Below are 288,358 nucleotides of genomic sequence, written 5' to 3'. Positions count from 1 at the left end.
TTTCATGCCCATGGTCTGATATATGAACCTTGATTTGATGGTAGAAGAAAAGTTCCTAAATACTGAGGAAGATGATTGTCATTGATGTGCCTGCTTTCCATTTATAGCCACTAAGACCTGATGGCCTGATTCCAAGATTCACCCAATGCCAATATTTATGCAGATCGAGCAATTGTTTGTCATTTTGCATGCGTGAATGCCGCACTTAGCACGCATAGCAATTGTATTGAGATCATGCTCATACAGAGGATTCACTCTTAAAGTGAGTGACAGATAGTCAGCACCTGGGGGAGGTAACAGGGGGAGGCTAGGCAAACGCATGCATGTTGTGCCAGATAAACTCTGTTTCATCGGTGTGCATAACTTAGGCACTGCGATCTCCTTCACAGCATGAGAGCTCCCTGCGTGTCATGAGAGCTTCAGTGTTTAAGACAGGTCAGACTTGACTTACATGCTGCCTGGCTTCCCGATCTGCATTGATGCTATCGAAGTTTATGCCATTGTACATCGTCAGACGAATATGAGAAGGCAGCAGTGGGCGTCCCTGTGCCTCGGCTAAGCTTTGGAAGACATTAGTATATTTTACCAACTGCGATCATTAAGAGATTGCAGTTGCGATTACATTAGCATAAATCTTGGAATCAGGCCCTCAGTCAGGGGCGTATCTATAATGGGTGCAGGGTGTGCGGTTCACACGGGTCCCTGGGGTCCACACCCATCACCCGTATTACTAAAAACTTACCTCTCCGAGGTCCCGCGCCAGGTGTCAGCGCTGTACAAAAATCCGGAAAAAATGGCCGCCGTGGCGCAGTAGACTCCAGGCACACGCTAGTGCCCAGAGTCTACTAATGCTCCTGTGGCTGTCCAGCCGCGTTAGTTGGCTGCCGGCCGCAGGGAAGAGAGGAGGGGGCCCCGGATGGGGAATGCACATGGGCCCCCTACTCTCTAAAGATGCCCCTGCCTTCAATCCCTTTCTATGGTGTGGATATCAATTTTTTTAGATACAGATTTGAAGATAAGCATATGATTATTTCTTGTATATATACCAAACCCCATTGTATAATGCCCGAGGAATTCAGTGGGCAGAATATATGTGTTAAATGTGTAGTGTATGTGTCATTTCAGGTGTTTCATGATATAGGTGTCTTTATTGGCTAATTACACATCTGTTGAATCCTCCCACTACTGCTGCACATATTAACACTAGGGGATATATTTACTAAGGAGCATAATGTCATAGTCAGCTTTGACTGATTTTAAAACTGCAATAATTATATCTGTTGAAGGAGACTCTTGGGGGTAAATTTGCTAAGATTCGAGTTTGGTTGAGATTGCTATCTCGGGTGAGTTTAGGCATGTTTTTCATCTCACAAATTTACTAAAGACAATTTGTTATTTTGAAACATAATATTTCAATACTGTGATCGCTGGTATTGTGTTCAGTTAGCGCACACCTTTTAATCAGGCCCCATATCATCTCATTGGGAAATAACTTTGATCTTTAGTTCTTTCCATAAACCATAATTTAGGCAAAACCTTTATCTCTTTCTAAGACCTATGTGAGGTGGTGTATATTCTCTGGGCATAGATTATTGGCTCTGTGAACATAATTCCCTTAGGGGTGTAACTTTCCAATCGTCTTAAACATCTATGCACATGTATTCATTAATTAATTCTCCTCCATTCCAATTTTTAAAAGTTGAACTAACGAAACCTCACATAGAGGTAATAAATCAATATGGAGAGATGGCCATGCAGCACTCATCACCATCTAAGCATTGCGGGTGACAGACTACGGAAAAAAGATGAGATTGCAATTCAACTGCCTTAAATAGAATGGATAAGGACATTATTACTATCTGTGGGCACATAGGCTGATAGATGTTCTGTGTCAGCACAAGCTTGTATAATGCCCGAGGAATTCAGTGGGCAGAGCATTTATTAAAGGGGCTGCCATTTAAATGGCAATACCCATAAGCCTATTCTCCTTTTGGAGTATTTAAATTGCATATTATATTTAGGGAGGATACGAGGGAAATTATAGTGAGTATATCAAACAGTGTAAATGTAAATGCGATAAATTATTTTTCATTTGGCTTCTTTTGTATAGTTACATTTCACATCTTTGACGCTGGGGTGAACTCTGCTTTTAAATCAACATAATGTCTATATAGTGCAAACCTTATGTTGTGGATAATCAGCTGTGTGTAACCTAATGCTAGTAATACATGAGTTTCAAGCTACATTTCCTTAGCTCCCTTGAAATTAAATTTGCAACTGTTGTACTAAGGGGTTTATTTTGTCTTCCAGGTCTGAATCAACACAATTCGAATTTATGATAGGTTGAAATTAATGGACCAGGGTCTTTTTCGACCTTACTGTATATCTATGAAACATTTCACCTTTGTATGACATTTCCTACTCACTCTTCTTTTAGAAATAATATTGTAGTACTGTACTTCCGTCCAAAATTACATTAAACTAAACCTTTTGTTACAAAAGTAAAGCTGTAAGATGTGTACCCAGCAATGCGATCAAGGATCCGACGGCCGACATATCGAGAGGTCCCCACACACAGAGCGATCAGGTTCCCGACCACCCGATTTGCTGCCCCCCTTCCCCACCCGCATAGACCAGCATGGGATCGTTCATTAATTCTCCATATCTATTGTGCATGCAGAAAGATCTGGAGGAGTGACGGACGGACGACCCCACAGAAGTGCGCAGTGGATGATATCATGCCCACACACGGAACGTTATAACTGCAATATGGTTCCAATACGTCGGATCGGCCACTATATCGCTCCGTGTGTGGGGCCATCACACAAAGTAAATTTTGTCTTTTTTTCTGCTCACTAAAAGGATTAATAACATCTACTACTATTATTGTAGATTTGTTGTCAATCATACTCTCCAGTCAAAATGAGAATCAACATTTTCATTTTATCAAGCAATCTGTGTACAGGTTCTGCATTTCTCCAGAATTAATCCGCTAAATTCCCAGCAGTGGTATCTTGGCTCTCCGCTGTACTGAAATTGAAAGCGAAGAATTATTATGAAAACAAGTGCTACTTCTATATTGTAAATTTAAAAAAGGCAGATACTGTTCTGTATGACACATTTGTAGATACAGAATTTATTTGCTAAAAGGTATATTTTATATATCTTCAACATGCTTCTAATTATAACAGTTTGCAGAAAATATTAAAAATCTGCTTAGAAATCACTTTTTTAATGCATAGTTGATGCAAGCTGTGAGAATATCAGCATAATAAACAATAACATTTCATAGCTAATTCAGATGTGCACTGATGTACTTACCTGATGTCTACTGATGTCTTACTAATGCTTCCAACATCCTGCATACTTGATTCACACAGGAACTTGCATGTTCCATATTCTTTTTTTTTCCCCACTCCTAGGGGTATATTTACTAAAGTGCGGATTTTTAGAGGTGGAGATGTTGCCCATAGCAACCAATCAGATTCTACTTAACATTTATCTGGCACCTTACAGAAGATGATAGCTAGAATCTGATTGGTTGCTATGGGCAACACCACCACTTCTAAAAACTCTCACTTTAGTAAATATACCCACTTGTGTAGTTTCTATCTATGGCATGCATGCAATATTCCTGGGTCAGCACACTGCACCATGGGGAACAAACAGAGGAGATACTGTGTGTTTTCGGAGTCTCCTTTAACTGGATGCACACACTCTACACCATGTTATCCAGTTAGAGAACAAACAACATCTTATCTGATTGGTCCATCTGGTGCAGTGAGCTACCATAGAAGTAGTTCACTGTAGAGGTGCTGAGGAGAAGCCTGCTGCTAACTGACTAGAAATGTTGAGGGAGTAAAAGGACAAGGTGGATAACAAAAAAAAGAGCGAAGGCCTTGAAAGTTTAAAGTGCTGGAAACGACCTTTGGAGAAGACAATATACTATATATACTGTATATACTGTTAACTAATGGGGGAAAAAGCTTAAAAGAAAGTGATATAACAGATGGAAACCAATGCATTAAAGTACTGTAGCTTGTCTCAGTGAGGCAATCAACAAACATGCAAACACGAAGTACACCAACAGCCTTCATTTAATAGGGGCCTGACTGCTGGGAATCCTATTTGCATGGGGTAAGGGAGATTTTTCTGGCTCCAAATCACTATCTGGGTCCTAAAATAGTACAATTATTTGAAATTTCTGTTGAATAGTATATGTCCCCAAAGCAGTGCATTTTGGTAAATCATTGCCAGCTTACTGGTCGCCATCCTACCCCCTAGAGTCTGCTAGTGTGCTCAGTTAAATGCTCAGTCCACACAAAATATCAGGAGATACCTCCTACTATGCACAGGCCTAATGCACACATTAGGCCTAGTGCCTGCTACATAGAATGCAGGCAGAAACGTTTTGGTACCCATTTTGGGTAATGCTGCAGTTTATGACTAAAGTAATGGTGGAAAAATGGGAGTGAAGGTAGGCCTAGTACCAGGGCTGAAACTAGGATATCTGTCACCCGGTCCAAGGCAGCAATTTTGCACCCCCTAACTTCCCGTACCTGGAGTTTGTCCTTGCTCCTCCATAAGGCAGTGCACTACTCAGACGTCCCTGGTATAGAGACTTACATTATTCCACACACCATAATGTCCATTACACATTATGCCACACACTGTAATGCTTATTACCAAAGTGTCACTTGCATATTTGCCCGACACCATTTTATACCCAACAGTAAGGCTTCTAATTACTTTAAAATTACCTGCTCGTTGTCAGGGGTTTATGCTCATTACCATTTCCATGCTCGTTGCCAGGGGTTACATGCTCGTTGCCAGGGGGTTTATGCTCGTTGCCAGGGATTACGCTCGTTGCCAGGGATTACATGCTCATTGCCACGGGGTTTCTGCTTGTTGCCAGGGGGTTTCATGCTCGTTGCCATGGGGTTTCATGCTCATTACCATGGGGTATCATGCTCATTGCCAGGGGGTTTATGCTCGTTGCCAGGGGTTTCTGCTCGTTGCCAGGGGATTTCGCGGGAGAAGATGCAGCTTTCAGCATCTTCTCCTGGCAGTGCCAGCGTTCCCGGTGCCGGGAGCACTGTGTGCATTGCGCTGGCCTAACAGACACTAGAGGTCCAATAGGACCTCTAGCATCTGTCTCCTCCTAGGCGGCGACCATTTTTGGATGGCCGTTTTCAGCAGAGTCCATGCGGCGGCTAATCCGCATGGAATCTGATGAAAACGGCCATCCAAAAATGGGCGCTGCCAAGGAGGAGACAGACACTAGAGGGCCAGTAAGGACCTCTAGCATTTGTCTCCTCTTTGGCGGCGGCCATTTTTGGATGGTCGTTTTCTGAATCTGCAGTCCCCAAGCCACCTCGAGTCAGCTTTTTTCACCCCCTGCAATCCGGCACCCGGTGCACGTGCACCTCTAGTCCCCCCCTAGTTGCGGTACCTATTTCCAAAATGGCAGCTGGACTTTGTCTCCTCTTATGTCAGTGGGCCTAATGACCAAGTAAAAGGCATGTTAAAGAGCTTGGACTTTATGTCTGAGTTTAGACATCTTTGGGCTCCCTGCTGATAATGGTCCTTTGAATGATACTGTACTACCCAGGTACTGTACCTGCTCTGCACATGAAGGGGCAGAGAACTTTAACTTGACTCTTGGCAACCTCACCCAGACAGCAGCGACAAAGTGGCAGCACATTTGCAAAGAGCCATCTGCAGGTCCAGAATTTCAGAGTCTCTTCTGGCTGATCCTCAGCTTGACTCTTGGCAACTTCTGGATTCCATCCACTGAAAACCTAAAGGCTATGTCCCTCTCCTCTTTCTTCTCAGGGCCTTTCTTGCATATTATTTCCCTGCCATTTACTGACTTGCCCAGATCAAGCTGTACAAATATATGAATGCTGTAATAGGGCAGGGTGTGTTGCACAATGAGCTGCTATTAGCTCGCCAGCACCTCCAAATGCAAGAGGCCAGATGTGAGCTGTGATTGGACTATAGTGAATCTTCTGTCACGTCTGAGGATTGGTTTGGGTAGAAACAGGCATGGGAGGCTGAAGGGGAGATCAGAGATGCGTGAAGGAACTTGGGTGACTTGAGCCAGGACTTCCTCATGTAATGATGTGAGGAGATAGCGATACGGCAGTGGATGATGGGCCCGAAGGCGAGGACAGAAATAGAAAGTCTTTATAAAACAGCAGGTTGGAATGAGAACTGGAGGTGACAATACTGAATGAATGAGCAGAACTGGATTGGGACTGATGATGCTGGATTGAGAGCTGGATCGGTTTGAGACCAATGTTGATGAATTGAAGAACTTGATGAATTTGAATCCGATGTCGAAGAATTGAAGAACTTAATTGATATGAGTCCAATGTTGATGAATTGATTAACTTGATCGGTTGGAACCGATGTTGATGAATTGAGGAACTTAATTAATAAGAGGTCTATGTTGATGAATTGATGAACTTGATTGGTTGAAACCGTTGTTGATAAGAGTCTGATTTTGGAAGCATCGGATGAGACCGAAGGTTGCAGGTATCGGCTGGAGCCAGTAGTGGCTGTAAGAACAAGTCTCAGTGGGAAAAACCAGACTGGGGTGAGAGATGGTATAGGAGACTTGTTTACCAGATCAAGGGACTGGATATAATGGACTGGGGACCAAATTCATTACCGATTGCAACAGTGATAACGCACGTAATTTGGCAATTGTTGCATTCTGCGCATACATTGCAGTGCACATGCACAAACTGACCACTGCAATCGCAGTGACTACACAGACCCATCACAGAGTGATTGACAGGAAGTGGAGTTTGTGGGTTGTGACGGGGGGATGGTTGACGAAATGCTGGCTTGCCAGTGCTTTTGAACGCCATTGCAGGGGCATGCATAAATTTGCCACTACGATGCCATATGCAGCCTGAGCACTCACAGCATGCATTGAAGTTAGCAATTCCTGAGTAAGGTCAGAGCTTGTGCAAGTGGGCGTGAGGCTGCATTGATACTCGATAGTACCGATGGTTTTGCAGTCTTGCTAAACATTACGAATATGTGTAAGGTAAAGTGGGCATCCTTATGTTGCGCTACGACATCATAGCGATCGCAATAGATTAACATACTATCGCTGTGAGACTGCATGTATAAACGCTATTGCAATCGCAGTTGCGATCCATAATGAATCAGGCCCTGGGACCATTCAGATACAGAGTACCTGGGAGCTTAGCACTGAGGGCCTGATTCAGAGCTGCTCGTAAGCGGCCGCTCGTTCGTAGTAAGTCGATGTTGTACAACCACGCATGCGTCGTTGTAACAGTGCACATGTGTGTATGTCTGATTGCGGGAATTTTTCAGTCAATCGTAGACACAGCGAACAGGAAGTGACATGTCAAATGTGATTGACAGAATTGTCCGTTTTGGGGTGGTGACGGGGGTGGAGATGGGAAAACGCAGGCGTGTCGAGGCGTTTTTTGGGCGTACATAAATTATCTTATGCGAGCGCCAAATGTGAAAGAAACAAGTGATATGTCACTGTCTCATCCAATTTCCATTAAGACTGCTCGCTAAGCTATAGTCTACCACAATGACGATGGTCTCTTCGTACTTCCCTGGGCTCATCGATGGTGTAGTGATTTATCAATTGAGGCCACAAAAACAATCATCTTTTTATTGCAAATCTGCTTGTAGTGTAAGGTGTTTAGGAAATAGACCTTTTTTAGTAGCTAAAATCCGAACGCAGGTGAACTACTCAGCTGCTAATTTCTGGGTCATACAATCAATTAGCTAACAATTTTTTTTTATTTTGGGGCTTTTAAAATATTTGTAAGTGTTTCTTTTTTATGGAAACAATATTGTACGCATGTTTTTTTATTTTAGTACTGATGCAACAAATAAGAATACAATACTGAAACATTAAAATAATGTCTCTACGACTTTAAATCTGATATGAAAGATCTCAATATCTTCTCTCAGAGGACCTTGAGTGGCCTTAAGATTACAGGTTGCTATAAGTGTAACCATAATAAATGCATTACTTGTACACACATTTTGAACAAAACTAAATCTGTGTTTTCACATGTAGCTCAAAAACAATTTACTATAAACTCTTTTATTAATTGTACTTCGCAATATGTTATTTATGTGTTATCATGTCCATGTGATTTGCTCTACATCGGCCACACGATACGCTCGCTAAAACAGCGTTTTCTGGAACATAGGCGTAACATTGTGAATAAATCCATTAAGCATAGTGTTTCCAGGCATTTTTTGGAATATCACAATGGTGATATTAATGGCTTGACAGTGGTCGGTGTAGAGCAGATACCATATATGACCAGAGGAGGCAATAGATTCAGGATGTTGTGTAAACAAGAAGCAGCCTGTATCTTTAAAATGCAGACACTTAGCCCTAAGGGCCTTAATAAAAATATTGATCTAGAATTCATTTGACTTTGGTCTAGAGATTTTGTGCTCGATCAACAGCCTTTCAGTCTATGGTCCTGTTTTATGTAGTGCCCTCAATAGTTTGGTGCCGGGCATTGGACATAGGGCCTGATTCAGAGCTGAACGCTCTGACCAGAGCGCTCGCTCTGAATCAGGGGCCTCCTACCTTTTTTTGGAGCGTCCTAATGGACGCTCGCATAGCTGTGGGTTACCACCCACAGCTATAGCGAGCGTCCTTGATGATGGTCGCGATGGTCTTGACCATCGGGCTTGCGACGGAGACCCTGTGGTAGGGTCTCGCTGCCGCAAGCCCTGGCTTGATTTTGGCTCTGTCAGAGCAAAAATCACTCCCACTGACATCACTAGTGGACGTGCCGAGGGCGTGCAGGCACGCCCTCGGCACGTCCACCAAAGGGGGCGTGCTGTCAATCAACATCGACATAAACAAAAACAATAAAGTCCCAGCGCTTCCTCCTAGGTCAATGTAAAATGTTATTCATTTTACATTGACCTAGGAGGAAGCGCTGGGACTTTATTGTTTTTGTTTATGTCTTTGATTATAGAGTTTTGTGACCTCTATTTATCGTTCTAGCTGCATCCTATATTGAAGCGCATTGTTATCTCAATATAATTTTTGTACTCAACATCGACAGCATGCCCCCTTTGGTGCGAGACCCGGAGCGATGGTGAGCCCGTCGCTCGCCGGGTCTCGCGCATGCGCATGACGGATCTCCCTCCGTCGTGCACATGCGCAGTGGGGAACATCGACACGCTTGCGAGCGTCCTGCCGCTCGCGAGCGGGTCTGAATGACCCCCATAGATCTCATATGGATTCAAGTTGTATCAATAATTCGATTATTCTTCCGTCCTTCTTTTTGTGTAGTAATAGTTTATCTAGTCTTTTGGTGCCATTTTCCAACTTTTGGTATTATCATTTTCTCCCTGTATGGAACTTTATACAGCCTTATACATGATTGTTGCAGTTGCTACAGGTTATTTCTGTTTTATTTATCTCACCTATTCATGGTCGTAGAGACATTATTTTTATATGTTTCAATATTGTATTCTTATTTGTTGCATCAGTACTATTGTCATTGAATTTTTGCATCTTATAAAATGATTTATGATTACATTGTTTTTATTTTGTAATGTGTTTCTAACGCCATTCCACCTACACATTTTTTGCAGTTTTCTGGCCTATTTTGTGCCTATTGGGAGTGGTGGCTTACTCCCAGGTGGAGGGCAGCTTCATACACATTTGTAATCTATTATTCCAATTACTGATATACACCCCTTTGTGGCGCTTGGTCCTTTTGTGTATGTTTGTTTATTTGCTTTTTTTTTTGGAGGACAAGACACCAATCGTCCTTTTGTTTTTTGCTAAGTGTTAATTCAAACTCATAAATTATTTTTAACCCTTGTTTTGTTTTAAAAAATTAAATGTTTCTATTTCCGTTGTATTGTTTCTAAGTTTGTTTGAGGGATTACCTTTTATCCCGTTTTGGAATAAATCATCAATAGAATTTTGCAGATTTTTATCATAATTTTATTAAATGATTGTGTCCATTTTTTAATAAGGAAAAAAAGCTTAAAAATGATTTGGCCCACACACACACAAAATAAGTGGCATTTGAACTTTAAAAAATCCAAAAAAAACAATTCACAAGAAAGGAGAGGGAGGTTGTTGTCATGAAAGAATATGGGGCAAACACAGAGATGGATTGTGGGGTAATTAGCCAGTGCTGTCATCGCCTTTTAGGCCTTTTGGCCGGGGTTTGGATGGAGCCGGAACGGGCCCGGGAGCTCCTTCGGCTGGCACATTTGGAGGGATGGCTGTTGTTGTGCCAGAGGTGGAGGGTCCTGATGTTCCTGCAGGAAGGGAGGCCGGCTCCAACATGTGCTGGCGAACGAGCTGCTACAGGGCATTTGCAATTCTTACGTTTGCCCCAGTATTTTCCGCCACGGCATTTGCAATTCTCACGTTGGCCGCAGTATTTTCCTCCAGGGCGTCCGCCACCCGTAGCAGATTGGCGTCCATCCTCAGCAGAATCTCGGTGTGCTGATCCATTTTAACATTGAGAACAGTGAGGAGGGCCACTGCCTGCGAGGGGGAATGCCCTGGACTGTCTGCCACAGGGTCCCCAGCCGGATCTACTGCTTTCTCCCCTGCAGAGCCAGAAGAAATTCTGCGGCCAAAGCTCGCCTCTGGAGCAGACTCATCTGCCTGTGTCTCTGTGTGAAAAAAGAGAAAAGATTCCAATTCAAAACGAGATATTTTCCAAAACACATTTCTGAGTTGTTAACATTGCAACATTTACCTGGGGCTACATGAGGAGCCGCAAAGTCTGGCATGTCGGTATCCATGTTCGACACGCCAAACACCTTCTCATCCTGCACACACCCCTGGGCCAGCTCCTCCAAATCCGTGAGCTCAAGTGACACAGGGGTGGGACCCCCACCTGTTCCCCCTGCATGCCTAGCCCTATCAGCCATTTTTTGTTTAAGCCGATATTTGAAGTCGCTCCATCTGTTTTGTAAAAAGTTGGCATTATTACTGCAGTATTTGGACCTATAACCATTATTTTTTCAATTGTAGTTTTTACGTACCGGCGTTTGACCTCCCGGGTTGAACGTTCAAACTCACCCACCCCATTGACAGCACTGGCTATGTCGTCCCACAGTTTCCATCTCTGGGTTGCACCCATATTCCTTGGTGTCTGTGCCAGGCTGTCATTGCACATTTGCACCAAAACCTCCATCTCCTTCCTTGTGAATTGTGGCTGTCTTTTTTTTGGGGCCCCAGTTTGCCTACTAGGCCCAGCAGCCTCTTCCATGGCATCCTCCACACCTTTTTTTAAATGGTATTAAAATTTTAAAAGTTAAATGTTTCAAAATGTAATGTTATTACATGGCGCCTCTTGGCTAGTACTTTGCTGCTCTGTACTCATTGTCTTTTCTCAATGTAGCAGACCGATTTTGGCCTTCAGTGACGTTTTTATACATGTGTCAGCATTATTCAGCCGCATCATTCCTTGTGCGCTCCTATTGTCTGTCATTAATTTGAGCGGGAAAATAAAGCCTATTTATGGCTTGGTGTGACTCCATTCGAGGTGGCATTTTTGGATTGTTGGAGGTTTTTCGGTGTAGTGGTTTGTTCGTGGTTTGTGGTTTCTTGAAGGCGTAGTTTGTATTTTTGAGAAGTTTTTTTTTTATTACTTAGTTTGTTTACGTTAGCATTTTTGCATTTTTTTTTGCTATTTTTATTTATATTTTTGAGTAAGTATTTCAAAAATTCCCCTAAAAATTTATTATTAAATGTTTACATTTTTTTATAAGTTTTTTTCTTTTTTTTTTACAGTCATTTTGGCAGTGACCAAGTGACCTTTTCTAACTTTGGGATATTTGTCTGTTTTTGGTAAGTTTTTTTTGGTTTTATTAATTAAAAATTCGATGTGTTGGTCTTAGCATATGTTTCGCTAAGTAATGTGTGTTTTTTCTGTGTAAAATCATGTCTTAACTATAAATGTAGCGTACTATTTTGCGAACTAATGTGTGTTTTTTCTGTGTAAAATAATGTCTTAACTCTAAATGTAGCGTACTATTTTGCGAAGTAATGTGTTTTTTCTGTGTAAAATTATGTCTTAACTCTAAATGTAGCGTACTATTTTGCGAACTAATGTGTGTTTTTTCTGTGTAAAATCATGTCTTAACTCTAAATGTAGCGTACTATTTTGCGAACTAATGTGTGTTTTTTCTGTGTAAAATCATGTCTTAACTCTAAATGTAGCGTACTATTTTGCGAACTAATGTGTGTTTTTTTCTGTGTAAAATCATGTCTTAACTCTAAATGTAGCATACAATTTTGCGAACTAATGTGTGCTCCCTTCTCTAAATTTTCGACAACTATATTTGGCTTAATTCCTAGTTTATTAAATTAATCTTAAAAATATTTTCTACTTTTGAAATGTAGGTTGCTTTTCACATGACACGACTCAGGCCTGTAAGAATCTTTGGTTTTCTCTGAAAAGATAAGTATATTTTTCTTAACACATTTGTCTAAAACAATAACTACCTGGCTTAACATTTCAGGTTGATGTTGGTCGTATTATATTGGCCATGGTTCCAGAACCCTACCAACCTCAACTTCGTCCCAGGCATAGGCCTCTTAGGCATGCAAGGCCCCAGATATATAGAACACGTGTCACCCTTTTTGGAATGCCAGATGATGAGGTGTTAAGGTGATACCGTCTTCCGCCAAAAATCATCATAGACACTCTCTCATTAATAGAGAGTGATCTTGAACGGCAAATTGACAGTCCTACAGCAATACCACCACTTACGCAATTAATGTCGGTGTTACATTTTTGTGCCTCCGGATCCTTTCAAACCACCGTGGGAATAGTGGCAGGAATATCCCAATCATCCTTTTCAAGGATCCTGAGGGCAGTGATGGAGGCACTTTTTAAACACCTCCAGCATTTTATTAAAATGCCATTGGATATGGGTTCCCTTAATGTGGTGAAGGCTAATTTTTACCAAATTGCTGGCTTCCCACACATCATAGGGGTTGTGGATGGCACTCACATACCACTTCAGCCTCCAGCAAGGCTGGAGGCTATATTTAGGAACCAAAAGCACTTCCACTCGATGAATGTAATGGTGGTATGTGATGCCTCCCTCCAGATCCTGTCCCTGAAATGCCAAATTCCCAGGCAGTGCACATGATTCCTTCGTCATCCGGCAATAAGGGATTTGGCACAAATTAAACAACCTACAAGCTGGTGATGCATGGCTTCTGGGTAAGTTGACACCTTCTGTTGAAACCATTGCAAAGCTTGGTACACAATGGTCCTATGTTTTTTATATTTTCACAGGAGACAGTGGTTACCCTTGCACGCCCTGGCTGCTCACTCCTTATTTGGTTCCCACGCCATGGCCACAAAGTCAGTATAATTCCGCACTTACAGCCACCAGGCGGGTGGTGGAGCACTGTATCGGCCTTTTAAAAGGCTGATTCAGATGCCTCCACCGCTCTGGTGGTGACCTCATGTATTTGACGGTTATGGTTTCAAAAATTGTGGTCCTGTGTGGGATATTTCACAACATCGCCATAAGGAGTGGTGTCCCAATGCAGCCAGAGGATGCCTTGCCTGAGGACGGCCCCCCCGAGGTTGGTCGGAGGTCAGTATGTGGGGGGCTATACGCGATGAAGTTGTTGCCAGATTTTTTAGGTAATTATTTCCACAAATCTAGTTAATTGACACAATGTAGACATGTAATATTTTAAAGTACACTTTAAATTATTTTTTTATTTTTTTATTCCCTAAAATGACCATAAAAATCCATGCATACTACCTGATCAACACAAATGACTTTATGTGGACACATTGGATATAACTTCGGCGACAATGATTTCTTCTCCTCATTTGTGGATTCATGTTGGCATGCTACTTCTTCAAACAGTTCCTGATTTTGTTTTTTTGGGGGTTTTGGTGTTGTTTGGACTTTTGTGTGTGTTTTCAATGTTTGAATTTATTGTGTCAATTCACTTGGTGTTTATTAATTGTGTGCATTAAATTTTGTTTTAACTTTACCCAACCATTTCCATCGTAAATTACAACCAAGTGTAACCTGTTTCAAAAAATGCAAAGTTGCTTAATGCCTAATACTGGAATTTCTTAATTTGTAAACTTTAGTACCCTGCTTTGTTGCTCAAAACAAACACCAAAGGTATTATGGTGAATCAGTATATTTTACATTCTAGGCCTAAGCAGGCAGCTTTAATTTTTACATTAGCCCCCCAAAAATTCATCTCTTTTTGAGGTTAATTTTAGAAACCTTTTGGTATTGTTATGTGTTTAATGTGCAAGCTTACATTCTTACTTGAGCTTTCTACAAACAAATGTACATTACTTAAAAACTCAGGGACAAATAGTAGACTTATGTAAGGTTCAACAATCTAAGATTTACAGACAAGGAATGAGACTTAAATAAATCAAAATAAACTTTATTTTTAGGGTATTTTTTTTTGTCTTGTAAAAAAATTAGTGGCGCAGGATCGCCAAAAGATGGTCCAATGCCACCGGCATGGCAATTACATGGCCCCTTATATCCCGTAATTCGGCAGCAATTGCCTCGTTACGCCTCTGGTCCTCTGTGGGTTAAAAAATGTGCGGATTACTAAATTGACACCTTCATTTAGATTTTAACAACCAATCAAAAATTCAGACTATACCAAAAAAATACATCAGTTACCAAAACATGTCCAAAGCAAATGGAATGCAAAAAAATAAGATTTCAAACAAATAAGGGGCCAAAAAGAAGAAAAAAAAATCAGCAAAAAATAAAAAAAAGCCAAACTATGACATTTGTTGGTAGCGTAAACAAGAAAGACACAAGTGTGAGTGTTTGGACATGTGTCATCCTTGACATTGTTTCATAAAGATATTTTTAAAAAACATTTGAACTACTTTACTGTTTTGAACTGCACAGGCAAAAGGACAACATCAACCAAAATAAAACAAACATAACAAAAAAACATAGTGTAAATGTAAACATACCAGGCACATTGCTGACTGGACCTGGAGCCCCGAATTCCTCCTCATCAGAGGTGGCCAGTGGCTCAGGGAAGGAGGAGGGGTCATGTGGGATGAAGTGGAGGGTGAGGAAAAGAGAGGGGGGTTTGAGTGGAGGAGGAAGTTGGAGGGATATTAATGTGAGGAGAGGGGGAGAGGGAGGGGACTGACGGACGGCAAGGTCTGGGGTGGAGGGGGAATTTGGGGAAGAGTGGGCAGAGGATGTTTGGGTGGGAGTGGGGGATAGGGGACGAGACACATGTCTATGACGTGTGAGTCTCCGCTCTGCCCCTAAATGATGGAGAAAAACATTTGTAATTACAAATTGCCTTTTAGTATTTTGTTTTTAGCCCAAAAATATTGTACAAAACAGGGCTATACTGTAAACATGCACACGCAAGTATGTCCAAAATAAACAACCAGGGCTATCCTGTAAACATGCACACACAGGTATGTCCAAAATAAACAAACAGGGCTATACTGTAAACATGCACACGCAGGTATGAGAATAAAAAAAACAGTAAAAAAAAAAAAACATACACAGAAACACTTACTTTGCACTATCTGGAGACACAAACGGGCCAGCAGGCGTGGGGATCTGTGCCTCAGATCCGACCACCTGCGTTCCAGCTGGCCAATATTTCGGCTATAGCCGAGGGAACGCAGGCGGCGGTGCACCTCCGTGTATGCCAGCCGCTTGCAGAGGTTGGTGATGGGGTGCGGATAGTCAGTAATTCACTGGTCCATCACCTCAGTGAGGACCACGAGCTCACGGCGACAAAAAGAGGCGGCTCTCATGATGGCAATGACTTTTTTTTACTCAAAACAGTTTTAATAAAGTTCCTAGAAAAAATTTGATTGGCTAATGTACTTTGTAAATTAACAGGAACAATTTTATTGGTTATTGTATGAGTCATGTGACCTACACCCTCACAAATATAATGTGAGTTATGATAGGCTTGATGCAGTGACATGCGTAAGCTAATTTAAATATCAAAATTAAAGTATTAAAATCTGCCTAAAAAAATAAAACGCAAAACAATAGCAGCATTCTAACAAACTATTAATTTCGAAAAACCATCTCCTTGGTCAAACCGTACGTATTCTGCGGAAGAAATGACACACAATAACAAGAATAAAGTTTATTGACATTGAAAAAAAAAACAGGATTGCAAACATGTGAATAACAATTAAGGTAATTAATATAGTGATTGCCATTAATCGATTCAAGTATGTTTGCAGAATGAAATAGCAGGCAATCGAAAACTGACAGGGCCACTTCCGGAATTGACTTGTACGAGCGCTCAATGCAACCAAAGAGGAGACGGACGCTCGCTATTTTGAACGCTCGCTAGCTAGAGGAGGGGTTGGGAGAATATGGGGCGGAAGGTTAGCTACGAGCGAACATACGAGCGAGCGCTTAAATTTTAATTTTTCCGCTCATATGGCGGACGAGCGAACGGCCACTTGCGTCCGGGTCTGAATCAGGCCCAGAGCTGTAACTTCAGCAAGAAGCGACGTCGTACTGGCAACAGAGGCCAGTCTGGAAATAGAATTTATAGGGGAGGATTCACATAAATTGGATGTTGTGATCAGCTGGTCTGGTAGCAGCACTCTGATTGGTGGAGTAGAGTCAGGTGACAAAGTCCAACATGGTTTCGCCCATACTGTTGTTCTTGAGGAAATGCCTGCCATTTTGTGGGTGGCCACACTGACATCAGCAGTGATGTCAGTGGGGGAGCTTCCTGCTCGATCAGAGCAGGAAGCTCCCTGGGGCTTGCGGTTGCCGAGACTCAACCTTAGGGCCTCGTCGCAAGCCACGATGGTCGGGATGGTCTTAACCATCGCGACCATCAACCTGGTCGGTCGCTAAAGCTGTGGGTGGTAACCCACAGCTTAGCTAGTGACCAGGAGGCCGCACTTGAAAAGTGAAGCGGTTGCCCTCATTCAGAGAGAGCGCTCGCTTCTAGCGATCGTCTCTGAATGAGGGCCATAATCTCTCTTATCAAACTATTTATGCTACCAGTCACATTCAACTCACAACAGGTAAATAATAGATTACAAATGTAGCAAACAATAAAAAAAATCACAATATGATGACATGAAAGCACAAAAAAACTTACATAAATCACTCATTAACAAGCATCATTATAACACCTATGCAGCTGTCCTCTCCTATCCGCTGCCTTCCCTGCTCTGGTCTCTATCAAAGATAAAGAAGAAGTAACAAAGATTTACAGATGTTGCTTAGAGGTCACCGTTCCATATATTTCAAACCCAAATGAGTTTAAGACTGAGACTGAGGTCATCCATAGGTGGTTTAAAACTTTGCAAACAGCCATATGTTAGGGGCCTGATTCAAAGATGGAAGGTGTTGCCACCATGCTCCATCTTTTTACACAGCCACAGCTGTGTCTTTATGCTAATGGCTGCCGGGTCAGAGCAACTGTTTGTTTGGACGCAGTTGCTGATCATGACAGGCCCACTTCTGGCTAGCTACCCTCATGTTGCCTCACAGAAGCACCCACCAAAATTGAATGGATCTGAGGGCCTGATTCAGACCAGCTTGCGAGCGCTCGCAAGCGGGTCGATGGTGCCCTAGTGCGCATGCGCACAACGGAGGGAGCTCCATCGTGCGCATGCGCAAGATCCACATAGCGATAGCCAAGCTGTCGCTATGGGTTCGCACTAAAGTGGGCATGCTGTCGATGGTGAGTGACAGCATGCCCCCTTTGGTGGGCGTGCCGAGGGCGTTGCTGCCCAGATGGAGGCGTTCCCATGGGAATGCCTACCGTCTGGGACCGGCCCCACTGACATCACTAGTGATGTCAGTGGGAGTGCTTTTGGCTCTGATAGAGCCAAAAGCACTCCTGGGCTTTTGGCAGCGAGACCCTACCGCAGGGTCTCGTCGCAAGCCCGATAGTCGCGATGGTCTTGACCAGCTCTGAATCAGGCCCTGAGTTCAAGTTTGGTCTGCATCTCTGTGCAGTAACCATTGGAACATGTGCAGTGCAACTCGGATACATGTGCAGAATAAAAACAATGGTCACTTGTATGCGGCATCAACATTACATGCATCTCTGAATCAGGCCCTATACTGTATGTGCTTTAAGTTCTCAGCCTCCAAGCCACGGCTTAGTAAATCTTATGGTTGGCACTGAAAACTGCATGCAAGGTGTAGCTTTTTAAAATCTGAATACAAAACATAGGATCTGGACTCAGGGGCAGAACTATGGGAGACAATGGAGGCGCCTGCCGCCGGGCTCCAGCTCTGAAGGGGGCACCTCCTCCATTGTCCACAACATGTTCACCCCACTTAGGGCTGTAACTATGTACCCGGAGTGTACTGTCACAGCCGCCCAATACATTGTGCTCCTTCCCGGCACCTGAGAATCCACCATACACTAGTGGAGAGCTTCCAAGTCACACAATCAGCTGCTGCCTTTGTCTATCTATAGCCTGTCTGCATGCAAATTGCTACATTACAGTGTCAGCGGGTGTGATGGGGGGCACCATTATAACTTGCCTCCGGCCATCTGGGATGAACTTACACCACTGTCTGGACTGCACATGTGCAGTTATCCTGCTCCGAACTTGCTCACTGTGCACGTAAACGACAGCCAGCCAATCAGTGGGGGTGGAGTCAGACAGAGTCACAGAAAATGGGGGTATGCTGAAGTGAGTGAATGTGTCCTTGTATGCAGCTTAACTGGCTTCATCTGTGTGAAAGGGATGTAGTTATGAGGTTTAAGATAGACATCGAAATACCGACACTTACAGTATCTTAATCCCAATGCCGGAACGCCGAGGGATGCCAGCCCGAACAAGGTAAGTCCAGGGCTCCCTTAGCATTAGCTGTAAAGGGGGGGGAGTTAGGTTTAGGGAATGTAGCGGGGTTAGGGTTAGGTTTTGGTAGGGGGTGTTAGGGTCAGGCACTCCTACTGTGGAGTGTTAGGTTTAGGGTGCAGTAAGGGGGTTTAGGGTTAGGCACGCAGGGTGGGAGGTTATGGCTAGGCACTTGGGGGGGGAATTAGGGGTAGGCACCACTAATGAAGGATTAGGGGGAGAAAGGGGTAGGTATAGGGTACTAACCTGCCCCGTCGGGATCTTCTCCATTCGGGAAGCCAGCATCAGGACTTCATACCCATTCTGCGTAAAAATACTGTCCACCAGGGGTTAAAGTGGGCCAGAATGGGGCGGAACTGTGTTCCATCTCTTCTATTTGGAGATGGAATCAGTTCCACCTCTTCTGATCCACCCAACTCCGGCGCCGCAGGGAGGCTCCATTTGCCTCCTCCCTCCCCACAGCACCAGCAGCAGCCAGAGGCTTGATCTCACTCATGAGCTCTGGCTTCCGGGTCTTGCTGTGTGCAGTGCATTATGGGAGAGGCGTCATAGTTCAGACTGAGGAGCAGCCAGGCACACCAGGGGGACCAGACGGCAGCAGATGCGGGAGCACTACTATTGGGGGCACTATTACTGGGGGATTACCAATAGGGGCATTGCATAGGGGGCACTGCATAAGGGGCACCACTCCTGGGTGCACTCCATAAGGGGGCTCTGCATAAGGGGCACCACTACTGTGGGCTCTGCATAAGAGACACTACCAATGTGGGCACTGCATAAGGGGCACTACCACAGGGGGCACTGCATAAGGGGCACTACCACTACTGGGGGCACTGCATAAGGGCACCACTACATAGTGCACAGCATAAGGGGCACTACCACAACTGTGGGCTCTGCATAAGGGGCACCACTACTGTGGACTCTGCATAAGGGGCACTACCACTACTGGGGGCACTGCATAAGGGGCATCACTACAGAGGGCACTGCATAAGGGGCACTACCACAACTGTGGGCTCTGCATAAGGGGCACTACCACTACTGGGGGCACTGCATAAGGGGCACCACTACAGAGGGCACTGCATTAGGTGCACCACTACAGTGGTCATTATGTGTAAGGGGCACCACTACAGTGGGCATTATATGTAAGGGGCACTACTGCTGTGGGCATTGTATAAGGGGCACAAATGAGGGCATTGTGTAAAAGGGGCACTGTTGTGTGTCATACATGAATAAGAGATACTACTATGTGGTGTAATGTGAAACAAGAATGTGCTACTGTGTCGCGTAATTTGTATTGGGAATACAATTATGTGACCACGTCCATTTCTTTTGAGACCACGCCCCTTTTTGGCTGTCCCTTTTATTAACATTGCATCGGGGGGGGGGGGCGGTGTGTTCCACCACTAATCTAGGACCACTTTAAGCACTGCTGTCCACCCTGAGTACCCTGAAGGTTACTGAGATGATGGATGTTTACACAAAATGATCTGATGCTGCATCCCCGGATGATGCCTGCAGATCACAGAAGGAGGGAGGAGGAGTTTATTTACACAAGAGACCTCCTGCGGATTTAGCATATTATTAGCATAGCAGCTGCATCCAAAGCATACAACTCTGAATCAGGCCCTTGAAGTTATCTATAGTAATTGGCAAGCCATTTGGAAATGTATGACTATACTTTGCATTGTAAGACATGGATATGATTGAATTGTGAATGAAGAGAGGATCCTACTTTCGCAATCTGTTTCACCAGTTAGTATGCTGACTTTTTGTGGGAGTGCAAGAGAACCTTTGTGTCCTGTAGAAATAATAACTATCAAGCCTGATCAGTGTGCTCAACTTATATATACATGAAATCTGTATTGAGAAAGAAAGCAAAATTCACAGCAAGTAACAAGGATAAGAGGCCTATTCATCATCGAAGGTCGTACGGCCTCCTATGATGAAGTACTGAACTCTCTGCGAGGGATACCCAACTCGCAGCGGGGAAAGCGTGACACCGGAGCAATTCATCATTGCTCCGGTGAGGGGACAGCTGCTCCGAACAGCATTTGTCCCTATGGTTACTTACCTGCTTTCTGTTGTCCCAGCTACTCGAGGTCACGCATGCGCAAAGCCGCCGGGGAGGTAGTGAGGAGGCGGAGGAGGGATCCGCTCGGATCCCTCTTCGCATTCCCAGAACTCCTTCCCATAAGAAGGAGCGGGAAGAACAAGCACCGTCTGAAGTTTTCAGTTTTCGGAGTTTGCTGAATACCAAGGGGGTCCTATTGGACCCCTGATGATGAATGGCCTGGTAACTTAAATATGTGGAAACTAGCATTTCTGCATGGTTACTGGGCCATTTATCGTTTGATGAATAGGCCCCTAAATGAGTTACATTCTCATTTTGGGAGGTGGGAGAAGTTTACATGGTAAAAATTAAAAATGAGAAAGTAGAGCATACATGGGTTTGACAATTACAGGTGTCAGGAATCTATGTACAGGTATACACTTATACAGTAGTAAGAAACATACTGCTTGGGAAGTTGAAGGTTACAGGTTTTATCTGATTACCTGGGCCTGCCAATCAGCTTGGTATAGAGGAAATTATTCAAAATAGTTCAAAACTATTTTCCACCATTTCCAGTGTATCTGATTGGTTAGCAAGTAACATCTAACTATTAAATGATGACACTAAGAAATATGTGCCAAATATATATCATGTAATCTCATTTCCTTCTTTGATTACTTAAAATATTTTTTAAATCTTTGCATATTTTGTTCAATTGATATTCTACCAATGCAGCAGGCAGCATTTTTCATCCATTATCAAATTAGTTCCATTAATTCAATTAAATAGAATCCTATTATAATCATAAATAATGAAGGAAAACACATGCTTTCTATAATATTTGAATATATTTTATTCATATTCACAATGAATGCACGTGGCAAATTGCTAAGGATACACAAGTTTCATCTTTTGCTTGTATTGTATGATGGAAAAAATTGGACTGAGAGATTGATAGCTTCTATAATTTATTTTTAATATGTCAATGGTGAATTCATTTGCTATTGGTGTAAGTCTTCCTTCGCATTATCAAGAGCCTTATTATGGATAAATATGTCATCCAATGAAGACGTTTATATGATTTAATAATTAATGTGTTAATTGAGTATGGAATTGTAAGCACTGAACTCCCTATAACTGCTGTGCATTCAATATTGAAATCTTTACTGCTGATCTTATCAGAGAAATGACAAACCCAAACAGGTACTGATGTATAGTTATCAATAAGAAAGCATGATAAATCTAATCCTGTGATGTACAGTACAGGAAATTGTAAAGAGACAGGCTCAGTGACGAGTATATACTGTAATTGCCCAGCCACCAAATGGATGCTATCTGCTAAAGCTGCTGTATTTGTCGGTCAATTTATAGAACATACAGGAAAGAGTGAAAGAATGAGGTAATCATGAGTAGATCTATCACTGCGAATTACCACTTGTCAGTACTCTTTTATAACAACAATCAGTTTATCATTCTATTTCCTGCCATAAGTATTTATCATGTCACAAAAGAGTATTAACATTGTTATTGCTTATTTATACGGTGCCAAAACATTTTGCAGCACTGTACAGTGGATAAGTGGAGCATTGTACAAAGTAATAGATACCCAACAGGCAAAACTGTGCATAAAACTATTCATCTATTCTATACTAATATAATAAGAAGAACGTGTCTGTCTGTTTCAAATTGGTTCAAAACTACTGAACCAAGTTTCGTGAAAACTGTATCATTTTGTATTATATTATTATTATCCTTTATTTATATGGCGCCACAAGGGTTTCACAGCGCCTAACAAAGTACAAGAATAGTTGAACAGAACAAGAAAACAGTGACAAAGGGGTAAATCTATTAAGGTCGAATGTCATCGAATGAGGCAAATTCGGCCATTAAATGCTAAACTCTGCCGACTTTGTCTAAAACTCTGCTGACAATACCTGTAACTCGGGGGGTAAAGTGTTTTCAGACACATAGACCATCTGTACATCTCGGCAGCTTTTTGCCATAGACATCAATAGGACATTTACTAAGGATTCGTATTTGTTTTAATGACAGAATTATATTGCAAAGCGACCGCAAAAGAAACAAAAAAGTAACCAAATAGAAATTTCAAATAGAACACCTTTTTCCGTTCGGGTTTCACATCTACACAGATACATGCACTGATCAGGGAGATCCGTGATACTTGCATCTATGTGTAAAAAGTTAAACACAGAAGCACGGACAGGATCAGTGCTTCAGTGTTTAAAAAAAATGAAAACCTGTGTAGAAATTTGAAAAAAAGGTGTGCTCCCTAACGATACTGCCTTTGAACCTCTATATACCCCTGCCTATACCTTCTAATATCCTGCCTATAAACCTCTAAGGATGACGCTAATTTGCGTATATAGACATACAGTAAATAAAGACTCCAGACCTAGAACCTGTGGTTCCAAAGCACAAAGTATTATTCAAGTAAAAGTACAGTAGTTACACGCTATGATCAACATATAATCTTAGCGCAAAGAGTTTATACAGACCCAAGTACAGTTATACATACGCAGCGCTCTCTGGTCCAGATGTAGGCATCAGCAAGAAACCCCTCATCAATCAGCATTCAGCACGAAGACTAGGAACCCAGGGTCAGAGCACACATATTTATACCCCCCAGAAATAAACAACACAATAGAGAAGTTTGTTGCTAATACCATTGGTCCTAAAGGAGAGGGCATGTGTTACAAGGCATTTAACAGGTTGGTTCAAATAGACACAGCCCAGCCTCTAACAACTGGTGGTCTCTGGTTTCCCGTCTCATGCAAATCCTAATAGTTGTTCATATAATGTACATTTTGTTGCTTGAAGTCTCTGCGGTCCATAAGTTGAGAATGCATGTTGCGATCTGTCCATCGATATTACCGGAATACTGTTCAGAGAGTACGCATCAGTACAATAGCAAACATGGCTTACTTATCACATATAAAACCTTAGTTACTAAATAACCTTTATTTCCTATCAATGATAATAAATGTGCATACTCGAATCTTATACCTTATAGCTTATGGAACCTTGTATGTGAATATGTAATGTGTGAGTATGTGGGGTTTGATGTAAAGACGCTAGTTAACTTGGGGCAGATGCGTGTGCATGGAGCTAATATTCAGCGTTTTCATAAAGGGTCTTATGCATTCGCTAATATGCGACTAGTTAACAGCACAATTGTGCGTATTAATGTGTGTATGAGAAATGGTGAAAGATGCAATCGCATGATGCTAATAGTAATATCGCCACATGTATTAAAGTGTGAGTTTATCTAAAATGGCGCTTAGGCAGCCATTCGCAAAATGGCGTCTTGCGATCTCATTTCCAAGATGGTGTCTTGTGGCCAGTCGCAAGATGGTGTCGTTGCGATCCAATTTTAAACTGATCTTGTCTCAGCCAATTATCCAGCTTCGACAGTCCACCCTTTGATAGCGAACAACATGCTATCACAATCTGATTTTAAAATATAATTTAGGCTTACATTTATATACTATTTAGTGTTATTATGGGATGGCACAAGGTGGTTCTTAATCCATCAAAAGAGTGTCTCTGAGTGGGGACATAAAACTACTATTATACGCACACCGCAGATCTTGGAAGATCATGTGAAAGGTTTGGGGATACATCAGTCCTATAAATGCAGTCTTGATGGGGTAATTTGAGACTTTCCATTATGTGAGGTGTTTTAAATAACATTTCAATAATACATTCTATGCATGTCTAAATATAATACATTAAATGATGGTATTTCCTAGTTCAGGGTTGTAATGCAGTTCTGTATTTACCTCGGTATTCATACTGACCACCATCATAATTTTGTTCTTTCGTTTTACTCTATTTTTAAATTTTTCCACACTTCAACACTGGACACATATGCCAATTATTAAGATGACAATCAGTATAAGGATTAAGAATTTGCCGATGCTGGCGATCACTTCCTGGACCCATTCCCCTAGACCTGAGAACCATTTCACTAGGTTCAGCCCTGAAACCCATCCTTCTATCTTCTCCCCTGCTTCAGCCACTGAAGCATTATGGTTCTGACGAAATTCCCATTTTAGCTGCAGAATTTCATCTATCTTCCGGTCTATTACTTCCTTAGGGTCGCTGGTATCATTGGTGACATAGGTGCAACATTTTACTCCAAATTGGGTGGCCAACGTTATGCAATACCCTCCAGTAACAGCAGTTAAATAATTTAACACTAGCCTGTGTTGTACCAGTACTTTCTTGTACGCTTGCAATTCTCTCCCTGTATACCTGAATGTGTCATCGTACATCTCAGTGATATTATCTATCAATTTAGCAAGTTCCTGAATATATCTAAAGTTTAATGTACCCTGAGCGATCCTGGTGGGATCCAATGCGACTAGAACTTCAAAGCCAGTTGTCTCACTATTTAACTGAGTGAGTTGTGCACGTCACCAGGTATCATATTTCGTTTGCCTCTGTGTTCATATTGTGTGTGAAGATATGGTGACGGTGTGTTTTTATGTATACCAAGCATTTCAACATGTGTGAGGGTCATAACTTCTGGGACTACTCTTCCCAAGTAACACAAACCTTCGGAACTTGGGAAGAGCCACTTATACGCTTTTCTTCCACATATAAAATATACATTATCAGGGAGAACATAAGGAATGGTATGCATCATTATCATTAAGCACATTTCCCTTGCAAACAATCCTATTTCTGGGTCTTCCATCCGGTGCATGCAAGTTTCTGGCTGTATTATTTTAGCACAATAACCATCTGGCACCTTACCAATAATTTCTTTGGTGGAACACAATGCATACCGGTACCTAAAATGTCTCCCACTAGATTTAATTGAGCGTAACAGATCATGGTTTATGGACTCATTATCAGCTCTTTGTGAGAAGGTCATCGTCTGATTATTCCCTGTCACTTCCCAACTCCCGGGTTTATTGGGGTTGGTTATGTTTAAACACAAAAGTGATCTATCTACTTGGAATTGATAGAGTTTGAAATGAGGTGGTTTGGATGAGAGGAATTTTCCATCCAAGGTTTTCCCTTTCTGTAATTCTAAAATTTCCGTGATATTCAGCAGAAATGGCACCATCCCTACATTATGCTGTCCCTGTGGCACATGTGAATACACCCAGCAATAAGTTTGATTTAACACTTTGCCTACCATGCTATGATAATCCTCTAAAGGATACCCACCCCAGTACAGGTTATATTTAGGCTGGCACCGCTGGATACAATTCTCATCAACTAGGGACCCACAAAGCTCACAAATACAGGAATCTTCAGACGATAAACCTCCACACCATCCCCGAGTATCCAGAATAACAGCTCTCTTAAGAATAACAGTACTAAGATTGGTCAGACACTCCCCTGATTGGCATTGCACTCCTTCTGACTCCACTCCATGAGCACTGCCATCAACTCCCCTCTCCACAATCGGTCCCCCTTCACACAAACCGGACATTCCTGAACCGACCAGGATGATGAACACTCTAAAAGAGAACATGAAAATGTACACAGCAGGCCCATCCATTGCCACAACAAGACCTGCAGATTTCTTTTAGTTCAGGTATCTCACTACAACCTTTTCAATCCTCCCGGAACAAGTTCGTGAGTGACAGGTCCATGCTATCAGCCTTGTCTTTGACTTGTTTCTCCACCGGTTGATGGACCTTTTTGCAGTGAGTGGAATGGACCCAGGTATCTCTCTTAGCCACCTTCAATGATGTAGTACTTGTCAGCAGCACCTGGTACGGACCTTCCCACCGATCAGTCAAACAACCTGAACGCAAGAAATTTCTGATCATAACATATTCTCCTGGTTCAACATCATGACAGTTAGTTTCAGGCATATCATTGGACAACAATTTCAGTTTCTGCTGCTGTTGTTTTAACTGCTTACTCATTGATATAAGATACTTTACAGTTACCTCGTTGTTACCTTTCAAGTCTTCCTGTGGACTTATAATCAAATGAGGTTGTCTACCGAACAGTATTTCAAAGGGAGACAGATTTAGAGGGGGTCTGGGAGTGGTCCTTATACTATGCAGGACCAACGGTAATGCTTCTGGCCAACCTAGTCCAGTCTCTGCCATGATTTTACTTAACTTATTTTTAATAGTCCCGTTCATCCTTACCCATATTTTGAAAAACATCACCTGTGAAATGAGTACCCCTGTCACTCTCGATGATTTTAGGGATACCGTAACTGCATACAAATTCCTGAACTATTTTCTTGGCAGTAAACGCAGCAGTATTAGTGGCTGCTGGGTAGGCCTCAACCCAATTAGAAAATACATCAGTGCACACTAATACATACTTAAGATTCCTGCAGGGTGGTAATTGGATGAAATCAATTTGTATCACCTGGAAAGGTCCATCAGTCGGTGGAATGTGGGACGGTTCGGTAGGGATTGCTTTCCCTATGTTTTTCCTCAAGCAGGTTAGACAGGACATTGCTATCTTTTCTGCTTGTGAAGAAAAACCTGGTGCGCACCAGTATGCTCTCACCAACTTGCACATACCTTGTTTTCCCAGATGAGTCAGACCGTGTGCTGCCTCAGCCAGGCTGGGGTAATATGCCATGGGTGCTACTGGCTTACCTTGTCCATCCCTCCAGAGCCCGGAGGACTCTTGCCCACATCCCTTGGACTTCCAAATGGACTTTTCCTGGATTGAACACAAATTTTGCATCTCAATTAATTTCAGCATATCAATTGATTGGAAAGACATAATTTTTTCAGTGGGAGAAAACATTTTTAACCCTACTGCCCATTTTGCAGCTTCATCGGCTCTGTTGTTGCCCAGTGACACCGAGTCATCCTCACATGTATGGGCTTTACACTTGATTACTGCCACCGCTTTGGGCAGTTGGATTGCTTTTAAAAGATGTTTTATGTGTCGGGAATGTGCAACTGATGTGCCTGCTGCTGTCATAAAATTTCTCAGATGCCATAGAGCCCCGAAATCGTGCACCACCCTGAACGCATACCTCGAGTCAGTGTAAATGTTAGCAGATTTGCCTGCTGCCAGTTCACATGCTCTAGTTAGTGCTACTAAGTCTGCCACCTGGGCTGAGTGAGGAGGACCAAGAGGTTTGGCTTCTATGATGTCTGTGTCATTTACAACAGCATAACCTGTACATAATTCACCTGTGTCTGTTTGTCTATGGCAACTCCCATCCGTGTAAAAAGTCACATCTACATTCTCTAAAGGTGTGTCGTGTATGTCAGGTCTAGCAGTAAAGGTCTGATTCAGATATGCCATACAATCGTGTGTATCATTATGTCTGCTGAACTCACCCTCCGCCAGCAACTCGTCTCCTTCCACCCTTTGTACATCATGTTGTACATATGGTAAATATGTTGCTGGATTCAGCGTGCTACAACGTTTAACAGTGATGTTCGCAGGTGCGATTAGAGCTAGTTCCCATTTGGTAAACCTAGCCGAAGAGACGTGTCTGGTTTGAGCATAGTTCAGCAGAGCAGATACAGCATGGGGAGTATAGACAATCATATCATGACCCAATACAACGTCCTCACTTTTACTCACCAATAGAGCGGTAGCTGCTACACTTCTCAAACAGGCGGGGAGTGATCTCACCACAGTGTCCAATTGGGCACTGTAGTATGCTATGGGCCTACTGGCATCACCATGTTTTTGTGTAAGGACACCTGCAGCACAACCATCAGCTTCTGTACAATACAAATCAAAAGGTTTTTCATAATCAGGTTTTCCCAATGCAGGTGCTTTGGTCAGACTATCCTTAAGATTAAGGAAAGCCTGCTCTGACTCCTCTGTGTGTATGACACGATCGGGCTTTGAGGAAGAGATTAAGTCCTGTAAAGGCAAGGCCAAAATAGAAAAACCTGGGATCCACATTCTACAGTATCCACACATTCCCAAGAAGGTACGAATTTGCTGTTGATTCTGCGGCAGTGTCATGTTCTGTATGGCCTGGATTCTATCATTTGTGAGATGTCTTAACCCCTGGGTTAGGCAGTGTCCCAAATATTTTACTCTGGATTTGAACGACTGTAGTTTGTCCACCTTGTGTCCTGTATGTGAGAGATGAAGCAACAAAAGTTTAGTATCATTCAAACATGACATAAACGAATCAGAACACAGCAATAAATCATCCACATACTGAATTAGAACAGATCCATTTGCAGGTTGAAAAGATTGTAAACAGTCATGCAATGCCTGGGAAAAGATACTGGGCTGTCTATGAAACCTTGGGGCAACCGTGTCCATGTATATTGCACACCTCTGTATGTAAATGCGAATAGATATTGACAGTCAGGGTGGAGAGGCACAGAGAAGAAAGCAGAACAGAGGTCAATGACAGTGAAATGGGTTGTGTTTGGAGGGATCTGCATAAGAATGACAGCTGGATTTGGCACTACGTGGGGAATTGGCTTTCTACTACCTTATTAACACCTCTAAGGTCCTGTACCAGCCTATAACTCCTCCCACCACTCTTCTTCACTGGCAAGATGGGACAGTTGGCTACACTAGCTGTACGAACTAAAATTCCCTGTTGCAATAATCGTTCAATTATTGGAAAAACCCCTAATTCTACCTCCTGTTTTAGTGGGTATTGGGGAATTTTTGGAGCTTGCCTACCGCTTTTCAAATTTACCATTACGGGGCTTAAGTTTGCCATTAATCCAGTGTCCTGTCCATCCTTAGTCCAAAGGGAATCTGGGATTTGGGACAACATTTGATCTACCTGGGATGGATTTTCATTTAAACTGGTAGAGTGATACATTATCCTTTGGGGAGTGTCCAACATATCCCGCACCTTGTGCGCAACTCTCTCAGGGATATCTAAAAATACACCATCAGGGGTGCAATATATAATAAATCCCATCTTACATAACAAGTCTCTACCCAGCAGGTTAGTAGGAGCCGCAACAGCCAGAAGGAAAGAATGCCTGGTATGCAACGGCCCAATAGTAACCTCTGTGGACTTTGTTAAAGCATAATGTTGCACTTTACCTGTTACATCCATTGTTGGTACTGTCTCGTTGGTCACCTGCAAATTAACGGGAGATTTTATCACTGACCTGGTCGCCCCTGTGTCTACAAGAAAAGGATATTCAGTACCAGCTACATCAACCATCATGACCGGTTCTTCCCTAGTACTTCCCGTTAACCTGACTATCTGTAGACTACAGGTATGACCTGACCCCTAGCGTTGGCTACCATTCTCCAATAAAGCATTAACGGCCACAATTGGAGCTGGTGCTTGCTGGATATTTGCTGGTCTCTTTGCGTGTCCCTTATGGGATATCCAGGTACTCTCTGGTTTGGGGGTCCTACCCTTTTTACTCTGCAGGTTCTACTTAAATGGCCTGGCTGGTTACAATTAAAACATATTCATGGATCGGATGAAGACACGGGTTGTTGTGAGGTTTGAGCAGGGGGAAGAGGTGGTGGATATGGGTAGGGATATGGAGGATAAGGGTATTGTGGGGGATATGATGTTTGTGAGTAGTGTGGGACCTGTGGATGTGTAAGGTTAGTAGAATAGAGCTGTGCTTGCTGTTGCGTGGGATTAGTGAGGGCATATAACTGTTCAGGTGTAGGTGTGTGTGTAGATGCAAGTGTGTCTGTTGGCTGTGATGTTACCTTCATTCCTTCCAGAGCTTGAATACTGACAGCCATTAGTTTTTCACTCTGGGTCTCTCTCTTCTTTGAGATGTTCTTATCATGTTCTATGGCAGATTCTATGAGTGTATCTATTGTGACTCCTCTCCAGCCAGGTTGTGAGGTCTGAACCCGAGTCTTTAAGTTTTCCTTAAGATCGTCCATGAGTACCGTGACTATCATTCCCCTGTAGTGAGTGCTATCTTTGATATCTTCTATCCCAGTGTACTGGGTGATAGCCTGCAGAGCCCGGTCGCAATACTCTTCTGCAGATTCACTCTCCTTTTGCTTTATGGTAAAAATTTTGTTCCAGTTAACTGCTACCGGAAAATATATACCCAATTGAGTTACAATGCGGGAAATGTTACCTTGGTTTACTTGGTCCGTTAAGGGAACATCACCATCCAATACACAATCCGTGATAAATTTTGTCACGTTGGTATTGCATGGTAGACAGGCTCTTAACACCACACGCCAATCTTTATTAGTTGGCTCATGAGAACTGCCCAAATTCCTCAAAAATCTCTGACATTTGGCTAGTTCCTTTTTGGGATCGGGGAAATCATTTATGATGGAATTTAGTTCTGCTCTTGTCCAAGGACAATGCATTACCACTTCCCTCGTGGGCACTACACCGTTCGCATCTGCATTCCCATTCGGAACATCTATCATTTGTACTGCATGGGAAATGGCAGACATTACAATAGGCTCATCATCCACATCATGAACATTTTTTTTATAGTTGCTAAAGAGAGGGTACAAATTGCTTGTTACATTTTTATGGGTATTTTTGATAACTGTACTTGCATCTCCATCCACATAAGGTGGGGGTGGTGCGCGTGAACTGCTGGCAATACCTTCCACAATGCTACCTTGCTGTACGTGCGCGCCATTGCAATTCAGCATCGCGGATGTATTCTCTGGCAATGCGCTCGCAATGCTAGTTTGCATCGCTTGCGCATTTTTAAGCCACGCATTCCCTTCATGCTGCCACAACTTTAAACATTCATAATATTTGACCTTTTTCTCTCAGGAGCACATCAGACTGATGTGATCCCGGACATTATCTAATACATCTTTATCAAAACTACCAATTCTGGGAAATGGTCTAACACTTCATCGTCATTTTAAACCATACATCACAATACCTTATTGCATAAGTACCATACTTAGTATGCATAATACGACGGGCCGATCCAAACAGCGCTTCCATTAGCAGCACATCATAGTCTAACATCTCTATTTTTTGCATGGCCCCCTTTCTGAGACATCTCCTATGTTTTTCAATAAAGATTTAAACTGGTGAAAGACATTCAAGATACTTTCACTTACCTGTGGACGATTTAAACGGCAGCGCCCACATGTGAAGATTTGAAGAAGGCTACTCGACACACCCGGAGAAGATTTAAGAAGGCAACTTCCACACCTATGTAGCTTTAAGTCGGCTACTTCCACGCACCTCTCTACAACAAAGACAACATGTACACCTGCTACTGTGTATAGAATGGTAAGCTGCTTACCGAGTGGCTAGCACTTAGCCCTTAAAGGTCATACGGTACCTCTAACTTTAGGGAACAAGTTACCCCTACCAACAAATACTCACTGTTACACACTTTTTTCCTGTGCAGAAAAATACACGTTAACCCAGATATTGGCAACAATTGAAAAGAATGTAAACCTCAACAACTTTGTTTAAACACGTGGCAGCATGACCGGAAGTACGTATACGCTATTGTGCGACCAGTCGCATACACAATAATGCGACTACCACACAACCATATGACAACCTTTAGCTGCGTACACAAAAGTGCGTCTTTACTGTGCGCAAAACTGCGACTCAGCCGCGTGTTCGATACTGCGGCACCCCTTTAAATGTTAGGTTCTATCAACAAAGGAAAACAAACTTTTTCCTCTCTTGTCCCTGGATTCTAGTCAGCGTCCCTGGCTCACACGAAAACGGGTAGTGATCTCTCAGCACCGAGCGGTTGCAGGTAAACTCTGCATGTGGCCACTCCACCCTTTGGTGAGAAATCGATAACCGTAAGTGCCGTGTGAGCGGGTAAGTGGCTTCACTACGAGCCCCCAACTAACAATACTGCCTTTGAACCTCTATATACCCCTGCCTATACCTTCTAATATCCTGCCTATAAACCTCTAAGGATGACGCTAATTTGTGTATGCAGTCATACAGTAAATAAAGTCTCAAGACCTAGAACCTGTGGTTCCAAAGCACAAAGTATTATTCAAGTAAAAGTACAGCAGTTACACGCTATGATCCTCATATAATCTTAGCGCAAAGAGATTATACTGACCCAAGTACAATTATACATATGCAGCGCTCTCTGGTCCAGATGTAGGCATCAGCAAGAAACCCCTCGTCAATCAGCATTCAGCACAAAGACTAGGAACCCAGGGTCAGAGCACACATATTTATACCCCCCAGAAATAAACAACACAATAGAGAAGTTTGTTGCTTATACCATTGGTCCTAAATGAGAGGGCATATGTTACAAGGCATTTAACAGGTTGGTTCAAATAGACACAGCCCAGCCTCTAACAACTGGTGGTCTCTGGTTTCCCGCCTCATGCAAATCCTAACAGTTGTTCATATAATGTACATTTTGTTGCTTGAAGTCTCTGCAGTTGAGAATGCATGTTGCGTGTCTCTCCATCGATAGTACCGGAATACTGTTGAGAGAGTATGCATCAGTACAATACCAAACATGGCTTATTTGTCACATATAAAAGCTTAGTTACTAAATAACCTTTATTTCCTAGCAATGATAATAAATGTGCATACTCGAATCTTATACCTTATAGCTTATGGAACCTTGTATGTGAATATGTAATGTGTGAGTATGTGGGGTTTGATGTAAAGACGCTAGTTAACTTGGGGCAGATGCGTGTGCATGGAGCTAATAATCAGCATTTTCATAAAGGGTCTTATGCATTCGCTAATATGCGACTAGTTAACAGCGCAATTGTGTGTATTAATGTGTGTATGAGAAATGGTGAAAGATGCAATCGCATGATGCTAATAGTAATATCGCCACATGTATTAAAGTGTGAGTTTATCTAAAATGGCGCTTAGGTGGCCATTCACAAAATGACGTCTTACGATCTAATATCCAAGATGGTGTCTTGCGGCCAGTCGCAAGATGGCGTCACTGCGATCCAAATTTAAACTGATCTTGTCTCAGCCAATTATCCAGCTTCGACATCCCCCCCCCCCCCAAAAAAAAAGAACAACCAGCACCGGGCTTTAGAGACCCAGTACTGGTTGTGCCAAATACAGGGAACAAATGATGTAGGGTTCCCCTGTATTAAGCACAACCAGCACCAGACTATTCAGAGCCAGCCCTGGTTGCCAAAATACAGGGGACAAAAGACGTAGTGGTCCCCTGTATTTAGCAATGGGCTCTGAGTCGGTCCTGGTTTTGAAAAGGGGGAAAAAGCATAGGGTTCCCCTGTAAATTGCAGAACCAGCACCAAACTTTTTCTAGCAGGGGAGGGGGGGTAATGCCACAGCCATGGGAGCCCTTTCACCAGGCCCCCAGACATGGTATATAAACATTGCTGCAACAGTAGCAGGATGGCAAAAGTCAAGGGTTAGGTGCTGTTGTAAGGAGTATAGAGTAGATAACAATATAAATACAGGAAGGAAAAGCAGATGAGGGAAGAGGGCCCTGCTTGTGAGAACTTACATTCTAAAGTAGTGGAAACTCCTAGAAATAGTCTGCACTGTTTCATCTCGATCCATCAATATAAAGCTGAGCAATAACAAAACAAAATTTCTTGAAATCATCAATGCAAGAGATAGGTGTGGCACCATGCATTTGGACGGTAAGGGGTGGGGTGAGAGGTGCTTTGATCCCACCTTCACTTGAATAGGATAGGCAGCATAGCAGTCTGTGCACAGGGCATACAGTGACATGTGTTAGTTTTGGACAGCGCCGTAGCTAGGGTGGTGCTGCCAGTGCCGTTGCACAGAGTGCACCTGCTCTGGGAGCTGAACCGGCCACATCGGCAATATCTATTTGCTTGACAACCGCTAGTATGTTGTTACTAGCGGAGTGCCTGCCACCTGGTGGCTCAGCTCCCCCTCACTGCAGTGCACTGGCCAGCCAGGCTGTGTGGTGCCAAAGGATGTTCATAGCCCATGCCCCCGAGTCACATGTTATTTACCGGCTATTATGACAGGCACTGGCAGCCTGCCAGCCCAAGCGCCTGTCAACCTCCCGCAGCGTGGAGGAGTGCTCATGAGACAAATCTCCTCCAGTCACCACATAGATGGTGCATCATCTTTAGCTCCGCTCTCCTCCTGGCTCCTGCTGAACTGCGTGGCCGTTTCCTCCCTCTACAGCAGATGCATAGTCCCAGCAGCAGTAAGTAACTCTCTCTACCCTGGCCACTAAAGTCAAATGGTGAAGCAGCAGGTGGAGGAGGAGCAGAGAAAGGGGGGGTAGTACAGGACTGGGGAGAGGGTGCTGAGATCTAGTAATAAATGGTTGCACACAGATGCCCCCCCCGGTGTTCCTTTCACCCCTGCACCCTGTAACAACAACCTCTGGACCATTTGTGAGCCACTCCTGGACCTTACACCCCTATACAGTGTAACTGTTCCCCCTGCAGCTGAAACCCCCACACTCTGCAACTGCCACGCCTGCAACTATCACCATTGCACACTGTTACTGCACCCTTGCAGCTGCCACCTCTGCACCCTCATGCAAGTTACACCCCTGCACCCTATAAGTGCACCCTGTAACTCCCACCCTATACCGTGTAACTATCACCCATGCAATTGACACCACTGCACATGTAATCGCCCTCATGCAAGTTACACCCCTGCACCCTACGAGTGCATCCAGCAACTCCCACCCTGCACCGTGTAACTATCACCCATGCAATTGACACCCCTGCACCCCCATGCAACTGTACACCTGCATGCAATAAATGCAATGCACTTTCTGGCACAAGGCACCAATATGTCTGGTTACGGCTCTGGATGAAGGTGCTGCTGCCACCAGTCTGTATAGTGCTGCTATTCACGTGGGCCACTCCCACAACTGGGCCCCTATGCAGAGCAATACAACTATAACACCTCAAATAAGAGAAATGTTGGCAGAAGCAATTTCACCATGGACGAAGCAACAGGCAACAGCTAGTAAGACATAATGCGTAACAAACAAGTGTCATAAAGAACCTGAAGAAGGCATGATACAAGGATGCCTAGGTGGATGAGGTTGGAGCACACAAGACAAGAGCAGAGAGGGGCCTGTTTGTTGGTGTTTATAATCTAATTGGAAGGGACAAGACTTGTGCAAGTGGGGGCGACATGGAGTGGGAGTGGGATTATGGGGAAGACTAGGCCAGAAAGAGTGGGTATAGATAGGAGTTTTGTAGGCTTTGATTAAAATGCAGGTTTATTAGGAGCATACAGTACAGTACATGGCCAAGATGTCAATGGGTTCTAATTAACAATGCAAGATTGCCTCCTCCAAAGTAATTCCCATGGTCCCTGACTTTAGAATGAAAAAGAGGAAGCAAAAGAACAAAGGACTTACAAAGGGCTTACACAGGTGTAGATGCTACTTCATGTGCAAAACAATCAAAAGCTCATCGAATTTAAAGAATTTCAGGTTAATGAGAAAAAATATTTAATCAAAGAATATATAACATGTAATTCCAAGAATATAATATAGAAATTGGAATGTAAATGTGGTTATTTTCATGTCAGTAGTCGAAGTGGAAATTTTGAAGTGTGGGTATGTAACTATCAGGGGGGCTTTACTTAGGCAGGACCAAATCCTGAGCCCCTATGATATTTCCATACCCCTGCTTCCTCCCCTCACAGCATGCCCCCATCACACCACACCTCACAGCACACCACACCACAGCGCAGCACACAATACCACAGCACACCATACCACACCACAGCACCCCTCCCACCACACCTCACCTCGCTGTGCTGCGATCCGGTGACCGTGGTGCTGTCTTCCCCTCACGCCTTGGCGGCAATTTGAATTTAGCGCCGGCCGTGATCCAGTGACAGCTCGCAGACTGGTGGCCAATTAGAGGGGAGGCAAAGCAGCCGCCCCTGGTTGGCTGCCAGTCCACAAGCCATGATTGGCTCATGGCTGGAGCCAAATTTAAACAGGAAGCCACTTGTTGACCAGGCTGGGACAGTGACAGTCCCAGTGCCGGGTGCCAAAGTGAAGTGCTGGTATGACATACCGTTTCATATCGGCGCACTTCGAGCACTTTCAAAATTCATGTTAATAAAGCAACTAGAACACTTAAAATCTGAGTGGCTGAACACATTTACAACATTGTAAAAGCTTAAAAACCTCAACACAGTTTAGGTATAATCATAACTGTTCAAAATTCAAGATAATTCATTTCTGGAGCATCAAACAAATCCAAAATACGTGGAGATCTAAGCATCTTGAGAATAGACTCGCTCATTGAGAAATGAAACAGATTTTTTAATTAAAAACTTTAGTGCATAAAGTTTTGAATGGGGAATTCGAACTTAGACAGTTTCTGAACTAGCCATCAATTTATTCTCTTTTTACTTATTTATGTTTTATTACCTTTGTGTTTAGAATAATAATTAAAAACATTCTTACTGCCCAGTGTGGGATATAATTATGTATTTTTATTTAAATTACTGTTTTTTTTACCAGCTTTGGCAATTCCTTAGATTGTTCTTCTGGGTATAATGGAATGCTAGAACCTCAATCATCCCATCTGGTCATCATGGCGGAACACATACTATGGTATTATTTTTTCTTTTAAATGTAAAATCCATCCTATTATGAGGAAATATCTCTACAGCACTACTGTAAATATGACACATCTGTAAAGTACACTAGTTTTGTTCAATGTAATAGAGTGATGTTGCTTCATTTGAAGATTCTGACCTCTGATAGCTCTGAACAGTCTTTAATCTACCATATTTGTACTTCTTTTCTTACAGATCATTACTCACTGTGCTTGTCCTGATACTTACTCAAGTCTCCTGTATACTTCCACATCTACAGGTACCACTGCCAGCCCATCACACTTGGGGCTGGAGCAGAGTATTGCAACCAAATATTGTGACCTTACAACAGAGTCCAAACTTCCATCTGAGGGTTTTTGGTGAACACTAGTGGCACAGTAGGCTCTGAGTCTCTGTTCCTGGTGGTGCTAACCCAGTTTTACAGTAAGGACTTCTATTTCCCCAATGTAAAACAGTAGATGTGGTTCATCTTGTAGGTGATACTGGAGATTGCAGTAGTTCACCAAGGGAGGATGTGAAAAAGAGGCAGCAGAGGGCTAAACACTTGTGGGATTTCAATGGGTTTAGGTATAAGAGGGTGGAGGAGCTGGAAGTAGAAACAGAAAAGGAGAGGTGTTAGAGATGGGAAGTGAACCAGTAAAAAAATATAGACAAAAGCCAAGGAATTGAAGACAAGTATCATGAGAGGGTGATCAGCAGTGTGAAAAGCTGCATAGAGAAGTGATTGTTTCAGTCAGCAGAATGAAAATTATTGATGACTATAGTGAGAGCTGTTTTGGTTTAGTGAAGAAGATCAAGTGAGGAGTAAGATGATATTAGACAATTGCTTCACAATTATAGTGGCAAATGGATGAAGACAAACTGTGAGGTAATTGAGAGTAAGGAGTATATTTACTAAAGTGCGGGTTTAAAGAAGATTAGATTTTGCCCATAGCAACCATTCAGATTTTATCTACATTTTTCTAGTAGGTGCTAGATAAATGATAAGTAGAATCTGTTTGGCTGCTATGGGTAACAAGTCCACTTCTATAAATCCACAGTTTAGTAAATATACCCCTAATGGCGGGTATACACTAGAAAATATGTCATCCGATCCTAAGGATCGGACGACATATGAGGCACATCGGTCAGTGTGTTCCTGCTATGCCGCTGACGATGCGCGCTCTTACGTGTTGACAGAGAAATCAACTTTCGGATGGTCCAACGTGTGATATCATCAGCAGGGGCCATGCTGCCGAATGTAGCATGGCCCCCACTGTCGCGCCGTCACTCCCGGCATCGGAAAGTGTGTACGCACCAAAGGTTTTGAGGGGGGATATGATGTGGATAATCTGACTCTTCAGATCCATATCTGAGCAAGGAGAAGTCAAGAAGCCCTGCCCCAACAACTCCATGCTCACCTCACTTGCAGTCTAAGCAGCATAGGAGTTGTAGCAAACAGAGGAGCATCACTGCAGCAGAAGCATGTCCCACTGATTAAAATAGTAAGAGGACAAATGGGCAAGAGAGAGCTGTAAGGGGCAAAGGGCTCTATTTACTACAATCCACATTTTGAATGCAGATTGTAGTGTGATATTACCGACTGAATTCGCATTGCAATCACATCCGCAGCCTTATCACTGTATTTTCACAAAAAATACTGTGACAAGTGCCCGCGCATGCGCCGACTGGCCGCCACTGAGCCCCGCCCCTGATGCTAAGTCCCGCCCCCGTGATCATGACCCCCACTCCCTAATTACACTTACCTCTGGTGATTGGTGCTCCGGTGATGTCCTCCGTGGCTCCAGTCAGCTGACTTCCCATCATGCAGGCTGGGAGACCAGCTGACCGGAGGGAGGACATCACCCGGAGCCCCGAACACTGGTCCCTGGACTCAGGTAGGTTTTTTTTTTTACTATATATATATTTTTTTACAGTGTATCAGTGTGTGGTCTGTTTAGAACACACAGCTGATCACTGGGGCTGGCTCCGGGCTCTGCTATGCATGTTAGAGTGGAGACGGAGTCTGGTAACTGGGGGAGACCCTGGTAACTGGGGGAGACCCTGGATAATGCCACCTCCAGGTGGCGTTATTATCATAGGGCTTCCCCCAGTATTTTTTCACAATTTATTTATAGTAACTTTGGCCAGATCACATTTTCCGTTGCGGCCATTTTTCCTGGTGTTCTGCGCAAGCCACATCAGTCGGCTGCCGGCCCCCAGGCATAGAAAAGAGTACCCCCCCTGCCCCCACCCTTGATAGCTACACAAGTACTTATACAGTGCCGCCAGCAGTGGCTCCCCATGCAGTGTCCCCAGTAATGCCAGCAGTAGTGGTCCCCCTATACAGTGCCCCCAGTAGTGGTCCCCCCATGCAGTGCCCCCAATATAGTGCCCCTTATAAAGTGCCCTCAGTAGTGCCCCTTATACAGTGCTCCCAGTAGTAGTCCCCCACCTATGCAGTGCCCCTTATATAGTGACCCCAGTAGTAACCCTCCCTATGCAGTGCCCCCAGTAATAGTCTCCACACCCAGCAGTGCCCCTAGTAGTAATCCCCCCAGTAGCAGCCCTCCCCCAGCAGTGCCCCTAGTAGTAGTCCCCCCCAGCAGTAATCCCTCCTTATGCAGTGCCCCCAGTAGTGGTCCCACCAGTACAGTTCCTCCAATAGCAGTGCCCCTAGTAGTAGCCCCCCCAGCAGTGCCCCAGCAGTATTCCCCTCTCTATGTAGTGCCCCCAGTAGTAGACCCCCCAGCAGTTCCCCCAGTAGCAGTCTGCCCCAGCAGTGCCCCAGAAGTCTCCCCAGCAGTTCTCCTAGTAGTACCCCCAGCAGTGCCTCTAGTAGTACCCCATCAGTGCCCCTAGTAGTACCCCCAGCAGTGCCCCTAGTAGTAGTCCGTCTGTCCTCCCTGCCAGACACACACGAAAAAAATAAATAACACCACTTACCTTAAACACCCCTCTGGCTTGCTCCTCCATCCGGCATCCTCACAGTGGGTGCCTCACAGTGTCAGACAGGGGCATGAAGGGCCCACAGGGGGAATGTAGTGGTAGAGGTCCATTCTTAAAGGTTGCAGCCAGCCACCACAGAGGTTTGGCCAACTATTGGACATAACCTACAGACAACATGCATACTACAGTGCATGGTCTGTTCATCCATGTTCTTGCTTTACCAGGTAACTGACCCTGTAATAGAGTAACAATGTACAATTTGAGTGCACTGTATGAAACCTGACATTAGAAGAGCAAGTGGGGCCCTCAGGCAGAGGGATCCACTGGGGGATTCCCCAGTGCTCCTGTGGGCCAGTCCGACCCTGGTGCCTCAGGCCTTGCACATTCAGGTACACGGATGTTCACCAGGGAATGGCTTGTAGCAGCATTTGCTTAAAGTTGTAGGTGTACGACCAGCAAAAAAATGCAGACATGGTTGCCACTGCAAGTGACTCAGAATCAGCCCCTAAGACTTATTTAAGAAAGTGCAAAAGTACAGTGAAAAAAATGTGTTTTGGTGAAACATGATTACTTTTGTACAAGTGCAGCAATTTTCAGAGTGGATCACATGAACCAAGTTGCACTGCATGTGGGGTAGATATAAAATTTGCAGACACATTTAGATGTGTGAGAGGCATGCCCTAGTTCAAATTTAAATTGCAGAGCAACAATAAAGCTATCCAGAATTTGTGTGTTACATGCCCACGTCTGGAAAAAAGAGCAAAAGGACTTTCTGCAGTTTAGGGTTGTTCCTTACAGAGTTTAAGCTAGATATATGGGATGCAATCGGGAAGCCGGCTGACATTATACCGACAGCTGGCTTTCCGACTGTCATATCCCGGCGAGGGTGAAATGCCCAGCGTCTAGATGTAGACGCCGCTCATTTCACCGATGCCGGGAGACCGGCACCCGGCATCCCGATTGAAGGGATGCCGGGCGCCGCGAGCGGACAGCCGCGAGGGAGGAGAATTAGGTTTAGTGCACCTGGGGGGGACTTAGGGTTAGGCACCCCCCGGGAGGGTTAGGCTAGGGGGAGAGAGACTTAGGGTTAGGCACCCCCTCAGGGGACTTAGATTTAGGCAGCGGGAAAGGGGGGGTTAGGGTTAGGCACTTGGGGGGAGGTTAGGGTTAGGCACCCCTAAGGAGCGTTAGGGTTAGGGGGGATAGGTTAGGTTAGTCATTACTTACCTTACGACAATTGGGATTTCCAGCGCTGTCGGGCTGCTGCTGCTGGGATCTGTTCCAGTGTCGGGCTGCCACTGCCGGGAATTTCACACCGATTCCACATATATGAAGACACTTATTTATACACCGACATAAAAAAGTATGCAGAAAGCAATTATTTAAATGAGATCAAACATTTTTCTTCTAATTATCATATTTATTAAAAAAAGAATTTCATAAAGTCTATTAATATATATTCTATTATTTGTATTTATATAAAGAGATGAGTGAAAAGATTCCTAGGGGTATACTTACTAAAGTGAAATGTTGCCCATAGCAACCAATCAGATTTTACTTAACATCTAACTGACACCTTTTAGAAGATAATAGCTAGAATCTGATTATTTGTTATGGGCAACATCTCCACTTCTAAAAGCTCTCACATTAGTAAATATACCCCTTACGTTTTTGCGACTTTGAGTTTCAATAGATACAGTACAAGCCTCCAACCCATTTTTCAAATTATGAGGAACCAATCAGAAAGTAATGATTTATTACATTATCTCACATTTCAGTAATTACTTCTTCCCTTAGTCACCAGTTATTATATTATGGCAGAGGAACATTATACTCTTGTATCTATTACAACAATATAGGCGGGTATCCACTACTAGATTACAAACGAGAGCACGATTACGACTTTGCAATCGTGCTCTCGTTTGTATATCTAGTGATGTGCCTAGACTGAACGTTCACTCATTCAGTCTAGGCAGCATGAGATCAAGACACGGACCTCTCTGCGATACACGGGAAGGGAAATAAACAGTCACAGCCTGATGACGCTGGACATTCACATGTTGTGAGTGTCCTGCTGCTCCTGCATCATCAGGCTGTGACTGTTTGTTTCCTTTCATGTGTATTGCAGAGAGGTCCGGCGGCAGCAAGAAGAGAACGGTAGGTGCTCTCTATTACTCCCCGTACATGCTGAACCTGACGGGATTGTCAGGTTGACCAGCATGTACGGGCGATGATAGATGGCAAAGACGACCAGCGGGCACACGCATCGCTGGTTGTTTTTGTCATATACATGCCCGTTTTGCGGGTGATTTGTGGTATGATTTGCGGGCGATTGCACAATAACGACATCGTTATCGTCCAATTGCCTGCCAATATCGCCTATTGGATACCACCCTCATCACTTTCATTTACTGTTTGCCACATAGGTAAAAAAACCAAATCATTTAGTACTATAATTAGGCTCAATAGAATTCAGGTACAGATATAGAAGAAAATATGACTGAGGCAAGAAAGGAGAGCTAGAAAAGTGACTTCATCTGATTAAAGTCACTTTTTCAGTTAAATATTAATGTGTTACACAAGTCTTCATTCAATTCCCTGACTGTCATCTTCGTTACCTTTGCAAAGTCCAAAGTCTGCACTGTAGCTTAAACGTGGGAATAGTTGTAATTAAAATTATAGTTTGAATAACAGATTAAAGGACAGTTAACATTTCAAAAGAGTTTAGCATTGCCAAATGGACCTTATTTCTGTACTAAAATGAAATATTAATTTTCATCATGTGTAAACATTTTATAACTTTGACTCATCTACTGACCGTTGTGCACAATGGGCCTCATTCAGACCCGGTCACAAGTGCTGAGCGCTCGCAACCTGGTCGATGTTTGCCCACTGGGCATGCGCACGTCGGAGCTGGCTCCGACGTGCGCATGCACGAGACCCGGCTAGCAACGGGCGCTCCGTCACTCCAGGTCTCGCACCAAAGGGGGCGAGCTGTCAATGTTGATTGACAACTCGCCCCGTTTGGAAGGCAGGCCGGGGGGGTGGCCGGCCAAATGGAGGCGTTCCCGACAGAATGCTTGCCGTTTGGGGACGGCCCCAGTGATGTCAGTGGGGGCTTCCTGCTCGATCAGAGCAGGAAGCTTCCTGGGGCTTGCGAGTGCTGAGACCCAACCTTTGGGTTTCGTCGCAAGCCCCGATGGTCGCGATGGTCCTGACCATCGCGACCATCACCCTGGTCGGTCGTTAAGCTGTGGGTGGTAACCCAAAGCTTAGCCAGCGACCAGGAGGCTGCACTTCAAGATGCAAGTGGCCGCCCTCATTCAGAGCGACCGCTTGCATCTAACGACCGGGTCTGAATGAGACCCAATATGTTTCTAAAATGACTAAAACAATGTAATTTGAAATACCATTCACAAAGATATATTTATTTATTAACAGTATACCACCTACATTTTATGCAGCATTTTAGAGACAATATTTACTCTTTTGCATCACTCTATTCCTCAGTTGATCCTGTCATCTATATTTCCTGCCATACAGACACACACACAAGGGTTAATTTAATCAGAAGCCACTTAACCATACCATATCAGTTTGTCTTTGGATTGTGGGCATAGCACTCACAGAAAACCCATACAAACACACAGGGACAACATGCAAACTCCAAACAAATAGCACCCAGGTCAGAAACGAACACGTCTGTGAGGCACAGTGCTAACTACTATTGCACTATATACTGATAGCCCACAACAGTTAAGTGTAAACTCACTCTCCTTAAAACTCATCTCAAACATTGGGGGCTATTCAATTCAGCACAATGTTTAATATCCCCGGGAAGGAGTTCCAAGAGCGCATTCGGTATGGCATGCCGGCTGCCGCATGACCGGCAGATCGAATCCTGGCTGCGGCAGCCCGACAAAACAGCAGAGCCCGGCAGCGGAAGACCGTCAGCGCTGGAAATCCCGATCGTCTAAAGGTAAGTATAAGCTATTCTATTCTAACCCCCTAACCCTCCTTTGAGGTGCCTAACCCTAACCTCCCCCCCAAGTGCCTAACCCTAACCTCCCCCCTCTAAGTACCCCCTACCCGGCTGCCTAAACCTAAATACCAGGGGGGGTGCCTAACCCTAACCTCCCCCGCCAAGTGCCTAACCCTAACCTCCCCCCTCTAAGTACCTAACCCTAACCCCCCCTACCCGGCTGCCTAAACCTAAATCCCAGGGGGGGTGCCTAACCCTAACCCTCCCTCCCCAAGGCCTAACCCTAACCCTCCCGGGGGGGTGCCTAAACCTAACCTTCCCCCCCTGCAGCTGTCCGCTTGCGGCGCCCGGCTACCCTTCGATCGGGATGCCGGGCGCTGGTGTGCTGGCGTCGGGAAAATGACAGGCGTCTGGATTATAGACGCCTGTCATTTAACCCTAGCCGGGATTAAGGATTCTAGATGCCGGCAGTCGGGATTGTGACCGCCGGCATCTTAAACGTATACCCCAAGAGCTATTCAATTCAGTGCGTTGTTAAGTCCGACTAAAACCTAAAGTCCAAGAATGTCGGTTACTGCTCCTCAAACTGGGTGTTAAGTGGCGATAACCGGCATTCTACGATAAAAGTGCCGGCCGCGAGGCTGTTAGTGCTGTGCTAAGCTAGAAAACAGCATCAACTCAGGAGGGTTCAAGCAGAAATCCTGTATTCAGACTTAATATCGCGCTGAATTGAATAGCTCCAGGAACTCCTTCCCAGGGCTATTCAGCATCAAGCTGAATTAAATCGCCCCCTTGGATTATTTGCTGTGTTAGACCTACCAAACATTATAATAATAATTAACAGAAAATCTGTACACTCATGGAACACAGACCCTACAAAATGACCCCATAAACCTGGTACAAAATGCTTTGCTCCTGAATCTCCCACTTAAGTTACTATAGGTTGAGTCTCCCATATCCAAATATTCTGAAATACGGAATATTCCGAAATACGGAATATTATTTAGCATGACTGAGATAGTGAAACTTTTGATTTTTGATGGTTCAATTTACACAAAGTTTATTAAGGCACACAATTATTAAAAATAAAGTATAAAATGACCTATAGGCTGTGTGTATAAGGTGTATATGAAACAAATTAATTTCATGTATGTACACAAACTTTGTTTGAGCCACAAAATTATTGAGAATATTGTATAAAATTACATTCAGGCTGTGTGTATAAGGTGTATATAACACAAAAATGCATTCTGTGTTTAAATTTGGGCCCTATTCCTAAGACATTTCAATATGGTATGCAAATATTCCAAAATACGGAAGATTCCGATATCCAAAATACCCTTGGTCCCAAGTCTTTTGGATATGGGAGACTCAACCTGTACTACAGTTTACCTAGGATGAATTAAATAATTTATGATTAAAAAAATAACACTTTTCATTGACTAATGTATTGCCATAGTAAACTAAATGGGTTTAGAGCAGAGCTTTTTATTCGAACACAAAGTTTCAGTCCTTTTTTCTAGCTGTCAAATGGAATAAAACAATTAAAGGCTCTCATGAACACTGATTCTATTAACTTAGTTGTGTCATGAATCTAAATTATTGAAAAATAAGCAAATTGAATGACACATTTCCAGTGATAAAATCCGAGGACTGTTCTGGCAAAACCTGGACACTTGGGAGGCTTAGTCTTATCACATCATGATATTAGAGTTAGTGACTATATTGACAGTTTCCCAAGTGATTATAAATATGATTATGCAAATCTGCAATCATGACTAGTTTTTCAGATTAATCAGAGGCATATGTGTTCTGCTATATTAAATGATATGTAAATGAGCATTTATCTCATCATAAGTAAGATAATGTGTTAATCTTGAATGTCCAGACCAAAAACAATACCAATCTAATACCTTTCATTTTGAACTAGATTGCAATTTAGGTTAATGAGATAGAAAAATGATCTATGTGTAAATCAGTGACAGACAGTAGAATATAGTGTATAAGATGTAATGCGTGTGTGTGTGTATTTCTTAAAAAACTAATAATAATGTAATTATTTTTATCATATTAACATGTAATTATATTTCATGTATGATCGTGATAGAAAACTTGCTCTGGATTTTGAAACATATATACTGTATGTTATATACAAAGACATTGAGGAATTGCATGACATTCATACCTCAATTTGACAGTTTAGCAGATCCCAAAGACACATATGGGGTCAGCTTTTGAAAACGAAATGTATATCTGTTATGGTCCCCTCAGTACATACGTCCTGGGGATGCTTAATATTTGCATGTACCCCACAAAAATGGGAGTTTTAAATATCTTTTTAGAAATATGCCCCATACTATTAAACTCAAACAAAAATGACTAAACCTTTTAATATGGGTAATATACTCTTGATATTTTATGGCAAATGCTAAAGAAGAACTTACCTTTCCTGATACGTCATCTGGTAAAGTCTGTTGGGTGAAAGTTGTTGGAACATGACTTCTGTGTCTAGTTATCAACACTTAATTTCTACAGAAGCAGGTGAATATTAACATTTTCACCTACTATTGTAGAAATGAAGCATCAGGGCCATTCCTTATAAAGGTAATGCAGGAGATATACAGTATGTCAGATGCTTACCCTTTAGCCTCGATCTTGTCTGCTGGACCCCTACACTGGTATGGGAACCTAAATTCATTAAGTTCCGAAAATATTATATTTTCGGAGCTTGACTGCGGGAACTTTTGTTCTTGTTCTCGTACCCCACTCCTCCCATAGGGGGAAGGAGTGCCGGTTGCAAAGAAGGATCCCTCCATCACTCTGCTCCTTCTGCCGGACGTTGCACATGTGTGAACCCAAGTTCATGCATGTGCAGTAGCACTCAGTAGCTATGAAAGGATTTGCGTGGTCAGCTGGTCTTCGGATTTTGAATTGCTCCAGTGCTTGCAGCGAATTAGAAACAGAATTATCGGGGGCCATAATTAACAGAATGAAGGTCCCCTTCATCTTTTAAATGTGTAGACGGACAAAATTAAAATGAGGTTAGATTATCTGGCAATTGATTTCCTGGTCTGCTGACTGAATATTAGATGTCTCAGTTAGGAACTTTGGTCTGAGTAGCACAGTACAATTTCATGAATATGTACTTTACTTAGCATTAAGATTTGTATAATAATAAACTTACAACACTATTGGGAACCCTTATCTTTCGTAGTACTGTAGTATATACATGTAACACCTGCTCACTTGGATTTCTCTTCTCACTAGGCTTGCAATAGGGTTGCAATGACATAAACATTCAGGGATAACTGTTTTTCCAGGCAGTGCTTCCACCTGAGCTGTCTTTAATCATCCACAAGAAAAGAGGGCTCACTAGGGTTTAGCGCTCCGTCACCTCAATTCTCCTGGGGTATAGAACCTTTTTTTCACTTTTCTTCCTCAATAATAAAAAAACAACCATGCAGACACTTACTAGAAAAATAGCCTAATATGGGTAGGATTTTTTAATAAAAAAAAAATAGATTTAATTGGGAATAAATACATGGATTTAAAATAAAATATTTATATCACAACTATCCCCTTAAAAGGTTTATTTCAACAAATAGTTAATGAAAAATTATAAAATCCTTTATGCCAAAGATTATATTTTGAAATTACCCCACTGTACAAGTATACTACATTCTCTCTTAACCCACACTGAATAATATTTATTGCTGGTCTTAACTACCCTCTGCCACTAATAATGTCCTGGAATTAAACAATACATTTGTGTTATATTTTATCGACATTGATAATATCGACATGGTCATAATGTCAATATCACAAACAAAATATAGAAAGAGTAACTTGCGCCCTATCTGCAGCTCAGTACCAACTCTCAAGCACACCACCTCTTATATATATATATAATATATTAATATTATATATAATATATAACTCAGAGCAGAGTAGTTTACAAGCACTGCTAGATAGAGTATTATCAGTCTCAGTTGTTACTGTGGAAATGTCCTGTATTCTGCAAAAAGGAAACCCAAACAGAAAAAAAGGACATTTTCGTCCATTTTCTACAACCAGCAATTTTTTAATGTATTCCATCGGGAACCTTTGAACTAACCTCATATATATGAGATGCATGCATCAAAAGGTTTCTTTTAGTCTTCACCCACATATATTGGTATACACAATCGAATGGATAATGTCACATCCCTCAAGAGAGACACTCACCTAATAAACACTCCCTATGTTCACCAAAAGGTATCTTTAACATCGGACCTCCTTTAGTTGAACAATATATACTTTTCTTTTAGGCCAGAGGTTCCAAAACACCATGTGTATCCATATAAACAGGTAATTCAGGATGAGTTGTATATTTAAAACATTTATTTAAACATCCAATAAATATAAAAAGTATTTTTCCATATGGATAAAAACATTTAAAAATCAGCCAGATATTTCATGCCCCCACACGTTATGTTGTTAATTCCACTTCCCACCCTAAGGAAATCAGGGTATACCTCATCACTTTAAAAAAAATAGGGAGTGTTTATTAGGTTTATGCAGTAAATAGTGTGTCGCTGCCTTCTCAGGGTGTCCCGCTCGTGCACAGCGGGTTCCCTCTGCAATAGATGGCCGTTTCGCTGGTTAGCTTCGTCGGCGTGCTCCTGAAATTATTTCAACAGGGTATATCAGTGTTCAAGGCACGAAAGCTGAAACCCAATGTACTACTTATTCCCTCCTGAGGACTTACAGAGGGTACGCTCACTCCCTGCAGGAATACTGGTCACACAGGAAGCAGCAGCTGGCCTACGTTATTGACTACCAAAGGAGACCCTATATTTTAGTTTCTCTCAGATTTCTATCATTACCTAGTATCCAAACTATAGATTTGCTCATTTCCTATTACACGCGAGTACCATTGACAGAGATCAAAGTTATATGAGACATAATTGAGAAATTATGCACATTCACCATAGGTGGAATTAACTGCCTATGAGGGAATCCATAATGTACAGTTGAATGTACTGTCTCATTTTGTGTTGCTATGACCCCCGATGAACATCTTTATTTAATTTTTCTCACCTGTCTATAAGACAGAGGCATCACAAGGGGGGTGCAGGGGTGTGGCCCGCACCCGGGTGTCACCCGACGAAGGGTGACACCAAGGTGCAGACTCCCCTTCAGTGACAGGAGCTGAGTGCTGCACTGTAGCATTGAGTTTAGCACTCAGCTCCTGACATTGTAAGGGAGCCGGCACTGCCACAAGGCACCTTCTGCACCCCCCTGCTGTAACAAGAACGGGACCACCGGGGTCGGGCCGCGAGGCCAGGCCCCCGTCCTGTGAGGCCACGCCCCTGCCCCATGAGGTCACGCCCCATCCCACAAGGCCACACCCCTTTTCGGCGCACAGCATCCCTCCCCGCACCAGGTGACACCGCGGGGAGGGACGCCATTGCTATAAGAGATAACATACAATTGTAAGCAGACGCAATGATATTTGATATATGTTTTTTCGGAAACAAAGTTATGTATGTTGTATGTTGTATGCGGTTGTGATCAGCACTGACTAACATGAAAATGTATAGTGCTAGCTGCCAGACTGATTATTGAAATCCTGATTGAGTGTGATATTATGTTTATATTTTTGCATTAGCTTCGGACTATGGGGTATATGTATTATAGCGCCACTTAAAGTGCCGCTATAACGCTTCCTGCTTCGCCTATTTACCAAGGCAAAGCAGGAAGCACTAACCCCCCCTCCGGCGCTACCCGCTAGAAACCACAGCACCCGATGCGCTGTGTCAGTCAAGGCTGGCTCCACTGAGCATGTGCGGGATCTCGCAAGTATCGTGAGATCCCCGCGCGCAGCCTGGAGCTGGCAGCTGCAGCAGTAGGGACAGCGCTGTCCCTGTTGTGGGGATAGGGCAGCACCAGCCTGTAGCTGCCGATAGCGACAGCTACAGCAGGCCGAACGGTCAGGCGATATGACCGTTCATACATGGCCCAGGCTATCGGTGCTGCTATCTTGTAGATAGCAACGCCGTTAATGACAGGGGCACACAGCGTGCGCTGATACCGCTTCTGAGCTTCTTACATCTTCCCCTATATCTGTGGTACATAAATTATAAGTTATGAAACACTACACTGTTGCTCTACAGACTGTTATTATTATTACTGACCACAGCCCCGCGATATTTTGCATATTTTCAATTTTGGTGTATTGTATGTCTATGTCTGGTTCAGAATGCTGAACATTTTAATATATTTATTAAAAGTGAAAAAATCTTTTTCATAAGAGTGCCGCCAACAAAACGAGAGTCCCTTTCCTTCTGATTTTTGGCAGATTTGAAAAGTACACCTAGTTATGGAATCCAGGCCAGGGCTAGGACTACAGTGATTGATGGGGTTGCAGTGCCAGTGCCTACGGGCCCTTTGATGAAGGAGGCCTTGTGATGGTAGTGCATCCAGTAAAGAAACCCCTTTGTTGCTATTTTAACATTTAGTTATCTAACAACAGCATACTCCATACAGCGTTACACTCATGAGTATAATCAAACACAGCAGTGGAAAGAGGGCTATGTTACATACAGTAAGTTAATATCCAAGTTGAAGACATTAATTTCTTCTTATGCTGTCATATGCACATAGTAACATTGAAACATAGGACACTGAGATGTACAACATCTTCTCAGACTCCACTAATTCTTCTGCTTCTATTTGTAGCATATAGATTTTCAAAGATAGAGATGAAGATGAAAATCCATGACAGGCAGAATATATAATGGACACATATATATAGTACAAGGCACACTCAGGGCCTGATTCAGAGCCGCTCGTAAGCGGCCGCTCGTTCGCTCCGAGCGATGTTCGCACAACTGCGCATGCGTATGGGTTGTAATACGCATGCACGAACCAGTCATTGCGGTCGGAAATCGTGTGTTCGCAAAATAGCGAATGCCTGCTAATTTGAGTGACAGAATGAGGTGTTTGTGGGTGGTAACAGGGGAAGGTGCTTGAAAACGGGGAGTGGAGATCCGAACGCAAGCGCGCCAAACGGTCAAAACGGGCTTTTTAAGGGTGTGCATAATTAACAAAGCAGCATCATCGACCACGTCACTTGGTTGTCTTTTAGCCTGAACTGCTTGCATGATTGCGGTAGGAAAATCCTACCACAAACACTGCGAGCAGTTCATACGCCTTTCGATGTACTCGATTAATCTAATAAATAGCGGAGATGACGTAGGATGCGAGCGGCCAGGGGGCGTTTTTTAAAAAATAGCGATCGCATGTTTCATTTGCTCGTTCAGACATAGAGGCGTCAAAAGACCGCAAAGAGCGAGTGCTCTATTTAAATATCCGGCCCCTTTAACTGAACGAGCGAACGCAAATAGCGTCCGGCTCTGAATCAGGCCCTCAGTGTGGGAATGTATCAGGTTGTGATTTGTTAATGTGATAGTTTTGGGCAAATTTTTTGGCAATCAGAAAACTGCTGATGTACTAAAGGGCGAACAGATAGCATACAATTGGTGTACCACCATTTGCAATATACATAAGCTAAAGCACATTGTGGTGTCCTTTAATTCAGTACCAAAAATGTGAATTTAGTACAATAGCTGGAAATTCTGTATTATTGGTGTGAACAGCAACATATATGCTCTTTATTTGATTACTTCACATTTGCAGTTTTACATCTATGCATCAGTCATGGACCACTAGTACAAAGGCAGACTTTATGTGTTTGCAGATTAGGGAAATCTTTAATATTTATGTACTGGGCCCTAGGATGGAACATGTTAAAGACGCATTGTAATGTTCTTCCATAGAATCCTGTACCGATAAATAATATTTTGTATATTTTTCCTGAGCTATGGTTTTTGAGGAGCAGATATAGCAACACCACCATGAAACAAAAATGATGAGCATCATATTGTGTTTCATTTGTGTTAGCTGTATTGATGCGAAACCAAAAGTCCCTGCGGTGTTGCACAGAGGTTAACTTTGCACTTCAATTAAATAGCATGATTTATGACAAAAATATCCAACTCATTTTTCATGCTTGCAACGCAGCATTCATGCTGATCATCTGCTATATGTACTAAGCAATCACAACTGCTGAGGAATTATTATGGCACTATAACTTAAAATTAGATTTCTACATGATAGCCTACTATATTAAACATACAAAAAATGACAGGGAGTTAGAAGAACATATTTGCACTATCTACAAATATCTATCTATTTATCTATCAGGGGTGTATCTATAATGGTTGCAGGGTGTGTGGTGCACACAGGCCCCTGGGACCAGTGGGGGCCCACACTGCACACCTTGCACCAATACTTTTTTATACTTACCTCTACAAAGTCCTACATTGGCTGGAGTACCGCTACACAAAGATGGCCACCGTGGTCATTTTCCTTGCATTTTGCACATGCGCAGTAGGGTGATTGACAGGAAAATTGCGCAGCAGCCATTTTCCAGGAGTCCTGCGCATGTGCAGTAGACTCCGGGCACAAACTAGTGCACATAGGTTACTGCTGCTGTCAGTGCACTGGCTGCCACCGGGGAGAGAGGAGGGGGCCCTGGACGGGGAATGCACACGGGCCCCCTCCTCTCAACAGCGAAAAAAGGTCACGTATAAGGTGCGCAATACCTGCAGCCCCTATAGGCACAAAAATAAGGGTCTCACTAAACCCACAAAATATAATACAAAAAACCTTAATGTGCCCTAAGTTGGCGCTGGATATACAATAAAGAGTGGTGTAAAGAATCAAGAACGATACTTAATCTTTTAGGTAGTCTGAAATTCTCTTAATCGCCCACAATCCTTTTATGTACAATTTCAGGCAAACACAGGAGACTCCATATGATGCATATGTGGAAAAAACATACAGAAAAAAACACTTCTTAATGGAAAAACAATTTTCACATAAATTGCAATAAGTATGGCGACTTATTCTTAATTTAGAACCCAAATATCATGGCTATTTTTCGTACCGAACTCACATGACAAGCTGTGAGTTTATGAATATCTCGGTATCTTTATCCTTCCACTTTTTAAAACGACAGTGCTTCTAATTAGAGTATATAGTGGACCCAGGTGGTACTGCGTACCTAACTCACATATAGGATACGCTAGCAGTGTCCGTAGTAGTTTCTTTTGGGGTCCCCTTCACTGTACTTTTAGTTTCTCATCAACCATTCATATATCCTCATTAGAAAAGGAAAAGGATGATGTTGGTGGCTGAACAATAATTTTATTCCAATAACAAAACACACAACATAAACGTATAAAATCACGACCTGTAGAGTGCTGATAGTGGAGTCCGGAATCCGCTATCTTTCTCCCAAAACAGGTTAATGCATCCCAAAGTCCAACAATCAAAAAGTTTCCTTAATCACCAAAGTCCCATAAACCAACGCATTTCGATCCGTGCATTCGGATCTTTTTCAAGGTGTGTGGGACATTCAAACATTGGGTGCTTTAAATACCCCTTTCCAAACCTGTAGTTAATTACCAATGATGATAAAAACCTTCTCCATGTATAGATATATCTAATTCCCTTACATATGTTTCCTATAGATTGAACAATCCACATTCCGGGGTGTTCAAGCTTCCTCTTTTCTCCATATCTTTATGCCCCGCTCGGTTACTTCCGGGGGTCGCGTAACCACGTGTCGCTTGTCTGGCGTGCGTCGCGTGTAACTGACGTTCACCCGGAACTTCATCATCACTGCTTAGCGTGTTCTGGCGGATAGGTATAGACGATGTAACCAAGCCTTCCGGAATTACAGGAAGCCACCGGCATTAATATCCCACGCCTTACACATAGGCGAAAATTGGCACATTTTTAAAAAGTCCTGGAGTATGGTGTCCATGTTGAAGACCATTATATTTATAAGTCCCCTACAAATAATAACAGTCAATCCATAAGAACAACCAATACGAACAACCAATAAACATAATAAGAAAAAATAATAAATAATAATAATAATAATAATCATAAATATATGAAGTATTAAATCTCGTTAAAAAAATTTGTTAAAACAATTTTTTAAAATCTCAATAGTCTTAAATATTCTTAATATTCCTCCTCTCTTAATATGCCCCTGCTACTGTATCTATCTATCTATCTATCTATCTATCTATCTATCTATCTATCTATCTATCTATCTATCTATCTATCTAAAAGGATAGAATTAACATTCATACATACTAGTATTAAAAATGTTGAAGTTTATAAGCCTGCCCTTCAGGAGGAACAATTGAATAGCTCCTGTCGGGCGCGTAGGGGGGCAATACAATTGAATACTGCCCATAGACACTGAAACGTCTGTGCATCGGCACTTTAATGGGGAATCCCATTTGCTCCTTTTAGCAACATACAGTGATATATAAACTATAATATCAATCTGTAATATGAATATTGCTTTTGGAAAAAGGATCCTGTGAGCTGGCAGTTTTATTGGGATTCATATTTGGCATTTAATACAGACACTGCTGGTGGACATACATATATTGCACTCTGTTTAAAAGAGTAAAGAGATCAAAAGCTTACAATAGCCGGACACGGACATTTGTTAAATGTTTTGATTCCAAGCTGATTTTTATATTATTATGGACTCATACATACTGCTTCTGCTGCCACACAACAAGGATTTGTGTCACTAGATAAGAGCTATTTTGTAACCTTCTAAAGATTAGTAGCAACCAGCTGCTATATTGTGATACTTATAACCATTTGTGAGTTTTTTTGTATTTCATGTTTTCTAATCCTATTTTTATAAGTATTGAGAATAAATAAATATATTTTATGTATTACATTTTCCCAATTGTCATATGGTGCAATTTTACTTCTATGGTGCAATTCCATTTGATTATATACCTGTAGCACGATTAAATGCCTTCCTCTCATCTTTTCCTTAGTATTTATTGGTTTGCAACCATTTTTTTTAACTGCAGTTAGGTAATATTTATCATTGTAAAATTGTTAGATAAGTGTATTTATGATTTCGTACACATAATTTGGAATTGAATCATTATTATCTTTTTACAAAAAAGTTTTGCATTTATTTATATTAATTGAGATCCGTTCCATATGCCTTATACTTATTTTCATTTTTCTTTGTAATGAACCAGCTGGGGGATAGATCTATAGCAGGGAGACACAGTATGGGGTCCCACTGCCATAACAATAACCTGCCCCAAACTGGTCAGCCCAGGGCTGGAATCTTTAGGGTTGTTGGGACTCCCCAAAATGGAGTACCAACAACCAGCCCTGGGATAAAACCCAGGGCACACATTCCATGCACATCTGGTGGTGGTGGGTAATGGCAGTTGTTGAAACACAAGTTACAGCATGCCCTCTTAGCCAGTCAGCACATTCCTATTAATTTCAATTGAGAGTGACAATGAATGACCCTCCATCACTACAAGACTCTCCATAGAGTCACATCTGTTTGTTTTTTGCCCAAAACATGAATGTTACATGATCTCAGGATTTTGTGAGTATTAAATTGGAGAATGAATGATGGGTGTGGGGAGTCGTTATTTAATAAATATAAACAATAGTCGGTGGATGTGCTCTGTCTTTATTTGATTATTTATTTTTTTACAAATTAACTAGGTCTTAGCAGGCCAGGGGTGTGGAGAAGAGCCCTGGGCTGCTGGTTGTCCCTGGGGGAGGGGTTACCCCATTTTATTGGGGTGGTCCCACTTTCCTAGGTATTCCAGCCCTGGTCTGACCAGTTTGGGTCTGGTTAACATTATGGCAGTGGGGCCCAACGCTGTGTGGCTCCCTGCTATAGTGTTATCTGCCTGGCTGGTTCAGACTGGTGCTGGTTATTTGAAAGCAGGGAGAACCCCCTATTTCCCGATACCAGCCCTGGCTCAGAAGTCCAGAGCTGATTATGAATTTGGGGGGGACCACACACATTATTTTCCAAATTTTTAACCATTTCTGAATGGTAACAGTAACAAAGCCTGCAAAGATCATGGTGATCGATGCAGTGCTTCACCCAAACTCCCCTACCACAGGCAGATCTATTATTTAGGCAGATTTGACATTATTTTACAGTCAGTTTTTGGTCAGTTTTAAAACTGACCATTAGAATAATTTGTGACTCCTATACTTGTCTTTGTAAAAATATTGATAATTGATCTGATGTACTAAATTGTTCTAAAGTCAGGTTTTTAGTTGTTTTGTCATCGGTTTTGACTTTAGTAAATGGTTGGTTTGCAAAAATGATGGTAAAACAACCAAAAAGCCAAAATTGAACTTTAGTTATTATACCCCATAATCCCTAGAAAAGGGCAGCATAAAGGAATGCCCTTGTTCAAGACCTTCTTGGGAGGCAGGGGTCACACTTGCCTGAAGTGATTACGGTTAATTTACCGCTTTGCTAAGGCAAAAATTAACTTTTTTTATATAGTGAAAACGTAAAAAATGTATTTTTAAAAAATGAAAACAGTTGAAAAGCTATATGTATTAAAAATCCTTTATTCAGGAATAAAGCATTGAGGCGCTCACAGTGTCCCCCTCCCCAGCACTTTGTGGCGCTGAAAATAGGGTTTTTTTCAAATTTTGTTAAAGGGGCGTCATCACGCCTCCCCTGATTATGCCATGCACCCTTGATAGTAATGGCTCCCAGTCCAGCTCTCTACAGCCCTGCATATGTGGTATCAAAAGGCATATTTCATTCCCCCCCCCCAAAAAAAAAAAGAAAATACATATCTACATGAGCCCTTATATATTTACTGAATGGTGCAATCTCAGGATTGAAAATACTTTATATTATCCTACAAGATCCTTATGATATACAGTATGTTAAAAATCTAACCAGACTAATCTAATAGTCCACAACATTGCATAATATAAGAATTTATCTTATGCTAAATTTTGGACTATTACTTTTTTTTATGAATGTGGGATTTGAATATTATTCCTCATTAACCTACTTCTTACCAACTTTTCCATTATGTTGTTGCAATGTAACTGACTTAATAGAAAGGTATAAATTGTGCCTGATGCAACAGTGTAATAACTGTCTTATTGAATCTGTTTTATGTTTTTTTATTATTACCAAAAGAAAATTGGTTACTAGGTTCTTGTGAAACTACAATAATAACATTTATATTATGCAAATGACAGAATTGTTTATATCATTTTTATTTTCAATGAACTACAAAGACCTTCTAAGCCTCTGAATTTCAAGTTGAAGGCAAATTATATATGTACTGTAAATGCCTGTGCCTTGAATGTTCTAGAAATTAGTAAGAAATGTCAGTCAAGCATTTCTATGTTCTATGTTGTTGTATTACATAACATGTTATGATAGATTACTTCTGCAATGAGCAATTAGGCATGTAAATGTAATAATCGGTTGACAGTTTGAAATAGCCTGGAATACATATTCATTTGTAATAGTAAAATGCCATTGCTTTTTTTAAGTGATCATTTGGAACTCAATACATGCTGTATATATCTTTAAACTGTAATCTAAATCAACACTCAACAGGAACTTGTACGCAGACTTTTCAAGTATAAATAACACTTTGATTGTTCATCTCCCTAAAGTGTTCATATCAGTTTCAATCACCTTATGTATTCCCCTCTCAGCTACTTGCTTAAGCTCCTGTCAGTCATTATCAAATACAGGAACGTATCTATTCAAAATAAATACTGAAAAACAGCCCATACATATGGATGTTTAGGGAAAAGAATTGGGGTAGCATAGTACAAGAATAATAATGAAATTAAACAATACCTTTAAATAAATACAATGCAGTTATAAATTATACTTCATCGTGTAACTTAATGGAGATATATTCAAAATATCCATGTATCTACTGAGATGTGAAATATGCATGAGTGTATGTGTCAAAATTAACTCTTTTAAATCCTATGAAGGGCTATCCAATAGGGGATAACAAGCTCTGAAATGATGAGAGATAGAAAGAGAGAGACAGCGAGAGAGCAGAAAGGTTTGTGGGCCTCTTTATAAGTGGGTTAGGTATAGGATATCTACAGTCACAATGTCGACAGCAACTCTGTAGATACGAGGCAGCCGGTGCCAGACCCCGACATGGTTAAAATGCTATTTACAGCATTATACCTTTAAACATGCCATTTTAGGAGCAAGTATAAACTTTAAAGTTATAATGCCCCACGGTTAAAATGCTGTAAGTAGCATTTTTCAGAATGTTGGAATCCCGGCGCTGGCTTTTTGGTTTTTACAGTCTTTATTGACATTTTAGGGGTCTATTTACTAAGCTGTGTTAGAAGATAAAGTGAAAGGTGATAAGGTACCAGCCAATCAGCTCCTAACTGCCATGTCACAGGCTGTGTTTGAAAAATAGCAGTTAGGAGCTGATTGGCTGGTACCTTATCACCGTTCACTTTATCTCTTAACACAGCTTATTGAATAGACCCCTAGACTGCATCCCTTATACTGCTAGCAATATAATCCAAAGGCATGTGGCTTTAACAATCTGGCATATCAGGATCATGACTACAATTTTGACTTTTTTCTAGTAGTTTGATGTGCATTTTAAAAACCATAGCGATATTGCACGATTTGTCTTTCCATTTGTAAAGATCAAGATGGTGATTTCAGATTTGAAAATTTGCAGCTAAATGTGGGGTTTTGTCTTTAGAAAATCTCACATATAAAGAGACTGAGGGCTCTATTTACTACAATCCGCATTGGTAATGCAGATTGTAGTGTGATATTACCGAGTGAATTCGCATTGCGAATTCAGGCAATATCACAGGGATTTACTACAAATCCCTAGCAGGGACAGAGCTTGCGATAAAGCTCTGTTCCTGCTAATCCCCTTCGGAGCCTTATCACGGTATTTTCGCAAAAAATACCGTGATTAAGTGCCCGCGCATGCGCCGACCGTTCGCCGCAGCTACCCCCCCTCCGGCGCTAAGCCCCGCCCCTGGCGCTAAGCCCCGCCCCCACAATCGCGTACCCCCCGTGACCCCCTCCCTTACTTACACTTACCTGCATGCTCCAGGCCTCCGGTGATGTTCTCCATTCCTCCGGTCAGGTGATCTCCCATACTGCACTGGGGCCCGATCACCTGATGACCGGGGAGCAGTGCACTGTGGGAGACCAGCTGACCGGAGGCCCGATCACTGATCCCTGGAGTCAGGTAAGTAATTTTTTTTTTTACAATTTTTTTTTACTTTTTTTTTGCAGTAATCAGCTTGCGGTCTGTTTAGACCCCACAGCTGATTACAGGGACCGACTCCCGGCTCTGCTCTCCCCGTTAGAGCAGGGCAGGAGGCCGGTAACCGGAGGAGACCCTGGATAACACCACCTCCAGGTTGCGTTATTATCACAGGGCTTTCCCCGGTATTTTTTTCACATTTTTTTTTTGTAACTATGGTCAGATCACATTTCCCATTACAGTTATGGGAAATGCGATCTGCTTACTAAAAATAAGTGATACTTAGGGGTTGGAGTAGATGATACTAAAATAATGTGAAAAGAGTGTGAAAACACACTTTTTTATATTATTTTAGTAAAATAATGTTGATAAATAGAGCCCTGAGAGAGAGAATGAGGGAGAGAGAGATTGAATGAGAGAGAACAAGAGGGAACAAGAGAGAATAAGCGAGAAAGAGAGGAAACAAGAAAGAGAATAAGAGAGAACAAGAGAGATTGAATGAGAGAGAATAAGTGAGAGAGAACGAGATAAAGAGAGAGAAAACCATTTTGCTAGGAACCCTTCTAAATGTTTGAAAAACATAAGGTGTGAGCCCACTACTATGCCTATCTTTAATAAACCCTATAGTGTACCTAAATGTATGGGGCATGATTCGGAGTCGGACACAGATCCGTATATTGTATGGCTGCAGGTACCGATTTTTTGCAAACTGCACATGGACAGAAGCACAATGTACACATTTATGTGTATCTCTAATGATTGAGTTGGGCAGTTGTTGGCTGGATCTCTTCTTGTGTGAAGTGGGCATTTCTGGGCAGTAACATTTTGGTTTCATGCAAGAGATCTGTCTTGTGGAGTGTCATGGGAGTGTTGTGGGTGTGCAGCTAGAGCTCTGTGCTATTCTGAGGCAAAGGGAAGCCTGATTTAATGGTTCTCTTGCACCCAGCACAGGGTCAGGTGCAAGTTCTAAAAAATAATGATGACAGTTGCGACTGTGGATGGAAAAAATAATGAGTAGTTGGGCTTCTGGCTTTGGATACCTGCATTAGCATAAGGTAGTAAATATGGATTCCATGACTCCCTGCAATTACGGCCACTTTGTGTCTGATTCAGAATGCATACCCATGATACACAAATGCCAGTCTTCAAAACACAAGCACAACTCTTCCACTTTTGCAGGTACATCTTCTTGCAGGGAAGTTTCATGCTGACACACTTCAGTTCACTCTATACAAACACAGAACATGGTATGACATAACTTCTGCATAATGTCAGTTCTACGATGTTTCAGTAGTATTATACACAGACTGTAGCTAGATATTGTGACTTTTTGTGAATTGTATTTAGTAGTTTAAAATACTGGTATTGAAAAGATGGTCATAAATAGCATATCAAACCAAAAGAATTAATGGTGCAAACATGTCCATATATGCAGAAGGTGAAAGAAAATCCTGTAGCTCTTCAGCTGCTGTTCAACAACATATATCAGCCAACCATGCCAGGGCATGCTGGGACAATTCATTCCACAACAGTTGTAATGTTTGCACTCTGCTTGTCAGGGCCACAATAAGCATGGAGCAACTGGGGACTCTGGGCTGCACCCATGTCTACCTGCTATTTCCATGGTTGCACCTGTTCCTGGCAATAGGCTCTACTCCACATCATAGTAGGGGCTGTGAGGCTACAGCCCCCTCAGTAAAATCCACCACCTCAGTGTAGTCACAATGTAGCCGTGACTGCACTGGCTACAATGTGACTGACAGTGGCTTCCTATTGGAAGCGCCACCTGCCAGTCACATATACAACAGGCAGTCTCAGGGGGAGGTGTCTCCTATTAGTAGAGAGTGGCTTCCAGTAGGAAGCCACTTCTCTGCTTTTCCGCCAGCCCCACTTGGCTCTTTGAGGCTGCAGACAATGCAGCCCTTTGGAAGCTAGTGATATGTGCATGCGTGGAGCGGCATCCTGCCACTACTGTGCATGCACAGGTCCCGGCGCCTGTCAGATCTATTACGCTGCAGGTGCCAGGACCAGCCCAGGGAGAGTGATTCTTGTCGGCGGAAGCCCCCCTCATCTGAGAGGGCAGGAGCCGCCGCTGATTGTTAGCTATTGTGCATCCATGTAAGCCGCACTGTGCATGTGCAGTGATTGAATTGCGGATATGCTCACACAGAGGATTCACTTGCAAATTAAGTGACAGGTAGTCAGAGTGTGGGGGAGGTAGCGGTGGGTGGTTATAAATGTGATGGCATATCTAGTGTGCAAGGGGTTGTCTGAGTGAAGCTATTGGGTAGGGGGAGGGTCATGATTGAGAAAAGCTGGAGGCAAGTGAGCATGGAGGCATGTTTGACTGAAGATTGTGGACACAGAAACATGTGTGAGAAACAGGGGTGTAACAAGAACTTTGTGGGCTCCATAGCAATATTTTGAAGGTGCCCCTGTCCCAATACTTTTAGAGTGATACTTCTCTGCAGCAGTTGGTAATTTTATGCCCCAATAATAGTGCCCTAGTTTATTTTCTGAACTATAGCAGTGCCCTAGTTAATGTTATGCCCCATAGTAGTGCCCCAGTTTATTTTATGAACCATAGTAGTGCCCTAGTTCACATTATATTACATTGTAGGGCAGCCACTACATATTATGCAACACACTACCCTCAATTCACATTATAACATACAATGTCTCCAGTTCATAATGTGTCAAATTACAGTGTCCCCTGTTCATATTATGCCACACTATAGAGCCTCCAATTCATATTGTGCCACATTACAGTGGCCTACATTTCAAATTATGCCACATTACAGTGCCCTAGATTATATGCCACACTACCCCTTCATATTGTGCCACATTACAGTGCACCAGTTCATATAATATGTAACAGTATAGTGCCCTCCAGTACATAGTATACCACATTACAATGAGTAGGTCAGATTATGCCACATTACAGTGCCCCCTTATCAATATAACATCCACTACACACACTTCTCATTGAAAATGGAATGTCACCATATTCAGGCTGGGCAATGGGTCAATCCCAAATGCTTAAGAGGCCAACCCTGAAAAATAGTGTGTGACTACAGTATATAACCTGGGTCCAGGGCCTTTTAAACTCCATAGCACCCACTATAGCTATGGCCAGGGTAAGAACACTTGCTGGACAGGGGGGCGTGTGAAAGAAAAAATGGTGAGTATGGAGAATGTTTGATAATAGCTGGTGGGCACAGGAGTATGTGTAATAAAAACTGCTGGGCAGTGGGGAAAGGCATGTGTGAAAAACATTGGGGAGCAGCAGAGTATGAATATAGAGGTTTTGGGATGTAAATACTGTACCTAATTTACAGACCTGGGGGAGGCTAATGCAACACATACAGTCATGGATGTGAGCACAATACAGGACAAGGAAACAGACAATTTAAAAATAATTCTAAAGGGGAAAACATATACTAACAGAATATATTTTATCTTCATATGTAGATGTATCTTTATTCGCAAATTAGACCTGTAATTTTCAGACTTTACACGCCTGTTATCACATCTCTGAATATTTTTTTTCCCATCAATGTTGCTGGCTTAAATTAAACTGCAATAAACTATAGCCTTTGTGATTTTTTCCTGTATTTTTCTCATTTTTATGCCATCTGACTTTAGGCAAATGCAATAACAGCGTCATTTCTGCACATGTGTTAAGCTTGTCAGTACTGGATTAAACAGTAGCTCCCTGTATATATTGAAATTTATAGATTTGGTCCCCTAGTGTTGGGACCCCAATTATAAATAACTGTCTCCTTTTGGGAAATCTTGGCACCTTTATCAGGAATTCCGGAGTCTGCGGCATAAATAGGCTTACAAGACGAGTAATCAAGTTGAGGCCTAGGACTTTGGTGCTGGTAATTTTTTCTGGGCTTCCATAAAGAATAGTCTCCAATAAAATGATCAGCGTTCCCACAGTATAAACAGAGGTGTTTTTTTTTACACCATTGCCGCTCGGCTTCAGAGAGCCTGGGTCATAAGTAACTCCAATTACCACTTACCTTCTGCTTAGAGGATAGTACTGCAGAAGTAGGGGGAACTGAGTCTACCACCTCTTTAGTTTCTGTTGGGAAAAGTGGACAAATGTAAAAGTCAGGAAAATTCTCAAAAAATTTTTGTAAACTGTAATGTACAATAATTTCTGTAACTGTTCGGTCTTTGAACAAAACTCTCCTAAGAGCTTAGAGTTCATCACTTCAGGAGAGTGAGGTGTTGTAGAAAAGTTTACATATGGGATGTTGTCCAATTCCAATTCTTCCTCCCTTGATGGATTCTTGCAATGGGTAGTTGCGTCCAACGAATTCTGTGAGGCTTGAATTATTTGCTGCTGCAGCATATCCACACAAGATGACAAAGAAGGCTTGTAGGTTCAGAATTTTGTTAGATAGTCCCTCATGACTGAAGTCTGATTAGGCAAGACCTGAATCAGATTTGACAAGATAGAGACCATATTGAGAACATTGCAGTAAAACACTGGTGTCAGGTCGGTTTTAATTTTACGGTTCTCACATGGTGATGAGTCTGCAGGACTGCTGACCTACAGCTAGACAAGGAAGTTGTGTGGCATTCCTTCCACTACTAGGACTAGCTATAGTGTGGCTGCAGAGAGTGGCACTAACAGGTATAGACAGGGTGCACTAACAGAGACAGATGTTAATGGTCTGGTTATGTCTAAGTACTAAGGGCAGGAAGGACCAGGAAGGACCAGGACTGATTACAGGATTACACAACAAGCAAGACTAGACAGGCAATGACTAGACAGACAAAATGCTGGCAATAACTAATGTCAAAAGCCACAAAGTACAAGGATGCGGCCTTGAGGGCCCTAGGAGGACAAGAACTGGTGCAACTTGGACAGCTGATATTATCTTGGCTTGGATATGGCCTAATGGCTGAGGTGCAGCTTTAAGAGCTGATTATCTTGGCTTGGATGTGGCCTAGTGGCCGATGTGCAGCTTTAAGGATTCGGCCTAGTGGTGGAGGTGCAGCTTTGAGAGCTGAGATGTTCTTGGCAAAGATTCGGCCTAGTGGCCGAGGTGTCTTTTGGAAACCCCCTCTAGATCTAAATGCCCCTGTGTCACAGTACAGTGTTGGAATGCGACAAGGGCCTCAGGCTGAAAAAAGCTTCTGAGTAATTCAACCGGTGGGTAGACGAATGAATAGCTAGGGGTACCAATGAGATGAAGGACAAATTTTCAAGTTAAAATGTTAGATAAGTCTTTTTTGGTGTTTCATTTTGAAAGAGTATTTCTGTAAGTGAGGTATTTCTATGCTAAAGAATTGTGGTTATATGGTCAAGGAGTAATGGTGATTGAAGAAAATTACAGTGAATAAGGTATTGGTTCTAGGATTATTGGTAATTCTGAGTTATTACAGTAGGTGAGGTATGGTGCTAGCCAGTTGTGGCTCCAGAGGTGGGGCTGCAGCGCAGTCCAAAATTCATATAGGGGAGTCACACCAACTGCCATTTCAAAGACTGCCAAACATCTCTGACCAGGACTCTGTGACAATTGGTGTGGCTCCTCTATTTGAATTTTGGACTGTGCTGCAGCCCCACCTCTGGAGCCTCCAGTGGTGCTAGCAACTAGTTTTCAGTGAGGGTTATTTCTGTGGTTGAGGTATGGTGTCAGTGAGTGATGGTGAGTGAGGGCAATTACAGAGGGTGAGGTTTGGTGCTAAGGAGTTGTAGTGAGTGATGGGTTTTTCTATGGGTGAGTAGTGGTGAATGCAGAGTATTTCAGTGGGTGAGTTATGGGTTCAGGGAGTGATGGTAAGTTAGGGAATTATACTAGATGAGGTACGGGATTAGGGAATGATGGTGAGTGAGAGTAATTACAGTGGATGAGTTATGGGGTCAGAAAATGATGGGAAGTGAGGTGAATTGCAGTGGATGGGATACAGTGTCAGAGCGTGATGATGAGTAAGGTGTACTTCAGTGTTTGATGGATGTTATCTGTGAGTAGTAGTTAATATGAGCTACTGAATACTCTATTGATTGATGGACGAGAGTAATTCATTGGGTTGGTGGTATATCTGGTGAGGCATAAGTGTGTTGGGTGAGGTAGTGTAGCACAGGCAACAATACTTACAGCTGACCTTTTACATTTTGTAATATATGCTGTTCAAGTCCAACATATTTTATCTATTTAGAATGGATTGGGTAGAGTTGACTTTGGAATGGGAAGCCAGGATGGAGTGGTTCTTTGATATGTGGGAGAGGTACATTTCTACATGGCTGAAATGAAAAACCAAAATGACCATTGTTTAAAACATACTACTTTGTATTTGCATCTCAAAATTGACAATTGCCCATCTTTTGACTTGTAACTACAACTGGTCATTGGAAATGCACAGTGCTCTGTGCTTTGTGGAGGCTTTTTTTGAGGGGGGACTTAGAGAAAGAGAATTTCTAATATTTTGCTGTAATGTATTTTGTATGTGCAATACACCATGAAAGCCAAGCATGATGACTTAATGATTATGGTCAACTTTACCATGTGTATGCTATGCTTGGTGATATATTGTGTTTTCATTTACATTACATTTTATCTACCATGTTTTTCATATTTGATGAATTGTTTTCTCATTTTTCATCATCGTGTACCTGATTGTGGTTGAAAGAGCTGTACTCGAACTCATAATGCCGGCATTATTAATGTGATTTAAAGCATTTTAACAGTGTCGGCATTACAATTTCAAACAAGATATTTTGCCACCATGTTTGAAGTTATAAAGCTGACACTGACAATAGTCTTACAGTCACATTACTAGCATGTTGGCATACTAGGTTCGACCTCACAGTGTCCCCGTTCGGATTGTCAACATTTTAATTGTCAAACATACTACCCAACCCCAGAATTTATTTTCAAGAATTGTAACCATTCACTATAGAGGGTATGGCAAGTTCATGTTAGTTTACTTTAAATAAATGAACACACCCAGTATTACTTGTTGTCATCTAAAATGTTGGCTTTAATTAAAAGCCCTAGGGTGTTGGGCGCTCATGGCAGGAGTGCTGGGAAAGCAAAAAAACCACCACTAAATGAGTAACATGTTGTCAGTTTTAGGTGTCCTCAAATTATTATACAAGTTTCTTGATGTATTGTTATGAATAGTATTACATAGTAGAAATTACTCACTACTCATTTCTAACTGGAAATCAGTGTTCGTAGCAACTGAACCGTTCTTACAATAATACAGCTGAGTAAAGGGGAAATATTCATTTCATAAAAGCTATCCAATTCAACTTCACAGATGTGCTTCCCTTTTAGTTTAGTTAAATAACACACCTGCAGTGATTTAACTCTTATGAATTCTCTACACTGTACAAAAGTGCATCTTTCAATCTCTGCCATGTAACTCCATCCAAAGTGACAACAGCAACAGCTCACAAGAGATTACAATATATATGTAAACACTAGTGTACTATAAATAAAAGTAAGCAATGATGCTAAGAGAAGTATTGCAGGCAAGTGGCCACAGTATCCTTCACACTCTATACGTCTTCTCCACCACCACCACCACCACAGGGGACAGTGCTTGCATCCTATTATCTTCATCTTCCCCTTTCATCTGCCTCCTTGATCCCATTACCTCCCACTTCCTCTGCTCCCTCTCTCCTTTTGCTTGCTCCTACCTTACTAAGCTCTTCAACCTGTCTCTCTTTTTTCTTAGTTATCTCCTTTATCAAACATGCCCTTGTTTCACGCATCCTCAAGAATTTATCTCTTGACCCTAACTCTATCTCAAACTACTGCCCTATCTCTCTGCTCCCCTTTGCCTCCAAGATTCTTGAGAGTATATTCTACCTATGCCCTATCATAATGCTATCTTCCCACTCTCTTCTCAAACATCTCCACTCCTCTGAAACTGTACTCACCATGGTAACCAATGTCCTTCTTACAGACGAATCTAAGGGTCACTTCTCTCTTCTCATCCTACTTGATCTCTCTGCTACATTTACTATTTACAATATATATTTTTTATAAGTATGTATCACAAGTGCATGTTTATTTTAAATCATCAAACTTTTAAGTGCTAGGCCTCTCCAGAGATCAAGAAGTATATCAAGCTATATAATGAATCACAAGTTCGTGCTTGATGCTACTTGTATGAAAACAACAGCATTGCTAATGATGCTCCATCTATTAGTATACAGACACTAAGGGGTAAATTTACTAAAGTGATAGTTTTTAGAAGTGAGTTTTAAAAGTGATGTTGCCCATAGCAACCAATCAAATTCTAGCTATTATCTTCTAGGAGGTGCTAGTTAAATGTTAAGTAGAATCTGATTGGTTGCTATGGGCAATATCACTTCTAAAACTCACTTCTAAAAACTCTCACTTTAGTAAATTTACCACTAATACAGCGCTATGTGTAGAAGCTAACATTATCACCATAAAGGAAGAATATTGTGTAGCCTGGTAATATTTTATCAAGGTATGACTCCCTAAGCAGATAATCTTCAAGGCATCGAAGTCTTTATGGGAAAGAGATTTAAAACCATATTATCCAAAATGTCTTGCTGCTATCCTATTAGTATCATTAATAATACTGAAAGAATTATTGAACAATACATAGCAATGTAAAGTTGTGATTAATATCTACTTCTAGTGTTATAAATTATTAGCTGCATACATTTTTAATTATAGGAGTACGAGCAGCAATTTGGATGTCAACAGGAATCAGTGTTGATGTCTTGGAAAGAACAAAGATCAAGCGCGTAGAACAAGCATACTAAAAGAAGCTTAACATGACAGTGTAGTCAGCAGTAATTTTTTTCAACAGTGATCTGAAAACATTACAGCTTTGCATCCTTTGAGACAGCAGGAGCAAAGCGCATTGGTGAAGGTAAGGAGAAAGTTTGAAGTGGTGCAGAAATAACTTCTTTATTGTAATATAAGTAATATTATTTTTTTACGATAGCTCTGCTGTCTCTCAATTACACCAGTTAAAAAGGAATAGCATAAGAGTAGGCTTATATGGGGCACCAGGAGACTAAATGTGGTACATGGTATGTTGTAAAAAAGAAACTATGATGGATTTGTTTCAATGCTCAGAATAGGGAACTCACAGCAGGCTGGGATAGAGAGTATAGAAATTTGAGGTTCTTTTTCCTTTTTAATAAGCAACAGAAAAAATCTCCTTTTTGATCCTGCTGATGCTTATGTTCTGACACCTGCCACCAGCAGTACTTGGACACATCCTTTTTATTTTCTATTCCCTTTTAACTGTCTGGCAGTCACTTTGATATATTTTTGTCTTTCTGTAATGCCAATGAAACAAGGTGGTAATCTCACCAAGGATTTGTCATGACACAAGATGCTTTACCCTAAAGCCATAACCTGGAAATAAACACCTAAATCAAGGCTTATGCTAATTGATATGATATGTTTCCTGCCGTTATGGATAGCGAGCAGCAGTCTTTTAAATATGATGCACTCTTGATATTGTATACTCCAGAGAGAGTTTCAAATAAATGGAAGTTTCTTCAGCTATATAGCAAGCAATGCATCACACTACAAGTGACAGAGCCAACATTAACTTCAGATTGATATCTCCGAAGTGATGGTAATAAAATGGTATCATGTATCAGAAAAGTTATGAAAATGTAATACTTATCATGCCACATAAGTCAGTTCTTATACTATATTACATGAATTATCTTTTGTGTTGAGAAGCAGAAAAAATCATGCCATTTCATTTGAGAAATTTAACCGTGAGATATGTTATAGCATTAAACAAATGAAGCCATTTTTCACCAGTTTCTGGAACGTTCCGTTGAAATATATTACAGCTAAATCAGGTTCTGGGATTTCTAAAACTCATACTACACCCAAACTAGGCAGTACTGAAACCGAGTGTGGCTGCAAATGGGTTATGACTATCTTATTTCTCATATGTTTTTGCACCTTAGAACATCTATTTTCAAAACATTATCATTGCTGCCGAGTCTGTCTGTCATCTGCCTTTTCTGACTTTGAGGCTTTTAGTTATGCTCCTTGAAGACAACCTTAAAAAGGTGCACATTTGCAGAGAGCAGAGAAAGCCTGGCAGGTGCTGCTGTGGAAACATATTAATGGCAAGAAAAGAGAAAACACAGTTTAGTTTATGTCTAGTAAACAGTGCAATGTTATAATAACATACCTTAGACAGGGTTGGGTATGATATCCTGGTGGTCAGGAAGCCGCTGTTCAGAATACAGCAGCATCCTGATAGCTAGAATCCCGACACCCATAAGAATGGCTGGCAAGTATTTTCCATCCCCTACCCTAACCCTCCTTCCCCAGTGCCTAACCCCAAACCCCCCCTCCATAGTGCATAAATCTAAACCCCCTCCCAGCACCCTAAACCTAACACCCCCTCCCCGGTGCCTAAACTTAACCACCCCCTCTAGTGCCTAAACCTAACCTCCCCCTCCCCGCACCCTAATCACAACACTCCCTACTCGGTGCCTATCCCTATCCCCCCCCTAATGCTAACCTCCCCTCAACACCCCGATACTTCCCTTCTGCATCCCAAACTGTCGGGATTTGTCATTGGTATTTAGACCATCGGCATCCCGCACCCCGGGATGCCGACTACATTTCGGCACCCATATTTAGACTGTCGGCATCTCACATCCCGGGATGCCGACTACATCCCCCTTAGATATATATATATATATATATATATATATACAATCCTTATGACCGGCACTCTGCATATATGTAGATATTAACCTGGGTGCCCTCCTGGGGAAACAAATTCCATATGATAGAGACTCAAGTGGCAGCGCTCCAAGGATTTAAAATGGACAGAATTACTCCAACAACAATGTTGCTTATCAACGTTTCAGATGATTTTACTTCATCTTTTGTCAGGATACAAAAGAAAATACAATCTTACCTTACTTTTATAGCACCCCATGTGAGCTTGAAAACCAGGCAATCCCGACGTCCTGTCCAACGCCGACAGAATGACGTCACACGTCTGTCACATAGCAGGCGGGTTCAAGCTGGTTGCCATAGTAACAATGTGCACAACCACCACCACGAACTGACACATACAGGGACAATACAATACAATACAAAGTTCTATGCATCAACAAAAAACAAATTGATACATTTAAACAATCGGTTACTCTACCAAAAGCTGAATGCAACAACTTTACTTATATATAAAATGACCAATCTAAATCAGATTGTACTCACATAGGTTCTCCACATCTCAAGTGGGGAACCCCGGTGAGCATATTAACTGTTGCCAATAGCAACCGAGACAGTACTTGTAACATATGCAACAGGCAAACCTTCATAAATTAGTTTAGCACAGATATCATAAATAAACTACTCCATTTACACAAAAAATAACCACCTAATATAAAGAACAAAAAAAAATCAAAAAAAGTTCACCAATTAAATAGCACCGATATTATATATATCTGTAAAATTTAACTCTTGACTAATATGAGTACTGCAAATAACCAAAACCGGAGAGATATATGGAGCTAAACCTACATAAGCTATTCATAAACTGGCACTCTAATAAAAAACAGCCAAGTGATAGGTTTTCATTAAGGCCCAATGGTGCAACTGTATTACACTCAAAAATATACCTCGATTCAAGTTGGGAGTAGATTTTTATTCCTGTCTCCCCCTCTTATCATAGTGGGGACATGGTACACAATTTTATATCGCAGACTTGCCAAAGAGTGTCTAGCTGCCTTAAAGTGTTTAGCGACAGGTTGGTCTATCTCACCTCCAGCCAGCGCTAACCGGATAGCTGATCGATGTTGCAAAGCCCGTTCTCTAAATGTACAAGAGGTTTTTCCTATATAGGCATAACCACATGGGCATTTGATCATGTAGATCACGTATTTAGTTGTACAGCTTAATACATATTTGATGAAAATCTATTTTCCGGAATGAGGATGGGTCACTACTGGACCAGTCTCTAAATTGTGACAGGTCATACATCCAGTACATTTATATGAACTTGGTGTCTTGGTGAGGAAATTAATAGAGGGTGGTTTGGAATAGACTGTGATGTCGTTCACGAGGGGTGGCTAATGCCTTCTGTTTAGCAGCCATCAAGTTTGAGAGAGTGTAGACCCTCTGAAGGAATTTTGTGGTAATTTCCTCCATCTCCTTTACCAACAAGTCATCATCACTAACTATAAGTCTTGTCCTCAGATATTGCGAATATGGGAGTCCTTTTTATATAGGAGCTGGATGGTAACTACTGGCATGAAGTAATGTATTTTTATCCTTTGGTTTATGATATATACTGGTCATTAGATCCGAGCCAACTTTGGTAATAACTACATCCAGATAATGAACTGTATTCGTACTACATATGTAGGTAAATTTGATGTTATTATCCATCTGATTGATGTTAATCAAGTGTTGCTCAAAGTCAGATACCTCCCCAGACCATATTACCAGCAGATCGTCTATATAGTGGGTAAAAAGAATAATGCCCTTGGAAAAATCTGGGTTTTGTAGAAAAAGTCTGCGTTCTACAGCAAACATATAGGCATTAGCGAACGCCGACGCTACATTCGAGTCCATAGCACACCCGAGTCGTTGAAGATAATAACACCATCATAATAGAAAAAATTCCTTGTCAGGGTTTTTTCCAATAATATGAGAAAAAAATCCAACTGTGGGCCTTTTTAATGCTCATGGTCTGTCAGTAAATCTGTCATGGCTTGTATCCCTTCAACATGGGGGATGTTTGTGTATAGACTGACGACATCAATACTACTCAAAACGCATTCAGCTGGTACGTTCTTACATTTAGATAACATGATAAGCAACTGAGTAGTATCTTTGAGGAAATTGTTTCTGCTTGAATAACAGGTTGGAGGTAAAAATCCAAATATTTTGCGATGTTCTTAAACAATGAGTCCCGGGCCAATATAATCAGCCTCCCAGGAGGGAGCACCAGGCTTTTATGCACTTTTGGGAGTGTGTATAATAGTGGCATAATCGAAAGCTCGACCTTCAAGGCCTTTAGTGTGCTTTTATCGATAATCGCTTCATTATGTGCCGTTTCCAAAATCTGATATATCTCCTGTTTGAAAACAGGAGTTGGGTCCAGAGAGAGTTTTTGATATACCATGGGATTGCTTAATTGATGATAGATCTCCCCTTTGTATGCATCTAGATCTTGCAGCACAATTGCGCCCTCTTTATCGGCCAGCCTGATAATCAGCGATGTTTCCTCACTCAATTTTTTAAGAGCAGCAAATTGATCATTTGATAAATTGGGAATATGGTTTGCTTCACTGGCCATATTTTCAATCACAGTGGTTTCCAACTTTCGTATATAGCATTTAATAGATTCATTATGAGTCTGGGGGTCAAAATTCGTCTTTGCTCTGACCGGCTGACTTAAGTTATTGTCTGCATTATCTGGATCATTGTTAAAAAATTCTTTTAATTTGAGATTACGATGATGTCAATGCATGTCGATTTTCCAATCCAGTTCCTTAAATTTTACTGATGGTACATAAGATAGTCCAAGATTTAATACTGATTTCTCCGTGTCATTTAATATATATGATGACAAGTTAATAATCAAATCTGGTTTGATAACTAATGCTTTCCTCTCCCTCTCCCCTTGTTTACCGCGCAGCGTTTTGGCACGGATTCTCCTCCTGCAGTACCTCTGGCGCGTGTCACAGTCCCTAAAGGTGGTCATTGTATTATAGAGCTTTGAGGGGTTTCAAACTCACTCATAGATGAACTATAATCTGTAGTAATATCAGATTGAGTATATTCTCCTCTCGGTCTGCTATTGGCAACAGTTAATATGCTCACCGGGGTTCCACACTTGAGATGTGGAGAACCTATGTGAGTACAATCTGATTTAGATTGGTCATTTTATATATAAGTAAAGTTGTTGCCTTCAACTTTTGGTAGAGTAACCGATTGTTTAAATGTATCAATTTGTTTTTTGTTGATGCATAGAACTATGTATTGTATTGTATTGTACCTGTATGTGTCAGTTCGCAGTGGTGGTTGTGCACATTGTTACTATGGCAACCAGCATGAACCCGCCTGCTATGTACCGGACGTGTGACGTCATTCTGCCCGCGCCGGACGGGACGTCGGGATTGCCTGGTTTCCAAGCTCACATGGGGTGTTATAAAAGTAAGGTAAGATTGTATTTTCTTTTGTATCCTGACGAAAGATGAAGTAAAATCATCTGAAACGTTGATAAGCAACATTGTTGTTGGAGTGATTCTGTCCGTTTTAAATCCTTGGAGTGCCGCCAATTGAGTCTCTCTCTCTCTCTCTCTCTCTCTCTCTCTCTCTCTATATATATATATATATATTAGGGATGTGCAGGCTCGGTTCTACTCGGTTCCGTTCGGTTCTTTTTACCGGATCTTATTGGGTTTCAGCTGTCACGAGTTTTGGATAGCCAATAAGATCCGGTAAAAAGAACCGAACGGAACCGAGTAGAACCGAGCCTGCACATCCCTAATATATATATATATATATATATATATATATGTACCTCTGTAAGTCACTTGCAACTAGTGATATCACTGAGACATGATTGTGAGAAGATGTTTTAGAGTGGAGGAGAATATGGATTTCTGCATAACCAGATTCTCTATCCACCAGATCTCCCACAGGACTGCATTTATCTAATCAACTAAAAGACAGCAAGCTTATTTCTGATTTGTTTAACTGCAATATCAATAATGTACACATCATTACCAGAAATCATAATTTAATAAATATGAGCAGAGCCATTGAAATTACATTAGTAAGTGTAATGAAATATCTGCTATCCTGTGAGATTTTTTGAGAAAGGTGACTGTAGCAATGTATAAATAAAAATACTACTATACAGTACCTATAGATATTGGAGGCAGATCATTTTGGATTCTATAGAATAGAGTCTATAACTGGGTATGTCATGCTAGGAGTCATTACAATAACACTTTATTCATTTATAACACTAGGTAGATATTAATAATTACACTACTACTTTCAGTGGATAACATTGCCTATATTTACTAAGCTTTGATGCCTACTGATGATGTATCTCCTTTTTTAATGACTAGCTTAAAGCTTCTTCTTTTTTTAGTGCAAAGGGTGAAAAAGGGGGCAATACTACAATATCTATTCATAGCACGCCTGTGCTATGGGGTTCTGTTGTTAAAGATAAGTAACCTTATGCTTATATAACTATAATAATGCAACCTTATGCTTTTGATTGGCTGGAATACATGTTCCCATACAGGGTATATCTGAGTCTATAGAACAGATACTTATCCTTATGGTGGACAACATTGGTCTTGAAATCCCTGATCCAGACTGAATACATGTCTATATTTGTTCTCATACAGCCTACTCACAGGCTATTGTTTTGATCATGTGGAAATTTTAGAGGCCCAGCTAAATTATTCTTTATTTTCCATCAAACCGCCTGCTGATACGCATGTCAACATAGTAACTGGCATTTCATTTTTCAACATCACAGCCATTTAAGAGGGAAATGTTCCCAATCTGCTAATTCCTTACCTAGCAATTCATATATTAGACCAGTAGAAACATCACGGCTACAGATTGCTTGGGTCCTTATGCATTAATTTGGATTCAATAAACTGCACTGATTAGTAATTGGAATTAGAAGGGTGTTATTCATGGTGAGTGCAGGGCATGCTTGGTTAAACAGAGGCTGTAATCATCAGAATAAAACCTTTATTTAGAGTCCTGGTACTGAAAGAGAAAAAGTTTTGGTGTTTTGGCACTCTAATACCCCTTTTACACCGGAGCTAAAACCCGGGTTTTTGAAGGGTTAACCCGGGCTGCTCCCTGGTGTAAAAGGGCAGAGGGTTGGATCGCCGGGTCGAGTGACCCGGCAATCCAACCCAGGTAACTAGCAGGGTTTAACACGGGCGTAGCCCGTGAAACCCTGCTATGGGAAAAGCGCACTCCGGGTCACAATGACCTGGAGTGCGCTGCTAGCCGGCCGATTGGTCCGGCTTCAGTAGCGCTTGGAGATGACGTCATCTCCAAGCGTCCACTTTCACTCCGCAAAAGCCGGGTCTATGCAGACCCGACTGCGGTGTGAGCGGCGCTGACTCGGGAATATCCCGAGTCAGCGCCGGCAAAATTCCGGGTCTGATCCAGATAGGAACTTTGTTCCAACTCCGGGTCAGACCCGGAATTTAGGTGGAAAAGGGTTATTAGATAGTAAATAGCCAGGCCAAATTTTAGTCCTGTCACCCTCTGGTTTCTAGTCCTGTAACCATTGTAGACATTTCACTACAATTAGGAGCATAGAAGAAGAGAACAGTGAATTAGACTTCTATTTCTAAATATCAAGGACATATTGTTCTAAAAGCATTAGCAAATCTATAGTACTATTAATATGAATATCAAATTTAAATACAAGGACCCTACAGCTAGATTTCCCTATGGTCCTTTTTCCCTAGTTCAATACTTAAGTTCTTCACACAAAGTCATGGCTACAGTACATTTTAGCGTAATAATATGTATACTAGAGTGTGCTTCTGGCTTTTCCCTTGTCACTTTATATTTGCCTTCAACCCTCCCCCCCCATAACCAAATGGGTTTGAAAATTCTGAAGTTCTTTCAGATTTTATACAGCAGATGTTGATGAGATCCCCGAAGAATTATATTACAGAGTATGCCAACAGCAAAATGAAAAAGAAAGGTCTGTGGTGGTGTAGATTAAGAAACAGCTACTAAATCTAAAGCTTTAAATGAATAAAATAGTTATTTTATTAACATAGGTTAATTAGGGCTACTATATTTGAAGCAGAAACTATAATTGCATAAGAAATAAAGTATTCCTAGGCTAGAATTATTCCCTATGCTTCCATTTGGGTACATACTTTCATGAATCCTGGCAACCTAAATGTATCAGAATGACGGGTAAAAATAGTCACAGTATAGAAGTCAATCAATCTAAATTCTTAATTATTTTCACAAACCTAGAGAAAAAAGTGTCATTAAAAGCAATGTATTTCATTACACTGCTCTTTGTTCTGCCCTGCTAAGCACAGACTGAGCATGTTTACTAAGCCCCATTTTCTAGGAGTACAGAAAAAAAACCCATTTCTTTAACTGGCAATAACATTCTAGTCATAAATAACACCTGCGTTCAATTTACGTACTGTATAAATTTTAGCTATTTATTTGCATATACTGTAGCTAAGCAGAATTTTCAAATTACTTTTGTAACTATTTTATGCAATTAAATTACCCTTTTGCTGTTTAGTGAAGTACAGTTGCTAAAATAACGTGTTTAAAATGTACATTTAATCAATGGAATTTCAGCCATATTACTATATATAAACAGACCATCCAACATGACCTGTTCCAATATATACTAAATGCTTGACTCCTGGACTTCCTTCCTAATTTATGATTGCCATCACCTGTGGTGAAACAACCTTCTCATCAATTAACTAGTTCAACACAAGTGACTGCAATCATAAATTAGGTGGGAAGTCCAGGAGCAGAGCATTTTGCACCTGATAAAAGGGTTGTGTTGGAGGGTAGGAATAAATGGTACAATATATAAAAGGGTTGTCCACTTTTAGGCAAACTTGACCTTTCTGACATATAACCCTGCTACATACAGTACAGTGCAGTATGAATCAATTCATCCACTCATTTTTAGTACAGCTGAATACTGTGTACTGTAGTTGTTTGCTAATTGGATACATTTTGTATTTTGTTCTTGAATATGAAGAGCATATTACAGTATCCAATAATGCAAAACAGAATAACTAGTCCAGCAGATTTTGGATGGATCTTTCGAAGTATGTACTAAGTAAGTTAATTTAAAAAAGTAAATAATTGTAGTTCATATTGTGTGTCAGTAATTTAAAAAAAACAAAAACAAAAAAAGACTGCATTTTTTCACATACTATACAATATAAAGAATGATCTATCCTGAGGATAAACAAAAAAAAGAATATTATTCATAAGAAATACTGTACTGAGGAATTCAATTATTTTAGCCATATAATTAACACTTTGCAGAAACAGGCAAAGTACAAACCAGCTCTCCCTCTTACATTTCATTCTGTTCTCACAATCTGGGAACATTATTTTTTTAATATGATGATCTTTCATATAGGATATTTTGAGATATTTTTTTCAAAGTCAAATGATTATAGGCAGGTCATGTATGTGATTTATGGTTTAGATTTAAATCTCTTCATTTCCTGCTCATGTAGTGTTTGGTAATGTAACATGTACCTTCATATATCCATTTTAGCACATCTGTTCTGTTGTATGCACCTCAATCATCAGATTGATATTACATGCAAAAAGAGACCCTTTGAAACAGACTGGCCTCCTAATGGATGGTCTACTTAATATCTTTAAATGTCTATAACAAGATGTAGCAGATGGCTACACTTCCTTTCTCCTTAAGAAAAAGTATCTTTGTGACAATCAGCTTGAAGTAATTCAATACTCTCAGAATGGAAGATTACTCTTTTGTAACCTTAGGACTCAAAACAGACTGAGCAGATGTACTGTACTGAAGCTACCACCCAAGGAACATATTGCTTTCATTCAGTCTCCATGATGGCTTTATTTGTATAGCAGTTCTTTATTTTGTGTCTTCAGCTCACCTTGCTTTATTGTGGTATACCTTGCTCATGGGGATGTAGCTTTTTGGTATTTATTACCCAACTCAACATGCATTTTGTGTTATGTCACTTAGTCTCCAGAATCTCTATAAAAGAGCAATAGTTCTTCATAACTTTCATTCATTGTAACACCTAGGATGCCGGAAGAAATATTATTAATAGTTGTATTACTCATATGATGAAATCTAATTATAAATCTAATTACTGGTCTTTTATTAATATTAACACAGTCCTGAAACTGCAAATGAACATTCTTTGTGGTGTGAATCTCCTTCTTTGTTATTGTTCATGGATGTTATTATATTGTTTTCAGCTGAAATTTTCACTTATTTTAATCTGACAGTTTCCACTATATATCTGAATTGATTATTTTTATAATAACAATCTATTATAATATTTAAATAACAGTTAATCTTTCCATGGTTTAGTGGTGTTAATGTAATATTTTACACACTGAAATATGAGTAGTGGACACTACGTATTTATCTACACAGAGAAATATGGTCTTCTGCGATATCTGTTATGTAAAGCATTTATAAGTACCATAGTAGCACTTAATTGTTTTTCTGTGTTTCATAAAATCTATTGAGAAGTAACCTTTGTGTCTACCTAATTTAAATGTAACACAATGGGATACTGGTTGGATACTAGATTAAGGGGTAGATACTATTAGCCACGATGATCTCACCGGCACGAGTCATCGAGGCAATGGGCGCACTGTACGGCAGCCTGGATTCATAGAATTTTGTTTTCAGCCCCATAGGGCTGCGAGCAAGATTCAGAGAATTTGGGCTCAGAGCGGGCCGCGAAGGGTGCGAGTTGCCGGTCCGTTGCCAACGTTATAACGCCATTGCAATGGCAACTCGCACCCTTCGCTGCTAATTGGATTGACCCCTAATGATGTTACAAGAAACATTCTAAAGCTTGAGTTAACTGAGGTGTCGATGACAAAAGACTTATACCAATGCTTCAAATCATGTTCTCCACTATGCATACTTTTGTCAGATTGGATTTTGATTGTGCAGGGTGGTGCTACACAACCAAATGGGTGGCTTAGAGTTAGCATGTGATGTAGGCATGAACATCAGCCACATTAAACTGTTATTAATCACTAACATTCTTTGCAGCAGAAAAATGAGTCAAAGAATTTATTATTTTTAGAATCTGTATGTTCTCCCTGTATTTGTGTGGGTTTCCTCTAGGTGCTCCAGTTTCATTCCACACTCCAAAAAATTTGATTCTGATAAACTTAACTATAGTGTTTATGTGCACTTATGTTAGGGAATTTAGAATGCAAGGGGCAGGGACTGTTATGAACGACAAATATTCTCTGTACAGTGCTTGTAAAAATTGTGGTTCTATATAAATAAATGATAATAAAAATACTGCATAGGCTGCAGCCCCTTGGAGCCAGGTGGGGCTGCCCGAAAGGCAGAGGAGTGGCTCCCTATTAGAAATGTTCTCTGTGTTAATTGCGGCCCAGATTGGCAGTCCTAGGGAGAGAATGCACCCCCCCCTCGGGGACTACCTGTCCTGTGTGTGATTGGCAGGTAGCACTTCCAATGGGAAGCAACTGCCAGTGAAGCACTCACAGGCTCACTAAGGGTTGCAGATTTTATGAAGGGGGGGCTGCAGGTAAGATTTGCCACCACATTTTACCATGAATTACATTCATTTGCACTCCACTCAGTTAAATTATTTATTGTTCTATTGGAAAATTGTATTTTCTTTTGGCACCATAGATAGTAAATATATTTTTATTCATGCAAATTATATGGGGCAACACAGAAAAGAAGTGTCTGTTATATAGAGGTGATGTAATACTTTACAGGTTAACAGAGCGTTAGTGGAATGTTAACACGTTATCACAGAACAATACATTTTACCTTCACAGTTTATATCTGAAAAATGGTCTTTTGAAATGATACAGTAAAATATATTTAGTCAATAGTTCTATTATCTGACAGACCTTCAAATGCTTGGCATAGTATTTACATTTGCTCTGCAGCTATTCTTCCTGTTACACAGAAAAAGGGGCTCTGCAATGCTTTCTGTAGGTCTGACGAGAGCACACGTCTGCAGTGTGAGGAAAGAAATAATGTTCCACATAGCGATGAGTGAAATCACTAATAAATATTGCATGCATGGAGCCTTGTGACATTGCAGGTCATTTTGCAGAGGTGCATAGTACTAGAGAAACAATCTTACAGTTTTGCTACTGATTTGCCAGTCCATGTAATTTGGTAGAATCAGTTCCGCACAGTATTTTAGTTTCAAGTGATTTAACCACCTTTTAGGAGCACAATCTCCATTTAAAAGTACTGAGCATTAGTTAGAGTAACTGCTGGGCAACTATTTAACTTATCCAATATCACTGGATTGAAATGGATTCCAGGTAACACATTTATTCATTCCCATCTTTAGGGAGAAATGGAAAAATTAGTGACACACTGTACAGCATAATACTTAATAAACACCCATGAGAACAGTTATCACTAAATTAACCCCACGTCTTATGGGCAAATTATTTAAACACATTTCAAAAGCACAACAACCATTTACACTAAATAACTGTACAGGGATAATGTATGGTAGGTTTCTTCCTGAGCAATAGAGGTGGCCGGCTGTAAAGTGATGTTTCTAAGCCTTCAGGATCACAACATGGATTACAGCTAACTTAAGATCTGCTTTACTTTTGCGTTTTGTCCTGTGTAATGCTAAGTTCAATATCCAGTCTGGTCAAATGTGTACATTATCTATTCGACATGTTAACAGTATAATTTCCTTTTACTTCCATTGGTATAATGACAATACTTATACATAAAGTATTACAGATGTGTTCATATACACCTGTCCTCAAATTGCACCAAATAGCCCCATGTGACGCTCCACAGACTTTGCGCTTAGGTGCACCATTTTTCTTAAAATATGTGTCTTAATTTACTACTCTAAGCCAATACTAACCCTATGTACTAAGGGCCTGATTCAGAGATGTACGCAATGCCGATGTTTACGCAGTTGGGCAATTATCAGTAAATTGCGCATACATCTAGGTCGGGCACAGAGCATGCATCAAGGTACATTACTGTAGTGACTCACAGCAACAATTTATTCACAGTGTGACTGACAGTCAGTGAGCATTTTGGGGAGGTCACGGGGAGTTGCGGCAAAGAACGCAGGTGGGGTGCATCCTGTGACTGCGATTCAATATGCACAAAATATGGCTCCGGTGCCTCAGTTCCCATGTCTATTCTACGGAACTATAGGCTTACTCAGGACTGTAACAATCAAATGATCTGCGACTGATGCTGCATCTTTGCAGGCAGATGCTGCAACATTTTACGCAGATGCTGCAACATTTTACGCAGATGCTTGTGGGCGTCTCCATAGATCTACCGTCGGCTGTGACATTTGCATATTTTCATAAAGGCGCTGAACACACATACACAGCAGTGACAGCATTAGTGTTCACCTCTAAATCAGGCCCTTAGTACCCATTAGCGAATTAAGACACAGAACTCAAGAAAAAGTATACAATCTAAGTAAAAAACCAAAAGACAGAGGTCATATATCAGTGACTCATCATTTTGCTTATTCTGCCTCTTTATTTCAATTCATTTGCGAAAAAAATACCAATCTTAAGTACAGTATTTAGCAGTGGAAGATTTCCCACTAGGCACATGAGGCACTAGCCTAGGGGTGCCATCTGCTGATATATCCATCTTTGACTGCTGCTGCCTGCACTGCTGCAGTGATCAGCAGGGTGCGGGCATGTACAGACATCAATGGTACAATAAAGTTTTTTTGTTTATTGCTGCTCAGCATGCGTGATGTCATGACATCAATGTGTGCCACACCTCTACATTGAAAGGCAGATGAGTCACAGTGCAAAGAGGAGCAACAGCAAGAGAAACCACACAAGAAGGTGACAGGGGTCAAACCCAAGGGATGCGGGGGCTGAAGAAACACTGGGGTCTGGAGAGATACTGAGGGGCTGGAGTGATGAAAATGGATGGAGAGACAGTAGGGGACTGGAATTGGAGAGACAGTAGGAGTGGGAGAGACAAAAGGGGTCTGGAGAGACACAAGGGGCTGGAGAGTCAGCATGGGACTGGAGAGACAGAGACAGATGTAATTGGGCAGTAGACAAAATCAAGGCATTCATAAAAACTGAGCCACGGCGTTGACTTATACTTAAAGCCATCCATTATAATTAAGCCATATAGTATTTCACTATTACTGATCAATAAAGATTGTGAATGAATTACTATATTTGTGATACAACGTTATGGATATCGATGTAATATACTTTAGGTATATAAGCATAGTCATGTGAACTTGTAGGAGATGATGAGAATAACAATTGTCTTTAACTGAATAGATGTATATCTATCTTCTGCAAACTTCCTACCCATATCTCTAAAAATCACGTATAGATTTCAACATATAGGGCAGCAGAGACGGTGTAATGGTTAGCATTACTGCCTCACAGCACTGTGTGGAGTTTGTATATTCTCCCTGTGTTTGCGTGGGTTCCTCCGGGTACTCCAGTTTCCTCCCACACTCCAAAAAATATGCTGATAGGCTAATTGGCTCCCAAAAAAAATTAACCCTAGTGTGTATGTGTGTGTGTGAGCATGTGAAAGGGACTATAGACTGTAAGATCCACTGGGGCAGGGACTGATGTGAATGGCCAAATATTCTCTGTAAAGCGCTACGGAATATGTGTGCGCTATATAAATAACTGGTAATAAATAATAAATATCAGATATAAATTTATCTCGAGGTGATCGGTAGACCAAATTGCTACAAGAAAAAGCAATTATTGCAGTAAATTAATACATCCTGTAACAACATTGTAATTTTTATTACATAGTTGCAATTGTCATTACATCATGGATTGCTGTAAAATATATCAGTAATCTCTTTGCAGACTTGAATTATATTAAGACAAGTCTTTGTAATAAACAGAATAACGGGATAGGATTGGGAATGCCTTTAAGGTGGAAATTTAAACAGCATTTATTTGTAACGCTAATTATAAGAAAACAACAATAAACAAGAAAACACACAAATAATCGAGGAGACCCCTTGGTTCTTAATTCACAATTTTTATTTAAATATTTTTCTTAATTTTTTTGGTTTTAACTTAATTTCACTTGCTTGCACACATACATTTATTAATTTAAATAGATTTAAATAAAGGTTACGTTTTAAATGTATTTCAGTCAGTGTGTATGTGCACCAATATGGACTTCTTGTCTAACTTATTTGGAAATGGTGTTTGGGACTGGAGAGACGCAATGGAGCAGGAGAGACACAAGGGAACTGGAGCTGTAGAAACATTTGAGGGCTGGGGCAGGAGAGACACAAGGGAGCTGGTGTTGCAGAAACATGGGAATGAAGCTGGAGAGACACAGGAGTTGGAGAAACACTGGGGCTGAAGCTGGAGAGACACTGTGGTGCTGGAGAGACTAGAGGGCTGAAGCTGGAGAGACACAGGGAGAATGGAGCTGCATAGACATGGGGAAATGAGGCTGGAGAGAAACAGCGGGCTGGAGAGACACAAAAGGGGGTTGAGGCTGAAAAGAACTGGGGGTACATGGCTGGAGATTAACCACAACTTTATAAGGAAGATTATCCACAGGATTATAAGGAAAATGGTTGGGGACAGTAATATTCATTAAGGTACCAATTCTAAGAAACATCACTGAAATTTGCAAACACATTTAAATTTATGAAAATGTTTGATCAGGGAAGTTCACATTTTGCACTGTACCAAAACTTCTGTTACTCTGTATTATCTGGTTGAACTTCTGTTATATGATGCTGGCATTTATTATATTCCTATGCAAACATGTGTCTTCCGAACCATGTGATCTATGTGGATAGTGAATACTGACTGAAGTCACCATCTGCCCAGGTAGGAAATATGGGATACAGTCAGGATACCAGCGGGTGGGATATCGGACACTTCATGGGACTAAAGATAGTCATCAAAATGTCGACGCCTATAATTAGCCTTACTATGGAATCCCAACACCTGGCATACCGGCGGGAGGCTTAGGTTTAGGGACCCCTGGGGGGACTTAAGGTTAGGCACCCTCTGGGAGGGTTAGGGTAGGGGAAGGGGGGGTTAGGCTTAGGCACCACTAGGGGGGTTAGGGTTAGGCACCCCCCCAGGAGGGTTAGTTTTAGGGTACAGGGAGGGGGGGTTAAGTTTAGGCACTAATGGGGGGAGGTTAGGGTTAGGCATTAAGGTGGAAGGTTAGGGTTAGGCACCCCTAAGGGAGGGTTAGGGTTAGATGGAGGAGAAGGAAGGGTTTTGGTACTCGCCTTCACCTGGCAGGATTTCGACCCACCGGGCTGCCGCTGTCGGTATTTGATCCAGTGCCGGCATTACATACCGATTCCAGGAAATGTTTCTTCAGAGGTTCTTCATTATAGAGAAACATCATATAGGTAAAGAAGACTCCCAAGCTACTGGCCTGTATCTGCTGGGGTCCGTTTTATAAAGGATGGGGGGGTGGGGTGCAAAAACATGGGTTTACTGGTCCTCATAATTTCTAATGCCAGCTCTGTCTGCATCAGAACAATGCTAATCCTTTATTTATAGAGCAGCACCAGTGGGCAGATTTGTGGTGGTGTCGGGGGCAGCAATTTGACCTGCTGGTTCCTGGAGGCTTCAACTTTCTGGCCATCTTGAAGGCGTCAGAGCCAGAGCCAGGTGGACTTATGCAGAGCCACCTGTGACTACTACTGGGCAACTCTGCAGCAATGTTTCACTCCCTACCCATCCCCGTCCTGCATCAGAGCAGCTGCTGATCCTTGTTTTAAACAGCAATAACAACACAAGAGAGAAGATGGGGATGGGGGAGGTAAAAAATGTTGTGCCATGTGGCGGACTAACGCTTACTTTCATCACAGGTACTGAGTACACTATTAGCTACTTAGCACAGTATTAGCTAATTGAGATCAGTGGCAAATGCAGGATTTCCAGAGGGGGGTTTCCAAATACTTAATTTTAGAGCGAGTGTGGCCTGTCAATGAAGAGGGCAGAATTGGTACTTAACCAGCTTTAATAAGCGTCATACAAAGTGTACTGTGTGTATTAATTCCAGCATATACAGGACCAGTGATCACAGTAACCCATTATATGTGTCATACATAGTGTATTGTGTGTCATAATTCCAGCATATATAGGACCAGCAATCACAGTAAGCCATTAGATGCATCAGTAGGCCATCCTGCCTGAGCAGAATGCATTTATTGTAGATGTGGGCACCATTCCAGACTATTGTAGCAAGCCCAGGAGCCTGGAGGAGCAACAGAAGAACCTAGCACTGCCCTGGACATATTTGTATATATTGGGCTCTATATCAGTACATCTCTAACAGTGCATGTTTTCCAGATCTCCTAGTTGGTGCACAGGTTATTTATTACTGGCTGATACATGTTAAAAGATCCACAGGTGGTGATATTTATTTAATTTGTGACACTGAGAAGAACATGCAGCAATAGTAACATTCTATTATATTACTATTTCTATTGCGGTCATGGTGTGGTCTGGGGAGGGGCGTTTCCAGGCAGACGGAACCCCCCCCTGCGTTTGCCTATGGAGATGCAAACATTGAGAAAAAGTACTGGAGTCGCTACCTGTGGCAGAGCTTCTAAATTGGGCCAACCATATTGTGCCATGTGATTCAAAAAGGTTAGCTGTATGAGGGCACATCTGTACCTGAATATATCTGTCTATGGAGTATTATTACAGACCATTACACTTTTCCAAACTTGCAGGCTCACAATTTTGCTGAGCATTTTTGCACCTTTGCATATTTTTTCACACTTCCTGTAATTAAAATGATTTATATCTTGTAGATCCCGGAGGGCTTCTACAAATACTGAAGTGATGCAAAACGTGATAAAGCACAGCATATTGAGATCTATGTGGTTAAGGTTTTCTTAAGTGATACACTTTGTCTCAATGAAATGTCATTCATCTCTATATATCTTAAGTATAGCATTGTGCCAAGTCTAACAACCCTTAATGGGAAAGTTTACTAAGTGGCAGGTTAAAAAGGGAGAAAAAGAAAAAGTACTTTATACCAGGGCACACTCCTAATGTACAGTACATATATAGATATAAGTAAAATGAAAATATAACTTTTAATTCAATATTCTAAAAAGCACTGGCACTATAGATTTAAAGGAACACAACTGCATATAAATATGCTGTAAAAATCATTTACATGGGGACAGTGGTGGCTCAAGTCACCAGGGTTGTCTTAACAGTAGTGTGGGCCCTGGGCAAAGCAATGCACTGGGGCCCCTACCCACCCATTCACGGGAAAAAAATTTAAATGGTCAATAAAATTAAACCCTCCTGCATACCCATCACACCTCCCACACATGCAGAGAGACTCTGTCTGACTGATCCGAAGCTGGCGGATGAAGTGAAACTGGGACTGAGGTGAGTACTCATCATGGGGGGGATGGAGGTTAGATCAGAATACAGTGCACCAGCGGCTGGCTTATACAAATATCACAAATTTACCAACTGGCCACAGCTGCAGAGGGCGGGTTGATGGGCCCCTACAAGCTTCGGGCCCTTGGGCAACTGCCCAACAAGCCCAATCGAAGAGATGGCCCTGCAAGTCACGGGTTAGCAGGGCCATTGCCCGGAGGCGCAACCCTGCCTAAAGATTATTGTATTCACCACCAGCCTGCTCCAGAAAACCCTGCCCTCCTCCCACTTGCTGGCATTATTGGTATTTGCACGGGGGGAGGTTGTGGGGTTGGTAAAGGGCGGCAGCACATGATGGTGCTGGTCGCTTAAATACAGTGCCAGCCCTGCATGGGGTAATGTCTAATTCATCCACATGTTAATAAGAAAGTTTGTAATTGAAGTGCAATGTGGGATTTGTGTGATATGTGAAAGAGGGGGCACCCCTCAGTAAAAGAAGGGAGTGAATAGGTGAAAATATATGAGCACTTAGGGTCGTAAGATAAATAAATTGTTTAAAATGTTGGCACCATTGACCAACAATGTCTAGATAAAATATGCACAGATGCCAAGTAATAGACTATTTTGGAGAACTTAGAAAAAAATGAAGAGTAATTGAAAAATTACCAAAGTAGCACTACCGTGGTGTGTGAAAATCCAATATTATAGTGAACAGCTGTACATATAAGAGGATATTCAGTCCTCACAAAAGGGTAAAGTGCACAAATATAGGTAAGAACAGTGCACTACAATAACAACTGTATGCATAAATCACAATCAAAATGCAAAATTTAATCTCATAGGTTTTTATGCACAAAATCACAATAGTTAAATACATATATGTATATAAATAAAAAATATAAAATAAATATAACACAATAATAGTGAAGGTAAAAGATCACCCAATCCACATAAAAAAGCAATCAGTCCCAAGCACTGTGGGTTAATAGGAGACTTAGTTCATAAATGAGTCCATAATTGAATCAGTCTCCTGGTATTAGATAGAAAATTGTATTCTGACGCATTTCGCTGTGTACAGTCACAGCTTTATCAAAACCTTTAATGCCATTGTGGCTTTAGGAGCTACAATGGCATTAACTGAAATTAATATATTTTCACAGGAGTCCCTAATGTCCTGGGAGCTTTAAACTGCACATATATTAGGCTGAGACCATCTCTGCACAGGAGGAAGATTTTTATTAACTAGCATCACTTTACTCCTTGTATGTGCGCGTGGTCTATGGGCCTGATTTACTACTGAATGCAACTGCGATTGCAATAGCGATTATGCACACAGTCTCACTACGATAGTATGCTAATCCATTTCGATCGCTATACTGTCGCAGCATAACATAAGGTCGCCCACTTTACCTTACACACATCAGTAATGTTTAGCAAGACTGCGAGACCATCGGTACAGCTGAGTACCATTGCAGCCTCATACACACTTGCACAAGCTTTGACCTTACTCAGGAATTGCTCATTTCATTGTACGCTATGAGTACACAAGCTGCGTAAGGCATCGCAGTGGATAATTTATACACGTCCATGCAATGGCATTCAAATGCACTGGCACGCCTGCTTTTCGCCGACCACCCTCTAGCCACCACCCACAAACGGTACTTTCTGTCAATCACTCTGCGATGGGTCTGAGTAGTCACTGCGTAGTCCCGATTGCAGTGGTCGGTTCGTGTATGCGCACTGCGATGCATGCGCAGAATGCAACAATCGTCCGATTGCGTGCGTAATCAAAGTTGTGATTGGTAGTGAATCAGGCCGTATGATGCAAAGATGCATATATTGAGCGTTGTTGCAGGCTACACTAGTTATTACCATGATGCCTACATACTGAAGCAGTCATCCTCCATTTGATACCTGTTGTGTATGATTTCAATGTTTTTTTTCCCAGGTGACTCAGGACAGGGCCGTGAGCAGGACGGTGCCGCCGGTGCCTCCACACAGGGCGGAATCTGCCCGGCTTCGGAGGTCTGCATAAAGAGACTTGCAGTGCTGCTCGCAGGGCAACTCCAATGAAGATTCCCGTCCTCCTCCCACTCCCTGATGGTAATGGTATGTGCACAGGGGAAGGGGGAGGGAGAGGTGCAGCAGTGCAGTACAGGGCACACAGCCATCCTGATACAGCGCTGTTCAGGGAGAGGGGGCAGCAGCACAGGGCGCACTGAATCGCTGATAGGGACAGACTCAGGATATAGCTTTAACCCCTGGTTACCTACACCTCTGTTGCACCTGCAAAATCCATAAATATAATGAAATTTACAAAGCCAACAGATGTGTGATTGACTAAAAATTTGGACTATTGAATACATCATTCTGATGTCTTGAGAAATTGGTTAGTGTTCTCCTCTACAGTCTTGCAAATGGTGTCTTATATGGAGATCCATTGCTATTTGCTGCATAATCTAGCATTACATCATCCTGCCCATTGGATATTGCAGCAGACAGTGAACCTAAAGGAGCCTTTATATAATCTATTGAGATGCACAGTGCAGAGGGTGAAGGCAGACTAGGTAGAGACTTATTGACAGTAATTTTACAGGTAAATATTGCATCATAAAAACTGTAGTATTCTTTAGCTTTTAACAGCTTATGGCTACAGTATTTTAGACTAATTTTTGTGCACTCTAAGGGGTAAATTTACTAAGAATTGTGTTGGTCCTGATTTGCATTTTCGGGTGTTAATATCACTTTTTTGCAAACGGGAATTTACTATTATTAAAGTAGGTTGATTTGTTCATCTTTTGGGGTTGAATTAGAAAATTGTGGGGTTGAAAATTGGAAATTGTGTTGAAAGGGTTAATTTGTAAAAAAAATATGATGTAGGGTCCCCCCCAAAAGCATACCCAGCCCCGCACTTGTCAGCCAGTCCTGGTTCCTAAAATTATGGGGAACAAAATGAGTAGGGTTCCACTGTAATTTAAGAACCAGCACCAGGCTGCAGGGTCAGTCCTGGTTATAAATATAGGAGGGAAAAATGTGTAGGGGTCCCCCTATATTTAAACCCAACACCAGACCCAAAATGATGGGGGTGTAATGCCACAGCCTGGAGGCCCTATTACCAGGTCTCCAAGGCAGTGGCGTAACTAGGGTATTTGGAGCCCAGGGGAACTTTTAAAATGGAGCCCCCCCCATATGTACGTGCACCGAAAAATGGGTATGGCCACTGAAAAATGGGGCGTGTCAAGATGACACACACCCCTTTCTTGTCACTGGGAACATTTCTTTCCATTTGCACCTTAATGCAGTGCCCCTTATACAGTCCCCCCTATGCAGTGCCCCCCCCTTATGCAGGCCCCGATTAGTTCCCCTTATACAGACCACCAGTAGTGGTCCACCATATGCAGTGCCACTTACACAGTGCTCCCTGTAGTGGTCCCCCTTATGCAGCCCCCATTAGTTCCCCTTATACAGTGCCCCCAGTAGTGATCCCTCATATGCAGGCCCCCAGGAGTGATCCCCCATATACAGTGCCCCTTATACAGTGCCCCCAGTAGTTGTCCCCCTTATGCAGTGCCCCCTGTTGTGGTTCTCCCTTTTCAGTGCCCCCTGTAGTGGACCCCCCTATGCAGTGCCCCGGTAGTGAGCCGCTTATATAGTGGCCCCAGTAGTGGTCCCTCCTATACAGTGCCCTTTATATAGTTCCCCCAGTAGGAGTCCCCCTTGATGCAGTGCCCCCTGTAGTAGTCCCCAGTAGTGGTCCCCCACAATGCAGTGCCCACAGTAGTATCCCCTCAGTAGTGGTCCCCCCTGAAGCAGTGCCCTCAGTAGTATCCTCCCCAGCAGTATCCCCCCAGTAGTGGTCCCCCACCGAAGCTGTGCCCCCAGTAGTATCCCCCACCCAGTAGTAGTCCCCAGTACTGGTCCCCCCCACCTGAAGCAGTGCCCACAGTGGTATCATTGGCTGCTGATTCACACACACATCGTTGCCGCTCGGCTGTGATGTGTGTGCAGCAGCAGCAGCAGCAAATGAGAGTCTGTCTGACTCTCATTGGCTGCTGATTAACACACACATCGCCGCCAGTGCTGGCGGCGATGTGTGTGTTATGCACAGTCTGAGCCCGCCTGCCACCCTCCTCCTGGCGCATTTGGGCAGGTGTTTTGGGATGTTTTAGGCTGTGGGTTAACACCCACAGCTCTAACAACCGCTAAGGGAGATGGTCGCGATGGTCAAGGGTCTTGTCAACCTTTAGCCACAGGGAGCTTCCTGCTCTGTTTGAGCAGGAAGCTCCCCACTGACATCACTGATGATGTCAGTGGGGACGCCCACAAAACGGCAAGCGTTCCCAAAGGAACGCCTCCGTTTGGCCGGGCACGCCCCCTGCTCACCCAGCAAACGGAGCGAACTGTCAATCAACATCGACAGCTCGCTCCGTCTGCTTCGAGCCCACTAACGACGGGTGATCCGTCATTAGCGGGGGCTCGCGCATGCGCACGACGGAGCAGTCTCCGTCGTGCGCATGCCCTGCGGACCAACATCGAGTCGGTTGCGAGCGCTCACTGCTCGCGACCGACTCTGAATAAGGTCCATAATGTGGCTGCAATTAAATATATCATAATTGATCACATCCCAAAATTGGTGTGAAGTTGGGATAGATCTTTAAAATTATTGCGCTGCAAGACACGCTGGATCTATCGGCTTGGTTCTATGGCCCCCATGGGCCTTAACGAGAGCCTAAGATTGCATTGCTTCTTTTTAGTTCCTAGAACTGTGTATTGATGTGGTGGATTTGCAATTGCACAACTTTTGATAATTTTGTATGTACTCATTTTTGATTTATCATTATATTATTGTCCTATTGTATTAATTATAAGCTCATTAGTTATGTGGTCTAGGGCCCTGATTCAGAGCCGCTCGTAAGCGTCCACTCGTTCGTTCTGACCGATGTTCGCACATCTGCGCATGCGTACGGATTTTAATACGCATGCACGAACCAGTCAGTGCGGCCGCAAATCGTTTGTTCACTATATAGTGAATGCCTGCTATTTTGAGTGACAGAAGGAGGCGTATGTGGGTGGTAACAGGGGAAGGTGCTTGAAAACGGGGGTGTGGAATTTGAACGCAGGCGTGCATAAAGGTCAAAACGGGCGTTTTAAGGGAGTGCATAATTAATACAGCAGCGTCATTGACCACGTCACTTGGTTTTTTTTTACTCAGAACTGCTCGCAAAATAGTGGTTGAAAAAACCAGCCACAAGAATAGTGAGCAGTACATACGCTGTTCGATGTACTCGATTAATCTAATAAATAGCGGACATGACGTATGGTGCGAGCGGCAATGGGGGCGTATTTTTCAAAATTACAACTGCAAGTTTTGCTCGCTCGTTCAGACTTAGAGGCGTGAACAGACCGCAATTAGTGAACGGTTCATTTGAATAGCCACCCCTTGTTTTAGAACGAACGACCGCAAATAGCGAGCGGCTCTGAATGAGGGCCTAGGTGTGCTTAAGATGGGTCTACTTCTGGGGACAATTTGATATGAGCATCGTTTTGATGTTGCTATCTATGGGCCTGATTCAGAGCCGCTCGCTATTTGCGGTCATTCGTTCTAAAACAAGGGGTGGCTATTCAAATGAACCATTCGCTAATTGCAGTCTGTTCATGCCTCTAAGTCTGAATGAGTGAGCAAAACTTGTGGTTGTAATTTTGAAAAATACGCCCCCTTGCCGCTCGCACCATACGTCATGTCCGCTATTTATTAGATTAATCGAGTACATCGAACAGTGTATGAACTGCTCGCTATTCTTGTGGCTGGTTTTTTCAACCACTATTTTGCGAGCAGTTCTGAGTAAAAAAAACCAAGTGACGTGGTCAATGATGCTGCTGTATTAATTATGCACTCCCTTAAAACGCCCGTTTTGACCTTTAAGCACGCCTGCGTTCGAATTCCACACCCCCATTTTCAAGCACCTTCCCCTGTTACCACCCACATACGCCTCCTTCTGTCACTCAAAATAGCAGGCATTCACTATATAGTGAACAAACGATTTGCGGCCGCATTGACTGGTTCGTGCATGCGTATTAAAATCCGTACGCATGCGCAGATGTGCAAACATCGGTCAGAACGAACGAGCGGCCGCTTACGAGCGGCTCTGAATCAGGGCCTATGTACTGTATAGCTGCAAGTTTTTACTTAGCAGCACCAATTGATACAAAAGTAATATATTGTAACATAACATCATTCCCCCTGTACCATTAGTAATACAGGTTGAGTCTCCCATATCCAAAAATTCCGAAGTACGGAATAATTTTGGCATGACTGAGATAATGAAACCTTTTTTTTTTTCATGGTCCAATGTACACAAACTTTGTCTAAGGCACAAATTATTGAAAATATTGTATAAAATTATCTTCTAAATTAGGCTGTATGTATAAGGTGTATATAACACATAAATGCATTCTGTCTGTATATCGGGGTCCCATTCCCAAGATATTTCATTATGATATACAAATATTCCAAAATACGGAATATACCATTATCCAAAATACCCCTGGTCCCAAGCATTTTGGATATGGGAGACTCAACCTGTAATGTGTTTGTATTCTCACTATCCGCAACCATTCACTGTTATATTTGTTTTTGTATAGTGGTCTCCATGGCTACTGATGCGGAGCTATGCCGTCACATGTGGGTACCATGACGGATGCCTGGAGCCACAAGATGCATGTGGTGATGGTGTTATAAGTAAGTGTATTTGTATTTCTGATACATAACCCGATGATGGAGGAATAAATAGTAAAGATGAGCGGGGATCCGGGGTAATCCGAGCGCAGCTCGGATCTCCCTGTCTGCCCTGGATCCCTGACCCAAGGCACAAGCTTGCGACCCCTCAGTCGAGTCACGAGGTTTTGTTTTCAGCGGGCTTAACACTGATTGGCTGATCAGCCAATCAGCGTTAAGCCCTTTGAAAACACTAGAAAGGAGGAAAAAAGATGGCGCCCGCCATCCCCCACCACCTGAAATCGCCGGCACCCCCCGCTGCCAACACCGCCGGAACCCCCACTGGCAGCAGCCCCACTGTCGACAGCACCGCTGCTGACACTCCTGCACTGCTACCCAACGTACTGAGGACACCGTAAGCGACCCCCACACTGCCGTCACTGCCAACACTCCCACAGTGAGGACACCACCATCACCCCTGCACTGCCGACACAGTCAGCAAACCTTCACTGAGGACACCGCTGGCACCCATGCTTTGCCGACACTGCCGGTACCCTGCATTGAGAACACCAGTGCACTGCCGATACAGTCAGCAAACCTGCACTGAGGACACAGCTGGCACAACCGCTCTGCCAACACTACCGGCATATTGGATTGAGAGCACCCCTGCACTGCCGACACAGTCAGCAAACCTGCACTGAGGACACCACTGGCACCCCCGCTCTGCCTACACCACCGGCACCTTGCATTGAGAACACCCCTGCACTGCCGACACAGTCAGCAAACCTGCAATGAGGACACCGCTGGCACCCCCGCTCTGCCGACACCGCCGGTACCCTTCACTGAGAACACTGCCAGCACTGCCATTCCATGTACTGAGGACACCGCCAGCAAATGTGAAGCAAATAATATTGTGAGGTGGTCAAAAATGATTGGAAATGACTGGAAAAATTGTTATTGAGGTTAATTATACTATAGGAACAAAAACAGGCGCATTTTATGTGATTGTAGCTGTTTTTATGATTTTTTAAGAAAAAATCCAGATCCAAAACCAAAACACGAAAACAAAACACGGAGGTGAGGTTTTGGCAAAACCAATCCAGATCCAAAACCAGGATAGATCCAGATCCGAAACCAAAACCAAAACACGGGGGTCGGTGCACATCTCTAATAAATAGTACTCCAAAACGTTGGATATTTTTTTTTTAAATTGCAGTAGCCGCACGTGCATCAACAAAGTAGTGCCAAGCGTGCGCCTGTGTCCCATAAATAAAGGGCAAGCTGGATTGGCCGCTAAAGGGTGCTGTAACCCCCAAAGGGCACTCCAAACAAAATAAAAAAAAATTTCTGTGTTTGTGAATTGTGTGCACCGTGGCTGCACGTGCATCAACGAAGGAGCAGCGCCAAGCGTGCGCCTGTGTCCCATAAGTAAAAGGCCGGCTGGCTTGTCCGTTAAAGGGTGCTGTAACCCCCAAAGGGCACTCCAAACAAAATAAAACATTTTTTTTTTTTGTGTTTGTGAATTGTGTGCGCAGTAGATGCACGTGCATCAACAAAGTAGTGCCAAGCGTGCGCCTGTGTCATAAGTAAAGGGCCGGCTGGCTTGACCGTTAAAGGGTGCTGTAAGCCCCAAAGTACACTCCAAACAAAATAAAAAAATATTTTCTGTGTTTGTGAATTGTGTGCGCAGTAGTCGCACGTGCATCAACAAAGTAGTGCCAAGCGTGCACCTGTGTCATAAGTAAAGGGCCGGCTGGCTTGTCCGTTAAAGGGCGCTGTAACCCCCAAAGTACTCTCCAAACAAAATAAAAAAATATTTTCTGTGTTTGTGAATTGTGTGCGCAGTAGCCGCACGTGCATCAATAAAGTAGTGCCAAGCGTGCGCCTGTGTCCCATAAATAAAGGGCCGGCTGGATTGACCGCTAAAGGGTGCTGTAACCCCCAAAGGGCACTCCAAACAAAATAAAAAAATATTTTCTGTGTTTGTGAATTGTGTGCACTGTGGCCGCACGTGCATCAACAAAGGAGCAGTGCCAATCGTGCACCTGTGTCCCATAAGTAAAGAGCCGGCTGGCTCATTTCTTAAAGGGTGGTGTAACCCACAAAGTGCACTACACTCCAGCAAAAATAAAAAAGTATTTTCTGTGTTTGTGTGTGCCTTAGCCGCACGTATATATCAATATAACATAAATGGAGGACCAAACTTTCTCCGATAAAAATAAAATAGGGAAAGATCAAGAACCACTTCCTCCTAGTGGTGTTGCTGCTGCTGGGAGTTGTTCATCATCCCAGAGAGGAAGTAGGAACACCACTACTTTTACTAAACAATTGACCCTCCAACAGTCCTTAGCGAGGAGGATGAAGTACGACAGCAGTCATCCTGAAGCAAAATGTATAACTGAGGCCTTGACTGCTATGTTGGTGTTAGACGTGCGTCCGGTATCCGCCATTAGTGCAGTGGGATTTAGACAATTGATGGAGGTAGTGTGTCCCCGGTTCCAAATCCCGTCTAGATTCCACCTGCATCCTCAAAGCAGCAGCGACAGGTGTGCGTCTGTCTTATAAAGGGTGATGTAACCCTCAAAGTGCGCTCCACAAACAATAAAAAAATTCTTCTTTATTTTTCTGTCTTTGTGAAATGTGTGGGCTGTAGCCACACCTGCATCCTTAAAGCAGCAGCGACAAGCGTGCATCTGTCTGTTAAAGGGTGGTGTAACCCTCAAAGTGCGCTCCACAGACAATAAAAAATTCTTCTTTTTTTTCCTGTCTTTGTGAATTGTGTGGGCTGCAGCCGCACTTGCATCCTCAAAGCAGCAGCGACAAGCGTTCGTCTGTCTGTTAAAGGGTGGTGTAACCCTCAAAGTGCTCCAAAAAATAAAAAACTATTTTTTTAATGTGTTTGTGACTTGTGTGCGATGTAGCCGAACATGCACCAACACAGTAGCAGCGGCAAGCATGCGCCAGTGTCATAAGTCAAGGGCCGGTTTGGACATCTGGTCCGGACTGAAGGACGTGCCAACAATTTCTGACAAGTCTACTGTCACTGCTTATGATACTGTCCTCAAAGCAGCAGCGACAAGCGTGCGTCTGTCTGTTAATGGATTACATCGGTGACAGCATCCAAGTAGGCATGTCAGACAGTCCGTACATGTACTGGCAGGAAAAAGAGGCAATTTGGAGGCCCCTGTACAAACTGGCTTTATTTTACCTGAGTTGCCCCCCCTCCAGTGTGCACTCCGAAAGAGTGTTTAGTGCAGCCGGGAACCTTGTCAGCAAAAGGCGTAGGAGGTTGCTTCCACAAAATGTGGAGAAGATGATGTTCATAAAAATGAATTATCAACTTTTCCAGGGAGACCAGCCTCCAGAACGTACAGAGGGACCTGTGGTGGTGGATTCCAGCGGGGACGAATTAATACTCTGTGAGGATGAGGATGTACACAACACTGAAGAGGGTGAGGAATCGGTGAATGTGGAGGATGAGGATGACATCTTGCCTCCGTAGAGCCAGTTTGTGCAGGGCCAGATTAATTGCCAGCTTGTTTTGTGGGGGCCCAAACGAACCAATCATTTCATCCACAGTCGTGTGGCAGACCCTGGCGCTGAAATGATTGGTTTGTTAAAGTGTGCATGTCCTGTTTATACAACATAAGGGTGGGTGGGAGGGCCCGGGTGGGAGGGCCCAAGGACAATTCCATCTTGCACCTCTTTTTTTTCTTTGCATTATGTACTGTTTGGGGCCTAGTTTTTCAAACTGCCATCCTGTCTGCCACTGCAGTGTCACTCCTAGATGGGCCACGTGTTTGTGCCGCCCACTCGCGTTGCTTAGCATAGTCATCCATCTACCTCGGTGCAACCTTTTGGACATAAAAACACTATTGTGAGGTGTGAGGTGTTCAGAATAAACTGGAAATGAGTGGAAATTAAGGTTTTTGAAGTTAATAATAGCATAGGAGCAGAAAAATCAACACATACTGTGATTTTAGCTGTTTTTATGCTTTTTAAAAAAAAAATACAGATCCAAAACACAAAACCCAGAACCCAAAACACCGAAGGGTGGTTTTGGCAAAACCAACCCAGATCCAAAACACGAAGAAAGATCCAGATCCAAAACCAAAACACAAAACACAAAAAGTATCCGGTGCACACCCCTAGTACAGAGACTCTGAATCTCTCACATTGGAGGCCATAATTAGATGAATGATCTGCACCTAGCATTGGGCTGGTGAAAATTTCAATGGTACAAATGATGTTGGTGTTTAAAGATGCACAAAGCATGATTGCAGTGTCTGTGCACACTGACAGTGGATGTCTCAGTCCTTGCACATTCAGATGCATAGATGTACATCATGGAAGGGATTTGTAGTGGCATTAGCATTAAGTTGCAGACACAACTGCAGAAAAAGACACAAGGAAGGCTGCAACTGCATCTGACTAAGAATCACAGAATCAGGCTCTATGAGGAGGGAGTATCCCACCCCCCTCTACAGACCCCACCCCATCAAAAGACCCGCCACCCATTAGGGCTGCTACCAGAAATTTCCTGGGCTGGTTTTCCATCCCAATCTGCCCCTGCCGACAACACCCCCTAGTATCCACACACATTGACGCTGATGTTCCTGAACTAGACCCTTCAGATACCAAGCCATTTGGTAAGCAACAAAAGATTTGGTCATACATTGCAAACATACAAATAAACACAAAATTCACTCTTAGGGGTATATTTACTAAAGTGCAGGTTTTTAGACGTAAAGATGTTGCCCATAGCAACAAATCAGATTCTAGCTATTATCTTCTAGAAGCTGCAGGATAAATGCTAAGTAGAATCTGTTTGGTTGCTATGGGCAGCATCTCCACTTCTAAAAACCCGCTTTTTGGTAAATATACCCCTTACTGAGTACACATATCCTTGTTGGATATAATGTTGCTCCAATGCTTTAGTTATGTAGTTAAGTCCTTGAGCCTGCATTCTATGAGTGCATTTGGCTCAGTACCTGTGCCAGTTGTGTTATTTGCTTACTCATGAGCAGGGCCATAACTAGGGTGGTGCAACATGTGCTGTGGCACAGGGCACCACAGGGCAGGGGGCACTGATTGGGCATGTCAATTTTCAATTTCTGTTTATAATCATTCTCACTTGTAGCTTCAATTTCTTCTATTCACAGCATCTCCTGGCCATCCCTATCTACTTCCTGGCCAACTCCCCCTCCATCTGTCCACCTCCCAAAGCACCTTCAATCACATCCTCTTTTTATTTAATACACACAATTTAAAATACTGTCATACCTGGGACTTATAGCTATTACCTCTTACATGGCAGTCAGACACCTTATACATGGAGATATCTACCCCACAATTTCTGATGACAGCCCTGAACACAGCATTGTTTCCAGATCCAGGTGTTACCAGCACACTTGTGCAAGTGAGTTCAGCTGTTGGTGCATAGTACATATACAGATTTTCCAGCTACTGATATTTACTGCATATACTGTACACTACAAGTAGCACTCTTTCTATACCTTCAGTCGGTGATCTACAATGCTGGCTATAGGCTTCTGCCCAGCTGATCTTATGGTCAAATACTGCTGCATGTGCAGCTTTACCCAGGGCTGTAACATGTGAAAGCAGTGCAGCTACACAGAGCGCAGCACTCTGTAGGCGGCACCGCCACTCATCCACAGCTACTCATCCACAGCTCCTGCATCTGGCTAGCAGGGTGCCTGTAATGGATTCTCTGCAGAATTTCTGCAGCAGTGCCACCTGGAGCATCCTTAGGATGCTACTGATGGTCACAATGCTGCCCTTACAGCACCCTGGAGCATCCTGGGGATGCTCCGGGCATTGTTGTAATCACCCGCTCCCAGCTTTGGGTGAAAGTCATGCCCCCTCCACGTGACATTATGCGGAGGGGGCATGGCCCACACCATGCGCTGGGAGCACTAGCTATGGCACTGAACAATATAGGTAATAGGGAAGCGCTGTGTGTTTAATGTGAACAGATAATAGTGTGTCGCAAAGTGGTTGAAAAAATGATTGTAAGAGTGTAAATATATGTGATATATTTCAAGCATAATAATGAGTTAAATGGTAGTCATCAAAAACACAATATGAGAATTTTTTTTTTAAACTTAAAACCTACTTCTAAAAGTATAAAAAAATGAGTGGAGGCAAAAAAACTAAAACAAGTTATAAAACAAGTTAAAAAACTGGCAATTTGATTCCTAGGAAATGTACCATAGGTGTATAATGGTATAGCTCTTCTTGAGGGGTGGTGAGATTCCTGCTGCTGTAGTGCAATGGCTCAGGAGACTTTCCCTACCTTACCATAATAGATGCCTTCTCGCCTCAGTTAGTAGTATAGCTGGTACTTCTGCAACTGCTTCGGTTCTCTCCCCGGCGCTCGTATCTTAAATAGACAAGCTGCTGTGCAGTGTGTGCTCCGTCTTCAGCGCGATGGATGAGGTGGCATACAAAGAGTGTTCGCACAGGGACGAAACTATTTGGAGCCTGCATCTATTCAAAGCACCAGGCCACCAGCAGGTCTAAAAAGCACAGTGCCAAGTGCTAAACAAATCGTCCAAGCAGTGCAAACACTCTTTGTATGCCACCTCATCCATCGTGCTGAAGACGGAGTGCACACTGCACAGCAGCTTGTCTATTTAAGACACAAGCACCGAGGAGAGAACAGAAGCAGCTGCAGAAGTACCAGCTATACTACTAACAGAGGCGAGAAGGCAACTATTAGGGTAAGGTAGGGATAGTCTCCTGGGGATGCAGTCGGTAAGTTGGCTGACGTTAAACCAACAGCTGGCTTCCCGACTGTCATATCCTGGCGAGAGTGAAATGACCGGTGTCTAGATGTAGACGCCGCTCATTTCACCGACGCCGGGAGATCGATCAAAGGGATGCCGGGCTTCGCGAGCGGGCAACCGCGGGGGGGGGGAAGGTTAGGTTTAGGGCTCCCAGGGGGGACTTAGGTTTAGGCACCCCCCAGGAGGTTAGGGTTAGGCTAGGGGAAGGGGGGGTTAGGGTTAGGAACCCCCGGGGGGATGTTAGAGTTAGGCACCCTCCCGGGGGACTTAGGTTTAGGCAGCGGGCAAGGGGGGGTTTAGGTTTAGGCACTTAGAGGGGGGATTAGGGTTAGGCACTTGGGGGGGAGGTTAGGGTTAGGCACCCCTAAGGGAGGGTTATGGTTAGGGGGGTAGGTTAGGTTAGTTAATACTTACCTAGGGACGATCGAGATTTCCAGCACTGGCGGGCTGCCGCTGCCGGCATCTGTTCCACTGTTGGCCTGACGCTGCTGGGAATCGAACTGCCGGCCATGCGGTCGGCGGTATTACATACCGATTCCGTCTCCTGAGCCATTGCACTACAGCAGCAGGAATCTCACCACCTCGCAAAAAGAGCTATAACATTATATACAATATCCAACAGACAAAAACCTGGTGCTAATGGGGGTATATAATATATTAAATTGTTGGGTCACAGGTGAATATAGCTGGAAACCTATAGAGAGGTTTTGCCAATCCTCTCACAATGCACAATACACACACAGAAAAAATATAATAGGTTGCGCTTACCACACAGTACCACACTCAAATAAGGGATAAACAATCTACTATTTTAATAATAAAAAAGTTCACATAACAATGAATATAAATATACACATGCATTTAAAACATCACATATCAATATAATGACTGTAGTATACCTCTGGTAAACACACGGAGAGTATATGAGGGATGATTCATATGCGTAGCCACATCTGAAATTGCTGTTATAGTATGGAACGTATCCAATATGGAGATGAATGCAATATTGTAGCAAATGTATCCAGTATGGAGATAAATGTAATAGAGTATCAATTGAGGAGAAAGTGTTCAAAGAACTGCTGGGAATGCAATTGCTCCATTATACTCACAGTCCTTTCGGCAGCTGACAAATGTGTCACTCAGCTACCATTAATAGATGTACTGGGGAGTAAATAAATATCTCAAATCTCCCGGTAAGTTCGTAAGCAATCCTCCAGACAGCACTACCTGTGACAGGGTCTCACCACTGTCGCTCCCATTGCGCTGATTCCTCCTAGAACCCCAGCAATGGTGTGGCCGGCGGCTCTGGTGTATAATGGAGGCTGGAATAATATTGCCAGTAAGATGGAAAAAGCTTCCGGGTAGATGGAACAAAGGGCCTGTTTCAGACCCACTCTCTAAGATACATACTCTAGCTGCTACCGATGGTATACCGATGTCGGCTGCCCGAAAAGTGCAGATCCCGACAGGGCAGGTAAATAAGCTATCCCTAACCTTCTCCCTCCTAACCCTATCCCTCCTTTAGGGGTGCCTAACCCTAACCTCCCCCTAGTGCCTAAACCTAAGTCCCCCCGGGAGCCCCCAAATCTAACCCTCCCCCCCGAAGCTGAACACTAGTGAAGCCTGGCTTACCTTCATTCGGAATGCCAGGCGTCAGTATTTAGGTGGGTGGATAATGATAGGCATCTGGATTTTGACGCCTATCATTAGTCCCGCGCCGAGATTTGACAGGCGGGAAGCCGGCGGTCGGCATTTCGACCGCCGGCTTCTTGACTACATCCCATTTTAATCAGAACATCTTCTGCCAATTTTGTCTTTATATATTTGCAGTGAAAACATGAAACTAAAGTAAAAACATGAAACAATTGTTACTTACCATGATGCTACTGCTTGTGTGTGGCATCAGAATGATGAACACTGATTTCTGCAACTACAGTATTTCACCTCTCCTCCTTTAAAAATCTATATGAAATGGAGCCCCCCCTCCCCGTACCTGCTGCAGCCTTACATTTCCCAGCTAACAGTGCATGTATTAAACATCTCAATATCACAAGTGAAATTATTAGTACAACCTTTTAAAATTTGTCAGACAGTAATGAATACATCTATTCGGAAACTAGAAAGTCTACAAAATATACATGTTAGGAGTCCCTGAGGACTGAGTTAGGGGATACACTGCTGTAGACCATCTATAGTTAAAAATGTAATACTGTATTACATGTACTATCCAGTGTATAATGAGACCGATAGGTAAGTAGATGTACTGGGCCGGTACTAGGTTCTTCTGCGTCTCCCCCAGACTTGCTACAATGCACCGTAGAGTGAGAGACTTAGATTGCGGAAAGGTGCCCACATTCAGAAAAAAAAATATTCAGCTCAGGCGGGCAGGCACTACTGCCACATCTACCAGCTTACTGTGGTTGCTAGTCCTGTATATGTCTGAAGTATTACATAATGTACACTGCACTGAGGCAGACTAGAGCTTGTTCATAATAACCTAAGTTATTCCCTTTTCATGGGCTGGCCACAATTGCTTTAGAATCAAGCATTTGAATAGGAATCTAGCTCTATATGGGGCCTATTCATCAACACTAAATTAATGGTTTTAAGGACATTTTCCATAATTACCATTATTTTAGTATTCATTAACACACTTAACACAGGAGACATCACTTTGTTAAATGTGTTAATGAATATCTCCTTGTTATGTCCATCTGCTTTAATTTCCAAATTTTTTATTATATCCAGTTACCACAGCGGTAATCAGTGCTGCGCATGCGCCGTTCAGTTCACAGAAGTGGTGTATGCGCAGCACAGATTCTAGATGCGGTACGGTACGGTAGGACTAGGCAGGGAAAAGTATCTATTTTCCGAAGTGCTGTCATCGCAAAAATGACAGCTTTTCGGAATAGATACTTATGGAGAGGAAGAATGATGAATTTCTCCGGTAATTAGATATAACTCCATGCGAGTTCTAGACCTAATTACCAACAATGATATTTTAGTAATGATGAATAGGCCCCTAAATCCCGTGTTTGCCCCAGACTTTCACATTATGGGTGAAATATAATAGGTTCAGAATTTGCAAAACTGAGATTCTGGTGTATTTTAAAATGCGACTACTGCCAAACTCTCCAGAATAGCTCAGTGGCTGCAGTGGGAGGCCAGAGAGACTGCAGTATCCTCTTCTGTGCCTGTGGGGGGAGTGATCACACTGATCGCACCCCCCTGGATTGCTCCGGGCTGAGGAACTCACAGTGCACCCCTCCCAAGTGCTTTTTGGCACTGCAAATTTTGTTTTCTAATTTTTTTCTAAGGGAGCGTGGTCATACCTCTCATGATTATGCCATGCACCCTCGATAGTATTGAGCCTAGGCTGGCTCTTTATGGCCCTGGCCATCATCAGCCCTCTCCAGTGCTGGCAGTGTAACTCAACAGCAAGATCTCCTCAAAGGGAGACTGCAACTCCATCTCTGCACACATCCCCTCCTTGACCAAGAACTCCAAGGCACACAACAACTCAACCGTATGTCCGCCAATGACATCTCACTGTCAGCTCCAAACAGCAAACAGGACCAGGACTGTCAACTACCAAATCTCCCAGTGAGGGAAACTGATCAGACAACCTCCACAACTTCCTGCTCTGATGGTTTTGAGCAGACGCAAGCTGCTTGTCTCTGCTGCTAGAAGGGAACAATTTGGATAGGCACCATACCTTTGAGGGGTTCCACTACACCAACAATCACCCGCTTCAGCCCATACACAATCCGCAAGTGATGGCATTAGTACATTTCTGTGAGCTGTGTAGGGTGCAGACAAGGATTCCGCTGGTGTCCGCAGATTCTGTGCTGCAGTGACAAGTGGTGTACCGCAGAAAAGGATTCCGCTGGTGTCCGCAGATTCTGTGCTGCAGTGACTAGTGGTGTACCGCAGACAAGGATTACGCTGGTGTCCGCAGAATCTGTGCTGCAGTGACAAGTGATGTACTGCAGAAAAGGATTCCTCTGGTGTCCGCAGATTCTGTGCTGCAGCAAGTGATGTACTGCAGAAAAGGATTCCGCTGGTGTCCGCAGATTCTGTGCTGCAGTGACAAGTGGTGTACTGCAGAAAAGGATTCCTCTGGCGTCCGCTGATGCTGTGCTGCACTGAGAAGGGGTGTACCGCAGAAAAGGATTCCTCTGGTGTCCGCTGATTCTGTGCTGTAGTGAGAAGGGGTGTACCGCAGAAAAGGATTCCTCTGGTGTCCGCTGATTCTGTGCTGCAGTGACAAGTGGTGTACCGCAGAAAAGGATTCCTCTGGTGTGCGCTGATTCTGTGCTGCACTGAGATGGGGTGTACCGCAGAAAAGGATTCCTCTGGTGTGCGCAAATTCTGTGCTGCAGTGACAAGTGGTGTACCGCAGAAAAGGATTCCTCTGGTGTCCGCTGATTCTATGCTGCAGTGAGAAGGGGTGTACCGCAGAAAAGGATTCCTCTGGTGTCCGCTGATTCTGTGTTGCAGTCAGAAGTGGTGTACCGCAGAAAAGGATTCCTCTGGTGTCCGCTGATTCTATGCTGCAGTGAGAAGTGGTGTACCGCAGAAAAGGATTCCACAGGTGTTCGCTGATTCTGTGCTGCATTGAGAAGGGGTGTACCGCAGAAAAGGATTCCTCTGGTGTTCGCTGATTCTGTGCTGCATTGAGAAGGGGTGTACTGCAGAAAAGGATTCCTCTGGTGTTCGCTGATTCTGTGCTGCATTGAGAAGGGTTGTACTGCAGAAAAGGATTCCTCTGGTGTTCGCTGATTCTGTGCTGCATTGAGAAGGGTTGTACTGCAGAAAAGGATTCCTCTGGTGTTCGCTGATTCTGTGCTGCATTGAGAAGGGGTGTACTGCAGAAAAGGATTCCTCTGGTGTTCGCTGATTCTGTGCTGCATTGAGAAGGGTTGTACTGCAGAAAAGGATTCCTCTGGTGTTCGCTGATTCTGTGCTGCATTGAGAAGGGGTGTACCGCAGAAAAGGATTCCTCTGGTGTCCGCTGATTCTGTGCTGTAGTGAGAAGGGGTGTACCTCAGAAAAGGATTCTGCTGATGTCCGCTGATTCTGTGCTGCAGTGAGAAGTGGCTGTATTCAAACCCGAGGGTTAGCATACATCTCTGATGGCTCCGGGTCTCCACAGGTACAGAATGGGTCCTGCGTTCATTCTCGCATACCTCCCTTAGCCGCAGCATGATTAACAAGCTGCAGCATTTGAAGGGCGGAGCAGGGGCAGTGACCGAAACCATTCTCCAAAACTGGGGCATGTTGTCCCCATTTTAGAGACGTGCCAAGCCCAGGGTCTGCATCATCATATGCAGACTTCCTGCACCCGGCTGTCCAGTTCTGTTGGCCAGGCTGAGTAAGTCTCAGCTTATGCAGCCTGTCCAAAGCACCATCTATTGCAACCGATGGTCACGATGGTTGTGATGGTGATCCAAGGCAGTGTCTTTGGATGCTGCACTTATATAGCAGATGCAGGCAGGAGGTGTCTATTTCCTACAGACACCTCCTGATGCATATAGTTGGACGATATTGCACAGCCGCTTTTTTACAGTTGTCCAATACCGTCCATCTCTCTCTCAGGTTCTTTGATTGCCAATTTATCTGGACTGCATCCCAATCCTCCCCCACATTCCCACCCCCACACAGTTGTATTGCTCTCCTATTATCTGTCTGTTAACCTGTATTGTGTGTTAATATAGCAGCTGTTCATCAAACTAGGGGGTAAATTTACTAAAGTTTGATTAGAGATTCATTTTTATGAATTACTGAAATCTCCTGAGATCATATTGAACTTGTAGAAAAGAGAGGGGGTTTTAACCCCCTATTGTTCCTCAGCACACCGAATCATACTAGCAACAATACATGAAGACTATATGGTAATAGAATTTAAGAGATATTTGTTGCATGCATAAGTATTGAACTTGAACAGAAAAATCCCTTATCAAGTCTCAAATTTAAAGAATGGATTTTGCTTTCAATTTTCAAATCAAATTCGATCTTGTTTCAGTTTAAGGCCCGAATTCAATTTGAGGCAAAAAGTCCAGATTTTTCGCCTGCTGGACTTTTCACTTCCTTCGCCTGTTTTCCAGGCAGAAAAGTATTGCGCGCATGCCTGCTTATCCCTGTATTGAATTTCCATGGATGCGAAAGCGGGACCCGGCAAAACTGGAAGCGGCGAAAAAATGTGGCAAATTTCATGAAATCATCCTTGGACCCCCCTAAAGATGTCCAGCATGGGGGATCACTATGAGTACTCCTGTTTTTGCATGCTGAAGGGAAGTCGGGTTTTAAATAGCTGCGGCAGGTGCAAAAATGCAGCTTTGAAGAAGATGATGCAGAAGAGCATTTAGCAATTTTTTTGGGGAAAAATAACTATGCCCATCAAATTTGGGGTACTTGAAAATGGGTGCAAGCATATTTTTCAGTCTCTATAATGATTTTTTTAAATTCTGCAAAAATGCACCTGCTGCTATCACCCGCATTGAAGAAAACACCTTCTGCATACTTTGGAACCCCTCTGGATTAAATGTAGCTATTTTAAAAGTATTTTCCCTATTTTTTTTCTTAACCCCAAAATGTAAAATATTTTTTGGGGGTTTCCCGATTTTTATTTTTAAACTTTTTTTGACATACATAAATTTTAGGGTCCATTCCCACGGGTGCAGGCATTTTTTTTTAAGCCTGCACCCCTAAACCCCAATTCTGCATTTTTTTTCACCAGCTAAACACTGGAGAAAATGTATCCCAGTTTTCTTACAAAGGGGGAGATGTACTAAGCTCTGGAAAGTGAAAAACTGGAGAGTGATACACGACCAGCCACTCAGCTCCCAACTGTCATGTTACAGGCTGTGTTTGAAAAATGACAGTTGGGAGCTGATTGTCTGGTGGTTTATCACTCTCCAATTTATCACTTTTCAGAGCTTAGTACATCTTGCCCAAAGACTTTTCGCACCGGTGAAAAGTCTTTGTAATTGAGAACGGGGATAATTACAATAGGTGAAAATGACATCATGGGTTTTCGCCTGTAATTGAATACGGGCCTAAGAAGGGATTTGCTGTTCGATATTTCATGTTCATGTCCAAAACGAACTTCTAAATGAATGGAACTGCTTTATGCCCTAAAAAAAACAAAATAAAAGTGAAAACTATCTAATCTTCTACAGCTGCTAAGATGGAGCTTGGTCAATTAGGAAAATTACATCCCTTTTCTTTGTGTGTGACCTACACCAGTGAAGTGCCAGCTTTATCTAACAGATCCAATCAAAAACCTTATGTCTGACTATGGCACATGTTTGAATCCCCTGCAGGTTGTGTTCTGTTGTGTGTATTTTAATACATAGAATGATGTTAACTTGTATGTTGTTCTGATATTAATCAAATTTTTTAGAGCTTAGATTAAAAAGTGTGAGGAGTCAGGAATTGTAAGGGGAGGAGTCTATGCCAGGAGCCAGGTGTAGGGATGGACATAAAATCATGCAATGCAATGACCACTAACTATCGCATTGCAACAATTCAATACTATAACCATGGGCCGGGCCTGTGGGATAGGGGGCGGAGCCTCTATCAGAGCCAAAAGCACTCCCACTGACATCACTAGTGATGTCGGTGGGGCCGGCCCCAGACGGTAGGCGTACCCACCAAAGGGGGCCCACCAAAGGGGGCGTGCTGTCAATCACCATTGACAGCACGCCCCCTTTGGTGTGAGACCCATAACGACGGCTTGGCCATCGTTATTCGGGTCTCGCACATGCGCACGACGGAGCCGCTCAGCGCTCGCGAGCAGGTCTGAATTAGGCCCAGAGAACAATGATGTGGCAAAGGCTATGTGTGACTAAAAATACACTTGTGTTAAAAACAAAATTTTTTTTTTTATAGTTTTAAAGGGGGCAATATTAAGATAACAGAAAATTTGTTCTAGAACAATACTAATAAAATAAAAGTGCTAATGCAGCTTTTATAATTTATTTCCTTTCATTTGCTTCCATTACTGCCTACCAAATATCCATTTTTAAGAACCTATTTGAACTTAATTTTCTTCCTAATTATTGCTGCTTGGGGTCAGAGTCACTAACTTGAAAGGATTAACACCTCAATTTGCATTCTAAAGTGTTTGCCTGATATATGGATTTATAGAGGTCTTTTTTTCCCAGAAAATTATGTAGAAACTGCAGTTTCTGCATACCTTTATCAATTGTTGCTATGTAACATGAGCTTCGGAGCTCTGGTGTTTAAAAAAATTATATAGAGATCGCTCAGCTGTGCAGCAATGGATCGGAGGGCCGGGAGGGTTTCTGGGTACTCAGAACCACCCCCTGCATGTGCGTTTCCACTATATCATCTGTAGGGCCTATCTAGTGCCCAGTCTCCACATCTCCTGTGATCAGTACTGCCTGTTGTTACTATATAAGGAGAGGAATATTGCTTATTGCTGCATTGGAGCCTTAGGGGGATATTTATTATTATTGGGTCTATTATTGGTCGGGGCAACATAAAATTGCCCCTGCTATGTACTAATAGCACAAAGCAGGAGATATAACAGAAATCTCCATCACAGTGCTAATTAGCAGGTCACAGTGGGCATTATTATAAATGAGGACTACAGTCTCACCCCTATGTACAAACTCCAAAAAGCAACACTTTTTGGAGTTTGGCCCTATTAGTTTACACTAGAGATGTGCGCAGACCCCCGTGTTTTTGTTTGGGATCTGTATCTCCTTTGTGTTTTGGATCTGGATTTGGTTTTGCCAAAACCACTCCTGCGTGTTTTGGTTTTGGATTTGGATTTTTTTTTCCAGAAAGTTATAAAAACTGCTAAACTCACATAATTTTTTTTTTTTTTGTTCCTACAGTATATTAACCTCAATAACATTCATTTCCACTCATTTCCAGTCAATTTTGACCACCTCACAGCTCACAATATTGTTTTAGGCCCAAAAGTTGCACCAAGCTTGCTGGGTGACTAAGCTAAGCAGCAGCAGTGGGTGGCACAAACACATGGCAGTTCAACTTCCAACATGGCACATAAGGCAACATACAGTCAGGTGCATAAATATTGGGACATTGACAGAATTTTCATATTTTGGCCTCTATTCACCACCACAATGGCTTTGAAATGAAACAAACAAGATGTGCTTTAACTGCAGACTTTTAGATTTAATTTGAGTGTAATTACTTCCAAATCAGGTGAACGGTGTAATAATTACAACGGTTTCTATATGTGCCTCCCACTTTTTAAGGGGCCAAAAGTAATGGGACTATCAACTCAAAAGCTATTTCATGGACAGGTGTGGGCTATTCCCTCGTTATTTCATTATCAATTAAGCAGGTAAAATGTCTGGAGTTGATTCTAGGTGTGACATTTGCATTTGCAATCAATTGCTGTCAACTCTCAATATGAGATCCAGAGAACTGTCACTATCAGTGAAGCAAGCCATCATTAGGCTAAAAAATCAAAACAAACCCATCAGAAAGATAGCAAAAACATTAGGTGTGGCCAAATCAACTGTTTGGAACATTCTTAAAAAGATAGAACGCACCGGAGAGCTCAGCAACACCAAAAGACCCGAAAGACCATGGAAAACAACTGTGGTGGATGACAGAAGAATTATTTCCCTGGTGAAGAAAAACCCCTTCACAACAGTTGGCCAAATCAAGAACACTCTCCAGGAGGTAGATGTATATGTGTCAAAGTCAACAATCAAGAGAAGACTTCACAAGAGTGAATATAGAGGGTTCACCACAAGATGTAAACCATTGGTGAGCCTCAAAAACAGGAAGACCAGATTAGAGTTTGCCAAACAACATCTAAAAAAGCCATTACAGTTCTGGAACAACAGCCTATGGACAGATGAGACAAAGATCAACTTTTACCAGAGTGTTGGGAAGAGAAGAGTATGGAGAAGGAAAGGAACTGCTCATGATCCAAAACATACCACCTCATCAGTGAAGCATGGTAGTGGTAGTGTCATGGCGTGGGCATGTATGGCTGCCAATGGAACTGGTTCCCTTGTATTTATTGATGATGTGACTGTTGACAAAAGCAGCAGAATGAATTCTGAAGTGTTTCGGGCAATATTATATGCTCATATTCAGTCAAATGCTTCAGAACTCATTGGACGGCGCTTCACAGTGCAGATGGACAATGATCCGAAGCATACTGCAAATGCAACCAAAGAGTTTTTTAAGGCTAAAAAGTGGAATGTTATGCAATGGCCAAGTCAATCCCCTGACCTGAATCTGATTGAGCATTCATTTCACTTGATGAAGACAAAACTGAAGGGAAAATGCCCCAAGAATAAGCAGGAACTGAAGACATTTGCAGTAGAGGCCTGGCAGAGCATCACCAGGGAAAAAACCCAGCGTATGGTGATGTCTATGCGTTCCAGACTTCAGGCTGTAATTGCCTGTAAAGGATTTGCAACAAAGTATTAAAAAGTGAAAGTTAGATTTAGGATTGTTTCGTTTGTCCCATTACTTTTGGCCCATTAAAACAGGGGAGGCACATATAGAAACCGTTGTAATTCCTACACCGTTCACCTGATTTTGGATGTAATTACCCTCAAATTAAATCTGAAAGTCTGCAGTTAAAGCACATCTTGTTTGTTTCATTTCAAAGCCATTGTGGTGGTGAATAGAGGCCAAAATATGAAAATTCTGTCAATGTCCCAATATTTATGCACCTGACTGTATGTTTTCATTTATCAAGTGGCCCGAAGAAGATGGAGTATGTATGTAGTTGAAGGCAGGGCAAGAAGTTTTGATTGGTAGTAAATTTAATTTAATATTTTGATTCCAAAGCAAATTTATGATGGAGGAGGGGAGAGCATAGGTGAACAATATGTCCCATGTTTTGCCTACAAAATCAACTTGGTAGTTCATAATATTTTTTTTAAATTAAAGGGGCATGCAGAAGATGCTGCCTGTGGCCATAAACATTTCTGGACATTTTTGGCATTCAGCAACTGCATGTCAATGATTACAGCAGCTGTGGCAGTTCAACTTCCAACATGGCACATCAGGAAACAAATATTTTTTTTTATTATTCAAGAGGCCTGAGAGAGTTGGAGTATGAATGTAGTTTAAGGCAGGGAAAGGAAGATTTGATTAGTAGTAAGTTTAATTTAATTTTTTGATTCTGAAGCACATTTATGAGGGAGGAGGAGAGGCTTTTACAAAAAATATTTAAACCATTCACATCAGTCCTTGCACCAGAAGAATCCTTGAACGCTATGCCTCCTGATGCTGGAAGTGGATTTTCATCCCAGAAGCGGACCAGGAAGACTACTAGTAGTACTTTGAAAAATAATTGACTGATAAACAATCCTTTGCAAGGGGGAGAAAGTATGACCGCAGTCACCCAGTTGCACAGCATATCACTGATGCCATAACATCTATACTGGTATTAGATGTGTGTCCAATATCCACTGTACTGCCCCACACTAAGTGTCTGACAAATTTGGAGCAGCCAGCATAACCAATACTCTATCTTCCAATAATCCAGTGAGATGTGATCTGAAGAACTGAGTTTATTATTCGATAGAGGAACTTGCGTGGATGTACACAGATCAATGCGTATAAACATGTGTGCATGTGTGTGCGCATGTGATGTGATGAGTGATGATAAGTAATGATAAGTGATGGTAAAACTGAAAACAAACAATGAAAAGCAATTACTATATGTACATGGGAGTGCAAGGCAAACATATACATAACATAGGATATGCAAACAACATGAAACATACAGTATGCAAAGTACAGGCTGCAATGTCACATAGTACAGCTAACATGCATTACTGACTAAGCAGATCTACAATATGATGGCACAGTTGAAGCTTAGAACTCACCATTGGATGCTGTACCAGGTTGAGCATATGTAATGTTGACTGTCTGGGACCATGTGAAAAGGAAAATGGCTGCTTACAGCTCCTTTAGCCCAGAATGCATTGCTAGACTGCTATGGAATGTAAAGAAGGACAAAATAGATCAGTTTTAAACTGCTGCTGCCCTGACCACTAGGTGGGGCTGCTAATGTGAATTATTGTAACATAACAAACCCTATGCTGAAGGCATGACATCCACCAATAATGCAGTGGGTTTAGACAGATAATTGAGGTCCTGTGTACCCTAACCAAATCCTATCTAGATTCCACTTCACTAGAAAAGCATTTGCCAATCAGTACAAGAAAATTAAAAAAACTTAATTAGTGGCCTCCAAAATGACGTTATACCCACTGTCCACTTAACCACAGATATGTGGACAAGTTGAATAGAGCAAACGCAAGATTTAGGATATAAGGTTTAAGTCATATGTTGTGTCTTTCTTCCTAATCGACACAGATCTGAAGAGATGCAAAAAGCTGCTGGTAAGCAAATTGTCAGCTCAAGTGGCATGTGCTGCAGTGATGGCTTCTCTTTCAGTTTCTCCAGCAAGTGCATCTGTCGAGAAAAAAATAAACTTTCCCATAAGGCCTCCTGGTGATGCAGATGAGTCAACACAACCAAGTTTTGACATTTGGTTGGTTCTAAAAGAATTGCCTACAATTAATGAGACCTCTAACATGACTCCTTCTGATACGGTCACCATTCAAAGAATGGTTGAGGACTATTTTACATTTTATAATGATAGCATCCAAATAGGCATGTCAGACAGTCCATTTCACTATTGGCAGAAAAAAAGGAAATTTGGAGGCCCTTGCACAAACTGGCTTTGGTTTAATTGAGCTGCCCACTCTCCATTGTGTACTCAAAAAGAGTTTTCAGCACAGCCAGGAACTTTGTCAGCGATCGACAAAGGAGGCTACTTCCTCAAAATGTTGAAAAGATTTTGTCCATCAAAATGAACTACAAATTATATGCCAATTACATCCAAAAATTACAGAGGCACCTGTAATGGTGGATTCCAGCGGGGACAAATTAATATTGTGTGAAGATGAGGTACACACTTATGAGGATGAGGAATTGGATGATGATGGCGACAACATCTTGCCTCTGTAAAGCCAGTTTGGACATGTAGAGATTATTGCCAGCAATGTCAGCTGCCAATTGGTAACTTGTCTTGTCTGGGCCCAAACAAACCAATCACTTCATGATTGATTTTGTTGATGAAGGTGTTGGTGGTGAAGATGGCAGGTACTTGAATCTAGCAGAGAGAATGAGACTGGACTGCTAATTTGTACTTTTTTAGCGAAAGTTTCTGAATTTTGAAAAAACATTTTGGATGGATGCTCTGCAGATAAGGTAACAGGGAGGAGGTTCCAAGATGGTTAATGTTCCTACCTCTACTTACAAAGGGTACAGATGGCTTGACAATTATTGTCTGGATTTGGGTAGAAATAATTCAATACATAAGAAAGTGGATTTTTTTGTCTTGTGCCCAGGCATTACAATGGGCTTTTCCTTATCATGGGCAACTGTTTCTTCCACTGGTGCTGGATTTACACAAACAACATCCTCAACAACAACATCCTCATCAACAACATCATCATCATAAACATCCTCAACACCAACATCCTCATTAGCATCAGCTACACAAATATCCTGCTCATCCTGGTGCACTTCCACAGAAGCATCCTCGATTTCTATTTCAGCATGTTCACTTGTGCTTACATCATCATTAGCTGCAGAACCATCAGTCATAATAAAGGCCTAGACCTTAGCCTTTCATTGCCACTTTGTGTGGTAAAAGGCATATTGCCAATTTTATGTCTTTCTGCAGCTAACTTTCCCTTTGATGTCTTTTTCTTTACCACTGTAATAGATTGGTTCTTTGATTTTAGATCCCCTGACTTAAGACCCGTATGGCCTTGGGCATTGGCTTTAGTAGATGATGTAGACGGACTAGTATCGTCATGACTGGTATCACTGGCAGCAGCACCAGCTCTAGTATGTGGTTCCTGCTCTCCTCTCAACTGATCATTTTCCATATCAACAAACCAGAATGAAGTGGGGTACAGCACACACATCAATTTGTGCCAATTTTAAATATTACACTGCGGTATCAATGATCTACAGTGTCACAATATTTTTTATTTGTAAGAAAAGAATAACACACTGCGCTACAACTTACAGTGTCACAAGATTTTGTTATGCACAAGAAAAGAAGAACACACCATGCTACCACTTACAGTGTCACAAGATTTTTTATGAATAAGAAAAGAATAATGCTACCACTTACAGTGTCACAAGATTTTTTATGATTAAGAAAAGAATAACACACTGCACTGCCACTTACAGTGATGTCATTATGTCTTATATATTATGCATTCTATTTAGCACTTTGTTGTGGTCTTGTAGTTGGTGTGTAGACTAATCATTTATTCACTTTTGAGGAAAGAAGTGAAAAGTTCAATATTACACTGCGCTACTACTTACAGTGTCACAAGATTTTTTATGAGTAAAATGCTGCACTACCACTTACAGTGTCACAATATTTTTTATGAATAAGAATAACACACTGCGCTACAACTTATAGTGTCACAATACGTGGATGATAAACAGCGGTCTGGCCGGCAGTGTCACTGAACAATAACAGTGCAGCTAAGTTGCTAACACACACATAAACAAAAAAATTAGAAAAAAAATATCTTTTATTTTTATTTTTGAGGAATGCTAGTTTTATTTTACTTTTATTTTTTTACACTGGGGAAAAGCACCCATGGATGAGGCAGAAGCCCATTGATGAACAACACAGCACCCCTTTATGGACAACAAAGCACCTCTGCGGAGTGGAGACAGACCATCTGAAGAGTGACAAATTTGTGGATGATAAACTGCAGTCTGGCCATCAGTGACACCGAACAATAATAATGTAGCTACTAGCTACAGTAGCATACACTAAAAAATCAAAACAGATTTTTTTTTGTGGAATGAAAATAGTACTTAACTTTTATTTTAACATTGGGGAAGAGCACCCCTGGATGACACAGCACCCCTTTTTGTACTGCAGCCCTAGCAGCTTGAAGGACAGGACAACACAGCAGCACCCCTTTATGTACTGCAGCCTTCCTTTATGCAGGCCCGGCTCGAGGCATGTTCAAATAGTGCAGTCGAACAGTTGCGCAGCCTCATTTCAGCGGGACAGTCCCATTTTTTGGGAACTGCCCTGCTGTTCCACCCGCTGGATGAAGAGTCCCGCGGACGGTTGGGAGGTTGGGCACCTTCACCTCCGCAACTGTGCGGTGTTGTCGGCCCTGGCAAAGAGGAATGGATGCATCGCGCATGCACGCAGCATCCATTCAGTGCAGGAAGAGATCTGGGGGCAACCCAGCTACTGACGTAGTGCTGGGCTTGCCCCCAGCCTGACATTAATGGGAGGCAGGGTACGGTGTCATGTGTCCCATCCTGCACAGGGCGTGGCTCCTGTGGAGCCGGCCCTGCCTTTATGTCCTTCAGCCCCAGCCCCTTTATGGACAACACAGCAGCCCCCCTTTATGTACAGCAGCCCCTTTTATATACTGCATCCCCTGTCCGACAACACTGCACCCTTAACAACAGCAGCACAGACCCACACCCCAACAACACTGCACCCTTGAACAACAGTAGCACAGACCCCCAGACCGACAAAACTGGACCCTTGAATAACAGCAACACAGACAGAGCACATCTGTTCTGCACACCCTCTACAGCCAGAGTGAAAATGGCGCAGATCACCAGGAACTTTCTAGAATCCAAAACCCGTGAGTATCTGACAGCGGGAGGATGACGGATCCAAGTCAGGCAGGAAAACATGAGCCGGACTCAGATCCAAGCTTGGATTGCGAAGTTCGGTAGTGTCCAGTTCTCTGAGAACTGGACCTGCTCATCTTTAATTTACCCCATCTTCAGATGGTGTAAACTGCTTTAAGCCTATGGAGGCTCCAGGAGCAGGAGAGATCTTGCGATCTTCTGCAGCCTCCGGCCGGCAGTGTTAACCTGACACTGTGCGCATGCACAGTGTCAGATTCCCCAGAAAAGTATTTCACAAAGACTTCTACAAAATGCCAGGGATATAACTCACATGGACAGTGGTTACCAAAACCGCTATCCCTGCGGGTTCCCTTAGTACATAGTGGGGATATTTTCATAAAAAAATTAAATATCCACAGCAAAATGGATCCTTAATAATTTTGGCAATTCCGTGATTATTAGTACATAACCCCCATAAAGTATGTACTCTTGCTTGTGTGTGTTTGTTGCTATTTGTAGAGTTCTATATTACTAATGCGTTGCGGTATGATGACATTTAGTGTCCTGTTAGAAATGAAAGAAGATTAGTTTGGCATCTATTATTTGGATGCCTGAAATTATAAGTATTGAATATAATAATAAACTATAATTAGAAAAATAGAGTTGGATAATTATTTTAAAACAAAAACAAGCATTTTTTTCCCTTCTAAATGGCAAATTTTGTGCTATAATGGTGATCTTTGTAACTCTATATTTCAAAATTACAAAGCCGTTTCTGAAAATTTAGATAACAAGCAATAAATGTGATGGTCTTTCTCTCTCTGCATGCATCTCATTAAATCTTTCTCTTTCTGTCGTAGGTATCAAATATTTTTTTTCATAACAAAGTATTTGATCTTTGCAAGATAGCAATAAAGCATATAATCCTTTTTTCAGGCAACAAATTCTTCTTGAAGAGATTTAGTATGAATAAATAAGATAAGGTACACATTGATTGCAGTGCCCAACTAAAAATTAGATTGATCCTACCTTTTTAAGTTGTGCTAGAAGAGTATTTGAATTTCATAAGCATATATGACTATAACTGTGGGGGGCATTATTTGTAGAATTATAATGAGCTTCTGGCATTGACCGGCATGCTTGTCCACGTGTTTCTCTATCTTCTGAATATCAATAGGATTTTGCAAGACGAAAAACAAAACAAAAACAAAACCCTTTAGATTCACCAATTTTTCTATTTATAGATACCTTGTTTAAGGAGATGTATACATAAGATATACAGTAAGAAATGAGGTACAACACTATTTTGTACAAAACTATGTTGTACAAAACTTTTTTGTAGTGATATCATCTTTTATATACAGTAGTTATGCACTATATGGAAATAATGCTAAATTGCAAGAATATTTTTTGTTTGAGGCATGGGGGGGATTTATCAAACCTAAAAAGAAGTGGATGTGTGTCATAGCAATCAACAGCGGAAGCTTCTACCCTCTCAGGTAAGGGGAGCTGTCCATGCTGCAGTCACGAGAAAGTCCTGTTACCTGCGCAATGGATCTTGCAGGAGCTGGGACCGGAGCAGGCACACAAGCGTGGTGGGACTGGAGCAGGCACATAAGTGTGGCGGGCATACACACAAACACCAGCCTTTAGGGACCGCATCAGCTGCAGCCCTAGAAGCCAGGAAGGTGCTTTTCGGAAAGACAGAGGTGTGGATTCCTATTGGAAATAAAGATTTGAGCCAGACCATTTTTGCTGGATTTGGATTTGGCTCTGATTCGTCGTACGGTTTTGGATTTGGATTTGCAAAACCACAGTGACTGGTTTTGGATATGCATTTTTTTCTAAATGTACAAAAAAAGCTAAAACCACATAATATGGACCTTTTTTTGTTTCTAGAGTATTATTAACCTCAAACCTCATACATGCGTGGATCACAGGGCTTTTAGAGGCATGTGAAGAAACACACTAGAATAAAGCCTACCAAACAGTACAAACAACAGAACTACAGTATATTTTATTTTTCTGTTTTTGAGCTTGAAGCTCGGGTCAAACTGCGTGATCACAGGGCTCATAGCGGCACATGAAGAAAGCACACTAGGGTAAAGAGCAATGAACAGTACAAACAATAGAACTTAACTATATATATTTTTTTCTATTTTTCTATTTTTGAACTTGCAGCTCAGGTCAAACTGCATGTATCACAGGGATTATAGAGGCATGTGAAAAAAGCACACTATTATAATGCACACCAAACCGTACAAATAACAAAACTACAGTATATTTTATTTTTCTGTTTTTGAACTTGCAGCTTTGGTTGAACTGCATGGATTACAGGATTATAGCGGCACGTGAAGAAAGCACACTAGTGTAAAGTGCACCAAACAGTACAAACAATAGAACTACAGTATATTTTATTTTTCTGTTTTTGAACTTGCAGCTTTGGTTGAACTGCATGGACTACAGGGTTATAGCAGCACGTGAAGAAATCACACTAGTGTAAAGTGCACCAAATAGTACAAACAATAGAACAAACAATAGATCTACAGTATATTTTATTTTTCTGTTTTTGAACTTGCAGTTTTGGTTGAACTGCGTGGATTACAGGGTTATAGTGGCACGTGAAGAAAGCGCACTAGTGTAAAGTGCACCAAATAGTACAAACAATAGAACTACAGTATATTTTATATTTCTGTTTTTGAATTTGCAGCTTGGGTTAAACTGCGTGATGACAGGGCTTATAGCACGTGAAGAAAGCACACTAGGGGAAAGCGCACCAACAGTACAATTTACCACAGAGTACACTGCAGCATAAAGCAACATGCAGCATGCCCCCTATACACAGTCACTTTATATAGAGCACAGCCACTTGTGAGTCCAGAGTTTCAGCACAGCCAATACAGCAGAGTATAGCGCAGCACACAAAAGGACGCAGTCTGCACTCTATACACTGTCACTGTGGAGTACTGTAACTCATGGATACAGCACAGCCTGAGCCAATACAGAAAAGTATAGTGCAGTACACAGAAGCATATGGTGTGGTTCCCTATACAGAGTCTCTTTAGAGTAAACCAACTCATGGACATAGCACAGCCTGAGCCAATACAGCAGAGTATAGTGCAGCACACAGAAGCATGCAGTGTGTCCCCTATACACAGTCACTTTATAGTACAGCCACTCATGAACATAGCACAGCCTAAGCCAAAACTTCAGAGTACAGCGCAACAAACAGTAGCGTGCATCACGGTGAAATGGCGCTGAGTTCCGGCCATGGTGCATTAAATAGAATCCAAGTCCCTCGAGGAATCCAACGCTGGGAGGATAACAGTCGGCTTCGAAGTGGAATCTGAGACTGACAGGAACACCCGATGTTCTGAGTGGTTCGGATTCCTTGGAATCCGGACAGCTCATCTCTAGTTGGAAATGCTCTGTTAATTTTAGCACAGACTGGCAGTCCCATTGGGAGAATATACCACCACCTGAGACTGCCTGTTCTCTGTGTGATTAGCAGATAGTGCTTCCAATGGGAAGCCTCTGCCAGTGAAGCCAGTATACGGACTCCAACTGGCTCACTGAGGTGACACATTTTTCTGGGGGACAAAATCTTCCAATGGCAACCAATCAGATCTACTTATCATTTATCTAGTACAGAGGTGCCCTCATTTACTTATAATTTGTTGGCTACATAGCATGGAATGTGTGGCACATCTTATATGCATGCCAAGGTGCGCCAAGCTGCAGAAATGGCATGTGAAGTTGCTTACTATACAGTGTAATACCAGTTTTCAAATGGCAGATGATGTCTTTCCAAAACTATACTGCACCTGCTTTAAACAGCTAATGTTAAACAATTAGCATCTAGGCCTATGCACACAAAAAAGCTTTCTGTTTCATTGTTATGAACTATTAGTGCAACAAATGTATCATGTATAGTGTACCAAGTACATGGCCATTAATCAATATTTTGTTTGGATTTTCAGTCTGATAAACTTCTGTAAAGCAGTACAAACATATTACAGTAGACCAATGCACAGATGCTCCTGCTGGAAGTCAATCTCCATTTATACTACAGTATTGTCTCTTCTACCTCCTATCTCCAACTGTGTCTCTGCTATCTCTTCCTGGACGTCCTAGCGCTTTAATAAACTTAACATGTCTAAGACTGATTGTCTTTCCACCCGCATAAGCTCACTTCGCACAATATCAATATATATTGAATGGCACAAACAACTATCCATGACTTCTCCCTCTCCTTCAAACCACACATTCAGTACCTCTTGCAGTCCTGCTGTTTCCATCTAAAAAATATTTCCAAGATCACACCCTTTCTTACCATGGATGCTACTAAGACCCTCAATCACTCACTGGTCAGCTCCAGATTTAACTACTGTAACCTCCTCCTATCTGGCCTCCCTGACTCCCACCTCTCTCCACTCAGTTCTATCCTCAATGCTGCTCTTCTGCCCACCTCTCCTACAATCCCTACACTGGCTCCCCCTCCTGTTCAGAACCCAATTTAAACTTCTCACTTACAAAGCCCTCATCCAATCCTCTCCCAATTACATCTCTGACTTCATCTCCTTTCAAACCCCTGCCTGCCCACTTTGATTCACAAATGCATGCCACCTTTTCAGCCAACTGATCACTTCCTCCCACTCTTATCTTCAATTTTTCTCCCTCTCTTTATCAGACTCTCCACCTCCATACTAACCTACAAACTGGCTGTCAAGACCAACTTATTTATCAAAGCCTTTCAGCGGTCATCCTGATCCATTGCTCTATGATCATTCCTCACTATCTATCCCATCTGTGTCACCCCTGTCTGTCTACACCTCCCTTTAGAATGTAAGCTCTCACAAGCAGGGCCCTCCTGCCTCATGTGCTTTTCTGTCCATTATAATTTACTCCTAACTCCCCACAATGGCACCTAACACTTGGTTGCTGATGCCCTGCTGCTTATTTAATGTTATGATCGCAAATGCAGCAAAGTTTATAAACCATGTCCTTGTCCTGAATTGTTTGGTACTGTTCATAACTGTTTTCTTGCTAGCTCATTTGCTTATGTATTTTGGGCCTGATTCAGAAAGGATTGCAAGTGCGAATATGCACACAGATGACCAATTCTTGCATACTGTGCATGCATATGCATTGCAGTGTGCACGTGCGAAGACTCCACTGCGATCGGGACTGTGATCACAGTGACTATGAAGAACCATTACAGAGTGATTGACAGGAAGTACCGTTTGGGGGTGGTGAAGGGGGGCGGTCGGCAAAATGCTAACGTGCTAGTGCGTTTGAACACCGTTACAGGGGTGTGCATAAATTAGCCACTGAGCTCTTACTGTGTACCAGAAGGTTAGCAATTTCTGAGTAAGGTCTGACCTTGTGCAAGTGTGCATGAGGCTCCAATTGTACTCATGTTTTCACAGACTTACAAGTATTACGGATGTGTATAAGGTAAGGTGGGCATCCTTATGTTGTGCTGCGATGGCATAGTGATCACAGAGGATTAGCATATCTTCGCAGTGAGACTGCGTGCATAATTGCTACTGCATTCATAGTTGCGATCCATACTGAATCAAGCCCTTTGTAAGGCACTGCAGAACCCTTGCAGTGCCATATAAATAAAGGATAAAAAATTATATTAAAATTGTGCACCTTTTATCTATTTGTCACACGTAAGGGCATAAATCATGCCAGGTGTCCAGAGGCAAAATAGATGGTGCCCCCAGCGTCTCTCCAACTCTAGTCAGTCCCCTTCTGTGTCTCCAGTCCCGCTGTTTCTCTCCAACGCTAGCCAGCCCTGTTCTTTCTCTCCAGCCCCCCAGTGATTCTCCAGCTAGCGTCAACCCCCTTCAGTTTTTCTGGGCTCCCAAAGTATCTCCATCTCTAGTCACCTCCCTTTTGTCTCTCCAGCCACCCAGTGTCTCTCCAGCTCTAGCCAGTTCCCTTCTGTCTCTCCAGCCTCCTACTGTTTCTTCAGGTCTAGCCATCTCCCTTCTTTCTCTCCAGACTCACAGTGTCTTTTCACCTCTGGCTGGCCCTTTTCTGTCTCTCCAGCTCTAGACAGTCCAATTCTGTCTCTCCAGCCAGCCTCACAGTTTCTCTCCAGATCCATCCCCTGCATCCCTCTGGCTCCAGCCCGCAGACACTTAGATTCTCCTGTTTCTTCTGGCTGCACCTGCTCCTCTTCATGAAACAGCTCCTCTCCCTTTCAGCAGTAAGGCATGGCATAGTGTCATGATGTCATGCTCGCCATAACGCAAAGCTTCAGGCACTACTGGCAATTGGTGCAAATTTGTTTTTTCAGTTTACTGCAACTTGCAATAAACAAAAAAAAACTACACCAGCTTCCACTGGTGGTGCCTGAAGACAAGAGACAGCAGCTCCCCAAACCCCATAGATAGATTAATTTATAAGCGCCACCAGTGCAGCTGCAGTGGTTAGCAGGGTGCAGACAGCAGATATAGATGGATTTATCTGTGTGCCTCCTGTACCCCACTGTCATTGGGCCTGCTCCCTGGTGCCCCCCTGACTCCACTGCCTCTGGGAGTTCTGTCACTGGTCACATGTAAACCAATGGATAAAAGCTGTGCTACATAACATATAGAACATTAATATGCATCTACAGTACTAGGAGTTCTCTGACAACCTTCATCTCTCCATGTGTGTAAATTTGCTGCACAAAATAAATTGGATAATAAGGATAATTTTCTGCATAAAATAAATTGGATAATTATAATGATAATAATTGAGTTTTTAAAATTAGTAATAATGAAAAAATAGACTGGTTAACATATTACATGTTAACCAGTTAATTACTTCATTATTACCATCTTTTAAAAATAGTAACGTACATAGTCATGTACATGGCAGCAGTAAAAATTGTATGACCGCCTCTGTGCCAGTAAATTTGTCACAAACAAAATGTGGTACACCAGAGTTTTAAAAATGCTGTTTGTACTATTGTACAGTTCTTCAGATTATGTCCTTGGCACATTGACATCTATGCATCTGTTTACCTATCAGGTTGCAGGATTGCCCAGCTGCTAGGGCTCACTACAGTGCTGCCTCCACCCACTGCTATAGTATTCAACAATGGTGCACCGGCCAACCAGCGGTTGAGCTGTGTACTGCTCCGCGTGAAACATGGCACGTTTTAGTTTGCCTTCACATGACTTTGATGCAAGTTTTGTAATTCAACTTACATGGCTATTTGGAGTGATCTGCGGATAGGTGTATGAAGACATCTACAATATTATAGCAAGTTTATGATTGATTGCCATGGATAACAACTGACCAGTGTCATATCTAACGTTTGCAAACAGTGCCGCTGCACAGAGCACAAGGCTTTGTGGGCAGCACTGTCGCTGCCCCTCTAGAACCTGCTTGTGGCTGGCAGGGTGCCTGGAATTGCACCCTGCAGCCACTACCGGTATGACAGAGCTGCCCAGAACGTCAAAGGGATGCTCCGCACAGGTACCCTGCAGCATGTGGAGCTGCTTGAAGCATCCTTAGATGCTCCAGGCAGTGCTCTACTTACCAAAGATGGTGGTTTTGCTCCCTAGGCGTGACATCATGATGTCACGGATTTAGGGACGGGGCCAGCACAGGGTGGTCTTCCACCTCGTTACAGCTCTGTAAGGTCTCCTACTGTATATGAGTGGTTGAGCGTCTGTTTATCTAATCACTTTCAACAACATACCTGCGACACATCCATAACACACCCTAATACTGACTATCTTTGTGTGTGCACTAAAACACCTCAATGTCACAGCCCAAGAACGCCACTACATTTTCAAAACACTTCTTCGTGCATGCATCTGAAATTGCAACTGAAACTCAGGATGGACACATTTGGAATGCATTTGGTGAAATTTAGACAGATGTGCAGTAACAGAAAATCACTCCACTGCGTCCAACATTGGAAGCGCATACACCTCTGAATCCGGACCAAAATAGACAAAGGTGGCTGATGCACAGGCGTTGAGCCACTCGTGGTGATACAATACACCAGGTAAGAATACAACCATCTGAGATCATAGAGGGCATTAATGTGCAAGATACAATAAGTACAATAAGGTCTCCAGCACAGTGACATTCTGGTGAGTATATATATATATATATATATATATATATATTTATATATATATATATATATATAAATATATATATATTTATATATGTATACCGTATATAATTTGAAATAAAAGAGGAATGGATTAGTGAAACAACTGTCCACAATAGGCAAACAAAGTATTGATGATATGTTCACACTGATGACCATGACAATAAAGTCAGTAAGCTCAAATAAACTGTAACAACTTGCAAGTTTACCAGCTGCTGGAGTTCAGTGTAATGATACCATGTATTACAATATTGAACCCCTGTGACAGGGACACTAAATACAGTAGAAGCAAACTGAACAACCTGTCAGAGGGCTGTGTAGCAGATCTTGTAATCAGAATGTATTTTTCTGGTACACAATCAGGTAGGAACTAATAGGGAATAAACAAAGCCAAAGTTCAGTAAATATTCCAGGATTCAGTACACTGCTGACCACATTAAGATGCAGATTATTTGCAAATCAAATCAGATGAATTATGATAAATTAATGCAACAGTAATGCAAACATAGAGGTGCAGGAATTATCCAGGTTGACACACAGGTAATCCGAAACAGCAGCATACAGAAGAGTTGAGAGGGAAAGCCATAGGTCAAAATACAGCGATCACAAGTGATGGTCACAATAATCTCCAGCAACAGAACTGAATCACTTGTACTTAGGGCCTGATTCAACAAGGAATGCAAATGTGAATGCAATAGCGATTACACATGCAGTTCAACTGCGATAGTATGCTAATCCATTGCGATTGCAATGCCGCCGCTGCACTACATAAGGATGCACACTTTACTTAGCACACATCTAAAATGTTTAGCAAGCCTATACAACCAGTGAGTACCATTGCAGCCTCATGCACACTTGCACAAGCCCTGCTACCTTCCAATCATGCTATGGGTCCTAAAGCTGTGTATGCCATTGCAGGGGCTAATTTATGCACGCCCCGGGTAACAGCGTCCAAACACACTGGGACACCTGCATTTTGCAGACCACCCCCCATCACCTTCTACAAATGGCGCTTCCTCTCAATCACTTTGCGATGGGTCTGCGTAGCAACTGCAAACACAGGCCAGATCACAGTGGAGCGTTCGTGCACATGCACTGCGCTGCGGATGCATGTGCAGTGCGTAACTGCATATTTGCAGTTTCGTACAGTAGTGAATCAGGCTCTTAGTGCCAAGTGAGTTACATCTTTGTAGGTAAAGAGTGCATGCTTTAAAGTCCAGACAGGTGTCTTCACTCTGTTTATGCAGTCTGCCACAAACTTTATGCCAGGAGCTGCATCTCCAATCCCCGGCAAAAATCTCAAACACCTGAGACCCATAGCATCTGGAAAACTTCTTAAAGAAAACAACTCCTTACTTTTAAGGGAACAGAACTGCAGAAAATAGTGTGAATTGCAACACTGGTCAGCCTGCCTCCAGTATGGCAAGAACACTGTCACTTCTGCCATGACCAATCCAAAAAGTGCAGTTTACACATTTTGTTTTACATTTATTCACTATATAACATTGTTAATAATACATATTTTATGTTAAAAAAACTTTATTACCTTTAGGTTAAACTAAACTGGCACTGGAAATAGTGATTTTATGAAAAGTCACTATTATCCAGTTCTATGCAAATCAGAGCTTGCCTCCTGCCTATTAGCATTGCCGTTGAGCCCATTGTGACTTGCTACATTATACAGTAAACCTTGCTTATATAAGCCATTGCAGTCAGAGCACCATTTGTTTGATGACAGAGAAGCAGGAAACAAGACAGAGAAGCAGGGAAGAAGATACAGTATGAGAAGTCATGCCAAACAGAAGACAATAGTAGCAAGAAGACACTGGACAGAAGAAAGAAGACAGCATTGGATAAAAGTAAGAAGAGCCACTGTGGGCAACAAAAGAGAGCTTGGAAGCAAAAAGAGACACCACTGGCCAGAAAAGGTAGGAGATGATGCAGCATCAAGAAAAAATGGAATGACTTGGTACATTAGAGGACTATTTTGTAAAAGAGCTAACTCTTGCAGTCTGCTCTCCAGGTGACCTTGGTAGGATCAAGACAGAAGACACCATGGAGAGTAACTTTGAGGAGCAAAGCAGTTGGAAAGGTGAGGCAGCACAGGGCCCATGGCTATTTACTCTCCAGTGTGCACTATTGTCAAATATAGTCATGACAGATATCAGGACTGTATACCACAACCACAGTAATGTTTTCTTGTATTGTGTAGTAATATTCAGGCTATTCTCAATAACTTTCGACAGTGTATATTAGGTTAAAAATAATGTGTTTCATCTATGACAATGAGATGTTGTCAGTAGGTCTTCATTAGGACAATGCCTCGTGGGCAATGGGGCGATCTGTGACTGCTGTTTGTAAGGCTGGAAAAAAAAGACACTCTACCAGCAGGATGGAGAGAGATCTGTATAGTAGTTTAGAGGACTTTGCAAGTAAGGTTGAGGAGATTTAATTGGTTTCTATACAGAAAAATATTGTTATTAGGAGGCAGAAGCAGAGCAACAAAACAAAGGAAAATAGTAATATAATACTAATGAAGATAGATTGTAGAAGGGAGAGGGTAGAGCTAGATGAGAGGGAGGCCAGATAGGAGAAAGTTTCAATAGTCAAGCTGACCAATAATGAGAGAAGGGATGCAATCATAATGTCAACATTTACAATGTCAACATTTATAATGGCGACACCACAATGTCGACAGTTATGATGTCAACATTGTGGAAATGTTGACATTGAACAAGTCAGCATGTTTAAAATGTTGATATGTAAAATTTCTAACATTTTGCAGGATCAGAGATAAGGGTTTGGCTGCCACAGCAAAGAGTTAGGGTTCAGGAAGGGAAGATTGGGGTTAAGCACCAGGGGGAGGGTTAGAGTTAGGCTGTGGGAGGGAAGGGTTAAAATTAGGCACAGGGGGAGGGTTAGGGGTTAGCTATACTTACCACCAGAAGCGACGAAGGATCTGCCAGAAGACCTCATCAGCTGACCATCAGACCTGAAAGACACAGCTGCAGCCATCAGACCAGGTAAGTCACCACTAGATCACCAGGAACATTTTGTGGACATTCTAATCATGTTGACATTTTATCAGTGTCAACATGATGAATGTCAACATCGTTAATGCCAACATGCCAAGCATGTGACCATAATGACTATGTCAACATTATGAATGTTGACAAAATATACCACACCTTGAAAGAGTACATAAGAGTTTTCATGGCCTCATGGGGCAAGAGTTTTAGGTGATACAGTGTTTAGAAGTTGAAACCGAGAGGCTCAGGAGTAGGACTGGATCTGGAGAGTGAAGGAGAGGGAGGAGGTTATTATATAAAACTAACCTCAATAAATAGTCACATATGGCCGCCATACACAGTGCGTTATGCACCTAGCGATGTGCTGGCCAATATATCGGGCGTCCCCCACACACAGAGTGATCTGGTGCCCGACTGCCCTATATTCCAGACCCCCACCCTCCCCCCAGTATAGTGCTGCATGGGACCATTTGTCGATCTCCCAGATCAATTAAACAAGCAGAAAGATCTGGAGGAGCGACGGACAACCCCACGGGAGTGCACACTGGCCGATATCATACCCACACATGGAACGATATAGCAGCGATTTCGTTCCAATCCGTCGGATCGGCTGCTATATCACTCCGTGTGTGGGGGCCTTTAGTATGACAATCTATTCATATCATCTTTGTCTTGACTCTTTCTGTGTACCACACTAGGTAAAATAGTATACACTATGTAAAACGGGTACTTGAAATGAAGACTCCAGACAGGCAGGTACGTGGTAAAGCAGTGTCTTTTAATGGTAGCAGACACTGCATCTTAACATATGTAAGGTTTAGGCCTGGACACACACACAGGCACATAACAGAAAATAAGCAAATAACATAAAAGTAAATGTCTCAGCACTCCTTGTGCTAATGTCTATGGACCATCCAAGTCTTGGTACCCTAATGCTAACCACCCCCCCCATCCTATCACCTGGCCAGCTTGTCCAGCATCAGGAGCGAGGAGTATCAGGTGTGTGACAGTTTTAAACCCTTCCTCAGCTCCAGTGATTAGCTTCAGCTGGGCCTGTGCAACTGTGAAAACATAGAGTTCCTTAATCTATTGCAGCTTTATAATGTGCAGGTCTAGTTTTCCTCTCCCACTGTGACAACCTGGAATTCCACACCTCCACTGCTAATGCAGAACGCACAGGCTTCACTCCAGCCTCCCTTGGAGAGATCTGATCCCACAGAAATGTGGGAAATTCAGGTGAGAGACAACCCCTCTCATCACAACTATAAATAATACTTCCATTTAACAGTCATAAAGATTAACGTGTGTGGTGTTTTGCACCTTCAGCTAATTTATTTTATCTCAGCCAATACAACAAAGTAAATATAACTTAAAGAATACAACTGAATAACATCACATTATAACAAACAGTATAATTAGTTGAATAAATCAGAGTAAAATAGATAAATCACTGTAATCTTAAAGTTACAAAATTCATAACAATTCTGTTGGTAATTTTTTTTTAAATAATATTAAAAGAACTTGCAATTTGTTTTATCATATACTGCAGCAAAATGTAAGTGGATTGAGTTATTTATAGAAACAGTTTGCTAAAATAGCATTAAAAAACAGATTTAATTTTGTTAAACATGTTTAAATGATAATACATTCCTGTATGGTCAGTCATGTACTTCCTAGAGTTCACTTGTAAATGTCACATTTAAATGCACACAAACAAGCCTCCTAAATATGCATGAAAGAGTAATAAGCACAGCTTTCTCTTTGCCCACAGGACATCACATTCCCTTCCCGAGAGGTCGCATGGCACACGGCATGGCTTGGAAATAGTTCTAACTGCTGATCCTGCATTCTGTTTAAGCCGTCAGTTACTGTATGAACAGAAAGTTTTCAACTAACTAATTGCCTGAAAGTAATATTCCTTTGAATAGGTCACACACATTTCATGAGTAGCTTTGAAGGCAGCATCCACACTAGAACAGAAATTGATTACTTTTAACACTGCAATGATAGTAAAAGATCAAAGGACTAAGACAATAGGAGTCTTTTCAATACTTATAAAACCCCTACTTGGAATGATGTAGGCGGCTTGGGAAATGTTCCCAGATTAAACATCAAGATGTTTCTGCAGAGACATTGCCATTATTGAGCAAATGCTATAAAGTATTTGTAAATGTGTCTCACAAGCAACATGTGCTGTGTACAGTATATAACATACAGTATAGTTTTTGGCTAGTAGAGATAACCGAGAAAAAACTCTTCTGGAAATATTATTTTCAAAGATTGGAACTTGCAGATTTAAAGTGAACTGGTTACAAAATATTGACTACATTATCTGGCTCAACATCCAATTATAAATTATGCATATTTCATGAACCATTTTCCTACATTATCTGTTTTAATTATTAACTTATTTAGTATTAATTAATTTCTAATGTGAGTTCCATTTATGTAAACGAGACAGCAGTGACAGATTCAGAAGACTTTGTGACTGCTTAAAATGAAAGTCTTGAATACTGTGCTAGACCTTGTTTTCTCTTCTTATTATTTTCATAATTATCACTTATTATTTATGACTGGTTTGAATTTTAATGATTAAAATATTTTTTTTTATTTGTTCTGCATTGGTTTAGCCAGGAATATATTTTTATTAGAGATGAGTCATTCAGTTTTAGTGAACACCAAACACACCCGAACTTTGGAGTTCTGAGTCAAATCAAGTCTCAGCTCAGATAACTTTATGGTTTAAAGTAGAACCAATGAACTTCTTGCCAAGTTCAGAACTCGGATCTAAAAACAGGATCTCGCATATTTTGGATCATGATTTCAGGTGCTATATAGAGATCCCTGTCTTTTGCTGGTCTGGCTCTTTAACAAAATATTATCAGCTTGTAAGGTGCTTAAAGCAGCTCCCCCAAAACATAATCGATACTTGGGTATTCCTGTCACCACCGCTAGTGGGGTATAATTGCTGGTTTGACACTTGTAAATGTGGTTTTGACAGTTTAAAGTAACCAAATATTTCTTCTGATACCACTAAGTCTAGGTTCTTCTGTTGCCAGTGTGAAAGCCCCAGTGTCCTGCTGAGCAAGTTGTTTCAGTAATGAAGTAAACTATTCGATGCACTTTGCTGCTGCAGCTAATTTTCAAATGACATTAGCTGAATACAGGATCCTCATGTGGTGTGTGATACAGGTCTAACAGTGTGTGGTCTATATCTTCAATGTGTTTCACATGCAGGCTTCTTCAAGAATTGAGAATCTATCCAAATCAATGGTTTTTAATGTCTTTTGCTATTCAGCGCCTAAATAGCCCCTACACCAATATATAATACTGAACTAGCAATTCTGTTAAAAAGAGTGCAAAATGAAGGTTTTATGAACAGAAACGAATACCAATATCTGCATAATAAGAATCCTATAATACCTTCTACCATGTGCCAAAGATTCACAAAAATGACATCAATCCTTCAGACAGACCAATAGTGGTGGGCATTGATTCAATTGGAAACAATATCTTAGAATATATTGATAAATATCTACAACTTTTGGTGAAAGAACAAATAAATTACATTAAAGATACAACACAGATTCTTAAGGTCCTAAATTAAACTGAATAATGAAAGGAATATTAAATCTTGACTTGTGACATTACATCCTTATATTCAACCATCAAGCAAGTTGTGAAATGGTAGGATAGATCTTAGGAAGAGTTGGGGCTACAATCCAAACAAAGCAGATTCATCATGGATTCTGTCTAGTATATTCTTCATTATAACTGCTTCATGATCAAGGATGTGTTCTGCAAACAGATTCACGGTACCATAGTGGGTACAAAGTTCGCACCAAGATAAGAAAATTTGTTTGCAGCTGCATGGGAAAATCAATATATCTGGAACAAAAACCCATAAACAAACCAAATAGATTTATGGGCAAGATACATACCATCTGGACTGGAGAAATGGAAGAACTAAGGAAGTTCATTGAGTATATCAGTGAGAATCCATTCAATCTGGAGTTTATGGCAAACATCAGGGAAGAAAGATTGAACATTTTTTATTTAGAGATCTACATCGATGAAAAGTATATTCAAACCAAACCTTCATCAAAAAAGTAGATTGCAACAGTTTATTTTGGTTTCAAGTACTCATCAAAAATTATTAAAGAACATACCCAAAGAGCAATTTAAAAGAATTCAAAGAAACTGCTTTAAGATCTGTAACTATGAATTACAAGCATTAGAATTATATAATAATTTTCTAGAGAGGAGCTATGATGAAACACAAATCAACAAGACTTATAAAGATATCAGGTAATTAGGAAGAGCAGCTGTACTGGAAACCAAGCACAAATCTGGGAATGAAGATCATGGGTGAAATATAGTAGGGTGTGAGAACTGAAAATGCGCTAAATTTTCACAAAAAAAGGTATGAGCTGCAAACTCACATATGTAATTGGCTGCAAGAACATGAAATCTCGCACTAAACTCACATTTTCATGTCTTGCATGGCCCAAACTTGTATTCTGATGTTTTCCCATTTAATACATACAACTCACAGGATGTAATAGTGTGCAAGTTTACAACTTGCACAGAACTAGTATAACAACATCAATAGAATATGGGGGGAAAATGCAGCCAGGATTAGCACCGGGCTTTTGTGAGAGTGTAATGCGACAGCATAGGGACATGCTTCACAGGGTCCATCGGCTAAAGCATTCATTACCCCATACTATTCATCCAAGGCTGTGCAATCCTCAGGATGTGGGGCCCACCCTAATAAAGGGGTCTCTTTCCTGTGGACACCCCAGGCCAGACTGATAGCCTGGGGCTATGCTCTGCACCCATGGTGGAGGTGGGTTCAGAGTTCATGGTGTAAAAATTAGAAATAATAATATTGTCCTTTACAGGGGTAATACATATCTAAGAGATGTGGGTTTCTGGAATTAGGCCACACAGAATAGAGGTTAGATAATATAAATAATATGGTGGGACACTCTTATTTTATGATCAGTGAGTATATATATGTGTCAGTGCTCTATTCAATGTGTAATTTAGGAGAATGCACAGCCCATTTAGCTAGTGCTGCTCCCTGAGTCAGTATACTATAGGTACATATGAAGGAGAAATAAGAGAAAAAAATGACTCAGTTTGGGGGCTCACTTTAAAGTGAAATTTCAATATATAGTGCATATAATTGGAATTTCAATCATTGGAATGTACTCTGTCCTCTGAAACAGTTTAGTGTCAGAAGTACGACCCCAAAGACTGAATATGCACTTATAGCTTTAATAAACAATAGTGATCCCGTGTATGGGGGTGGCCGTAAGGAGAGACATCTTGAGGCAGAGAGTAAAAGGAAAGGATAAGTCCAGCACTGTATAAGTCATCCCACTTCTGCTTTCCAGTGTTGTGTTAAGCATTTAACACTGAATGAGAGTGGGGGACCATGCGTTGGGACAAAGAAATAAGTAGAAGACCACAGCATGGCACGTGATCAACTATGTTGTTCTAGGCAGTGCAGGGCGTCAATGCCACTTGCCTCTGGTGCAGCTCCTTTTCTGTAGAGAAGAGACAATACAAGCATTTCATAGGGGACAGGGTACTCCACTGGTTTGAAACCGGTGCGGGCCAACTGTTTCACCTTCAGCTTGTTAACAGTATAGCCTGGTGATGAGCACACCAGGTTGTTTCTTTATATGAGGTAGAGCCAATTGTGTTTCTGCTATTTTGATTGGCTCTACATCATACAAAGAAACACAGACTTTGAGCTAAAATAGTTCTTATACAGTAGTGATAACATTTATCTTTTATGATCATTGAATACCATTTTTCCCCACTTTTTATTCTATTTTGCCTACCCTGTTTTTACTGTGTTGAAATTTCCAATCCAATTTCCATTATTAGTCATTCTCATATCCATATATTTTTACCCATTTTTTATTGAACATTAATGTACATTTTTCTCCTTTAAATCTATAAGGCACTGAACTTGAATATGAAAAATGGAAGATAACATACCCTCCCTGGAAATATTCATAAAATCACCCAAATATTCATAAAAGCACCCATTTAATAAAGAACATATTTATCAACTTTGAGATCAACAACTGATGCTTTCAACATTTTATGAACTATTTATTAATTGCATTCCAAACTAGTTCAAGAACTTCTGGCGGGACCATGTCCATCATCGTCTATACTAATACCGGTCGGGCACGTGATGGCATTCTTTCTTCTTCAGGCGAGCAGGAGCTGCGGACTTCTGGTTGCATCATTTTCTGCCAAGGTCACCTTTTGGTTGGCAACATGGCCCCATGCTTGATGCATCCAGAAGATGCCACAAGGGAAACATTTAATTAGGATATATCTACAAGGAACCATGTTCATGGTGAAAACCAGAAGTGACAAAAGATTGCACTTCTGATTTCAGAGCTGATTATTTGGAATTTGCAATAACGTATATATTTTGGAAATATTTATATTGGGACATATTGAACTCTAATATACTACTTAGCCTCCACTTTTTCCCCTTAAGAGCTTCATAGTGAGAGATTTTGCAATAACAATCCCTTAAATTCACTATCTGTGTGTGGCAGAACATGTTTCCCATATTTGTACACACACCCAGTATGCTCTGATGAAGACCAGGAGGTCAGTGGGCATTAGGAGGAAGGTGTGTGTACCAATCAGGACCAGACCAGTGATCTGTAACTGTGTAAGCATTGGGACCCTTTTGTATTTGACCTCTTAAGACTATCTGGATTTCTATGAAGCAGGTCACATATTGGTCAAAGTGTTCGTCCTTGGGGCACATGTCTGTTTCCTACCGATTTTTCTCCCTTTGTAGGGGTAATTGTATAAATTGTTCATTATATTTTATCATTGTATTTTCCCTTTTAATAAGGTAATTTTGTTTGTTTGAATAAATGTGCTTTATTATAGCCTCTGTTTGAGAATGCTATTTTCCACATATCAACAAGCCATGATTCATCCAGTCATTATCTTACCCAGAGTATCCACATTCTCTTTAGTTCACATTCCATGCTTTGCCCATACAATAAACTTGGTGGGTTAGAATTTGTTCAAAAAAGAGAGGTTTGGAGATGCTTTCTGTGGCCTGTAAAATGTCAGGGCATTTTTGTAATTCCACAACAACCTGTAGAAAATTCCACTATTTCCAAAAAAAATTAGACCTGCCATATAATCAGCTAAAGCAGGAAGTATTAATAAGATGGAATTTCACACTTTATATGCTTGAGTGACTGAAGGAACAGCATTAAGCCATGAAAAACGACATATCTAATCATGATATACCGAGAGGGGGGACATGTTTCCTAAATGCAGCACAATGGAGAATCCTTTCAGTTGTATGCAAGCTACTAAAGCCATTTGAAAGTATAGCAAACTAAGAGTTTTCTGACAATGCCAGCCTGTGTCAAGTCATACCCCTAATTAAAGTATTATAAAAGCATTTAGAAAAATTGAAGGAGGATATGATGAAAGTAATCAAATCTGCAAAGTATTTTGTCCTAGTAGATCAATGTCTTCATTCTATTTGCAATGACCCATGGGTGTACAAGATCTTGCAAAATGATCACAACATTTTGTAAACCATATTTTATCCATTGTTTAAGACCTACTGTATGTCATGCATTTTTTTTTCAAAATGACCGAGATCTAAATACATGTAAAGAGATCCTTGTGAGAGAGTTGACAGACCAAGTCTCAAATGCCACATCCTCTGATTCAGCTTCTACTAATTCTGCTATTAGTAGTAGTAGTTGTAATAATAATAATAATAATAATAATTATGCCAAGAATATTTAATGACAATATATCAAAAGGTTGTTATAACATCTTGGCAGACCTATATTAAATGCCCAATTTTGACAGTGACAACTCTACCACATTACACTGTGATGCAGTGACAATTTGTAAAATAAAGGAGGAATACTTTAATGTCAATTTGAAAATTAGCATCACAGAGTGTCCGGGGGGAGGGAAAGAAGGACATTTGGAGCAGCTTGTACACACTAACTATGGAGTACTTAAGTTGCCCACCCTCCAGAGTGTACTCTGAAAGAGTGTTTAGCACAGCAGGGATCATTGTGAGTGAATGAGGTAAAAGGCTGCTACCCAAAAATGTAGAGAAATTATTCATCCTTAAAAAAAAATGGGTATACATGTCTAGATTCCAATGGGAAGGAACCAATATTGGGGAAGAAAAGATGATCTTGATGATGAAAAAGTCAATGTCAACAGTGATGAAGATGACCACCAAGCCCTAGGTGAAAGGTTTTTTCTAAATTATATTTTTCTTCTAATTTTAAAACATTTACAGTATAGGATGTTCGTTAACATTATTTCGGTCCACCTTGCAACAAAAAATGTCAAGTTAAAATTATTTAAAAAAAAAATACTGTCTGCAATCCTCAAACTTAGCTGCAAGAAGTGTCCGGTGGTTTGTAAATTGTACTTACTTGTCTTTATTCAAAGCAAAGGTAAGGACAAATCAAATCCATATTAGTCATTTTTATGAGTTTGTTTCTGCACTATTTTGTATTCTCCATGTGTCCACCCATACCTATGTTGCTATAATCAGTAAATATGGAGGGAAGAAAAATTATTTCAGATTCCAGAAAGAAATGTTAAAGGAATATCACTCCATAAGGATCAACACAAACAATTGTATTCAAAGTGGACTCTGACTGATTAATCTATGGTGATTATTTATTATATTGTTAATACACCAATCTTGCTCTATTTATGCAAACATGTCTTTCGGGAGAGTGCTGGCAGGTGGTGCAACAACTATAGATGTGCTCCGCTCCCCATGTTTTGGTTTTGGTTTTGGATCTGTATCTCCCCTGGTTTTGGATCTGGATTGGTTTTGCCAAAACTGGCCTTCCGTGTTTTGTTTTTTTGTTTTGGATCTGGATTTTTTCTTAAAAAGTCATAAAAACAGCGAAAACCACATAAAGTGGCCCTGTTTTGTTCCTACAGTATTATTAACCTCAAAAACATTTATTGTCACTCATTTCCAGTCAATTTTGACCACCTCACAGCTCATAATATTGATTTTTTTTAATCTAGTTAAGGGCCAAAAGGTTGCATCCAGCTAGCTGGCTGTCAACATTCCTAGGCAGAATCAAAACTGAGTGATAAATAGAGTTGAGAACTGTGCAAAGATGATGGTTGGGGTACCCCTTGAGGATTGAAGAATTAATAGTTTATAATTGATACAGTCATGGGCCCTCATTCAGAGGCGGTCGCAAGAAGTGAGCGCTTGCTCTGAATGAGGGTGGCTGCTTGCCTTTTCAAGTGTGGCCTCCTGGTTGCTAGCTAAGCTGTGGGTTACCACCCACAGCTTTAGCAACTGACCAGGTTGATGGTCATGATGGTCAAGACCATCGTGACCATCGGGGCTTGCAATGAGACCCTATGGTTGGGTCTTGGCAACCACAAGCCCCAGGGAGCTTCCTGCTCTAATCGACCAGGAAGCTCCCCACTAACATCACTACTGATGTCAGTGCGGCCGTCCACAAAACGGCAGGCATTCCTTAAGGTACGCCTCCATTTGTGAAACCACCCCCCCGCCATGCCTACAAAATGGGTCGAGCTGTCGATCACCATCGACAGCCACTCCTTTTGTAGTGAGCTCTGGAGCGAGAGAATTTCCTTCTCACTCCGAAGCTTGCACAAGCGCAGTGCGGCCGCTGCGCGTGCGCAGGACCTAAACATCGACCTGGTTGCGAGAGCTCAGCACTTGCAAATGGGTCTGAATGAGGTCTACTGACTGAAGGAGGAATTGATATTTGATAATTGATACAGTCACTGACTGAAGGAGGACCTGATAGTTGATAATTGGTGCAGCCACTGGCTGAAGTAAGAATAGTTGATACTTGATAATTGGTGCAGCCACTGGCTGAAGTAAGAATAGCTGATACTTGATAATTGGTGCAACCACTGTCTGAAGTAAGAATTGATAGTTGATAGTTGGCACAGCCACTGGCTGAAGTAAGAATTGATAGTTGATAGTTGGCACAGCCACTGGCTGAAGAAAGAATTGATAGTTGAAAGTTAATTGTTGGTGCAGCCTCCTGGCTGAGTAGTAATGGAATACAGAGCTATGATAAGGAAATAGTCCTGCAACAGCCTTGAGGGCTGGTACTCTTGGCAAGTTGAGGCCGTTATAGCCTTCAGGGCTGGTGAGGAGTGACGACATTGGGGCATTGGCCTTCATAGATGACAATGACGGCCTTGCATCATCATCATCATCATGACAGCTGCCAGCAGCTAGAAGACTGGTATGTTGATTCTTCTCACCTTTCATGTGACTGTTCTCTCTACTCACTGCAGTCTTATAGCAGTGTCACCAAGCAATTATAGTGCAGCTAAGTTGCAGCTAACGCAAACAACCACACAAAAAAAAAAATATTTTTAAAACTGGGAAAGAGCACCCCTGAATGAGGCAGACCTTGATAAATGACACCGGCTGCACCCCTGCGGAGCTACGTTGCTGATAAGTGTGGCTAACACACACACACAGAAAAAAAAATATTTCTTCTTTTTGAACTTGGGGGGAGGGAGAGCACCCCTGAACGAGGCAGCAGCCCCTTGATAAACGACACTGGCAGCACTCCTGCACAGCTGCATTGCTGATAAGTGTGGCTAACATGCACACACACACACACAGAATAACTTGTATTTTAATTTTTTTGCACTTGGGGGGAGAGCACCCCTGAACGAGGCACCAGCCCCTTGATAAATAACACAGACAGCACTCCTGCACAGCTACATTACTGATAAGTGTGGCTAATGTGCACACACACACAAAGAAAAAACATTTTTTTTTGCACTACGGGGGGAGAGCACCCCTGAATGAGACACCAGCCCCTTGATAAATGACACAGCCAGCACTCCTGCGCAGCTACGTTGCTAATAAGTGTGGCTAACATGCACATACACAGAAAAAACACTTTTTTTTGCACTTGGGGGAGAGCACCCCTAAACGAGGCAGCAGCCCCTGCACAGTTACGTTGCTGATAAGTGTGGTTAACGCACACACACACACCTACACATCATTTTTTATTTTTATTGCACTTGGGGGGGAGAGCACCCCCGAATGAGGCAGCAGCCCCTTGATAAATGACACAGGCAGCACCCCTGTACAGCTACGTTGCTGATAAGTGTGGCTAACGCGCACACACACAGAACATTTTTAATTTTTTGCACTTGGGGGGAGCACCCCTGAATGAGGCAGCAACCCTGCACAGCTACATTGCTGATAAGTGTGGCTAATGAGCACACACACACATAACTTTTTTTTTTTTTTGCACTTGGGGGAAGAGCACCCCTGAACGAGGCAGCAGCCCCTTAATAAACAACACAGGCAGCACCTCTGTGCATTTACATTGCTGATAAGTGTGGGTAACGTGCGCACACACACTGGGGATGAAGAGCCCCCCTGATGGACAGAGCACCCCATGACAACACAGCAGCACCCCTTATGGACTGCAGTGACAAAGGAGCCACTGAAGCTCCTCTCTTCTGTCTGCAGCACAGCTCTTAGTATAGAGTAACACAGCCCTTATGGACAACAGGCACAGCCGAGCACAGCAGCCAGCCCTAGTATGGACTAGTGGACAAAAGCCAGCCCCTATGACAAGTGACAACAGCCAGCCCCTATGCAGTATGGACATTAAGCAGCCAGCCCCTGACATGTGACAACAGTTAACAGTCCCTATGCACACACAGCAACAGCACAGCACAGCGATCACAGCCCCCCCTTCCTCTTCACTCTCCACAGCCAGAATGAAAATGGTAGTGATCACGGGACCTTTTATAGAATCCAAAACCCGCGAGAACCCGACAGCGGGACAATGACGTTTTGCCTCGTTTTGAGATCCGAGTCAGGTGGGAAAACTCGAGCCGATTTGGATCTCGGCTCGGACCACAAAATTCGGATGGGTTCGGATCTCTGAGATACAAACCCACTCATCTCTCTACTAACCTATTTCACTGTACAGCTTGCAAATGAAAAATATGCATCTACTGAAGCAATCGAAAGACAGTCTTTGTTTTTGTGCAGGCTTAAAGTTGCTGTCATATTATTCATACAGTGCATCCGGAAAGTATTCACAATGCTTCACTTTTTCCACATTTTGTTATGCTACAGCCTTATTCCAAAATGGAATAAATTCATTTTTGTCCTCAAAATTCTACACACAATACCCCATAATGACAATGTGTAAAAAGTTTTTTTTTTGAGATTTTTGCAAATTTTATAAAAAAAAAAGCCCACTAAGGAATCACATGTACTTAAGCATTCACGGCCTTTGCCATGAAGTTCAATCTTGAGCTCAGGTGCATCCTGTTTCCATTGATCATCCTTTGATATGTTCCTACAGCTTAATTGTGGATGCACTGTACATGTAGTGTATTTTTCTAGGAATTTGTTAACTGCTAATCAAACTGTTTTCTAATTATGTTCTTTTCAGGTGACTTCTTCAATGTGTAGTCCTCTTTGTTTTCTGACAATTTACCATCTGATGGGGCAGTGGGTGAGCTACAATCCTGATCACTTTCACATCACTGCTAGATGCATATATTCCTGCTGTAAAGTCCTTTTCAACATTATTTTGTGCCCTCTGACTTTTCAGATCATTAGGTCCATTTTTACTGATGGTCTTTGCTTCAGCATTAAATACCATACCTTTATTAATGTCAGGAGATTCTCTTTTCCAATTAATATGTATAACAAAGCTTTTGTTCAGTCTAGTTTAAAGCTTAAAGCTTTTGTTTTACCAGTTACAACACTTTTATCCATAGCATGGTTTTCATAAGATGAAGACTCATCAGTGCAATTTTCAAAGTATTCTTTGTCCTTGTTTTAAATCTGAAATTGTACAGAACAGGTGTCTAGTCAACAACGCTTGGCACTCACTGACCACTGGTATCAGAAGGCTATTGTGGATGTGTGTTCAGTGAAATTTCTTGGTGAAGTTACCCAACAGGAGCTTGGAGAAAGAAGGCATCTAATTAAAAGAGTGATTCACCAATCTAAAACAAATTATATTGATTAGGGGTGGCAGTGATTTTCACCCTGTGAGTGAATGATAATCATTGGTCCTAAGATCTCAGTCCTCACATTCCAGCACTTTGTCACACAGTGGAGGTGGAACATATGGCTCCTGCATAGGTGTACATCAGATGTTACACCTGAAAAAAGGGGAGGAGAAAGAAAGAAAAACACAGATTGAATGCTCACCACGCTAGTTCTTGTCAACTTTCTGAATGATCTAGGGTACTCTTGAAAATACACCTATGCACATGATTACCTATGCTTATGAAAACACGGCCTTATTCCACAGACACAGCAGGCAAGTGTCTGTGGAAATCCCTCCATCTGAGATTCAAATACAGAAAGAGGTGTCAGACACCTAACATGACATACACATTTAGGTGAAACAGCTACTTTGTCTGGCTTGCGTGGGTTCGAGGTCCGGAAAGGAACAATATAAATTTGTAAATCAGTATCTTATATTTATTTTTTATTTTTTAAATCTTCTATACAGGTTTAAATAAAGGATTAAATCATTTATTGTGTAAGCCCTCAAACTTGAGTGGCCAGCTATGGAAAGCACTCACCTAACCCACTTAACCATGCAAGCCAGACATACAGTAGTAGCTGTGTCACCTACTGTGTATGTCATGTTAAACATGCTTAGAGTCTAATGCAGCTGGGTGGCATAACATGAATCTGCTGATGGCCCGTAATGAGTACAATATAATGTATCTAGCATTTTAGGCTTAACACAAAGTGATAATTTCATGCAACTCTCCTGGAGGCACCCAAAATTGTAAGGAGCATGGCACAAGTCACATTGTGTAACCTTATCATACTGTAGGCAGCTTTATTGTCCCCACCCCCCTGTGAGGTTTGCGATACATGATTTATGCTTGCTTAGGTTTTGAGGGAAGGGCCTTATCCAGCATGATGTGTACAATACAATACATTGTCTAGAGTGGTTTACAGTCTGTTGCAGCTTGTTGGCATACAGTAACATAGCGATGAAGGGATGAGGAAAGTGTTGAACAATACATAAATTTGTTGAGAACTTAAAGACAATTGGACCTGAAATTATCTCTCTTTATGAAAAACTGTCCGTGCTTCTTTAAGCCAGGCATCTTTACTCCATGTAGCAACAGTATACTGTACAGTATGGACAGCCCATAATGAGTATAATGTTTATAGCTGTTTAGTCTTGACACAAAGTGATAATTTCAAGCACATGGAGGAGTGACTGTTTAAACTGCCTGAACGTGATTGGCCAGCCTCTCACGGATCACCGTCCACTGCTACAGTATTGTATTCAGTTCTGTAGCTTACATCCATCGAACATTCATCACCCAGAGGTTAAATTGTGTACTGCATGGTGTGTAGTCTATCATGGCATATAGTATGCCACACCACACCATGACACATATTGACATGCTGCGGCAGGGAAGCCAGAATGCTGCACTATGAGCAAAGATGTAGCAGGACACATCTGTATACATGCTTGTACATTCTTGTCAAAACCATGTACCTGCTTTTTGCCAAATATTTGCTCTATCCTTATCCCTACCAGGTCACTTTTGTTTGGTTTAGCAGAAATCTGAAAAAAAACCAACTTGGGGTGGAACCACAAAAAAACACACATTGGCCCCCACAGAAAAAAAACACTAACACTTTGGCCCCCATAGGAAAAGAAAACACATTAACCTCCACATATTAATTTTCCCCACAAAAGACTGACCTGAAGACAGACTCTGGGTCTTATGTAATAGGATGCGACTGCAGCCACTGTGGGAACTCTTGCGAATCTTCCTGTATGTATAAATGAAAATCATTTTAAAGGCAAAACCAAGCTGGTTTTTGCCTTTAAATTGATTGTGGCTGCAAGTCACACCCTATTACATAAGCCCCCCTGAGGACTTGTAGATTTGCAGAACAGCCAGAACTTGTAGCAGTAGCTTGATCCTAGTCCGTTCTTCACCATCAACTGTGGCTTCAGCGAGTCACTGTGTGGCTGTGTGAGCTAAGATGTCATGCTTTCACATATAGGTAATTTCCCAGGCCATGTGAGCTGCCTAGAACATGAGTCCAGCACTGCCCGGGCCAGAAGTTAGTTTACTGGCACAGCAGAGTTGCAGAAGCTTTGCTGCCGGCTGCTGGTGGTTGTGACCCCTATAAGATGGCCCCACTCATACTACCATCAAGCTTGTCCTGACTTCATGTTAAAACCAGATGGAAAACATTTTAGTAATACTCTACTGGGAAGGTTGGTGTTCCACCTCTGCTATTGCGGTTCACTTTATCTTCTTCTTCCACCAGAGAGGTACTGTAATGAAGATTGTCCTGGAAATGAATAATTATACGTATTTTATAAAAATAATTACTTTATTTAAAATGAGATTAACTCTCAAGGGAACAAAGTCATTAAACACACATCAATGACTTTGCACATGACAATCGATGTAAAAGTAATTTTTTTGAAAATAACATTTTGTATCTTATACTGTACACCATACATACATAAATGGATACTTATTTAGCAAGAACTCTGGAGTTGATGCTGTTGGGGTAAAATGGGCTAATAATTCACAACTGTTGACTCAGGGCCTGATTCAGCAGCAGACACTTATGCGATTGCAGCTGCAAATATATGCTAATGCCAGCCAAAGCATATCCGGCACAATGACACCCACTACTGCTATCTCATATCCACCCAATGTTGCTTTTCTGCATAAACATCAGTACTATCGAATCGATACACATCGGTCAGTCATGCAACATTTACAAGTCTGACCAGTTGCAAACACTGCAAGTCTCCTCGTACGCTGAGAGCTATTATGCTACATATGCAATTACAGTGACTAATTTATGCATGCCCATGAAACGGTGTTCAAAAGGACAGACACATCTGTGTTCTTCCAACCACCCCACATCACCATCCCCAAAATCTGACAGCCTGTTGCTCACTTTGCGATAAAAGTCTGTGCGTCCATAATCACAATGCAAAGTCTGTGTGTCCATAATCACAATGCAAAGTCTGTGCATCCATAATCACAATGCAAAGTCTGTGCATCCATAATCACAATGCAAAGTCTGTGCATCCATAATCACAATGCAAAGTCTGTGCGTCCATAATCACAATGCAAAGTCAGTGCATTCATGATCACAATGCAATCGCTGTGCACACAGGGCCTGATTCAGACCCGCTCGCGAGCACTGAGCGCTCGAAAGCGGGTCGATGTTGGTCCAGTGCGCATGCGCACGACGGAGCCGGCTCCGTCGTGCACATGTGTGAGACCCGGATAGCGACGGGCAAACCGTCTCTCCGGGTCTCGCTCCAAAGGGGGCGTCCTGTCGATGGTGAGTGACAGCACACCCCCTTTGGTGGGCATGCCGGGGGCGTGGCTGCCCAGACAGAGGTGTTCCCTCTGATAGAGCCAAAAGCACTCCAGGGCTTGCGGCAATGAAACCCTACCACAAGGGTCTCATCGCAAGCCCGATGGTCGTGATGGTCTTGACCATTGCAGCCATCTTCCTGGCCGCTCGCTATAGCTGTGGGTGGTCAGCCACAGCTATATGAGCGGCCAGGATGCCGCTCTAAAACTTAAGAAGGACGGCCCTGATTCAGAGCTAGCATTCTGTCAGAGCATCCGGCCCTGAATCAGGGCCACAGTGCGATTTATATGCATGTGCGATGACAAACAATCACAATGGTTAATTTGTGAACCCCCATGAAATGGCATTCAAACAGTTAGACACACCTGCATTTTTGTGACCACCCCCCTGTTACCACCCCCAAATGCTGACTACCTGTCACTCACTTTGCAAATGGATCCTCTGTGCGAGTGTAATCGCGGTGGGTGTGCATTGTGGCTTATACGCATGGGCACTGCCAAACAATTGCTGAATCTGCATAAATATCACCATGCGATTTTCCGCAGCTGCGTACTCCATGGTACGCCATGCTGTGACTGCATTCACACCATCCAATCTTATGGATCGCAGGTGCAAACGCAGTACGTGTACCCGGTGGCGTGTGCCACACAAGCGGCAAAGATGCAAGTGGACATATCTGTATCCTATCACATTATACTAACAGCTCTTATGCAAAATATAAGTAAATTATTTCAGTAAGCTCATTAAGGGTGTTTACGCTTTATGGCCATAAAAACTTCTGTTGCTGCACATATGTAGGTTGTTAATGTGCCTGGGTTTAATTCCTATAGTTTTCAGGTTTTCATGATACTCTGTAGTGATGAGAAGGAGGCATGTGTCTTTTATACATTATTTATATGGATTTGACCTTATTACTTTAAATTTACTGGCAATATAAGGAGGCATGTGTCTTTTATACATTATTTATATGGATTCAACCTTTTTACTTTAAATTTACTGGCAATATAGGAACTGGACCTGTGTTGCCTTCAAACACAACTTAGGGCCTGATTCATCATGGATTGCAATTGGAACCGCGTACGCAGATCGGTCGATTTGTGCATGAGTTAACAGCGTGATTGCTCTGTGATCACCTACGCAGATACAAAGCCATCGCAGGGCGAGTGACCTCAGGTCAGTGTTTGGGGTGGTGATGGGGGAGTGGTAGGAGAAACGCAGGCGTGCCTGTCCATATGAACGCAGTTACATGGGCGTGCATAAATTATCCACTGCAACGGCATACACAGCTTGTGTACTCACTGCATGCAATGAGGTTAGCAATTTCTGAGTAAGGTCAGACCTGTTGTAGTTGTGCGTGATCGGCCTATGTTACTTGATGGTACTGATGTGTACGCAGAATTGCAAGGTATTACGGATGTGTGAAATCGGTAGTGTGCGTCTCCTTGCTGGCTTTTGGGGTCTCTATACTAGCTTCACCACTCCTGCTTCACCAAACTTCTCCAAGAAGCCGCTCAACCCATCGTGCTGGTCTGCTCAGTCAGACCACTACCTCAGACTCTCTCTGACCAACTGCTGATTACTTCCAACTGTCACTTTCATTTCCACCTGTCACTGATAATGTGACGTGCTCCAGACCTCTTGAGGAGTTGCAAAGGCTGCTGGAAAATGTGTTCTGCCTGTTTAATGATATACACATACAATGTAGCATGATGCACAGTGACAGGCTTAATACCTCACATACTGGGCTATCACAAAACCATTATTATTTCTCCATATATGGAAGAGTAAGGGATAATTTAGTTGCAGTAACAATGTCAAAGACATAGTATAGGAAACTATTATCCAAACTACTATATAAATTTCATAATTTCCAGCTCTGGGGAACATTTTTTCTTATTCTGGTTCCAAGTCTAGCAGGTCAAAGTCTGGTTCTAGGGTTTGGCAACAAGGTATCCAATGTACGGGGGCAATATACAGAGGCAGGTCAATGTCCCGGTCCAGGGCATGGGAACAAGGCATTCAAAGTACAGCGACAAAGGCAGAGGCAGACATAGGCTGCAAGTATCTGTCGCAAGACTCACCACCTAGCAATTTGTGTTAGGTGGGATGCCTTTAAATTCTACTTGGCAGTTTGAATAATAGCACTGGTCTGTGCCTGCACCACTGCATAGGCACCCAATTTTCTGTCTGTTGCATTCAAACAGTCGGAAACCATGAAGCCTCTGCATAGGTGCCTGATTTTAATTAATCAAAACTGCCCCAGTGGCAGAAAAACATGAGTGCAGGGTCTGGGAGCAGCAGTCTACTCGCAGTGAACAGACTGTTTATGCTGACATGAATACTACCAGTTAACATGCTTATGATATATAGCACAGATTCCTAATTGATAGACAACAAAATGCTGAAAGTTTGGAAGATGGTGTCAGATAAGGACCATCTATAATAAAAACCTCTGCCACCTTGGCAAGTGTAGTTGCAAACAAAAATATTTAATCTGTTATATTATTTATTTATAAAGCACTGACATTATGTAATACTGACATTCAGGGAACCATTAACAATTTGCATACAATGACATGAAACATATGGTAAATATTGTTTCATTTGTATAACTTAAGTAAATTTGTTCTCCCACATCAGGACAAAACAATAGGCTTCAAGACAGTTTATTAATCTCCAATACCAGCTCAAGGAGCAATCTCACTGGGTGGCTACCAGGGAGTGCTGCCTGCTGAGTGTACCCTTGGGCCTGCCATATATAAAGGCAGCTTTGTAAATCACTCTGACACATAAACAAAAGGGATTGCATACAAATCTACATCAGCACCTTGATTTCCAGTAGGCATATCTAGTAGGCATATCCTCCAAGCTTGATATCCATATGTCTGGCAATATAAATCATTGAAATACATGGGATACAAATCCCAGTATCCCTGTCTGATTTAATTGTCCCCCAACTCAATCTCATCTATGCGTTTTCAGGTTGTTTAAAATACTGTATCCTTGCTAGGGAAAACTGTGACTATAAAAATGATGATGCTCCCAAATTGTCTGTCTATTCAGTAATGTCCTTCTATCAATCTCATAAAAACTGTGCTGTTAGGCAATTATATAAAAATATTCTCTGAAAAGAGGGTAGACCAAGGATAACAGCCTCCCTTCTTCAAAGAGCTAAAGATCTGACAGGTCTTACAGTCCCCAACCTCTTTAATTGCCACCAAGCCTGTGTTATTGAACATTTAATTATTGGAACAGTAATTTCTCTGACAAGGTCTTATGGAAAGGAAATAAAACATTATGTTGTAACATATGCTGTGTCTCTCCAGCATGAATCACCCCTCATTTGTAAATGCATTCACTAAATGCACTTAAGGCTTACCATAGAGAAAACAGAGCTTGTTTAGACAAACTCTGATTAGAACAGGTTAACAGGGGAATTCAAATTACTTTGAATATCAGTATGAAATGAAGTTTACAAATTCATTTTTAAGATTAAACCATTTCTATATTTCAGGATTAAAATAGTGGGTTATGAAAATGTTTGTCTCTGTAAATAATCCTATATAGACAAGACAAATGTGAATATGTGTTTGCATTACATTACAGAACACATGAGACACTTCCCTACCAAGAACTTTAGAAATTTCCTAGCTTTTGATTTTGAAAACAGTTACAGTAAAAGAGTTAAATTAAAAGTTTTGTTTTTGTTTATTTTTTTGTCATTTACATATTAGATAAAGCCAGGGATATGTTTAATAGGCAGAAACTATTAATACAAAAGTAATCAATGTGGGTTTATACTTTGCACATCTTGAATGCAGCTGCCCTCAATAAAGAACTAAAGTTGTTTTTTTTCCATAAATTCTTTATTTATGGATTATCAAGAAACAGACCACACTGTAATTAAACAAGATTAAAATAGAATCACTAAAGCTGGCCATACACGCTACAATTATCGGGGCGATCCACCTGATATCGGCGGATTGCCCCGATAATTGTAGCATGTGTGGGGGCGACCGAGGGTTAAATATTGCTTGGTCGGGCATGCCGGATTGTCCAGCATGCCCGTCCGATGCGATATTTCCCAGTAAACTGTCGTCCGCATCGGGCAGTGTATGCCCAGCCGTGGCCGACAGACAGACATTTCCTGTGTTCCTTCCTACAGAAGGAACAGGGAAATGTCTCCTCCCCTGGGGACGGAGCGCGGATGTCGGACTTATACACTGTGAGAGAAATCTCACAGTGTATTCCGGCGACATCTGCTGCTGGCAGGCTGCCAGATAAAATGTCTGTCGGTCTGACAGACATTTTATCTGGCCATGTATGCCCAGCATTAGCGTACTCCCTTAATGTTAGAGCATATATGGTATATCTTTTGGTAAACAAATATACTAAAATCCAGTAATGTTTGTGTAAACAAGTCTTAAGATAAATTAATGGAAAAAGCTCACTCCAGGGTGAGGCTTTCCTTCCTTTTCAGTGTGAGTCCAAGGAAGATGCACCTTGTATTTTCCAAAAAATGTTGATACTCCTTATGCTCCCATAAGATGAAGATCCATATGTGGAAGTAAGGGGAGATAACGGAGTCCACAAATGTGAAGTGCAGTAATATTTAATAGTAACACTTGCAAAATATAAAATAACAGGTAAGTATTAAAAATCTGTAATAACAATTCCACCATGGATCACCATGTATGTACACAAATCCACCATTAATAAGCAATCAAGGCATACCAGAAGGAATGGGTGTAGTAGTATACACCTATACTCGCTTTTCAGTTGTCCAACACTTTCTGGGACCAGAAATACTTGAAGCTGAATCAGAGCCAGGTGCATTCCTCTAACGCTCCAAAAGCCAACTGGAGGATCTTGTGTCTATATCACCAACACGTTTCAACTCACATGGGAGTCTTTGTCAAAGTGTGTCTGGCCTACAGTAATTAAGTTATGCACAAAGCTGTGGAAGAAGTGTCATAAAGATTATCACCATGAGTAGAAAGTATGGTAAAAATAAAGACATAATAAAAACAGGTAACATAAAGAGCAACAAGAAGAGATGTAAGCAGTCAGAGGAAGAAGAAAGGTGAGAAAAGTCAGGTCGGCATTCCCTTGAATTATTTCTAAAACCAATTTAAGCATCCATCCATATGCAGTGGCACCCATCGGATTTTTCTTCAGTAACTCAGAGACTATTTAAACATTTCGAGTTTAATTCAACTCATCATCAGAAATGAAGAGTTGAAATAAACTCAAACCATTGAAACAGTCTCTGAGATATTGAAGAAAAATTCTGATGAGTGCAGCTTCATATAGATGGATATATATATATATATAAATATATTGTGGCAGTATCACGATAGGTGGCGATAGTGAGCCATGGCTTCTGTGTGGGGCTGGAGGGATCCGCCCACACAGGGTAGAAAACCTAAGTTTGAACACACCTAGAGGCCAACCGGTGGATTCAGTCCAGGGAGTACTGAGGCAGACCAATCAGACTGCCAGAGGAGAGTGCCAGCTACAGAGCCCAGTGTGCCTGGAGGCCAGTGAAGACCAGGCTTGGTCGGTGTCCAGTCCTGCAGTCAGGCAGGGAAGACCAACTACCCCACCCATTTCCCACTCCCACTACCTCCATGAAGGCCAGTAATGGCTGTAAAGCATTGGTGCACTACATTTTAACCTAGAATCAGTAAAAAGAACACTGGACCAACTTCAATGCACATCTACACCTCACATAGAAGTCTGCCTGCAGTCAAGTGACGCCGCTACCCAGAAGCAACAGATATCCAGGAAGAAGAGTCGCTGACGAACAGCCGGCTGGAGAGAGGAGCGGATGTCTGGAGCACAGTAAGAAGGCGAGTCTCCATTAAGAGGGGGTGCCCGGTCACAGGTTCATTAGAGCCCTAGCCGGAACATCCCCTCCTTAGCCCCCTCTGAGCACAGGTCCCGGTGCATGTCTAGGGATGGATATACAACTGGGTGCCCCATCCAAAGGTTAGGAAGGTTAGCCAGGAGTCCATCTCAACTGTCCTAGTACCACAGCTCCCCTTTCCAAAGAAGAGAATCCCGGGCACCATTAAACAGGTAATTTTTCTCAGTACCTGAACAACAGTTGTTTTTTCCCCCCATTCCAATAACATTTACAAGCAGACCAGTGGGATGCCACAGTCTGTCTGCAAATTTTTCCAGTGTTCTTTATCTATTGACATTATATATCAGACGTCACTGCCTAGCACTCCAAAAACATCTATTAGCTGGAATAAAGTCTGTAAATTATACTTAGAATTCATCTTTTTCTGGACTGCGATTATTGTTTAATAGATTATCATCATGGATCAGCATCTATGTAATGGTTTATTGATTTGTTTATATTACTGCATTTTCTATGTCATCATGTAATTTTATGTATTACTTTTCAGCAGCACACATCTACAGATCAGGCTGAGCATTGTACCTCTGTTTTGTTTACATTTTTATGTATATAGGTAAGGGTGCCTATTTGGTTGATAGCAGCTTACCACCTCACCACAATACAGCTCAGTGCGCAAGATTATTCCATCTTTAAATTAAGCTCTGGGACTGTTTGTGTGACTTTGTGGAAGTCAGGTCAAGAGGCCAGTGTCCTGACCTGCAAGCTACGCAGAGAGGACAATAAGAGAAACTTTGTGTCAAGGCCAGTAGGCTATGTTTATACCTGTAAGAAACAGGACAGGAGCTACAAAAGTCTGTGTTATATTTGCAGACTAGCTGCCCATTATAGTCAAGGTTCAAGCATTGAGGTAGTGCCCTATATGAGGGGCTAGGCTGTTTATTACTTTGTTCTTGAAATGCTGAGAATAAAGCATCATTTATTTTAATTTTAATCTGCAAAGCTGCATGTGGATTTATGGATTTATTATGCACCTACTCACTGCACCACTGATCTCTCTACTGAAATATTTACCCCAGATATATATATATATATATATATATATATATATAAAAATGAACAAAGGGGGTGCACTCACCAGTCTTCTAAAATGAGTTTTTATTTCATCTTTTTAAAAAAAATTTACAGCATCATAGTAAAGCTCCGACGTTTCGGTCCTAGCCACGGACCTTTGTCAAGCCCAGCAATTGGATTTTCAGACGTGAGTGTGGACTAATACTGGACTTTATAAATATATATATATATATATATATATATATATTATACCAATAGTCCGGCACTCCACCAAATAGTAAACGGGACCCGGGTGCCCTCCGTGAGTAAAGGTTATATAGTAAGGAAAACAGCGGGGTTTGTAGTGGTTAAAGAAATATATTCATATATATCCAACGTTTCGGGGCCGTAACACCCCTTTGTCAAGGTATACATAATAGAACAATAAACATGCTTATCTTAAATACGTGAAGAAGCCCGCGAATAATGTGCAAACAGACATCTGACCACCGGGGCGCACAGCGATGATGTCACGGCCGCCGAGGTTCCCTGGTAACAGTAACCTGGGAAACCTAGCTGTGCCAGACGCACCATGTTCTTTCCTGCACCTCGTCATTTATAGTATACATGATCTTTTGTCCTTGCAAGAAGCATTACGTGGGCAAAACCACCAGGACGATGAGAGAGAGGATGGCCCTCCATCGCTCTGCAATAAAGGCAGCCACGTCTGGCAAACCATCTGAACAACCAGTGGCCCATCATTTCACTGAAGCAAAACATCCCCTTTCAAGTTTGAGACATATGGCCATTGACCATATACCCAAATCCCTTAGAGGAGGAGACAGGGCCAAAAAACTTTTGCAAACAGCAGCGAGATGGATCTTCACTTTATATATATATATATATATATATATATATATATATAGGAAACTTTGCGACAACACAACATAACAACAATATAATGACATATATATTTATATCTTATATATAAAATTAATTGGTCATTTTGTTTGTTTGTCTGTCTGGTTATGCATTCGACACCCCATGCACCGATTGGGATGAAATCATTGTTTTAGGGAGGTTAGGGTCCTGAACAGACCTCCCGTTGATGGACGCTGGGCAGAACTTTGATTCGGGGAGCCTGTTCTGAGCCTTCCACTGGATGGATTTGGATGAAAACTTTACAAAACTGTACATTATTGAAGTCTTGTAGTGCCGCCTACTGTTCTGTTGCTATTTGGAGGGTGGCACCCAAGCCGAATATCATAAAGGTTTTCAGCAGCTTATAGAGTGCCGGATTGGAATATTTGGAAGTATATATACATACATACATACCTACATACTTACATACATACATACCTACATACCTACATACATACTTACTTACATACATACATACCTACATACATACATACATACATACCTATATACTTACATACATACATACCTACATACATACATACCAATATCTAAACTCTGCTATTTCCATAGCCCAGTTGCACTGACATAGTTCTGTTAACTTACAAAAATACAAGGTGGCCATAATTAAAGTTTTCATATTCAAAACTGTCTGTAGCCAAATTAGTAAGTATGCTATTCAAGGCCTGAGGCGAAGTGGTAGGGCTATTAGCTTGCTATACATCCATTTCCTTATATTCTTTATTCATGTGACCTCAACCCTGAATTACCACCCGCATAAACTATAATTTATAGCTTTTTCAGCTCACATTTTTTATAGTTAATATTATAATTAATTGTTGTCGTACAGTTTATTCCCAGGTAAATATAGCTACAGCTTGTATTAAGAAAATCACTTTCTGGTTAGGCAGAATAAAGTGTCTCAACACATAAGCAACTCATTTTGTTTGACAAACCCTTTGTATCCATTCCCAGTGCAATCTGTAAGATTGAGTCCTTTGGCAACGTTTTGTACTTCAAAGTCAAGAAGGACAATGCAGGGGTACATGACAGAGCACGGACTTTTTTTTTCATTTTCTATATTTGACAGTAGGGAATAGATAGGCGAGCATTGTGTAGGTTATGAAGCAGAATATAAATGCTTCAGAAAGGTAGAGGGAGCTAAATAAATGCATTAGTGCAAAGTCAAGATTACAATTCTTTTATCTGATCTAAATGTTATGCAGGGCTCTAGTATGTCAAAAATGGCCACAGTGTTGAACTATACTAGGAGAACTTTAGGCTGAAAATTGGAAACATGTATTGATGAAACATGATATTACTTTCACTTTCAAGGTTGTTTATAAAAGCAGTGAGTGGTTATCTAAATATATGAGTGGACATGAAAATAGTTTCTGTAAGTAATTATTACCTAAAATGTCCTAGGTTCTGTAAGTGTAGCATCAGAGAGGCAGCAACATTTCTGTAGGTTAAAGGGGTCAGAACAAATGTAAAGATGCAGGAAGCATTAATATAAGTCTAGGATAGTTTTGGGGACAAAGGTTAATATCTCGCTAATCATGAAAATAAAATTTGCATGAATTTGGCAATGTGAAAAAGATCCTTTATGTAAGCATTTTATTTAATAAACTATAATAAAGGATCTACAATATCTGATGTAACCTCTGACCAGCCACAACTAGAACACCACTAGTGATCAATGGTATAAACAAAACTTACAGATAGTTTAACATAAGGGGAACTTCCAAAAGTTTGCTAATTGGAGCATTATATAGAGTATTTTTTATTCACTTTTAGCATAGATTTTGTTAATAAAATTTACCCAAAGACCCCCCTGCAACCAAGGTGATAACTTTTACAGGTGCATATTAAACATATTTAAGTTAAAGGGTTTCTCAATCCTGACAGGTTAAATTATCTGTCAGATATCAGGAGAATCAAAAGGTCAATTTGACATCTCGTGGGGTAGGAACATGTGATTGGCTGCTCATTGCTCCAGTACAATAATTTACTGGCTTCTCCAGAGATATCATACTGCATCCATTTCAAATGTTATATGTCATGACCACTTTCATCATTTTCTCTTTGTGAAGTGTCGCCAAGCGTTACAGGGCTAAAAAAACAGTATAAAAATGTACAAAACAAATCATACATATTATATATAAAAACAAAACATGTCAAGTTGAAGAGGAAGATGCAGATATGAGAAAAAGTATCCAGAGAGAGAAACTTTGGTGCTCAAAGTATATCATCAGTGTCCCTAGCTGTCTGACTATATATTAGGTGCCCTAACCCCACCCTTATAATATCATCTTTGTATTAACCAATTGGCATGATGTGTCTAGAACCATTGGAACCTCCTGTTACAGATGAGCAACATTAATTAGTACTATATATGCCTTAACACTGTCCAGAAGAAAAAACAATTGGTGTAGGTCTATTGTCAAGCTAAAAATCCACTTATAGCTTAATAGTATTGTATGTCCCTTAGCAGTGTTCAAAAGGTATATTGTTACAACAATTTCTATATACAGTGAATTTATTTTATGGTCAATAAATTAACATAAAGTGAAACAAAGTATGAGTACAGAAAGTCCTGCTATATGAGAGCTTTCATAATACTTACCAAGTTTACTCCAAGATGGAAAATAAATCTTACAAAGATTCCAAGGCAGTTGATCTGGAAATAAACATTTCCACTATAAACTTATTTCATTCACTCATGAGACTTATAAAGTCTTTGAAAATTACTGTACACTAAATGTATTCTATAATAAAAAGAATCCCTTAGAAGTCCCAAGTACAGTAGGATTGTGTACTTACATTCTTGGCCAAATTTCCAGCCATACAGTGCCACCTTGCATTAACACAGGGCTGTAACTAGGGTAGTGTGACCTGTGACATGGCACAGGGCACTGCAGAGCATGGGGCGCTATTTGGGCCTGTTAATTTTCCTGTTCATTCTCATTTGTAGCTTCCTCTTCTTTATCCCCAGCATCTCCTGGCCTCCCCTATCTCTTTCCTGGCCCTTCCCATGAGGCCATGGACCTTTTTCAGTTGCATCTTATGTTCCTATTTAAAAAATGGGGGGGGGGCGCCAATGCTGTCTCTGGCACAGGGCACCAAAAAGTCTAGTTGCGTCTCTGCCTTAGCAATAATATTAAATATATTATATACAATATATCACAAACAAACAAGACATACAGTACCTTACCATTATATATAATGCATTCCCCACTACCATTTAAATTTTACTGACAATTGTCAAATACTGCCAATAATAATCATGTGTCAGTGAGTGAACTAATCACTCTTTTATTTAACTTGTCAATGTATGAGAAGTATTTTACTGTTAGGCAATGGTGAAGTGGTAATTTACTGACCAATCATTGCCCACCTTCCCCTGTCTGTATTTGGTGAGTGATGGCAGACAGATTAAGAATACATATACAAAGTGGTAAAAATTCTATGTTTGTTTCTGGTTGAATAATTAGTGAAAGATTAGCTAATTTTTTCAATGAAAATATAAAACTTTCTGATTGACTATCAAGTTGACAATACGGGTACTCACTGTCACAGATAAAAAATAATATTACCCTTTATACTAATGTTGAAGTCCAGTAGCAGAGATACACACTGGAATATGGTAAGAGGAGGTGAGTAACAACAATAATCGGCAATGAAGGTATGTTGCTTACTTGTCTAGGTGTATCAGGAGTGAGTCCTTTGCAATCAGACAGCCCAGGATCCATACACAGCTAACTAGAAAATGACAGACAAGGGTTAGACAAAGCACAGAGGCATAGCAATGAGCTACAGCACCCTGAGCAGGCACATGCCGTGGTGGCAACCCCCAACCCCCACAGCATGTGTACAGTAAGGGCAGCACCCATTATGGAACCAGATTCATTTTTACTATATTCACAAACAAATTTCTATTTTATAAAATAAAATAGAAAATAATCAATACAAGACGACCTGCAAATAAAATAAAGAGAGAAGCCAGGAAAGTGTTTTGGGAGTCTGGGGGTATTCAGTGTATGTCCCAGAGGCATTGCATGTTCTGAAGGTCAGCGGTAGGGTGGGTACCTTATGGAACTGGGCCCATGGGGGGTAGTACAGGTAGTGTATCACCATGGGTCTGGGAGGATTAGGGTGTATAGTCTATGTCCCTGGGCCCGGGGTTTAGGATAGGTAGTTTATGTCCCTGGGCAGGGCAGGTAGGTAGTGTATGTGCTCATGTGTGTCAGTGTGGGTAGTGTATGTTCCAGAAGGGGAAGGTGGTTTCACACACATCCTTTCTGAACTTCTGCATGCCTATGGTGAGGTTCCAGGGACAGGTGAAATGGTGGTACCTGAGCTAAGGAAGAGGGGCCATGAGATAACAGTATGGCAGTTTTGGACCATCCGCTCTGTGTATTTGTGCTTTCCATTTGCACAGTTCCTGCTGCTTTATTTCTGCTCAGCTGCAGTTCTGTTTGGGACCATCATGGTGCTCTGTATTTAAAACATTTAAAGTAAAAACCCACTGCAGATCCGCCACACTTAGTACCCCCCCCAATGGAGCCACCACCTGGAGCATGAGAACCCCTGGCTCCACCCATGATATGTACCTGACAAAGCATAGTCCAATAGAAATCTCAGAGAGCTGTTATACAGGAAGGCATGGACAAGGATAAGACAAGGGGGGATATGTCAGAAGAGGTAATCGGTGTCAAATGTTCTATAACAAGATGTTACTTAAAATCTTTTGTGGCTTTTTGTTTTTTTCACATATCTGCAGGATTACCAGCAGGCATGTGTGCTGTGCAGCTGAGGCATCCATGGCACTCCTTCTGCGCATTTAATCTTGTAATGTTTGCGAGATCTCTTGCATGCACATTGGGGCCAGGTTAGGAAGCAAGACATAGAGCATCAGCACTAGGCTGGTGTGCTATGGCAATTCCAGCGACTCTGCCCATATTTTTAAAGTGGAAATAATTTAAAAAGCAAAACCAACCTGGTTTTGCCTTCTAAATTATTGCTGCTTTAACAATACATGCAGACCAACCAAAATCACATTCATCCCTGCTTCTGGCAGGCTATTACATAAAGCCCATAGTGTTGACTGTATGATACCTGAGAGCAAATCTTGCTTTTCAATATGTTGGTAGAAGGGAAACCAATCCCTCCCCATTTTGTAATCCTGGGATTCGGAATTGAAAAAAATCTCAATCCCAGGATACCCGGGATTCCCAGGATTGAGTCACACAAATAAACTATTATTATTCTGGCTATTCTGTAAGGTGATACTGAGTGACTAGTACAAATAAAAGTGTGAAAACAATTTGCTTTTATTAACTGTTTGATACTGCAACTATTAAAGGCAAATTTAAAAAGTAATTTATTTAAGTAATTTGCTTGAATATCCATGATATCTGACTAAGAATATCTGACAACTTCGCAAAATCTTAAGCTGGCCACACACTAGACCAATTTACATGCAACCAGCCAACTTGTTGAATGGTTGGAATGAAAATCTGGTAAGGAATGAAAGCAAATGACAATCAGCAATTTGCTCCCAAACGCAGGAAAATTAACAAAAACTGTTGTTTGTTAAATGTTTGATCTAAACAATTTGTTCAAACTTGTCTGATGACTGTTTTCTGGCATTTAGGAGCAAATTGCAGATCATCATTTACTCCTATTCCTTACCAGATTTTCATTCCAACCAATCAACAAGTTGGCTGGCTGGATGTAAGTTGGTCTAGTGTGTGGCCAGCCTTAGTCCTTGTAATATGAGCAGAAGAACAGAGCGTGTCAATAGTTTCATCATCCTGGTGTGAGCACACGTTGATGTATATGATGACAGCTGCTGATATTGCAGGCTATTCCCCAGTAGACGTTGCTAGAATTGTCATTATAAATTCACAAGCCTTCTGAAGACACAAGCCACATTTTCCATTACTTTCAAACAACACATCTCAGTTTTGATGACTTTCATCAGATCCTTCTCCTCATCTGTCTGACTCTGTTGGAGAGAAAGTTGTGTAAACAAATCTTTAATTTCCAGTTCCAGTTGCCTTTGTAGGATTAGTTTATGTTGTCCAACTTTTGAATGAACTTTCAGTAAACTGCAATATTCAGGAACTTGTTCACATGAATCACCACAAACTCCAAATAAAGGTGGATGGGAAGAATTGAGATGCATTACAAATGTTAAAACAGTTCTTATAACCTTTGCTGATTTTGATACTCTGAATATGATGTCAATTGGTGTGGCCCCTGGATTGTTTAAATAATGACGAATGCCTGCATATTCATTTCTACGTTCACTAATCCGTCTTCAAACAGCAAATGTAATAAACTTCACCATTTCCAAATGCTGTTTTTCTAATAGTAGAGGAGAAAAATTAAATGCAACATCAGCTGTGATGAGGTTGATGTCTCGATGATACATAGCTTCTACAATGAGTTTCTCTGGCTGCAATGCTGACACAATATCTTGCACATTCTTGAAATTAGCCTCTGTTAAGTGAACTTGAGACTTGACATTGATCATCGCCTTCAGGATGCAGCTCCTCAAATGTACAAATCTACTTAACATGAAAAGAGGCCATTCCATCATGTCTTACAGTCAAGTACCAAGTCCAGCTCATGTTCAGTTTCAACTCTTATGTACTTCTGCAGCATGCCATTTCGTGTTAGCGACTGTTTCAAGATCGGAAAGTTTGTCAATGTTGTCAACAATGTCACTGATTTTAAATTCATCCTTATCATCTGATTCATCATCAGATTTGATGTCTGCTGTTGAAAGACTTTCAAGACGCTTGTACAATACATCCATAACAGCTAACTGGATGCCATGAGCACAGCATAGCTGCTGTTTGGCTAATAGCCACCCACTTTTTTATTATACTGGTGCCAACAGTACAAATAGCTCAATCTTGAAGCGAAAGTCCAAATTTGAAGAGTTTAATTTCCAGCAAGTTAACAATTTTCAGCTGGCATTGCTCCAAAGACTCGACCATACCCAGGCTCCAGAACTGAGATTACCTGACATGAACATTGGAGTTTATGTTCTGTTTGTTACAAGTAACTGTCCACTCATTGAAAGTTAGACAAAAGCATTTTCCATCTGTTTTTAGCTTTGTGACTTCACTTGCTATGGACCTTCTAGTCATCTCTCTATGTTACATGACCAGTTGTTTTATTTTTCCTTTTGATTGTTGGAGTGGCGAAAAACCTTGCATTCCAAGACCTTTTCTAATATAAGTTGATGTTATGAAGATATGGAATGGCAGTCAGTCACACGCAACCATTCTAGAGGTAGCAGCCTGGAGTGAGCTGTCAACATTTTTGAAAATAAATTTCAGCATAGGCCCAACTGTATTAGTTGTTTTCTTGGTTGCAGTCATACAAGCACTCATTGATGCCTTAGGATCATTTTGTTTCTGTAGCACAATTTTGTACATTATCTTGAGGTTCACATGTAGGCCTTTGGTAAAGCCACCGCTTTATTTCCATACTTTGCTGCAATGAGTTACTTCACATGTGACTTTATCATGTAAAACATAATTCAAAACTAGTTCTTGCTAATAAAGGACATGCTCTGCTGCTTTTGAAGTCGCCATAATAAACTATTTAACAGGAGCTACCCATGAGCACAGTACCAATGCTAAATTGGAAGTGAACCAATACTCTGACTGGTACCAGGAGGCCCAAGGGGGCATTCCAGAGTCTGTTTCCTAAAATAAGTTAGTGGTCAGTGGTAACAAGTCCTCCGTCCTGATGCAACATTTTAGGCATCATTTAATACTATTAATAAAATGTTTAACGTAAAATGTTATTTTCTAAGCACGCACCATGCAAAACACGTAGGATGCACTATGCAAACTTTTGCCCCCCCCCCAGTCCAACTATATCCATAATTAATATTTTTTTAAATAAAAGACATTAATTGCGCCCAGCCCCACAGTGAAGAATGACCCTCACCTCCTGTCTGTCACTCTCAATCACTGTATCTCACTGTAAAATGTTTTAATGAAAAAATATCAACACTAGTAATCAAGTTCAGACATTTTTTATGCCATTGCTACTAATCTCTCACACACACACCACTTAGCCACACCTCCCAGAAGCAGCAATTCACAGATGTGGCTTATGTTTAGGTTGCTATATTTACTAAAGCTTCTAAAACAGATGTGGTGATGTTGCTCATAACAACCAATCAGATTATGTGTATCATTTATAGAAAGCAATAGAGAAATGATAGCTACAATCTGATTGGTTGCTCTGGGCAACATCACCACATGTCTGTTTTAGAAGCTTTAGTAAATCTTCCTCCAGGAGTTGTAAAAGCAAGGATAGTGGAAATATTCCCAAATTTGTTTCCTATACTACAAAAAGAGAATATAAAATTAATCACTTTGCAACATGTATTAGTATGAATGTGATTTATCTCTTACAATGTAAATGTTTAAAACAATACAGTATGTGAAAAAAAAACATTTAAGGTGAGGTTAAGTGAGCACATGAGGAAAATAAAAATTGGTGTAGAAAATCACTATATTTCTGCACATTTCAAAAAACTTCATGTATATTCTATGAATGATCAAATAAGCTTTACAATTATAGAACAAATTAAAGGAAACTGGCATCAGAAAAACAAAGAAACAGCTCTGGCCAAGGAGGAGATGAGCTGGATCTCCAAGGTGGGAACCCTCTGTCCCGAGAGCTTGAACTTGGATTTTGAGTTGAAATGGTTTCTATGATTATTAGCCATCTCCGACATAAGTGCTTCCAATATATTTTCATAGGACCTGTACATGTTGCTATATTCCCAAGTACTCCAAATTTATTTTCACAGGATCTGTATATGTTGTTTGGACATATACTATAATCACATTAACTGCTTCCTTTGTGTTATTAATACAGTATCTCCTTTTAGTAAAAAGGTGCTTTGATATATGTTAGAACATATACTGCTACAATTTTGTTTTTGGGGATGATATCTTCTTAGTCTGAAAGTGCTTTGACACATGTCATATATATTGCTTTGCTACAATTAGATTTTTATGTAATACTATATTAGTTTATGATTGTGCCTTAAATTATATCTATGCCATTATACATCTCTGCTTAGAATACCTCTTGTAATCTAAGAGAGAACCAACAGTAAGATAAGGATTAAATTACACATACTGGGACCCAGCATACATCAAGTAGACAATGACCACTTCCTTCTATTCCTTGACAAAGACCAAATACAGGTTGTAACATGTCCACAGTATAAAAGGAACAGTGGTACAGTATTCTTTTTTGATGGAGGTAGCCTCATCTCCTATGACACCACTTTGCTGACACTTTGGGCAGCAGAGATAAGAGATTGAGTGGCTCAGCATTTGGTACAGGATTCCAAGTGCACCACCCTCTGCCGACTCTCTCTGTGTGCCGCACAACCAATGCTGAGGTCTGGTAAGCCATAACATATCACCATTGCCAGATTTTTAAAGAATTGGGGATGAGATATCCCACCTGACCCCTGGAACAAGTTATTTGGGCTGAAGGTTTTTACTCTGTGTGCATTGAAATGTATCTCGTTTTCCTATTGTGGAATAATAGTGAAAAATAGTGTGACTATTTTTAATTGCATTTTTTTACAAGACGGCTTAAATATACTGTATATTAAAGTTTTCTTTCATGTTTTGGGAGAATTATCTGTGGATATTTTTATGAATGTTTTAAAGTCCTAGATATGGATACAGATCATTTAAAGGTTTGGGTGTTATAGTAGCAGCATAGTAACAGCAAGCTAAGATCTGGATTAGGTCTCCCATTTAACCACTTAACTGACAATTTTTTTTTTCTAAAAACCGCTCAGAAACTGTCAGGTTTATTTTTAATATTTGTAAAAAATCGTTTTTTCAAACATCAGGTCACCACCATCGGAACATCCTAAACATCTGGAACATTGTGACTTCCCTTTTCACATTGGCTTCAGGGCACCAGGTACACATTAGGGGGTGAGGGGGGTAATCTACTTATTACAAGCTGCTGCTAATCTCTGCAGCCCCTAGGTGGGGGGTCCTGCTGTGATGACCGATCAGCAGTGATCGGCAGCATGGCAGACACTGGGGGAGGGTGCAGGAAAGCAGAGCGTCCGGAAGGTCCCTCTGAGAGCAGCAGCTGCAGGAAGATTCTCTTCCTGCAGCCATACACACTGTTTATCTGACTGGTCGAAATATTGTGACCAGATCAGATAACACAGCCTCGTGTGGTTGGAAAAATATGACTATGCTAGGCAAATGGTTAAGGAAAGTGCTAAAAAAATGTTTTTGTAAATTGTAATGAATTTCAATGAAGCATACATTTTCACTGTATATATAAAATCTATTTGGAAAATGTAATCCCATCCAGCTTCACTTTTTTAATCTCTTTATTATGCAACAATATAACAAGTAACATAGGCACAATATATGCCATTGGTCATGGCAATATACTGTATACATAAATGAATACTAACTAAGGGATTAATAAATAGTCAAACATACAAAACAGCTGAGCCTAGAAGGCAAAAAATATTAATCTTGTCCCATGTTGTAATCATACAGTATATCACTAGATGCATTTTCTATTATAAATAAATGATGAAAATAAAGGGATAGAAGAAGAAGGATGGAAGTGCAGGAATAGAGAGGAAAGAGGAAGGGGGTATTCTATGCATAAATGAACCATACTCAACATAAGAAATACATGTATTCTCTGAGGGAAAGGGGGGAGAACAGGAGACAGGCATCATGGTGCATACCACAGTAAGGCATGAGACTAAAGCTGGCAGTGCATAGCAGTTTCAAATTATTTTAATATTTTATCCTGTTAGGCAGGGGATAGTAATTTAATACAAAGAATGGAAGTTGTTCAGAAGAAATGTATTACACCATCACAGGTGCATGTAAGGGAGGTGTTAATCTAGAAAAGAAAAAATAGAAACATTTCTCTAACACTCTACAATGGGCCAGCAAAATAGATATGCATGGTACATAATAATACAATGCAGAGGACTCATTTACAAATACAGTATTTGCAAACATATGTTAACCCACCAGCCAAGGCATCTCTGCCCGGTTGGTCATAGACTACATAATAATAGCCCCACGTTGAGTCATATATTCATGTGTTTCTAAATAGAGAGTTAACTCACCTAGAGGCACCCCAAGATCATCCAATATTGCACTGCAAGGATCAGCAAACCCTCCAGCTACTGATCCTATACATGCCTCTTAGAACAGTTATACACACAATGGAATTTGCTCAGGATCAATTTATTGGCCCATCATAGGTGCATGTAAGGGAGAAGTTAATATAAACAAAAACAGACAAATTCCTCCAGCACTCTAAAATGGGCCAGCATTAGAGACATGCATCCTGCATAACAATAAAATGCCTAACCGTAACCCTCACCCTAGTGCCTTACTCTAACCATCCCCTCCAGCAGCCTAACCCTAACCCTCCCCCAAGTGCCTAACCCTCACCTTAACACTAACCTTAAAAATGTTGATAAACTATAAAAAAGTGTATGACATTTTTGTGTCTACCATATGTGTGTTGACCATTTGAACCTGTCTACCTTTTAACCCTGTTGACCGCCAGCACTGTTGACTTTTGTCAGCCCAACTTTTTGTACATGTCGACGTTTTGTCCTTTTCAACCTAGAGCATGTCGACCATCTGGTGTCAACCTTCACATTGCTGATCTTCCATTAACACTTTTACTTATTTCCTGACCTGTATTGTATAACTTGTCCTATTTACTTAACTAGCATTTCCCTGTGCAGCGCAGGTAATTAGCTTCAAAGAATCTGGATCTGTATATTCAGTTTCACTTTCAATATGAGTTCTATGTTGTTTTGAAGCACAAGATTTTAGTAAGGAATCACACACAGTCATTGTGTGTTTTTTCTTGTTTTGTTTAGAGCATAGGTTCTCAAACTCGGTCCTCAGGACCCCAAACAGTGCATATTTTCCAGGTCTCCTCACAGATTCACAAGTGAAATAATTAGCTCCAATTGTGGATCTTTTAAAATGTGTCAGTGAGTAATGAATACACCTGTGCACCTGCTGAGTGACTTGCAAAACGTGACCTGTGTGGGGTCCTGAGGACCGAGTTTGAGAACCACTGGTTTAGAGCTACAATTTATCTATTTTCCTGGGTGTAATATCCATACTGAAGACACAATAATCAACAATTTAATATGAAATAAAACAGAATAACTGACAATTAATGCAAAACACAAAAACTACTTTATCCCATTTACTAAGTCCCAACTTGCTACTTTGGAAAACATATTACAGATTTAAAATGTGCACATAAATTTATAGTTAGGAGGAGCGCACCGTATCTTAATTCTAAATCTCAGTGTAAAAGCATAGCTACCTAGTATTAGTGCACTATATGCAAGAGCAGCCCTTGCATTGGAACTCAGGGCCTAAAATAGTTGGCAGCTCAGCCAAAAACTGGTAATATCTTTGCAATATTAACAATAATTTTTCTAATCTTCGGCAGTGGCATTTTTTTTTGTTTCTCTGAGCCTGGTTTCCAGTGTCAGCTTTTGTTCCATGTGAAATCTTATCTTAATTTTACAGCTGCAATGGCAAGCTTTATCTGTGTGGTACTCTGCCCAGGGACTCAGTTGGAAGTGCCATACAATCAGTTGTACAGTATGCAATGTGACATTACTCATTTATAGGGTCCTAGCACCTCACCATTGGAATGTGCACTTTTTTCCATCTGAACCCCTAAGCAGAGTACACACCCACAAAGACCTTGTGATAGCAGCTGTAGCACTTTAAGTTTATGTTTTTATCTTGATTCTGTCAATAAATGCACTTTGATTTGTAACTACTGAAAGAACTTTATCGTTATTGCATATACTAATAGTGGTGTCTCACAAATTAACTTTGGAATTTTACATTTTTGAATTAAACTCAAGTTCTATTGGAAATTAAACAAGTTCTAAGTTTCAACATTTTGCACAAGTTAAGGCAAACTTGTGTTTTGTTGACTTTAACTAGCATTGCATAATGAAATAGTTTTAAAACTCAGCAAATCTGAAATTTGGTTTTACTATTCTGCAGAAATCTTGAGATTCTGAAGGACAGTCCTCTGGAACCCCTTCCTGAGCTTCAACTCTGGACTACATTGAGTAACATTTTCCCCCAAACACCCTATTGCAGTTTCCTTTTTTCCCTTTTTATGTCCTGTTTTGCACTTACTCCTAAATTTTAATCAGGCTTATATAGAAAAAGAGAGACAAACATTTTTTCCCCATTGCCCAATGGGGAACAAAATTGAAGGATATATCATAAAAGGAATATTTATTTATGTACAATGGGGGAATTTCTCAAGGGCAGACAAAATACATTTATAGCATATTTGAGAAAATGTTTTGCTATTGCAGCCTCTGCTTTAATTTTTGCAATAATTATTTTCCTTAACTAAACAGCTTTTGCTAGTACAACAGACATTTGCAGGTTTATGCAGGCTCTACAAATATTTGATAAATTTTAATGTATTATTCCTACAGTTCATTTATTAACCAATTATAGGTTGTAACGCAATTTCCAGCAAGTAATTACTAAACTATGACATTGTAAGCTAAAAGCAATACATTTACTGCTTTAAAAAGTATAGCACAAGCCGACTTACAATAAGAATGAAGATACTGTCCACTTTTTTTATACTGGCTTAACAAATATTTATTGCTAATAAGAAACTATAAATTCTAGTAGTAATATGAATGCTGGAAATGCTAAGGCACAAGCATGATATATTACAACTTATGAAGCTCTTATTGCTTAATTGCTTTAATGGTTCAAGAAAATAATTTTAATTATGAATTATTTGCAGTAGTTAATTTCTCAGCCAATGATATGCCCATAACTTCGTGAAGTCTTTATATAAAAAAAATGTGCCTTCATTCAATGGGTATTTAATTTAGAGGACCACTGAAGTGTAAAATGCTGTATACACAGAGGTCTTGGCTAGGCTACATTTCATATGTCATCAGATACATTTCCAGTGTATATGATTTGGTTCCCAGACACCTTCTGGACTCTGAAATCCCATTAACAGCCTTAACAAATAAGTCTGTAACACTGGGTAGCCCCAGTGCTTGTTTCCTCGGAAACCAAGAGCCCCTTGGCACTGCCTCTACTACACGGGGAATAAATGTATTAAAATGTTCAGTTTTGTTTTGCGCAATATGTCTGTGCTGAAAAGTTTTTCAGAAAATTCACAGAAGTGGAACTTGTGTGTTCGTTTTTATGTCTACAACACAAATGTTTCTTTCCTTTAAGACACAAAATAGCATTGGAAGTAGTCTGCTGAATGATAGCACTAGATTAGGAATTGATTTTTCCACGTAGTATTATCAAATAATAATTTCCCTCATGTCTTGAAGTTGGTTGTGTGAGAAGATATGCTTCACCTTGTGCCATTTCCCATAATTACAAACATGCTTTTAAAAGTTAGTTTTAACAAGTATGTGTTTACAAGAACAGTTAATACCGAAAGAAGCCCAGATATCAAATGTTGAGGCTTCTTGTGTTTCCCACTTTGAACAAATAATATCAAACTAAAATAAGGGGATTAAATAACTCTCTGTTCAGTTTTGCATCTCACCGCAGATTACAGAACATTCCATCTTTGAAAAAAAATTAACTCTTTCATTGAATATGGATTAAAGAATAAAGTACATGTTCATAAAGAGTAATTTTACAGCAGTATCTATGATAGAAAACATTTTTTTTTATACTTTGCTGATAACTTTATCTAGTTATGCCAGATGATTCCAGGATGATATTCAATTTGACGAGCCATCAACTGTACATTATGGTGTGTACGTCATGTTTGCAGTTTTACAGTATCTGTGCAGTATAAAATGGAACATAGGGCCTGATTCAGAGCCGCTCGTAAGCGGCTGCTCGTTCGCTCCAAGCGATGTTCGCACAACTGCGCATGCGTATGGGTTGTAATACGCATGCGCCAACCAGTCATTGCGGTCGGAAATTGTGTGCTCGCAAAATAGCGAATGCCTGCTAATTTGAGTGACAGGATGAGGCGTTTGTGGGTGGTAACAGGGGAAGGTGCTTGAAAACGGGGAGTGGTTATCCGAACGCAGGCGTGCCAAACGGTCAAAACGGGCGTTTTAAGGGTGTGCATAATTAACAAAGCAGCGTCATCGGCCACGTCACTTGGTTGTCTTTTAGGCTGAACTGCTCGCATGATTGCGGAAGGAAAATGCTACCACAAGCACTGCGAGCAGTTCATACGCCTTTCGATGTACTCGATTAATCTAATAAATAGCGGAGATGATGTAGGATGCGAGCGGCCAGGGGGCGTATTTTAAAAAATAGCGAGCGCATGTTTCGTTCGCTCATTCAGACATAGAGGCGTCAACAGACCGCAAAGAGCGAGCGCTATATTTAAATATCCGGCCCCTTTTTCAGAACGAGCGAGCACAAATAGCGTCCGGCTCTGAATCAGGCTCATAGATCTATGTAAATACAATACATTTACATTTGTATTGATACGCTCTGACAGGACTTTTTTTTATTAATCCTTGTAGACCTGTATGATCAACATTAAATTCAACTACATAGCTGCAATTACATTACCTATGAGCACCTATACTACTGTATACCATTTTATTTAATTTTTTTTATCTTTTTTTTTTTATCCAGACAAATTGAGTAAGCTCATTTAAAAGGTGGACTAGTGTTACAAGAGTCAATATATATGTATTTATATATTTGATAACACAAACCATACTGAGAACATAAAACTGTGGGAAGACACTGAGGAAATCAAATAATAGCCAGGTTGATTATATATGTCTTCATGTTTCACTTTAGTGGATTCATTTATACTTAAAACTCATAAATTATATATTTTTTTGTAAATGAAACAAACATTATAGTATGTTGTGATATTTATATTTCAGTATGTTTAATTTATTTTATTTTTTTACTTTTTTGTATTGTGGCAGAAAACAATATAACATAAGATATATGCATTAATCACTTAACTGACAATTTTTATTTCTATAAAATGCTCATACATTTTCGGGGTTTTTTTCTGAGTGAATTAGGTGAAGAACATGTATTTCAAGTTAATTTCATACATTTTTAATTTTTTTTATATTTGTAAAAAAAAAATCTGTTTTTCAAGCATCGGGACTTTCCTTTTCACAGTGGCTTCAGCCACCATGTACACTCTAGGGGATGAGGGGGGGTTAATTTGTTTCTTACCAGTGGCTGCTAATCTCTGCAGCCACCAGGTGGGTTGTCCTGCTGTGTTGACCAATCAGTAGTGATCGGCAGCATGCTAGACACTGTGGAAGGGTGCAGGGACCAGAAGGTCCCTCTGAGAACAGCATCTGCGGGAAGATTCTCTTCCTGCAGGCACACACACTGTTTTTGTGACTGGTTGTATTGTTGGCGATCAGATCAGATAATGCGCAGCCTGGTGTGGCTGAAGAAATTTGACAATGTTAGGCAAGTGGTTAATACAGAGTATAACAAAATATTTGTAATTTTAATTTTAATTTAAAATGCTTTTATGTGTCCAGTTTTCTCTAACCATAGAAAGCGCTGTAATGCAAATCTGGAGTTTGTGACGCAATAACAGAATGGGCTGTTCACACTAATGGCCTGATTCATAGGGGGCGATTCAGACCCACTCGCTAAGAAGCAATCGCTTGCAGCTGGATGATTTTTGCAATCTGCGCATGCATCACAATGCGCATGCATGACCCACTGCAAAAGATCGGGAAGCGCTCGTACGGCCAGCATAGATAGCCCTGTTGAATGAGTGACAGGGGAGGCTGTTTGTGGGCGGCCACTAGAAATGTTGGAGTGGAGATGGATGCAGGCATGCCTTAGTGTTTCATCGCCACTTCAGGGGCATGCATAATTATTGGGCAGCATCATAGTACACGTCACCAGGTTGCATTTCACACTAAAGTGATCGCAGTGCTTGTAGCAAGTTATAGTCAACCTTAAGTGCTGTGAGCACAGCAGATGGTGCTCGATGTACCAATGTTTTTATGCACTTCCAGGAGATGACGTGCGCAAGTGGGTGTCTTTTGAATGGCTGGTGGCCATCTGCATACACAAAGTGATTGCACGCCAAAACATAGTTGGTGTGCTAATGCCTTGCCGTACGATTGCCTGCCTTGCTGCACATGTGCTGGATTTGCATATGCTGGGAGCGAGCGAGTGCATCTAGCGAGCGGGATTGAATGAGCACCATAGTTCAATGCACACCTGACAGTTTGTGTAAAAACTATGATGGTAGGAGCACTGCACATGACCCAGTCTGTGCATGTGCAGAATTGTTCCTGCATTGTCATATGCAGTTTGGGTCATTAAGGGGGCAGCCACATGTTGCTACAGTTTTGTAGGCTTCCCGAGGCCAGGGTCTGCGTCTTCCAATGCAGATTTCCTAGTCCTGGCAGAGGAGTTCTGTTGACCATTCTGAGTGAGCTTACTCAGATGGCCAATAGCTGCAACCATCACAATGGATGGTCGCAATGGTAATCTGATGCTGCCTCTATGGATACAGCACTTGGATTTGTGATGCCTTCTGACACCTCCTGCAGCATTACAATATTTTTACACAACTCTGAATGGGTTGGGTATCCCAACAGCCAGAATCCTGACACCCATTGGGAAGACAGGTAAGTATTTTTCTAACCCCTACCCTAAGCCTCCCACCCTGGTGCCTAACCCTAACCTCCCCCTATTGCCTAAACTTAACCTCCCCCTCCCTGCACCCTAATCCTAACACTCCCTACCCGGTGCCTAACCCTAACCCCCCCTAATGCCTAACCCTAAACCTGCTACCTAACTCTAACCTTCCCCTAACACCCTGATACTTACCTTCAACATGCCGGCAGTCGGGATACTGGTGCCAGAATCCCACATGCCGAGATGCCGACTACATCCCCCTCTGAATCACTCCTTATAACAGGTAAACCCACAGTGTGGGAATCCTTATCATAATGTGCTTTATCAGTATGGTTCAAGAGTCCTTAGTTCAATTGATCCCACAATTGTCTGTCCAACCCGTAATAATGGCTTTTAATGCTGATGTATAGATCACTTTGGTAGTAGGGAAGTATGCACCTTTTTTTATTTTATAATTTTTCAGTTCAGAGTTCCATGCTGATGATCATGAACATGCTCATCAGCACATATTTTTGTGTCTGTTCATTTCTTAAACATTCCCTTACTGTACTCAGGGGCACCAATGGGGGGTGGAGCGGATACTAGTTACCCGGGCAAGTTGGAGAAGCCCAGTGGGGGTGCAGGCCCACTGCCACCCCCTCTCTCTTACTTGTCAGCACCCTGTGTCTCCAGCCCAGCACACGCTGCTGTGTGCTGGGCTGCAGTGGGGCCAAGGAGGCTGATGCTGCCGCATAGCAGCAGTAGCAGTCTCCTCTGCCTGTATTTGTGTGGAGGGGAGTAATCAAACTGATCATGCCCCTCCTGGATCTACCTCTGGCTAAGGAGCTCACAGCGTCCCCCACCTCAGGGTGAAGTGCCGCTTCCGAGAATACTGGGATCAGGGATAGATCTCTTGGCTTACACTTAACTTCCCCTTTCTTAAGAAGTGTCGATTCCTCTGAATCTGCACATAGAAGTATGAGTAAACATTTTTGTACACCGGCATAGCATGCAAATGTGTATTTTATTTTTAAAAAAAGTATCTACAGTATACCTAACTCTATGTCATCAGCCTAAATGTACTTAAGTGGATAACTTTTACTTCAGCACTTTGGACACTTTTCCAATATACTGCAATAAGGATTTACAAAAACTGCTCCAGCCATTAAAGCATATCCTGTTGTGATATACTTTGCATTTTAATCATAAAGATTAATGATTTCATCTTGTCCTCTGGGATAAAATGGTTTAACTGGAATGAATTGATCAAAGATGGATCGTGGCCCAATTTTATATAACAAGAACAACTTGTGCAGGCTAACGCTTATTTGGTTGTGTTTATATTATATAGCTGCAAATATTATTTTCCTGTTCCCTATATTTCTTTTAGTACTCCCTTAATAAAATAATTTTCAAAAATGACTAAAAATAAATTTGAAAATGAAATATTTAATCGTGGAATGACTAGACTGTGCTTGAACATGGGTTTAAAAGATTCTGTGTGACACAACTCCTGTCTGTGAATGAAAAACTATTTTTACTTACAGTTGTTCAAGGGGTCCATGCCAACATCCCAACAGGGCTAGGATACCGACACCCAGGGGCGTTTCTAGAGAGGAGGGGGCCCGTGTGCAGTCTCCGACATGGGCCCCATCCTCTCCGCCCGGTGGCCGGCAGTGCACTGAGCTGTGTGCGGCCAGCGCCGGAGTTATAGACTCTGGGCACTAGAGTGTGCCCAGAGTCTATAGTGAATGCACAGATCACCGGGCCATTTTCGAATCGTTTTACAGCACCGGACGCCCGCGACGACGTGGGACTCCAGAGAGGTAAGTATCATTATGGTTGCAGGGTGTGCAGTGCAGTGCCCCCAGGGGCTTGTGTTCCCCGCACACCCTGCACCTATTATAGATACGCCATTGCTGACACCTGTTGGTAAGTATCCCAACCATTCTCCTAGCCCTACTCCTAACCCTTACCCTCCCTCCCCATTGCCTAAACCTAACCTCCCCTTAGTGCCTAATCCTAACCTCCCCCTCCCGCACCCTAAGCTTAGCCCTCCCCCCAGTTAGGGCTAAGAGTTTAGGCACTAGGGGGAAGGCTAGGGATAGGCACTGACACTTACCCTCCCCTAACCCCGCTACTAACCTTCAGGATGCCGACACAAGGATTCTGACAGGTGTCGGGATTCTAGTACCGGTATTCTAAGTGCTGGCATCCCATGTGCCGGGATATTGACCACATCCCATTTCGTCATGTATAACAGTGATACAGATACAACAAAAAAAGATCAAGGCAGTACTCTTAGGTGCACCTAAACAGAAGCAGTGATAGAAGTACACCAACCATCTCTAGTTGCACTATTAAATGTATTAGTTTCATTGTTTTTTTATATAAATTGATTTGTCTAAAGTAGTTTTCACTTTGATTCATAATCTATTAGTATCATTGGATTTTTTTTATACACAATGACGTTATGAAAAATTAGGTTGGTATGATATGGATGATAGTGAGCTGTGGGGATATAGTTTATAAGTATAGAGGAAAAAAGGATGTCTTTAAATGTCACTGTTATAACTATAGTTTGTTCAAGTAAAATCTAGATTAAATCTATTTTAAATGTAAACACATTTAATGAACTAATGAAGTACTTGCTCTGCTGCAAGTAGCTTAATGAAATATTAAAGTAAAAAGACGACTTGTTTTTAATTAAATGCATAATATTATTGAACAGATTACCATTTTTTATTGGTGTAAATGGATCTTCAAAAACATAGAGAATTGTCATCTGTTTACATATTTCTATATTTTGTTTGCAAGATGCACATTTTATAGCTTATATAAGTGTATGATGGAAAGCATACAACAGCTTCTTGTTTACAGAATCAATTAGCAAATCCTTGAAAATACAGTAATGTGTATGTGTGTTAAATGTAGCTAATGATACAAAACTTTTCAAATAACCAATATACTTTCTCTGACAACTTTACACAATAACGCCAACATTCCATATTCTCCCAGCTGTTACAGATTGTGAGTGCTAAGATTAAATGCATTAGATGGAGCTAGAGAGTTTGGGTGAACTTTGGATGGGACCTATGGTTCTGGCTTGTTTGATGACATTTATAATAAATACATTAACTATTGTAGCTTTGTTTTAAAATACAAAAGCAAAACTTAATGCACTTACCCTTTTAAATCCATAAATACTCAAGTGTCATTGAGGGTGAAAATATAAGATGTAAAATAATTAATAGGATATTTTTTCTTATTTTACAGTGTGAATGAAAGAAAATGGTTAGCATTACTGCCTCACAGCACTGAGGTTGTGGGTTTGATACCCACTATGGCCCTAACTGTGTGGGGTTTGTATGTTCTCTGTGGGTTTCCTCTGGGAACTCTGATTCCTCCCACACTCCAAAAATATAATGGTAAGTTAATTGGCACCCAACAAAAATCACCCTAGTTGTGTGTGTGTAAGCATGTGTGGTAGGGGATATAGATTGTAAGCTCTACTGGGGCAGGGGCTGATGTGAATGGCCAAATATATAAAGCAATGCAGAATATGTGTTCACAATATAAATAACTGGTAATAAATAATAAAATAAATAATAATATATATTTAATAACCTGATAGCATAGGCACCACTTCAGGCAAGGTGGTGGTGGTGGTGGTGGTTGTATTGTAATAGTGTGGCTAATGATTTCATGGCATCCATTAGGCCCCTTGATACAAATGTAGCTTTGATAAAATGACACAAGATACCTGGATTTTGTTACTGACAATGTACAGGGCTATGTTCTGCAGAATAATGTGCTACTTTATGTCACAAAGAAAACATCACCTCAAGCTGTTTCCACAAACATGGAAATTAGTTAATTGTATTTCAATGGCCTTCAAAGTCACCATAATCCATGCTATGTAGAATTCAGACTGTTCTGTACAGTATTTACACTCACTTTTCACTTTATTAGGTATTATTATTGTTATCCTTTATTTTTATGGCACCACAATGGTCTTGCAGCACCTCACTAACGAGCAAAACAGGAAAACTGTGACTTTTAGTACAAAACGATGCAGGACAAGGACATGGTTTATAAACATTGCTGCATCTGCAATTACAACACTTAAATAAGCAGTATGGTGGCAGTAACCAATGTTTAGGTGTTTTTGTTGGGAGTATATGATAGTATACGTAAGGGAAAGGAGACTTACATGAGGGAAGAGGACCCAGCTCAAGAGAGCTTACATTCTAAAGGGGCTGGACAGATAGAAAGTGGTGACACAGGGGGGAGAGACATTGAGGAAGGTTCATGGAGAAGTGGGTTAGGATGAGAGCTGGATAGCTTTGATGAAGAAGTAGGTCTTGAGAGTCCATTTGAAGTTGTTTATAGAGGTGGAGAGTCTTACAGGGAGAAGGAAAGAATTCCACAGGTAGGGAGCAGCAGGGGCAACATCTTGGAGATGGGAGTGGGAGAATGTAACCAATTGGCAGATGAGGCAGCATGCATTTGTGGAGCAAAGTCGGTGGGCAGGAGTGTGAAGGCAGATAAGTTCAGAGATGTAAATGGGAGAGGATTGGGTGAGGGCTTTGTTAGTGAGCATGAGAAACTTGAATTGGGTTTTGAATCTGAAGGGGAGCCAGGTATGTCCTGCGGGAGAGGTGAGGCCGATGTGTATAATGCCTTGCATGCCTATTCCATGATTGTTTCTTGCAGAGCATGCGCAGTGCACTGATAATCATGAGAAACTTCCCCTTTTGGAGTTATGTCCTACTCAGAATCAAGCCCTCAATCTGAAAATCTCCTATTCCACTACATAGCACAAATTCTCTATTGGATTGAGATCTGATAAATATTAAGCTCCATGTCTGCTGAACTTGACTCAGATGATATTGTCACACATGGGTGTTATGATTTTTAACTCAGTGAACTGTTTCTGTGCCTCTCTAAATACAAGAGTTGGTACTGTGATAGAAGCACTGGTAAAGTGTTAAACAGCATATATATTTGCCCAAGGTATCTGACCTATGTATTTTAAACTCTCAGGAAATGTCTATGTCTACTTGATGAGAATTTGGGCTTTTAGTAAAAGCTGGATAATGCATCCTGGGGGTGTGGATGTGAGAGAGAAAGGAGGGCTCCATCCACAAAGCCCAGTTCCTGTTTTCTGGTCTTCTGCTAATTAAGGCTAATTAAGTGATTGCACTTGTGAGAGACTGATATAAGCTGTGTCAGGGTTTGGCTCAGGGTCTCACTACCTGGGGCCAACAGGCAGCAGGCTTGTTCAGAGACACTGTGATGTACTGATTGTAATTACTGTGTATATGCCTTAATTTGTGGTGGGGACATTGGGTCCTGCTATGTTGAGACAGGGAATCTATTCTTTATTTAGTGACCAGACAGGCTAGGATTTATTTTATGTTTTCTATTTTATACTGCACCACATAAACTAGCTATGGCTAGCTTGCAGAAAAAACCTTGCAGTGGTGTGCTGTTTCCTGGCTGCTGTGTGTGTTTGGAGGTGTCCATCTACCCCAGGGGAGGGAACTCCTACCCCGATCATATTACAGTACTTACCTCAAGTTATCAGATTGGATGACCCCATGTAGGTGCTAAACTCCAGATGCAAGGCCAGACTGTTCCAAAAAAACACAAAATTGGCTGGCAGCAATTGTAAAGTGAAAGCAAGTAGGTGTAGAAAAAAGTAAACAGTGAGAATGAACTGCACATAAACAAACAGAGTCAATGCAAATTAAACAAAAGAACAGTGTAAAAAATTACAATACTGTAAGCAATGCACATCACTTAGAGTACTCATGTCACATCCACCTGTGAAGATAGCTGTTCAAGAGCATGAGGTCAGAGATCCAATTTCCTCAGCATATCCTTCCTTGAAAATAAACAAGCCAGTCCCCAACAACAGCCATGCTTCTGGAGAGTTTTGGTGTCCTTTTGAAGGTCACATTGTTTATTATTTGTAGAAAGAGCTAAGTCCTGGAACATCTGAACATTGACACTTTCATAGAAAACATGTGGTGAATACCTGATGGCTGAGACAATGCTGTCCTTTGTTTGAATGAAAGCAACCTCAAGATTATGTCCTGAGGAGGATCGGAGTCAGTAGGTTTAAGTTGGAGAGTCCGGTAACACAATCCATATTAATAGAAGAATAAGTCAGTGAGAAGACAAGAGATGGGGAGAAATAGAGAAGCTAACCTTCAAGACAAGCAGCATCAACCACTACTGGTTTGCAATGGAGATTTTTATGCTTTTCCCTACAGTATATTCAAGGTGTCATCATCCTGTGGGATAGATCACAACACTTCGTACAAAATTCTCCTAGTGTTTTCTGAAAGTCAGTGTTTATAGGGGCATATTCAATTGGGGTGCAAGGTTTAGCGAGGTAACAAACCTTGCACCCATAGCACCCAATTTTGGTTTACTGTTGGTATGCATGATCCCAATACCTGCAGTACTCAAAAACAAGTGGTTGTGGGGTTTACAGAGCTGAAAACCCCACGTTGTGTAAATAAAATAGAATAAAAAAATAAATACTTCCCTGCAGGGGGTCTCCGGTGGTCTCCACAGCTCCCAGTGGCCTCTCCTTCATTTGCTGGGAGGTACAAGGGATGCTGGGAAATGTAGTTCTCCCAGTGCCAGTTACAGGGTGACATACACTGACATGGGGGGGGGCAGTCACTTACACACACTCATGCACACACACACTCATACACACTTACAAACAGGGGAGCAAGTTCATCCCAGTCGCCCATAGGCAAGCTAGATTTTGGTGCCCCCCAAAAATGTAAAATAAATATGGTGTATGTAAATATATATCCATATATATATATATATATATATATATATATAAAATCTGTGGTCGGACCGGCACTCCACTCTCAAAAATACACACGCTCTGGTGCCCTCTGGAAATTGACATGGTATAGTGGTAATACTAACAAGCAGTGGCACTCAAAGACTTAATAGCAAATTTACATACTGTACTGTATTGGCAAAAACACATGACCTAATTCCAGTAACAAATTTAAATAGTGTATTGGCAAAAATACATGACCTAAGTAGGTCATGTATTTTTGCCAATACACTATTTAAAATTGTTACCAAGTCTCTGAGTGCCGCTGCTTGTTCGTATTACCAATATTATATATATATATATATATATATATATACAGTATATATATAGTCTAGTCTAGAGGTGTATGATAATTTACATATCAGGTACAATTCTATATAAGAATCTGTGCCTGATTTGGCGCTGCCAAGCCCGGAGTCCTGCATATCAAGACCCAGGGATAGTTCTCCTAAAGTTAGTGCATAGGTACAAACATACAAACATACATATGTAGTATTCACAATTTGTACATGAGGCTTTAGACACACAGCAAGACACCGACATTTGTTTCACTGTGGCTTTTACAATGTTAGCCTTGGCAGCTCTGAATCAGGCACAGTTGCTCATATACAATTATGCCTGATATGTAGACTTTGTTCCACGGCTCCAGGTCTGCTATGTGACAATGGCTGGTGGGTCAGAGTCAGACAGACTCACCAGGTTTCAGCCAACTCTGCAGCAGCATATGTTTGTGAGCAACTGTTTGTTGTGATGCAGAATCAGCGGTTACCGGCAGGTGGCTCTCTGTACCGGTGGTCCCTGGGATAGGAGATCAGATGGGTCCCATCTCACTGTCCAGCAGTGGTGGTGGGTGCACCGTCGCTTGCTGCAGCATAGGTTGAGGGTCATCAGGCAGGAGCCGTCCTATCACTTTTATAAGATATTAGCTGGGCTCCTGGGACAGAGCCAATCAATGCTGCAGCAGCAACAGTGGGTGCATCATTGCAGAGCTGCAGTGGAAGATCAGTGGTTACACTCGTTTTTCTCTGTTTACCACACAAGTGCTGCTGTAATGCTTTAGGTGGAGGAGCCCATTCTGGGCTTGGCACCTGGAGGTAGGTGCCTCCATTGTCTCTGTGAGTTACACCCCTGCTTACAAAACACTCACATACTCACCCTCCTGCAGTAGACCCGGCTCCCGACGCTGGATGTAGAAGACACCGATATGGAAGGTGAGTAATTAAGTACTAATTAAGCTTATTGGAAACTTCAAATTGCTTAATAAGTCCTCAGGGGGGGGGTTCCGCTGGGGTCCCAGAGCAAGTCCTGCTGATTTTTCCTAAAATTAACGATCAGGAAAAATCATACTTGCTTTGGAGGTGCGAGAAAAAACAAGTGCCAATTTCTATAGAAATCATAGTGTCCCATTTTCAGTCACCTAACTGGAAAACAAAACCCTGCACCTCAGTAGCGAAACCAGTAGAGTTAACCTCACCCTAAACAGAGACACTCGAGAGAAAGTATACAAAGGAGGTAAAGGCACCTCCTGATGTGAAAAGTATTGTTGGCACAAGACTGTGACTCTTTTTTGGATGTAGATGAAATTTTCTGCATGATGGTAAAATATAGAATATGGAATAGGTAAAAGAAAATAATAGAAGTTCTCCAGGTGAGTTAAAGCATGAGGAGTTCAGTGGAGTTCATTAGAAAATCCCTAAATGAAAAAGGAGCAGCATCCTTTGCAGGAGGAAGGATGTGAGCATTGAGCAAAGCCAACAAGGAGCCCGGGTATACTGCCAAGCAATCTCCACTGCATTCACACAAGTCCAGACAGCAGTAAACAGGGTATTAGATGGAAGGTGCTGGTACAAGACCTCACACTGTAGCACTGACCTATGATGGGTGCTCCAGCTAGAAAGCAAGAGACTGAAAGAGAGCAGGGAGTCCCAAAGGAGCACCAGCAAGTAGATTATCTAGCTGAGGAGATAGTCAAGCAAGAGTATGGGAGGGCAGAAGGTCCAACATGCTAACTATAGCAAGTGCGAAAAGGGATAGTTGTATACCCAAGAAGACCAAAAATCTATGCACCCAAACTTTTGGTAGGAGGTTTTCAAAATCAATCCTCTGGGTTGTGGTTGGTAAATAGGCCGCACCTGCAGCATACACCAGTAATAGCATTGGTTTCAAAATGGGGCCAATACTGCCATGAATTAAGTGTAGACTGCTTGGGAGGTGCAGCCAGTTGTTAAAGGGAATCACCCATTGGGGGGTTTGCTGACACTGCTTGACAAGTGAGATCTCCCTGTAGAAGTGTTGTGCAGTAATATAAAGCCTCCATTTGAGGGGGGCAGGAGGGGTCTGGAGCAAAGATTTTTTTCATTTATTTTTTCATTTATTGAGTGCTAATTACATGAATAGTAGGTCGATCTTGATAGATCTGGCACTAGTGATTCTTGTTCACCTTATGCAAATACTAAGAAGTAGATTTACTAAGGTGTGGGTTGTCAAAGCCCACAATCATCAGATGTTTTGACTGCTGAATTTAAAACTCCCAACAGGAATAAATGTCAAGCAAGTTATGTTATTGCCACTTTAAAGCTATTGGTCAAGGCTGTTGATAATCAAACCACTAGGAGTACTCTCCATCTCCCGTGGTCTCCCTCCACACAGATCTCAGACCTCAGAGTAAGATAATTTAGGATTCTGACTTTTTATCATTTTCGTTTATTTGAAATCAATCTGTGCATTTATATCTTGTTTATTCACTTGATTTTCCTAGTAATTTAACCCTGGAGATATTTTCTCAGTAAATCCTAAAAATGCATCTACGCTATCTCTGTGCTCTAATGAATTCACGGCCTGGAGAGGCCCATGCTACATTTGTGTTATTATTTGTGGAATATTAAGTAAGATTTAAGTGTCTAGCATTCTAATACTCTTTGTGGTGGCAGCTTGAGTAAAACCCACGTCACAACTGCCCACCTGTGTCAGGTTGGCATATCTGAGCACAGGCTAGGGTGCGGTGTCATGACACATACAATTAAAACATAACATTTATTGCAGTCTTTAAAAGGGGCCAGCAAAATATAAGGTTACAATGCGAGTTGTGAAAAAAGTGTAAGTGAAATAAAAAACTGTGTCCACCATAAGCTGTCTGTGTTTATATGTATTATAGCATAACTCATCATTCCTTAAAATTTGACAATAATATTTCACTTGATGCTCTCAATTGTGACAAAAAGCAAATCTAATAATCAATATTAGACCAGGGGTGATTAACAGCAGTGTGTTGGTTGTACCATTGCTTAAAGTGGACCTAGAGCAGTGGTGGAACTCACCCCCCTCAGCATTTTTTTTAAAAGGGACAGCGGCACACGCTGAAAAAAGGGGCATGGTCTTAAAAGAAATGGCGTGGTCACACAATAGTATTCCCAATTCAAATTACGCCACAGTAGCACAATCTTGATTCACCTCTGATTTACATTACACCACATAGTAGTGTCCCTTATACATGTATGACACACTGCAGTGCCCCTTTTACACAATGCCCAAATTTGTGCCTCTTATACACAATGCCCACAGTAGTAGTGCCCCTAATACACATAATGCCCACAGTAGCAGTGCCCCTTATAAAATGCCCACAGCAGTAGTGCCCCTTACACAATGCCCACAGCAGTAGTGCCCCTTATGCAATGCCCATTCTAGCGGTGCCCCTTATGCAGTGCCCACAGTAGTGGTAGTGCCCCTTATTAAGTGCCCACAGTAGTGGTAGTGCCCCTTATGCAGTGTCCCCAGTAGTGGTGCCCCTTATGCAGTGCCCCCAGTAGTGGTGCCCCTTATGCAGTTTCCCCAGTAGTGGTAGTGCCCCTTATGCAGTGCTCACAGTGCTAATGCTCCTTATGCAGTGTCCCCAGTAGTGGTAGTGCCCCTTATGCATTGCCCACAGTAGTGGTAGTGCCCCTTATGCAGTGACCCCAGTAGTGGTAGTGCCCCTTATGCATTGCCCACAGTAGGGGTAGTGCCCCTTATGCATTGCCCACAGTAGTGGTAGTGCCCCTTATGCAGTGAGCCCAGTAGTGGTGCCCTTTACACAATGCCCACAGCAGTAGTGCCCCTTATGCAGTGCCCACAGTGGTAATGCCCCTTATGTAGTGTCCCCAGTAGTGGTAGTGCCCCTTATGCAGTACTCACAGTGGTAATACCCCTTATGCAGTGCCCCCAGTAGTGGTAGTGGCCCTTATGCAGTGCCCACAGTAGTGGTAGTGCCCCTTATGCAGTACCCACAGTGGTAGTGTCCCTTATTCAGTGACCCAAGTAGTGTTGACCCTTATTCAGTGTTCCCAATAGTGGTGCCCCTTATGCAGTGCCCCCAAGAGTGGTGTCCCATGTAGTAATGACCCCTGTAGAATGAATGCCCCCAGTTGTAATGACCACTGTAGTAGTGCCCCCTGTAGTAGTGCCAATAGTAATGCCCCATGTAGTAATTTCTCCAGTAGTAGTGTCCCCAATAGTAATACCCCTGAGTAAATGCCCCCCAGTAGTAGTGCCCCCAATAGCAATGCCTCTGAGTAAATGCCTCCAGTAGTAGTGCCTCAAGTAAATGCCCCCTGGAGTAGTGCCCCCAGAAATTATGCCCCCAATATGAAAAACAAAAACAATACTTACATTAAGCCCCGCTCTTGCGTCCGCTGCCTCCGGTCCGCCTGTCTGCTCCACTGAACTATGGGAGAGACATTCGACGTCTCTCCCATAGTGCCCATAGAGGGAGCCCAGAAGCCGGAGCTCAAGGGTGAGCTCCAGCCTCCAGCTGGCGCTGTGGAGAGGGAGCCGGGCGCCCGCTAGTAATAACATTTCAGCGGGTGCCCAGCAAATGGAGCCTCCCTGCGGGTGGGTCAGAAAAGGTGGAACTGGTTCCGTTTCCAAATAGAAGTGACGGAATGCAGTTCAGCCCCATTCCGGCACACTTTAACCCCTGGGTTGTACTAATGGAATATAGTATAAACAGACACTCACCATCCGATATTAAATCTTAAACACCAGTGGAAAATGGATCCCAATACCAAATACATGGACCCACATGCATAGTCAGAATTGCTCAATAAAATGTTTCAATAATATGTTTGTTCTGTTGAGAATATATTTCAATATAAATAATAAAAATACCACAACTGTAAGTATTAAAATTAATTCACATCACTTGAACATAAAAAGCTCTTGTCAGTTTCTCCAAGAAGCTCATATACTCAATAGGCTGATATCTATATAAAATGCAGGTTGTAGTTCCAAACATATGGGTTAATCCCAATTATGCAAATATATACAAGCAAAAGGAAAAAATCTATAGACACGACTCTTCCTTGCTAGGTCTTCTATTATAGCAGACAGCTCATAGAATACATGGTAATTGTAACAATGTTGAATATATGACTCATTAAATAGATTGTGCTACAGTATATTATGTGCACATAGAGTTCACAGCGAACACTATTATGTATGTACTGTACTGTGTAAAACTATTTTGCTATAGTAAATATTAAACAGAGAACTCACCAGGAGATTTATGTTATTTCATGTGATGAAAGGACTAAGTAAGATTTTATAAGGTAAAGTGTGTCGGTTTAGGATCAATCTAGGAAGAGTTATAGCAATAATGAGTGTATAATTACATATTTAATACACATTAGTCAACATCATACACTGAGGTAACAAAAATATATATTTTTGTAGAAGAACTTTTATATGTAAGAGTACTGGAACAACAAAATTCCTACATTGTGTCATGGTTTCTGGTTCCTTCTATGCATAATCTTAATCCATTGCTCATAACTTTTTTGTGAAGTTTAACATTGAGTTTTGCTATAAAATTAAACATTTGTTTGGCAAGCTATGTGTCCGCCACTGCCAACACTAGGCTAATTGCTTAATGCTCAAACACAAATCAGGAAACTCATAATTTCTAAAAAGCATTGTTTCAAAAAGTGAACATTGAAGTCTATACAGCTTCTCTTTGTGGGTTCAGGTCTTTAATCTCTTTATGTTGAAATCCTTGTTAAGTTTTTAAAACAAACCAACACTTTATATTTCTGTTTCCAGGGGTTGGAGCTCAGCATAGATAATCCTTTCTTCTATCCTCTATTACATTCTCTTTGCTGATTGTATGAAAGAGTTTTCTCATACCTTATATTCATATTCAAAAACATGAGGAAAACTGCATATTTCTATAGCAAACCTGTTTAATAAAATAATGAGAAGGAGGATGTCTGAGAGATACAAGATTTGTCTTTTGATATTCATGTTTTCTTCTCTGCATCTTTGTTTTGAAGAGGCTAAGACATGCTAGCTAAAACCAAAGTAAGGCGAGGGCAGTTTCTCATTTGTGGGGTCTTTTTCAAATAATTATTATTTTAATGACTTACATATAGCAATATACAGTAAACTAATAGTTTTCATATTTTTTCTGATATCTGTTTGATTGAAACAATAGATATACTCATCTCATTTTTCTATTGCTAAAAGAGCAAAGACAGAGGGGTCCATGGACTAAGCTTTGGAGAGAGATAAAGTCCCAACCAATCAGCTCCTAACTGTCATTTTTCAAACACATTCTGTAAAGTGACAGTGGAGCTGATTGGTTAGTACTTTATCTTAGTACATAGATCCCAGAGTTTCTGACAAGTATTTGTACTTTACGATACACATGAAGTGGACCTCCAAGGACGATGTGAGACATGCCAGGCTAAAGTACTAGAAGATGTGACCATTGGGCACCCTCATATGCTGCAGTGATGCCACAAAGGGGGCAATGATGATCTCCTCTCAGTGATGTGGTTACTATTCTGGCAGGCCAGCTCTAATAGACAGGCTCCCTCCTGCCATCACCCATGTATACCCATGTAGTTTCTGTAGCACCAATCAAATACCAAAAAAAATTGTAATGGTTTACCTAATTGGTACTAGTTAATGATCCAAGTAACTTAAATGTTGCTGCAAAAATTATTTAATCGACAGATTTGGATAATTATCTTTTTTTAATAAATAAAAACATTTTACTCAAAATTCAATATACACGTTCTTAAAAGTTATGAGCGTAATATTCATAGCCATATCAACATTGAAGCAAGAAATTTTTTTTCGCTGTTAGCAAAAAAGGGGTCTATGTACTAAGCAGTGATAAATGACAGAGTGAAAAGTGATAAGTCTGTGATAAGTGCCAGCCAATCAGCTTCCAACTGTCATCTCACAGGCTGTGTTTGAAAAATTACAGTTCGGAACTGATTGGCTGGCACTTATCACAGACTTATCACTTTTCACTTTGTCACTTATCACTGCTTAGTATATAGACCCCTGAAGCTATTCTATATATTTTTTTGAGCACAATAAAAAATACATTATTACCTTAGAGTGTGAGTGCATATGGGACCTTATGTGCACACTGCACACCTGCTGTTGTCAGTCTCCCCCAAAAATAAACTGCAAACTGATGAAAAAAGCTAAAAACACTGAATTGGGGCAGCCGCAGCATTAACAGATGCAGTTAAGGGACAAAATCAACTCAGTTTTAATAGCAGGCTATGAGTGATACACATGTAGATTGTACACTCCTTACACAGGGCTTTATTCACAGTCAGTCTTAAACTTTATCACAATTTGTGATACCTGTATATATTTTTTTTAATTGCATCTCTGTGACTTATTCACAGTCAATCGCATCTGCAAATTTGAATCTTGAGACAGAAAAAATATGTGGATAGTAAAAATACACATATGCGCAGTAGGGAAAAACACAAGCTGAGACAGAAAAAAGGGAAGAAAGGAGAGAAGGAAGGAAGGAAGGAAGGTTGGTTATAATAAAGACTGAGCAGGAAAAAATATATAGGGAGGTGGGGGGGAAGATCTAGGAGGACCAAGTGAGACAACTACAGTTTTAGAGTGAAAGATATCAATTTTGGGACATTCTGTCAAATGGTCAGAAAAAGTGAATCTGGACATTGTTAAACTAGGGTGTGGTGTAAGAGATAGACAGTAATTAGATAGACAATGTCTAGGTAGACACCAGATGTAAGACAGACAAAAGTTTGATGGGTGTGCTGCTACAAACACCACTCTGTATCATTGGAGTGGACAGGAATAAACTTCCTATGGCTACCATACACTCCTGAATGACAGAAGTTACCATACAAGTGGGCATTCTCCATTGGGAGTTGATAGCATTCTATATATTCCCATCAGCCGAGAGTCCAGTTATCCTGGATCTTCTGTAGCTTTGTAAGCACACTCCCATTTTAGATCTCAGAGAACCTCAAATCCTGTTGTGGGGTTCTCAATGCCATAGGTCATGTTTATCATCTGTCAAACCTCCACACCGTGCCATTCGGAGTTCAGTCATCTCTCCAGAAGATCTACTTCCAGCTCCTTACCAGTCCTTCAGGGATATTTTAAGTAAAAAGGCCTCTGAGACGCTTCCTGCATATCTGGAGTGAGATTGCGCTATAGACTTGTTACCTTGGAAAATGCCTCCTCGTGGAAGAGTCTTTCCACTCTCACTTCCTGAGTCCCAGGCAATGTCAGAATACATTAAAAAGAATCTGGAGCGTAGGTTCATAATGGAGTCCAAATCACCCACTGGAGCTGGCCTATTATTTGTTAAATAGAAAGATGGAGGCTTGAGACTGTGCATTGACTGCCGGGGCCTGAACGCCATTACCATCAAGGACTGGTTTCCCTTACCTCTGATCTCAGAGCACTTTGATCGGATAAAAGGGGCAAAGATTTTCAATAAGCTAGACCTTTACTAATTGAATCACAATCCGATCTCGGGGCCAGTGGAAGATGGCCTTAAATACTCATGACGGTCATTACAACTATGAGTATTTAGTCATTCCTTTTGGATTAAGCAAATGCCCCAGCTGCTTTCCAAATATACATGAATCATATTTTCCAGGACCTGTTATATAAGTTCGTCATGGTATATTTGAACAACATATTGATATTCCCTGAAGATACAGTGAGCCATTGCGAACACATATTTAAAGTACTGTTGTGATTCTAGGCTAATCAGCTTTTCTGCAAACTAGAAAAATGCTCCTTTGTGAAAAAAGAACAGACATTTCTGGGATACATCATTTTGGGTTCCTGCCTTCGGATGTATCCAGAAAAGCTTACCAATACTGTTAACTGCCCCCATCCAATTGGGTTGAAATCGATACAAATCTTCATGGGTTATTGTAATTTCTACTGCCAGTTCATCAGGGACTACTTGTCCATCGCAGCTCCTTTCGGATATCTTACCAAGAAGGGTCAAGACACTCGAGTGTGGCCTTCTGAGGCAGAGGAAGCTTTTGACCTTCTAAATGTTTCCTTTCAGCGCCAATATTGAGACAACCAAATTGTGACCAACCTTTTTTCCTGGAGGTGGACGCCTCCATGGTTGGATTTGGGGCAATGTTGTCACAGAAGGATGAAGAGGCCAAGTGGTATTTCTGTGGGTTCTTCTCCTGTAAATTCTCTGCTCCAGAGATTGGTTAAAACTGGTGATTACCTACCAGCCGGGTAATAAAAACATCAAGGCCAATGCCCTGTCCCAAGCATCCAGCTCTGTTAAGTAGAGGAAGTAAGAGAAGACAAGCCCCTTATGAATCCAGCTTGCTTTGTGGATGTCACCAAGGTTAAGATTCTGCCAGGGAAAACTTTTGTAGCACCTGAACTCCAGGCTAAATTACTTCAGTGGGCACATTCATCACATTTCAGTGGGCATGCAGGAGTTAAAAGAACCATGGAGCTAATTCTCAGGAGGTACTGGTGGCCGACTGTATGTCAAGATGTTAAGGCCTTCATGGCAGCTTCTCATACCTGTGCTCAGCACAAAGTTCTGCCACACTCTCCATCAGGGCCTCTGCTGCCACTACCAGTGCCTGAATTCTTTGGACACACATCTCCATGGAATTTGTGATGGATCTACCTTTCTGTCAAGGGTCAACACTATCTTAGTGGTGGTGGACAGATTCTCCAAGGCCGCTCACTTTTTTCCATTAAAGGGTCTACATTCAGCACCAAAATTACCAGCAGTATTCATAAGAGAAATCTTTAGGCTGCACCTATATTTTCCCAAGGACATTGTTTCTGACTGAGGGGTGCAGCTTACCTTTAGATTCTGGAGAGAATTATGCAAGTGCTTTGGTATCAACCTAAGATTCTCTTCAGCCTACCATCCCCAGAGTAATGACCAGACAGCGAGTAATCCAAGATTTTGAGAAATTCATTCAGATGCATGTTTCAGGCAATCAAGATGATTGGGTCTCCCTGTTGCCATGGGCTGAATTTGCCCACAATAATCTGTTTCATGAGACATTGGGGCGCTCTTCATTTTCACTCAATATTGCCTGTATCCGGTGTTACCTGAGTTACCAGGCTTTCAGTCAGTGTCACTTACAGGCGATCGTGGTACAGTGAATCTGGAAGGGAGGCAAAGAAGAACTATTGACTACATCCTGATGAGAATACATGAGTAAGCACTCGGGCTGATTCATAGATAGACGCAATGCTAATTCTTCACAGAACAAGCAATTGATTGCTTTTGCGCATGTGCATTGTGGATACAAAGTGAGTGACAAGTAGTCAGTGTATGGGTGTGGTAACGGAGGGTGGTTAGAAAAATACAGGCATGTCTGACTGTTTAAATGGCATTTCATGGACATGCATAACAGCATGAAAGCTCTCTGTGTGTCAGGAGAGCTACAATGTTTGCGGCTGGTCAGACTTGACTTACATGCTGTGTAACTGCCTGATTACTTCGATAGTACCGATGTTTATGTTATAGCACATCATTAGATGGATATGAGAAGGCAGCAGTGGGCGTCTCTATGCTTGGCTAAGCTTTGGAAGGCATTAGCATATTTTAGCAACTGCAATCCATGAGAGTATGTAGTTGCAATTGCATTAGCGTAAATCTCTGAATCAGGCCCTCAGTTTAAAATATAGTACCTTACCATGATCCCAACAATAGCAATATGAGGTAACCCTATTTTTGCATTTCTAGTGGCAATCAATGAGAAGTGTAGTATCACTACACAGACTATAAATACAGTTATATTGTACAATTAGTGTATGCAGATTTAAAAGTAGAACAAAAAGTGTTAGGTAGCAGGGTAATCTGCTGCTTCCTGCTGTGTACGTCTATGATCATCAGATATTATAAATATTATTATTATTTCTATAACAGGCAAATGGGGAAGGGGCACCATCATTTTAAAGAGGGCATGATCATGTGCAAGTGCAGATTTTATTGTGAAAACCTTCATGTAGGATCTGGCTTTTTACTGTTCTGGTAAAGAGGATCAGTATAAAAAACACACATTTACTTTTAGTTATCTTGGAATTTTGATTAAAAAAGCCCTTTTTTGGCCATTTTAGGTAGATTGTCTTTGCCGTTTTGAAACTAATGCTATTTTCTGTAAATTTAAACGTCTTCTTAAAAAACAAGGCATCATTTGTTTAGGTACTTCATAAATAATTACTGATATTGATGTCTGAATGTGACCAGCACAAAAAGAGCCAAAATAGACTCTGCAGCATGGGGTTAATGGGTATAGACATTTCTGAGTATAGATATTAACAGTATTTCCCCAAGTGCTATTAACACTTTTCTTCTTCCTTTTTCACGGGTATAACAGGTAAGACTAGACTATAACTTTCAATACTGAAAACTATGAGCTTTCTATTGTCTTTTTTAAATCAAAACCCTGATTACAGCACCACATTTCTTTCTGGATGCAAGGTGGCCACCCAATGTTTACATCCAGCCACCTTATAAAATAATTTGTGCCTATCTTTTATTTTTCAAGTTTCAGTACTACTTTTGACTATCAACCCTGAGAGGTGCAAAATATCGGTGGTCTTTTCTTTATTCTGCAGCATAAAAGATAGCTGAAATGAAATAGAAACACAAAAAGTTGTAGGTCACTCATACCATATGTATGTTTATGTAGGATACCACCAACATAGACCCTTATTTCAAGAGTCTGCCATTGGGTTTAATGATTTACACTTGGTTCCATTCTATTGTTTTCTGCCATTGGGAGCTAGAAATGTATCTAAATCCTGGGGACAGCAAACCTAATATATATGATGTGCTATCGTAGCTGCCCCATCACTCTCATACTGTAGAAAATAATAAAGCAATAAACACAGTCTTAAGCTTAGTTAAATACAGTAGCTTGTATTGTACATTTACCATTATCATAAAATTAGCACCTATTGTGCTAATAATGCATTTCAGTAGGAGGGAAATCTATGGTTTTGTGGCATTACAGTGGCAACCAGTAAACAACAGCTTAATATTAGAGCATTCAAATGTTCAAATACAAGTGTTCGATTTGCAATGATTGTAAGAGTTGAAGATAATGCTATTTACAGCTTAATTGTACTTAAACATATTTCAAATAACCAAACATTTGTTATTAAAAATACACTTTCTTATGCAGTTATATAGTACAATGGTGTCATAAGGGGGTGCAGGCCACACACCGGGTGTCACCCACGGAGGGGTGACACCAAGGTGCCGACTCCCCCTCAGTGACAGGAGCCGGGTGCTGCACTGTAACATTAAGTGCAGCACTTGGCTCCTGATACAGTGAGGGAGCTGGCACTGCACACAGGGCAGTCCGCACCTCCGGCACCCCCCCACCACTACCACCCCCGAGTGATGAGAACAGGGCTTCGTCCACAAGGCCACACCGCCTCCCATGTGGCCACACCCTCCCAGTGAGTTCACACCCCATTTTTGATGGCGCGCACTCACTCCAGGCCTCCCGGCTCCAGGTATCAGAGTGGGAAGGGACACCACTGATATAGTACACTTTAAAATATAGATTTTCCCAAAACATTACATAGTGTATTAAGATACAGAGCAAATGCATTGAGGGATGCAAGGATAGATTTACCATCCATACCCACACATTTATTGACCAATCAAATTACAGAATAAATTATAGATGAGATAATTTTAAATACATATCATGAAAAAGTAGAGTGAAATTTATTTTTAATACTGTAACTTGCATATATGCCCTTTGCATTGCACTTACAATACCATTTGCATTTACAATGTGTCTGCAGTTGGACCTGCTAGGCTAATAAAATTACCTAGAATGAAAAAACAATCCAGTTTTTCAAGCTTAGGGCTGTATTCAATTAGTTTCGTACCCGTGGAAAAGTTTCGCCTGCCCGACTTTTCGCCGACATCTCATGTGTTCGATGTGGAAACTTATCGTGCACGTCCCCGCTTTCCACCGTATTCAATTCCAAATGGCAAGCAGCGAATGCAGAACAGGCGGAAAGTACTGTCAGACTTGGGGACATCAGACTGAACTCCCTCAAAAAGATGCACTAACATTGGGGATCAATGTAGAAGTGTTCCAATAGCCCATATAAAACTATTTGGGGTACTGAAGTTTTTTAAAATCCTTGTTCTTAGCATCGTTACAAAAGTGGTGAATAATGGCATTAAGCAGTACTTTTTGGTGAAAATAAGTAATCCCATCAAATTTGGGATGCTTGAAAATATGTACTAGCATATTTTAATGTCTCTAAAGTGAAGTTTTAGAAAAGGGAAATTCCTCCGTCATACAAGCACCTGCAATCCCCAAAACACTTGGCCTCTTCTTAGAGCAGCCCCCAGAACCTAATTTCGCTAGTTTATGAAGTTATCCACGCACTTTGGTAATTTTCGCCCCCAATTTCAAAAGTGTTTTTTGGGGGGATCCGGGAATTTTTTAATTCTTTTTTTGGGTGAATTGTCCTTTGGGGAATGTACCAAGGGTTTTGAGTGGTTTCCCAAAAGCTGCACCCCAAAATATAGAGATTACACTTTTTTTCTCCCGGTATTCTGTGGAGAAAAAGTAGCACCTATTTCAGTACCTTGACTTTCCACATAGGCAAAAACGGAATGGAATTGAATATGGAGTGAAAAAAAAATGTGATATTATCGATAAAATCCATGCAAAAACGGCTTTCGCTTCTTATTGAATACGGCCCTTAGTGTCCTGAATACTGATAATTATAAATAAATGCTAAAAACCAATAAAAAAACAATAAAGGGTTAAAACACATGTGTAAAAGTCATATTTATGTCCTTGCATTAATGAATGCACATCCAATCATTTAACTTATTGAAAACATGTATGTCATTCAAATGAGTAAAGGAAAACATTTACATAATCATTTATTTACAGATGAATTTTCATTTTAAGTCAGACCCTAACATCCAGAATTTCCACTACATGACATTATCCTGCTCTACTGTTCATAATTCAAATGTTCACTTTTTTTCTATATGCTTTAACAGATCATTTATATGCTTCCTTTCAAATGAGAAATAAGTTAATATTCCATTAGATTAAAAATAATGATGACCTGCAACCTGGTAGCTGACAGGAGTGAAAAGCTAATTACATCCATTTCTTTATTTTGTGCTAACACATTTTGGGGTCATTTATGACCAAGTGGCACAGCTAAATGGAGAGCAAACATGTTTATTTATCTGCCGAATAAATCCAGCAAATGTTTTTACTTCCTTTTGAAGAACTTTTCATATCTGTGCATGGCAATATGGTATTATTTGCCATGGTGCAAATGATTACTTTGGATGATGTTCACATTAGGGTGTTCTGTGTACAGCACTGTACATGATGAACTTATTGTAATTAAGCAAAATATGCAACACAAAAGTGAAATGTAATTTCTTTGAGCAAGATATTTAGTTAAAAATTCAAAAAGGATTCCCACTGGTTTACAGAAAATAAACCAAAAATATTAATTCATCCATATCCAACAAAGCAGCAAGCACTTTTGAATGATGGTATACATGTAACTCCATGTATAGTTTTGCATGTTATACACAATTTTGGTGGGACTGTCTTGATTTTTGGGGATTCTCCAACATACCGTGATCAGGGAGATTTGCAATAGGTTGGTAGAAACACCATAAAAATGTTTTTAAGTGAAAAATGCCAAATGGGTCATGGCCATGAAAACTATGATAAAGTTGGAGGTGCCCTCCTATGGGCTGATGTTGGGAGGTGTGCACTTCACCAAGTCTTGAGTATGTTTATTATTTTTGCTACTTTTATTGAAGAAGCCAATTGCTCCAGAGAACGCCAGAGAACTCCTAACCAGGGCCGAAACTAGGATTTTTGTCACCAGGGGCAAGACAGTAATTTGGCGCCCCCCATGTAATTCCCCCTGCAGTAGTGCCCATATTGTAATGCCCCCATAGTAATGCCCATATGTTAATACCCCCATAGTAATGTAGTAATGCCCCTGTAGTGCCCACCATACAGTAATGCCCCTGTAGTGCCCATGCTCCCATATTAATGCCCCTGTAGTGCCCATGCTTTCATAGTAATGCCCCTGTAGTGCCCATGCTCTCATAGTAATGCCCCTGTATTGCCCATGCCCCCATAGTAATATCCCTGTAGTGCCCTTACAGTAATGCCCCTGTAGTGCTCATGCCCCCACAGTAATGCCCCTGTGGTAATGCCCCTGTAGTGCCCATGCCCCAATAGTAATGCCCCTGTAGTGCTCTTGCCCCATTATTAATGCCCCTTATTGCCTATGCCCCCATAGTAATGCCCCTGTGGTAATGCCCCTGCCCCCATAATAATGCCCCTGTAGTGCAGCTTATTAAAAAAAAAAAATACTTACCTTGAACCCCGCTCCTGCATCCAGCGTCGCGTCCGGACCGCCGGCTGCTCCTTGGAACTATGGGGGAGATGTCATGACGTCTCCCCCATAGTGCCCGTGGGGAGAGCCGGAAGCTGGAGTTCGGGAGAGAACTCCAGCCTCCGGCTCCGGCTACACCGCGTCGCTGCAGAGAAGGAGCCAGGCGCCCGCTGGTAATAAATATTACCAGCGGACGTCCGGCTTGGAGCCTCTCTGCAGCGCCGGGCTGGAGGTCACTGGCACCAGGTACAGCGGCTCACCCGGTGCACGTGCACCTCCAGCCCCCCCCTAGTTGCGGCCCTGTCCTAACACAGCTGTTTCAAAATATTTTGTAATAATGAAATATTAGATGTATTTGTAGATGTATATCTTGTCTGACAGTTAATGTATGTAAATCTATGTATTTATGGAAAAATAGGTTAGAACAGGTGGGAATTATACAGTAAGACATCCTGGGGGGAATTCAATTGCTTTCTCAGGCCCATAAAAATTGGTGCCCGATGGCCAATATTCAATTGTTTCGCCAATGGGCTTTGGTACTGCGGGCGCTCACTACTTAACACATGTTGATAGTTTGGGCACCCCAAATCTCGACTTCTCGTGGATTTCTGCTCACTACCTCAGGATGGTACGAGCAGAAATAATGGGCACCAATGGTGTTCATTTCCATTAGCATTAACAATTAAATAGCTGCTGGTCACTTTAGATGGGAGATCGGGCTTCCCAAAACAATTGAATTCCTCCCTCGCCTGTGTCTTGCTATTAAAAGCCTTTTTTAGATGATGACACTATGAATAAATCTTACAGTGTCTATAGTACCAGATGTTACCTCAATGATCTGAAACCTGTTTAAAAGTACAAAGTGTGGGATCTTATATGTTAATAGAGCTAATCAAAAACTTCTAACATGTTTAATGTATATTTTGAAGTATATATTATTCATTATTCCAATTATATTATATAATACAGAACATTTCTGACTATGCAAGGTGCACTCATTTGTGTGATGCTTTCATGCTTATTAAGCTTACTCTCATTTAAGGATTTTTCCTCTGCATAAATCTTAGCCTTAAAGAATGACATTACTTATCATCAATAAATAGCCACATAGATACTTAGATTTGGTGAAAATAAATGTCACAGCTTATTGAAAATAAATTGGATAATAAGATATGTGTAAAAATGGCAACAAAAGCATTAATCCATCAGCTGTATTTACCTTTTAAAGACACATGCCACAGCCAGAGTTGTGCTATTATATTTTCCATGCTCTGAAACCACCCTCTTGGTTTGTGACCCAGCCTTACCCTTGTCAATACTCTGCAACAACCTAATTTGCTAATGATAATGTTTTCCACCCATGCAAGGTAACCAGCAGGTAAACGTGGACCACCACCCACAACAAACAAATCAAACACTAAACAGCCACTCCAGAAAAAATCATGAACTCCTCACAATCAGATACTGTAAACTACTGGGCAACATGCAACAACATAATGAATGTATAGCAAGAACACAACACAACAACTCAGAAAACCAGGCAAACATATCATGCAAATAAGGAATTGAGGTTGCCAGATAAAAGTGGCTACTTGTCTGAAAGTCTTACTGGAAGGAGAAAAGAGAGTCTGTATTGGCCTTGCATGAAACATTTTCAAATGATATTAATACTTACAGTTACAGTATTGCTACAAATTAATTCAGTTCTGAATCAATAATGTCTAGCCAGAAACAGACCACCTACTACATATGATCTGTGACATAGGTAATGTACTAAGTAACAACTTATCTAAATGTTTCAACATATTAATACTTTGTAATATATGGAATAGATACAAAAATCCTCCTCATTTTACAACACTGACAGTGCCTCTGAAAAGGTTCACCAAAAAGTAACGTCTTTATTAACAATGCTAATTGATTACTAGAAATATGTAGACATTCCTCTCATACACGATCACCTAAACTGTCATTGATTACTTTAATTTTTCTCTATATAAAGGCTGAATTATTTCTTTGTCATTATCTGCATAAACATATTTAGCCTGATTCAGAGGTACACGCAAAAGGTGCCCATACACAATGCGATTGGCACCTTGCGCTGTGATGGCCAATCCAATGGCTGACATACTGGGCGGTCCCCACACGGAGTGATCCGCTGGCCGACTGCCCGATATGCCCGAATCCCTGGGGAGGTGGAAAACCCCAAATAAAGGGGTTCCCCTCTCCAGGGCACCCCAGTCCTGGGCTATTAGCCTGGGGCTATCCCCGGCACCCCTGGGCACTGGGTGCCAGGTTGATAGTGTAGTTTGATCTAAAAAATTGATGAGATAGTATTGTCTTTTGCACGTGAACTCAACCCTTCCTCCGCGCCTCAGTAGGAGCTGCCCGCTGATTGGCTGTGTGCAGTCAGCCTGTTTCCCCAATAGACTCCCCTTTTATATATATATCTAAATATATATATATATATATATTTATATATATAAAAGTAGAAAAAAAGGGGGGGTAGCACTCACCAGTCTTCTTAAAAACATCTCTTTATTATATCTCAGTAAAAATGTTACAACATTTCAAAATCCGACGTTTCGGTCCTGTGCATGGACCTTTGACAAAGGTCCATGCACAGGACCGAAACGTCGGATTTTGAAATGTTGTAACATTTTTACTGAGATATAATAAAGAGATGTTTTCAATAAGACTGGTGAGTGCTACCCCCCCTTTTTTCTACTTTTGCATGAAGAGGATTATTGTGATCCCATATGGGTGTGTCACCCCAGCAATTTATTATTGAAGACGAGAGTGTTGACCTTTTTGGACTATATATATATGTATATATATATATATATATATATATATATATATATCTGTGTGTGTGTGTAAAACATTTTTATCATGCTTCATTTTCAATTACCACAGCTATGTGTGCTTCAGTGGGATGTAGTCTGGAACCTGATGGTGTAAATGCCGACCGCCAGCTTTCAGACTGCTTTATCCTGACTAGGGACAAATGACAGGCGTCTAAATGTAGACGCCTGTAATTTGCCCGACGTCTGGAGACCGGCGCCCGGCATCCCAATCGAGCAGATGCCGGGCGCCGCAGCAGACAGCCCGCTTTAGGTTTAGAGCTCCCAGGGGGGACTTAGGTTTAGGCACCCCCCTGGGAGGTTAGGGTTAGGCTAGCGGGAGGGAGAGTTAGGGTTAGGTACCCCCGGGGGAGGTTAGGGTTAGGCACCCCCCCGGGGGACTTAAGGTTAGGCAGCGAGGTAGGAGGGGTTAGGTTTAGGCACTTAGAGGGGGGGTTAGGGTTAGGCACAGGGGGGAGGTTAGGATCAGGCACCCCTAAGAAGGGTTACGGTTAGGGGGATTAGGTTAGGTTAGTTGATACTTACCTTTAGGACGATCGGGATTTCCAGCGCTGTCAGGTAGCCGCTGTCGGGAATTGAATACATATCACACCCGCTTCAGTTGTTCTCACTATCCAATTGAAAAAATAGATAATTTTCTCTGGAAATAACTGTTGCAAATGTAAAAAAAATGGGGGAATCACCTTAAAAAACAGGCAAATTAATATTTGTTAACATTATAGATATCTCTTACAGTACAAAAGCAAAATATTTGGTGCTTTGAAATGCTTTTAATTGGCTGATTTTAACATTTTGGAACAACAGTTAAAAAATTATACTAAACAGTTATTTTCTAGCTAATAACTGCTCTAGTTATGTTTAGAGGTGCCTAAAAATTGCTATTAGCTAATTTTTTAGTAATTTGAAGCCACTTTAATTAACAAAAAACCTGTAACTCCCACATGTAATGTTAAAAACCACCTGTCCCGTTTATAGAGCACCCACATATACCTAAACCACAGGTTCTCAAAGTCAGCCCTCAGGACCCCAAACAGTGCATGTTTTCTATGTCTCCTCACAGAATAACAAGTGAAATAATTAGCTCCACTGTGATCTTTTAAAATGTGTCAAATGTGTCCAGGTCACCTGCTGGGTGACCTGGAAAATGTGACCTGTGTGGGGTCCTGAGCACCGAGTTTGAGATCCACTGACCTAAACCATATCTCTTAACCTATTATTCCGCACTAGGCAGAAGTACAACCCTACAATGACATGCAATTATTATCCTAATTGTTAATTAACCATTAGGAAGGATGTATCAGGGGTTCTGAACCAAGGCCCAACATTTCTACCTTGAAAAAGCCATTTTCCCCAACTTTGCACCTGCTCAGAAGCTGCAGGAAAAAAGCTGCATTAAATCCTATAGAAAATAGTGCAGCTAAAATTCTCATGCATTAAAGTCTTCAAAAAGATTCACAAAGCAGCAAACCAGGGACCCATCACATGAAGGCAAACATGAAAGCTATACTGAAATCATGCCAAATTACCCAAATTACATCACTAAAGCAACAAAAGTACAATTCACGAGTACCCTGTATTCTGGCACAGGCATGAAAAACAGCTGCTGTGTGCAACTCAGATGCTAATCTGGATAAAAAGGCCATGCATCATGCTACGCAGCATCATGCTTCATTTGTGACTTTATACCAATTGCTTTGCAACATAAATACTAATCCTAAGTGCCTAGGGACACTCTAAGCTACTTTGTATGTGACTACGATGCAAATAAGATGCTACATTTAGGGAAAAGTATGAAAGTCACAGGAATTGCAGAGTGCTTACTTGGCACCAGGCGTCTCATGCCATATGGTACTAAAAGGATGGCTGTATGAGGACACATCTGTAACAGGAACAGCAGGAAAAGGTAGCTTAGGCTGTGGTACAGATCTATAAGAAAGCATAGCAGCAGTATGTAGTAGAAAAATGCCCCAGGCAGGGAAATTGAGTGATGAAGAAAATGAAAGGATGAAGTCAAGTAAAGTAGCAAACCCAAACTATCCAGGCAGAACTGCGCACACCAGCAGAACTGATCAAACCACTATGCAACCCCCCAAGGACTCACCTGCAATAAAATACACCACCATAAAACTGACAAGGAAAGGGTAGCAATGCTGTAGTCAACACCAACTGCAGCCCTTGCTAATGCAATAACAAACTGCAGAACCAATGGCCTTGAGAGTTCCAAGATATATGGGAGACAATGGAGGCACATTCCACCAGTCTAAAGCACTGATGGGGCACCTCCTCCATTGCCCACAATAAATTCACCCCACAGGGCTGTAGTGTATCATTACAGTTGCTCAATACATGACACCTCTTCCTGGCAACTGAGAAGCCACTATACACTAGGGGTGAGCACCGGCCACTTTTTGTGTTTTGTGTTTTGGTTTTGGATCTGGATCTTTCTTCGTGTTTTGGATCTGGATTGGTTTTGCCAAAACTACCCTTCTGTGTTTTGGGTTCTGGGTTTTGTGTTTTGGATCTGTATTTTTTTTAAAGAAAGCATAAAAACAGCTAAAATCACAGAATTTGTGGGTTTTTCTGCTCCTATGCTGTTATTAACCTCAATAACCTTAATTTTCACTCATTTCCAGTCTATTCTGAACACCTCACACATCACAATAGTGTTCTTATGTCCAAAAGGTTGCACCGAGGTAGCTGGATGACTATGCTAAGAGATACGAGTGGGCGGCACAAACACGTGGCCCATCTAGGAGTGATACTGCAGTGGCAGACATGATGGCAGTTTGAAAAACTAGGCCCCAAACAGTACATAATGCAAATAAAAAAAGAGGTGCAAGATGGAATTGTCCTTGGGCCCTCTCACCCACCCTTATGTTGTATAAACAGGACATGCACACTTTAACAAACCAATCATTTCAGTGCCAGGGTCTGTCACATGACTGTGGCTGAAATGATTGGTTCGTTTGGGTCCCCACAAAACAAGCTGGCCATTAATCTGTCCCTGCACAAACTGGCTCTACGGAGGCAAGTTGATGTCCTCATCCTCCTCATCCACTGATTCCTCTCCCTCTTCAGTGTTGTGTACATCCTCATCCTCACAGAGTATTAATTTGTCCCCACTGGAATACACCACCACAGGTCCCTCTGTACATTCTGGCGGCTGGTTTTCCTGGAAGAGTTGATAATTAATTTTTATGAACATCATCTTCTCCACATTTTGTGGAAGCAACCTCCTACGCCTTTCGCTGACAAGGTTCACGGCTGCACTATACACTCTTTCGGAGTACAAACTGGAGGGGGGCAACTCAGGTAAAATAGAGCTAGTTTGTACAGGGGCCTCAAAATTGCCTCTTTTTCCTGTCTGACATGCCTACTTGGATGCTGTCACCGATGTAATCCTCCACCATTCTGTCAATGGTGACAGTACCATATGCAGTGACAGTAGACATGTCAGAAATTGTTGCCAGGTCCTTCAGTCTGGACCAGATGTCCAAACTTGGTCCTGCCTGCCCTGCATCACCGCCAGCGGGTTGCTTAGGATACCTAAGTTTTTTCCTGACAGCCCCAGTTGTGGGAGAAAATGAAGAAGGAGCTGTTGACGTGTCACGTTCTGCTTCAGCTAACAGTGTTTTCACCAGCAAGTCTTTGCACCTCTGCAGGCTTGTGTCAGCCAGAAAGAGAGACACCACATAGGCTTTAAACCTAGGATCGAGCACAGTGGCCAAAATGTAGTGGTCTGATTTCAACAGATTGACCACCCTGGAATCCTGGCAAAGCGAATGAAGGGCTTCATCCACAAGTCCCACATGCCGAGCGGAATCGCTCCATCTTAGCTCCTCCTTCACTTTCTCCAGCTGCTTCTGCAAAAGCCTGATGAGGGGAATGACCTGACTCAAGCTGGCAGTGTCTGAACTGACTTCATTTGTGGCAAGTTCTACGGGCTGCAGAACCTTGCACAACATGGAAATCATTCTCCACTGTGCTTGAGTCAGGTGCATACCCCCTCCTTTGCCTATGTCATAGGTGGATGTATAGGCTTGAATGGCCTTTTGCTGCTCCTCCATCCTCTGAAGCATATAGAGGGTTGAGTTCCACCGCGTCACAACCTCTTGCTTCAGGTGATGGCGGGGCAGGTTCAAGAGTGTTTGCTGGCGCTCCAGTCTTCAGCACGCAGTAGCTGAATGGCAAAAGTGGGCAGAAATTTTTCGGGCCACCCAAAGCGTCTCCTGCATGCCCCTGTTGCTTTTCAGAAAATTCTGCACCACCATATTTATTGTGTGAGGAAAACATGGGATGTGCTGGAATTTGCCCAGATGTAATGCCCGCACAATATTGGTGGCATTGTCAGATATCACAAATCCCCAGGAGATTCTAACTGGTGTAAGCCACTGGGTGATGATTTCCCTCAGTTTCTCTAAGAGGTTGTTGGCGGTGTGCCTCTTACTGAAACCGGTGATACACAGCGTAGCCTGCCTTGGAACGAGCTGGCATTTCTGAGATGCTGCTACTGGTGAAACTGCTGTTGTTGCTGCATAAGGTGATACATCTACCCAGTGTGCTGTCACAGTCATATAGTCCATAGTCTGCCCTGTTCCACTTGTCCACATGTCCGTGGATAAGTGAACATTGGGTACAACCGCATTTTTCAGGACACTGAGGACACTTTTTCTGATGTTTCTGTACAGTCTCGGTATCGAATGCCTAGTGAAGTGGAACCTAGACTATGTCATGACTAGTGGCAGCAGCTTCAGCACTAGGAGGAAGTGGTTCTTGATCTTTCCCTATTTTATTTTTATCAGAGAAAGTTTGGTCCTCCATTTATGTTATATTGATATATACATGCGGCTAAGGCGCACACAAACACAGAAAATATTTTTTTATTTTTGTTGGAGACTAGTGCACCTTGTGGGTTACACCACCCTTTAAGAAATGAGCAAGCTGGCTTTTTACTTATGGGACACAGGTGCATGCTTGGTGCTGCTCCTTTGTTGATGCACATGCAGCTACAGTGCACACAATTCACAGAGACAGAAAAAAAAGAATTTTTTACTTTTTGTGGAGCGCACTTTGAGGGTTACACCACCCTTTAACAGACAGACGCTTGCTTGGCGCTGCTGCTTTGAGGATGCACGTACAGTGCAGACAATTCACAAACAGAAGAAATTTTTTTATTTTTGTTGGAGTGCACTTTGAGGGTTACACCACCCTTTAACAGACAGATGCACACTTGGCGCTGCTGCTTTGAGGATGCTCATACAGTGCACACAATTCACAAACACAGAAAAAATATATATATTTTGGAGTGCACTTTGGAGGTTACAGCACCCTTTAAAGGATGAGCCAGCCGGCCCTTTACTTATGACACAGGCACACGCTTGACGCTACTTTGTTGATGCACGTGCGGCTACTGTGCACACAATTCACAAATACAAAAAATATACTTTTTAATTGTTTTTGGAGTGAACTTTGGGGGTTACAGCACCCTTTAACGGACAAGCCAGCCGGCCCTTTACTTATGACACAGGCGCACGCTTGGCGCTGCTCCTTTGTTGATGCACGTGCAGCCACAGTGCACACAATTCACAAACACAGAAAATTATTTTTATTTTGTTTGGAGTGCACTTTGGGGATTACAGCACCCTTTAACAGTCAACCCAACCCTCCCTTTACTTATGACACAGGCGCATGCTTGACGTTACTTTTTTGATGCACGTGCAGCTACTGTGCACACAATTCACAAACACAATAAAATATATATTTTTATTTTTTTTGGAGTGCACTTTGGGGGTTACAGCACCCTTTAATGGACAAGCCAGCTGGCCCTTTACTTATGGGACACAGGCGCACGCTTGGCGCTGCTCCTTTGTTGATGCATGTGCAGCCACAGTGCACACAATTCACAAGCACAGAAAATAATTTTTATTTTGTTTGGAGTGCACTTTGGGGGTTACACTACCCTTTAACAGATGAGCCAGCTGGCCCTTTACTTATGACACAGGCACACGCTTGGTGCTACTTTGTTGATGCACGTGCGGCTACTGTGCATGCAATTCACAAACACACAAAAACATTTTTTTTTATTTTTTTTGGAGTGCATTTTGGGGGTTACAGCACCCTTTAATGGACAAGCCAGCTGGACCTTTACTTATGCGACACAGGCACATGCTTGGTGCTGCTCCTTTGTTAATACACGTGCAGCCACAGTGCACACAATTCACAAACACAGAAAATATATTTTTATTTTGTTTGTAGTGAACTTTGGGGGTTATAGCACCCTTTAACGAATAAGCCAGCTGGCCCTTTATTTATGACACAGGTGCATGCTTGGCGCTACTTTGTTGATGCACGTGCAGCTACTGTGCACACAATTCACAAACAGAAAAAAAAAATAATGCACACAATTCACAAACAGAAAAAAATAATAATTTTTTTTGGAGTGCACTTTGGGGGAGCACCCCTGATGCACAGATCACCCCCTGGACAACACTACAGCACCCCTCTAGGACTACAGCCTTTATGGGACACTGCACAACACAGTCCAGCCAGCCCCTATAGACTTTGGAGTGGACACAACCCCTATGGACAACTGACTGCACAACACAGCCCAGCCACCCCCTATAGACAACAGCAGCACAACAAAGCCCAGTGTGTTCTCAGTATGGACTGAGTGGTCACAGCCCCTATGGACAACAGCTGCACAACACAGCCCAGCCAGCCCTAGCTGCCACCCTCCCTCTTCACTGTCCACAGCCGCAGTGAGAAATGGCGCTGACACGGGTACTTTTATTGAATCCAAAACCCGCGAGATCCGGAAGGCGGGATGATGACGTTTTGCCTCGATTTCAGATCTGAGTCATGCGGGAAAAGTCGAGCCTGACTCAGATACGACTCGGATCGGGGGGGCTCGAGGGGGTTCGAATTTCAGAAATCGGAACCCGCTCATCCCTACTATACACTAGTGGAAAGCTCCGTGCCAGATCATCAGCTGCTGCCTCCATCTATCTATAACCCATCCCTACTCATTGGTGTTGCTCCTCAGCAGCTTCTTTTCAGTGTAACACGTCCGGCGCCCCCCCTCACCCACAACTCTTTGTCTCGCTCCTCCATACAGTGTCATCGGCTGTGACGGAGGGGCACCAAGTAAGAACTTGCCTCCAGGTGTCTAAGATGAACTTACACCACTGACACTAATGGTCAAGAAAGTAGAACACCCCCACTTTTCCAGTTATTATTTCAATTTATGCAGTTTAATGTCTCAACTTACTCTGAATTTAAAGAACAAATAGACAATTGGAGATAAAAAAATGAAATCATAGAATCATTTTGTTTAACAACATTTTAAATAAAACATTTCTAACTCATGAAAAAAGATACATTTTGCAGATATATCTGCTGAGCACAACTGATGCATTCTTTCTACAATGGAAATCAAATATTGTTCAAAAAGTTCTTCCTAACACTGTTGTAGAATTTCCTACAAACATGTTGCTCTTGTAGATTACTTGCTTTCAACCAACTTTCCAGTTTATTCCAAACCAGCTCAATGGGGTTAGTCTGGAAACAGCACTGGCCATTCCATGATTTAAAACCTACTGTACAGTCTTGTTTTTTTTACTTGAAGGTAGTTCTGATGTATCCCAGAGGTATGTTTTGTTTCCTTCTCTCATTGTAAGATGTACACTTGACCAACTAGGTGTAGTACAGAATGTATTGCATGGCACTGCAAAATGCTGTGGTTCAGGATGCCCATTGGTTCAGGATGCCATTCACTGTGCAGGTCAAGTCATTGTCATGGGATTCCACAAAAGAGCCCCAGACCATCAAAACTCTTCCTTCTTGTTTGACAGTTTGGGGTCAATTTACTAAGATTCGAGATAGGTCGAGATGACCATCTCGGGTGATTTATTGACTTTTTCCCTGCTTGCAAATTTACTAAAGGCAAAGTCGGGTGAGTTACACAGAGATTTCTCTCATCTCACTCGTAAAACTCGGGTGAGATAGCAATCTCGAATCAAATCACTATCGAGCCAAATCGGAAGTACTTTTCACCTAAAACATACATTACTCAAATTTACCAAAAACAAGCTCGGGTGAGATAGGAGCAAACTCTCTGTCAAAATTACTTTTCAAACTCTCAACCCCCTGAGCTGCGAGATGGTCAGAAACATACACAAATCATTGTGTATATTTATTTCTGTAAATGGTGAAAATAGGGATAATATGTAAAAAAAATGATGTGAGGTCCCCCCAAAAAAAAGACTAACTAGCCCCGGGCTTGCCAGGCTGTCCTGGTTTTTAATTTACAGGGAAAATAATGTGTAGGGTTCCACTGTAAATTACAAACCAGCAACAGGCTGCAGGGACAGAGCTGGTTTTAAATATACAGAGAAAAAAAATGACATGAGGTACCCCATATATTTAAAACCAGCCCTGGACCCTTTCTAACGGGGGACTGATGCCACAGCCAGTGGTGCCCTTTCACCAGGCCCCCCAGCCGCAGCATCAGCCCTGACCATTAGTCAGCCCTGGGGAGTTGGGGACCCCCCAATAAAGGGGTCACCCTTTCCAGGGCACCCCTGCCCTTGGCTGATAGCCTGGGGCTATCCCCCCACCCCTGGGCGGTAGGTAGCGGGTTGATAGTGTTTGGTCTAGTGTCAAAATTTTATTTTTATCATTGTCTTTACAGTGGAACTACAGGTCCCAGAAAGCCTCCTCCGCATGCTGGTACTTGGAGAACCACAAGTACCAGCATGCAGGGCATTAAGGGCCCACTGGTACCAGTGGTTCACCTGTAAAGAAATGCTTAATAAACCACACAACACACCTTGAAAAGAAAGTTTTATTGCATCCATAAACGCACTTACACATACTCACCACTGTAAAGACAATGATGAAAAATCAAATTTTTACACTACACCTTACACTATCAACCCGCCACCCACCGCCCAGGGGTGGCGGGGATAGCCCCGGGCTATCAGCCTAGGTCAGAGATGCACTGGAGAGGGTGACCCCTTTATAGGGAGGTCCCCAACTCTCCTGGGATCCCTGGCCTGGGCTGGCTAATGGTCAGGGCTGATGCTGCGGCTGGTGGGCCCGGTGAAAGGGCACCCCTGGCTGTGGCATCAGTCCCCCATTAGAAAGAGTCCAGGGCTGGTTTTAAATATACGGGGTAACTCAAGTCATTTTTTCTCCTTATATTTAAAACCAGCTCTGTCCCTGCTGCCTGTTGCTGGTTCGTAATCTACAGTGCAACCCCACACATTTTTTTCTCTGTAAATTAAGAACCAGGACAGGCTGGCAAGCCCGAGGCAGGTTAGTGTTTTTTGGGGGGGACCTCACCTCATTTAAAAAAAAAATATTTATCTATTTTTTACAAAGTTGAACACACAAGCAGCAAGCACATATCTCACTGATATGTGCTGGCTGCTAGCTAGTGATAGATTTGGAGAGAGAAAACACTGCAATCTGGGGTGAGTAATCTCCTGCAAAATGAGTTACTCAGGAGAGATATCTTGTTCTGCTTCACCATCTGCAAACTCGTTTAGCCTTAAATCGCCTTTTGATAAATTTGGTAAAAGAAAAGGGATTAAGGGCCTGATTCAGAGCCGGACGCAATTAGCGCTCGCTCATCCTGAAAATAGGGGTGGCTATTCAAATGAACCGTTCGCTGTTTGCGGTCTCTTCACGCCTCTAGGTCTGAATGAGTGTACAAAACTTGCGGTCGTTTTTTGGGAAACTAGGCCCCCTGGCCGCTCGCATCCTACGGCATGTCCGCTATTTATTAGATTAATCGAGTACATCGAACAGGGTATGAACTGCTCGCTATTCTTGTGGTTGGTTTTTGCTACCACAATTTTGCGAGCAGTTCTGGCTTAAAAAAAACCCAGTGATGTGGTCAATGACGCTGCTGTTTTAATTATGCACACCCATAAAATGCCCATTTTGACCTTTAAGCACGCCTGCGATCGGATCTCCACTACCCGTTTTCAAGCACCTTCCCCTGTTACCACCCACATACGCCTCATTCTGGCACTCAAATTATCAGGCATTCGCTATTTTGCGAGCACATGAATTTCGGCCGCACTGACTGGTTCGCGCATGCGTATAACGATCCGTACGCATGCGCAGTTGGGCAAACATCGCTCAGAGCGAACAAGCTGCTGCTTACGAGTGGATCTGAATCAGGCCCTAAATCACCTGAATTTTGGCGAGGTCCAGCGAGATAAATCACTTTGAAAATCGGGATCATCTTGAATCTTAGTTAGTGAGGGGGGGGCGGCGCCAGACCCGGGCCCCCGCCGGGCCCCTCTGGAAGCCCGGGCCTGGGTAAACTGTACCTGCTCCCCCTCCCTCTCGGTGCCCCTGGGCATTTTGCAAAAGCCAATGCTCCTTGGTGTTTTTAAGTCTGTAACTCAAAAGGGCAATGAATTTTATAGCAATGCATGGGGTATTTTGCTATTAAAAGATTTGCACTTCAAAGTTTCGGTTTAAATACACCTGGAAATTATAGCTTTTATAAGACACTGCTTAGTAAATAAATCCCAAACACTGAGCAACCATCATTTTGTCTACTTGCTAGTGTACAAAAACCGTGTGAGATGTACCAAATATTTTAAATTTTGATTTATCAGTCCATTAACTTTTTCTAGACTTTAGTAGTCCACCGACGGTGCATCATGGGCCAGGCAAGACTTTTTCATTGCTGCAGAAAGTTCTTAACCCATTACTTGATCCTTGAAAACTTAGAACTCTGAAATGTACGTTATTTTTCAGTTTGTGCTAACGTATACTTATTTTTTAACCACTAGTAGTTTAATGCTTACTTTTGTACCATTTCAGGTTATAAACTGGAGTTGAGTTGCTTAAATTAAAAAAAAAATGGCATACATGTAGGTGCTCTAAAACTTTTGCCAATAGTCTAGCTGCAACATTGCCCACTCAGGCAAAATATTTGGGCACTGCTCCGACAGCAGTTTATTCCAGCTTCTCAGTTGTGATTTGGTTCTCAATATATGAGGGCAATTGTGTACATACTGTACAAAAAAAAGTCTGGCAGACTCGTACTTGGTGGGTGATGCTTTAGTAAACAAAATGTATACTATTACATCACACTTCATGTACGAGTCTCCAACCTTGGAACTCTCATGTAATTGTCAATGAAATTTGGCTGCCACCTGTCCTTTTTGTGATAAATAGCCCCACAGACTTTGCAATTAAGCTGCTCCATGCATCCCACCGCAAATTTTTGTAGCAAATATGCATCTTGTTTGCATCACTAATGCAACCAAGCATTATGACACACAGCATGAAACCTCTTATAAGCCTCCATGTGGTTTTCTTAATCCGCTACAAGTGTCTTCTGGTCCCTGGAATGACATTCTCTGTAATTGATTTCAGATCTTCTGGTTTCCATAGGTTTACCATCATATTGTTATTCATAGTCAGATACTTTAAAATGACACACTTTGTGGCAGAGCGTAGATCCTCGATTTTTTCGGGAATCGCCGCATATGCAGGACCCATTCTGTAAATGTGCAGAACAGGTCCTGCGTGATCACCGATGGTCGTGATGGTGATCCCAGCCTGCGACCTCAGTCACAGTGCTGGGATTGCAAATGTAGCAGGGGGTGTCATACACATCCTGCTGCATTTTTATATTAACAAGGATGGATTTGCAAAGCTGCTTGCGTGCTGCTTTGATATTCCGTTCTAAGCTGAATCACCCCCTTTGTATCTCTGATACTGCTTTTATACCTAAATTCCAGGTCTAACCCAGAGGTTGGAACAAGGGGCCTGATTCAGACCTGGTCACAAGCACTGAGCGCTCGCAACCGGGTCGATGGTGGCCCACAGCGCATGCCGGCCGGGATGCGGTGAGCTCCAGGTCATCATGATCCGGATTGCGCCGTTTACACTGCAGAGTTTCACGGGTTATTCCCGTGTTAAATCCTGCAAGTTACCTGGGTTGGATTGACGGGTACTCAATCTGGAAATCCAACCCTGTCCCCTTTTACACCAAGGAGCCACCCGGGTATATCCTGCAATAACCCAGGTTTTAGCTCTAGTGTAAAAGGGGTATGAATAAGTTGCTTAATGTTCCTCAGACATCAGATGTAATTTGTGCCCAAATTCTATTGTTTTAGACAGGAGCCCACAATTTACTTCTTGATTTTGGAAAGAAATCTGTGAAATTCTGCAAATAAAATTAAGGTCGTCATCAGTGTTCCATGAACAAATTGTCAAACAGGAATAATAAATTATATCCTGGAACAGTATCTGATAATCTATATTATTTATTAACTGGACAACTGGGTAGAATATTTATCTTTGGTAGAGTTTGCTTATAATAATAGTCCAATGCATCTACATTGCAGAGTCCATGTTTTGTGAAATTTGGTTATCATCCACAATCTTTTCCTATGGATAATATTTCAAGTGATATACCAGCAGGGCAAGAGTTACACAGAAAACTAAAGGAGACCTGGAAAAAATCACAGACCATTTACATCAAGTTCAGTCTAGGCATAAAGCACAAGCAGACAGAAGACGTATACTACCTCTATCAGTTTCTGTAGGGTCTCTCAGCCTTCTCCAAAATTCACTAATTATTTTGTTTGCATGCCAAATTGCAATGATTTTTGGTGGACTGTATGATCCAGTCAAACAGTAATGGTGGCCTGTAGTTACCAGGATGTGTGAGTGAGTGCAGAAAGGAAACATACAGTCTGTAAAGTTATGTGTCAACTGATTAAAAGTGGTTATGTGGTTGTTTTTGAAATTTAATAAGCTTCCCTGAAGAGATGACTTTTCAGGCAATGATAGATGTTTTGGAGCCTAGAATTATTTATTTGAGAGAGGAAATTCCACAAAGTGGGTCCAGACTGAAGAAAGTCCTTTAAGCATGAATAAGAGCAGGTGATCAGGTGGATGAAAGATGCAGTTCTTGTACAGGTAGGAGGGATCAAGCTGGGAGATATTTTGAGAAAAGGAAAGAGATGTTTGTTGGTGATGTTTGATTCATAGTCTTATGTTTAAGTATAAGAATTTTATATTGACTTTGGTAAAAAAAAAAAAAACAGGCAATCAATGTAAGGACTGAAATCAGAGCAGCAGAAGATGAATGCTTTGCAGGATCAGAATAACTGCTGCATTCAGAATTCAGTTGTTTATTGGAATGAGTCTATTTAAGGGAAGAGCAGTAAGGAGACTATGGCATTAATCAATATGGGAGATAATGAGTGCATACATTGCTGTTTTGTCAGTGTCTTATGTGGGATATGGGCATATTGTGGGTACTGTATGTTTCTTAGATGTATGTAACAGGATTTGGATACAAATTGAATGTTGGGAGCAGTGGACAATTCAGAGGCAAGGATGACACAAAGATAGTGTATATATAATTAAAAACTGAATATAATTAAAATGCAAACATGCATTTATTTATATAATAATGAAATGAGCATATTATTAATTACAAATCATTCCTATAAATGAGGTAATTGTTAATAAAATTATCTAAATTAATTATAATAGAAAAGTAAAAGAAATATACAATAACTAATATAAATATATTTGAATCTTTATATAATTTACAGTAACTTTTATCAGCAGCAAATTTTCCTTTCATGTAACATAATAAACCAATAGATGATAAGAATGAGATCTGAGGGACTGATTCAAAGGTGAACGCAATTTATACACGGTTGCGAGTGCAATTTTTGCAATAGCGCAAAAATGCAAATGCCAGTTTCAGTATTCACCTTCTGTAATAGAGTGCAAAATATTGCACACAGTGCAAATCTGCTGGTGGAACAGAACATTCCCGCATAAATGCACCATTGGTCGCACTATCGACCCGTCGAGCAACCTATGAAACGCATCTCAAATTCCTCAACAAATGGCTTATATGGCTGCGGTGCTGCAAAAATGGAATAAATCCGCATAGATTTACACTCCCATGACACTCCCATAACATGCCTCTACGACGGACGCTTTTTATATTTACTTTAGGTCACCTCCCATTTACCTCCCAAAGACACCAATGATTCGCAGTGTCTTTTTCTAATGACACCGATCCAGTATGCAACTGCGACTACTAATGTATGGTTAGTTTTGCACGTGCGCAGTATTTGTTTTTCGGACTCTTCGTGCATGGGCAGTAGCAAGACATCGCTCAACTGCAAAAACATCTGAACTGCGTCCACCTGTGAATCAGGCCCTGAGTGCATTTCAAGGGATAGAAATGAGGTTGTGACTCATTCTCAGAAGCTTTTTGGGAAAACTACTGAAATTGCTGTAAATAAAGAATACAGAGCCACAGAAAAAAATAGATATTTTTTTTCTATGATTTATAATTTGACACCTCATGGGGTTAATGATTGAAATGAAATGATACAGTACATCATTAAATCTTGATGTACTGTTGAGCTGTATGTTCTTGAGTGATATTTGAAATTCCAAGAACTGTCTAAGTGCTTTCAAATAATTGTAACTCATTTTAGATTAACAAGTCAAAAGACTATAACTGGGGCATTTAAAATATTTGATAATTTCTGTGGTGTTGTCAAACATAAACTTGTTTTGCAGTTTTTATTTACAGTAATGTCAGGCACTTGAGACACTCAAGAACAACAACAGCATTATATTAATGCCCGCAGATAAGAGTGTTGCTGTTGTCATCATTGATTATGTCTTCTTTCATGATAGCACGCTGTTTCTTTTAAGTGTTTTAATTATGAAATCATGTTGATATAATAGTGGGAAAAGTTTCAGAGTCAGTTGAGTTTGATTTACATGGAAGTCAGTTTTTTCATGAATAGACTGTTAATTATGGTCTATGCAAAATATATATAAATCATTTATATATATATATACTGTATATATACTGAATATATATACATATATATATATATATGTATATATATATATGTATATTTACAGGGCGAGTGCTAGACCTTGTGGAGCTCAGGGCAACAGTTTCCTTTTGCGATCCCCCTCCCCCTAATTAAATCTAAAGATGACTCTCTTCTGAAGGGGGTGTGGTTTCATGACACACCCATTGTTCATTAGTCTAGGGTGCATGTCCTATGGAGAGGTAGAAGGTGACAGGGAGAAGGTATCAGGGAGAGGCAATGGGTGACAGGGGAGAGGCAGTTGGTGACTTGAAGATGCAGAGGGTGACAGGGAGAGGCAGTGGGTGACAAACGAAAGCAGAGGGTGACAGCAGAAGACAGAGGGAGACAGGAACAGGCAAAGGGTGCCAAGGGAAGCGGTTATCACATTACACTATTTCAGCCTTAGACTACATGTATCCCTCCAGCTTATTTTGTTTTATATAAATAACTGGTAATAAGTAAATAATAATGCTGGAGAGCTGACATGTGTACAGTATTAACCTTTATTGCAATCACTTTCTCCTTATTCTCACACAACTTTTTAACATATTTTGGTGAATTTTATATGTGCTAATACACAATTTAATATTAACTGATATTATAAATGTTAAGTTTTAAATGTTCAATAAGGTCCAGAGTGTTTCCCAAAAATACAGTATATGATCTACTTTCTACTCTCTGTGGCTTTATTTCCTCTTGGTCTCATTATATGAAGTGTAGGGACATCACCCACCTGTAGTGGCATTGTGCCTATACATTATTAAGCCTGATACATTAGGGGTTGAAACACAGTGTAATATTTATATTAATATTTACAGTATATTACTCTCTTTTGTGTGGCTCTTCCTCCTTTATATCTTACCACAAAATGTCCACAGCACTGAAAAGTAAAATAATACAAGCATAAGAATATTACATATTAGATAAACACTTGAAAGTTACATAACACAAACACTATGATAACCATAACCACAGTATTAAAACCAAAGACAGTGAATGGGTAGAGGAGTAGAGAGACTCACTATGGCTGGTAGAAACAAGCTATAATGAGTCGCACAGGAGGAGAGAAGGGGGAAAACAGCACTCAATGTGCCTGTACCCACAAAGTGGGTGGACAGATGGGATTATTATCATTGGTGGTAAAAATGAAGACAAGGGAACAAGTGAAAACTAGTAAAAGGCATAGAGCTAGGAGGAGAGTAGGAGAAAAGAGGACCCTGCCCGTGTGAAAGCCATCTAACGAGGAGGGTGAACAGGCAGAAGTGTTAAGTGAATGATCAGAAGAGATGAATATAGGGTTTTGAGAGTAGATACACTTGTATGAAGGAGTGAGTTCTGAAGGTGTGGAGGCTAGCAGAAAATCTGATGTAAGAGTGAGAGGAGGTGATCAGCATTGAAGTGAGGAACAGAGAGAGAAGTAAGGAGTAGGAACAAAAAGAGGTTGAGATGTAGGAGGGAGAGCAGTGACAGAGGACTTTATAAGTAAGGGCAGAATTTCAGCTTCATTATGTGTTGGAATGGAAGCCTGTTAAGTAGAGGTAAAAGAGATGGACAGAAGTGTTAATGACAGAATGCATAGATAGTTTGGGAGAGATAGATGTCAGAAAGGCTAGAGAGATGATTACAGTAATCTAAGCAAAAAATGACAAGTGAATTGATGAGAGTTTTGCAGACATCCATTGTGGAGAAAGGTCTGAATCTAGTGATATTATGAAGGTGTAGCAGCAAAACTGTGAGATAGACTGAACATGGAGTGCCAAATGTAAGATGGTGAGAGTTTAAACAATGTGAGAGTTTACCAGTAAACTGCCCAATGTAATAGAGTCTGAGTATATGTAAGCTTGCATATTTTTAAACTCAAAAAAATATCACGATTTAAACTCTCATTCAGATGTTTTCCCATTTTGAAGATAAAACTTGATCAATGTGAGAGTTTGCTGCTAAATTCTCACCCTATTAGATTTGGCTCACAAAGTGAAGGAGAGGGTGTAGTTTAGGATGACTGTCATGGCCTTAATGGACAGTGGAGAGTGAGCTGTCAACAGATAGAGGGGGAGATGTACTAAGCCTTGGAGAGTGATAAATTGGAGAGAGATAAAGTACCAACCAATCAGCTCCTGGGCAGGATGTACTAAAGCGGCAAAATACCCCAAAAATGCAATTTGCGGGGTTTTACAACATACCTTGTATGTACTAAGCACCGGAATGCCATCCCGATGGGTAACGCCATCTTCAGGTGGCATTACCCAAGAAATTCCTATGGGTTTCCAGTCAGATCCCACTCATCACCCCCCGCGGACTTCTGCGCATGTGCTGAATGATGCCAGATGGACTTCTGGGTGTTAAACTCAGAAGTCCCTCTCTTTGGAACTATCGCAAAGGACAACTTTTATCAGGAGAGTTATCCTTTGCAATATTCTAGTATAAACTGTGGTAATCAACTGCAGTATCTACCCAAAGACAGGTGGGATGTACTGCATCATGGGTGCGATGCTTAGTACAGTCCACCCCCTACCTGCTATTTTTTAAGCCTAGCCTGTACAAATACAGTTAGGAGCTAATTGGTTGGTACTTTATCTCTCTACAATGTATCCATCTCCAAGGCTCAGTGCATCTCCCCCAGAGAGAGTAGAGGAGGTGAGGATATCCTGCATGGATGGAATACAATGAGTTCAGTTTTAGACATATTTAATCTAGGAAATCTCTGGAACATCCATGATGAGATAATAGAAAGACATACACACAAATAATGGCATTAAAATACTCCAATGTATATATATATATATATATATATATATAATTCGTCAGGTGCGGCACTCCACGCATATAAAGTAAACTCCACACACAGCTTGAAGGTGTCAATGTTTCAATGCTTATTTTACAGCATTTTCATCAGGACAATACAAAAAGTACAAACAATCTCACCTTATATACACACATGAATCACCCAGTGCTGGTGCGTGAGCTGGTCAGAGTGCTGGTCAGAGTGGGGCTGAATACGCGACCGCCGGCGCTGCTCTGATGACGTCATCACGTCAGAGCATCAGTGTACCATCACCATGGATACAAAAATAACAAAACAAATGGACATATACAGAAATGGCTAAACCAATCTCACAGATGCTCAATGTTCGCAGTGTATATGCTATAGATTGTAAGCTTGCAAGCAGTGCCCTCTTACCTATGTCTGTCTGTTATTACCCTGTTTTGTTCTATAAATGTTTCCAATTGTAAAGCGCAATGGAATATGCTGCGCTATATAAGCAACTGTTATTAATAATAATAATAATAATAATAATAATAATAATAATAATAATAATATAACCAAACACCTATGAATCAACATTCAAGCTGTGTGTGGAGTTTACAGTTTACTTTATTTGCGTGGAGTGCCGTACCTGACGAATTCTATGTTATTGGACAACCAGCTAAGTAATTTATATTATACCGATGCATTGTGTGTATATATATATATATATATATATATATATATTATAAGGGCACAGTCGTGCCCTTATATTAAGGCTGTATCTAAAAACGGATATCTCCATAGACAATTCCAAGGGGGGAGAGGGGGTGGCAGGGTGTTTAAGGGGCTACACCTCAAAAGCTATTAAAGGTACGGAGATGAAATTTGGCACAGGCAGGTAGAATTGTTGCATGCCAAATTTCAGGGCAAAAACATAAAAAAATAAGTATTTGCGAGAAATCTAAAAGTCCAACTGTCACATTTTTCTGACACTCTCAATTAGGACCACTTTTCTGCTGTAGTCTATGGGTTTTTTTTGGGTAGGCATAACTCAGGGTAGGGGACGAACTTAGACTTGGGGTTTGCTTTATTAGGTAGCTATTGTGCCAGGGTAGTTGCTTTTGAGGTTCAGGTAATTGAGAAAGTTACTGTTTTCAAACTCTTACCTCATTAATGCCTCATTATATCAGATAGGGAGATTCAAATTGTTGCGCAGCCTTAGTAGGAGCCTCCAGCAGGGGGGTGTATGTGGCTTCACTTGGGTGTACTGAGATGGATGCCTTTTACCCTGCATCCCATTTACACACACATACAGGCAGGCTGGGGGGAGGGGTAGTGTGCCAGATGCCCCCCATTTTCAGTGCTTTGGGCCGGCTGTTGGCACTTAGGCACGTACCCCCCCTGTCATTTTCTTTTTTATGTTTTCATTGTAATTTTTTTTTTTCAATTGCTGGGACTGAGGGAACCTGCCCAGCACCTCTGATTGGTTGCAAGCTTAAGAAACCCAGTCAGTGATCTGGTAGGAAACTCGCTGCTTCTTACAGTGCTGAGACTGGAGCTCAGCTCAGTCAGTACTGGCTGCCTGCTGTAGTAGATTGATGGCTTCTTGCAGGGGCCAGGGTCCGGCACCGTTCCCTTTCCCTCTTATGTCACAGCAGCCCAGCACACACTGCTGTGTGCTTGGCTGCACTGGGAGACTGCTCGTGGCTGCTAAAGCAGCAGCCGGCGCAGTCTCCTATGCCTATGGGGGAGCAATCATGCTGATCATGCCCCCTATTGGCTGTGTGCCGGGCTCAGGGGTCACAGCGCTCCCCTCCCCAGTGCGGCACTGCAAAAATATATATGTTAAAAACCTCACAGGGGTGTGGCCATGCCAGGCACAATTAGGCCATGCCCCCTATCACCTGGGCCCAGCGCAGATCTCGTCGGCCCTGCCTAAGCCCTGTGACCATGTGATTGTTATCCCCAGTGGTCAGGAACAAAGTCCTCGGTTGCCAGGAAGAAAGTCCGCAAAGTAGAGGCAGGCAAATAGCATTTCCTCACTGGCCAGTGGCTCCTACCCTCCAGAGTCTGCCTTTGCTGCAAGTGCAGGCAGCAAAGTTTTTAAAGCTATACTGCACGTTGCCGAAGAACCCTGAACTACAGGGACAGACCTGCCAGACCATCGCTGCTAGTTTACTGCACTACAGAGAAAAGAGAGCAACCAGATGAGAGGAAAGAAACACAGACAAAGTATCATGATTGAGTAAGGTAAGTGATTAGAGTGGGGATTAAAGTTGGGTACCCCTGCCTCCTCTATGCCCCTCTATCATGTGAGTGCCTGCCCTCACTACCTCCTCCTTTCCTTTATGCCCATGCCCCTCACCTCCTCCCATGTGCATCCCCATCTCCTCTGTACTCCTGCCTACTCTATGCCCCCTCTCCTCTGTGCCCCTCTCCTCTGTGTCCCTGCCCCTAACTCCTCTATATGCATGCACCCCCTCTCCACTTTGCCCCTGCCTCTATGCCCCTGCCCTTACTGCCTCCTCTTCTGCACCCCCATCTCCTCTGTGCCCATGCCCCCACTACCCCCTCTATATCCCTGCACCCCCCTCTACTCTGTGCTCCTGCCCCACTACCTCCTCTATATGCATGCACCCCCTTGTCCACTGTGTCCCTGCCTCTATGCCCCTTCTCCTCTGTGCCTCTGCCCTTACTGCCTCCTCCTCTGCGCCTGCCAGGTGAAGACACCAGAAGTCCTAGTGGGCAGCTGCCATGAAAAAGAGCTGATACAGGCCGCCTCCCACTAGGTGAAGACTCCGAAGCCTTGGCGGGTTGGTGCCCACCAGGCAAAAACACTGAAGCCATGGCAGGTTGGTGCCCACCAGGCAAAGACGCCGAATCCCTGGGGAGTTGACACCCCCAGGCCATGATGCCAAAGCCCTGGTGGGTTGGCGCCCACCAGGCAAAGACTCCAAAGTCCTGGGTTGGAGGAGGCCATGAAAAAGAGCTTAAAAGCCGTCGCCTCCCAGGTGAAGGTGCAGATAAAATAAATTTTATTTTTAAAAAAAGGTGCTTGTTCATTTTAATAATTCTTTTACAGGTGTACTAGAGGCACTACAATTATCCGCTTGCTGGTACTTGTGGTTTTCCAAGTACCAGCATGCAGGAAGGTGTGCTGGGACCTATAGTTCACCTGCAAAATAAAATATTCTTTAAAATGCACCACATCACACAATCAACCTGGCACCTATTGCCCAGGGGTGTTGGGGATAGCCCCGGGCTATCAGCCTAGGCCTGGGGTGCCCTGGAGAGGGGGACCCCTTTATTGGGGGGTCCTCAGCTCCCCAGGGATCACCAGCCTGGACTGACTAGCAGTCAGGGTTCATGCTGCGGCTGGGGGGCCCAGTGAAAGGGCTCCCCTAGCTGTGGCATCAGCCCCCCAATTAGAAATAGACCAGTGCTGGTTCTGGAAAATACAGGTGAACCCTACTCATTTTTCCCCCTGTATTTACAGAACCATGACCGTCAGAGCCCAGTGCTGGTTGCACAACTTACGTGGGACCCCCATATCATATGTCCCCCATATTTTGGCTAACCAGGGCTGATTCTGACTAGCCCAGTGCTGGTTGTGCTTAAATACAGGGGACCCATATGTTGATTGTGCCAAGTATTTAAGAACAACCTGGATTTAAAAAAAAACAACAACCTGTGTAAATAAATGTTGTGGCCCCACCCCACAAAAAAACAATATGGGGGACAAATGATGTAAGGGTCCCCCCGTATTCAGTGCAACCAGCACTGGGCTCTGAGCCAGCCTTGGTTCTGGAAATACAGGGGGAAAAATGCATAAGCACCTCCTGTATTTACCAGTACCAGCACTGGACCCTTTATAGCAGGGGGGGGTGATGCCACTGCCAGGGGAGCCCATTCACCAGGCCCCCTCAGCTGAAGCATCACTTCTGACAGCAAGTCAGCCCAGGCCAGGGATCCCTTGGGAGCTGGGGACCCCTCCAATAAAGGGGTCCCCCTCCCCAGGGCACCCCAGGCCCAGGCTGATAGCCCATGGCTATCCCCAGCCCCCTGGAGCGTTGGGTGCTGGGTTGATTGTGTAAAGTGTGGTGCAAGTAAGGAGTTCAAATATTGGCTTTTACTGTGGAACTACAGTTCCCAGCAAGCCTCCCCCACATGCTGATACTTGGAGAACCACAAGTATCAGCATGTGGGGCATTACGGGCTAGATGGTAAGTGTAGTTCCACAGCAAAAGCAATATTAAAAAAATCAACACACACCATAGAAAAGTACAATTTTATTAAAACATACATGCGCACACACATGTACTCACACATGCACACACTATCTCACCTATTCACCTAGTATCCCTGAAGCCAATCTGTCTTCTTCTCCAAGTAGATAATTCTCTGGATTACCTGTAATAAAAATTCCATACTAACCTCCTCCTATGCGTAGATCTGTCCTCTTCAGGCAATCCAAGGTCTTGGCAAAAAAAAAAATTGCCGACCTACAAACATTAGTAGTGTTCTTAGAGAACACTACTACCCAAATGACAGCTCCACATGGGATGTCAGTTTAGAAATCCCAGTGTGGAGCACTCATTGGCTTCAATGGTGAGAACCAAGCGTGCCCTTTTCAAAAATGGCGCCTCAGTGCCATTTTTGAAATCCCAAGATGGCAACTGTGAGCCAATCATGGTTCGCAACGTCATCACTCTGCCCCCTCGGCTGGCTTATATACAGCCAGTACAAGGCTACCAGTTAAGTTAGTCATCGGCCGGGGAGCTGGAGAGAAGACCAGCTGAAGCAAGAAGATGCCACCCTCCAATTGAAGATGCCATAGAAGTCCTGGGGGAAGCAGCAGTCATGTGAATTAGCTTAAAGCCTGCCACCACCCAGGTTAAGGTGCAGCTAAATAAAATAATTTAAAAAATGGTGTCTGTTTTATTTTAATATTTCTTTTGCAGGGGTACTATAGGTACCAGCAGGCCATTAATGCTCCGCCTGCTGGTACTTGTGATTGTCCAAGTGCCAGTTTGCGGGGATGCCTGCAGAGACCTGTGGTACTACTGCAAAAGACAATATTTATATTTTCATATGCACCACACAACACAATCAACCCAGCACCCACCGCCCAGGGGATAGCCCTGGGCTCTCAGCCTGGGCCTGGGGTGCCTTGGAGAGGGGGGCCCCAGCTCCCCAGGGATCCCTGGCCTGGGCTAACTAGCAGTCAGGGTTGATGCTTTGGCTGGGTGGCACGGTAAAAGGGCTCACCTGGCTTCGGCATCACACCCCCGCTAGAAAGAGTCTGGTGCTGGTTCTGCTAAATACACATTTTTTTCCCCTGTACTTCTAGGACCAGCCCAGAGTCCAGCGCTGGTTGCGCTAAATACGGGGGACCCCTATGTCATTTGTCCCATGTATTTTGGCAAGGGCTGGTTCTGACTAGCCTGGTGCTGGTTGTGCTTAAGTACAGGGGACCTCTAAATCATTTTTCCCCTGTATTTAAACACAACCAGGACTGGCTATTAAAAGCCCAGTGCTGGTTGTGTTTTTTTGGGGGGCACCTTTTTTATTTTAAACATTCAATTTTTAACATAGATGCATAGATGGATCTCACTGCTACATTTGTGCATCTGTGACTTATTGATTTTATATTCTCAGGTGCATGCACACTGCCAGTGAGCCCTCTGTCTTCCGCTGATGCCCCCTTTGCACTGCACCACTGCCACTGCTCTACACCACCGCTGCTGCCGCTAATATGCATGCCTACAGCTGTCTCACACTCTGCACCCCCAACCCACCTCCTGTGTGCTGTCCCTTCTTCCACCTCTGTTAGTGTACCATTTTATTGCCCTTCTCCCCTGTAGGTGGCCCGGTTTGCTCATCCAAACCCTGATAGGTAATATATTTTCAAAATGCTATGAAATTCCATAGACAAAAAACCTTATTGTTTCACATATCCCATTAAGGCTGCTTAGACATGATCTGAAAATTCACAAACTCTATTGAATTTCTGCCACTCAAACTCCAAAAAGCATTGAAATTATGATAATTAAGACTGATGCCTTAATGGACGTGTTCCTTGCGTAATACAGATATGGTATGCCATGACACATATGGTTAACTGCAGATTGAGAACTCTCACAGAGTGAGATTGCTGTCACTCACAAAATGGTGGAGCTGCTAATTCACAGAATTATGTGCTCATTGGAATACACACATGCAGTCTATGCAACTGAGGTCTGAGCAGTTATGTGGCACACACATCCCAGTGCCCACAATCTTCCCAATCAGTTCCAACATCCTACTCACTCCATGCATCCATCTCATTCATTATACATATTCAGCTTCCCAATTGCTAAAACTATCATACTCTGTCTATACATGTACACTATCTTCACCTCCATGCTGCTATAACTTCCCCAATACCTACAGCTGTGCATTCTCCCAACTGTGCTAGTCTGCATGCCCTGATCCACACCAATTTATCTTTCCCCATGTGCACTGTCCTGTCTTCCTGAATCCGTGCCACTGTGTTTCCTTCCATCATTCCATTACTGTCAGGCCTGCGACTATTTCAGTACATAAAGATAGATTACTTTTTCCAAAGTTCCATTGTGGTCATTGGAGGAGCTATCCTGCTTGCTGGCGTTCTTCACATACAGGGGATAGAGAGTTAAAATGATCATCTGTTTCCAAGGTGTTATCAGGTTGTGGGATTCCTAGATTGCTCATTATTTCAAACCTGATTCCATTTGGGTCACATGTTCTGAACTTCCTATGGATCACAGACCTCTAGTATAAAGCCTGTTACTGTGTCTCAGTGTCTGTGCAACATTACTTTCAGGTCTTTCTTGGACTCCTGCCAGATCCCTGCTGTGCCTGTGGGTTGCTGTGGACTTGGCTATATCTCTGCTCATGATCCAGCTAAACTTCTGATGCCAGTTACCAGCCACACTACAGAGCTCAGCATAGCCATTGCCTAAGTATTGCTTTCTGCTCCACTGCTGTGGTTTCACCTTTTGCTGCACTATTTACTTTGCCTGTTGTCTCTTACTCCTGTGGACATCAAACCCATCATCGTTACAGTTGTCAACTGCACTGTTACAGTTATCATCACCGCATCGCGGGGCTCAACCCCGTTCCTTATTCTACTCTCATGGCAGGGCTCAACCCTGTTCTGGAACCACAACGATTCACAGGGCTCAACCCTGCTTCAACCTTCATTGCATTGCGGGGCTCAACCCCGCTCCGGATTCTAGTTACACCACAGGGCTCAACCCTGTTCCGGAACCTCACCACATCACAGGGCTCAACCCTGCTTCAACCTCATCGCATCACAGGGCTCAACCCTGCTCCGACCTCACTGCATCACAGGGCTCAACCCTGCTCCAACCCCACCATATCACAGGGCTCAAGCCTGCTCCAACCTCATCGCATCCCAGGGCTCAACCCTGCTCCATCTTTTACCGCATCACAGGGATCACTCTGCTCTGGATCTCCATCACTACAGGGTTCCACCCTGGTGAAGCTCCTCTATACCATCCTGAGGTAACCTCATACTGGACTCAGGGTTCCCTACAATATTAGCTCTTCTGTGTTAAAGACTATATATATGGGGGGTTTTCTACTATACTCATTATTGCTTAGTGAACCTCTGTGTTGTTGAGACTTTATGTGAGACGTTGCTATTATATTTCTCCTGTGAATAAATTCTATTCACTTTTATTCCATGCTACCAAGATTTCATGAAAAGGTCATTCCTAAAGCCACCCCAGTTTATTGTGCCTAGTAGGCCTGCCTCCTCCCAGGAGTCTCATTGTCGGCAGCTGTGACAATTACATTTATGGGAAATGTGATCTGCTTACTAAAAATACTAAAAGTATGTGATAATTAGGGCTTGGAGTAGAATTTTACGGATTCTACTCCAATTGCCCTTTAGTAAATATAGGTGATACTAAAATAATGTGAAAAAAGTGTGAAAACAACCTTTTTTACTTTATTTTAGTAAAACATAATGTTAATAAATAGAGACCATGGTAGTGAGGCTATTAGAACCACAATAGAGCATAAAATATGGATGAGGTATTCTGTAGGTTCCTCATTGTTGGAATAACATTCATATTACAAAACAACTATTTTCATTTTGAGGGCAATTTTTATAGGCAGCTCATCAGTACTGCCATGGGCAATAGGTTTGCACCCAGCTATGCCAAACTCTTTTTGTCCAGGTGGGAGGGGTCCCATGTCTGGTCAGGCCATAGCCTGGTGCAATGGTGGTGGTTCATACATCAATAATAACTACTTAAATATAGTTCTGAGTTTTTCTATTAGTAAGAAATCAGTACACTTTCTCGACCTACAGTCTGAGGTAGTATATGGATAGATTGAAACCAGTAACTTTGTTACACCTACTGATTGTAACACATATATTGATATGAAAAGTAATCATCTCCCACTCTGGCTTAACAATGTTCCAAAAGGACAATTGTTAAGATTACAGTGTAATTGTTTTAAGGATTCCATATATAATGAACAGGCAAAAGAAATGGTGAATAGTTTTACTAAAAATGGGTATAGTCCCTCCAAATTACAAAGAACTATGGAGGAAGTTGAAACAGTGGACAGAAAACTTCTGCAAGATGAATGAGAGTCACACACAATAATAATACTAATTTGAGGGTTTCTTTTAACTCACAATTTAATAAAAGATATAGGTGCATTGAGGGCATCATTAAGAAAAACTAGGCTATTCCTTCAGGATGATGTACTAAATAAGGTATTACTGTACCTACAAAACCCACCTTTTTATACAGAAATGCACCTAAAATGAAAAATAATGTAGTTTCTAGTGCACTCCATATGGATGGAAAATGTTTTTGCTGAGAAATAAATGGTTGCTTTAGATGCTTGGATTGCAAGATGTGCAAATCATGTAAAAGTCCACAGTCCAAAAGCACTGATTTTTTTTGCCAATGGAATTAAAGTAGAGATTAGAGAATTCATCACATGTCAAACTAGTTATGTGATTTATGCAATTGTATGTACATGTGACCTGGTATATATTGGAAAAACCAAACGACAGGTAAAAATCAGATGGGTGGAACATGTAAGCAATATTATTAAAGGTAGTTAGAATCACCCTTTTTCCTTGCACTTTAAAGATAAACACAATAGCTCAATAAGGGGTTAAAAAGTTTCTGTGGAATTTCATGGGTGAAAGACAATTGGCAAACTAGAGATAGAGACATTAGACTCGCTAAAACAGAAATGCGGTACATTTATAGCTTGCATAGACTCAAACCCGCAGGTTTAAATTGTGATTTTGAAATCAGATAGTTCTTGTAAATTATACATTTTATGTTATATTAATACTGTATGTTTTGATTATTTACTTTTTATTGTAATAATGTTTTTTTTATGTATTATGTGTTTCCATTGTTGACAATTTGTGCAAGATGGAAGCCGGGTATGTGTATTAATCTCTAGTACCCAATTGACTTTCATATAGCAAAGTGTATTATTATTGCATCATATTTAATTTTTTAGGAATTTTAAGTTAATATTCCCTACCTACACCGATATACAGTAGTGTTATGATACTCCCATCTATGCACATGCAATTGCTTGGCAACAGCCTCTGTGCATTAAGGGTGTGATGCAGCCGTATGTACGTAACTATGTGACCCTGTCCATCTGTATATGCACAAGAGGTTGCATGGCAACCATCATTGTGCATTATGGGTATGATCCAGCCCGATGCCGTGGTGCTCCTTGTGAGGAGGGAGTGGGCAATGTTACATCATGGGCTCCTGCTACATGTGTATGTGGCAGTCCATGGTAACACATGCCCATTGATGTCACCTGACAGCAGCGCACCATGGACAATTTGGCCATCATGCCATGATGCTCTGTGCGAGTAATTTAATAATAGTTATTGCTCTGTCCCTATAATGGTTGCTAGCCAACCAAAGAATACATATATAGCAGTAATCATCACAAAATGGCGGCCATTTAAAAACATACTTCTTTGTATATCGCAAGTGCAAAAGTTTTTAGTGGTTTGTGTTATCTATTTATTTATTGAAAAATATTTTTGAACTGTACTTTTATTTGTATTTTAGTCTTGCTATAGACACTCATCTTGAAAAAGATGCCGCAGTGCGTCAAAATTGTGTTGATAGAGTGTCTTTTTATCTGAGGGTATAGCATACCACTTCTAATCCACATTACCACTCTATTGATATACCCGGGTTCCATCTTCTGCGGTGGATTATATGTTCTTCATATATAGTATGCATGCATATGCCCTTTTGATTTAATAATAAATTGATTTGATTGAATCACCTCCACAATCTGATCCCCCATTTTTTCTGGTTATGGTTCTATACATATAAGATAGAGAATATTGACATATATATGTGGGATTCTGATGAAGATGCTTAGAAACCTATATGATCACATGGCTCATTCATGCAAGTAAGCATACATGTAAGAATTTTCACTAAGTGACGTACCTTCCATATTTTGTGTGCCATTAATGGGAGTCAGGTGCTTAAAGAACTTTGGACGGGACTATTCCACCCTATCCTGTGTGATTTAACACATGGGGTGCAATCGCCTAACCATTGTCCCTCCTTTTTCATGTATGGACCTATATACTGAAAACACCTGGAGACTGTGACATATGGAGTTGTTGGACCAATGTATAGCGCAAAGTGAGACTTCCTATTTTTTATTTACCTTGTATTTACAGTATAAATGGGTGACTTATCTCACGGTCTTGTTGCTGCTTTTGGAGTGCAGCGCCAGTGGTTGGAATAATTTTCGTATTTTACTATAAAAATAAAGTGTCTGATGCTTTTTCTCCAATTAGAGGTGTACATTCCCCTCCAAATTTGTGTGGCTACTGACTCTTCAGCTGTGACTATTATTCCAGTAATCACAAGAAAAATGTGTGCAATGGCACGAGAAAGCACCTTCTAGTGTAGCAAATTAGTATAAATAATAATATAGCACACAAAACAATAAAAGTACCAGTATACCAAAAGTTTTAAAGCTTATCTGTGTATCTTTTCCTTGGTCTTTTTTTCTTTCCAAGTCACAATTGCGTCAAGATATAGATTGCAAAAGAAAGGAGATATACTGATGAAAAATATACAGTAAGTGCTCTCATGAGATAAGAGTTATTAAAAGCAAAATGAACACAAGCCAGTGTTAAAAACACTTTTTAAATAGTATAACAAACTGTGCAAATAATAGTCAAAAACACCAAAAATTAAACACCATGACAAAAGATATCTGTACCAGAATGAAACTTGTTTAAATCACATATAAATGCAATAGTGGCAGTAATCTTGATCTTTAGTTCATTCATAGAAGAGGATCTTCCTGTAAAAGACCTCTGTGTAGCGCTTGGGGGTCACTTCCAAACTGATCGGTCAATTTGGAATTGATCCCCAATGCAGAGGTTCCCGGATGCTGGTGCTGCAAGCGTCATCTCAGGCATTGAATTATTTCACCAAGCAGAACATAGATGTCTATTACAAGAAGAAAGGTCCTGTTCCGAGAACAAACTAAAGATCAGGATGCATGAATATTGGGAACTCCCTTGAAATAAGAGGATTATTGAAACAATGGTAAAGCGCTTTTAAATAAATAAATAAATATTTAATTAAACAATAATGCAGCATGGTCTTCTCAAATTTCTCAACCAGCCTCAGGCCAGACGAGACAGCTAGTGATTCCCTTTATAAACTGGAAACTCTTTTCCAATAAGTAAAGTTAATAGTTTGCTTAATATTGGGTTTTCCGGATGTTGATGTATTTTTTTTCTTCTTACTTTTGTCCGCTTTTAAACATTGTGTTACCAATCAGATAACACACTACTGTAGCAGTGCATGTTATTGTTGTCTTAATAAATCTTTTGAGATCTGACAACACTCTTGTCACTGATTTCAACCATTTAATGAGTCACAACAAAAGTAATATGAAAATTGAGCAGTGTATTTAAAAAAAATTTGAAATCTCTATTGCAGTATAAACAATAAAACATTTGCCCCATGCCCTGGAATCTTGGACTGATTCCTACTTTTAATAAAATGGGGCAATAAGCATAACTTCCTTGGTGTAAGTTGGATTGAAGTCATTTTATATACGACGTATGAGGTGGTATTAGAAATTACTGCTGCAAAGAGAAACTCAACACTTGAGACATTGTGGTGCTTATTTATCAAGAAAGGTTTTAATTTTAAAATTCTCAATCTTCAGATATATTTCCTAGAGCTTCTGGCTCCAGGTAAAATGTACTGCCTACAGAATGTACTGCCTATTTACTTTTGTTAGTGCTCACAAATTAACTCTAACAAATGTTGTCAACCCTGGAGATGGAGATCCCACTAAACCTAAATACTAATAACTACAACCAAATTACTTTACTGAGTACATACTAACCTTTTACTACTATTTTTTATTTCAACATCACTATTTTATTAAACTACAGTAACCTAGATGCAAAGCCACATAGGCAGTATAGTGTGAAAAACAATATATACACTAAAATTAAAGGGGGGAATTTAATAAGCTGTGGTAATTTAGTGCAGGCTAATTGATCCTCCTGGGCTAGTCAATTATCCCCAAAGGCAGCTCGCAACCTGCACTTAATTGGGATTTTTTTTTAAAAGAGGTCCCTGTTAAAGAGTGTGTTAATGGGTGCCGTGACCATGTTAACGCATAGGTCTGTGAACTTATCACAGATTCTATGTTTTTACACCCGATAACATGTTAATTTAATGGGCGTTAAAGAAGGCTCGGGTGAAAAAGTGGCTGGAGTTGAATAGCCCCAGGCTAAAGCCAGAGGCTACCATCCCTTTTCAGCCCCATTAAATTAACAGGACTAATTACATTTGGTCCAAAGTTTGATGAGAACACCAAAATATATTTAGCTATCCAAGCAATCATTTTAATGTAAACAAGAAAATGATCAATACTAAGGGCTATATTTACAAAGCAGCAGATTTTGCTAGCCATCATTTCTTAGTGTGTCTCACCACAAATGCTAAAGGAATACTAATATGTGCAAAATACTGTGTGTCAGTCTTCGCCAATTGAAATTGAAATTTTGAGATTAATGCCACTGATTTGTAAATATACCTCTTACGGGTAAATTTACTAAGATTTCAGATGATTTTCAAAGTGATTTATCTCGCTGGTACTCGCCAAAACTCGGGTGATTTAATCCCTTTATTTATTCCAAATTTACCAACAGGCGATTTGAGGCTAAACGAGTTTGCCTATGGTGAAGCAGAACAAGATATCTCTCCCGAGTAACTCGTTTTGCAGGAGATTACTCACCCGAGATTGCAATGTTTTCTCTCTGCAAATCTCTCCTGAGCTAGCAGGCTGCACATATCAGTGAGATATGTGCTTGCTGCTTGTATGTTAAGACTTGTAAAAAATAGATAAATGTTTTTTTTTTTAAAATGACGTGAGGTCCCCCCCAAAACACTAACTAGCCCCGGACATGCCAGATAGTCCTGGTTCTTAACATTACAGATAAAAAAAATGTGTGGAGTTCCACTGTAATTTAAGAACCAGACAGCACCAGACAGCAGGGACAGAGCTGGTTTTAAATATATGGAGAAAAAATTGACGTGAGGTACCCTGTATATTTAAAACCAGCCCTGTACCCTTTCTAATGGGGGACTGATGCCACAGCCAGGGGTGCCCTTTCACTTGGCCCCCAGGCTGCAGCATCAGCCCTGACTGTTAGTCAGCACAGTCCAGGGATCCCTGGGGAATTGAGGACCCCCCCAATAAAATAAAATTACCTGCAGGCTGTGTGCATAAGGTGTATATGAAACATAAACTCATTCTGTGTTTAGATTTCGGTCCCATTCCCAAGATATTTTTTTTACTTTACTCATTGGTCTGCCGAAATACTATACTATATTATACTACATTATGTTCATGCTAAAGGTGTTTCTAAAATGTATTATTACTGTGACAAAATCCTCTATAGTATAAAACTCCAATGTAATAGATACAATAGATACATTTATTAGAATTTAAATATATTTAATCAATGTTCATTACCAACGCTTATGTTATCATTTTATTAAAAACTAGTTATTAATTGTAGGTTAACATAGAATTGGTCAATATAGTTAAAAGACCTAAATACATTATGGGAAGTAGTCAGATTTTGACAATCAATATTTGACAATCAATATGACAAACTATATGTGGTCAGGAGACTGCCAATGTCATAATGTAAGCATAGTTGTAAATTTATTTAAAGTATTTAACCTGGTCTGCAATAGAACTTTAAAAAAAATGTCAGGTCACCAGGGTTTTGTGTTCCTGGATGGGATCTTTGTTCTGGAGTCAGAGAGGTTGCTGAATGCAAGAAACTGGGTGATTTGATGACGTTCCTATGCAAAAAGTAAAGTCAGGAGCAGGCACTAATATGTGGGGATGTTATGTAGGATATGATGAGGACAAAAGCAGAACTGAACAAAGTCTTTAGTAACTTGTAGTTGAGCTAGATGATCCCAAATCTACCACAGTGCTTGAGATAACTGAAGAATGAACTGAGTTTGGACCCGCTGGTTAAATTATCGGGTTGTGACTGGCTGGACAAAATTCTGGACTGGGAATAGATGGATAAGATTCCTGATTGGGATTGTCTGGGCAAGTCACTGGACTGGGACTGGCAGAGCAGCATTCTGGATTAGTATCAGCTAAGCAGGGTTTCGGATTGGGACCATCTGAACAAGTAACTGCATTGGGACCGGTTGAGCAGGATTCCAGATTGGGACCAGATGGACAAATTACTGGATTGGGACTGGCTGAGCAGGATTTTGGATTGGGACCAGATGGACAAATTACCGGACTGGGACTGACTGAGCAGGATTCTGGATTGGGACCAGCTGGACAAATTACCAGATTGGGACCAGTTGAGCAGGAATCCAGGAAGGGGTCGACTGAGCAGGATTCTGAATTACAGGATTCTGTAGAAGAACTGGATACAGGCAGCAATACTTTAGGCACAGTTATTTTTATTATTATTATTATTATTATTATTATTTTAATCGTTATTATCATTACCCCATTATCCTTTATTTTGATTGAGCCACAAGGGGTCAACAGCACCTTACAAAAGTGCATAAACAGATACTTAAAATTAGCATGGCATAAAATGCATAAAAATCACAGTACAAATGAATCAGAACATAGCAGGTACAAAACAGTATACTGTACACATGACAGTCTATCCCAACATGCCTCTAACATGCCATCAGACCTCCCCAACATACTATCAAACCCATCCATAGTTTTGTAGTTTTGTCAATGCCCCATGGGGTTGGGTATGATATCCTGACAGCCATGATGCCTGCTGTCAAAATGCAGACAGCGGCATCCCAATGCTCGGAATTCAGACAAAGGTGGGTAAGTATACTAACCCTCCCCTCTTCTCTTCCTAACCCTCCCTTCTTGAACCCTAACCCTAAACCTCCCCACCCTGCACCCTCCCCATTAGTGCCTAACCCTAACCCTCCCCCCTTGGTGCCTAAATCGAACTGTACTCCCTTAGTGCTTGACCCTAACCCCCCAGTGGTGCCTAACCCGAACCTCCCCCCAAAGCCTAACCCCCCCATGGTACCTAATGCTAGCATTCCCTCACCACAAAAAACAGCTAAGGGCGCCCCACTTACCTTCAATCAGGATACCGGCGTCAGTGTGCAGGCTGGCTTCGGAATTTAGCTGCCTATGTTTAGTCCCAGGTCAGGATTCCAATGCCAGGATTTCAACAGACGGCATCCTGGACGTCTGTATTTTGACTACATGCCCCTAGAGAGTGATAATTATCTGTTTCAGCTGCTGTGAGGCAGGTTGCTATCTCAAGATGGGCTTCTTCTATTTGGGATAGGAAGGCTTAGCATTGAAACTTCACAAAAATTGTAAAGTTTCCTGTAATGATCTCCCAACAGAAAGCATTGTTTTGGCTTCTTACAGTGTTCATTATCTGCAATCAGTGGGAGGTGGTGGACCCTAATCCATACTTGCCGACAATCAGCTCCAGCCTTCCGGGAGGGAGCTGATTGTTGGCTAATAGCGGGGGGCGGGGCTGGTCATTGGGGGTGGAGCCGAGGGCGGGGCAGCCATATTGGGTCACACTGGGGGCGGAGCCGCATGATCGCGTCATCGTGACTCCGCTCCCTCTTCACAATGCCGTGATTTTCGGCATTGTGAAGCAGGGGGGGGGCCATGATGACGCGATTCTGCACAAATTGCATCTCCAGGCCCCCCGCTGCGGGGATTTCTGTTTTTTTCAGGGGGGAGGTGGGGAGGGTGTGAGACTTCTGGGAGGCTTGCCTGCCTTTCCGGGGGGCCAGGAGCGGCACCCGATAATAGGGAGGCTCCCGGCCAAATCGTGAGGGTAGGCAAGCCTGCTCTAATCTCCTCGTTACCCAACGTCTGATTTACTGTAGCTGTTAAGTAAAATTTGCTTGGCTTTATGTTTTACAAAAGAGAGGCAAGTAATCTTTTCAACCCAATGAGTGACTGAAATAATTAAAGAAAAGATTTATCTGATTTTTTATTTTGCAGGAAACAAGTCTTGACAAGAGTCAGCTGAGAAACAAAAAGTGTGGTGGTTGCTCAGATCTGCTTAATGACTTAGCACAAGTGCTTGTAAAGGGCGGGGTTTACACTGAACACAGATTAAAGGGATTTGCCCTCCAGCACACTGTAGCCAAAACAACAAAAAATTCTTAAATCCTACATAATAATAGAGATTCAGAGGTATTAGTTACATACATTTGCAAATATATGAATAAGCACCAGGCCAATCATCAAGGCTCCTCTATACTGGCGTCCCTAACATTAAGGGGTTCATGGCCGAAAAGTAGGGTACCCCAAAAAATTCCAGCCAAAGACCATCCCCAGAGCATCACATGAAAAGGGGAAAAAAGGTGAAAAGGATAGTTGTGCAAGGAAAAATCATTAAGTGTTAATGAAATGTGAAAGAATTAAAATTACATAAATAGTAAACAAACAATTAGAAAAGTAATAAAAAGTGCCAGACCAATCATCAAGGCTCTTCTATGCTGGCACCCGACGGCAGGCACCCCCATTGTCTCCCATAGTTCTGCCCCTGTTCCCCCATCCACCATACTCTTATCCCATCTGTGCAGCTTTATGTTATGCTAAATCCTCAGTTGCATAGACTGCATGTGTGTATTCCAATGAGCACACACTTCTGTGAATTAGCAGGTCCACCATTTTGTGAGTGACTGCAATCTCACTCTGTGAGAGTGCTGAATCTGCAGTTAACCACATTGTGTCATGGCATACCATATTTGTATTACACAAGGAACACATCCATTAAGGAGTCAGCCTTAATGATCGTAATTCCATTGCTTTTTGAAGTTTGAATAGCAGAAATTCCATAGGTTTTGTGAAATTTCAGATCATGTCTAAGAAGCCTTAGTGGGACATGTGAAACTGTAAGGTTTTTTGTCTATGGAATTTCATTGCTTTTTTATAATTTATTAACCATCAGGATTTTGAGGAGCAAACCGGGCTGGCCTACAGCAGGCAAGATCTGCCAATCTCGTACAATATCCAGTGGCATATTGTTCAGTGTTTATGCTGATATGTCATTCAGATCAGCATACGATGCTTGTAGGCATGGATCAGGAAAATCTGTGCTTCAAGCATATAGACACAGATGCACGAATCTATGCCTAATAAATAAAATCATGTGTAAAATGAAAAAAAAGGCAAATAAACACAAGACACACACCGTTGAAAGTAAAAGTCTATTAAAACATGCACACACAACATGCATGTACACTCAGTGTCACTCATACTTACCTAAGTATACCTGAATCCCATCTCGTGCTCTTCTCCAGTAGTAATGCATAGGGTACTGTAACTGTGAAAAAAAAATCCATACTCACCTTCTTCTATGCATGGATCTCATCCTCTTCGTTCCATGTAGGCATCCCCGGGCTTTGCCCAAAAAAAATTAAGTTACGCGGAGCCACAGACATTAGTACTGTCCTCTATGAACAGTACTAGAATGATGGCTTAGTGGTGGGATTAAACTATAGAAATCCTGGTGTTTAGCGCTCATTGGCTGAGAGAGACTCGCCTCTTGCCTCTCAGCCAATGGTCTTGATTCGTCAAGGAACGCAAAGGAGAGAATGCACACAATTGGCCGATGTTGTCGCACTGCACATGTGTACACATCACAGTGCACGAATCAGCAACAGCGAAGGGAACTGCGATTGAAAAGCGTACGCAGACCCATTGCACAGTGAATGACAAGAAGTGCCGTTTGTGGGGCAGGTCATGTGAATGCAGGCGTGCCTGTGCGTAGCAATGCTGTTGCAGGGGTGTGCATAAATTATCCACTGCAATTCCACAATTTCACACACAGGAAGGAGGGATGCAGGCTGTCACACACAGGAGGATGGGAGGATGGCTGTCACACATGGGAGGATGGGAGGCAGGCTGTCAAACACAGGAGGGAGGGAGGAGGGCTTTCATATACAGGAGGAAGGGAAAGAGGCAGGCTGTCACACAAAAGGGAGAGGGAGGCGGACTGCCACACACAGGGGGGAGGGAGACAGGCTGTCACACACAAGGGGGCGGGAGGTGGACTGTCACACACAAGGGGATGGGAGGCAGACTGTCACACACAGGGGGGAGGGAGACAGGCTGTCACACACACAGGGGGGAGTAAGATGGGCTGTCACACACACAGGGGGGAGGGAGACGGGCTGTCACACACACAGGGGGGGAGAGAGATGGGCTGCCACACACACAGGGGGGAGTGAGATGGGCTGTCACTCACACAGGGGGGAGTGAAGCAGGCTGTCACACACACAGGGGGGAGTGAGATGGGCTGTCACTCACACAGGGGGGAATGAAGCAGGCTGTCACACACACACAGGGGCTGAGTGAAGCAGGCTGTCACACACACAGCAGGGAGTGAGATGGGCTGCCACACACACAGGGAGGATGGAGACAGGCTGCCACACACAGGGAGGGAGACAGGCTGTCACACACAGGATGATGATGCTGGCTGCAGGTAAGGTGGCTGATCTTGTAGGGCGTAGGAGAGGGGGTCTGCTGGAGATAGGAGCCTGCGAGGGGTATAGGGGGAGACTACTCCTTGTGGTAGGCAGGATGGGAAGGGGGAAGTCACCTGGAAATAAGCACCCTGGGGCAGCCCCTGGTGGAGTGGCGAAGCCAGCAACTGGAGGAAAATGCAGCCACCAGTTGCTGATAAGGAGTGGGGGCCGGCTGGGCAAAGGAAGTGGAAGCTTGCTGAGCAGAGATGGGCTGGGATGGGTATGTGGGCAACTGCTGGATCATGTCAGGTGGTTGTATGCGCAAGCCTGCTGCTTGCTGGTAGCCAGGTGCAGCTGGGGGAAGAGATAGATCCTCTTCTGTAAATGTATGATGACATCATCTGCCAGTGTCCAAAATCATTCCCTACCATCCAAGTGGGCATAGACGGGGAATATATTCTTGTGGCGAACAAAGCAATCCACCGTGCCTACAGCATGGCGAGTGAAGCGAGCCCTCAAGTGGCCAACTGTCTTATTTTTGTGGAAAGTGTGGGCAGAAATCTCCACTTCTGCTCTCACTCACATCACTTTCAGGTACGGCTACTGAAAGGGTTTTATACTCTTCAATGTGGCTGGGGGTTTGGTATGTCTTGCCGCCAGATATCCCAGTCTGCAGCCAGAACAGAGAGACTAGAAGTGGGAGGAGGCCCTTGGGAGCTGGCAACTGGCATTTGGGGGTGGGGTGACCAAGGTAGAAGAGCAAGGGGAAGTGGGGAGCCATAATTACCAGGTACGATGCAGATGCCCCAGAGCAGGATGCCTCATCTGCAATGGGTTGCCATCCTCAATCTGCTCCCATCTGGCTGTACTGTCCGATACCCGCTGCTGCTGGCCAACCTTTGCTGCCTCTCTGATGTCTTCGAGCTGTTCCCCCAGTCCCTATCATGGTGGATTTGCTGTACTCCCATGAGCCGGTAGTCACTCTCTGGTGTTGACGGGCTGTCACACACAAGGGGGAGTGAGGTGGGCTGTCACACACAGGGGGAGGGAGGCAGGCTGTCACACACAGATGGAGGGAGGTGGACTGTCACACAGGGGGAGGGAGGGGGGCTGTCACACACAGGGGGGAGGGAGATGGGCTGTCACCCCCAGGGGGAGGGAGATGGGTTGTCACACACACAGGGGGGAAAGGAGATGGGCTGTCATGTCACACACAGGGGGGAGGGAGATGGGCTGTCACACACAGGAGGGAGGGAGATGGGCTGTCACACACACAGGGGGAAGGGAGACAGGCTGTCACACACACAGGGGGAGGGAGACGGGCTGTCACACACACAGGGGGCATGGAGATAGGCTGTCACACACATGGGGGAGGGAGGTGGGCTGTCACATACAGGGGGGAGAGAGGTAGGCTGTCACACACAGAGAGAGTGTGGCTGTCACACAGGAGGGAGGGAGGTGGGCTGTCACACACAGGGGGGAGGGAGGTGGGCTGTCACATATGGGGAAGGGCGATGGGCTGTCACACACAGGGGGGAGGGAGACAGGCTGTCACACACACAGTGGGGAGGGAGATGGGCTGTCACACACACAGGTGGAGGTAGATGGGCTGTCACACACACAGGGGGGAGGGAGATGCGCTATCACACACACAGGGGGGAGGGAGATGGGTTGGCACACACAGGGGGGATTGAGGTGAGCTGTCACACACAGGGGGGAGGGAGGTAGGCTGTCAAACACAGAGGGAGGGTGCTGTCACACACAGGGGGAGGGAGGAAGGCTGTCAAACACAGAGGGAGGGGGCTGTCACACACAGGGGGAGGGAGGTGGGCTGTCACACACAGGGGGCAGGAGACGGTTTCAGACATACATAAGGAGCAGAATTCTTAGGCATACTGTTGGGCGGTGGCAGAGGCACACTTGGGGAGTGGGTGGCACAGGCACACTTGGAGAGGGGGTGGCACAGGCACACTTGGGAAAGGGGTGGCACAGGCACATTTGGGGAGGGGGTGGCACAGGTGCACTTGGGGAGGTGTTGGCAAAGGCACACTTTGGGTGGGATTGGCATGAGGCATATATGGGAAGGGGTGTCAGAAGCATATTTGGGGAGTGAGATCAGATGGATACTTGGGGAGGGGAATCAGAGGCACACTTGGGGAATGCTGGGGGTAAAATGCACAGTTTGGAGGGATGGGGCAGAGGCACACATAGAACTCTTTTGTGTGCCACTGTGTAAACAGTGTGTATAGCAGGCAAGGCAGGGGTACAATGGGAGCAGGGAGAGGACGAAAATAAAGGAGGAGGAAAGTGGGGGGTGAGGAATATAAAAGCCTGATAGGAAGGAGATGAGGGCTGCCTCCTAACTGTAGTCTCAGCTCTGCTATCTTGAGAAGGGGGCCCAGAGAATTCAACTCTCATGCCCCAGCCCTGCCCATAATTGAGTACAGTGAAGGTATCTCCAAGAGTGAAATGTCCGGAGGAATGTAATTGTACTGTAAGCAGATGAGCCACTGTGCTGTCTGCTTACCATAAATAAACACTAGGGAGTAGCATCCCACCACCACGGAACAACAGTAACACTGACTGCAGAGACTTCCAGGCACATAGAGATGTAACATAACACCAGCTCTGTGGGCGGGCTGGAGTTATGTTACATCTCTATCTTCCTGGAGGTCAGTGTTAGTGGTTGTCCCATGGTGGTGGGATGCTCCTCCCTAGTTGAAGGGGAGATGTATTAGGGAAATTACTGACACTGACTGGGGCCCACAGTGTGCCCATGACACTGCCTGTGCAGTGCTACTGCTGCCTGTCACTACAAAGTAATTTGCAGTCAGGATGCGATCACAATGATCCTGACTGCAAATTAGCTTTGTAGTGGTAGGCAGCAGTTGCACTGCACAGGTGGTATCATGGGCACACTGCGGGCTCTCCTCTGAGCCCGGTACATTAGTGTGGGCTGGACCCCCTGATGGTGGCACTGGGCCACATTGGGGCCCTCTCAGCCAGATCCCAGCGGCAGCGGGGTGAGTGGGGGACAGGGTGCTGCGAGCACCGGAAACAAATGCCAGCCTGTGCGGGTGGGGATTGGAATTAGGGGGCGGCGTGTAGTGGTGACTAGGTTCCTGGCCTGCCTCTATCTCTCTCAGAAGATAGTGCCTCTCTGGGAATGGAGAAAGCAGCCGGGAGTGCTGTTCACAGTCACCATAGTGCCCACACACACCAGGAAGGGATGTGGAGCTGCTGCACACAGCCCACCCATTCTCCTCCCACCGCAGCATACCCAGCCATCCGGAGACCACCGCAGACGGAATACCTTCTACTCACACAGCATATGCGGTATGCTTGTGTCGTGTTGGGATATCAATTGGTGGCAAAGAGGATTATTAAAAAAAAGATGTGTGGACTATAAGGTGGCCATCTTAGTACACCCATGTGAAGCCGCATTCACCCCCCTGCTGGAGGCTCCTTCTACGGCTGCGCAACAAGTTGAAAAGTCTTATCTCTAGTTGTGCATTCTTGAGGTAATAGTTTAAAAACTGTCACTTTCTAATTTACCTGAAAAACATAAATCTAAACTGACTTTTGCCTTCCCAAAAATCCCCCATAGACTACAGCAGAAAACTAACTGAGAATGTCAGAAACATTTGACAGTTGGACCATTATAGTACTCCCAAATCCACATTTTTTATGTTTTTGCCCTGAAATTTGGCAGGCAGCACCATGCAATAGTTCTACCCGGATTTACCAAATTTCAGCTCAGTACCTCAACAGCTTTTTAGGTGTAGCTCCTTGAACACCCTGCCCCCCCTCTGGAATTCTCTATGGAGAAATCCATTTTTTTAGATGCAGCCTAAATATAAGGGCACAACTGTGCCCTTATAATATCACGCATCCAGTAGGAATCAACAACAAATGTAACATTCAAACACAAATAACCTTTAGTTTTCAAAGCTGCTTAAATAAATAAAGTTGCCATTCAGTGAGTTAACATTTCCACTATAACTAAATTAACTACATTTATAATAATAACTTTCTACAAGAAAAAGAGTCCTCTAAACAGTTTTTATCGTTGGTGCACATATATTTATTTCTCTGGTACCTGGGAATAATTAAGCTGGAATGTATTGCTACTGTTGCTGGTCTCCAGTATAGGTCTATATAACCTTAGAGTTGTTTTTTTTTTGGGGGGGGGGGGGGTTCTATGTTTCTTACGGGCGTTACTCACTTTACAAGGTCCTGGTCAAATTATTGGATTTATATGTGCTTTTCTCTGTAGATTATCTAGCAAACAGGGTGAATTTTTGAGAAAAGTAAAACCCTGTAATACACATGCTGCTAAAATCTCCTCACCCTTAACTGTTTCTCCTGTACAATTAGTGTGGAGTAATGGCTAACAGTATACTAAGTCTGTCACTCACATCTGCTGCTTGACTGTTTCCCTGACAGATTAAACAGTGAAGCCCTCTCATAATATTCAGATGTAGTCCTGGATAAATTCAGACTCCCCTGAAGGCTTAGCGCTCATTGGTCTGTGCGAGGCAGTTCCAACACTTGATGCCAACTAAAAATGGGTCCCCAACAGCTGCAGCAATTTAGAAGTGGGCAGGGCAGTAGAGAGCTTGGCCAGGCCTGGGTAATGACAGGGGGACATGGCCTAATGTAAGGAGATGTGACCACGCCCCTGAAAAAAAAGGAAAGTTATATCTGCAGCATTGTGTAGCAAAGCAGCACACTCCAAAAGGAGATGCTATTTTGCCCCTCAGTCAGGGTCAAATCGAGGGGAGGGGTGCGATCAGTTCAATCATTCTCCACTTCCTATATGGTGCATGCAGAGGAGACTGCTGCTGCCATTGACTCACTGCAGCCGAGCGCTGCTGCCATTGACAGTAGGGGGGATGGTGGGAGCGGTGGATCTGGGCCCCTTCAGCAAGCCCAGGCCCAGGTAAACAGTACTCGTTCCACCCCCTGGCACCCCTGTTTGTAGGAATCAAACAATCAAATACATAAAACGCATCATAGTCCCACAATAGTCCACCAAATAATAAAGAGCACCCCACATGCAGTATTAACTGTATGAGCCCCTTCAGACTCAGGTGTTTGGCTGTAAATCATCGTCGTGGTGTAGATTTGTTTAAAAATTTATAAAAACACCTAAAATCAAGTAACTTGTAATCATGTACAGTAACTTAAATCTGTTTTTTTTGTTGCTATAGTATTATTATCAGCAATATAATTAATTTCCAGTAAATTTTGACCACCTTACAGCACCTGAAATCACGAGGGATGGACTTAAATGCAATCCAAAATATGCAAGATCTGGTTTTTAGCCTTACGAACTTGCGAGAAGACCCGGAAATATGTTCTTCTCAGAACTCCAAAGTGATCTGAGCCAGGACTTGGTTCGACTCGAACACCAAAATTCAGGTATGTTTTGTTTTCAGCAAAACAGAACTGCTCATCTCTAATATATATATATACAGTCCCATTTTGTGTGGTATCACAATATTTTGAAAAAATTGCTATAAAAAGGAAATTAAAGTAGCCAGTGCTTAAACATAACAACTTTGTATCTAAACAGCCACAATCCCATAAACTAAAACATTTTGACAACTATATTATTTTGCACCCACCTTAAGAAGTAGATCTGAGAAGCTACTCCAAAAAATTAAGCAAAACAAATGCCATTAATTCCAGCTGAATCAACATCTTGCTCTTCACTGTCCTCTTTCTTATGGGTGGGGGGCAGTGGGGAGAGTAGTTTCCGTCGGTTTCCACAGTAAACACAGAGAACAATACAAAGCCACATGGAGTTTTTAACTGTTAATTGTTTTTTTATTATACATATACTGTATCAGAGGACATTTTAAAATTGTGAACGATGCTAACTCCCATGGCAAACTAAAGGCATGCTGTTTTAAGAACCATTGTTTTAGTAATCAGAATGTCAATGTTAGTGGTGTAAAATTATAGGGAGACAGGGGGACCATTATATAATTTTTGAATACTGTAACTCTACTTTTTACTACAGTGTTTCTTTACTCCACTTTCATGAATGCCCCTCACTATGCTATAACAATTATAATTGTAAAAACAATAAAACAGTATTAATGTGCTGTTCCAGTGTACTTTGACATCTGAGAAACATTTTATTACAATTTTTAATAAAGCAAATTTAGTTTGCAGGCATAAATACTTTTCATGCATCATTTGTTTTTATGTATTTATCTTAACCATTTGCCTATGGTACATACTGACTTAAAACTTAATGCAGCAGAGTTTCATCTTATTTTAATTGGTATGAAGAAAATCATATTATTCTGAGTATGCAGACATTGTATGACAGCTGGTGGATTTAAAGGAAACAACACATATTTAATGTAATTATTTTTTCATTTAATTATAATTCCAATAATGTTATTATCAACTATATTTGTTCTTAATTAAATACATGTTACTTACTTTACTTACTTTTCTTTACTTAGTTTTAATGAACAGGTGCTACAAAGGTCTAAACATGTAGACTGGATAGAATTATTATTTAAAACACAACAACTGACATGCTCAGGGTATGTGAGGAAGAAGACTTGTACTTTGAAATTATTGCAATAATGGATACAGATTACCTGTTTTAAATGCAGTTTAGGGCTATCAAAAGCTCCAAAGTAAACTACACTTGGAAATAAAATGCATATATTTGTATTGGTTTTTGTATTTTATAGAAAGATCATCAGTGTTATAATAAAACTAAGTGTTAACAAGGAATGTACTATATGAAAACAGTTAATGAAATTAAATGGCAAACAATTTTGTGCTCTGTATAAATATTCTGATCCTCATTAATAAGAAGCAAAAAGAACAAGGGTGGCTCCCAAAACTAGGCATTGGGTGGGGGAAATAGGGACCTAACCTAACAATGAGAGGGCACCATACAACACATCAAATATTGGAGTGCTAGGTATGTTTGGCTGTTTTTTCAAAAATGGAGTCTAAGAGTGCAGTGAGCTGTCTTCGGATTTATGAAATATAAAAAAATAATTTTAATAGTTCGTAAATTCCATCTGGTATAAGTGGAAGAATTTATTCATCAAGGTGGCACAGATCAGCTTCAATAAGTCACTAACTGGCAGGTGGCAGCTAAGACAATGTTTCAGTTTATTCAGGTGGCACAAGAATATGAGTACTGTACAGTACAGTAGCTTCAGTTGAAAAGATTTTGGAGTGAAAGGAACATCTAATGGTAAAATTTTGAAAAAAAAGGTTCCTGAATGCAATCCAGAAGGTTAGCATCTTCTAACATTTCTATCATATTTATCGAGAGGATCTGTGCCTTGCATAACCTCTCTAACACAGGTTTGATATAGGAGTTTACATGCAGTTTCTTTTATTTTATCAAATTGGTAGCTCCTTGCTTATTATCCTTCATCTCCACCCACCCACTCCAAATGGCTGCTTGCCATTTCAGCTGAGAAGGGTCTTTTATTGCAAAGCACAACACAGATAATTTAGTATATCATGTTCAGTTTAAGCACTTTGCGGAGCCATAGAAACTCTAGTCTGCAATGGGGTTTGTTGGTCAAAGTACTTTTAGCTGTATGGTGGAAGTGACAAAATTTGAAGGTATTAATAAAAATAAAAAAAAGATAGAAGGAATGTTAATTGGATATTTTTTATATGTCTTGGAAATAATCCAAATACATTGAGAAGCCACCTCCTGTCAAACTGGATCAAAGGATTTCACATTCTGAAAACCAGATTGCTTGATAGTGGGTCTATAGGATATAGGTCCAGAGGTAGCAGGTAGCATTTGTGGGTTGTCCTAGATAAATAAAGAGAATGAGATAATGGGGTAGAGTATACTTTAGCACCTATTGTTTTTTTATTTTGAGTGCCAAAGCAGAGATGAAATATCTGGAACTTTAAGGTTTTCGGTTTCTATGCTGTGCCATACATGGAACACAAGGGGACATTCATTTGCACACACTGCATGAGCAGCACCACCAGAAACTATCTTCTGAAATATGAGTTATTCAGCACCCCTCCTTTAGTAGATGACTGTAATATGGATAATTGTATACACCATTGTCACTTATACAAAACAAATTCAGATGTGTTGTACTGTAGAGGTTTGGAAATGTGGAGGGTAATTCAGATTGAGAGAGCTTTAGAAGAGGAAATACATCCAATCCAACAGATGAATGTTTCTCCCATGTATTTAGTTCAGCTTTGATTTTAGTCATCTACAGTAGGCAGGATAACTAGCTTTAAAAAAGCTGGTGGCTATATTTACAGTAGTAATACATATTCCTATGTACTTAAGCTTCTGACACTGCCATCCTAATATATATTTGGTACTTAAGATGTCCTAAAACAAAGAACCTAAGATCTGTGTTCATTATGCTAATAAAATGCATACAATATACATCACAATTCTTAATTTGATATTTTCTTATTTCTTTCTCTGCTGTGGTCCAATGGAAAATCAAACTTTTTACTTTTACTGATATCAGTACAGTGGGGGAGGGGGAGAATGATGTCATGCACACTAGCTTTCTGATTGAGTTTCCCTCACTGGTAGCTTGTGATTGGGTGATGATGAGGGGAGTCTTGGAATCTCTCTGCTTTTACCACAAATCAATTAAGACTAATACTGTATCTATTGATGATAGAGAAAAACAATACAATGCTGTGGAACTCCAATCAATTTAATACATAAAGCAAAACCTCTTTTGAAATAAATGGAAAAAACAATAATATTCTCACAACAAATCCTTTTCACCATAGCTCAATTGATTTGAAAATCAGAAAAATCACTGTTAGTCTAATTATATATTTTGGGAAATTAATTTGTACTTTTTGGCAATTTACACAGATTTTTATTGTTTTAAAACTAGTTAAGAAAAAAACAAATTTTAGTTGATATCATCTTAGATTGGTGAAACTGTGGGATGATGTAATTTAGATACTGGCCAAATAATATGAAGAACAATACTAAAGGGAAGTTTTGCTGCATTTCCGGGTTCCCAAAACTTATATTCCCACTGCAAAAACAAATCTTGTTAATAATTATTAAGCGAAAGAGTATTGAGACAAGTCAAACATTTATTCCAATGATCTTTATTCAATGATATACACTTACAGTATTTGGTATCAGATACATTTTCCTAGTAAGATATTAATTCATCTATATCCAAGCAGTAATTATTGCAAGGAATCTTTTTCTATTCAGTATTAGTGATATTTATAAACATGTTAATATATTCCATAAATCCTGAAAACTAAAAGGGACAAAATGTATATTTATTCTCACAGGTACATTAAGAACATTTTCAAAATGAAAAAAGTGTTAACTTTTTTTTCTCTTTTGCCTCATACTTCCATATTTTATGTACAGTATCTGTATATGTAAATATCTGAGAAAGTTGCTGTAAATGTATAAGTGCACATGTAATGATGATTCCTTGCATGATTATTTTATATTGCATAGCTGCATTCCACTACGTTCATTTCTCCACCATGGTTCAAAATATTCCATGAGCTGAGTGTGCACACGCGTGTGCTGCAGCCCATGAGAACCTATCATCAATGAGAGGAAATGGGGAGTGTTGAGAGTTATTATTAGTTCATGTATACTTTTTACCAAGTAGTATTAGAATATAACTGTGCAACAAGCATTGAACTATACACATTTTATTTATCTTCAAATTCTCTTATATCTTTTAAAATACTACTTGTTACAATCTTAAAAAAAAACTCATGATAATGATGAACTATTGGGTTTGACCTTATTACATTTCTTATTACATGTCTCACTTTTGTACATTTTAATTTTTTTTATATACAGTTACAGATTTAGTTTATGAATTAGCTCTCCTGTGTAAAATGTGCCATTATAATGTATAAACTAAGTGCATCCGAATAAAAGCATAGGACAGTTTTTGATCTACACACATCTAATGACAAAAAAATGGTAAATCTCATGAAAACGTGCCCTCTCTAGTCAAAGCTTATTTCAATATCTGACTTCATAACTTGTCAGACCTTTGACCAATTCACTTATTTTAATAAATAATAAACTATATACTGAAATGTTGTTCTTTGCCATATTTGTATTTCACTGAAACTGAAAACTAGCTTTTAAGTCTTTAGCAGCTTAAATTTATATCTTCTACAATACAGGGCTTAAATCACACAAACATCATATCTTATTTTTTATTTATTAAGAAGTTTTTTTTTAAAACATAACATTAGATAATACTTAAAAAAAGATAATATTGTGTAAGTCCACTGTATAATATGAATTAATATCATGGTTGTACGGTGTTATTACAACAATGTCAATTAGCAAATATTGTCTTGTGTAGTTATTACAGGTTGTATATGTTGTTTTTACAGTGGTGAATAGAATACACAAGAAATAGTGTATTTTATAGTGCTGTTTCTTTACATGTGTGCCTTTATACATGTAAATTATACATGTGCTTTGCATGTGAAGTGATACAGTGTTGTACCATACCAAAATGCAGATCATTTTATGACAGCATTTTCTTCAAGCTATAATTTATTTTTAAGCATGCACTGAGACGCGCAACATCACAGATATAAGATAGCAGTGGAGATGCAAAATGTTTTTTTGGAAATTAACTGAAAAGGTAAAATTCAAGCATTACAGCATTCTCTGTGTTTGTTTTACAGACTCTCTTTTAGCTTTTATAGTTCGAGTTTTGTAGGTGATACTGGCAACAATGATGATTAAATGGTGATATAGGGGCCTACTGTACGTATTACGAAACTGCCAGAATTATTAAGGTTCCATATCACAGCGGATATTTTTAATTTTAATGAAAATATTCCCACTATGTACCAAGAGGCCGTGGTTGTGGTAACACTGTCCCTGTGAATGACATCCCCGGCATTTTTTGTAGTAGTCTTTCATGTTTGGATGTGCACAGTGTCAGAACCTGCACTGGCCAGAGGCTGCTGGAGAATGATTGGAAGATCTCTCTCCTGATCGTAAGCCTCCATAGGCTTAAAGCAATTTATAACATATAAACTATCGGGGCCAAATTAAAAAAGATTTGCTTTTTGGGGTTTGGTACTTAGGTCTAAAATTGTAGTTTCTATTGAAATTAATGGGGACTGCAATCTGTAGCGCTAATTACCACTATGTCGGAAATGTCTGCGAAATCTCCTACATTGTACTATTAGTACATAGCAACAAAATCATACAATTATGCAGAATCTTCAATTTCTACATAATTTTAAGAGAAAAAAGCTTGATACATATTCCCCATAGTCCTAGTAGTACATCCTCAAAAATTGTTCTCTCTCTCTCTCTCTCTCTTTATGAAATGGGGCTCTGACACTCACTGTTGGCTTTGTAAAGTTGGAGAAATGGAGAAATTGTAAGGAATGCCTTAGGTTTGTCAGAGAAGTGTAATTCATGCTGCATTCCACACCCGGAAGTTGTCAATGTTTTATTTTTGAATATTTTGGATTCTATGTGTGATCCTAAAGCCCGATTCAGACCCGCTTGCTAGGCTGCGTTCGCACGTAGCCTGCCGATGTTTCACTCTGCGCATATGTACGCATCTCAGTGCGCCTTTGCGAACCAGTCCATGCGATCGCTAAGCGATTGCCCCTTGTGTATAGATGCCTCACTAGCTTGACTGACAGGATGAGGCATTTGTGGATGGTGACACGGGTTGGTCGAGGGAATGGGGGAGTGTTGGTGCAAATGCACGCGTGTCTGAACATCTTAATGCCATTTCAGAGGTGTGCATAATTAAGAAGCAGCATCATAGTACACGTCACATGGTTGAATTACACACTGAAGCACTCGCAGTGCTTGCGGTAGGGTATGTCAGCCACAAGTGCTGCATACACCTCCGATGGTACTTGATGTTACCGATTGCTGCATACACTTCCTGGAGATGACGTGTGTTACTAAGGGAAAGTGGGCATCTTAAGAATAGCTGGTGGGCATCTAAATACACACCGCGATAGCACGCCAAGACATAGTGGGCTTGCTAATGCCTAGCCATGCGATTGCGGGATTTGCAAACTTTTGCAGCATGCGGACGAATCTAGCAAGCAGGTATGTATTAGGCCCTTAGTTCTTGTGGAGTTGGTAATTTCTGATAGTTCAAAGAAAGTTTTGAAGTCTGCTAGGGTCAACAGTATTAATTTCTAATTTGTAATTAGATACTGGTACTGTGCAGTCAGAGCCATAACTACACATTTTATTGCCCTGTGCCAGAAAGATAATTGTTGCATCCCCCTGATGGAATTATGGACATTGCATGGCTTCATGCAGAAGGGACGTGGCCACATAATAGTAACAATTTACATTACGCCACACAGTAATGTCCATTATTAACATTACATCACATACTGTAGTAGTGTCGGTATTCACATTATACCACACAGAAGTACCCCTTATACATTACACCACACAGTAGAGTCCCTTATACACATATTGGTTGTTGACGCCATGCTGCTTTTTTAAGTGTTATGCAGCAATGTATAAATTGCGCATTTGTCCTGCATTGTTTATACTGTTAATAACTGTTTTTCTTGTGTTATCATTTGTCTATGTACTTGTCTTGTATGCTCATTTGTTTATGTTCTTTGAAAGGCTCTGCGGAACCCTTGCGGCGCCTTACAAGGATAAAGGATAATAATAATAATTATGCCACAATAGAGCCCCTTATACACTTTACACCACAGTAGAACCCCTTAAACACATTACACCACAGTAGAGCCCCTTTTACACATTGTACCATAGTAGAGCCACTTTTACATGTTACATCACAGTAGAGCCGCTTATACACGACATCACAGTAGAGCCGCTTATACATGTTACATCACAGTAGAGCCGCTTATACACGTTACGCAGAGTAGAGCCCATTATACACATTATGCCATGGTAGAGTCCATTATACACATATACCATGGTAGAGTCCCTTATACACATATGCCATGGTAGAGTCCCTTATACACATATGCCATGGTAGAGTCCATTATACACTTACACCATGGTAGAGTCCCTTATACACATATACCATGGTAGAGTCCCTTATACACATATGCCATGGTAAAGTCCCTCCACCTCATTTCTCATCCTCAGCCTCCTCATTCTTCCTTCTCATCATTCCTCCACCTCATTCCTCCTTCTCTTTATTCCTCCTCAACATTCCTCCTTCTCATCATTCCTCCTCCTTCTCCACATCCCTCCTTCTTCTCATTCCTCCTTCTCAATGTCCCCCCTCCCTGGAACAGCTATGCTGCTTACCTTTGCTGTTGTGTGGCTGTGCCCAACAGCAACCATGGAACAGATCCTGACAGTGTCTGGCAGAAGTCCAGTACCTGTAGACACTGCAGGAGATGGGGAAAGGGGACGAAGCACACGGGGCAGGCAGCTCAGTGATTCCCGCTATAATGTATATTAGCAGCGGTGTGTCCGGTAAAGAAGAAGTTGGGCTCACCACTGCTATTATACAATATTGCGGCCAGTGGGCAGTCAGTGGCATCGGCGTATACAGTAGTGCAAATAAAGTATCATAAATCTGTTGACCTGGAAAAATTAAAGGTCCTTCCTACATCCTGGAAATACTTAGTTTGTATGGATATTTACAATAAAACAATAAAAATTGTATATTTGTTTGCTTTTAACATGTTCCTTGCGATTTATGTACTTATTATGTACACTTTTTTGTAATTTACTATAATGTATATGAATTGTGTACTTTGTTTTGGACAATCTTTTGTATTCACAGTGAAGCCACATCTCATATCATATTCTTGGAGCATCTGTCCTATTATTTTTATGGGGTGGGAGGCACATTGCTACCCATGCAGAGTTGGTCACATCTCATATTTTCGACCAACTCTGCATAGGTATCAAAATGCGATTTTAATCACCCGGGACACATTTTTATGTTTGCATTTGGATGTAAATTGCATTCAACTCTGAGTAAGGGCCTATATTTCCAAGTTTTTTTTATATTGATAGTAATGTGGAATCAGTTATGCTAACAATATCTTAAGAACTTATGTGAAGTATAAATATTGTCATGTATGGTAAATTTGTTTTCATGCATGCTATTATGAATTACATTAATTGTATTACATATTTTTTGGGAAAGTAGACATGCTTAATTAAAAATGTATAATTAAAAATGTATCATTTTTATGATTAATAAAACATTTTCAAAGCTTAAAAACCTGGGCTCAACCACCCTATCTTCCAGTTATGCTATGCTGGTAAAATATAGAAATATAAAACCTATAATCTGAAATAGTCAATTATATTATTTAAGACATTCACCATTTTTTGTCTTGTATAGATTTTTTTCTGTTTGACTCCTTAGGTTCCTTAATGGATTTATGAGCTGAATGCAACATATTTAAACACCACTATGGCACAACGTGAGTAAGCATTTTATACAGATTAGTTAAGCATTTCAAATGAAAGTATTAATAATTAGGTATAAAGGTTTATAATTCAGTTTAAGAAAGAAAAGGGAGTTGAGAACACAGCACTTCCTCTAAGCTTCCTTTGGATGCTGTGTTAAGCTGTCTGGTAGAACAAAAGTGTTTATTATAGGTTTAACATTAATTGAGAGCCAAGAGAAAATAGATTTACGACGCTGAAACTGATGGGCTTGAACAGAATCATTAGTCATTATTCAGATTTTATTTTGTTTCCTCTGCAGCAAATAAAGTAATGAGCTAATTAATTATTTGGTGTAAAAAATATGTATTTCATTATTTTACATAAAGGCAGCTATAGCTCCATAAAACAAAAACATTTTTGTATCACTACAGCGTGTCAATTAACTAATTATGATCTCAGATCATATGTTGCAACTAATATACAATTAAAAATAAGTGGATCTCCATGTACAGTTTTATTCTTAATGCATAATTTCAGACATTGTTAACAAGGCAAATGCTATGTAAAAAGTTTTATTATGATCTCTATGCCCTGTGTTAGCCTGAGGCTTAACACTTTCATATGCATGACACCTATTAACATCCTTTTAAACGGCCGGCCCCAGCAGGAGAAGCGTCTCTTTCAAGCCATTGAATACAAAACTTCATCTGAGCATGCTCATTCAGCAGAGATAATCACTGGAACCGAGCTGACTTCTTGCAGAGAATATGACTCCACTCTCAGCAAGGGATCAAATTGGAAATGACTCGGGGCAAGGTTTGCTAAGCTGGAAAAAAATGAATTAGATACACTCCTAAGACTAACCTGAAAAGATTACATTTGAAGGAGAAAGAGAAATGTAAAGAGCAGGAGGTTGCATTCTGTCTGCACCTGGGGATTGGAATTTGGCTGTAGGTTTAAAATAAGACCTCCCAGTGATTCAGATCAAATCAAAGTGTTTATTGCCATTTTGCTACAGGTATACTGCAATTAACCTATCCAATTGAGCTACTTTATTGCCAAGGAAGGCTTTTTAGAGAGACATTACTTCTTGACCTATTTTTTACATTATACTGAGCTGAATGTTTCTTTGCTGTTTCTGAATTAACAGAAGGATATATTGTAAATACATTATGTAAAAATGAATTGAAACACTGAAATGTTGATAAATTCATAGCATAGCATTATTTTGTAGGCTAGAAATTGACAGATTTATTGAAAATAATGTAGCAAAGCATCTCCCCTGATGCACAACCAACATGGTGTGCACTAAAAATGTTGGAACATTTAACAGTTTACAACTGGCAAATATTGGGGATAAAAAAAATCACTTTTGCAGCAACTGATATATGATAAAAAATAAAAACGCAAACACCAATTAGATTTTGTCTCTCATTTCTGTAATAAGGATTAAAAAGTCAAAAGATACATCTAAATAAGTGCAATAAGTTACATGTATTACAGTATATTATTCAATTTACTTAACTAATACCACTTTTCCACCAAAAACCCGGGTCCGACCTGTGTTTTGAGACATGATCCAACCCAGGTCAGACACCGTTTACACAGCACCATCGATCTAGGTTATTTTCAGGTCAGCCCCTTTCACACTGAACCCAGGTCTGCCCTGCTAAACTTGTGAGGTCATAAAAAGTGGGAGGTGACTGCTCCACAACCACCAATCAGCTTATTTTAGTCATGACCCGGATCGGACAACCTGGGTTGCACCGTTTACACTGCACCATTACCCAGGTCTATCCTGGGCCCAACCATGGTAGCTACCTGGGTTGGATTGCCGGGTCACTTGACTCAGGATAGTTTTCAGGGACCCCTTTACACTGAGCTGCAACCCGGGTAGACCCAGCAAAACCCAGGTTTTTGCTCTGGTGTAAAAGGGGTATAACTGTAAGTTGTGTGTGTTGTGTCTTTTTTCTTGTAGCTGCACCTATGGGTCCATATCTTTGTTGTATGGTTGTTGTACAATGGAGATGTAAAAACATTGGGTGTGATTAAGAGTTGTACGTTAATGCCGCTGCTTCGTCTGTGTACATAGCCACTGCGATATGTACCCACCTGTGGCTTTGCAAATCCAAGTATCTGTGTAAAAGATGCAGCATCGGTCTCAGATCATTAAAATGTTCACAGGTTTGAATAAGCTTATCTGCAATGGCTATGAAGTCCCGGCGGCTGAATAGCCACCAGTTCATATCCAAATGCTGCTAGCCCGAAGGGAGAAGATCAGGGCAGGTAAGTGCCATATCCCTCCCCCACCCTAGTGCCCAATGCTAACCCCCCCCGGGGGGTGCCTAACCCTCCTGGGGGTTGGCTAATCCTAACCTCCCCCCAGGGGTTCCTAACCCGCACCCTCCCCCTAGGGTTGCCTAACCCTATCCCCCCCCAAAACCTAACCCTAACTCCACTATGCTCCCTAAACATAATTCCCCCTCCACGGCAAATGCTAAGGGCACCCCGGATTTACCTAATTCCGGCTGTCGTCCTTCGGCATTCCATTGTCGGGATTAAGATAGGCGTTGGTAGTTCGACGCCTATCTTAAGTCCCTTGCCGGGATATGGATGTCGGTATTTTGACTGTCGGTCTCATAACTGCATCCTGCTTATACTACTCCAAATGGGTGAGAGTCATTTTCACGAGCCGGAGGATCTCAAACGGTCGTGACACGCCTGTGACTGTGCTGCCACTCCCCATTACCTCCCACAAACGCTTCCTGACTGTCAGTTGAACTGCGAGTAAAAATTCACTACAAGTGACTATGGTAATGTACCTTGGTGCATGCACAGTGTGACTCAGGCACATGCACTGTTAACAGATAATCGCTCAACTTCAAAAATATCAGCATTGCATACATCTCTGAATCAGGCCTATTGAGTCACAAGGAAGGCCATGCAGAATTGTTAATATAATTGTTTAATATTGACAAGGAAATGGAGGGGGGAGGATATGAGCAAATGGAGAGGAAATGTGCCGTCTATAAGCACTACTTATTTTAGACTGTCCAGTGGAACTTGTTACCTTTTCCTAGTTATTATTACTGTATGTATCTGTTCTGTTCATAAACTTAACAATGTTGTTAAATGCTGTTCTTAAGTTCAGAAGCACACTGTGGGCCTGATTCAGACCCGCTCGCAAGAGCACAATGCTTGCGATCGGGTCGCTGGTCCCTGACTGCACATGCGCCGCCTCCGGCATGCGCATGCGCGAGACCCTACTGCGATGGCAGCTCCATCGCAACTGGTCTCACTACAAGACGGGGCGATTGTCGATGTTGATTGACAGCTCACCCCGTTTTGTAGGCGGGGAGGGGGGTGGCTGCACAAATGCAGGTGTTCCCTTAGGAACACCTGGTGTTTGTGGGCAGCCCCACTGACATCACAAATGATGTCAGTAGTGGACTTCCTGCTCTATTAGAGCAGGAAGTTCACTTGGGCTTGTGAGAGCTGAAACCCTACCACAGGGTCTCCTCGCAAGCCCGATGGTCGTGATAATCGTGACCATCACCAGGCCACTCGCAAAAGCTGTGGGTGGTCACCAACAGCATAGTGAGCAGCCTGGAGGCCGAAAAAAATACTAAATTCCCCGCCCTGATTCAGAGCAAGCGCTCGCAAACAGCGAGCGGCTTTGAATCAGGCCCTGTATTAGCTCCAATCTGAGTGTGGAATCATCAGGGGCGCAAAGAGGGGAGGGGGTGAGTATTAAATATCCAGGCCCAGGCTTGATGGAGGGACCCTTGCAGGGGCCAGGGTCTGCCACCATTACCTCTTCCTCCCTCCCTCCCTCCTTCTTACCTGTCAGCAGCCTGTGTCTTTGCAGCTCACCACACGCTGCTACCATATGTGTTGGGCAGCCGAATAATAACAAAAATGGTGGATGGCAGTTAGAGAAGCTTCCAGAAGCATCAGTGAAAAATACATAGTGCACTCAACAGTACAATGTTACTTCTTCCTGAGCCAGCAAAAGAGTATACAGAGGACTCATACTGTAAGTATATTTAAAATTTATGCTGGGTGTGTGGTTCACATGGGCCCCTGGGTCCAGGGCCCTTGCACAGTAAACCTTGTACCCAAACTATACTTACCTTGCTCCAGCAAGCAGGTTCCTCCATGACGCCATCTTTGATTTGCATATTTGAGAAGATGGTGCTGTGCTGTGACTGACATGGAGCCTTTGCTCTCTAGTGTGCATGTGCCTTCTTCCCAAATACTGTATTACTAGGAAGAAGGTGTCGTGGAGGAGGAACCCACTTGCTGGAGAAAAGGCTTGGTTGAGGGGGACACTGCTAAGATGAGGGGGCCCGCTGCACACGAGCACCCTAAGGCATTAATACACCCCTGTGAGGACAGGATGATTGATGCATTTTATGAACACAGTGGGAGATGTATTATCATGGGGATACGTTTAGGAAGCCGGCGGACGCAATCCCGACTGCCGGCTTCCCGAATCCACTATCCTGCCTATGGATAAATGACCGGCGTCTAAAATCTAGATGCCTGTCATTTTCCCGGCGCCGGGAGACAGGCGCCCGGCATCCCGATCGAAGGGATGCCGGGTGCCGCGAGTGTACAGCCACGGGGGGGGGTTAGGTTTAGGGCACCCGGGGGGGAATTAGGGCTCGGCACCCCCCGGGAGGGTTAAGCTAGGGGGAGAGAGGGTTAGGGTTAGGCACCCCCGGGGGGGACTTAGGGTTAGGCAGCAGGGAAGGGGTGGTTAGGGTTAGGCACTTAGAGGGGGGAGGTTAGGGTTAGGCACTTGGGGGGAGGTTATGGTTAGGCACCCCTAATGAGGGTTAGGGTTAGGGGGGTTGGTTAGGTTAGTAAGTACTTACCTTAGGGACGATCGGGATTTCCAGCACTGTCGGGCTTCTGCTGCTAGGCTCTGCTGTTTTGTCGGGCTGCCACAGCCGGGAATTGAACTGCCAGTCATGCGGAAGCCGGCTATTCATACCGAATGTGTTATGCGTGTAATGAACATTAAAGGGCATATTCAACTGGGTGCCAGAAAAGCAAAGAACCCACACCTGCAAGGTTTTTCCTGCAGGTGAGGGTTTTTTGCTAATCAATTAGGTGCTTTTTTTTTCTTTTTTGTGTGCCGGGAGGTTTTTATCCTTGCACCTCCAAAGCAAGTGTGATTTTTTTCTAAAATCGCTAATTTTAGGAAAAATCAGTGGGACTTGCTCTGGGACCCTGATGTCACACCTCCTAATAACTAATTAAGCTTTTGGAGGTTTCCAATTAGTTTAATTTGTCAGTAATTACTCACCTTCCGAAGTGCTGTCTTCTGCATACAGCATCGGGACCTGGACTTCAGCAGCAGTGTTGAGTATGTAGTGAGTGTGTATGAGAGAGTGTGTGTGTGCATGAGTGTGTGTGTGTCCCGGTGTATGTGTGTGTCCCCCAGTGTCAGTGTGCCCTTCAAACAAGCCCCTGGAGACTCTCAGCAGCCGACTCTCCATTGAGAAGATAAAGGGGAGGCCATCGGGAGGCGCGTAGACAACCGAGACCCCCGGCAGTAAAGAGCAGAACATACATATATTTTTTTATGTGGCGCAAGGTTTTCAGAGATGAAAACCCTGTGACCACTTTTTAAAAATTGGATGCCGCGGGTATCAGGAGTACACATACCTGCGGTATTCCAAAATTGGTTGCAAGGGGCGGGATGTTTTTTACCTCGCTAAACCTCACACCCAATTGAATATGCCCCTAAATGTCTGGCCCTGCTTCACCCACTATCATGGTGAAAGAAGGGCCAATATCACCCGGGTGTGTGAAACGGTCATTAGCCACAGAGAACATTAACTCACCAGTCTGGTAAATTCCACTCTACTTTTTTTTTAGCTTCTGTGACTGGTGCTAAAAAATATACTGCACATGCATTGCTTATTTTCTATTAATGGCACCACAGCTGCTTGAAAAGAAAAAACTTTGAGGAGAAGCCTCTGCCATGTTGTGATGTGAGAGCAGCTGCTGGGTGCAGAGGTCATCCAGCCACTTCCACTCCGAGTCCCTGCCATTGTCCCAGGGATGACCTCCTCACCTGCCCAGGCTACCTGCTCTGCTGCTCCTCATTACACCATCTGGGTGTAATGCTGCTTCCCAAATAGTCTGCTCCCAATTTCATCAGCAGCCCTGAACTGGTGGGGGCCCCTGCACTGGTCCCTAAGCGTGTGTATGTGACAGAATCATCCCCAAGAGCCACTGTGATTGCTAAGGCCAGCCACCAGAGATGCAAAACAAAGCTGCTGTATTTAAGCTAGAGATGAGTGGGTCTGGTTCTCCGAGAACCAAACACACCCAAACTTCGTGTTCAGAGGCGAGATCTGAGTCCGGCTCGAGTTTTCCCACCTGATTCGGATCCAAAAATGAGGCAAAATGCGTCATCCTCCCACTGTTGTATTCTTGCAGGTTTTGGATTATATAAAGGCCATTTTCACTCCGGCTGTGGAGCGAGAAGCTAGCAGATGTAGTCAGTCACTGTCAGTCACTAAGTGTGTGTGTCCATTCAGGGTCTTGGCCTGAAGGCTGCTGCTGTGTTGTCCATAAAGGTGCTTAGGCTGCAGTATATAAACTCATAAAGGGGGGCTTCCTTCAGTGGGTCCTGCAGCTGCTGTCATTTATCCTGTTAATTAAATGTGGCTGCTGTTGTGTTGTTGTCATGTCCATCAGGCTAGGGCTGCAGTCTATAAAGGGGTGCTGTGTTGTCCAGGGAGGTGCTCTGTCAATTGGGGGTGCTCTTTCTCAGTGTAAAGAAAAATAAAAGTACTTTTTTGTGTGTGTGCATTAGCAATTTAGCTACGCTATTATTGTTCTGTGACACTGCCACAGTTTATCATCCTCATATTTGTGACTCTGCAGGTGGTCTGTCCATACTTGGCAGAGGTTCTTTGTTGTCCATAAAAAAGGGATGCTGTCTGTGTTGTTCATCCAGGGGCTGCTGCCTCATTCTGGAGTGCTCTTCCCCAGTGTAAAAAAATTAAAGTGAAATTACATTAATATCAATTATCAATCCACAAAAACAAAAAAGGATATTTTTGTTTTGTGCGTGTGCATTAGCAACTTAGCTGCATCATTCTTGTTTGGTGACACTGTGGCAATTTATTGTCCATGTATTTGTGACTCTGCAGGTGGTCTGTCCACACTTGGCAGGGGTGCTTTGTTGTCCATAAAAAAGGGGTGCTGTCTGTATTGTTCATCAAGGGGCTGCTGCCTCTTTCAGGGGTGCTCTTAACCAGGGGCCAAAAATAAATATTGGGTAGGAACCATATACCAGTCTTGCAGCGGCTGCCAGCAGTCATGAAGACAATGCAAGGCCATCAACGTCATCTACGAAGGCCGATGCCCAAAAGCTTAAATCAAAATCAAACAAGCAATGTTTTACAGTGTTAAAGAAAAAAATATTAAATATTAATATTAAAAGCTAAGTTACGGTAGCTGCAGAGAAACAAAAAATTGGCAATATGCCATTTACTACACAAAGTGGCAATGAAGGATAAGGCCTTGGCCTTTATTTATGACTGGTGGTGGTTCTGCATCTTATGATGATGTAGGCCCTTCTCCCTCTAGAAGTGTAAAAAAAAATTTCTAAGGCACATGAACCAACTGTGTGCTCAGAAAAGTCACAGATCCCAGAGAAGAGTCCAAGTGTGTCTGCGGTTGCCATGTGTGAGTCTGATCTTTCTAGTACTGTACTTGAAGAGGATCCTCCTTCCTCCATTTGTGTGCCCTCTGCAAATGCGGGGATGAGCAGCACAAGTCAACATGCTGATGTAGAATAGAGGATGCCTCTGTGGAATTGTACCATGAGGATAAGGAGGATATTTCTGTAGTTGGCGCTAACAAGGATGATGAGGATGTTGAATATGAGGATGTTGATGCAGAGGATGTTGTTTGTGTAAATCAGGCAACAGTTGTTGCCAATGGTATGAAAAAGCCCTTTGTTGTCATGCTGGGGAAAAGATGAAAAAAATCCACTTCTCATGTGTGGAATTATTTCCACCCAAATCCAGACAACAGTTGTCAAGCCATTTACCTTAACTATCTAGGAACCTCTTCCCTGTTACATCACTTGCAGCACATTCATCAAATTCAAAAATGTTTTTCAAATTTAGAAACTTTGGCTAAAAATGTAACAATCAGTCCAGTGTCACCTAGCTGCTCTCTACTTTCTGTTAGATCCAAGTGCCTGCAATATCCACCACCAACACCTACATCATCATCAACATCCATCATGATCATAAGTAGTCCTGCATCCAATTTCATAAGAATGACTAACTCCTCTCCTATCCGTGATTCCTCAGAAGGATCCTTGAATGTTACGCCTGTTGCTGCTGCTGTTGCTGTGAGTGGATCTTCATCCCAGAAGGGGACCAGGAAGAAGACTACTTTTAGTAGCTTAACAAATCAATTGACTGTCAAACAATCCTTTGAAATGGGAAACAAGTATGACAGCAGTCACCCACTTGCACAGTAGATTCATAACAACTATGCTGGTATTAGATGTGCATCCAGTATCCGCCATTAAGGTAGTGGTGTTTAGACAGTTAATTGAGGTCCTGTGTCCCCGCTACCATGTTCCTTCTAGATTTCACTTCACTAGAACAGAAATTCCCAGTCTGTACAAGGACATTAAAAAAACCTTATTACTGTCCTCCAAACTGCTATTGTGCCCACTGTCCACTTAACCACAGATATGTGGACAAGTGGGACAGGGCAAACTAAAGATTACATGGCTGTGACAGCATATTGGGTAGTTGTATTGCCTCCAACAGTGCAAACAGCAACAGCAGCAGCATCTAACAAATGCTTGCTAATTCAGAGGCAGGCTACTCTGTGTATCACCGGTTTCACTAAGAACCTCTAGGAAAAACTCAGGGAAATCATTGCAAAATGGATTACCCTCTTTGGACTCTCCTCGGGATTTGTGATTTTCTGACAATGCCACCAATATTGTGCGAGCATTACATCTGAGTGAATTCGAACACATCCCTTGTTTTGCTCACACAATTAATTTGGTGGTGCAACATTTTTAAAACAATGACAGGGGCATGCAGGAGATGCTCTTTGTTGCCCGAAAGATTTTGGGACAAAATTTCGACATTCAGCAACTGTGTTTTGAAGATTGCAGCACCAGTAAGTACAGCTGAAGCAAGAGGTAGTAACTAGGTGGAATTCTAGCCTCTATATGCTTCAGCGGATAAAGGAGCAGCAAAAGGCCATCCAAGGCTACACAACAGCCTATGACATAGGAAAAGGAGCAGGAATGCATCTTAGTCAAGCGCAATGGAGAATAATTTCCATGTTATGCAAGGTTCTCAAACCATTTGAACTTTCCACATGTGAAGTTAGTTCAGACACTGCCAGCTTGAGTCAGGTCATTCCCCTAATCAGACTTTTGCAAAAGCAGCTGGAGAAACTGAAGGAGGAGCTGAAATGGAGTGATTCCATTAAGTATGTCGAACTTGTAGATCACACACTTCATTCATTTTGCCAGGTTCCAAGGGTCATCAATCTCTTGAAATCAGATCACTATATTTTGGCGACCATACTTGATCCTAGGTTTAAGTCATACCTTGTGTCTTTCTTTCTGATGGACGTAAATCTAAAAAGATGCAAAGAGCTGTTGGTGAAAAAATTGTCAGCTCAAGCGACACGTGATATGGCACGTGATATCTCCTCTTTCAGTTTCTGTGGCTGCCAGGAAAAAACAAAATTTTCCTAAGAACCCCACTTCTGGTGGTGATGCATATCAGTCAGCAAAACCTAATAACAACTGGTTGGGTCTGAAAGAACTGCCTATAATTAGTGACATGTCTACCTTGACTTTGTCTAATATGGTCACCATTCAGAGAATGGTGGATGATTATTTTAGGGATAGCACCCAAAAAGGCATGTCAGACAGTCCGTTTCACTACTGGCAGGAAAAAGAGGCAATTTGGAGTCCTTTACACAAACTGGCTTTGCTTTACTTAAGTTGCCCATCCTCCAGTGTTTACTCTGAAATAATTTTCAGCGCAGCTGGGATCCTTATCAGTGGTTGGCGTAGGAGGTTACTTCCCCAAAATGTGGAAAAGATGATGTTCATCAAAATGAATTACAAATTCCACAAGGAAGACCTTTACCAGCAACTAAGTCAAAAAAATACAGAGGCATCTATAATGATGGATTCCAGTGGGGACAAATTAATATTGTGTGAAGAAGAGGATGTACACACTGATTAAGATGATGATGACGACATCCGATATTACCTATGATGTAAAGCCAGTTTGTGTATGTGATCATTGCCACCAATGTCCACTATGCATTGGCAGATTGTTTTGTGGGGGTCCAAACAAACCAATCATTTATACCACAAGTGACAATCCCTGTTGCTGAAGTGACTGGTTTGTTAAACTGTGAATGTCTTGTTTCATATATACAACAAAAGGGTGGGTGGGAGGGCCAAAAGTTAATCCCATCTTGCACCTCTTTCCTTTGCATTATGTGCTGTTAGGGGCATTGCTGCTTGACATTATTAATTTTATGGTTTATAAATGCCAGAAATTATACTGGCCACAGACATCATCTACTGCATGCCCCTTTCGTTAAAGAAAAATTCTGAACCACCAAGTTGATGGGGTGGGCAAATATGAGCAGCAGCACAGAGCATCTTGCTGCCAGGATGTGTGCAATAAAGTGCAAATACGTTTAATATAAAAATGAGTTGTGTATATTGGTCACATACATACATACATATTTACATGGTACATACTGGGCCTGATTCAGACCCGCTCGCGAGCGCTGAGTGCTCGCAAGCGGGTCGATGTTGGCCAAGTGCACAAGCGCATGATGGAGGCGGCTCCGTCGTGCGCATGCGTGAGACCCGGATAGCGACGGGCAAACCGTCGCTCCAGGTCTCGCTACAAAGGGGGTGTGCTGTCGATGTTGAGTGACAGCACGCCCCCTTTGGTGGGCGGGCCAGGGGCGTGGCTGCCCAGACGGAGGCGTTCCCATGGGAACACCTACCGTCTAAGGCCAGCCCCACTGACATCACAAGTAATGTCAGTGGGAATGCTCTTGGCTCTGTCAGAGCCAAAAGCACTCTTGGGCTTGCGGCAATGAGACCCTACCACAAGGGTCTCGTCGCAAACCCGATGGTCATGATGGTGTTGGTATCACGACCATCTTTTTGGCCGCTCGCTATAGCTGTGGGTGGTCACCCACATCTATGCGAGCGGCCAGGAGGCCGCTCTAAAAAAAGAGAAGGATGGCCCTGATTCAGAGCGAGCACTCTGTCAGAGCATCCGTCTCTGAATCAGGGCCACAGTGCGTAACCTGAAGCACGCCACCTGCTGTTGACAAATAATATCCAGTAGGCCCAGCAAACATCACAGATACTGGGAGTTCTAGTTCAGCTGGAAAACTACAGGCTGCTATCCTCTGATGTAAACAGCAAGTCTTGGTCCCATTATCCCTAATAACCTCCATGAGTAAAAAGTAAATGTCTGTTCACAGTATGTTCTAGCAGCACCTGCAAAAGCAAGGCCACCTTATTTCTATTAGATGTATAAAAAATCCAGATCAAAGATGTCTTTTAGGAACTGAATAACTTGATCCTAGATTGATCTTCCCTCATAATTGTTTTAAGAATCAAAACATTAAAATAAATAAATTAAAATCTAATCAATTCTTCCATCCTCTCCCTGTCTTCAGTCCATAAACATATTTCCACTCCATCGGGCCTCTGACCTAGTTAAGGAAAACAATATTGGTTTGTAAAATTCCTTGGGGTCGTATAGTATAGTAAACTGCCATCATGTCTACCACTGCAATGCCACTTGGTGCCATGTTGGAAGCTGAATTACCACATGTTAGTGCCACCCACTGCTGTCGCTTAGCTTAGTCAGCCAGCTAGCTGGATGCAACCTTTTGGCCCTAAACTTGAAAAAATCAATATTGTGAGCTGTAAGGTGGTCAAATTTGACTGGAAATGACTGAAAATAAATGTTATTGAGGTTAATAATACTGTAAAAACAAAAACAGGCCCAAATTATGTGATTTTAGCTGTTTTATAATTTTTTTTAGAAAAAATACAGATCCAAAACCAAAATCAAAACACTCAAGAGGAAGTTTTGGCAAAACCAAATCCATATCCAAAACACAAGGAGACACAGATCCAAAACCAAAACCAAAACACATGGGTCGGTGCACATCCCTAATTTAAGCACAGTCTCTAACTACATATTCTGACAATCAGGGACAATGCTGTGTGTGCAGCAATGAAAGCTGTTGAAATTGATAGCTGTAGTCGTCGGAGTGGTCTGTGCCACCATTAAGAACTTTCCAAACCACTTTGGAGTCTTGTCTGCTTAGTAGCACCATTGATAATGATGGGGGTCCATAGCACCTCTGTCATTCAGATAATTTCCCTGCATCCATACATAAAGGGAAGCGGTAACTGTAGCCCATAACGTGTGCAATTACTGAAAGTACTCATAACAAACATTCATACATCTCCCCCTCAGTATAAAAAAGCAACTTATATTCGATCTATAACCAACTTAGACACTGATAATGAGGACTGTGCCACAGATATCGATAAAGACTGGTATTATATTGCCAAGCCAATGATATTTACAAAGATAGGAAAGTGGCAGTTTTACTGAGCATCGTGGGTCCAAAGACTTAAGGCCCCATACATGGGGTGATTTGTATCTGATCCAATCTTGCATACGATTCCCTTGAAAATTCTTCCCTTGACATTCTGTACGATTTGTATTTAGAAATGGTGCGATTCTGCAATCGACCATACAATCTGATGTATCTTAAACGATTGTAAATCGTTTACCATCAATTGTATGCAGCAAATACACACATGATACATCTGTTGGAATGTCAAAAGGGGAGGGCTTATCTAGGGGGTATAAAAGTCAGCATCCATTTTAGATCTGTGCACACTCTGCTCAGTGACTAGAGAGGCTTGGTTTTATACTCTGCTGAATGCTATACTTTGCTAGTGTGTTTTGCTTTGTTAAGGCTTGCCTTTTACACCATGTGTTATTTCTCTACTTTCTGATGGATTCCTATCGCCATAAGCTTCTGCTAGCCTGTGGCTATCTGAGGCTGAAAGGTGTAAGGTCTGAGGAGAGGAGGAGGATACAATCTTGCTGGACCAAGGAGTGGCTGACGATGAGGGAGAGCCACTCCCATATGCCCCTGCTGATGGAGATTAGGGAGAACAACCCAGACGATTATCACAACTACCTGTGGATGGATGACACCACATTTGAGTAGTTGCTGTGTCTGGGTGACCCCCTATATCCAGAGGCAGGACACCATCATGAGGATGACTATTCCAGCTGAGAAGAGGCTGTTTGCAACACTGCAGGGAGGTCGTTTGAAGATCTGAAGTTCAGGACCCTCATTTACCCCCAGGTGTTGGGGCGCACCATCCTGGAGACCTGTGTTGCCATTGTCAATGTCCTGAATTTCCACTACTTCAAAGTAAGTAAAACATTACACATTTGTTTCTTGTGAAAGACATTTAGTAAAACAACCAACATGGCTGTATATATATTTATAATGTTTGTGGGTACATAATTCCAAACCAACATGGCTTATTGTGTGTACCAAACCAACATGGTATATTTACCATATAAAAATTTGTATGTCCACAAGTAAAAAACTGGGTGATAGTTAAAATGGTAAAACATTCTGCAACCTTATGCAAATGAATGCACTGATAAAAACCTACTATCTCCTCCAGTTTTATGTCTCCCATTAGTTAATCAGCTGCATAGTATATGGCGTATCAGATGCTGGATTGAACAGGCCACAAGGCACGTGGCACAAATCCAGATTGAAGCCTCGGCATGTAACAATCTGGCCTTGTGAAATGCGCTTCGGGACACTGTCCAACCAGCGTCATCAACGCCATATACCACGCAGCACCTATTGGGAGACATACAGCTAGGTAATAGTTGAACATAATGTGAAATAAAAAATTTGAAAATGGAGGTGGGTCCTCACCCTCTGCCAATATGGCACTATACACCACTTCAGAGGATGTGGAGGGATTGGTTGATTGTGGAGTAGGATAACTGGGATAGGGTGGTGTGGGCTGGTAGGATGTGGATGGGATATAATTAAATGGCTGTAGCATTGTTTGGGGGTTAGGGCCATCCGTTATCCTCATACTGGTTGCCAGCTTTTTCATTTGCCCCCGGATAAGAGTATCATAAATGAGGCATTGGTTATGTATCTGCTGGCTTTCATCCATTTCCCGGGGCGTGCTGGCTATGTGTGTGCCCAGGTGGTCGAACATGTCGGGCGGTTTGTTCAAAGCCTGTCTGAGCTCATTCAAAAGTTCATCCGGTTGATCCTGTGTTCGGCGCTGGTATCTCCGGCATTTAGGCACAGGTACATGTGAACTGTAAAAGTAAAAACTACTTACGACTTCACAAGAGGACTCTTGTTTGGTATCTGGGTCCTCCACTCCAGGGTCCTCTGTAGTCACCACCATTAGGGCTTGTGAAGGTCGCTGCGGCTCCTTCTCATGCAGGAATTTCAGCAGGTCAAAGTACCACAACGTACTAGAATAGGCATCAGCTGCCCCTGCTCCGGATGCCCGGGACTCTTCCTGCTTCCTTTTCTCCTTCACATACACAGTGCAGAGATTCTGTATTTTGTTCTTGACCCACACCACTGTGACATCATCATCTGGATGGAAGTTCTTGCTAAATGCAATTAGCTCCTGGATAGCCACATTGCATTTGATTTTGTTGCGGTAGTGCTGACTTTTGACTCACCACAAACACTAATGGCCATGGAAGATTTCGATGAACCCCATCATGAACTGTCTCTCTCTTGCACTTGTCATTCCTGTTGGGGAAATATATTGAAAAAGTTTAAATTGTTCTAGGTTTTAAAGTTGAACATTTTTAAATAATTAAATATTTTGAGTTATTACCGTTTGACACAATAAATGCAGTTTGTTTATTTGGCATGTGATATTTGGCAGAAACGGTGAATTCAACCTTGGATATGCTTTGGTGGGTCAGGGGTTAATTTAAAAATATGGGTATATGAGCGCTGGTATGGATTAGAATTAGAATTGGATTTAATTAGGATTAGAATTGGTGGACCGCACAAATAAAAATATATGAATGTAATGAATAATCAGTAATCAATATTAAAACATAAAAAAAAAATAAAAAAAAAATAAACAAATATTAAAATAAAAATAAATAAAGAACAAAGATGAAAATAGAAAGAAAAAACAGCAAAGGAGAGAAAAGGCATAAACAGTATTATGGAATTAATGTTTATAGTCTTTATAGACTAGTTGAGGGTATGCTATTGCCACCTAACTCACCCTAACTAGCTCGGCGTTCACTGCTGGCTTCAGCTGCAGATTCCCATCTGAGCCGCGATCACATGTCCCGCCGGGCTGGCGCCGCTTGATAACAGAGGGCGCCAGTGGATGTTCAGTGGGCTTGTAGCGGCAGCAGCAGTTGTTCTTTTCCTGTGCACTCCTTCCAATCTCCAACACGTTTCGGACCTTACACGGGTCCTTTGTCAAGGATGAAGGGGGTGGGCCTTGGTATGGCTTTATTTATAGTGTGACTAATTAGTAAAAAAGAGTTAAAAACCTGGATATCTGGTCGCGGAAGTTGCGGGAGGGTTCGAGGCAAGCACATGTTCTTTTTTCTGTGCCTGACTCCATTTTGGTTTATGCCAGAATGGTGTAGATTGAGAAAAGTTAAAGGAAAATAGAAATGAAAGATAAGCAATGATATGAAACTAACAAAATAAGAATAAATATAAAGATAAATAAAGATAAGCATTACATAAAAAATAAAATTAAAATAAAGTGAAATAAAATCAAAAATAAAAATAATAATAATAATAATAATTGCTAGTGAATAATGAATCTAAAAATTCTTTTGATTTTAAAATACTTATACAAATGCTTTTAATTCGATATCAATGTTCAGTCCATATGGTTCCAATGTGTGGAGGTTATAGATCCATTCTGTTTCTTTTTTCTTTAATGCTTTGATCAGATCCTCACCTCACCAGTTTTGTGTTACGCTTTCGATACCCATAAACTTCAATCCTCTTGGGTCCTTATTGTGGTTATTTAAAAAATGGGCTGATACACTGTGAGTAGTGAGGCCTTTCTTGATGTTGTATATATGTTCTGATATTCGTACTTTTATTTTTATTTTCGTTTGGCCGATATATTGAATGCCACATGGGCACTCTAATAGGTATATCACTCCTTCAGTCTCACATGAGATGGAATCCTTAACTGGATACTTTCGTCCTGTTTGGTTTGAATTGAATTCCGTTTTCTTGTTGGTGTCCTTAATCTGGTTCTTACAGCCAGTGCAACTTTTGCAAAAATGGAAGCCCTTTGAAACTTTATTTATTTTCTCTTTGTTGTTCTGGGTCCCGTAGAAGCTTTTCGTTAGTTGTTATTTTAGGTTTGACGCCTTCCTGTATATAATACGTGGTTGTGCTGGCATTATCTTCTTCACTTCTGCATCTAGCCTCAATATATTCCAGTGTTTCATAAGGATGTTTTCGATCTGTTTGTAATTGCTATTGAACTGTGTTATGAATGAGTCAGGGGTTAATATTAGAGATGAGAGGGTTCGGATCTGAGATCTAAGAGAACCCACATGAATTTCGGGGATCCGGGGAGATCCAAGCCAAGCTCGGCTATCCCTACCTGCCCTGAATCCCACACCCGTGGCAAAACCTCACAATCCCGCTGTCGGGTCGTGAGGTTTTGTATTGAGCGGACTTAATGCAGATTGGCAGAGAGAGCCATTTGTCATGGCTCTCAGCCAATCAGCATTAAGTTAATTTAATATGCACAGCTGCACACAGTCAGGAAGCAAAAGAAGATGGCACCTGCCATGCCCCGCTGCCTGACACCACCGGAACCCCCTGCTGCCAACACCACCGGCACCCCCACTGGCAGCATCCCCCACTGCCGACACCACCGCTGCTGACACTGCCGGCACCCCTGCACTGCTGCCCCATGTACTGAGGACACCATCAGCGACCCCCACACTGCCGACACTGTCAGCACACATGCACTGAGGACACCGCTGGCACCCTCCACTCTGCCAACACCACCGGCACCCTGCATTGAGACCACCCTGCACTGCTGACACAGTCAGAAAACCTGCACCATAGACACCACTGGCACTGCCGACATCGTCGGTACCCTTCACTGATGACACTGCCAGCACCGCAGCACTGCCATTCCATATACTGTGGACACTGTCAGCAACCCCTACACTGTCGACACAGCCAGCAATCCTGCACTAAAGACACCACTGGCACTGCCAACATCGCTAGTACCCTTCACTGAGGACACTGCCAGCACCTCAGCACTGCCATTCCATGTACTGAGGACACTGCCAGTAAACCTGCACTGATAACACACCTGGCACCATCGCTCTGCTGACACTGCTGATACCCTGCACTGAGGAAACTGGCAGCACCACAGCACTGCCATTCCATGTACTGAGGACACCGTTAGCAATCCCACTCTGCCGTCACTGCTGTCACAGTAAGTGCACTATTGGTGTGTCCAACCCACACAGTATAACACACTGTTTCTGTGTTGGAAATTGGAAGCTGAACTGCCACATGTTAGTGCCGCCAATTGTGTTACTTAGCTTAGTCAGCCAGCTAGCTGGATGCAACCTTTTGGCCTTAACTAGATGAAAAAAATAATATTGTGAGGTGGTCAAAATTGATTGGAAATTACTGGAAATAAATGTTATTGAGTTTATTAATACTATAGGAACAAAAAAAGGCTCATTTTATGTGATTTTAGCTGTTTTTTAATTTTTTTAAGAAAAATCCAGATCCAAAACGAAAACCTAAAAACAAAACACAGAGGTGAGGTTTTGGCAAAACCAATCCTGATCCAAAACCAGAGGAGATCCAGATCCAAAAACAAAAACAAAGCACGGGGGTCGGCGCACATCACTAGTTAATATACACTTTAGTGTGCCAGGGGTATGCATTTGTGGCACAGGAGTTCATATACACTTTGAGGGGCCAGGAGTATGCATTGGTGGTACAGGGATTAATATACACTTTGGGGTGCCAGGGGTATGCATTGGTGGGTCAGGGGTTAATATACACTTTGAGGGGCCATTGGTGGTGCAGGGGCTAATTTACACTTTGGGGTGCCAGGGGTATGCATTGGTGGGTCAGGGGTTAATATACACTTTGAGAGGCCAGGGTTACACTTTGAGGGGCCAGGGGTATGCATTGGTGGTGCAGGGGTTAATATACACTTTGGGGTGACAGGGGTATGCTTTGGTGGCGCAGGAGTTAAAACTCATTGGTGCCCCATGGGTATGCATTGGCGGGTTCAGGGTGTACAGGCGATATACTCACTTTTTAAAGGCACACTCCACTATATACGATGCTGTTGCTTCTCTCTTCTCCCGTCATCTGCCACAAAGTGGAGCAGGGGAGTGTCCAGGGACATCGTACATCGCATCATACTGCAGCAAAAGTATGTACGATGTGTATCAAATCACACACGATGGGTCGCAGATCTTTCTGCAAAACCATCTGATCTACGATGCCGATCCACGACACTGGGGACGCACATTGCATCGTAATCGTCTATGAAAACACAAATTTTCACATGATTGGTCGTTATGATCAGTCAAAAACAGCCAGATCATGTGAAAAATCGCCCCGTGTATGGGGGCCTTTAGGGGTAAATTTACTAAGATGGGAGTTCTATTAAGAATTGATGTTGTCCATAGCATCCAATCAGATTCTACTTATCATTTATCTAGCACCTTCTAGAAGATAGCTGGAATCTGATTGGTTGCTATGGGCAACATCACTTCTTAATAGAACTCTCATCTTAGTAAATGTACCCCTTGGAGCCCAATTAGGTGCGAAATCGGCTGTTTTTATTACCAGCAATAAAATCGGCCGATTTCACTGCAAATTATCGCACCCATGATAATAGAATATTGTAAAACAGGCTAAAAGTTTTCACCTTCTCAGACCAGGTGAAAAAAATGCAAAATCCCTATTTTTGCCTAAAAATATGGGGATTTCTTTCAGAACCCTTTGGACTCCCCGCCCAATGATAAATTACCTCAAAAGTTTTTCATAATTTGCGTAATGTGGAGAAAATGACCGGCCAAATTTTTGCGGTTTTTAAAAGTGCGATTTTACAACACGAAAATATACTTGCATCCATTTTAACATACCCCCAATTTATGAGCAACAGTAATCTCCTGGAAAAAAATTACTTTCTATCATTTTTTCTATTTTTAGTATACGCAAATATACCGCCAACTGACTCAATTTAAGAACCCTATATACTATTATTACAGCCAATAATACACTTCTAAATTAATTTCTGATGTATGTCAGCTATTTTTTGGGGTACAGAAGCAATTTTCTGCATGTCCTGACTTTTTGCATATTTTCACAGGTTTTTTTATTGCACCTATTCATTTTTGCCTTTTTTTTGGCGATAATCATCGATTTCACCGGCGATAAAATTGGCCGATTTCGCACCTAATTGAATCCGGCCCTTAAAGTTTATTGTGCAATCTATTGAAACAGGTAACAAATACTTTAAGGAGGTATTTTACAGGGACACTTAAAATGAAAGCAGTGATTGCGCAAAGATTCCGGTTTTATAGACACTGTCAGCACCAAGGCGAATTCATAACAAAATATGTATATGAGTTAAGGAAATTATTGTAGCATTACCTGTTTTAGATGGGACTGACAGATGCCCTTAGAGACCAATTAGTATGTGGCATGATTATCAAAAATATTATGAAAAGGCTGCTATATGAATCTGAACTAACTCTAGACAGTGCACTGTCTCTAGCTATTTCCATGGAAACAGCAGCAAGGGATGCAGCTAAACTACAGCAGAAAGACCCACAGTGTGCCACACATAAACTGATTTGTGGCCAGAGACATACATATTTTTATTGTGGCAAATCCACCCACAATGCTAGTCATTGCTGATTACATGACAAGTCTGTTTAAAATGACATAAGCAGGGTAACATAAAACATTTGTGGCATTTTGAGAACTCAATGGAAAAAGAGTCTGACCCAATACAGATTAAAAAGCCTACTGTGCATCAGCTAGCTGGACTCCACTGATAGTGCTGACATGGAAAATTAACTCTTACCTTCCACTAAATAGCTTAAAACAGTGGTTCCCAAACTTTGCACCGTGGCACCCTGGGGTGCCTCAGGTCACTTGCAGGGGTGCCTCAGGTTGGTGGTCCAGCACCAAGTCACATTATTTATGATCAATGTAATGTAAATATGTGGACAAACAGAAGCACAAACCTGTTCACCACCACATAACTGAGCATAAGGATGACAGGTAAGCACAATTTACTTCACTACATTGTTTTCTGAATTTCTCAATCATAAACTTTTGGCTTAGGGGTGCCGTGAAAACAATTCTTATACACTAGGGTGCCTTGGTTCCAAAAAGTTTGGGAACCACTTGCTTAAAAGCATAGTCCACCAGATGAACTGTGGGCCTGATTCAGATATTTATGTAAACCCGATGGTTTATGTATATATCCAATATTTGTGACTCTGCACATGCACAGGACCAATAATGTGCATGAAGGAGGAAGGACCGGTTGCTGGAGAAAATGCCTGGTTGATAATGAGTCCTGTTTTTTTAACACACAATGTCCCCAAGCCACAGCATTATTGACATGCTGCGGCCGTTTGTGGGCAGGGAAACGGTGGCACCAGCCTGCATTCCTGGAAAAAAATGGAAGTGACAAGAGATTACTCAGATGGCTGAGGCCAGAAACATCATTATCAATTACCACAATTTTGATCTGATCCTGCATTTTTGGATGCAGCACTCGGATCTGCGATGTCGGCAAAAGGCTTCGTTTTCCCCTAGACACCTCCTGCGGGCATTAGCATATTACTTTTATGGCATTGTACAGCCACAAAGGTTCTGCAGGGCCTTATATATAAGCAAAACTAGAGAACAGTTAGTTACAGTACAAACAATGCAGGACACGTACATGGTTTATAAACATTGCTGCATCTGCAATCGTAACACTTAAATAAGCAGCTGGGTGGCAGCAACAAAACATTAGGTTCCATTGTATGGAGTATAAGATAGTGTATGCAAGGGAAAGGAGAAGCACATGAGGGAAGAGTGCCCTGCTCATGAGAGGGGCAGACAGACAGAGATGACACAGATGGGATAGACAGTGCAAATGGAACAGAGAGCAGTGGGTTAGGAGTAGAGAGGTAGAGAGTCTGATAGGGAGAATGAGAGCATATCAGAGGTAGGGAGCAGCACAGGCAAAATCTTGGAGGCAGGAGATTTGTGGAGCAAAGTGGGTAAGCAGGAATGTGATGGGAGATAAGGTCAAAGATGTGAATGGGGGAAAGGTCAGAGTAGGAGCTGTAGATCTGAGTGTCATCAGCATAGAGATGATATTTGAGGTCAATAGAACTGATAAGCTCACCTAGAGAGGATAGAGTATAGAGGGAAAATAGGAGAAGGAAGTGTGGGTGAAGTGGAGACATGGGAGGAGATGGAAAAGGAGTAGTCAGAGAGTTAGGATGACAGCTAAGAGACAGCAGTATCCTGCAGACTGAGGGAGTGAAGAATTTGCAGGAGAGGGTGGTCCACAGTATCAAAAGCAGCAGAGAGATTGAGAAGAATGAGTAGAGAGTAATGGCCCTTAGTATTGGCAGCAAGGAGATCATTTCTGACTTTTGTGAAGGTAGTTTCAGTGGAGTAGAGAGGACAGAAGCCAGACTGAAATGGGACAAGCAGGGAGTTGGAGGAACAAAAGTCAGTTAGGTGGTTGTAGACAACCTGCCCAAGGAGTTTGGAGGCAAATGGGAGGAGAGAGATGTAGCAGTAGTTGGAGAGAGTGTTAGGATCAAGGCTATTTTTTTAAGAATGGGGGAGACAAGGGTATTCTTGAATGCAGAGGGGACAGTGCCTGATTTGAGGGGGGAGATTTAAGAGGTGGGAAAGATGGAAACAGAGGAGGCGGGAAGGTATAGGGTCAAGAGGGAAGGTGGAAAGTGGGGGGATAAGACCAGTTCAAGCCTTTCTCACTGAGGAAAACATTAGTTGATCTTCACACAAAGACAGGTGAGGCTGTTCTGCCATTGAGGAAAGTAAATATGCAAATGACTTTGGTTTATTTATATGGGCAGCATAATTATGGTCTGGCTTTATTGGGTTGGGAGTTGCTTGGGAAAATTAAACTACATTTTAAATTAAGCTAAAGTCTTCCCAGCTGCACATGGTGCACTATTAAAAGGTTGCAACAGTTGCCAGAGAGTGTCCAACCTGTCTTTTATAAGCTTATGTACTCTAAAAGACATCAAAGCCCGCATTGAACTGAAACCTAATGCCACACTAAAATTGTGCAAGGCACGCGGCCAGTCATGCAGGAAGAATTATGAAAGTTAGAGAACTTCGGGGTGCTTACTCCTGTAGAATGAAGTGAGTGGGTCACAATAATGGTACCAGAACTACAAAAGGACCAATCATCAAGCATCTGAACATGGAGATTTGAAGAAGACTATCTTTGCCAAGAATGGGTTGCCAGAATAGATTTTTTATTGACAATGGTTATTCAATTGCAGCGATTCATTAATGAAATTAAATTAAACATTTTACTTTGGCTACTAACCATCCAGCCACTAATTGCCTAGTCAATATATTCATACAGATGTTTCAGAGAGTTATAAAGGTTGTAAGTAGAGAAATTGTGAACAAAATCGACAATTTCCTGTTTATGCCAAACTAATTCTGCACTCTGTAAACTCTCCCGCTGGAGCTAAACGAGCAAAGAGGTTCAATGTCCTGAACCTAAGAAGGAGCACCCAAAACCTCACAACTTCCTATCCAAATCTGAATGATGGCCTTCTGTGTGATACATGGGTTTGCCATCTCTACCTCTGAGCCCACTTCAGCTAGTTTTAGTTATATGATTAGTTTTTTTGTATGTTTATTTGGGTATTGTAATAAAAAATAATATTACATTATAAAGTGGCTCTTTATTTTCTGCTATTGTGGATGATGGTGAGCTGCTGGTATTCTTATTTGGACAACTGATTTTCTGATGTGAAAACCTTATACAGTATGTGTCTTTTCTGTAAGTGCAGTGCCTACAGGGATCTGGCACTAGTTGATATCTTCCACCACAGATATTGCTTGAAATTTTTTTTACCCATGCCCCTTGTGCATGCAGACAGGGTTCATTTTGCTGGTATTTCACATATTGCACTATGAACTGTGTTTATGTTTTTCTTCTAAGTATCTTCTGTGGTCATCATTCAAGAGAAATGAAGGAACTCTTTTTAAGTTAAAGAGAATCTATGTACTTTGGTGAGACCTGCACCTACTGGAAACTTTTACTGCTTTCTCTATATCTCTGTACAGTTTATAACTATTAGTTCTTCATATCTAGCTCCATTCCATGGTTTTCCATTTTATCATTTACATCAGTTATAGATACATTTATAGTATCATTCCAAACAATATTATTTAGCTGCTACTATATCTATCAAATAGTAGAGATGTGGGGGATCTGATGGGGCCTCTTGTTGGCCAGGTGATTCTTTTTTTAAATCACTGGATTTTTTTAAACTGGCACTGAGTGTAGGGGAGAGGTGATGATAGGGGAGGTGGGTGTGCTACGAGGCTGTTTGACTTAATAAAAATAGTCGGCACAAAAAATGTAAACATTAGAAAATATGCACTAACCAGGAATTTAACCCATACTGTCATGTCTGCTGGTCTATAGCATCTATGTATTAAGCTATTGAGATGCCTGGGAAAGTTGACCGATTTTTGTCTAACTTATCTTGGAAGCTGATCTGTTCAGTATGTTAGCCATCTGTATGCTAGAAAATGATTATTTTATAATTATTGTTTGTATTGATTCTACTATAATTATTTTAATTGTTTATTATTATAAGTGATTTGTTTGGTCGCACAGTAACACCAAACAGTTGCGTGATTAATTATTGTTCACACATGAGCAATCTGCTGGAATAAAATTGCATGTTTCCTCTGGAATGAGCCTGTGCACCTGAAGTTGTAAGGTGTGGATTTTATGCTGTGGATTTTCTCGGTTATGTTGTCCTGATTTATATACTCAGAAGTGATTGATGTGAACAAGCCAACAACTGTCTGATTGGCACTTCAACAATAATGTGAGGTTAGTGCTTAGCCTCGCTGAAATGGGAGACTTTGTAGTGAGACTGCAACTGATTATTGCTCTTAGTCAATTGATTTTTGACATTTTAATTACAGAGGCTTGCTTTGCACAGTATAAGTTACCTCCACATACACCATTTTACCAAACCTCAGTTCAATTCTTCAACAACCATGATTTTCCATCTCTGAGAAAGTGCTTGTTACTGCCTCATCTGGGATGCTCTGTTCCAGATGTACTATAGACTACAGTACTTTAATATTGTAACATCTATTCATCAAAGGTTATTTCAAGCCATTTAATACCTGTGGTGAATGTTAGTCTCTACTCTTTTTTAAGTTTTATTTTTATTTTCAATAAATGCATTTTTGAGTATTTAATTGAGTGAGTGTGCGTCTATTGTTGCTAATTTTATTATTAACAAATTCAGGTTTCTAAGTACTTAGAAACCACCCCTGCCCACCGATCCATCGTTGCAGCTGATCAATATTTTGTTTTGTTTGTGAGGCAGAGAGCTTTGTCTCTGTCTCAGTGGAGCTCTGGAAATGTCAACTATGACAGTGATGTGAGCTTCTCATAGACATAGAGATGGCTGAATCTAGGGGAGCTGCTGCAGCAGTGTGCAGCGCCTCCCAGGCAGTTTCCATGGGCTGTTGAGTGCTGGGTGACTGAGTAATTGCACTCCTCCTTCCAGACATCTGTAGGTAGGGTGTCTGCATCATATTAAGCTCTGAGTGTGGCCCATGTTGGGTGGGAACATGGAAGAGTCTTTAACCAATAAGTGATCATGTCAGCTCTGTGTTCATTGCTGTGGTGCATGGGGGGGAGTCTTTAATCAAAAAATGATCAAAGCAGCTGTGTTCATTGTTGCAGTGCATGCGGGAGGGTCTATAAGCAACAAACGTGCCTCAACAAATAAGAATGGTGCTAAACCAACATTCAGTAGCTAATACCATAGGGCTGTAATCCCAATACTACTATTTTAAATATATATTTTTTTAAGTCATATAAAACACACTTTTCAGATACATATTACATCACCGTTAGTTGCAGAAGTTCCACTCCCAAGGTATAAGATTATTCCACCCCTACTCTAGGGTTCATTGTCCTTATAGTGGATCTCAAAGCCTGTAGTGGTTTGTTTGTCAATATACAGTATAGCGTCAGAAATCTACTGCACTCGCCACTCCCAGATTTGGGGTGCAGACCGGCACTTGCCATTCCCAGGCATGGGGTGCAAGTGGCTTGTGACCACATTGCTTAAATAAATAAAAACAGAAAACTCAGCACTCACCATTGTTAAATCACTCACAATAATATATAAATAAATAATGGGGTTTTGGTTCATGGATTGATCAATGCATTTAAGCCTGCAGCCCACATCACGGGACCCCACTTCGCTGGAGTACGATAGGGGTTCCAGGTACGCTCCTCTGGTTGTGTGCAATATGGGGTGGGGTGATGGGCAGAAGGCAGTATTCGGGGGAAGGGGGGAAGGTGTGGGGTGGGAGATGGAAGTGATGGTGTGTGAGATAGGTGTGAATGAATAGACTGACAAATGTATTGGGATCCAACCTGTTTATTGGGTAGACACAGTGCTTCCCTAGGTGGTTCCATTGGTGGGTTAAATTTGTGTGCGTGGGGGTGTTGTCTCTGTACAGCCCACGGTTGGGAGGTAGGTGGACCCTCTGAGGGGGCTCCTTTTGTGTGCCGTCCTTACTCCTGCACATTTCCCTGCTGGACCTTTGGTTGTGGGACTTGTGGCTACCGGGGTGTGGCAGTGATTTAATAGCCATATGTTCATGCAGTTGGTGGCATCCCGCACTATCGTTGGGATGAGCTTACCTACTGGTAGGTGATGTTGGTCCATGGTGGGGAGCAGTAGCTGTTGTTATCCGAATGGCTAGCCAGGGAGTGTTGGTAACCTCCGTTGTCCCGCGTGGTCTCTGGCAGATGGGCGTCCGTGATGTTCTCAATTGACAGTCACTGGATGGTGATTTTAGGATACGGGGGTCTGCATGTTGTTTTGACACCACGTTCCCGTGGGGTCAGCGTGTGGGTCCCGGGTGGGACAGGCAGCGTGTGGGTCCCGGGTGGGACAGGCAGGGTCTGCCGATCAGTATATGGTGGTCTGCTTCCGGGCTTGGATGCAGTAATAAAGGTGTTGAAAAGGCTTGGGTTCTGGTTGCTAGAATAGCTGTGGTGGTCTCCACTGCGAAACTTCTTGATAAAGGCCTGACGGCCGAAACGCGTCCCACATGCTGACCCCACGGCACCATGGGGTCGAACCAACATGCGGACCCCCGCATCTTAAAATCACCATCCAGTGACTGTGAATTGTGAACATGACAGGCGCCCGTCTGCCAGAGACCCCTCGGGACCACGGAGGTTACCAACACCCCCTGGCTAGCCATTGGGATAACAATAGCTACTGCTCCCCACCACGGACCAACTACCGGTAGGTAAGCTCATCCCAATGACAGTGCGGGATGCCACCAAATGCATGAACATACGGCTATTACATCAGTGCCACACCCCGGTTGCCACAAGTCCCATGACCAAAGGTCCGGCAGGGGAATGTGCAGGAGTAAGGACCGCACGCAACACAACCAGAGCAGCACACGTGGAACCCCTATCGTCCACCGCATCAAACCAGCAGGCCCAGGTACTCCTGCTACACATTGCAGCACCAACCCAACCTCCATCCCACCCATTATCCCCCCGCCGCCCCCTCCCCAGACACATAGGACCCCACCACATCACCATGACTAGAAGCGCGGACCACCCCATATATAGCTTTAAAAGGCTTGCTTCCACAGCCTCACAGTCTGGCCTGCTTCCTTGCAGTTAACATAGGTTCTGGCCTACTCTTATTCACACGGCTCAGTCCCAGAGCATGATGGCCTTCCCTGACTCCCACAGGTCTAGGCTCAGGCCTCCTGACCCTCAATGGCTTTCTGGCACAATGAGCTCTATCTGACTGGTCTGCCTCAGTCCTCCCTGGACTGAATTCACTGAGCAGCAAAGAAGCATCTTCCCAGGATCCTTTTCTTTTCTGTGTGGGCGGATCCTCCTTCCCCATACAGAATCTTGCGCTCACCAGCGCCATCTCTGGTATTACTGCCACTATATATATATATATATATATATATACACACACACGCAGTATAGTATACAGTATATCTGTATATGAGTATATATGTAAATATGTATGTGTATTATATATGTGCACAGGTATATATATATATATATATATATATATATACCCCCTTGAAAATCCTGCATTAGCCCCTGCATAGTCACTGAGATGCTATGTGTTGTTTAAAGGTCATGTTGTTGCTCTCTTTACTGTATGGCGATCACTGCTGTCTGTGTTACATGGTTGCTCCACGCACTGTATGGCGGTCACTTGGATGTAAACTATGCTGTATGATGGTTACATGAATGTTTTCTGTACTGTATGGCCATTATGTGGATGCTCCCTGCATTGTATTGTGGCTAGGGTTAACTGTTGCTAACCCTGCCTACATTTGTTTTGGACCTGCTTACATGAGGTCACTTTCTAAACTTTTTCCAAGGTCACTTTAAGTTCCCAAACTACACCTACCTCAACATAGCCTTTAATGGCTTTGTACCCACACTTTTATACCTCAAACTGCAAAAACAATCAGAGAAACTTTATAAAATATAATATAATATGGAGATGCAATCATAAACTATGAAAGCATCCATTTTATGTTTGGCAAATAGCTTAGAGTATGAATCTTTGAAGAAAGTAAGGCTCACTGATGATATTCTTCAATACATGTAGACTACCTACATAGGGGGTTATGTAATAGGTTTCAAGTTTAATGAATCATAGTGTTTTCCACAAGTTCATCACTAAATTTAAAACGGCAATCAGTTATAAGGCAAAAACAGCGTTATAATGAATCGGTGGTTTAAAGTTAGTGGAGAATTAAATGAAAACATGATGACTTCCTTAAACCTGGAACCTATTCCATAACCCCCATAGTCTTCCATCAAACTGAAATATTTGAACTATTTCATGAAGAAAATTTGTGTGCTGGCTATCAATGCAAATATCCAGCAGGTTTTTCTTCCCTCAGTAACTTTTGCACATTGCTTTTTCTCATTCCGAAGTGAACCTATTTGATATTCTGGAGAGATTCTAAATCTAAATTGTCATCATGGTTCTATAAAATGTGTTTAGCTATAGCTGATTGTTATCCTTCCTCCCAATGCATGAGAAGTGTTCTATTTTTAAACACTCTTGATACGTTGTATTGTTTCAAGTAAATGTAGGTAGACAGAAATATCTCCAACGTCCAACAATTAGCATGTAACAGAAAAAATTCTTAAGGATACCGGTATTTAAACAGATAGACATAATAAATATTTAGGAAGGAGTCAGCAATACAGCACAAATTCATATTAAATGTTTGCACATAAAACAATAGTCTATACATAACTGGATTTTTTTATACATAGATGTTTTCTCCTTGTAATGTATGTGATTGTAAGCTTGTGTGCAGGGATCTCTTACCTCTTTGTCTGTCTATTATTACCCAGTCTTGTTTTATTATGCTTTTTTCCCAATTGTAAAGCACAACGGAATATGCTGGTGCTATATAAGTAAATGTCAATAACTAAATAAATAATAAGGGGCCTATTCATCATGACATAATTATTACTAGTGATAATTATATTTTAAACTCGCTGCGAGTTTAAGAGATGTTTTGGAGGTATTCATCATTCCTCCCTAACAAAAATGCTTTTCGGAACTTGATGAATGGCCCTGACACTTATTTTTTACAAAAGTATGTGAAAATGTTAATTTTCTCTTGCTTTTGTGAAAAATAAGTGATGATGAATAGGCCCCATAATGTGATGCATGTGATTCATTCCATAATAGTTGTTTCCAGTGCATACACTGATGTAAGTACCAAAAGATTCATTAACCCCACTTTTACTATGTTTAATTCATTCACTTGGAAGGTGGTTCAAATGAGGAGACTTAGGAGTCATCAGCGATGATACTATTAATGCTGGGTACACACTGACAGATACATTGGCCGATCAATCGATCGGCAAAAAAATCTGCTGCCCGTCGGCCAGTGTGTACCTGCGATATATTGGCGAACGTCGGCGTTCACAGACATAATGCATTGGCTGTGCTGCACAGCCGATGGACAGATATGCCTGCAGACATATCTGTCCATCGGCAAGTGTGTACGGGCGGTCTGCAGACCGCCCATACACACACAGCGGCAGCTGCGAGGAGGATGCGGGACCTGCCCCCCGGCCGCCGACACTCGAGGGCACAAGCAGATGATGGCCGTTCAGTGTGTATGAACGACCATCATCTGCAGATATATCTGTAGATCACTCGATCTGCAGATATATCTGTCAGGTGTTTACCCACCTTAAGGAATGCATATTGCTAATATGTTATTGACACAGAGGATGATGCGGAGTTGAATGCAAATAGGTTTGCAGAGCATATCTTGTGTGTTTTTGTTTTAAAAACTAATCATACACAACCGAAAGGATGGTGCATTGTTCAAGGCAATTCAGTCTCCACTTGTGAGAGACCATAAGTAGATTATACATTACAGTGTCCTAATATAGGCAATGTTCCCTGGGTGACATATTCAAGGATATGCTGACCTTGCATACACACTGTAGTTGTGCAGGAGTGTAAATACATGTGTTTTCAAGGCTGGTGCAAGTGCCCACTAATAATGATGACAGGTATCAAACAAAGTTTGACCACAGTTGGACTATTTACAGAGACATTCCTATTTTATTGGATCCTTTGAGAAGCTTCAATTTTCCACCGCACTACCATCACCAGTGTTATCAATCAGACATAATAATTTCTTTTGCAATTACTAGCACGACAGTCTTTTCTATTGCCTCATCCTAAATGGGACTGCACAGATCTGCAGCAGCAGTATAATTTCTTGTACCTACTGAGCTCAACACTTGGTCACAGACCATTAATATAACAAGAACTGGGGTGACTTAAAATCCATTCAAGGAACTGCTGATATCTTTCTCCCCTTAGTGAGATATTCCATCTCTTTGTTCACTGGAGATGAATTAAATATATACTAAAATAGCCCACTGCTGGTACAATCATATGCACCTTGCAATATTCCCCTTACCCCCTTTCTTTGTGATTTAGATATATAGGGCCTGATTCTGAGATAGGAGTAAAGCAAGAAAGGACAAATAACTTTGTACCTGGACAAACAATGTTGCAATTCAAAAGGTGTAAGAACTTTTTTTTTTGCATACAGGGTAAACACTGGCTGCTTTCCTATGCAGTCCACAAATACTGGACAACATTATTTTACACATCAAGTTAGATTTGAATTTGGACACGCCCCTCTTAAATCTAAGTGAGTCAATCCTATTCCACGTGATGTACTCGTGGTCATCGCAACAGCAGCCATGCTTGACAGCTGCCTGGATTCGCCTAAAAGTGCACCATTCGCATGGAATAGGAATGACTCCATAAATTTTAATCAGTATACAATACTCTCTCTTGTCTTGTAGGTAATTCTGGCAGCAACAGTCTCAAACCAGGCAATGAATAACTAGTGACATAGTCTCACAAGTACATCCAAAAATAAAACAAAATCTATCATATATATATATATATATATATATATATACATATATATATATATATAGATTAATACATTTTATTACAGTTTATGTCTAATGCAGGGACTGTGCAGAAAACATTTAGCCTGTGGGGCTACCACAGATTTAGCCTGTGGGGCTACCACAGAGATGTAGTCTGAGCCTTCTTACCAGCAAGCTGCAATGGAACAAAAATCCTGCAGGCATGGTTCATCTAATGTTGGTGTGGCTTAAATAGCCAATTAAATATATAAACAATTTGTTATAGTCAACACATACAGCCCCTTCTTATAAAGCAGAGACCATAACAGTGACCTATATGCCATAGAAGGAGCATTTTACTGACCGATATGCAATACAGGGGGGCATTCTAAAATGTTTTATATACATGGGATGGGTATGGGATACCGGCGCTCGGGATCCTGGCGGTTAAAATCCTGAAGTCGGCATCCCAACAGGGTTAGGTTACCGACACCTGTCAGTAGGTATCCTAACCCTCTCACTCTCCCTGCCCTAACCCTCCCTCGCTGGTGCCTGAACCTAACCTCCCAATAGTGCCTAAACCGAACCTCCCCCTCCCTGCACCCTAAATTTAACATTCCCTTCATAGTGCCTAACCCTCCCCCTAGTGCCTAACCCTATCCCTTAATGCTAACCCTCCCCCAAACCCGACTACTTACCTTCGGGATGCCGGCAGTCGGGATATCGGTGCCGGAATTCTGACAGGTGTTGAGTGTCTAGCGCTGTTATTCTAAGTGCCAGCATCCCCTGTGTCGGGATACTGAATGTATCCCATATACACTACAGGGACTCTTCTAGTTATTAATATGCTACACATGGCTCGGATAATAACCAATATACAATACACAGATCATTCTACTCACCTATTTACTATGCAAGGACCATTCTAGTTACAGATATGCAACATAGGCACCTGATTAGTGACTGATATACAGTACAGGGACCATTCATATACACCAATAATTTGATAGTATAATAAAAATAATTTAGTTCAAAGCAATAATAAATTGGTTCTATATTATTACATTTGTAATATCATAAGACCTCAACTGTGCCCCACCCCCCCTTTTTAAAAATCCATGTTTGTATATCTGGACTGAGCAGGACCTGGAGTGAGCAGGACTTATCTGTCAGACACTGGACTACTTCTGTGGATCAGATTATTCTAGAAAACTATGTGAGAGGATGAGAGACTTCAATAATTGGTTTTACTACGTGTATCTAAACTTTAACTGCATAAAGGAATCTAATATCTGTACAAAGAAGCATTTCTAGTATCCACGTGACACTCTGTCCACAGGATGTGACCCCTGTGACAGCTTGGATGGCAATCACTGTCACTGCATGAAGGATGTTGGGTTGCTTGGAGGCAGCAAAAGGGTGCTGGACAGCCAGTGTCATAAACACAATTGGTGCAGCTGCGGAGCATCCTGTACTTGCCCCTGGCCACCAGACATGTGAATGAAGAGCATCTTAAGGCTCCAATTCATTGAGTTCTACCAGCCTAGGGGTAAGATGTCACTCTGCTTCCCAGCTTAGCCTGTCTCTAATAGTGCCTTTGGGTTTTCTTCATTATCAAATAAAGCATATGGGGAAGTCTGGATGTAGAGTTGCATATAACTCTACATATGGGTGAATAGATTCATTCTGTGTACACAATGTGGGTACAATTACATTCGATATATGTTCAATTAGGGATGTAGTCATACTGTTGATAGTCATTTTAGAAATGTTGACAGGTAATGTGTCAACATTCTCAGAATGTTGACAGGTGAAAAGTTGACATTGCAAAAGAGAAAAGGAAAGAAGCATTGTCCTTAAATTAGCGCACTGAATTTTGTGTTATTTGAAAAAATAAAATATAACCTTTATTATATTCTTTTTGTAAAAGATGGACCTGAAAAGATCCAATAATATTCTTTAACCTTTATTATATTCTTTTTGTAAAAGATGGAACTAAAAAGGTCCAATAACAATAATACTCTTTAACCTTTATTATATTCTTTTTGTAAAAGATGGACCTAAAAAGGTCCAATAACAATAATATTATTTAACCTTTATTATATTCTTTTTGTAAAAGATGGACCAAACAAGGTCCAATAACAATAATATTCTCCTTGTCTTTTGGCAGCACCCCTGACAAGTAAATATCTTACATATGGAATAAGTAATACAGGGTTATGAAACTACTTCATCTACACAAATATATATGACAATATAATGTGTGCAGGTATATATCTACATCTTTTTCTGAAAAGTTGACATTGTCAGAATGTGGACATTAGGGTTAGGATGCGGGCAAGAGGGTTAGAGTTAGACTGTGGATGGGAAAGTTAAGGTTAGGTTGCGGGTGGTGGGGGTAGGGTTAGGGAGTAGAGGGATGGTTAGGTGTGAAGATTAGGATTAGTGGAGAAATACTCACTTGAACGCTGGAGGATCGGAGGTCTGACCAGTAGGTGATGGTCACATGACCACCTTGACCCTGAAGACGCTGCTGGAGCTGTTGCAGATGAACAAAGCAGGTAACTCACTAATGGGAATTTCATAACTGTCAACATGATTAATGTCAACATGGTCAATGTCAACATTATGACCATGTCGGCATTCTCACATCAACATGATGAATGTTGACATTATGACTGTTGACATATCATACCCAACCCATTCAATTTTTCATTGGTCCCATGTGAAACTAAGATTTTTCTTTTACAGTTCATGTCTCTGGCATTACATGTTTTATCCTGTCCATGGTGTTATCCACTTAGGGAGAAATGGATCACAACTACTAAAGCAGACAGGTGGAGAAATTGCACATATGAACCAATCAGCTTCGAGCTAAAATTTATATAATGTATTATAATACAGTAGCTAAAATCTGATTAGTTGCTCTAGGCAACTTCTCCACTTGTTCTTTTTTCCCTTTAGTCATTTAGATGATACTGTATGTCCCTTTAATTGCTTAGGTGCAGAATCATTTGACCTGTGAGTTACTTATTGTAAGACTAGCTGACAATGATGAACTAGATAAAAAGCACTTGAGTAGAGCTCCCATATACACTGTTTCCCTGAATAGTCCTGTTATTTACTAATTATATTCTTGTTTTCAGACACTTTAATTTTATTATTCAGATTTCTGGAAAATTAGGACAATCTGTATTAGTGGCAATCAACAAAGTTTTACTACATTTGTCGCAGTCTCAATTATTTGCTTAAAAACATTGGTGGCCCCATACTTGCTTAATCCCACAGATACATCTGAAAATTTGTTAGAGGTATTTGTGCTGGTAGTGTACTAATTCCTAATTTCTATGGATCTTATTTCTGGTATTTGCATGATACGTCACACCAAACACCTTGATCTTACACTGGTGCATTTAGTTACTTCTCAGTTCAACTGATCCTTCCCAACTTTAAAGTCAAGACAGCACTTAGATGGGAAGCAAGGAAGTATTGAACTGCTATCATTGTTCATTACATACCAGTCACTGGCCATATTGCATGTAAACAAATGAACTACTTCCGTCAACGGCTCTAACATGTGGAAGACCAACAAATATAGTAACCAGCTAAACTCTCTTACCACCTTGAAAACTACCTACTACAGGTTGAAATGCATTGTAAGATGGTAGTTTAAAGACTTGTATGCAGAAAGCTGAAGGCATTCACCAGTTACACCACTCATCCTGTGCTGCAAATATCTTGGGTTTCACAGCATTTATTCAAGGCTCAACACAACTTTTTCTGGTATGAGGCCATTTTAGGTTTTCTTCATGTTGTCATATGTTTTTATGTCTGTACTTATTCTGCTCTCTTTGTAGATGCCTGTACAAACTAGCATCACACCAAAGTGTTTTGAGATATACAAAGTCTGTAAATGAGTGCTGTACTGTACTGGATTTGCAAATATAAATGTTAGCACTTTTATTTTTATAGAAAACTAGACATCTTTAAAATAACAAAAAATTGCTACATATTTAGTCACAATTTGAATACTTTCATTCAATACAGCCATGGCACATAATATGCACACTATTTGAATACAAATTATAAATGCATAAAAATAATGAGTATCATTATAAAATAAAAAGCAATCCTCACATTTAACATTCAGAATTTACAATTGGTGCATTATATCTCACATCAAGGGACTGCATTTAACTGTTGAAACAGGTAATGTTAAATTGATTCAAATGTTTTTTGCTCAAGAATGTAATGTGTATTCTGTGTATAAGGTTTATTTTTGTATAATTACCTTGCCCCACATTCTAATGCTCTTAGAATAGTTGTGAAGGGAAACAGCAAAAGGTAATTAAAATGTCAAAATTGCAGTAAAAGTCCTCTAATGCAAAACTATAAATGGAACTGTTCAAACACTTTTACAAACAAGTAACTTTGGCAACAACATCAGTAATGTTAACACACTGTAAGACAGCTTGAGCTTGTGAAATGAAAGAAGGACATTTAAAAAATTCCAACATGTCTGATTACAAAGAGATATTTTGCATGCAAAAAAATTGATAATTGTAAAAGTAACAGGTGCAGATTGATGCTAGAGAATTACAATAGAATTAATAAAAATACATAGCACAGCTTGCAGTATAGAAGTAACTGGCAGTTGCATTGTATTAATGGCCTGCTGATAAATCAAAGGATAAAGAGATTAGTTCTTTATCATACTCTGGGCCTGATTCAGAGCCGGACGCTCTGACCAGAGCGCTCGCTCTGAATCAGGGCCCTCCTACCTAAAAATGGAGTGACCATCCACAGCTTGTGCGAGCGGCCAAAAAGATGGTTGTGATGGACAAGACCATCGCGACCATCGGGCTTGCGACGAGACCCTACAGTAGGGTCTCGCTGCCGCAAGCCCAGGAGTACTTTTGGCTCTATCAGAGCCAAAAGCACTCCCACTGACATCACTAGTGATGTCAGTGGGGCCAGACCCAGACGTTATGCGTTCCCATGGGAATGCCTCCATCTGGGCAGCCACGCCCCCGGCACGCCCACCAAAGGGGGCGTGCTGTCACTCACCATCGACATTCACCATCGACAGAATGCCCTCTTTGGTGCGAGACCCATAGCGACAGCTTGGCTGTCGCTATGCGGGTCTCGCGCATGCGCACGACGGAGCTCCCTCCGTCATGCGCAAGCGCATTAGGGCACCATCAACCCACTTGCGAGCGCTCGCTCGTGAGCGGGTCTGAATTAGGCCCTCTGTTCCTTGATGTAGATGTGCTGTGTAACTCTTACTATGCTACGTGAATCTATATACACACTTGTAACAGCGACACACTTTCAACTTATACACTTGCAGATACCAGCTAAGCAGTTAAAAGCTGGGTACACACTACACAATGGTGTACCCACCCGACAGGATGACACTGTAGCTCCGTCCATACACACTGCACGATTCGGTGTACGACGGTGTGATATTTCTTTCTATGCTGCATTTAGCAGTATGACCTCATTCATTGCATCGTCCCATCTACTGTGCAGCACAGCAGATGGGATGATGCAATGAACGACCCACAGGCACACGCAATTGGGCGTACACACTATGAGGTCCGCATAATGTGTTGTTCCAATCCGCGTTGGAATGATATATATCGTAATGGATCGCATAGTTTGTGCCCAGGTTAACACTAGCTATGCAGCCCAATGGTAGGTTTACAGTCTATACAATATATCATACAATGTTTGTTTATGAACTGTTTTTACTGACATAGGTTGCCAAAGAAATCCATGAAATGGTTTCTGAAAGTGTATTCATTTTAAAAAGAAACATATATTATGGATTTTTTGTAAGTCTAAAATAAGCCTCTCACTGTCCATGATATGTGTGCAGGATTTCTGAATTCAGGTTACATAATTGTAAATCAGGCTGCAAGCCATTCCAAATAACAAAAACATACTGTGAGAGAATGTGTGATTTATCATAGGCTAACTAAAACCAACAACGCAATGCCAGACAATTTGATGGCTGCCACTTCTCCATCACCTAGAGTACAACATTAGAAACCAGCACAAAGAAAGGTCTCAATTCAATAAATACATGACAGACATTATGTAAAAGGCCAGTAACCACTGCAGGCCAAAAATCATCAGTATGGAATTTTTTTCAGAGTAAAATGGATAACAAGGCATTTGTTAAGTGCATTGCTTCTGTGGAAAGGGGTCAGTCTAGGTCAGCAGGGAGCAAAGCTGGAAACATTAGCCCTGATGTAATATATGTAAGGCATCATCGTCTCCTTTGGGAAAAACACAAAAGACCTGACAAACCAGACGGCAGTTTTAAAAATAGACATGAACAGTTTAATTGTACATCTAGCATTTTTGTCCTCGCTGATGTTAATGAGTTTTAGGTGTAAAAATCTTTTTATTAAAATCCACAAAAAAATGAAATAGAATACAAGCATAGATCGTACAGTGCGTTAAACATATTGCATCATTTTTCATGCAAAATGAACTGCAGGATTCAATTTTCAGAGTTTAATTACAAAGGCTTAGAGTTGGTAAAATTACTTTAAATGTTAAATAGCTATATTTTAATAAACAAAACAAAATTTAAAGTAACATACTGCAAAGAGGATTCTGAAGGCTAGATCATGATTTTGTTGTATCTTAGCCTTACTGCCCCAAACTGTTGGACATGGGGAAAGAGCATGGTTGGACTGGCCGTGCAGGGGCCTGGGTGATCCACAGTGGTCCCCACTGACACAAAGCTCTACTGTGAGAGGGTGAGGCTCCATTTGCTGCCACTGACCTTCTGGCTTTGCATGAGGTGCATGATCTGAAGCTATTCCTATCCTCTCACAAGTTTTCAGAAAATTAGTGCTGCAGCAAGACTGCTGGAACTCTTTAGTTGATGAACACAAGTTGATGTGTCATCATTGTTGGCCTGCCACTGACGGGGCCATGCTGGCTGAAGTCATGTGACTGGAGCTTGTAGGATGACATGGACTTGGAGGTAATAAATTGTGAGGCTTGCTTGGGAATCACTAGTACGGTAACTTGTATCTGACAGTGCCTTGTTCAATATGACCTGGCGAGGAAGTGTTTAACCTTCATATTAAGCTTACCTTTTTGGACATATCTAAATTCTTTATTTGAGCTGTAGTATTCTGTAGTAAAGTTATGAATGTTCCTATTTTGGAGTTTAAATAAGTTTGTGTTCAGAAAGGTCATATTATCAATTATCGTATTTTAGACCCAATAATTAAAATTTATTATCGCCGTAATTTATGGAAATAAAAAATTGTGTACCGCCCAAATGTATTAAAAGATGCATGCAGCCACAGAGACTTTAGAAGGAGCCCATCCCTGTGATGTTTAAGAATGAAGTGAATGCTAATGCAATCACCTCAATTTTCTATTGCACATGTGTGATTTGCTGACCTCGTATGTGCAGCACCCATGTGCCATGAGAGTTCCTACAGAATTCTCTCCTGGTAATTTGTGCAATCTGTAGCACATAGGCTACAGCGGCTAATGCATTCCGGAGATTGGTAAATCAGCAGCCTAGACGTCCCCATAGAAACAAATGGGGCTGCTTCTGGAGAGACTGCGCTAGATATTGGAGATATCTGCTGCAGTCCCTCCATGTTACATTTGGGGATCCTTAATATTTGTGAGTACCCCCTAAAATGGGTATTTTTGGAGAATATCCCTCAAAGTTTATTTTATAAAAAGGCCTTACACATTGTAGCAGGTATATCCAGGTGACCAGTGGAGACTGAAGTGCTTGAAACAAATTGACTTTTATTCCAGCAGAAAGTTACAGCCAGCGCAATAACTTCTCACATAGGAGTATAAACGGGATATAGTTATGAGACCTGCGGCCGCGATGTCACCGGTCTCAATACCGACAGTGAAATCCTGACAAGGGACTTATGATAGGCACTGAAATACCATCGTCTATCTTAGTTCCGATGCTGGAATGCTGAAGGTCGCCTTCCCCGAGTTAAGTTTTGGGGGGGTTGGGTTAGGCACCCCTAGGGGGGAGGGTTAAGGTTAGGCCCACTGGGGGTGTTAGGGTTAGGCACTAAGGTGGGAGGGTTAGGTTTAAGCATGAAGGGGAGAGACTTAGGTTTAGGCACTAATGGCGAGGGTTAGGGATAGGGTGTGGGGAGGGTTAGGGGGGAAGAGGGATAGGTAAGTATACTTACCCTACCCCTGTCGGGACACTAGCCATTCGGATGTTGCTGTTGGTATTCTGACAAGAGGCATCCCAACAGCAGGCATTGCAGCAAATACCCATTCTGTATAAACAGCAAACTCAGAAACATAGCAGTGTAGCTTCAAAAGAACACAGCAATATGGGAAGTCAGATTATGCAGCATCCATTACACAGAGGACTGCTAAAGGTGCACACCATCCTATCTCCACCCCTGACTAACCCACACATGCAGGTTTATATGCCTTAGCCCCTTTTAATTGAAGAAATGGGGTGGTTCTTTCCGGAGCCAGAGAAGGTTAACCCTTACTTGGGGCTCTATTTACTACAATCCGCATATTGAATGCGGATTGTAGTGTGATATTACCGAGTGAATTCGCATTGCGAATTCAGGTAATATCACAGGGATTTACTATAAATCCCTTGCAGGGACAGAGCTTGCGATAAAGCTCTGTCCCTGCGGATCCCATCCGCACTCTAGTCGCGGTATTTTCTGAAAAAAATACTGCGACTAAGAGCCCGCGCATGTGCCGACCGACCACCGCTACTACCCCCCCACCGACGCTAAGCCCCTCCCCCGGAACTAAGCCCCGCCCCCCGCAATTGCAGACCCCCGCGACCCCCCTCCCCCCCACCCGCGACCCCCCCTCCCTTCATTACACTTACCTGCATCCTCCTGGCCTCCGGTGGTCTTCTCCGGGCTTCCCGATCAGGTGATCTCCCATACTGCACTGGGGCCCGATCACCTGATGACCGGGCCCCAGTGCACTGTGGGAGACCAGCTGACCGGAGAGGAGCCATCACCGGAGGCCCGATCACCGGTCCCTGGATTCAGGTAAGTGAAAAAAAAAATGTTTCATTTTTTTTTTCGTTTTTTTACAGCAATCAGCTTGCGGTCTATTTAGACCACATAGCTGATTACTGGTACTGGCTCCTGCCTCTGCTCTCCCCGTTAGAGCAGAGTGGGAGCCCGGTAACCGGGGGAGACCCTGGATAACGCCACCTCCAGGTGGCGTTATTATCACAGGGCTTCCCCCGGTATTTTTTTACAATTTATTTTTAGTAACTTGCACACAGATCACATTTCCCATTACAATTATGGGAAATGCGATCTGCTTTACTAAAAATAAGTGATACTGGGGGTTGGAGTAGAATTTTACTAATTCTACTCCAATTGCCCTGTAATAAATACAGGTGAAACTAAAATAATGTGAAAAGGGTGTGAAAACACCCTTTTTCACTTTATTTTAGTAAAAATAATGTTAATAAATAGAGCCCTTAATGTTGGAGCTTTCCACCCTGCCACTCACATTAAACTCACTAACTTGTATTCTCGTGTTACCATTCAATAACCTTTTATAATATAACAATGCAACTTAACTTCTAAAAATAAAGACACAGACAACAATGCTGGTGTTTAAAATTTTGTCAATTTATTTATGACAAGTAATTGCATTTTGTACTATAATTATTAATAATAATGGTGGCAGCACAAAAACAAATCACAGGACAATAGAACAATCAAACAAATCAAACAAACACACACAAGCCAAGCATTGGTGATCAACTCTCCTTTAACTCTCACCACCCATTCAGATGGTTTAGCCATTTCCCATTCAGGGCAATTGGCTGTCACTTTACTCCACTTCAAGGAGAGCGCACCCACTAAGCCTAGACTATTAACATTAAGTAACTCAAAGTGGCGTTCTTTTCTGTCAAGTGAGGCCCACACCAATGCTCCACCACTGCAAAGTACACCTCTAACCAATACACCTCAACCAAAAGAAAATGTCTTCCAGGAAGATAGCCAAACCCACAGGACTAAGATGAACTACATCTCCATGATACAAATGGGCATCATGGAATTTAATCAAAACATGCTCCAGGCTAAGGGCTTGGCCTTTAATTATGACTGGTGGTTCTGCCTCTTAAAATGATGTAAGCCCTTTTCCCTGTAGATGTTTAAAAAAATGAAAATTGTTCAGGCACGGGAACCAACTGTGCACTCAGAAATGGCACAAATCCCTGAGGAGAGTCTAAGTGTGTCGGCAGGTGCCATGTGTGAGCCTGACCTTTCCAAAACTAAACTTGAAGAGGAGCCTCCTTCCACAACTTGTGCATACTCTGCAGATGTGGGGATGAGCAACACAAGTCAACATGCTGACATAGAAATTGAGGATGCTTCTGTGGAAGTGCACCAGAATGAGGAGGAATTTGTGTAGCTGAGATAATAAGGTTGTTGGTGATGAGGATGTTGTTGATGATGATGTTGTTTGTGTAAAATAGGCCCCAGTGGAAACAGTTTTTGCCCATGATAAGGAAAAGCCCATTGTCATGCCTAGGCACTAAACAAAAAAATCCACTTCTTATGTGTGGAATCATTTCTACCCAAATCCAGACAACAATTGTCAAGCCATCTGTGCCCTTTCTCATGCCAGAGTAAGTAGAGGTAGGGCCCTTAGCAATCTGGGAACCTACTCCCTGTTATGTAATTTACATTAAAAGTGTTTGCAAAATTCAGAAACTTTGGCTAAAAAAGTAACAACAAGCAGTCCAGAGTTAGCTAGCTCCCTTCTCTCTAAGAGATCCAAGCACCTAGCATCTTCACCACTAACACCTTCTTCAACAATATCATCAGTCATGATCAGAAGTAGTCTTGCATCCAATTTGATAAGGCTACCTCAGTCCTCCTCTGTCCTGGATTCCTCAGAAGAATCCTTGAGCCCTACGCCTGCTGCTGGGAGTGGATCTTCATCCTAGAAAAGGACCAGGAAGACTACTAGTAGTAGTTCTAAAAAACAATTGACTGTTAGCAATCTTTTGCAAGGGGGAGCAATTATGACAGCAGTAGCCCAGTTGCACAGCAATCACTGTTGCCATAACATCTATGCTGGTATTAGATGTGCATCCGATATCCGCCATTAGTGCAGTGGGTTTTAGACAGTTAATTGAGGTCCTCTGCCCCTGCTACCAAATTCCATCTAGGTTCCACTTCACTAGAAAATCAATTCTCAGCCTGTAAAGGGATGTTAAAAAAAACTTAGTGTCCTCCACAATGCCGATGTACCCACTGTCCACTTAACCACAGTTATGTGGACAAGTGGAACAGGGCAAATGCAAGATTACATGACTGTAACAGCTGACTGGTTGGTTGTATAGCCTTCAGTGGCACCAACAGCAGCAGCAGCATCTAAGAAAAAGCAGCTTATTCAGAGGCAAGCTACTCTGTGTATAACTGATTTTGCTAAGAGGCATAGTGCTGACAACCTCTAAGAACAACTCAGGGAAGTCATTGCAAAATGGCTTACACCATTTGGCCTCTCCTCTGGATTTGTGATTTCTGACAACACCACCAATAATGTGGGAGCATTACAGCTGGGTGAATTCCAACATGTATCATGTTTTTCTCAAACTATTAACTTGGTGGTTACATTTTTACAAAAAATTACAGGGTCGTGCAGGAGTTGCTCTCTGTGGCCTGCATAATTTCCGGGCATTTTCACCATTCAGCAGTAGAAGATTGCAGCACATGCAAGAAATTTTGAATCTGCCCTGTCACCAGCTGAAGCAATAGATAGTTACAAGGTGGAACATGGAGGTACAACAAAAAGCCATCCAAAGCTACACAACAAGGTATGAGACTGGAAGAGGAGGGGGTCTCTACCTTACTCAAGCTCAGTGAAAAATACTTTTGATGTTGTGCAGAGTGCTGAAACCCAATGAAATAGTCACCTTTGAAGTGAGTTCAGAC

This window comes from Taudactylus pleione, unplaced genomic scaffold (genome assembly GCF_031769625.1).
Source record: "Taudactylus pleione unplaced genomic scaffold, aTauple2 ptg000083l, whole genome shotgun sequence".
Classification (NCBI taxonomy): Eukaryota; Metazoa; Chordata; class Amphibia; order Anura; family Myobatrachidae; genus Taudactylus; species Taudactylus pleione.
Note: the sequence above shows the minus strand (reverse complement) of the source record.